Source organism: Mauremys reevesii, linkage group 1 (assembly GCF_016161935.1).
Source record: "Mauremys reevesii isolate NIE-2019 linkage group 1, ASM1616193v1, whole genome shotgun sequence".
Taxonomy (NCBI): domain Eukaryota; kingdom Metazoa; phylum Chordata; order Testudines; family Geoemydidae; genus Mauremys; species Mauremys reevesii.
In genome coordinates, this window is record NC_052623.1 from 50,411,373 (window position 1) to 50,699,730 (window position 288,358).

Sequence of the window (288,358 nt, forward strand, 5' to 3'; positions counted from 1 at the left end):
GAAATGAACAACTTTCATTTGAGAACCTGTTGTAGGTAGCCACAAATGCTTCAGTAATTTGTGCCACTGCTAGCATATATTAGTTGTTATATTCTACTTTAAATCCTTCATGCACAGTAGCAGATACTAGACTTTTTATCCTCCAGATGTGGCCTCACCAGTGCCAAATAGAGGGGAATAATCACTTCCCTCGATCTGCTGGCATTGCTCCTACTAATGTAGCCCAATATGCCTTTAGCCTTCTTGGCAACAAGGGCACACTGTTGACTCATCCAACTTCTCATCCAAAAATCCCTAGGTCCTTTTCGGCAGAACTGCTGCTTAGCCAGTCACTCCTCAGCCTGTAGTGGTGCATGGGATTCTTCAGTCCTAAGTGTGGGACTCTGCACTTGTCCTTATTGAACCTCATCAGATTTATTTTGGCCCAATCCTCCAATTTGTGTTGATCACTCTGGACCCTATCCCTTCCCTCCAGCGTATCTACACCCACCCCACCCCCCAGTTTAGTGTCATCTGCGAACTTGCTGAGGGTGCAATCCATCCCATCATCCAGATAAAGATGTTAAACACAATCGGCCCCAGGACCAACTCCTGGGGCACTCTGCTTGATACCAGCTGCCAACTAGACATTGAGCCGTTGATCACTACCCATTGAGCCTGACAATCTAGCCAGCTTTCTATCCACCTTATAATCCAGTCATCCAATCCATACTTTTTAAAACTATTTTTAACTATACTATTTACCCCTTTGCAGCTCCTAAAATTTAGGAGCTTTGCACATTTAGCCAGTGAAAGAACTGAGAAATATTCAAGATGGAGTGAACTTAGCATTTTGGTTTCTATACTTTAATCTTGTTTTTTATTCAGACAGTATTATCCTTACTGTGTGGCCTTTAAGGATGTAGTGAGCATATTTCGCTTCAAATTAAATCATACTGTGGCCAAATTAAACTGTTTTTTTGGATGTGGGAGGAGGAGGTAAAATAGAAGATAGTAAATATACACCACTCCCCTGCACTATTACTACTTTCCACGTGTAAAAGAACATTTTATGACTTTACTGCTGATAAATGTAAAGTTCTTGGGCTAGCCAGGTGTAACAAGAACAGGTTTAAAATTTTTATTAAATTTACACATTTCCTTCAGTTCAGTACTAGCCTGTTTTCATAAATTTGTTCAGAGGTGCTGACATGCTGCATTAGACCACTTAGCCAATCTAGTCCAGTATCCTGTTACTAACAGTGGCTAGTACCAGCTGCTTCGAAGGAAGGTACAAGAAGCCCTGCAGTAGGCCGTCAAGGGAAAACCCTGTCCCTCAGGGAAGGTTTCTTGCTAACTCCCATTAGTTAGAAGTTTGTTCAAGCCTTGAAGCATGAGGGTTTGTATCCTTTCCAAAAGTCTAATTTAAAGGGTGAAAAAGCTATTCTTGTATTCCATCCAAATGTCCAATCTGTTTCTGCATCCTCAATCGCCTGTTCCCTTCTCTATGGCAAACACGCATTGTCTTTTCAATCTTTCTTCATATGAAATTGTTTCCTGTACTTAATTATTCTTGGAACCCAACACTGAACCAACCACCTATTTCTTCACGGGTTCTTTTATTTTTTGAGTGGGTGAGCAGAACTGAACACTATTCCAGGTGAGGTTGTTACTGAGTTATAGAATAGCACTTTCCATATTATCTAGCCTATTCCTTATGCATAAGTTTCTTTTTTGCCCTCAGGCTGCATATTGATAACTGAGCTGTCCGCAATACCTAGGTCTCTTTCCTGAGCTGATAGTTAATTTAGCATAGTAAGGTGTGTGAATAGCCCAAATTATTGCCTCCAATGTGCATTTGCCAACACTGAACTTAATATTAATTGTAATGTCCATTCACTAACCTTGATTAGCTCCCTCTGCAGTGCTTTGCGCTTCTCCCAGCTTGAGCAAATACATGCAAGACAGCTGCCAATTTACTTTTATCTCACTGACTAGACCACTTCGATGTCTAGTTTTCTGTGGGGAATTTAAGCATTGAGATCGTTAATGTGAAACGGGCTCCTGTATGTTCTAAGTATTATCTTACTACAGGAGAAGTTTAAAACTGGTCCAAAAAAAGGTAATTCTCCAGTCATCTCCATTTTTTTTAATGTAGCACCCTAAATGCTGTCAGTGGTATAATCCCAAATCATCACTTTAGACCTGGGAAGTAGACACTTTTGGTTCCTTTTCTTTATTCCAGCATATGTGCATGCGTTCCCCACACCTGCCCCTGCAATCAATAAATAAATCTAATACATCACCTCACTCCACCTGCCTGGAGTTCTAAAGTTAAGTAAGGGATTTTGCATAGTTTGACAACCTGGCTCAGTGATCAGTAGGGTAAGTGTTTCTCACCCTGAAAGAAATTTTAAAAAGTTTAAAAATCCTCGAATTATTTGAAAATAAACTATCAATACTTTATATCATGATTGCTGTCTTTATTTAATAACTAACAGGCAAATGGTGCCAAAACTGCTGTCCTTCCAAGAATGCGTAATAAAAGCTAGAAGACACTAGTGGCTGGCAAACAGAAAAAGGCAAGATTGAAAGGTGCAAAATTTTTCCTCAGTTGCTCTCTGTAGGCTACATAGGGTAGTAAAAATGGCTAAATGCCAGCAACTGAAAAGAATTGTAGAACCTCAGTTCATCCCACATTCCCAGCCTAAGCAAATTGATTGGGTTAGGATTTGCTTGCAGCAAGGTCTCCCAGATGCAGACAGAGGGAAAGTGAGTTACAGAAGTCAGTTTACCTTTCCTCCAGCCCCCTGAATTTTAAGGCAGTCCAAGGTTTCTTTGAGCTCAATGGCGAGGGAACAGCACAAACCCAACACTGTGACTTGCCAGAAACAAACTGAACCCCATTGCCTTTGCTGAAGTGGAGGTATAATAGGCTCTGTGTTGGATGTCTAAATGTGGGTATTTTGAAGGGTAACATGTAAAGATGTTAAGAGAGGGCTGTGGTCAGTACAAATTGAAACACAAATCATGGCCTGCCTGCCAAGAGTTCCTTGCCCATTGTTGCTGCTCAGGCACCCAAAAGCAGTGAAGACTCAAACAAGGCCTCTTATCTGAAGCTGGAGCATGGGAAGTGGCCAGCTCCCAGATGGGCAGTTGTTAACTTCTTCAGTGTCCGCCACTTACTCCCTCTACTGCTTCCCACAAACTCTCTTCGGTGCTATTATTTCAGGCTTGGCTGTGATGAGCTTCAGTTGACTACCTTTCATCCCCCAATCTCTGGCATAGGTTGGAAAAGAGGACTAGGTGACCCTGCTGTTCAGAGCCAATTAAATGGAGGTAGAGTTGTTAACTGTACCATAGCAGCACTGCAGCCTGACCCAGTCCTCTGTCTCCTCTTGCTGCTTCATGTGCAGGTTGAACAGCGAAGGTAATAAAAATAAAAGCCTGTGTGAGAACTCCCAGGGCAGAAAAGTTGCTCAGTGCTATTCTTTGGACCCACTCCCTCAGCCCAGTAGCTCTATTCTTCTGTAATCCCTATGCTGGCAAGGATCCACCACTGTGGCACCAGCCCTTAAGAGTTAGTGGTGACAAAGGGTGCTGATGGGTCTAAAATAATCGTGAGCCCTGGATATTCATTTATCACCAGGAAGTCATGGACTGGCACCTTCTCTCTCTACTCCAGCTAACCTTGAAAATGGTCAAAAGTTTAGAAGATACCAAAGCTGCTTTGCAACAGCCTCAGTTTTTTCCATAAATGGGGGATTAGAGAGCTAGGAGGTAATTGGCAAGAGTGACCAGCCCACAGCAGAGTGTGGTGTTTAGGGGATTTAATAATTTGAGGGATTCTTGCACTTTCCCCAGTAATATCATCTGCCCCCTGTAGGCTCATGTTTCATTGTCCAAGAGAGCTATCACACCAGTTTATAACCCAAACCTCTACCACAGTCAGTTCTCTCCCTGGCTTTCAGCCAGTGTGTAAGAATTTGCTTTTACCCTTCCCAGTTCCTTACAGGAATGTACTGCCTCATTAGCTATCCATCTGGGCCACATCTGAGCAGTAATTTCCAGAACATAGATTGGGAAACTCCTCAAGTGCTGAGATGCTCCATGCCACGAAACACTCCCTTGGTCAGCTAACCTGAATTTACTGGACACTTTGATCGTTAGACCTGTCCCAGCACTTTGGACATGCCCTGATGAGGCCTCCACTGGAGTATTGTGTCCATTTTGAGCACTACACTTTAAAATTGGGACAAATGAGAGAGAGTCCAGCAGAGAGCAACAAAAATGATAAACAGTTTAACAGGTTTTTCTAAACTGAACAGCTTTAGTCTTGAAGAAAAGCCTGATGGGGGCTGTGCTAGTCTTCAAACAGCAAGGGCGGTTATAAAGAAGATGGTGATCAATTGTTCATCATGTTCATTGAAGGTGGGTCAAGAAGTAATGGGCTTAAGCTGCAGTAAGGGAGATTTAGGGTAGATGTTAGGAAAAACTATACATACTCAAATAGGTTGCCAACGGAGATTGTGAAATCCCCCTCATTGTTTAACCTGTTAAAATTTTCCAAACACCTTTTAGGAATAATCTAGGTGGAAATGGTCCTGCCTCAGCATGGGGGTATAAAGTGGATGGCTTCATATTCCCTCCCAGCCCTACACATCTATGATTCTATGCTATGTCAGAGAAAAAAGTCACTGTTCCTTCCATTTCCATCATGATGACATTAGGACACCTCATGTCTTATCACATTCAAAATATGGTTTCTGAACCAGCTGCCTTCCAGTTTTATCTGTGGTAGATCTTCTAGATTCCAAGTTGACAAACAATGCAAGTAAAGGTGGTATTTAGGAACCACCATATCTATAGCAGAAGACCAAAGATATTTGTAGTGTCCAGCCAGGATCTTGAATGGGTGACCCCACTAACTAAAAGTACCCTTCCCCACTGCAGCCTGGGTCCAACGGTCTCTAAGTTTAACTAAGATGTACAAGCCCTAATATCAAACTCAGTAATAATCACCTAGCATGAAGTATTAAAATGGAGTCAGGTGGGCTTGAGTGTGAAGCAGCAGTTCCTGCTGGTTGCATCAGAGTTCCAGCTCATCTGGTGATGAAGTCTGCCAATTTCCCTCCCTACATGTCTGTCCCACTGAATCTATACTCTAGCTATAAATTGGTGAAGCCTCAGCAGAAACTGAATCAGATGCAGTGAGGTGAAGCTCTACTTGAAGCCAATAACAAGGAGAGGCATCAGACCCTTAGAACTATAGCTCTCTTGAGACCCCCCATTTGCCTTAGCACTATTTCTCAGACCATGTCACAGGATGCCGTTTATGCTGTGCTGCTATGGCCTCCCACTGGCTGCTGCCAATCCACCACTCCGCACATGGGTTCACTAAGTCATGGGCAAAGAAGCAGAAACATGTCCTGACATTTTTAGTAAGGCATGCAATTCTACACTTGCTTGCAAGGGGTGGCCTCACCTGTACAGTGCATGCAAGGTCATGCCATGTGGAGGATGCCATGTAGTCAGGAAGTCATATTCAGCTCTTTCATGATCTTGTAGAAAGGAATTCTGAGGCAAGCAATGCATGAACACCACCCTACTGGGGATGTTAGATCAGCATTAACCTGAAACTTGGAGTCCTTGCATGCAGAGAGGAACGATGCTATGAAGAGCAGCCATCATTGTCCCTTCCCTTCCCCCAGATGCAAGGGGATTCCACTGGTTTGTGGGAGAGGAGGAAAAAGGAGAGAGCTTGCCATCCTTGTATGAGCAGAGAGCTCCACTGGGCCTCTAACTAGGTATAGGTAATCAGTCAGGGTCAATGTATTCAATGCATTTCACTTTATTCACACAAAACATTAGGAACACTGCATGTGTCCATCACCCTCCCCGCGCATCTGCTTTTTGCCTTGCAAGACTGTGAACTCCTACAGGCAGTGACTGTGTCTTCCCATGTGACCACTCAGCTGTGAGCAAATCTGGGGCACTATCTCCACAGAGATGTCTAAATTGTTGTGCCTAATGGTAAGAGATGTCTTTTCCAGGAAGCTTTGACCCATATATTCAGTTAATTAACCAAGCAAAATTCAGAACTTGTTTATTATGTGAATTTAGCAATTAAAATACATTTGATATAAAAAGATAAATGTAAGACGTAAGTGTGAGTTATTCACATCCAAAGACATTTTTAGTAAAGTTCATATAAAAGTAATCTTAATATTCCAGTTTTCTTAAATATTTATGCACAAAAAGCATATTTATAAATGTACAGTGTGCAACACACTCCTCTAGAGATGCACTATCCCTGAATAATTATTTTGGGTGGATTGAAAGGGGGAAACATTTTGTGGATCACCCGTAGGTACGGATCAAGATAAATTCTGCTCCACCAGTAAGAGACCAAGCAAATGGGTCATAGTTAGAATGAATGGTCCCCTGAGTTAGGATGGATGCCAGCTGAAGTGTATCCAGAGCATGCTTCAATAGCCTACTGCACACAGCTCACTCTAGGGCTCTGTACATGGCTGCTTTTCCTCAAATTGAGAGAAAGGGATTTTCTCCTTCTCCAAACCTTTAATAGGGTAAGCTTTATCGAAGGCATTTTTTACATGAATATTGCATACAAAGATGAAGGGGGATAGTGCATCTTTACAGCTTTTAAAACTAAGACCATCTGTTTCTCTTCATAGTCAATATACATAATGTCTGGTGCAAATTACTAACAAATACTTTTGCTGCTGTATACCAACACTGTTAAGTAAATTTGAAAGTCAACTGTGCATGTATAGAAGAGTCACCATAGCTTCCCAAAGAAGGATTATATGGTGAGTTACGGGTTAGGAACCCTGGCAAGGCATCTAATAAACATTTGTTCAATTTAGCAACATGCAGAGCTTATTGGCCATCCTGGCATATTGTTAGTTAAGGGAATCAGTCAGCAATCAGTACAATAGGTCAGCTGGTCCAGTAGGTAGTGTAGACAATACTTGGCTTAAATTATCTCTAGTTAAAATAATTTCCAGCGCACATTCTTGGGAAGACAAAGTGCAACCTTCAAGAAGATTTGCTTGAATTAGTGCCCCATCAAGCTTGATAAAGCTTCTATTTAATCTGTAATTTTCATTATTTCAGTCCCAGATTTTTCATTTCTATGTATTCTTGACAACTGCATTTTGTGGTGTGTGTAGAAATTCCTGGGTCCAGGGAGGCCTTCAGATCTCTTATGGTCTAAGAATGGATTAAATCTAAGCCCTGATCTACCAGAATGCCATGCTCATCAAGGCATTAATCCTCCCTCAAACTTCTATAAGCAGAGGCTGTACATCCTGAGCTCCAGGAAGTGGGCCCTTTCTCCCACTCCCACGCAGGTAGACTTGTTTTCTCCCACTTGCTTTCCCCTCACTACTGCATTGGGACCTCTCAGTCCACTGGGCCCAGATTCCAATGGGCCTTGCAGTGTAACCTTGACGATCGCACACAGTTTCTTGCCCACTGTTGACTCCCTCAGCATTAAAGGTACTATACTGCCCTGATTTTTTTTGCCTGAGGAGAGTGGCATTGTATTCTTGTTGTCAGATCTCAAAGCTGTTCCTGAATCTGAATTGAGAATGGATTATGTTAAGTGACAGGAGACCACCCTTGCTGTGGGGCAGGGCATGCTGCTTCCATGGGACTCCCATCCTTTGAAAGGGACTAGAAACTGAAGTGGGGTCTTCTACATGAACATTAGGGAACCAGTCATCTAAGGTACGGAGCTCCTGTCGCTCCCATTAACTGTTGGGAGAGCTACAGAGATTCAGTACTTGAGAAAGCTAGGCCCTGAGCACTGGTGCCCTACTTAATTTTAAAAGCACACATCACACTTTGTGCCATCTGTAGAAAAGCAGGTCATCTGAGTTTGTCAATGCCTGGTTGGGGGCAGGCGGAGAGAAAGCTTTTAAGATCACACAAACTGCAGCTGTTTCAGGCAGAAGCTTTTGAACTGACAGTGTTTAGAAAAAGCTGGTTCACGTTAAAATACGCATCTGAATCTTTGCACAGAACTTCTTAAACAGGTGGGGGGGAATAAAACCCCAGTGAATTGTAATCAGGAGGAGGAGAACGGCACACTTTCATTTTTTCCAGCACTATGTTACCATAAGGAAATCTCCAACTAGCTTCACTGAGGTGGCCACAGCTGGAACTGCAGAAATTCAGCCTGGTCATTCCAGAAAGAACGGACTCCTTGCTCCTGCTGGCAGCTTTCAGACTGTAAAACAGAGCAGTGTCACTTTCAGTGCATGGGGGGAAAAGTATCTAAGATTATTTTTAGTGAATTGAATGAGACAGCATGGAAGGAAACAGCCCCATTCATTGGCTGTGGCGAGCACGGTGTTGTAGGGACTGACTGGGATTGTGTACACAAGGGAACTTGTGCCTCCCAAGCACATCATCAAAATACATGGGACCAGCTCTGCATTTAGGCCACCATGTAATCATGGGATAACATTTGATCACTCTTAACTTGGGCTGCATTTGATGTGATATCATTCACGAGAGTGATAAGACACTGAGCCTATCACCTGAGCCCTCCAATCCCCAGGAAGGTGGTGGTTTTCTTATTTTGTGTCCTTACCCTCCAGTAACCTTATTTTAAATGGTCAGGGCTCAACAGGGTTATTTCAAGAATTAAAGAGTAAGTTTCTAAGTACTCATGCACTTCCCCCTCCCAGCTACCACGCTAGATTCCCACGGAAGAAACCTGCCAGGCATTGGTTAGAGCTTTTAGGAAGCTTTTAAATTTGTATTTAGGCAATAAGATCGTTGAAAGAAAAATGAAGCATCAAAACCTCTGTATGTAGCACAAGGCATTTCTTATTTGGGGAGCTGAGGGGCAACAGCTCCTGTTAGATTCTACAAATTCTTACATTTTGAGCTATAGGACATATGCTTTCCAAGGTGCTATGGAACCCCTACTGCCTGATGCCCCTAAACTTCTAAAGGAAGTTCTTTTTCTGGCTTTTACATCTTTAAGGGTTAAATTTTCAAGTATCTTCTCCCTACAACTGTAAAGATTCTTTACCTTTTCCAAAAAAAAAAAAAAAAAAGCAAATATTCCAGCATATCTGTATGACCCAGGGTCTAGGAAAAGCATCAAATATTACAAGACTTACACTAAACCATAAGCATTGGTAACTTCTAAGCTATCATACATTTCTGAGTTACATTAAACTCCTCAGCTGAAATAGCCCCTGAGGGCTGGAACAAACCCCTGCCAAGACTAAGCTCCTCCAACTTAATTACCTTTACTATTAACAATAAAGCCCTAGGTATTTTTGCCTGGGGAAAAGATAGTCACAAAATTCTGTCTGTTGGTGCTCAGAAACCATTTTGAGTCAGGTGAAGAGGGCTAACTGGCCAGAACCTGTTAGGGGGTGGAGCTAAGGAACTATAGGGTGGATCTAATATATCTGGATTTCAGTAAGGCGTTTGATACGGTGCCGCATGAAGAATTACTGGTTAAACTGGAAAAGATGGGGATCGAAATGAAAATCCAGAGGTGGATAAGGAGCTGGCTAAAGGGGAGACTGCAGAGGGTAGTATTGAAGGGGGAACTGTCAGGTTGGAGGGGGGTTACCAGTGGAGTTCCTCAAGGTTCGGTTTTGGGTCTGTCATAAGTAGTTAGTTAAGGGTTAAGGTCTACCTGTAAAGGGTTAACACAGACCTGGTGAAACACCTGACCAAAGGACCAATCAGGGAAGAGAATTTGAAAATCCCAGAGAGCGGGAACTTGGGTCTCTGTGTTCTTTGTTCTGAGTTCTTAGCCGTCTGGACCTACACCAGACCAGACGCTTAACCAAGTCTGCTCATCTTTCTGAACTAATTTCTTCTAGTCAAGCTAGTGAGTATTAGAAGAACTGGGTAATTGCATATAAGAATCTTGTGTCTGCAATTCTGTGTGTTTGCATTGATTATTCGTAATTTTGCCTGTATTGTTTGTACTGAGGAAAAGGGAGAAATTTCTCCAGGGATTAATAGGATTAGACCCTATGAATGTCTATCTTGGATTCATAGAGATTGTGTATTTTTTCTCTTCTTTCTTTTATTCTTTTAATAAACTCTTTTAAGTTCAGGACTTGGTTAAGTTCCTTACCTGTGGATTCAGGGGAAGGAAGCTAGGCGCCACTCGGTGGAGACAAGGGTTGTCTCCAAGCAGAGAGAGCAGGAGAGGAGGGGGAAGTGGGCTGCTTCCTGTGTGTAGAGATTCAAGGGATTTGAATCTGGGTTCCCCAGGGAAGCTTGGGGACAGGCCCGTCAGACACGTTAACCTGACTGGTGGCAGCGAGAAGGAATCCTACCCTAAGGGTTAGGGTGGGGAGAATACCTGGGTCCCCTCTTTGAACCCACAAGCTCAAAGTGGGGTGAGATCCCATGACATGGTGGCAGCGGAGTTTGAACACATTGTTAGAAGAAATCTTCAGCCAGGTTGGCTGGAGGGAATTGAGTTTCCAGCAGGCTTTGTTGGAAGCAGTTTTTCTTTTGGGTTGCTTGGACAGGCAGCTTGAGGAAAAAGCAGTTTTCTTTCGGGTGGCATAGAAAAGCACCTTGGAGGAAAAGAAAGTGTGTGCATTCCTTAGGTGGGGGGAAGTGCCCTCACAGGTTTGCTGGGCAGATAAGGATTCTCAAGACAGAGGTTTTTAGCTCTGGTTGCAAGGAGGTGTGTCCCTCCTTTGTGTGATCAGGATTCCTTGGGTGGGGGGAGTGCTCCTCCGAGCTCATCCCGTCCAACAAGGAAAACAGGTTTGGCGAGGAGAGAAAGCTCCTGAAGCCAGTTTTTTTTTCCTGTGACTTTTGAAATGCAGAAGCCAGGAAGCCAGTGAGATTTTCACTAGTCTTTTCTCGCAGAGAGACAGAGAGTTTTTTAGATTTTCCCTATTGCTCAGTACAGAACAATAGAGAGTTGCAACACACAATTTGCTATACACAGGATTAATTACCCTTTCTTTACTCAAGTTATCATAAACAGGGAGGGGGTGTCCAGCACCCCAAGGCACAGATATGACGGAAACAAGTGACCAACTAGAGCTTGCTCGATTGCAAATAAAAATCCTGGAAGCCAAAGAGAGAGAACACCAGATGGCCATGGCAGCCATGGAGGCAGACCAGAAAGCCAGAGAGGCAGACCACATCAGACAAATGGAATTAAGAGAGAAAGATCTGGAAATCCAGAGGCAGGCTCTGGAAGTAGAACAGGCTAAGCAGCATAATCCACCACCCCATCCACCTACTGATCAAACTTTTCGGAGAAAATTTCCCGCCTACAGGGCAGGTGATGATGTTGAGGCCTTTTTAGAAAACTTTGAGAGGGCCTGTATTGGATACCGTCTTCCTAAAGACCAATACATGATGGAGCTGAGGTCACAGCTCAGCGGACAATTATCCCTTGTGGCAGCTGAAATGCCTAGAGACCAGATGGACGACTTTCCACTGTTCCTAACCAAGGCCAGACTCAGAATGGGCATCACCCCTGATCACGCCCGTCAGCGTTTCAGAGCCCAGAAATGGAAACCAGAGATGTCATTTCCAGAGCACGCTGCTTACCTGGAAAAACACTATTTCTCATGGATATCAGGATCCAAGGTTAAGGAGCTAGACGACCTACACCTCCTGATGATGATGGAGCAGTTCCTAGATGGTGTTCCTGAGAACATTAGACGCTACATCCAAGATGGTAAACCAAAAACTCTCACTGAGGCAGGAGAGATTGGAGCCAGATGGATGGCATCAGTAGACAACACGAAAGCTACTGCCAAAGGGAGCAAATTACACAAGGTACCCACCGAGACTAAACCTTACCATCGAGGGCCAATCAAGCCCACACCTACAACCCAAGCACAGTCACACCCTACCTCTTCTTCTACCTCACCAGTTTCCAGTAAACCAACACAACCCCGTGACCCATCAAGTGGGCGATGTTTTGGATGCAATGAACTGGGGCATATCAAAGCCAAATGCCCAAAGAACCTGAACCGGGTCCAACTCCTTGCACCTGCACACCAAGGAAACCCGGAATTAGATATCTCTCAAATACCCATATGCTTTAGGGAAACTTTGAGAGTGGACGGAAAGGAAGTTATCGCATGGAGAGACACTGCAGCACATGTGTCAGCTATCCACCGAACCTTCGTGGACCCCAAATTCATCAACCCGAAAACCAAAGTGACAGTTCGCCCCTTCATGTCAAAACCTGTAACATTACCTACAGTGCGTTTACCTGTCCAGTACAAGGGCTGGTCAGGGACGTGGACTTTTGCTGTCTATGACAATTATTCTGTCCCCATGATACTGGGCAACCACTTGGCCCATCACGTTGAGCCGCCAGAAACAGAGGGAGTGGTTACACGCAGCCAAGCCAGACGAGCTGCTGCACCCATCCCTGTTCCTGAGCCATCCACCAAGACCCCGTCTGTGTTACCAGAGACCCAGACAGACGTGGTGGAACCGGATCCCATGCCAACACCTACAGCAGCCATAGTACAGCCAGTCCCAGAACCGGAACTGGAAGAGCAACCAGCGGCAGTACCAGCGCCAGCACCGACGCCAGCGCTTACAACTCCACCGCCAGAGGGCGACAACGGGCCTGAACTGGAAAAACCAGCAGACAACCCTACCCTAGAGGCTCAGCCGGAGCCTGAAATAACACCTCGTGGACCAGCGGAGAGCGGTTCACAGTCAACAGAAACAATCTCATCACCTACATCACTTCCAGAGGAACTGGTGTCTCCCGCCTCAAGGGAACAGTTCCAGACAGAGCAGGAAGCCGATGACAGCCTCAAGAAAGCATGGGCGGCGGCACGCAGCAACCCACCGCCTCTCAGCTCCACTAACCGATCCCGGTTCGTTGTGGACCAAGGACTTTTATACAAGGAAAGTCTTTATGGTGGACACCAGGAGGGCTGGCATCCTCAAAAACGGTTGCTAGTTCCGACAAAGTACCGGGAAAAGCTCTTAAGCTTAGCCCATGATCATCCCAGTGGCCATGCTGGGGTGAACCGAAGCAAAGACAGGTTGGGAAGGTCCTTCGACTGGGAGGGGATGGGCAAGGACGTTGAAGTATGTCCGGTCTTGTGAGGTATGCCTAAAGGTAGGAAAACCTCAAGACCAGGTCAAGGCCCCTCTCCAGCCACTTCCCATAATTGAGGTCCCATTTCAGCGAGTAGCTGTGGATATTATGGGTCCTTTCCCAAAAAAGACCCCAGAGGAAAGCAGTACATACTGACTTTTGTGGACTTTGCTACCAGATGGCCGGAAGCAGTAGCTCTAGGCAACACCAGGGCTCAAACTGTGTGCCAGGCCTTAACTGACATTTTTACCAGGGTGGGTTGGCCCTCTGAAATTCTTACCGATTCGGGAACAAATTTCCTATCAGGGACCATGAAAGACCTGTGGGAAACTCATGGGGTGCATCATTTGGTTGCCACCCCGTACCATCACCAAACTAATGGCCTAGTGGAAAGGTTTAATGGAACATTGGGGGCCATGATCCGCAAATTCGTCAATGAACACTCCAATAATTGGGATCTAGTGTTACAACAGTTGCTGTTTGCCTACAGGGCTGTTCCACATCCCAGTTTAGGATTCTCACCATTCGAGCTGGTGTATGGCCATGAGGTTAAGGGGCCATTACAGCTGGTAAAGCAGCAATGGGAGGGGTTTACACCTCCTCCAGGGACTAACATTCTGGACTTTGTAAGCAACCTTCAAAACACCCTCCGAGACTCTTGGGCCCTTGCTCGAGAGAACTTAAGAGATGCTCAAGCGGAGCAAAAGGTCTGGTATGATCGACATGCCAAGGAGCGGTCCTTCAAGGTAGGAGACCAGGTCATGGTCTTGAAGGCGCAACAGGCCCATAAGATGGAAGCGTCCTGGGAAGGACCATACATGGTCCAGGAGCGCCTGGGAGCTGTTAACTACCTCATAACATTCCCTGATTCCTCTTTAAAGCCTAAAGTGTTTCATGTTAACTCTCTAAAGCCCTTTTATCCCAGAGAATTACAGGTCTGTCACTTTACAGTTCAGGAAGGAGATGACACCGAGTGGCCTGAAGGTGTCTACTACGAAGGTAAAAGAAATGGTGGTGTGGAAGTGGTTACACTCTCCACAACCCTGCAACGTCTGCAGCGTCAACAGATCAAGGAGCTGTGCACTCACTTCGCGCCCTTGTTCTCAGCCAACCCAGGACGGACTGAGCAAACCTGCCACTCCATTGACACAGGTAATGCTCACCCAATTAGGACCCCACCCTACAGGGTGTCACCTCATGCCAAAGTTGCTATTAAACAGGAGATTGACAACATGTTGGAGATGGGTATCATCCGCCCTTCTACCAGTGCATGGGCATCTCCAGTGGTTCTGGTTCCCAAACCAGATGGGGAAATACGCTTTTGTGTGGACTACCGTAAGCTCAATGCTGTAACTCGTCCAGACAACTATCCAATGCCACGCACTGATGAGCTATTGGAAAAGTTGGGACGTGCCCAGTTCATCTCTACCATTGATTTAACCAAGGGATACTGGCAGGTACCACTAGATGAACCCGCCAGGAAAAATCTGCCTTCATCACCCATGCAGGGGTGTATGAGTTTACTGTGCTTCCATTCGGACTGCGGAATGCACCTGCCACCTTCCAAAGGCTGGTGGATGGTCTACTAGCAGGATTGGAAGACTGTGCAGTTGCATACCTCGATGATGTGGCCATTTTCTCTGATTCATGGCCTGAACACCTAGAACATTTGAAAATGGTTTTTGAGCGCATCAGGCAGGCAGGACTAACTGTTAAGGCCAACAAGTGTCAAGTAGGCCAAAATAGAGTGACTTACCTAGGACACCAGGTGGGTCAAGGAACCATCAACCCCCTACAGGCCAAGGTGGAGGCTATCCAACAGTGGCCTGTCCCAAGGTCAAAGAAACAGGTCCAATCCTTCTTAGGTTTGGCCGGATATTACAGCGATTTGTACCACACTACAGCCAAATCGCTGCTCCACTAACTGATCTGACCAGGAAAACCCAGCCAAATGCAGTTAAGTGGACTGATGAGTGTCAGGAAGCCTTTATCCAGCTTAAGGCGATGCTCATGTCTGACCCTGTATTAAGGGCCCCGGACTTTGACAAACCCTTCCTAGTTACCACTGATGCATCTGAACGTGGGGTAGGAGCGGTACTAATGCAGGAAGGACCGGATCACAACTTCCATCCTGTCGTGTTTCTCAGCAAGAAGCTGTCTGAGAGGGAAAGCCACTGGTCCGTCAGTGAAAAAGAGTGTTACGCCATTGTGTATGCCTTGGAAAAGCTACGCCCATACCTTTGGGGACGGCAGTTCCAGCTACAAACCGATCATGCTGCACTAAAGTGGCTTCATACTAACAAGGGAAACAACAAAAAACTTATCAGATGGAGTTTAGCTCTCCAAGACTTTGATTTTGAAATTCAACACCTTTCAGGAGCTTCCAACAAAGTTGCTGATGCACTCTCTCGTGACAGTTTCCCAGAATCTAGTGGCTAAAAGTGTTCTTTACATGTTATATGCTTAGTAGTATATGTAATAGTGCATGTGTTTATTACTCTGTTGGTTTTGCAGTTTAGGAGGAAATCACCGCCAGTGCTCCCACTGTTGGTGATTTGGGGGGCGTGTCATAAGTAGTTAGTTAAGGGTTAAGGTCTACCTGTAAAGGGTTAACACAGACCTGGTGAAACACCTGACCAAAGGACCAATCAGGAAGAGAATTTGAAAATCCCAGAGAGCGGGAACTTGGGTCTCTGTGTTCTTTGTTCTGAGTTCTTAGCCGTCTGGACCTACACCAGACCAGACGCTTAACCAAGTCTGCTCATCTTTCTGAACTAATTTCTTCTAGTCAAGCTAGTGAGTATTAGAAGAACTGGGTAATTGCATATAAGAATCTTGTGTCTGCAATTCTGTGTGTTTGCATTGATTATTCGTAATTTTGCCTGTATTGTTTGTACTGAGGAAAAGGGAGAAATTTCTCCAGGGATTAATAGGATTAGACCCTATGAATGTCTATCTTGGATTCATAGAGATTGTGTATTTTTTCTCTTCTTTCTTTTATTCTTTTAATAAACTCTTTTAAGTTCAGGACTTGGTTAAGTTCCTTACCTGTGGATTCAGGGGAAGGAAGCTAGGCGCCACTCGGTGGAGACAAGGGTTGTCTCCAAGCAGAGAGAGAGCAGGAGAGGGAGGGGGGAAGTGGGCTGCTTCCCTGTGTGTAGAGATTCAAGGGATTTGAATCTGGGTTCCCCAGGGGAAGCTTGGGGGACAGGCCGTGCGTCAGACACGTTAACCTGACTGGTGGCAGCGAGAAGGAATCCTACCCTAAGGGTTAGGGTGGGGGGAGAATACCTGCGGGTCCCCTCTTTGAACCCACAAGCTCAAAGTGGGGGTGAGATCCCATGACAGGGTCCGATTTTATTCAATCTATTTATTGCTGACCTGGGAACCAAGAGTAGGAGCGGGCTGATAAAGTTTGCGGATGACACCAAGTTGGGAGGTATTGCCAATTCGGAAAAGGATCGGGATATCCTCCAGGGAGATTTGGATGACCTGGTAAACTGGAGTATTAGTAACAGGATGAAATTCAATAGTGAGAAGTGTAAGGTTATGCATTTAGGGATGACTAACAAGAATTTTAGTTATAAGCTAGGGATGCACCAGTTGGAAGTAACGGAGGAGGAGAAGGACCTAGGAGTCCTGGTTGATCGTAGGATGACTATGAGTAGGCAATGTGATGTGGCCGTTAAAAAAGCTAATGCGGTCTTGGGATGCATTAGGCGAGGTATTTCTAGTAGGGACAAGGAGGTGCTAGTCCCGTTATATAAGGCGTTGGTGAGACCTCATTTGGAGTATTGTGTGCAGTTTTGGTCTCCCATGTTTAAGAAGGATGAATTCAAACTGGAACGGGTACAAAGAAGGGCCACTAGAATGATCCGAGGAATGGAAGGTCTGTCGTATGAAAGGAGACTTGAGGAGCTCGGTTTGTTTTCCTTAACCAAAAGAAGGATAAGAGGAGATATGATTGCACTCTTTAAATATATCAGAGGATAAATACCAGGAAGGAGAGGAATTATTTCAGCTCAGTGCTAATGTGGACACGAGGACAAACGGATATAAGTTGTCAGTCAGGAAATTCAGGCTTGAAATTAGACGAAGGTTTCTAACCATCAGGGAGTGCAATACTGGAACAGCCTACCGAGGAAACAGGAAGGACCTCCATGACTTTAAGATTAAGCTAGATAAGTTTATGGAGGAGATGGTATGATAGGATAACGGGCTTAGTCAATAGGTCAATTAAGTGCCACACTGGTAAATTGTACAATGGGTCAATGACATGATATAACCTTTTTCCAGAGGGTATGGCTGGAGAGTCTTGCCCGCATGCTCGGGGTTCAGCTGACCGCCATATTTGGGGTCGGGAAGGAATTTTCCTCCAGGGAAGATTGGCAGTGGCCCTGGAGGTTTTTCGCCTTCCTCCGAAGCATGGGGCAGGAGCTAAAGGAGTGGGTGGATCGGCTTATGTGGCCTGCATCTTGCAGGAGGTCAGACTAGATGATCATAATGGTCCCTTCTGATCTTGAATTCTATGATTCTATGATTCTATGATAAATCTTCCTTCAGCGATGAGGCATTCACTCCATTCTGGAAGATTAGTCTAGAGAGGGAGCGTGTTCCTATCCGGAGAGGTTGGGGTTATGCTGGGTTTTTGCCTAGGGAAGGGCTTCTTTTGGTTCTGAAGGACATGCTAGTTTGGGAGGTTTAATCCAATAAAGGTCTCCGTTTTAGCTCTGAGGAGTTTATTCCAATTTGGGAGTTTAATATGGCTCAAAGTTTATTTTAGCTTAGAAACTTACTTTAGGTGAGCTGCTTTCTCTGGCTTGGAATTTTAGCTTGCTCAAGTCTTGAGAGCTAGAGAATTCCAGTTAAAAGGTTGTAGTTAGAAGGTTTCCAACCTCTTAGGGAGGCCTTTATAAAGGCACACATTTCTTCTGAAGCTGGTAGTGGAGTCTTGTGATCTAAATACCCATGTGTCCTTGGAAGTCTTAAATCAAAAGAATTTATTTTTCTATATCTCTAATGGACTCCATTTTTTCTTTCTGTTACTGCACTTATGAGTCCAAGACCTTCAGCACACATGTGACCAGTATAGTATGACACTACAGTTTCCCCTTTTGACCTGAGTTGTTGGCCAATATTTGAGGCCTTGCAAAGTTGTAGCTATTAGGAGGAGAAATTGATGATGGAATCAAATATTCCTTTGATGCAATCCTATTTATTTACAAAGACTGTACACAAAGTCCTATTTTCTGAACACATTAGGAAACAGAAAGTACCTGCTGTTTATCTCCACGTCTGCCCCCTCTGATCAGTTCCATCTCCATGGAGCTCTGTCTCTCTGTGCCTTCTCAGGGCCATGCTTTTGACCATTTCTCTTGCTGTCTGCTGGCTTATCCCCCATTTTCTGCCTCTCAAGCACACCCTGCAACCAATCCCCTAGCTCCTGTGTTTACCACCAGTCCTAGCGAAACTCCTCAGATCACATGGCTTGCCCTGCTCAGGCTTTACCATGTAGCCCAGTGTCTTGGGCAGTAACTTCCTATTGTTTCCAGCTATCACTACATAAAGTGACATTTAATTGTTCCTTCCATTTAGCCTGAAGGAAAGGGGTATTTTAGCACATCCAGAAGCTTTAATCAGGTCTGTGATTGTTTATATATTGAAGACCCGCTTGATGGCAGCTAGTAACATCTTCCAGCATAACACTGTTACAAATTGTCATCAAATTGCTTTTGACCACCTCACCTGTTCTCTGCTAACTAATCTAGCTCCCTTTAGGACTTATTCTCACATTCTCCTAACAGCCACCATTTCTAAAAAGTCAATTTGCCACCAAAACATTCCCTTTTCTTCTGCAACTGTAACTTCTTTGCAAAATGACACTGTCCTGAAGAACAATACACAGCCTTGCACCAATCGTAGTCTTAGAAACAAGAGCTTTATGCCATTAAAGAAGGGAGATTTCTAGGCTTCACAGAGACAAGTAGCACTTGCTGCTGCCCTGGAATGCCACAAGATATCAGACTTTACAAATGGCATGTCTGTTTAAAGAAAAACTATTTTAGGTCATTTTTAGAGTCATTTTGTTCTCTGAGCCCTGCACAGTCCATATGTATTGTTATACATGGCTTTTCAATTGCAAGGGTACAAGAAATCATGTCAAAATGAGTGCTTTACATTTTTTTTTTAAATCTGTAACACACATCCATGGGCAGAACATATGAGGGATTGGTTCAGTTATCAAGATTTTATGGCCACTTTATTAGGATGACTTGCATAGCCCTTGGCTTTAGCATTCATAAGTGATTCTTCCATTTCTAATTCTTGCCAATAGAACCTTTCCACTCAGTATTCTCTGTGTGTATGTACACACACACGCACACATTCAGCTAAAGTAATATAGCTAATCAATGAAATTTTCCTATAAGCAAATCATTTTAGATTTTGACCAAGAACTTTATCATCTGCAGTTGCTCAGATCCCCCATACAATACACCACAGTCTTCAGTGTGACCAGTCGAGCACAATTAAGATGGCATGATGGCTGTAACTTATTGCCAGCACAAGATGAATGATCACTCGGGTCAGGGCAGCCTCCATACTGTGAGCTGGCCTTAACCTGGGAACTGAAACCTGTCTGAGACTTTTAGTCTCATAACGGCCCTGGAACTGAGGAACCACTGACCATAACTGAGAAAATAAACATTCCTCGTCTAGAGCTAGGTCATGTTAGTACAGTACATTTAATAGACAGCCCTTGTTCCCCTCTCAGGCAGCTGTCAGGAATTAGGCAGAGGAAGGTGGCCAATATATTAAAGTGCTTAAAAGCAGGAAGAGAAATGAGGCCCTCACATCCATCTATTGTAAAGTTGCCACTTGAGCATCCTGAGCCTGTGGCTCTTAAATGGGTTATGCTTAGCTGATTCATGTAAGAGAAGGGCAAAAACAAGCATTGTTAGATGAATATCTGCTGGGTGCATTTGGTGTCTCCTGAGAACTTCCAGGACCAACAGCAAGTCATTCTCAGCAAAAAGCCCTGATCTTTGGAATTTGTTTCCTGCAGCCATCTACCACAGTCTGGGATTAGTCACCTGGGTCACCTGGTCCATCAGATATAGAACTAGGACATTGGGGCAGCGCAAATGCATCTAGGTGACTTTTGTAATTTACTGTCAGGTTCCTGGATGATCTGGTCCCGGGTACTGAATAAATAAACCAGTCACACAGCATGATCACCAGCAAAATGATTTACAGAGTGTCAGACTGTTCTGGCAAGTGTGATTCAGCACAAAAACATGCAAGACCCTCTTTGATATTTTTTGTGTGTGTGCGTGTGTAAAGAACAAGAAAGAGGCATGAAACACAGACCCAAAAAGCGTTTGCATTTGTTTGCTCTCTGTCCAAGTAAAGTGTTTCAGTTCTTCTGAAGCCAGCACCATCCCACTGTCTGCCTGATAATCCTGGAAAAGATTAAAAGCCTATTAGGCATTTAATGAAAAAAAGTTAATTTTTAAAAGAATCACATTCTTCTTGGGTCAAATTTTCAAAAGCAACTTAGGAGTTGATTTTCCATGAGACCTGGGCTTCTGAGTGCCTATGTTACTTTTGAAAATGGGTACCCATTGTGTGGCTATAATGAACACATGAACCCAACATGGCTGCAACGTTTTAAACAAAAACACCTATGAAGTTGTCACATTATTGATTTGAACTGGGACCATATAGAACATGCTTGCAACCAAAGTTCTATAGTGGCACCAAATCTTATATAAAGGGGGTCAAATAGGGTGTCTAAGACAAGGTTATGGTTTGCTGGTTATGATTATGCTGTCTGTATGCATCTGTCATTTTTGTATTTAAAGTTATAAGTATTGGCTCTATACTGTCTGTATTTCAAAATTATGCCGTGCTTCTGGGTGACACCCCAGACAAGTTGGTGTCAGCTCTGCCTAACCTGCTTGATGGCCCATTGAAGACCATCAGCTATACAATTGACCCATTGAGAGACAGCAGCTACGCCTTGTAACTCAGCAAAGTATGCAGGAACTTGCCCATGTGACTCCAGACTCCATTTTGCTGTAATTTTCCGCAGTAAGAACAAAGAGGTGTTCTTACACCTGAAAAAGACTATAAAAGGCTGATGCCTCATCTCCATCTTGTCTTCAATCCTGCTTCTTACCTCTGGAGGGACTTTGCTACGAATGGAAGCTTTATACAAAGGATTAATGACCCATCCCAGCTGTGGATGTACTCCAGAGACTTGATTTGAACCTGCAGTTTATTCTATCATTGCTACAAGCCTGAACCAAGAACTTTGCCATTACTGTATGTATTTGATTCCATTTAACCAATCTTTGCTCTCATCTATATTCTTTTCCTTTTATGAATAAACCTTTAGATTTTAGATGCTAAAGCATTGGCAACAGCGTGATTTGTGGGTAAGATCTAATTTTTATATTGACCTGGGTCTGGGGCTTGGTCCTTTGGAATCGGGAGAACCTTTTTCTTTTACAGGGGCATTGGTTTTCATAACCATTCGTCCCCATAATGAGTGGCACTGGTGGTGATACTGGGAAACTGGAGTGTCTAAAGGAATTGCTTGTGTGACTTGTGGTTAGCCAGTGGGGTGAGACCAAAGTCCTCTTTGTCTGGCTGGTTTGGTTTGCCTTAGAGGTAGAAAAACCCCAGCCTTGGGCTGTAACTGCCTTGTTTAAGCATTTTGTCCTGAATTGGCACTCTCAGTTGGGTCACGCCAGAACCAGCATCATTACATAAGCGTCCAGCTGTGTTTGCAGCAATCCAACACGTTGGTCAGCCACCAATGCGGCCAGTCCATGGGACAGCAGCAGCAGGAATGGGGGAATTGATATGGCAAACCTGAGTGCGGAGCTGAACCTCAGTCCATCCCCTAAACATTTCAAAGGTTTGGTTCAATTCATATACATACTCTTCATTCACCCTGCTCTCGTCTCTCATCTCCCTCTCTACAACTCCACAAGGCCTAATAAATTAGGGAGGGGGGTAGGCAAACATTGCCTCATAGAGAGACACATTGCCAGCTTACCAGGCTCCTAGCAAGCTTGTCTAAAATGGAGTAGAATTCAGTTGCTCTCTTCTTTACTGATACAGAAGTGCAACCACAAAACTAGAAATCCCACTCTGCATGGTCAGGCTGCTCAGATGAAGATGGAACACAGGACGCCAGATTCTCTAGTCTCTGTTGACTACACCTTCATATCAAAGTAGAAGGTGGTTGCAGCCCTTGTTATGGAACTCGGTGGTCCATTCTGCTCTTCATTTTGCTTTCTTCAGATCTTCGCCTATTACAATATTGTTTATAAACAACCTAACTTCTAAGAGCAGATAATGCTGTACTGCACAGACACATGGAAAAACTAAGTGCCCCTTTTACAAAAAATTAAATGTAAATATATGAATAAAGAAAAAAACTGTTCATTGTACTTAGGCTGAGTATCACTTACATCAAATACAAAGGTATCCTTGGGCGAAAGCTCTTCAAAGGTATTTACCCTCTGGGGTAGCTTCATTTTGAAGGTGTTTATGTATCTATTCAAAAAACAAGCAGAAGATATCATCAAGAGGGGTTTTTTTTAGGAAACCTCATCAGCTATGCAATAAAATGAGTTGTGCATAAATAGGGACTGTTCTTTCATTTTAATATTTTAAAATGTATTAACTTGTTTGACAGCTAAATGGTTTACACATGAAACCCATTGTATGTAAACACTCATTAACACTCAGTGGCCATGTAGGAAGGCTTCCCCTTTTCCCTCTTCACTAGGTCTTTTATCATCTCTCCCCTCCCCACAATCTACCAGTAGATACCTCTCTGCGTGACCGTGTCCATATATCACTCCCTTAGCTTTGAAGATTTCATTACTGAGCTCAGAAGCTCTAGCAGCCTCTGCTGGCCCTCATCCACAACTGATAATGTGGGGGTTATCTACCCCAGAATGCACTGCACACTCCAGAGCATGTAGAATTTCAAATTAGTGGCAGATGGTGATGGGAAGGAATGTAGCGGGGGCACCTATTGGAGGGTTATACAGAGGTAGTGCGAGATTCATGGAGAGGCAAGGAAGGACCAGATGCCATTTCGGAATGCATAGAGGAAGAGAGCAATTAAGGATGATCTTATTTAAAAAAAGTAAAGTTTTGAGTCAGGTCATGGAGATGGCAGAAAGTTCAGGGTGATTTTTAATTGTTTTCTCATCCTAATCCAAACCATGCCTGAGGAGATGTTTCCTCTACATAGCTCATATAAAGAAAAACATCTTTGTATTTTTTCTCTTACCCAACATTTTCAGTGTTTTCACAGTTTGATTTTGGAACTGAAATATCTTCACTCAAATTAGAGTTGATTGAGGTGGGACTTGAATATGCAAATCTGCTATCTGCTGTAAATATAGTATTCAAAGGGATATAGTCTTTGCCATCCTAAAACCACAAAAATATATTTAATTACAATAAAGACAGTCCAGGTTATAGCTAGTGTATGTATAGTAACATATTGATGCCATTTAGTTCTGTACCTGTTGCACATTTGCTTGAAGCAGATCGCCTAACCTTTCCACCAGTTGAGAAAATCTTGGTCGTTCATTGGGGTTCCCATGCCAACAGTCCAACATGATTTGATACCTGGGAAAATAAAAACAAAATGAGTACATTTTGTGGTAACGCACAATATGTTCCTCACCGGGGCATATCAAACAGCTCCAGGTTTTTTATGGTAGTGTCATGTCACTGGATTTAATTATTGTTCCTCATAATGCATTAATCTGGAAAAGCCAGAAGGATTTCTGCATTTTAACAAGGAAGATGTCTGGCATTACCAGGGACTATTATTGAAAAGAAAAGAGGCAATCTTCAGAAAAAGACTCCTCCTTGGGGGCAATCAGAGGATAATTTAACCAACAGCTCCTAAAAGATATTTTTTTATTCCTAGCACAGCTTTAAACCATGGTATGGAGCATTTATTATCTGGTAATGGAAGGCACCGTAAGATGACTCATATGAATATCTCACTTCCTTGTATTGGTCAAGTCTAGTTTTCCTTCCTGCAATAAAATATTTGAAACAACAAAAAAGTTCTTAAGTGTCAGTAGGATAATAAAATTAGCCAGTAGGTTACCCTTCCAGAGAGGATCAAGTCTGGTGTGTATCCTTTTACTCCGCCTTCTGCCATTTTTTGTAACTGTTGCTATTTAGAGTCCTGTTGATGATCTCAGTATGGGGGATGTGGACAAGGCACCATAAAAACCTTCATTCTATTTCCTTTTGCAGAGGGAAGACACGATACATCTGATGCCTGTGCTTTCCCCAAATGACAGACATGCAGACTGAAAGTGCTTCCTGATTTCTGTGATTCATCCAGAACGGACATGATCAAAGTTTTTTTTTTTCAAGGCCTAGTATGTTGTGACTTCTTGTATTATTCATTCATCAGACACAAGTGCAGAGCATTTGTTTAAGGATTACATAGGCCAAGTGCTCTGATAGGACTCTGTTGTCTAAATGTCAATTGTAGTATCTATTGAAAGGACTTCTCATCTTTATCTGAGATGAAATCAGGGCTCTGAAAGGCTCAGGTGATTAGTAACAGTGTATGGAGCCTTTCATCTCTAGGGGCATGTCTACATTGCAATGTTAAGTCGATGTAAGGCAGCTTATGTCAACCTAAGTACCTAAGGTCATCTACCCAGCAAGGCAGAGACTTAAAGTTGCTGTCATTTGATGACCAATTTGGTGGCCTATGTAAAATGAGTCATCATTTTTAGTCCAGTTCCTAATGGATTGTTGTCTGCACAGTTGGCAAAACTGTTGAAAACCGCAGAGAGGCCAAGGACTAAAAAAGCCTGGAGACCCTTTCACCTCCCCTTACTGTTAGAGGTGGTTTCTAGAAAAGCTGGGGGGATGCTTGAACTGTTACTGCCCAAGTTAATAAAATGATAATACTTGGCACTTATATGGTGCTTCTCAAGCAGATATGTTAATAATTAGCAAACTTGGATGGATATAAAGTGGATATCCACGGATTTGCATGGCTCTGCATATAGGAAAAGTAAACTCACATTTCTGATGTTGCATATTCTGGGGCCCGCATCCTTGTGCCTTCTTTTAATCTGCTGCAGAAGTCCTCATCTATTTGAACCCCTGGGTAAGGAGAAGCACCTAAAGGTAAAGGTGTATGAATCAGTACTTGGACCGAGGTAGGTAGAGTAACTGTCTATACATGTGTAGTTCTAGTGTTATACCACTGAATGCATAGTCAAGGGGCCTGATCTTGTAAGACACCAAGTGCCTTCAACTCCCATGGATGCCAACCCAAGTTACAGGCATTTAGGCCCAGATCCTTGAAGGTATTTTAGAATCTTCGCTTCCATTGAAATCAATGTCCCAAACTGTTGACATCAATAGAAGTGAGGAGGCTAAATATCTTTGAGGCTCTGGGTCTGGGTCATTGAGGCTCTTGCTGGATCAGGTCCATGAGTATTAGCAGCACATGGCTGGATTTAAAAGAAACAAGAGCAATTCAGTTTTAAAATAGATACTCAATAAAAGGAAATGCGATGTATCTTCTCTTCATACCTAAGAACTGTTAGATTCCTCAATACATACAAATACTGCTCTAAATTCTAATAGACACAGTCTCACCAACTCCAAATGTTCACACAGCATGAGTCAGCCTAAAAAATCATGACATTGGTTTATGAATTGTGATTTAAAAAAATAAAATACAGCAACACTTGGGTTGTTTGCCTTTTGGTTTCTGAGAGCATTTAGGGTGCACTCGGATCATTCAAGCTTTTCTCCACAACCAAGAAGACTTTGAAACTTACTTTAAAGAAAAAGAAAGCTGAGGTTCTCAAATAATTACTTGAGTCCAGGAGCTGGGGCTTAGAGAGAAACACCAAACATTGCCATAAAACCACCAGAGTTGGCAGCACTGCCAACAACGTGTATTCAAACTAGTCAATGATTGGATGAGGGACTGCCTGGGACTGTTTCCTCTACTGTTGTGTCAGTCTCTGTGTTGGATCCAGTTAAGATTCTTCTCTTCTGAATGCTGTTGTTTCCCTTTCAGTATTGATTCTGTAGCCTACAGTTTTCACTTAAAAAAACATTGCCTCACACAGGGTTTTTATTTCAGATTCTGCACTCTAGTTCGTTCCACGGCATCTGTTTCAATGTTCATTCGTCTGCGCCTGCCAGTGTAAGTAGGAAGCAGCTGTGAACGGTGAAGTGCTGGCATTGTGTTGCTGAAGGGTTGTGGCTGGTAGATTTTTCAAAGAGTGGAAATAGAAGGTGTCATTTTAAGCACATCTCAACACAGTGAAATTAAAGAGGTTCTGTTTATTGGGGCATTTTTGGTTTTGACTAGGTTTTTATTTGCTCTCAAAGGAAAAGTCAAAACTAATTAGGGGATTCTAAATCCTATAGAGCCAAATCCTAGACTCAGTGAAGTCAATTACACACTCCTAATGACTTCAGCAGGATCAGGGTTATGTCCTACAGGAATATTAGGCGCATAGCAAAGGATCAGCGCTGCAGAGTCTGCATAGTCTCAGACTTCAGCGTAACTATTCTCTTGGAGAAAAGGCTACAAGACTGGGCCCTAAGAGTTACACCGAGGGTCAAATCCTGCTTGCCTTATATGCACAGACCCAAGGGTATTTACATAGTAAAACAAAATGTTCAAACATTGACTTTACTTTCCTGTCAAGCCCGCAGTCTAGGATTCTGTGTTTCCCTTTCAAACAAAGCACCTGAAACTAGTCAGGCTGCGTTTGCCTCAGTGGATCAACTGTCATCTTATAGGGCATGTCTTCGTAGTGAGCGCCAGTGAGTCTCGGAGCCCAGCTCACCAGACTTGACCTTGCTGGGCTTGGGTTACTGCACTACAAATAGTTGGGGAGACATTGTGGGTTGGTCTGGAACTCAGAATCTGAAGCCTCGGGAGACCAAGCCACAACATCTACACAGCTATTTTTAGTGGAGTCCCGTGAGCCCAAGGCTGTAGATCCAGGTTCTAAGATGGGCTATCATTCATTCCATAGATGTACCTATAGGGGAATTCTGAGCCGTGATCTTGGAGGGTAAATAAAAGAGAAACTGTTCAAATACTTCGGTTATCTAGTTGTAATTTGTAACCTTGCACCAAGATTCAATTATCTATTGGAGGGCTTACAAAGTATGTATCTTCACATTTCAGTTAGAATCATAGAACCATAGTGTTAGAAGGGATCACAAGGGTCATCTAGTCTAACCCCCTGCTAAGATACTGGATCTGTTGTATCTAAACTATCCAGGACAGATGGCTAGCCAGCCTCCTTTTGAAAACCTCCAGTGAAGGAGCTTCCACAACCTCCCTAGGCAGTCTGTTCCATTGTCCTACTGTTCTTACAGTTAGGAAGTTTTTCCTGAGATTTAATCTAAATTTGCTAAGCTGTAGCTTGAATCCATTGCCTCTTGTCCTGCTCTCTGTGGCAAGAGAGAATATTTTTTCTCCATCTTTTTTTATGGTAGCCTTTTAAGTATTTGAAGACCGCTATAATGTTCCCCCCTTAATCTCTTCTTTTCCAAATTAACATACCCAGTTCCTTCAGCCTTTGCTCATATGGCTTGCATTCCATCCCTTTGATCATTTTTGTCACTCACCTCTGGATCCCTTCCAGTTTCTCTACATCCTTTCTATACATTGGTGACCAAAATTGGACTCAGTACTCTAGTCGAGGCCTAACCAGCACTGAGTAGAGTGGTACTATCACCTCCCGTGACTTGCATGCTATACCTCTGTTAATGCAACCCAAAATTGCATTTGCTTTTTTTGAAACAGCATCGCATTGGAGACTCATGTTGAGATTGTGATCCACCACATCTCCCAGATCCTACTCAGCAGTGCTGCTGCCCTCCAGTTATCCCCCATTCTGTATTTGTGCATTTGGTTTTTTTCCCCTAAGAGTAGCACCTTACCTTTGTTTTTGTTGAATTTCATTTTGTTGTCTATAGGTCAGTTCTCCAATTTATCAAAATCCCTCTGAATTTTAGCTGTAACCTCAAAGTGTTTGCAACCCCCCTAGCGTTGTGTCATCTGCAAATTTGACTGTATGCTGTCTATTCCTACATTCAGGTCATTAATACAGATGTTAAATAACACTGGACCCAGAACAGAACCCTGTGGAACCCAACTTGAGATCTCCTTCCAATCTGACATGTCCATTAATAGTTATTCTGTTTGCGGTTGTTTACCCAATTATGAATCCACCTAATGGTAGTTCTACTGAGCCCACACTACTCCAACCTGCTTATGAGACTGTAATGTGGGATTATGTCAAAAGCCTTGCTGAAGTCCAGGTATGTCATGTCCACAGCATTTCTCCTATCCACCAAACTAGTTACCTTGTCAAAGAAGGAAATCAAGCTGGTTTGGCATGATTTGTTCTTTGTAAATCCATGCTGGCTGCTAGTGATCACTCCTTCACCCTCCAGGTATTTGCAAATTGAATGTTTTATACCTTGCTCTGGTAGCTTCCCAGGTATCAATGTCAGGCTGACTGGTCTATATTTCCCGGCTCCTCCATTTCCCTCCTTTTAAAGATGGGCACTACGTTAGCCCTTCTCCAGTCATCCATGAGTTTGCAAATATTATTGCCAGTGGCTCTGAAATTTCTTCAGTTAATTTCTTCACCACCCTGGGGTGAATAGCACCAGGCCCTGCTGACTTGTATTCACTCGAATTGGTCAGAAGATCTGTGACATATTCTTTACTTATCCTGATCTGTATCCCTTCCCCTTCATTGTCTACGATAACTTCACTAGTCATCCAGTCACATGTTATTTTTTGTCTGAAGACTGAAGCAAAGTCGGCATTGAGCAGCTCCATCTTATCACCTTCCGTTACCAGTTCACCTTCTCTATTGAGGAGTAGACCCACACCATCCCTGGTCTTTCTTTATGGTCTGACATTTGTAGAGCCCCTTCATGTTGTCTCTAACATTCCTTGCCAGTTGCAATTCATTCCTTGCCTGGGCTTTCCTGATTTTGTTCCTACATGCTTGTGCTATTGCCATGTATGCTTCCTTAGTGGCATGCCCCTCCTTCCATTTCCTGTATGTGTCCCTTTTGGGTTTTAGACAGATAGCTAGAATGCTCCTTGTGCAGCTACATTGGCCGCCTGTGACTGTTCATTGGTCTCATGTGGTTCTCCATGAAATTGAACCTATAGCCACACACACAACATAGATCATATGTACCTAGGAAGAAAGGACTGAGCCAAGGTCAGTTGAAGTCAGCGGGCATTTTTTCACTGATTTAAATGGGCTATGGATTAGACCCTAACTGTTAATTCTCTAATTTCCATAATATACATTTAAACCTACCCAAGGAAAATATTTCCCACAGCAATACCCCATAAGACCACACATCACTTTTCGTATTGTAGATCTTATCAAATATGGATTCTGGAGCCATCCACTTGAGGGGAAGTCGTGCCTGTAACAAAATGGACAAGCCAGATAATTATTTTTAGTGGATACAAAATTCAACCAGCAATGATATAAAAATATGTAACCATGTGAATAGTTAACACCGGAGCAGGATTTTATTGTATTGTTTTACAGACACCAAGAATACAATGAGAACTCAGTCACCCAGAACATTTTATTCTCTATTTTGCCAGGTTTTTTTTTCTATTTAAAATGAAATGAATTTTCCATCTACTCTATGTGGTGTAAATTTTTTTTAACTGAGAAGCCTATTACATTTTAATAGGGAGACATTTTCAGTTATTCAAACAATAATTCTTGGTGCCCATTTAGTACTCTAAGTCTTTAAAGCAATTTACAAACATTAACTCCTGGAAGGTAGGTAAGATAAGTCTTGATTCTGCCAAGAGAACCACATGGGTGGATCCCAGAACCCACACCAAGCTCCATTCACTTCAATATGCACAGGCACAATTTGCCTGCACAGTTTTCACTGTATGATCAGGGCCATATTGGGTATGTCTACACTGCAGCTGGTAGCAAGCCTCCCAGCCCCGGTAGAGAGAGACATGCTAGCTCAGCCTGATTTTACAGGTGGGAGGCCAAACTTACTTCTGGCACAACTCCATCGACTTCAGTGCAGTTATGCTAAATCTACCCCAATGTCACTAAGAGCGGAATTTGGCCCTGTGCATGTACACTGAGGGACACGGACACCTTTTGTCATAACTGATTGCTTTCAAGAAAGCAGCTCACTTTGACTGGCTTACTTGGCCAGGCTAGCCAAGAAACAAATGCCAACATATAAACTATTAAAAGACCAGAGCTATGAAATGGTCAGCATTTCCGAGCATTGTTTTTAAGGATGCAAACGGTCACTGTATATACAACACATCTGGATTGCTCATCTTCACAGAAAATCTACGATAGCTTTCAGACCCTTTTAAGTGCAGGGAATGTAAACATTTACACACCATGTTAATGAACAGTTTAAAACGCTACATTATGAACAACTGGACAAACAAACTGAATGTTGACTTACATCTCCTTTTCTCACATAATCGGGATTCTTATAAATATCTCTTGCAAGGCCAAAATCACAGATCTTCACTACATTGTTCTCAGATAAAAGGACATTTCTGGCTGCCAGATCACGATGAATACACTATAATAAAACAGTTGAACAATCAAACTGCATTTCCTTAATCCTTCCCACAAATTTCCTGAATCTTTCCGTTTCCTTTTTAAAAAATTATTATTATTCGAAAGATCATATTAATATTTTCTTAAGGAAGTTGACAAAAGTTTATATGAAGTTACTGTAAACAATGGGCAGTTCTTCACAAACAAACATTTTTCCAGACCAAAAAGTCATGAGCTTTGAATCTGTTACATATTACCAAGGTAGGCATTAAACAGTTTTGTGCTCTGTGGTTAATATATCTTGAAAAAAAAATTCTCTGAATGAATCAGCTTCAACCACAGTCTTCCACCTTAATCCTGTGTTTATAGTATGAAGACTTGAATAAACACATGCTTATATTTAGAACATCAAGAGGGAAGCCACCCTTCCTTTGGGAGTTCTGCCAAGGAAAGGTGTCTGTAAAATATAGACATCATTTCACCTCTCCTGAGGCTGATTCTGCTGGAGCGGACTATCCAAAAGGATAACACTGACCTTTCTGGATGACAAGAACTCCATGCCTCTAGCCACCTGAAAACTGTAAGAAATCAGATCTTCCATAGTGAGGGGCCATTTGTAAAAGTCGTCAGAATCTGGAAGCAATTTAACACATACTAAGTTAATAAGGTGTTTTTCCTAACTGCCGCTGTTACCCAGTAAGTTCACTTTTAGTAGAGTGGTGCTTGGACATCAAACCACTGTCACCAACAACAAAAATAATATTTGCTTTATACTCTGTTACTCCAGCATTTTTCCCAAAGATAAAGAGAGTTAAGAAGAAACAGTCACACACTTTCCTGTCAGATTTAGTAACCCAGTAAATAATCTTTTTTTTTAAAACTTCTAGCTTCTGGACATGACGCTGTGAGCATCTCCCACGGATGTTTATTAGGGTGATAAATGAGGAAAAATGTTCAGAGATGCAGAGTACATTGTAAAAATATCACAGACTGTGTAGGAACAGGAAGGAATTAATACCTACCCTCCTCTTCCTCCTCCACATCACTCAGACTTTTATCTTCCTGAAATCCGGAGCTTGCTAAGCTCTCGCTGCTGGTGACACTAGCCAGCCTTTGTTTTTTGCCTTCCACCAGCTCAATATCTTTTTTCTCCTTCATCTGTTCTACTTGCAACGAGGCATCCTTTAAACAAACAGGGGGAGTAAGAGATACTGTGTCAAAGTTGCAGGAGCTGGATGAATGAAATCAGTTCAGCCAATGAAATAGTCTCATCTGTGATCTGTTACTGAAAGCTTCCTCTTCCCTCTGTGGGTGTGATGCTCACATAGGCAAGCAGGGTCTCAAGAATGGCTGGTATTGGACTACTCATGTAACTAAGTGCCCACCAACACAAATAAGGTTGGCACTATTGGGCCCCATGGTTGTGACAAAGAAAGAACCCACTAAACTGAGTGAAACCAGCAGATTCCACTGCAGGGAGCGTGGTGTGGAGGCACAAGGGATCCACAATCTTTTATTCTTGATGTTTGTATTCTTCATGCATTAAAAAAAAATAGGTTTAACTTTTGAAAACTTTCCTAGCCTCATCTCTTGCATGTTCCTGACAGCACTGATATCAGGCGGTCATGCTGCTTTTCCTATGCTTCTGTTCCATAAACCAAAGCTCTAAACCCACCCATCACCCAGTCTGAATGATCTTGCTTGCAGAGAGGGAGGACACCCATTGAAATACAAAGCATCTGCTTCTTTACCTTGTTGGGGAAGAAAAAATTCCTTTTGCTTTTCAGGTAGTTTGATAAGTTTCCATATTTGCAGTATTCAACAATCACCATCAGAGGCCCTAAGCAGAAGTCAAGAACATTTTCAGTGACGTAAAATAAGATATAAGAAATGAGTTCTGAGGAACAGCGAAATCTCTCCTGCACCCAACTATCCCTAGTTCCCAGCATAACAATCAGCAATACATTTTAACGTAGAGGAATCCATGCCTGAAGGACTTGGACACCTTCACAAAATAACGGTGCTGAAAATTAGGGATGGGCCAACACAAAACCCTGGATGCTGGAAAAGTTTGGGTTCTCATTACAATTTTGAAGCCCCAGCACATCTCTACTAAAACAAAATAGGGTGATGTATCCAGAAGGAATGATTTCTCACCTTCTGGCCACTTACACTACGTCTACACTGCAATTAGACACCTGTGGCTGGCCCAAGCCTGCTGACTCGGGCTTGTGAGGTTCGGGCTAAGGGGTTTAGCTGCAATGTAGACATTTCATGCTGCAGCCTGAGCTCTGGGACCCTCCTACTTTCCAGGGTCCTAGAACCCGGTCTCCAGCCCGAGCCCAAACGTCTACCCCACAATTAAACAGCCCCTTAACCCAGGTCAGCTGGCATGGGCCAGCCATGAGTTTTTAATTGCAGTGTAGACAAACCCTCCGTATCAGTATCTCTCAAGAATAAAAATTCAGTCAGTGGCCATTTCTGAAACCCCCCTGCCTCTTGTCCTTCCTAGATGACACTTAATCTAGTCAGCACTTCTAGTCCTGCTGATCTCAGTTGCTGGGCTTAGGGCAACAAGTGGTCCCTTATTTAGGATGCTCCTGTATTCAAGGCTTTAAATACTAAGACCAAAGGAATGTGTAAAAAAGGGGAAGGGGCCAGCAGTTATTTGGGTAAATCTGACTTCTTGTTTTAGCTGAGGGTGGACAGAGCTCATCCATGTGAAACTGACAGAACAAGCCAACAGCTGGCCCCTGGGATGACATTACAAAACCGACACAGTCAGAAGACTATTATCCAGAGAATATCTCAATCCACATTTAGCACAGTACAAATTCTTTTACCACCATTTTTTGTGCAAGCTCCTAGCAGGTTTACAATATTAAGATGATGCCCAATGTGTATCAGGATTTTTAGCTCCGTCATCAGCGCTTTGTATTCACTTGCTGTGGCTCCTTCTGCGAACACAAAATAATGCCAGTGTATAAAGACAGTTTCATTTTGGGATCTATGCCACTACCTGCTGATTGTCCAGGTTTTACACATGAAATAATTGTCATCCCTGGATACACTTCCGTGTATTTGTGTTCTCTTTTCTACCCCTCCCTGCCAAGCGGCCTTTTAATTGCAGTGAGACCCATAAAGAATTAGTCACTGCTAACTTCTTCCCAGTGTTATATTTAACAGTGTGCTGAGTCAGCTGGTGTCATGTAGGGGTAGGAGGGATGGTCTGGTAGACTTGGCTCAAGGGACTTGGGATCAGCACCTGGCTCAAAAACAGACTTCCTATGTGATCTCCAGCAAATCACTGAATTCACCTTGTGCCTCAGGTCCCCACTCTGTCAAATGGGGATAGCACTGCCTTCCATCACAGCGGTGCTAAGGATAACATCCATGAGTGTGAGGTGCTCAGATACTACTGGGCTGAGGCCATGTAGGCAGACAGATATGGGTATGCTACAGATATCTTCTCCCAAATCCCTGTCTATCATAGCCTGGAGATTTTTTCAAATGCTTTGGCATTTCGTCTTCTGGACCGGAGCTCTGATAGAACAGATTTGTCTCCCCATAAAGCGATCAGATCCAGCATCTCCCGTACAGTCCACGCTGATCAGCACTCCATGCTGGGCAAACAGGAAATGAAATTCAAAAGTTTGCGGGCTTTTCCTGTCTACCTGGCCAGTGCATCTGAGTTCAGATTGCTGTCCAGAGCGGTCACAATGGTGCACTGTGGGATAGCGCCCGGAGGCCAATCAGGGGCGGCTCTAGACATTTCGCTGCCCCAAGAAGGGTGGCATGCCATGGGGGGCACTCTGCCGGTCACCGGGAGGTCCACCGGAGCCGCAAGACCAGCGGACCCTCCACAGGCACGCCTGCGGGAGGTCCACCAGAGCTGCCTGCCGCTCTCCAAGCGACCAGCAGAGCGCCCCCCATGCTGGGGGCCTGGAGCCGCCCCTGAGGCCAATACCATCAAATTGTGGCCACACTAACTCTAATCCGACATGGCAATACCAATTTCAGCGCTACTCCCCTTGTCGGGGAGGAGTACAGATATCGGTATTAAGAGCCCTTTATATCGAAATAAAGGGCTGCGTTGTGTGGACAGATGCAGGGTTAATTTGGTTTAACGCTGCTAAATTCGGTATAAATGCGTAGTGTAGACCAGGCCTAAGGGTTAGATTCTGAGCTGGCTGACATAGGCTACCCACCCTTTGGGATCAGGTGCACAGGGATAAGGGACTTTGCACAGCTCCTTACTCCCCACCACTACAGGTTGGAGAGGAGTGAGTGAAGTCTTGGCTCCAGTCACCCACCCAACATGCTGACCAGAACTGCTGAGTTGGCATGGGGCTGAGTGGGCAGTAGTTGTTGCTGGTGTAGGTCAGCAGAAAGTTACCACACCTCTGGAGCAGTGAGGAACAGGAAGTATTACTTTGACCCACAATTCCTTCCTCCAGGATGCTCCCATGAAGCACAGCAGCAATGCACCACCCCCTACTAAGGTATTCAACTTAGTAATGAACAACATTTTCATTACAAAATGAACACCGTACAATATCAATATGGCACATGCTAAATGGATTAAGAACTGGCTAAATGATAGCTCTCACGAAGTGGTTGCCAATGGGGAATTATCATTGAAATGGGGTGTTTTTAGTGGGGTTCTGCAGGGATTGGTACTTGGCCTGATGCTATTCAACATTTTCATCAATGATCTGGAAGTAAAGATAAAATCATGGCTGATCAAATTTGTGGATGACACAGAGATTGGCAGAGTGGTAAATAATGAGGAGAGCAGGGCACTCATACTGAGTGACCTGGATCACTTGGTAAGAGAGGCCCATTCAAATAAAATGTGTTTTAATACAAGCAAATGCAAAGTTTTGCATCTAGGAACTAGGAATGCAGGCCAGACCTACAGAATTGGTGGACTGTATCCTGGAAAACTGATTCTGAAAAGGATCTTAAGGTCATAGCAGACAAACAACTCAACATGTGTTCCAGTGCTGTGCTGTGGCAAAAAGAGATAATACAGTCCTTAAAAATATAAACGGGAGTGGGAGTAGGTAGGTGATTTTACCTCTATGCAGCATTGGTGAGACTGTGCACTGTTTGGGTGTCCACATTTTTTAAATTACACTGAGAAATTGAAGAGAGTGCAGAAAAGGTCTCCAAACATCATTTAGGGGCTGGAGAAAATGCCTGACAGTGACAGTGAGAGGCATAAAGAGATCACTCTGTTTGGCTTTTCAAAAAGAAGATTGAGAGGCAACTTGATTAGCAGATAATGACCTTCACAGGGAGCAAGTAATAAGTGCTAAAGGGCTCGCAAATGGAGCTGAGAAAGGCATAACAAAAAGCAGTGGCTGTAAGCTGAGTTAAAAGGAGAAATAAGGCACAAATTTCTAACAGAGAAGGTGATAAACCATTGGAACAAACTACCAAAAGAAGTGGTAGATTCTCTAGCTCTCAGTATGTTCTGTGGCCTGCGATGTGTAGGAGGTCAGACTAGATGATCATGATGGTCGCTTCTGACCTTAAAATGGACGAGTCTATGTTATTGGGCTTGATACAGGGGTAACTGGGTGAAATTTCATGGCCTGTGTTATTCAGGAAGTCAGATTAGATGATATGAGGGTCTCTTCTGGCCTTAAACTCTATGAAACCATTAATCGTACCATGGGCCGTGCGTTCTTGGGATACACTGTAGCCCCCAAACCACTCTTCCCTTTCTATTTTTTCTGGTGCTTACACTAGTAGGGGCCAGATTTTTAAATGTGCTTAGAAGCAGCAGCAACCGGCTGTGGAGTGCTTCTGAAACCCTGGCCCACATAACGTTTCATCAGCACTTTCACTAGAACCTCCTCTTTCATTTTAAGGGCTCACCATTTAGCTTGAAAAATCTGATCTAAACTGAAACGTGAGCTACACAGCCTTCGTGGGCGTTCAGAATAAACTCTTGCTTTTGAATGACATGCAGAACAAGGCAGGGGAGCGGGGGGAGGGGGTAACCAGTGCAGTATACTTTCCAACACAGCCCTGCAGCAGAATACCTTTCAGCATTTTCACAGCAACTATTCTGCACGTGGGGGAATTTTTAATTCCAAAAGCAGCTGCCTCTACCACTTTTCCAAACGCCCCACATCCAAGTGACTTTCCTGTACAAAAAACAAATTGTGGAGATACACATATGTAAACAAACAAACTTGTGATCATTGAAACCATTCATACATATTGAATAACAAACTGTGCTCTGCAAATCTTCCTAAGTATATTTTCACAAGAAGATAACGCTCTATGGTACACTTTTTAATGGGCTCCTACATAGGTGAACCAGAATGTGGTCAGAAAAAGTGACTCTAAACAGATGCCACTCTTAGCAGTATTTGCAGTATTTTTGTAACCATGTTGGTCCCAGATTAGAGAGACAAGGTGGGTGAGGTAATAATTTTTTTGGGGCCAACTGCTGTTGCTGAGAGACCAGCTTTCCAGGTTACACAAACCTGAGGAAGGGGTCTGTATAGCTCGAAAGCTTGTCTCTCTTACCAACAGAAGTTGGTCCAATAAAAGATATTACCTCACCCAGCTTGTCACTCTTATCAGTGGATGAACAAATTTGTGAAAACCAGTCTACTAATGGACAATTTACAAATAGAAAAAAAGAGTTAGAATCATCCAATAAAAACTGTTCACTGCTAACAGTTAAATTATTTATGATAAGTACAGTGGTAAAAACCAACAGCAAATAAGAAATAATAATACTATGATATTCCCCAGGGTACAGTCCGGGCTGATGGACAGCTGTGTCCCCTCAATTCTCCAACCTGGGGTGCCCTTTACACTGCTTTGTACTTTAGTTTTGCATAGTTAAATATTTTATATTCTATTCTGTTATACACACAAATCTATACATTCTAATGATCAGTCCATTTTTTTAAAGGAGGCTGTTGGAGGCACATAGCATATTTCATAAGGGCATTGAAGAACATGAAACAGAGCACTGTGGAAAAAATCTGCAGCACCAGCAAAACCAGTATATGTTCCCGCCCAGCTTTGTGAAAAAGTGTTGCATTTCTACTGGCAAAAACTAGGAACTCTCCACATCTGCCTGGCAGAACCTGTCTCTCAGGTTCTATAGAATATGTAGGTTTAGGATCAAGAATGCTGTTTAAAATAAAAAGCTACCTGGGCTTTCTACATCCAGTTTCTAAACCCAATCCCTCAAAAGGCCTTAGGGCCAGGGGCGGCTCTAGAATTTTGGCCGCCCCAAGCACGCAGGGGGCGCACTGCCGGTCCCGTGGCTCCGGGGGACCTCTTGCAGATGCGCCTGCGGAGGGTGCGCTGGGAGGGCAGCAGGCGGCTCCGGCGGACCTTCCGCAGTCATGCCTGCGGGAGGTCCACCCGAGCCGCGGGACCAGCAAACCATCCGCAGTCATGCCTGCGGGAGGTCCGGTGGACCCGCGGCTCCGGTGGACCTCCCGCAGGCATGACTGTGGAAGGTCCGCTGGAGCCGCCTGCCGCCCTGCCGGCAAAATGCCGCCCCAAGCGCGCGCTTGGCGCGCTGGGGTCTGGAGCCGGCCCTGCTTAGGGCTAGATCTACAAAGGGGGTTAGGTGTCTTCCTACCACTTTAGGCACTTAAATCCAAAATGCATACCCTCAAAATCCGTGCTCAGCTGCCACCTAAACTTGTAGGCATCTAAAGTCCCTGAGCGCCTACATTTCTGCTGATAAAGTCTTAAGTGCCTAAAAATCTGCCACTGAGCATGCACAAAGTTGGCTGACCTAGCTCATACCTGTAAGTCCCAGTGGGATCCTCATCTAGACATTGCCCTATCTCACCTGCACAGCCTGATCCAGAAGGCATGCTCAGAGGCTGCCTGATAGATTGGGCCCTGTACAAAATGGCAGAGGAGAAGGGGGTACATTACGGAGGGTTATTCCAAGTTTAGAAAAGCAGGCACAAACTGATTCTTCAAAGACAAAAGGCAAACTGATTCCTCAGCCAGGCATCAACAAAATCAAATGGACTATCACTTGGTAGGGAAAAGGGTGTGAGCAAGAAATTTACATCTTGGCAAAGAAACAGCTGGAAGTTCCATCTCTCCAGACTTTGTCTCCTGAACCCCAGCTGGAGATGATTCTCAAAGAAGAGGAAAAGGATAAAAGGGAAGAACAGAGGTCTCAAATGTTCTCTCCCTTCATCGCTACTCATGGCATCAACAACACCTAAAGGAAAAGGAAATTAACACTGAACTTGGGGAGGAGTCCTGGCTGAAAGGATTCTAGCCAGTAAGTCATGTGGTGAGGGAAACCTTTGCTTTGAATTCATTTAGCTTGTTAAATTAGGTATTAGTCTGCAATTTACCTTTTATTTCTTTGTAACCAATTCCGACTTTTATGCCTCATTACTTGTATTCACTTAAAATCTCTCTTTCTGTAGTTAATAATACACTTTTTTATCGTTTTATCTAAACTAGTGTGTTTGGATTGAAGTGTTTGGGGAACTTCAGTTGAGACAACAAGGTTTGTGCATATCATTTTCTATTAATGAAATGACATACTTTATACAAGTTTGCATTGTGGAGGAGAATGCTGGGCAGTACGAGACACACATTTCTGGGGAAAAGTCTGGGCCTGGGAATTTTGCTGGGGTTGTCCTTCAGTGTAATTCATAGTTGGCTGGCACTCAGACTGTATATCTGGGGGTGATTTACATGCTGGAGGATGTGTGTGGGCAGACTAGACGCGGTTGCTCTCACAGCAAAGCAGTGTAAAGGGCACCCCAGGTTGGAGAATTGAGGGGACACAGCTGTCCATCAGCCCGGACTGTACCCTGGGGAATATCATAGGCAGCTATAGGGTTAAGCAGCTATAGGGTTAAGCAGACGATTTTGAGGATCTAAATTTTGGACTTAGGTGCCTAAATGTGTATCCGCATCCAATCCGCAAAAATTGTCTGTAGATTTGCAGGGCTCTAAACAGCTCCACAGGTCACCACACAGCAAGTCCCCAATCCCCAACTGCCCCGACTTCTCCCCAGAGACCTCCTGTCCCACCACCTGCTCTGCCCCTGCCATACCTCCTTCCTCACTCTGAGTAGGAAGGCTACAATTCTGGACCCACATGTGCAGTGCCCCTCTCCCAGTGGGTGTGGAGGAGGGCTCAGACACCCCTATGCAACTGCGGGGGTTGTAATGCAGACCTGGCCTAGGCAGAGAGCGGCAATAACTGCTCTCTTCATAGCACGTGCCCTTCCCTCCCACTAGTTTAAATTACAACACCACACCTCTTTCAAAATGGCACTTGGCTCACTCCCTTCTGGGAGTTGTAGTTTATTTGCTCTGTCCATTCAAGCTGGGGACTACAATTCCCAGAATGTCCAGCGGGCTATCCCCTGCTGCATGATTCAGAGAGCTGAGCTGAAGCCTGCTGGATGTGTGACAGCTGCTCCATTCTGGTGAGTCTGAGATGCAGTGCCCTGCATAGATACATAATTTGTATCTGCATCCAAGCTGCTATCCGCAAAAACGGTCCACGGATATAAAGCAGATACCTGCAGATTTGCAGGGCTCTAGCAATTGGTGGTGTGCTCCAATATGAAGCTATAATCCAAGGCACTACAACCCCTGTATCCACAGTAAAACTGTGTTTAATCAGTAATTTTAATTGGCTTCATCAGTAATAATCCATTTCCCATTTTGGGATAAACTATTTAGCCACCATTTAGAAAACAAATTCATTGCCATTTAAAGCAGCATATGGCTTCTATTATCCCTTTAATCAGTGTGAATGCTAGAAACGTGTTTTCCCTCTGAACGATAACCTCGATTTCATGGTAATCAAATTGAATTGATAGCTAATTCTGTTTTGCGTTATATTAAATTTTAGATCAGATCAGGGATTCTCAGATTTCTCATTGTGTGGAACACATTTTAAGATACAGATTGTGCCTTGGACAAACTCTCCTCCCATGTATGACCACACATAATCCTTGTGACAACAGCCACAGATGTTTACATGGAAAAGTAAAATCAGGAAACTATCTAATTGACTTTTAGTGCAGGTTAGCAGATGAAAAGGACCCAGTACCATGTGAGCTACCAGCTCTCCACAGACGAGCGTTCAAGTGACCACATTTTGAGAACTCTGGTGCAGCGAATAATGCAGCTGAACTCTGGTTAAAATTCCTCAAATTTGCTAACCCTTTCTGAGGCTAATCCAAACCCATTAAAGTCAATGGGAATTGACTTAATTCGCTTTGGGCCAGGCAGTTTCTGTTCAGGCCCCAATTCAGCAAGATACTTAAGCACACATCTAACTTCAAGTATGTGAGTTGTCACGTTGTCATGTGCATGTCACTTTGCTGGAGCTGGGTCCTAATGGAGAGTGCAGGCAGAGGCTAATCCACAAGTCATTCTTGCTATATGCTGTTGCCTCTTAGGAACTGGGAAGGCAGGAGTTTCAAAGAGGCATTCAGTAAACATGCACAATTCATTTGACACATTCCAGATGTTCTGTTGCTCTGTGTTAGAGGATTCCTGTTTTAAATTATTGATAAATATGAAAGTTCAGTGTGTTAAAAACAAGGTGGGAAACTCACTCATCTCTGGCAGTGTTAGGGAATAGTTGTATAGTGCATAGTAGGAGTGCGTAACTAATGAAATTGGTTACTACACAGATTTCTGAATCTTTACTCTGCCCGGTGCATCAGTGGCAATAATTACAATGGGTCCCTGTATCACAACTTTAGCACTTTAATGGATGTCCTAAATTAAGGTTTATCACCACCATTGGTAAGGTCATAAGATACAAAATTATATCAATGTTAAAGGTACAGGGCTGTAAACACAGCCATTTGCCTTAATGCACCAGAGTTTTACAATCTAATTTAGGGGCTAGCATTTAATTTTATTTCCATTCATCTAAATTGGGAGGATGTCCCCTGAATTCAATGGAGTTAGTATGGATTGGTTTCTGTAACACCTGTCGCCTTAGGGGGTGAGGAAGAAGTCCTCCTACAGCTTTGTATGGCTGTTACATCAATAATATGGACTAATGGATGAGGAACATAAGGCAACTGAAATATAAACAGAGAGAGTCTCCTCACACTGGTTACAATAACTATGTAGGCTGAAGACAAATAGCTAGAAAGGGAAGACACACACATCTGGTATTGGAAGAAACTAGACAAGAACTATGCAAGTTTATGAGATTATTCCCCTGCAGAGCTGCCAGGGTCATTGAAAGGTTGGGCTAACTGCCATGTAAATGGAACCTGTGCATGTGCTAACCTAACACACCTTGCTGACCCAACTTTTCAGAATCCAGTTCTCATTCATTGTCAACATTTTTTGTTTACACCAGTTGTTTACACCAGTTCTTTCAATTTTAACTAATTCCCTGTTCTAGTTACTTTTCACAGCTCACCTCCAAATCTCTCTAAAAAACCAAAACCAAACCCATTTCAGACGAGTTTTCTTTGGAATTTCAGAGAACTTTAGCTAAGTCTATTTCTACTTGATTCTTTCCATGTAGTTTATGCACATTGAACTCTTGATGCAATAAGACCTTTTCACAGACGAGGAGACTCCCAACAAGATTTTATGCTTCAGCATTCACAAAATAATGTACAGGTGTTAAAAATTACCATTCAAATACTTTGGCTGTACTTATTCACATACTGCTCACCCTGCACCCTGGATAGCAGACAAATTAAATGAGATCTGAATTGTGTGCTAGTGCAATGCACCGGTGAATGTGTGGCTGGATATGCACAGATCTTCCTTTGTGCCAAAGCCACAAAGTGTGAGTTTGTAACAGCCCCCAGCTAGAGATCCATGTATCTTTAGCTCAAGCTGTAGCAACTCATGCTTTTCGTTCTGGAGATCCCTGATTCAGTCCACAGTGTGTCAGCCACTGTCACCTTAGCACCTTGGATTGGCTAAAGTCTAATTTGTGACTGAAAGGACATGTGGCCATGTTGCCATAGCTGAGATCAGTGCTGATGCTGGAGTTGGAGGCCCCTTAATATAAATGAGAACTGCCAGCAGGGTATTCTCAACTTTGCAATTTGCACCTTCCCAGGGTCTGCCAGAGCTCAGACTCCTTCAGCTTAAAGGAGTACTTCAAAACCCATTTTTTTTTCACTCAGACATTTGAAGACTGGATGGCTAGGGGATGGAAGGTTCTATGGACATTTATTTAGGCATGGCCAGTCCTTTCTGTTATCTCCTATTGTGCATTTTAATGTATGGGATAGGTGCCCCGTGCATAGGAGAGACACCGATAGGTTTTTTTATAAGTGTGAAGAACAGAAGTAAAGCAGAGCGGGTTAGAGGAAAACTCAAACAGGACAATATGGGCTCATTTCTGCCCTCATTTGCACAGGCAGTTGCCCCTTGGTAAGTGAGAATTGAATTAGGCTATGGGAAAGATGGATGCCTAAGGTTAGGCTCCTGGGTCCATAGTTAGGCTCCTAAATAACAATACCTAAGTCTTGTATAGCATTAAATACGATAAATAAGTATGAGGTGGGACTGTGGGAGGGTCCCAGAGCTCGGGCTGCAGCCTGAGCCCGAACATGTACACAACTAAACAGCCCGTTAGCCTGAGCCCTGCAAGCCTGAGTCAGCTGGCATGGGCCAGGCACCGGTGTCTAACTGCAGAGTAGACATACTCTTAGGCATTGCTGCTGTAATACTTATAAATAACAGTACTACTAATAAAGCTCTCATTAACTTCAGGAGGGACTACTGGGTGCTCAGCACCTTTGCAATTGGCCATTTATTTAGATGCTTCAGAATGGACTCAGGAACCTAATCTTAGGCTCCCAGGTTTGAAAATCTTGGCCTGTGTTTTTATTTTATGTTCTACAGTATCTCAGTTTCTAAGAAATACAAAACAGCCCTATGTGCACTACAGACAAAATGACTGGAAGTACTCCACAGCTGGAGTCTAATCATATGGAAAGCCAGGTAATAGCAATTTTAGATCTTGATAATAATTCACCTGAAGAACAATAACAGCTCACTAACAATCAAGTGTAGAGTTGCCCTGCAGATCTTCAGTACATGGTCAGCTGCCTGTCTGTAGTCTGATAGTTTGATAAACACAAAGGCAATGTGCTGTGTGTTAATACCATAACAAGCATATTACCTAGTTTCAGCCTTTCCCTCGCAAACTCCCACTTGCTGGCATCGAATGGAAGACGTTCACATTGTTCATCTAAGGGGACTTCATCAGGATCCATTATGATTGACAGGTAATTGGTCTTTATTTCAGACGAAGAAGGCTAGGAAATCAAGAACATTTCAAAGTCACCACCAGATGGACAACAGTAGTGGGTAGCAGCTTGTGGTTTTGGTCAAGGTTTGCAAGTTGATTAGTTCTGACAGAGGCACATAAAGCACCTCCCCTCATAAGGATGTATGTTTCATACTCCAATATAAAACCGCTTAAAAATTCTGTTAGTTAATGTTGTGACATTTTTATTTTTATACCAGCCCTTCCTCCTCCTTTTTCTCATATATGATGCTGTCAATTTCTCCAATTAAATCCATATGAATTCTCATGCAAATAATTGCCATGGGATATAGACTCTGTACTTTAAAGAAGTAAGAAGTATTTTCAGAAACTTACTAAACACCATTGCTGAAAATAACTTTTGCTGAATGATTGTACAAAAAAACCCACCCCAAAACCAAAACCAGCCCCCGACAACCCCTCTGCCACCCGCACTCCTCTCCACCCGCACTGGTACATGCAACAGATGGAGTTCAACTGTCAGTGTTTTTTGCTTTTGTGAATTCAACAAAGAAAGGTCAGGTGTGGTTTGAGCTGTGCAAGACTTAGCCTTAGTCTGTACTGAACTGTACGTTACAGTTTTCAAATACTCAGAAATTCGGGGTTGTCATTTCTGACAACTCTGTTGGAATTATTGGGCTTCTAAGGGGATTAATAAACACCCAGATTCAGACAGATTACTTCAGGTCTTAATGAGATTTTGGACCCGAAAAGCATCCTCCCCCAAACAAAGAAAGTGCTGCCTTCCTCTGAGAAATGGAGGAATCACATTCCTTCCAAAGGTTTATAGCTGTTCACCAGTTTACAGTTTGAAACTTATTTTCTTCTGTGGGCATGCAGAGTTACCAATAAACTCAGCTAGATTTCTGCATAGTCATAGGAAGCGCTTGTATTTGTGTGGCAAAGGGAAAATCTCAGCCTGTATAAAGTCTGGTTTCATGGCTATGGGCTGGAAGTTGTGCAAGCTTCATGGAAAGGAGCATTAGGGCGCTTTCCATCAAGCCATGCCAAAACAGCAATAGGCTATTGTCCCCTACATCTTACACCCACATCCACATACTTCCAATTCGTACTCAAGCTGCTCTGCAGCTTGCAGCTCGCCTCCTCCATTGCCAGGAATTGTCCTCCTTCCTGAAAACGTTTTCACTACATTGTTTAAAAGGGAAAATGCACACCCGATAAGTAGGAAGACCTCGGGGAGAGAAGCATGTTGAAAATTATGGGTAACTTCCTGACTCTTGTTTCAGCTGCCTTGCCTTGCCCAAAGCACCCAAAAGGACAACTGAGGATCCCTCCAAAGTAGGGGAATCCTTGAGTGGCACAAAGTCTACAATATTTGCTTCTGACCTGCTGCTGCTTTCTACAGAGAGGGTGTGCCTGGGCACCAGTGGGGAAGGGCCAGAGCACATGGTGCACCAGCTGATCCTCATTGCACTTCTCCAGCTGGCACAACTTAGAAACAGCTCTTAGACTGTCACATCACTCCCAGGATCAGAGGAGCAGATAAATGGCATAGAGCTGCCTTCTCTCTCCTTGGCTGCACTGAGCCCCAAATCCTGGGCACTGCTGGAGATTCAGCCCTATATTTGTAGTAAAAGTGGAAGTAAAAGTGTGACACAGAGCAAATACATGTCGGGGTGCACGTGCATGTGTGTGCGCATGACTTTTAGAAGATGCTCTGTTCCTCTGGCAGCATGAAATCGTTTTTGATGTGGTAGCTGCTGTAGCTGCCACATTTCTGCCTGAGCCCTAAATATGAAGTTGTAGCTTAGAGCTAATTTTTATATTCCAGCCATAAATCTTATAAGACTAGGGATTTATAACAGAGACTTAGAGAGAGCCTTAAATAGAGAATCCTGAATGGAAACCTTTGGATGGGAAGAGGCCTTTACTATGTTACCTAGAAGTTGGCCTCCCTTGTTTTTTGGCATGTGAGTGTCCAGTCCGGTAGCAAACCCAAACTTTCCTGCAGCTCCTTTTTCCCTGGTTTAATTGCTCTTACAGTTAAGGCTTAACCATTTCCCAACTGTTGTTTAGTGCCATTACTAGTTATTCTGTCCTTAATGACATGTGGGAATAATTGGTCCTTATCCCCTTTATAAGATCTCTTTATCTATTTGTAGCCCGTTATATTTCCCTTCTATCCTCACTCTCCTTTTCGCTAGACTTAAACGTGCCAGGTTCTCTTTATTTCTCTGTGTGTATGTGTCTGTGTATGCGTGCGTGCACATATGTACTGCAGGGGTGGAAAGACAGGGAGAATACACATTGAAATACAGTGACTGAAACAATGGTTTTAAAGGTCTGGCCCTGCATTCCCACAAAATCAATGGCAGTGTTCAGTGTCCAGAACAAAATGCAGCATTGAGCCTTAAATTGCCTCAGGGCAGGACTACACTTAATAGACTGCATCAGTGCAGCTGCACTGCTATAGCACTTAAGTGAAGATGCTGCTACGCCAATGGGAGAGCTTCTCCCGCCAGTGTAGTTATTCCACTTCCCTGAAAGGCAGCAGCTGTGTTGATGGGAGAAGCTCTCCTGCAGACATAGCGCTGCTTACACCAGCAGTTAGGGCGGTAGAACTACGACACTCAGGTGTGTGGCTTTTCCACACCCCTGAGCGATGTAGTTATACTGATATACATCCGTAGTACAGACCTGTCCTAAGAGCACGTTTTTTAAGGCATTGGCTGAAGAGTACTCCTGGGGGCATTCTGCACCAAAAAATTAAAAACGCTACACACAAATATTTTAAAATTCTGCAAATTTTATTTGTCAAAATAATGCTACATAATCACGCCAGTTTCAATTATTTTGGTAATTTATTTCAAAATACCGGTCAGCAGGTATGTCTGTAACAATACAGACACACACACAAATTCCCCTGGGAGTAGAAAGTTAAAGAAACCTCTACGACAATCCAGTTCCTGTTTCTCTGCCCCCTTTCCTCCCTCTCCCCAGAGCCCAGCCGGGCTTGAATTGATTTGCCTGAACTTGCTCAGACATAAAGACTGTAGGCCTGAGGAGTCTACTCTTAAAATTTAGGTTGACATAGCTACATTGTTCAAGGATGAAAATGCCACACACCCTAGTGATGTTGTATAGAATCTAGGAGACACTTTAGGATATTATCATAGAATCATAGACTTTAAGGTCAGAAGGGACCATTATAATCATCTAGTCTGACCTCCTGCACAACGCAGGCCACAGACTCTCACCCACCCACTCCTGTATCAAACCCCTAACCTATGTCTGAACTATTGAAGTTCTCAAATCCTGGTTTAAAGACTTCAAGGTGAAGAGACTCCTCCAGCCAGTGTCCAGTGCCCCACACTGCAAAGGAAGGCAAACCCCCGCCAGGGCCTCTGCCAATCTTCCCTGGAGGAAAATTCCTTCCCGACCCCAAATATGGCGATCAGTTAAACCCTGAGCATGTGGGCAAGACTCACCAGCCAAACACCCAGGAATGCATTCTCTGTAGTAACTCAGATCCCATCCCATCTAACATCCCATCACAGTCTATTGGGCATATTTACTGCTAATAGTCAAAGATCAGTTAATTGCCAAAATTAGGCTATTCCATCATATCATCCCCGCCAGAAACTTATCAAGCTCAGTCTTGAAGCCAGATATGTCTTTTGCCCCCACTGCTCCCCTTGGAAGGCTGTTCCCCTCTGATGGTTAGAAACCTTTGTCTAATTTCAAGTCTAAACTTCCTGATGGCCAGTTTATAGCCATCTGTTCTTGTGTCCACATTGGTACTGAGCTTAAATAATTCCTCTCCCTCCCTGGTATTTATCCCTCTGATATATTTATAGAGAGCAGTCATATCTCCCCTCAGCCTTCTTTTGGTTAGGCTAAACAAGCCAGGCTCTTTGAGTCTCCTTTTCATAAGACAGGTTTTCCGTTCCTCGGATCATTCTAGTAGCCCGTCTCTGTCCTTTTCCAGTTTGAATTCATTCTTCTTAAACATGGGAGACCAGAACTGCCCACAATATTCCAGATGTATAACAGTATTAACACCTCCTTATCTCTACTGGAAATACCTCGCCTGAGGCATCCCAAGACCACATTAGCTTATATCATGGCCATATCACATTGGCGGCTCATAGTCCTCCCGTGATCAACCAATACTCCGAGATCCTCCTCCTCCTCCTCCTCTGTGACTTCCAACTGGTGCATCCCCAGGTTATAACACATTTTTTTGTTATTAATCCCTAAATGCATGACCCTGCATTTTTCACTATTAAATTTCATCCTGTTACTATTACTCCAGTTTACAAGGTCATCCAGATCTTCTTGTAATCTTCCTTTATGATATCCTGGTCCTTCTCTGTGTTAGCAATATCTCCCAGCTTTGTGTAATCTGCAAACTTTATTAGCACATTCCCACTTTTTGTGCCAAGGTCAGTAATAAAAAGATTAAATAAGATTGGTCCCAAAACCGATCCCTGAGGAACTCCACTAGTAACCTCCTTCCAGCCTGACAGTTCACCTTTCAGTATGACTCGTAGTCTCCCCTTTAACCAGTTACTTATTCACCTCTCAATTTTCATACGGATCCCCATTTAGCTAATCCAATTTAGCTAATAATTTCCCATGTGGAACTGTATCAAATGCTTCCTGAAACTGAGGTAAATTAGATCCACTGCGTTTCCTTTGTCTAAAAGATCTGTTACCATCTCAAAGAAGGAGATCAGGTTGGTTTGGCACGATCTACCTTTTGTAAAACTATTTTGTCCCAATTACCATTGACCTGCATGTCCTTAACTACTTTCACCTTCAAAATTTTTTCCAAGACCTTGCATACTACAGATGTCAAACTAACAGGCCTGTAGTTACCCGGATCACTTGTTTTCCCTTTCTTAAAAATAGGAACTATGTTAGCAATTCTCCAGTCATACAATACAGATTCATTAAAAATTCTTGCTAATGGGCTTGCAATTTCATGTACCAGTTCCTTTAATATTCTTGGATGAAGATTATCTGGGCCCCCCGATTTAGTCCCATTAAACTCATAGAATCCTAGAATATCAGGGTTGGAAGGGACCAATTCCCAACTAAATCATCCCAGCCAGGGCTTTGTCAAGCCTGACCTTAAAAGCTGTTTGAGTTTGGCTTCTACATCGGATGTGGTAATATCTACCTCCATATCCTCATTCCATTTGTCATCCTACCATTATCCCTAAGCTCCTCATTAGCCTCATTAAAGACTGAGGCAACATATTTGTTTAGATATTTGGCCATGCCTAGATTATCCTTAATCTCCACTCCATCTTCAGTGTTTAGAGGTCCCACTTCTTTCTTTGTTTTCTTTGTATTTATATGGCTATAGAACCTTTTACTGTTGGTTTTGATTCCCTTTGCAAGGTCCAACTCTACATGGCTTTTGGCCTTTCTCGCTTTATCCCTACATGTTCTGACCTCAATAAGGTAGCTTTCCTTGCTAATCCCGCCCATCTTCCACTCCTTGTAGGCTTTCTGCTTTTTCTTAATCACCTCTCTAAGATGCTTGCTCATCCAGCTGGGTCTACAACACCTGCCTATGAATTTTTTTCCCTTTCTTGGGACGCAGGCTTCTGATAGTTTCTGCAACTTTGACTTGAAGCAATTCCAGGCCTCCTCCACCTTTAGATCCACAAGTTCTTCAGTCCAATCCACTTCCCTGACTAATTTCCTTAATTTTTTTAAATTAGCCCTTTTGAAATAAAAACCCTAGTCACAGATCTATTTTTGTTTATCCTTTCATCTAGTTTGAACTGAATTAGCTCATGATCACTCGAACCAAGGTTGTCCCCTACAACCATTTCTTCTATGAGGGCCTCACTACTCACCAAAACCAAATCTAAAATGTCATCCCCTCTTGTTGGTTCAGCAACTACTTGGTGAAGGAATCCATCAGCTATCGCATCTAGGAAAATCTGAGCCCTATTATTACTAGCACTTGTCCTCCAGTCTATATCTGGGAAGTTAAAGTCTCCCATGATCACACAATTCCCATTAGTATTTACTTAATTAAAAACATTAAAGAGGTCTCTATCCATATCCAAATCAGATCCCGGCGGTCTGTAGCACACCCCGATCACTATCCCAGGGGAGGATCTAATATCTTTCTTCCCCAATGTGATTTTTTTCCCAGACAGACTCTGTCTTATCCATTCTATCACTTCTTATTTCTTTACAGTTAACCTCATCATTGATATACAATGCTACTCCACCACCTTTGCCTTTATTTCTGTCTTTCCTAAACAGCACATACCCTTCAATACCTGTACTCCAGTCATGACTACTATTCCACCATGTTTGTGTTATCCCTATAATATCTGGTTTCACTTCCTGCACAAGTAACTCTAGTTCCTCCATTTTGTTACCTAGGCTCCTTGCATTGGTGTACAAACATGTTAATTTTTGCTGTTTGGCTTTGCTCACAGTCTTTACCCGATTAGGCACAGACATTCTACTGCCAGTATCACCTATTAGACTGGTATCTACACTACCTTTCCTCCTTATGTCCGTTCTCCTACCCACGGCTGTATCCTTTCTTACTTCATTTTCTTCCGTCTCAATGTTAAAATCTGGCGTGGAGATTACCTGGACATCTCCCAACCATCTCCCCCAAATTCCTAGTTTAAAGCTCTCTTAATCAGCTGTGCCAGCCTCCATCCTAGAAGTCTTATTTCCCTCCCTACTCAGGTGAAGTCCATCCCGAGAGAACAGTCCTCCGTCCATGAATACCTCCCAATGGCCATACACCCCAAAGCCCTCCTTATAGCACCACTGCCTGAGCCACCTGTTGATCACCATAATCTTGTCACACCTTTGTTGCCCTTCTCTAGGAACAGGCAGAATCCCACTGAAGATCACCTGAGCCTCAATTTCCTTAAATGTCTTCCCCAGCCTGGCATAGTCTCCCTTGATACGTTCCAGTGAGAATCTAGCCGTATCATTTATTCCCACATGAAGGACAATCTGTGGATTCTTTCCCGCTCCCGTTAGGATCCTCTTCAGCCTCAGGTCCACATCCCATATTTTAGCACCCGGCAGACAGCACACCCTTCTGTTCTCTGGGTCAGCTCTCGTTACAGGCCTGTCTATTCTTCTCAGTAAGGAGTCCCCAATCATGTAGACCTGCCTTTTCCTGGTGATGGTGCGATTCTCTGGTCTATCCTATTCCCTCTGGCTGCAAGTCCTCTAAATTCCTATTCTCCCTTGCAATACTCTGCAACCCATCCCATATCCTCCTGGGCTCGTATTTGGTGTTGTTATCTCCATTGACTCTTCCCCTCTTCCTATAGGACTAGCTGCTCTTCTCTTCTTCCTTGCCCTCTCACCTTCAGCGACCACCTGCTGTGCCCCCTCTTCATTTTCCAACTCCGCAAACCTGTTCCTGAGCTCTATTGCTCCTTCACCAGCCCGTCTTTTCCTCTGCCTGGTTCTCTTAGTCACATGCTTCCACTGTCCACTTTCCTCACCCAGCAGTCTCCCCTCAGAGTTCCATCTGCAAGTCTGAGCTTTTCCCTTCAGACTCCTCGTGTCTTTGCTCCATCATCTGCTCGAACACCCTTCTAAACTCAGAGTTTCCACCTGCATCTCCAATCCTCGGATCTTTTCTTCCATCATCTGTATCAGGTGGCACTTCATGCAGATGAAACTCTTTTCAGGTACCCCTTCCAGGATCATGTACATGCTGCAGCTTCCACATCCAGTCATCTTAATTGTGTCTTCCACTGCTTGGGTCACTACCACAGCTGCCTCTGTATCTGTCATAGCCTTCCCCTCTAAATCCTGTTAGTCCGGGAAACACAAACGAAACCAAAACACCACCACCCACAGAAAAACAAACCCCCAATGAGCACCAAAACACTGCAAGAACACCTCACACTCCCTTCACTAGCCTGTCTGTTCCTCTGGCTGCCTCTCTTAAGTCTTCCCCAAAACTCGCCTTGCAAACTCCCACACAAACTCCCCTGTTTACAGCTGTTTGCTGGCTCCTGTGTCGCTGCAGCTGTCTGTGAATACCAATGTTGTAAAATTGCAGTGAGTTGTGCCAGATATGCCATGTAAGGTATCTGCAAAAACTGTAATAATTTGCCAAGTCTGATAATCTTGTTTATATGTGTCTATCACCTTTGTATTATGAGTTATAGCTATGGAGGACATATCTGTATTTCTAAACTTGTGCTGTGTTCTCAGACAGAACAGCATCAGCACTGAGCCAGCTTGGTGGCCCACCAAGGGCCATCAACTATACAATGAACCCATTGAAAGGAACCAGGAACTACACCAGGGGTCTCAAACTCAAATGACCACAAGGGCCAGATGAGGTCTAGTGCATTGGCCCGAGGGCTGCATCACTGACACCCCCACCCTCACTGCCCCTGACCCCGCCCCCCACTCCACCCCTTCCATGAGGCCCCACTCCTGCCCCGCCTCTTCCCACCTCTTCCCTGCCCTTTTCCACTCCCTTCCCCAAAGTCCCCACCCCAACGCTGCCCCTTCCCTGTCACCGGGGGGTGAGGGAGGGGTGCAGGGTGTGGCAGGGGCTCAGGGCAGGGAGTTGAGGTGCAGGAGGAGTGCGGGGTGTGGCAGGGGGCTCAGGGCAGGGCTTAATAACTCCTCCCTCCACGAGAGGCAGTAGCTATGTCCTGCTGACATGGTGCTGTCTACACCAGTGCTTAAGTCAGTATAACTTACGTCGCTCAAGGGTGTGGATTATTCACACCCCAGAGCACCGTAAGTTATACTGAAACAACCTGTAGTGAAGACAAGGCTTTTGGACAGAGTTATATTGGTATAAAAGTGCTTTATACCAGTGTAGCTACTCCTCTGAGGGAAGAGGAATAAGTTACACCAGTACAAGGCACCTTTTATCCTGGTATTACTGCATCCAAGGTAGAGGTTGTACCGGTACAGCTATTTCAGTAAAATAAACCCCACACCCCTAAGTAACATAGTTACACCAGTGCAAAGACCAGGCCTTACCAGACCCTGTTTTTCTATTTACCCTGAAGTGTCAACTTTCACAGGCACTTAGGCCCAGATCCTCAGAGGTGTCTACACCAGCACTTTTATTGACCAAACTTTTGTCAGTCAGGGGTGTGAAAAAACCACACACACACCCCCCCCCCCCGACTGACCTAAGTTTCACCGACAGAAGTGCTGGCGTGGATAACGTTATGTCAGCGGGAGACACTCTCCTGCCAACATAGCTACCATTGCTCATTAGGGATGGTTTAATTATGCCAGCAGGAGAGAGCTCTCCTGCTGGCATAGAGCGGCTACATGAAAGACCTTAAAGCAGCAGAGCTGCAGGTCGGTAGTGTAGACATAGCCTCACTCTGGCTGAAATCAGTGGGACTTGTGTGTGTAAACATCATTGAGGCTCTAGGCCTGAGCAGCTGATTCACTCCTGCTTTGCACATAAATAAAGTGATTTACTTAGTGATTAGCATTTTGCACCCATTTTGCACCTGGTGTAGAGGACCAGGTGAATTAATGCAATGTTCATGAATCTCATTTGCAGTAGGAACGTTTTCTAACCAGAGCAAATGCCAGTGAGAAAAGCGGAGCAGGAGGGAAGCTTAGTAATTATTCAACTGTTCTTACCCTTTTTAGCTTGCGTATAAAGAGTGTTAATAGGAGCCAGAAGAGCGTAGCAGCCACACAGGTACATGAGGGCTTGGCTACACTTACAAATTTGCAGCGCTGCAGCAGGGTGTGAAATGAAGCAACAAACATTTTATAGAACTACACTCAGAACAGCAGACTTTGATTTCCCTTGGCATTTTAAATGTATATGAAGAACATATCAGTAACGTCCAACTTCCTTTCCAGGGATGTTAATAGCTCTCAGAACCTAGAAAAATTCACCCCCTGGACAAAACCCACTGCAATACACACACTGAAATTAAACTCTAGACACCCTTGCTGGAGAGCTTGCTAGTGTAGAGCTCAATCCTTTTTGGGGGTTGGGGAGATACTGTAGGACAGGCAGCAAAATGCTAAGAGGTGGCTCACTTGCCTGTGACATTAGAGATGTGACGATGGAGTACCTTTTTTTCAAGAAACTGGTTGCTGTGCTCTCTCGTCCCACGGCAGGGAGGAGAGCTTAGCAGCATTGCCCCAGCTATGACCAGCCTCGGCCCTTAGTGGTTCCTGTACAGCCTCTTGTGTGACTCCCACTGACATCAGTGGTGCGGGTCAGATCCCACATGTGCCTTCCCAAGCAGCACCCCCTCTATACCATATGATGGCTGGCAGGGTCACACCCTTAGGGTAGGTCTCCGCTGCGGTTAGACACCCACAGCTGGCCCTTGCCAGCTGACTCAGGCTCATAGGGCTCAGGCTGTGGGACTGTTTCATTGCTGTATAGACTTCTGGGCTTGGGCTGAAGTCCGGGCTCTAGGACTCTTGGGAGTGGGAGGGCCCCAGAGCTCAGGCTCCATCCTGTGCCTGGAAGTCTGCACTGCAATGAAACAGCCCGGCAGCCCGAGTCAGCTGGCATGGGCCAGCCGGTTTTTATTTGCAGTGTAGACATATCCGTAGTGAGCCTAGGGAGAGTCGATCAAAATCAATGCAGAAATTACAAATGAGAACAATGGGAGCAGGAAGAAAATATTAAAAATACTAAATCTGGAAAATATTCAATCTCCTGATGGTGCTTAAAAAATATCCAGAATAAAATTTCATTTCATACTGTTCCTTCGGGTCTCATAAAATGTCTTCAAAGCAGAATGTTTTGCAAATGCTGTGATCATGTCACAATGATACACTCTCTTATTGGTAGTAAATGCAAAAACCCGTCCCTTATTGTGATTCTCTCACAATTCAGACTCAAGTGCACAGCTTTCAGATGGAGAGAGAGGGGACATGGCACAGCGGTTCTGAACATGATTTCACCATTTTTAGTTGGCCACACTTGCAGCAGTTTCGAAATTTGGCACCATTCCTGACAATTGAAAGAAAGAGTGATGTCTCACTGGTGGGCTGATGAGGTAACCAAGGGGTATGTGGTGCCTAGTTTTAAACAAGTCTGCAGAGCTTTGTTCAGTGTTTGAATTGTTTTCTGCAGCGGTGACAAGTCTGCCATGCAGGAATTGTGAAGGTGATAATCAGATTCCAGCTCATGTCCAATATTTAAAAGACTCCTCAGGCATGCCCCTATTGGAGCTATGAGAGTAAGTTCTAGCAAAATAGAAAATATGACTACAACTACAAATTGAGATTCAAAGCATTTATTTTTCCAAACCCTGGGATGTGATTAATCTCTCTCAGGTGTGAGTACTTAAAAAAAAACAACTCAATTTCAAATACAACGCAAATGATGCTTTCCTTTATAATGTTATTATGACAAATGTGCTTTGAGCTGCAGACTAATTGTCCTCTAACATAATACAGGACCTTCTCCAGACTGTGTATTTACACATCCATATTCTTGTTTATCCTGTGAACGTGACTCAGTGCTTGTGCAGGTTACAAGGAATAGTTTCTAACATTTATTCAGCAGCAGCTGGAGGGGAAAGAGTGTCTGTCACCATTCCTTAACACAGAAATCACGGCACCCACAAACTGAAGTGGAACACAGCAGCTTTTTCACCACTACAGTATGCTATGCAATTGTTAAGAAGTGAAGTCAAGAAGGATAGTGTAGCCATTTGAAACTGCAAGGACAATTTAGGTCAGCAGAACATCATTATATAAGCTGGGATTCGGCTCAATTAGCAGATTTAAAAACCCTACTCTTGTGAAGTCACAGCCTCTGTAATGAACGTAGGTAGTTAGGACGTCAGTTTCACTTCTCATCCTGACTATTTTATCTCTCGTCTGCAAGGCAGCACATCCACGAGTGCAGTATGGTGAATGCCACGCTGTGTCACTGGTTCAGCACTGAACCAGAAACACCAATACCATTTCCAGCAGCTCCCAAGGCTTTTCCATACAAGCACTGATCTGATCTAGCTCTGCTTAGCTTGGACAGTCTGAGACAACAGCTAAAGGCAGCATGGAAGCAGACTAATGACTGCCCACCATAGACTCAGAGAGACTATTTATTTCATAGCCACACAAACAAAATATTAGAGTCTAAGTTTTCTAACCATGGGCTAGTTTCACCTCCCATTAAAGTTAGGGGACACACTCCCATTGACTTCACTGAGTGTTGGATTGGGCCCCATGCACAAGCTACTATAACGTGTTTGTCAATATAAAAAATGTACAAGTAAGTAGCAAACTATTGTCATGAGTTCAGACCAGCTGAATAAAGGCTAGCACAATTAATAGTTCCTTTGTCATCTCTCTGAGAGTCATATACAGCTATCCAGAGGCAGCTTTAAACCAAGATACATTATTGTTTATTTATTTGGGTGGAAGCCTGAATTTAACTGGGTAGAAATTGTAAAACTAGTTCCTTCTTTTACACCTATGCCCCTTCTTACATAATCCTACTCCTTCATATACTAGTTACTGAACTGAGAAACCCCCCTCTGCAGTGTGCATAATACCTGCAGAGCCGAACTTCAATGAGAGGGCTTTATTAAACGGTTCTCCAACTGGAGGTCTGAGCAGTGTGACAAGTGGCTGGACTGACCCCTAAGTGCAAGCTGCAATAAGTAGCTTGCACTCACTCCTTCCATAGCAAACTTCCACAGAAAACCTTCTGCATCATTTAAAAGGATCTTTTTGTCCATGGGTAGGTGCCTCACTCTGATTTGCTATTTGTATTCATTCTATTATTTCCCATTCAGTTCTTAAGCTGAAGGTGATTTGATGGCTTATGGTGACATTTTTATGGCTACATCTCTTCCACAGACTGTCCCACACATGTGGCTTCCAAACTAAACAAGGATTGTGATTATTTAAAGAACCCTCTTGGATTCTGCAGTCCATTCTTCCCTTTCTGATACAAAAATAACACATTGTATTATCTGTAAGTATAAGAACTTTTTTTCAAAGGAAATAAAAAGAGCAGACAGTTTCCTTCCTGGTTATTCTGCAAACCACTTTTCCAGCCTGTTAAACCCTGGGCACGAGGCACTTGCCCGGCTTTCTTTCATATGCTCTACTGTACTTGGCGAGCTACTGTATGCAAATAAAAAATGTCAGTATGTTCTGTAACACCAGCAGAAATTGTACATTGTGCATTTTCGAGAATGCAGTAAAAACTAGAGATGAGCCCAGATCTCAAACCTCCAGAGCCAAAGCTTGGTGAGTGGCTACAATTCGATGTCCCTCGGAAGAGGGACAGTCGTTCAGGGGATGATGAGCTGCTTGGGGATGATGACAGGGATCACTCTTCATTTGACCATTGTCCCCTTGCTGAGACCACAGAGATTTAATGAGGGTGGGAGAGACAGGGTGGGGATGCCTTCTCCCTGAGCATGTTCTTTTGGGGGAGCTGATTAAATGATTTGTCTCTCTTTCCTTTGCCAGGCATTAGTGCTGGGGCATCTTTAACTCACTGGCCCCCACTTTGGCTAAAGCTTTTTATCAGAACCATCGGAAAGCTCTTTATCGTCCATGAAGGACACTTATCCAGACAGGAATCCACTATCCTCCCTTTCTCCCCTGCGTCAGGCAACCAGGAGACACTGCCTCCCCAGAAACTAGCCCACAAAAGGTTATCAGTAAATAAAAAAATACCTTGTATTGATTATTGAATGAACTGTAACATTATATTGTCCAGACAAATTAGCTAATCTGCCGGATGTGTTAAATTACAAGCACTCTAAGATGAGTCATTTTTTTAGAATGCCCACACAAATTTAAAATTAATCCCCAAAACATAGCTAGCGACAAGTCCTTTATCCATTGTATGTAGCCCTGCTCATATATACACATTGATACCTCTGACTTTTTACAGCGATGAACTGACCAATGTGCCAAGAAAGCCAAAGAACTTGCAACTAGAACATGTCAATCCTGATTTCTTTATCACATTGTATGTGTTGTAGCAGTACCCAAACAAACAGGAATGGGATTCTATTGTACTACAAGCTGTACAAACACACAGGGAGACAGTCTTTGCCTGGAGGAGCTATTCATATTTTGCCTAATTAAAATGTCTCATATGAAGAGAGATTGAAAAGCTTGGGACTGTTGAGTTGAGAAAAGAGGTTGTGTCAAAAGTGCACACAATAATTAATGGTATGGGGGACATTCAATGAAGTTGAAAAATGACAAGTTTAAATCTGATCAAATAAAATACTTGTTCACGCAATGCACAATTAGCCTCTGGAACTCATTGCCACAAGACACCATCGAGGCCAAGAGAATTTGAAAAAAAGACTGAACATTCACATGAATAGCATGAGTAGCCTGAGTAGGAGTAACAATAACAACCCCTAGCTCCTATAGTAAATACCTCTGAAAGATGTATTTGTGTTTACTGGAAAACTCTTCTGGTTGGACATAACAGCCCACTTTATATTAAAACCAATAAAAGGAAAATATCAAAAATGTCTCTTTCTGGCTTATAGGAGCCTGAAATGAGAAAATGAATGGGTTGGGTTTTTTATTATACTAAATTTATATTTATCTTCTTCCCTGACCCTGTCTTTGTTGTATTGAAGCAATTCTTCTTTTGAGGTCAGTATAAACACATTCTGAGTTAGCATTTCCCATTGGCTTCCTTTCCAACCAGGTGCATTCCCCCTGCTAAGACTTCCTTGAAACTGCTGTAGTCAGAAATCACACATGATCAACAAGCCACTCACCTGCCTTCCTAGTCAGAGCAAGAACTCCACTTATAAGCCGCTTAGAGAAAATAAGAGGGGAAAGGAGGAAAAGTAGATCAAATAGAGAACAAGAACTTAGAGCGATTTTTGTCTTGTTCCCATCTAATGCAATGCTTTACCTTGTACGGTGACATAAGCTGCACTCTCCACAGATCCTTTTAGGTTGGTGGCTATACACCGGTAAAGTCCTTCATCCTCCTCTTTGACTCTTTCGATAAACAGCATTTTGCTTCCTGACGCTAAAATTATTCCTGTGGAGTGAAAGATCTTTAAATGAGTGGGACGTGGAGTATAAATAAAGACAACTCTTTCCGTAAAACAATCCTCTTCTGATTATTAGGGATGAGCCAGACATTACATAATGCCCTGGGGGTGAGTGGGTCCTTAATTTTGCGTGTTGGTTTCAGAGTTACAAAGTGTTCACAGGTTCTGAGGCTCTGGTGCAAACTCATAGACTCATAGACTTTAAGATCAGAAGGGATCATTATGATCATCTAGTCTGACCTCCTGCACAAAGCAGGCCACAGAATCTCACCCATCCACTTCAATAACAAACCCCTAACCTATGTCTGAGTTATTAAAGTCCTCAAATTGTGGTTTGAAGACCTTAAGCTGCAGAGAATCCTCCAGCAAGTGACCCATGCCCCATGCTGCAGCGGAAGGCAAAAAACCTCCAGGGCCTCTGCCAATCTGCCCTGGAGGAAAATTCCTTCCCGACCCTAAATATGGCAATCAGCTAAACCCTGAGCATGTGGGCAAGACTCACCAGCCAGCACCCAGGAAAGAATTCTCTGTAGTAACTCAGATCCCACCCCATCTAACATCCCATCACAGACCACTGGGCATACTTATCTGCTGATAATCAAAGATCAATTGCCAAATTAATTGCCAAAATTAGGCTATCCCATCATACCATCCCCTCCATAAACTTATCAAGCTTAGTCTTAAAGCCAGATATGTCTTTTGCCCCCACTACTCCCCTTGGAAGGCTGTTCCAGAACTTCACTCTTCTAATGGTTAGAAACCTTCGTCTAATTTCAAGTCTAAACTTCCTAGTGTCCAGTTTATATCCATTTGTTCTTGTGTCCACATTGGTACTAAGCTTAAATAATTCCTCTCCCTCCCTAATATTTATCCCTCTGATATATTTATAAAGAGCAATCATATCCCTCCTCAACCTTCTTTTGATTAGGCTAAACAAGCCAAGCTCTTTGAGTCTCCTTTCATAAGACAGGTTTTCCATTCCTCGGATCATTCTAGTAGCCCGTCTCTGAACCTGTTCCAGTTTTAATTCATCACTGGTGTTTATACAGCACTTACGTTAGTAAGAAGGCTCCTTCTATGGCAATGGTCTTGAAAGTGCTTTATTTCTGGGTGTAATGCTTAGTACTGGGCTTAGACCTCGATCCAGGCAAACACTTAAATGTGCTTAACTTTAAACACACAGGTAGTAGTTCCACTGAAGTCAATGGGAGTATTCACGTTGGTCCTATGGTAACCAATGTGCTCAGTACTGAGTGTTTGCAGGATTGGGTCCTATATCTGGTTTGGTGTCTTATTCCTGCAAGAGCATACTGTGGTCTGGGGATTATTATTGGTAAATGTTCTAAGCTTTTTCCAGTTGCTTACGTTCCTTACAAAATAATTAGAGATGGCCAAAGCCAGAAGCTTGAACACAAACCTCCTTGGAATTTGCTACAAGGGATTGGGGATTGGATTCCAATTCCTGTAGTCAAACTTTGGTTACAGATCAAATGTAAAACCAATAGAGCCCTATTTTCCAGTTCTGGTTAGGATATGGCTGAAATCTCATTACATTTCCCCTATCCAAGATTCCCATCAAATGGGGCTGAAGTCTCCCAAGTCTTTGCATGATTTTGGTGCCATTTTAGCTGAACATTTAGCCCCAACTGAACCTTGAACCCAAACCCCAGTGCAATGATAATCCAGCGCTAAACTGCCCCCGCCCCCAGCTCTTTTCAAGCTACGGCAAGAAAAGCAAATCCAAATCCAACACAGTAACAGCTCCTGGGTTTCTCATGATAGGATGTAATGCTACATGAGGAATGGACCCCCCCCTATTACAGGCAGATGAATTCCAGTTCTGCTCTGGTATCCCAATACCAGACCTGTCCAGTGGTTAGGGTGCTAGCCTTGGGAGACCCATGTGCAAATTCTTGCTCTCCCATGGATTTCCTGTGTGACTGTGGGCAAAAGTAACTTAGGCACCGAGAGGCTAAGTTCTCCCACTTGTAAAAGGGGAGAGGGGAAAGTTCTGTCTGACCTCACAGGGGTGTTGTCAGGATGAACACATTAAAGACTGTGAAGTGCTCGGATACTATGGTAACAGGGGGACATAAGTATCTAAGGCTATGTCTACACTGGCAATTGAACAACAAAACTTTTGTCTTTCAGAGGTGATTTAAAAAAAACCCCAAAACCCTGAAAGACACAAGTTTTGCTGGCGACATGTGCCAGTGTGAACAGTGTGTCCTGCCGACAACGCAAACGCTGCTCGTTGGGGGTGGACGTTTTCTGTCGGCAGGAGAGCTGACAAACAGCGGCTACACTGCACGACTTTTAGTGGCACGGCTGTGGCAATGCAGACCTATCGCTAAAAGCGGTGTGGTGTAAACATAGCAGAAGAGATACAGAGCAGATATAAGAGAGTGAGGAGGGGAAAGGGTGTTTGCCGCTCTCACCTGGTTCTTGCTGTATTTCTTCGTGGTTTTTAAACCAGGATATCTGGGGCTCGGGGATGCCTTGAGCCTGACATTCTAAAGTAGCAGAATTGCTGGTGTTCACAATCTGATCACTGAGGTTGCGCAGAAGGGATGGTGCTTCCTGAGCTACAAAATAAAACGAGAGTTCAACGATTACATTCCTATAATCATGTGTGTAGATGTTTAAAATAATCTCTTGCATGGTCATTAATGAACTTTTAAAATGTCAGCGCTTTCTGGAGACATTCTACCAAATTCCAAGCTTACACTTTCCCTACTTACTATCCTTATTTGAAAAAAATATTTAGTGTGGCTTAGTGACGCCTTTTCCTTTCGAGATAATTTCCTTTCATCAGTTGTAACTGGTTATGGAAATGATCCAACAGCAGATGCTGTGTTAAGACAAGCGTTCTGCATTCATTCTCTTACAAGCTAAAGTAACGACTCTTTGCGATCTCTGGATTTTACATATTTTCAGGAGAAATGAACTATGAAGTGCAAGACTTTAAATAGATTCTAAGGGATCTGGTCCTTAGGTTAGAACATCCCGGAATTAGCGATAGCTTTATACAGTTAGATGTTGCATATATACTAGTCTGTGCATGAATAACATTTACGTAGTTTACTCACTGTGAAGATCAACTTTACTGTGAGTCCTATTCAGTAAACTATCATACTTCAAAACCAGAGTGTGAGCACTGAATCATTGAGTTGTATCCTCCTCCCTCCCCAAGTCTTCATATATCTTTGGTGTTTGTGTTTAGCTGAACTCAAGGAATCTCGACAAAACCACATGACAGCCTGCCAAACATAAATAGTCCTTGCATTTGTGAGAAATGTGTCTGTTTTCCCCAGGCAACATCCACTCCCATAATGCAAGTGTCTAAAACACTGATTCCAGAGGCAGAAGTATGGGTTCCAGGGTCAGTGCTAAATAACAGCATACAATTCCTATTTTACATTAGCCACTTTTACAGATTAAAGTTCATTCAAATGTATGAAATAAAATGGAGTTCACTGACTTTCTAGCTAGTGTTTTGGAAGTACACCTCAGCGTGTTCTGATTCTGTCCAGCATGCACATCCCCCAACCAAGGATAAGAACCCCCCAAAAAAGGTTCAACAAGCACAATATTAAATCATCCCTGGGCACCCAAAGCAAGCAGACAATCCTGATGTTGTTTTCCTCCCCATCTCCAAACCAATCAATTTCCCCCTTTCTTCTTGCACAAAGTTGAAAGCTGTTATGACCAAGATCAGGAGGATAGCCCCAGAACTGATGGTGATTATACAGCAACAACTTCTTATATTATCCCTTTTGTACTTTGGTCCTGTAGAGTGCAGTGCATTCCTGCACAGTCCTGCACTGCGTTGCAGATTTCCTTGAATTCCCAGTTCCTGCAGGAACTGGTTGATGCTGCAATCTTTCTCTGCAAGGAAACTTCCAAGATTAGGGTTCACTTTTTCACAGCAACATATATCTATATGCTAAGATCAAGTACAGCATCAGTTTAATGTCTGACACATCTTTTGTTGGAAGCATTATATGCTAATCTTTCAGGAGGGCGGACTTCATGATCTAACAGGTCTTTCCATCTCCACTATGATCTGACTATCTGACATGATTAAAAACTCTCCAATACATTTCACACTAGTTCTTAGTCCATTTATATAATGTGTATAAACTCAAAAGCACTGAAAGCTTTTCAGAATTTCTGAAATGAATGACCTCTGCTAGACTTTTATCCCCTGAAATCAATTCCATCATATCTATGAAACATCTGTGTCTGACTTTTTGTCTATGTCCAAGCTAGAATGTACATTCCTTGGGGCAATGACCATTATCTTATGTGTTTATAGTGTAACAAATAGACTGTTCTTATCAACAAACAACAATTCCGGTGAGTGAAGTTCAGATGTACATTCTTCATCAAATCTATATGCATTTGTATTAACATCAACAATAATTTCTCCCCACCCAACAAGATTGCCCTCTTTTCAGCTATGGATCCTGGACATTTACATTATGGTTCCATTTTAGCAAAATAAGCTGTCTATGAAGATGTATTGTTTGAAAATATGTTCACACACAGATTTAAGTCACTTGGTCCAAGTTTTGTATTTATAAATAATCCCCACAGAACAACACAACCAACCCATTCAAAATGAAGTGTGACAGGATGACAGAACAAAGGCAAATCACACATTCTGTATGTTATTTCTGATTAATTTTAATTTGTTTATATCCATACACTAAAGACGGGTTTTCATAGTGAGCAAAACTTTCTTGCTTAAAACTTTGAGCCAGTTACCATTCACATATTTTAAAGAATTTCTTTGCCGCAGTTGGCGGGCTTTCAAGGACGTGGTTAAAACAAGAGGTTTCTCTCTCCCAGACCACCTGCTTCTCTATTTGAAGCTGGAGTGAAGCCATAGGATGGGATTTTCTAAAGCACTCAGCGTTGGCCTAACTGTGCTCCTGTTGAAGTCAGGTAATGCTCCCATTGTCTTCAGTAGGAGCAGAGTGAAGTCACTGCTCAGCGCTTTTGTGAAAAATCTCACCCCTAATGCTGAATGTTGCACATTAGCATCATAGCCATCATGTCTCTCTGTGAGGTCATAAACATGGGCTGATGGACCAGTTCTGCCCTCAGGTACACCCGGGGAACCTTACTGTAGGCACAATTTGGCCCAGTGGAGTTACATGGGGGTGTCACAGAGAGCAGAGCATGGCCCTATGACTTCAGAGTACAGTGACTCAAAGTGACACTGTGGCTGTGAGAAAGCAAAAGCTCTATCACAAAATCAATCCTTGGCAATAGGGAAAACATGGAAAGTTGTTAGCACTTTCTGTATAACTTTTCATTTCACATACTTTTACCTTAGTACGCTTAATGCTCCTTTTTTTTTAACCAGTTTGAAAATATAAATACACAGTTGCATTTTAACACTCGTTTTTAAAAAAGGAATATAAATTTAAATTACATAATTATTCTCTCCAAGTAATATGCTACTCAGAGGGAGTTAGAGAAACAGCCAGAAATTGACATCATTCTTCAGTTTAATCTGATGAGATCAGCACTGACAATAACCGTATCTCATCATCAAATGCAGAACGCTTTTCCTCACACAGTTTCACTGAGGTTCTTCCACACCTTCTAACACTGGCAGCTCTGCCCGGGCACTAACATAGCATTGTACAGCATCATTAGCCTTGGCCAACACCACACTAGGAAGTGGCTATCAAGATGTCCCCTGGGCAATGTGGTATACATCATCCCTTAACAATTCCACACATGGACAGTTTCTAATCACGAGATCAGTTTGTGATCCAGGCTCATATCACCTGGTTGCTGCCAGCAACTGACTGCTACAAGCTACTGCACTCTGGCTTCCAATTCCATTAAAAATGCATAAAGTCCTGTCACTGCAGTCCACCGGGCCACCAAATGGTTTCTCAAGCACAGCCCCATAAAGAGGGAGCCCTGCATTGTCACAACAAAACAAGCTTGCCCCATTTTAAAAGCAATTACCATTATCATTTCACTTGCTTTTTAAGCATTTTTTTTTTAAAAAAAGAGAGCGAAAGAGACCCAAATTCCTTTGCAAGAACACATTGTTTCTGGGAACTATCATGCTAATAATGAACAAAAGAGCTACTGTACACAAGAAGGCTGTAGGTGACATTTCAAGATCTAAACGATTATTCTTTTCTTTACTCTGACAACTTCCAGGTTACTAATTGTTTTCTAAGCATTTTAGGCTCCGTGAAGCTGGCATGATGGGGAAATGCTATTGTTTACCCTTTCACACTTGACAAAAGCAATTCCCACGTGAAAGACAAGTTTGGCCGTGGGACACAGTCCCAATACCTAAAGGAGGAAACAGTCTGGTGAGTTCCCAAGCGCAAGGAGTTGTCATGTTGTCACCCTCTATTTTAGAAGCACAGCCACTTTGTTCCGTTGCAGTGGCTATTTTGGTCACTCTGGCTTGTTTTGTTATGGCTTATGTAAATCCTATATAAATGATAAGTCATAAATGAAACCAAAATTATAAAAGCTACATATTGTAAAAAAATAAAGTTATCAGATCTATTAAAAATAGTAACTTCTTCCTTATACTGAATTTATAATACACAGAAACAACTCGTAGTGAAATCATGTAAAAAGGAAATGCTTAAAAGGAAGTTTAGATTACCCTTAATTCTCCTTCAGTAGTTTGGCCATTTCTTAATCCCCATAATAAATCCTATTGTCATCTGCATACCAAAAGGAAGGGATTTTTTAATGGCCTTAATTTTAAATTTAAATTTGGAAGAATATATTAAACATTTCACTGCGATGGCTTTAGCCTTGTCAATGGAATGAGTGTAGCACTTCTATTTTAATGAGATAATTATAACATTACAAGGTCTTTTATCCTCATGCCAGCCACAGAACTCTTGCTGATGTCCACAGGTCTTTTTTGGTAGTGCAATAATTAACTTTAAAACTGACCAACACAGCAACGGGAAATCAACCTGGATTGATTTGGAGAAACAGGGTTCATCTCTGTCAGTTTTAAAAAATGATAAGATAGATCTGTGCATTATATTAACATTTTTATTTCTTTCCTGCATCCACAGGGCCTTCCTCGAGAAGATAGTTCATAAGATTAATGTACTTAGCGTAGAAAATTATTTCAAATAAATAAGCATTAGAACTTGCTCAGCAGGTAATATTTATAAATCCACCAAAATCCGATTGAAATAAAAACGTATAGTCCAGTCAATCTCAATCCTCATTCCACACTTCAAAATTAACTTATTAAATGTCCATTGTTGACCAAAACCAGCAGTTTATAAAGTTAATCAGTTTATGCAGCTTTGACTTTCGAAGAGGCCGATACCAAAGTGGAAGATAAAACTGGTCCAAAGTTTTCATTATCACTCAGTAGGAGGCAGCAACGGACACAACAACACAACATACACAATGCAGTACAGGGGATCTTCCAAACCCCAACTTCCACCAGCTTTGCCAAAGCAGAACACACCCGTCTGAACTGAACTGGTTATGTTTTTGTTTCGCTACTCCTCCTATGTCCATACCCATTTTTGGAGGTGCACCACCTCAGAGCCTGAAAGGTAGCAACTGTAATAAAAAATCAAGATGATATGAGACAACTGTGACTTTTTAATGAGTCCTTTAATGTTTTACATTGTTTTGTGTTGTACAATCATTCCTTGTGCTTTTAAATTTGAGGATCCGAGAGTAAACAGCCTTTTTGTTGCAGTGCTCACCTCTAATTGTAACGTCTTTCTTTTGAAGCACTTCTTCCCCCGAGTATATGTTCCTTGCTCTGCAGGCATAGGTCCCTGAGTGTTCCAGGGAAACATTCTTGATGGTGAGAATGAGGGTAGTGGAGTATTCCTTAACGATGTGCTTTTTTGCTTTTGTTTGATTATTAACTGTCCTCGGCAAAATCCAAGCAATGTCTTTGTACAGGAATTTGTTGACTGAACAGGACAATATCAGGTTCTCTCCTTCAATGGGCATTTTTTCCAAATTAATATGAAATCCATTTGGCACATCTGTCAAAAATCAAGAACATTTTTAGTTTATAGGAAAATCATTGGTCAAAACTAAAATTATTTCTATTTTCCTGTTAGCCTGAAGATCCTTCAGCTAATATTTTCAATGGCTTCCTGCTAAAGTCTCTAGCCTTTCTTCCTACACCCTGGACTGCTTCAATTCTTGTATGCAGTGTAGTTATAGCTGTGTTGGTCCCAGGATATTAGAGAGACAAGGTGGGTGAGGTAATATCTTTTATTGGACCAACTTCTGTTGGTGAGAGAGTCAAGCTTTTGAGCCACAAAGAAGAGCTCTGTGTGGCCTCAAAGCTTGTCTCTCACCGAGGTCCAATAAAAGATATTACCTCACCCACCCTACCTCTGTTCTTCTCACTTGACTCAACAAAGAGAGCACTCTCCACTCGTAATGGATACATGAGGGCTGCTCTTCAGCTGGTGTAAATTGGCATCTTTCAGTTGACTTCACTGGAGCTAAGCGATTTGCCCTAGCTGAGGATCTGGCCCATCATGTTAAGACAGTCTGAAGTAGAGTACAAAGAGCAGAAAGTATTGAAAGAGGTCACACTAAGATCAGGGAGAGAAATATCTGGTTTCAGCTAGAGCTAGTGCAATAGTTTAAAAGGTGTGAACATATTGGAAGAAGTGCACAAGGCAGGTCACAACATTTTATTAAAGCGATTGCTTGTTATTCATGAGTATTCAGACAACTAGTAGGTATTTATTAAAGCTCTTGCAAATCCTGAAGATTTAATGATCATTTGAATTAATGATTATTTTTCTGGGAATTCACACCAGAAGTAAGCTATTTCAGTCACCCAAGCAGAGACCAGAAACAATACCATGTGACCTAGGTGACTAACTACAGAGCTAATATTTGGTCATAAACAGCCTATAGGATGAAAATTATTCCTCCAAACTATTAGGTGAACACTTGCAAAAAGTGAGTCGATTCAAAGAAAATCAGGATCAGCTCATCAACAATTTGCTAAACATAAATGTTGCAAAATTTGTAACTAATATGATTCATAATGGGTAGTTTGACCAGCTGTTACTTCAGCCAACAAAAATAAAAGTAGATCTGTGGTTCATCACCAGAAAATTGCAGCCTCCTTTGCCTGGAAAGTGCTGGCTATCCCATGCCTGGTTACACTCCATTACACAGTCTTTTGAGGCTTGAGCTTGCTCCATGGAAGCCAATGTGAATTATGCCATTGGCTTCAGTGAAAGTAGAAGGCTCCTGGTGAAAATCAAATTAAAATTGCTGTTCCAAAATGGAACCTCTCTTGGTTTAATTTAAAATTATTTCCCCTTTCTTGTTTAATTGCAACTGACTTATATAACTTAATGTCAAAAGGTGGCAGGTTTCACTTGTTCTCTAATTGATAATTTCCACAGCATTTGTCTGTGAACTTCACTTGAAATAATAGAAACAGGGATTGTATCTGGCATTATTATTCCCTAGCACTCCAGTCTGTTCTGTTAGAACATGGAATTACTGTACTTCATGCTTTCATACACTTGTCTTATCTGTCAGATAACATGTACTCCCCTTGAACAAGACTTATGTTTAACACTGTACTTCCCTGTATTAATTTTGGATGGATCCATTTGGTTAGCTATTGGGTAAATGAGCTCGTATCAAATCCCAGATCCAAACTCCCTCCAATTTTGGAAGTGCTTAGAAACCAGAGAGGGACCTACAATTTGTGGTTTGAATCCACCTTTATTGTTGCAATGAGAAGGAAATGTGGAGTCTCCATTCCGTAGATACAGAAATGTCAAAGATGAGTTGAAAGGAAACTGCTAAATCAAAGTATTTGGTCCTGCCATGAGGGCAGGGGACTGGACTCGATGACCTCTTGAGGTCCCTTCCAGTCCTAGAATCTATGAATAAGATATTGGATATGGGCACACTTCTCTTATAATGTCTGGCCTTTTTTCACCTCTCTCACACACAAAGACATTGGGAAAACTTTACATTTAAGGGATAAGAGTGAAAAATAAGAGCTATTGGGCCATATTTGGTGCTGACGAGCAACTGCTGCAACTTTCTTTGCTTTACCCAGGATTACATGAGACCAGATTTTGAACTCAGAAAAACCAATGTAAATCAAGAGCTCTTGAGAGCCAAACTTGCCTTTGAGGTAACTGGTTTGTTTTAGTATCAGAGAGGTAGCTGTGTTAGTCTGGATCTGGAAAAAGCAACAAAGAGTCCTGTGGCACCTTATAGACTAACAGATGTATTGGAGCATAAGCTTTCATCTGACGAAGTGGGTATTCACCCACGAAAGCTCATGCTCCAATACGTCTGTTAGTCTATAAGGTGCCACAGGACTCTTCGTTGGTTTGTTTTAAAACATTAGGCCAGGGGTAGGCAACCTATGGCACATGTGCCGAAGGCAGCACACGAGCTGATTTTCAGTGGCACTCATACTGCCCGGGTCCTGGCCACCGGTCTGGGGAGATCTGCATTTTAATTTAATTTTAAATGACGCTTCTTAAACATTTTAAAAACCTTATTTACTTTACATACAACACTAGTTTGTTATATATTATAGACTTATAGAAAGAGACCTTCTAAAAATGTTAAAATGTATTACTGGCACGCGAAACCTTAAATTAGAGTGAATAAATGAAGACTCGGCACAGCACTTCTGAAAGGTTGCTGACCCCTGCATTAGGCCATAATCAGACTTGCTGTAAGGAGGTACAGCAACTTCCCTGGGCCCAACTCTTGCCTAAAGCATACTATCTGGCTTACTTGAGTTACAGCACCGCCTTAGACCAGCTCTGAATTTGACCCAGTGTGTCAAGAAATAGCAAAGTATCCATCTGAAATTCTTTTAATTTTTTTTGCTATGAAAATGTCAGTGCTCAGTAAAGGCTAGGAAAAGCCAAGCAAAATTCTTACAATGAAATCAAGGAGGACCGTGAGACTCAGCAGGAGATGACCTATTTTTAACATGAAAGGATAATATGCCCTCAGAATAACATAGCTATAACTACTTTATGGTGTCACATTTGGGACATTTCCTAGATGTCACCAGTGAAGAAAAACACTTTAAAAAAAGACCAAGTCTGAGGACAAAAGCAAAATGCACTAAATTCCAGTCAAATAATTTGTTTAAAGACTCCAAACTCCTAATATCTGACACCTAGCACCAATTCTAATAGCCTGAGGCGAGCTAAGTAACATGGCTGGAATAATGTAAAAGAGTTTTATTTACTTTAGTGATTTGAAGCTTCCTGTGGAAATAGCTCCCAGGTTTCCTGATGGAAGATTTTGTTTATCTTTGCCAAGCACCATCAGGAATCTCAAAATAAAACGCGTCTAGTGACATTGGGAAACCAGGGAGATAAGGCAGAGCCGTTCCTGTCTCACCCTCAGTAATTGCAAACACGCCCATGGGTCTGCTGTGTGCCAGCAAAACATCCCCAAAAGTAGGGGAAGGGACAGGCTGCGGGGGGAGGGGCCTAGCGCAGTGTAATTTGGCACACAGGAATTACTCTCCAGACTGCCCCAGTATCAATAAGCAGGAAGTCTTTCAGGAGGGAACTCCATATTTTCTCTTCATAAGATACGTGTCTATGGTTATTTGATGGACTAAGGCAAAGATGCACATTTAATAACACATTGAAACAAAGCCTAAAAGTGACCCGGCTCTTGACTGGCCATAGGAAGGAAAAGCTATTCAAGGGCATATCAGATTCACTTCTTGGAGATCCCAAATCGCACTCCCCTCATAAATCTCCCCAAAATACAGATGAGAATTAAACGCCAACCTCAGAAGGGTTTGACCCCACATGATCATCTCCAGCCCCTTACCTGTGCTCTCTCGCTCCTCCCCGCCCCCATCCCTCTCTATAGGAAGCAGAGCCCGTTGAAGTAGAGTGCTGCCAGGAGCAGCCCCAGGGGTGCTGAAAGCCATTGAACCATACTGTAAACTCTGTATATAATGGAAACCACTTCAAGCCAGGGGGTGCGATAGCACCCCTAGTTCCATCCCCCCTAATTCCAGCCCTAACCTCTGCTAACTTTCCAGCTGCTATTTCAGTCACTGTCAGAGAGGAGCATGTCACATAAAGAAGCTGCCCCCCCAAAAACAAAATTCTTCCCACTGCTCTAGCACAGGCTTTCTTGCCACCTAAAAGACAAGGATTGAACCACACAGTAATTCAAAATAAGGGCCATATCGGAGAGAGAGGTATTGTCTGCTTAGACTATGCTTGGGCTCTTCTCCATGTTCATTGTTCTTTCTGACCTCCCTTGCTGTGGCGGGCAGTTTCTGACTCTGCAAGCATTCATGTTCTCCTTCTCTGGATATTTTCATGTCTCACTTTCAGTCTTTGTGTAAGTCAGAGCCAAGTGAGAACAGCCTCCCAGCCCCACCCACAAAAAACAAACAAACCTCCGGCAGTCACCCTAGCCCTGAAGTATCTGTTTGGAATACATTAGAAGGAAATCCTTTTTGGTGTCCTGTCTGTCTGTTCACACCCATCAGCATTTTTTGGACTGTCATTTTTTCCCCAAGTGCGCTTTTCAACAAACACCAAAAAAAAAAAAAAAAAAAAAGTCTCTCAATTGACTTGAAGTAGAAAATGCTACTTGACTAGAACAATGGCCTCAGCCTGAAAGAGCATAATTGCTAGAGTAATGTGTGAATCCAAATGAGTATTTTTGGTCTTTCAAATTAGATGCGCTGTAAACCGGGGAGAGAAGAAGAAGCCTGACTTAGTTTTTAAATGTGCAAACAGCAGATAGCAACAATCCGAGTTTAATTAAAGCTATCAGATGTCAGTAGACGAACAGGAGTTTATAGGTCACACAGCTCAAGTCTCAAGACACACTAGGAGTCCAAAGGACAAATAAAATATTTTTTAAAACTAATTTAAAAGCTGAGTTTATATCAGTTTCACTACCCCACATACAAAGGGTGTGACCAGTGAAACCATGTATAATTTCCAGACAACAGTAAACCAACCACTCCAATATCCCATTTCTGAATGGATGCCAATGCCAAAGCCTTCAGGGGAAAGTCATAGCTATCCACCCTCTCTGCCATTATACATTCTACCATGTAAAGTATGGTATCATGGAGCGGGTTAGGATCCATTCAATATCTAAATAATTTGGATAATGGCATAGAGAATACACTTATAAGGTTTGAGGACAATACCAAGCTGGGAAGGGTTGCAAGCACTTTGGAGGACAGGATTGGAGTTCAAAGTGATTTTGATAAACTGGAGAAATGGTCTGAAATAAATAGGATGAAATTCAATAAGGGGAAATACAAAGGACTACACTTAAGAAGGAACAATCAGTTGCAAAAATACAAAATGGGAAATGACTACCTGGGAAGGAGTACTGCAAAAAGGGATCACAAACTAAATATGAGTCAACAATGTAATACCGTTGCAACAACAACAACAACAAAAATGAACACCATCCTGGGATGTATTAGCAGGAGTGTTGTAAACAAGACATGAAAAGTAATTCTTCCACTCTACTCAGCACTGATGAAGTCTCAACTGAAGTACTGTGTCCAGTTGTGGGCACCACACTTTGGGAAAGATGTGGACAAACTGGAGAATCAAACACAATTAAAGGTCTAAAAACCATGATCTACAAAGAAAGACTGAAAAACATGGGTTTAGTCTGGAGAAGTGAAGACTGAGGAGGGACATGATAATAGTCTTCAAGTACATAAAAGTTTTTTATAAAAAGGAGGGTGAGGACAGGACAAGAAGTAAATTGCATCAAGGGAGATTTAGGTTAGATATTAGGAAAAACTTTCTATCTGTCAGGGTAGTTAAGCACTGGACAAACTACGTAGGGAGGTTATGGACTTTCCGTCATTGAAGGTTTTTAAGAGCAGGTTAGACAACCACCTGTCATGGATCGTCTAGATAATACTTAGGCTTTGGCTACACTTGCACTTCAAAGCGCTGCTGCGGCAGCGCTGCCGCAGCAGCGCTTTGAAGCGCTAAGTGTAGTCAAAGTGCCAGCGCTGGGAGAGAGCTCTCCCAGCGCTGTCCGTACTCCACCTCCCTGTGGGGAATAACGTACAGCGCTGGGAGCCGCGCTCCCAGCGCTGGGGCTTTGACCACACTGGCGCTTTGCAGCGCTGCAATTTGCAGCGCTGGAGAGGGTGTGTTTTCACACCCTGCTGCAGCGCTGCAAATTTGCAAGTGTAGCCAAGGCCTTAGTTCTGCCTCTGTGCAGGGGACTGGACTGGATGGCTTACTGAGGTCTCTTCTAGTCCTACATTTCTATGATTCTATGATTTTTCTGCACCCAGCTAAGAATCAATTCATACCCTGAAATATAACGATGTGGGCCATCATGCTCTAGTATCAGACAGTTAGGTGGGAGAGCAACTGAAAACTTTAAACAGGCAGGTATTATGGCACCAAAAGACCTTCTTCACTTGGCTTCAGGGTCTTACACAGAGCATTAGGTTCCTAAAGAGATAGGGCTACAGCACACAACTCAATGTCTTGTGCATTAAAAGAGCAAGTACCCAGTACACTGACTGATGATTAGAATGTTCCTATTCGCTGCCCTAAGTTGTATGTAAAGTCTCTATGTGACATATGTACAGACAATACCGCAGACAGATTAGCGAGCCAATTTGTGGGAAATCACAATCTCATTGTTTGAGTAAAGGTTTTAGCTTTCAAGGAAATGTACACAATTTAATGCTTGAAAGCAAACAAAAAACTATGATTCTAGAACTCTTAGTCAGCAAATACTTCTGCCATATCTATGAATAGAACAAGTAAATACTTTCTTTTTTCATATTTTACAAATAACCTCGCCGTGCATCACTTATCTATGTTTACATTTCAATGCCTAGTTCTGGTGTTTTATTACTGAACTTCTATATTTACAGACAACCAATAGTTCCTAAATGTGGGGGAGTATTATTAGAGCTGGTGAGAACATTTCAAAAAGTGTAAAATTTAATCCAAAAAATGGGGAGGGAAGCATAGTACTAGCATTCTTTTCATTAAAGTTGATCAGAATGACAGGCAACAGATCAACAACAAAGCAGATTAAAAAATTAGAGCAAGAACAACAACAAAACATGCTTAATTGAAAATGTATCCCCTTTTCAGCTGTGAGGTTATGGCAGGTTTCTCATTTTTAGTATTTTTAGTATTAAAGATAGATTGGTCTGTGGTTTCTAAAATATCTCCTATTAAATGATTACGTCTCATTTTCTTTTGCCAGGATCTTTTTCAAGACTATGCTGGACCATTAATGTAAGCCTAGCATCCCGTGAGTCCACATTTGGTAAATGCATCGTGCCACAGCCAACACAAAACCTTCAACCAGAAGGTGGCTCCATTGCAACGTGACCTTCCTACGTGATGGTTGATAAATTGTGTACTGGCTATTGTGAGTGAATTCCCATTTATTTCCTTAGCTCTTGAAGGCCCCGCATTTACTCCTTACAGTCCTGTTCCTGCAAAGATTTATGCACATGCTTGACTTTACGCCACTGAATTCACTAGAATTACTCACGTACATAGTTAAACACATGTGTAAGTCTTTGCCGGATATGGGCCTATATTATACAATGGTATCTTCCTCAGAAGGCGGTAGTAGAAGGCATTGGGTCCTATCATCTGTGTAAAGAATACTCATTGGTGTCAATGGAAGATACACCTGCAAAAAGATGGTCAAATGCGATCCACTGGCCCTGCTCCTGCAACATGTTCCTGAGGTAGACAGATCCATATGCCTGTGCTGAATCATATTGACTTCAATGGGGCTCTGGGCAGGCACAGAGTTCTGCTTGCAGGGTACCTGTTGCATGCTCAGGGCAATAGTTGGCAGAAGCTGATACATAACGTGAGCACACCTGATGCTGCCTGATAGGGGTTTCACAAATTATAAAGTAACATTACACATGTGCTGACTGCAAGCCATCAAACACTAGAAAAAAGTCATAGCAAGAGACCATTATTTTCATGAGCAATTTGCATCTTCATTAGAAAGCTGATAATGCATCATTGTTATTCATTCATCATTGCTAATCCCCTTTTTAGCAGCCAAGTCCCAGCAGTCCTGTGGAAACCCACCACAGAGGCAGTGAAAAATATTACATTAGTTAACATCTGCCTCCATTATAGTAATTATCACACCTAGAAGTATAAACCACATGACATCCTAACAAATGCAACATTCTGACCAGAGCGGGTGTGTAGTTACTGAATGGATTGTACCTTACCTGTTACATAAAAGCTAATGTTTCTTTCAACATTTCCTACTTTATTGGAAGCCACGCAGCTGTAGATTCCAGAAGATTTGGCTTCGGCTACAGCCAGAATGCTAGCAGTCTGTGAAAGCAAGAAGAGTTTTAGCTCGCGTTAGATTAAGTTGTTTGAACCCTTTTTTTAAAAGTTCCTATTGACATTAATATGATTCAGTTGCTCCATTCATTCAGTGGTGATTAGTAGGAGGTGTCACCACGTCAGGCTCTGGTAACGATGGAAAAATAACAGGAAACTAGCTGCCCAGGAGACCAATTCATTATCAGAGTCACTACAATCCATATCTTTGAATGTGCTTTTCAGGTTGATTTATCTCATGCTGCTGATGTAATAATGACAGGTTATAAAACATGAGGTGTGGCATAGCATGCTTTACCCTAGCAGGCTGCCCGTGGGTCAGTCAATCAACAAAGGGACTAGGTGAGGGACGCCTTAGTTGTTTGGATAACACTGGGAAAATGGAGCTCCGTTTCATAACAGATGAGTTGGTGGCATCTTTCATTCTTTCTTGTAACTGCTACATGAATGAGGGGAGTGGCAGGACAGAGCTTTTGCACCTCTTTCTTTTTCACATTTTTTTCCTTTTGGATTTCAGCTTTAATACAGTTAAAATAGTAGCAGTCAAAACTCTGCTTTGATGATCTATGCCTCTACTCTGCTATTATGATCACACCATCTTAGAAGGCCTAGCATACTGAATGTTTTCCTGAGGTGATATAATTTGTATGAGCAGATAGCTGAAGGGCATGGCACAGTAACATCTAACATTGCTTCAGAGAAAAACGTTACCCTGATGCCTACACGAGGGAATGCCATACATAGTGGTGGGTAGGATGGTCTAATGCTTAGGGCACTGGTCTAGGTCATGGGAGACCTGGATTCAAGTCTCTGTTCCACCACAGCCCTTCTGTATGACCTGGGGCAAATCTCTTAGCCTCTGGGTTTCAGTTCCCCATCTGTAAAACAGGGCTAACAGTACTTCCCTGCCTCACAGGGGTACTGTGAGGATAAATACATTAAAGATTGAGAGGTGTTAAGTCACCATGTTAGTAGGGGCTCTAGAAGTACCTAAGATAGAGATTTTTGGGAGGGGGATTCTCTGAATAATGCTAGGCTCAACATCTAAAAGGATAAACAGACAATGGGTAGGGAAAATAGGTACAATGGTTGTGGCTGATCACATCCTCATAATTCAGTTTAGTTCCCCAGTTGTGCGTCAACCCAGCCATTCTTAGTTTATTTTGCACAGGCATCATGGTAGAAGTAGGTTTTGAGGAGAAATTGTAATGCAGACAGAGCAATGGGACTGCAGAGTGGTTCAGGAAGGGCATTCATTCATTTTTCATGCCACATCGAAGGGAATGGTGTGGATAAAAGCATGGCGATGGTTGTAAGAAGAGCAGATAAAGGGGTGTTGAGCTGGCATTACTGGTAGAGTTGTGTGATAGGCAGCAATGAGAAAAGATACATCTGTGTCGATTGACATGTTTGAGTTTTTTAAATCTATTTTCATAAACCTTCAAAAATAATTTTAGTGCAGTTAATATTTTCTTCTGTTCATTTTGTCAGTAACTAGAGTCATGGGTCAAGATCAACATGATTGCTCTTTACTGAGGCACAGTGACCTTCTTCAGCTCGTCACTAAGTGCTGGTCAAACATGGCAAAAACAGTGTTTATGAACTGTGATGGTTTAGGAGTCTGTTTGTTTAGCTTATGAATTCTGGTTGATGTTATGAAGTGGTTATTATGAAATTGTTGTATCAGGGAATGCCTCTGTGACTTGGGAATCCACCATTTGCTGACAGGGCCTGTAGCATGTCTAACAGATCAGGGACAATTGTCGGTCATTAAACTTTCATAGTAGTGTATTCAGGTGAAAACCCTTTGGGAGAGTGGGTTGGCTGAAGCTGGGAGAAGCTAGCTCCTCCAACATGTCTGCAGGGCGGAGAAGCAGAAAACCCCAGCAACAGAACCAAAAAACCAGGTGTTCGTAGGGGGCCATAAAAACTCAAAGGACTCAGAGACACATAGGAAGCTTTGGGCATGCTTTTGTAGTGGTGGAGGGGGGCAGGCAGAGGGGTCCTGTTTAACTGTGGGACCAGTCAAGGTCAGAGGCAGCTAAGTTACGTAGAGGGAGATGAACGACTTGATTCTGAGGCGAAGCCATGAACTGCAGGAGAAGGATCCTGAACATCACAGAGGACTCTTTCCCCAAAGAACTCTCTAGAGAAGACAGGAAACTGAGGCATACAGATGTGTTTGTTATTTTGCCTAGATCTGTGTATCTTTCATGCTAAGTCAGAGTAATTATGTTTGGAAGTCTGACTGTCTCTCTGTAGGCTTGCACTGTCACCTGCTCCTGAAGAGTGAAGCTGTAAACCCGGAGCACCCACAAGGTGGAGTTCTGAGTGTGGGTGTGTTTAAGCTATGGGGGAGCCTGAGGGGTCAGGACAGGTCCCAGGAGCTGGGCAATTGGCTCACTGAGTCTCAGCTCTCAGAAGGGGAGCTAGACAGAGGATCTGACCCCAAGAGTGTGCCCAGAGACCTCAGCCAGGAGCAGTGTCTGGACTCTGCTCATTCTCAAGAGGCTTAAAGTACATGGGATCCACTTCAGTGGGCCCCAAACACAACAGTCTGGTCAGTGCTTAATTTGTACCAGGGCTTGGCAGTTCATAGCCCCATCACCTCTGGGCTTGCTGAATCAGTTATGAATGTAAAGAAATTGCTTGAGCCCCAGTACCTCTTTCGGTACAAATTAAGCACCGAGGCTAGTGAGTGTCCAGCCAGGGGGAACTCTAGCAGGGTTACGGGTCTGTGATATGAACATAAATTCACACTCTGCACTAGCAAATTATAGAGTTACAGATAACTGAGGCCAGGTAGGGCATCCAGGATCCTCTAGTCCGGGATAGCACGGGCCTTCTAATTTCACCCAGTGATTCCTGCAGTGGAGGGGGGAATTACTTGTGCCTGAACTAGATTGTCTGTTTCAAAAAGACATCCAATCTTGATTTAAAGACAAGAAGTGGTGGTAAATGTACCTCTTCCCTGGGTAAGCCGTTCCAATGGTCAATTGACTTCACTGTTAAAAAGTTACATCTTATTTCCAATTATATTTTTTCTAACTTGGCCTTTCAGCCATTTTCCTGCTAGATGAAAGGGCCCAATAATATCAGATATCTTCTCTCTGCATAGGTACTTACAGACTGTGATCAAGTTGCCTCTTAAATTTCCTTTAGATAAGTTAAATCAGCTGAGCTCTTTAAGTCTCTCATGATAGGGTATGTTTTCCAGCCCTTGAATTCTTTCTGTGGCTCTCCTTTGAACACTCTCCAATTTTTAAATGTGTAGACATCAGAGCTTGGAGCAGAATTCCAGCAGTGGGCTCACCGAGGCTGTATCACTTGATATTACTTCACACCCATTTTGCATAGATGTAAACAACTACACAAAGTATCTGGCAGGGGACACGCAGGCCTTGGTCTCTGACTCTACTGGTACCTGGTATTTATTTTATTAGACTGAAGCCCATAATGTATTATTCCTGAGCCTGAGGCCTACGTGGTAAATACTCCTTCTGTAATTCCCCCAGTTTGTGGGAATTAATTTTATCATCCAATACTTTGTCAAACACATTCAGGTCTCAGTTTTAAAAGGGAAATGTCCTCTAAAGCATAAATTTTCTCAATCCATCAGATTTAGATATATTAATTATCCCTGGACAGAGGCCTGTTCAGTCCTTTAGATGTGTATATAGTATCAGGGCTGGCTCCAGACCCCAGCGCGCCAAGCGCGCGCTTGGGGCGGCATGCCGCAGGGGGCGCTCTGCCTGTCGCTGGGAGGGCGGCAGGCGGCTCCGGTGGACCTCCCGCAGACGTGCCTGCGGAGGGTCCGCTGGTCCTGCGGCTCTGGTGGACCTCCCGCAGGCGTGCCTGCGGATGCTCCACTGGAGCCGCGGGAGCAGCGGACCCTCCGCAGGCCCATCTGCAGGAGGTCCACCGGAGCCACGGGACCGGCGACCGCCAGAGTGCCCCCCGCGCCGTGCCGCCGTGCTTGGGGCGGCGAAATTCCTAGAGCTGCCCCTGTATAGTATTACCTCAGTAATTGCCTTAGGTACTTGTAGTGTATAGGAATAAGATGTTATCCCTTTAATAGTCTGTGAGTCTTCTAATGGTGCACACTGTGCTCTGTGCTGTGAAAGCTGTCTGAAAACACTCAGAGAAGCAGTGTGTACGTAGCTAGTCCTGGTTTGTGTATATGGAGTAAATAGGCTTCCTGGGGACCTATCTGAAGTGTGTGTTTTCTTCATAGTGTTGCGTAAAGAGAGTATTTGATATTGGCCTCATATCATCCAACTCCTTCAGCATCTGACATTCTCTGCAACATGAAGAGGTTTAGAAATTGGCCGGAGCAGTGCTGTCTTCAGAAAAGGACAACATGCAGCAGTCGGATGCCACAGCTAGCTATGACAGGGTAAAGGCTGGTATCTGCTAGCTCCCATCAGACATTTCCACCAACATTTTTCTTGTATTAAACCAACCAAGGCCAATTGAAGTATTAAGTTCTAAGAAAGAAGGCACATTTCCAAGTCAGAGACTGGGCAGATTATTCACATATTGCTGCTGCCATCATTAACAGCTGAGAGAAGAGGAGATCCTGAAAGCAAGGAGGAGGCTGAAATGGTGGGTGGCCATATCTGAGGCTGATGGGGAGGAGGATCAGTAGGGCAGGCACACTGATTGAGAGAGGTGATGAAATCTTTGTAGGCAGGAGGAAGCACAGGCTGATTCATCCCCACGTGCTGGCGGTGGATGAGGAGTTTCTACATTAAAGTCCCATTTCACGTAAGAGCCTGCACAAAGGACTCATGCTGTTGAGATGGGTGGCAGAGAAGCCAGAGGGAAATGGTTGGCATTTTGACAATTTTCCTGGGGAAGATACCTCCCTGCCTCCTAAAAGGTCTTTACATGCACCTCCGCTGAGGGGGAGACCATATTGTGGGAGACCCTTGTTGAAATACTGGAGCACATCACTGTGTTGTTTTAATTGTGCCAATGATGTTACATACTTAGTATGCTTCACCTACTGGCAGGAGGTATCCATGTGAAACATCTGGACAACAGGCTTCACCTTCAGAACAAACATTGTTTTCAATATAAGAAACACCTACTGAAATATCTCCAAATTGAATAACAGGACGTGGACTAAAGTTATGGGGAACCTTTTTCTCCTAAGTTCATGCTTTCAAGGCCAGTGAGTTTGTTGCTCATTAAGCAGAGCTGTATCTTCAGCAGCACTACAAGCAGAACACATTATCCCCTGGGAAGAGCAGTGGCAGGAGCAGCCCTAACCATTTTGCTGGCCAGGGCAGAAAACATTTTCAGTGCCTCTCCTCCTCGCGAGTGGTGAGTCAGTGCCTCCTGAAAGAAGGTACCCGAGAACAACCGTCTTACTCGCCCGCCCCTAGAACTGGCCCTGCATCCAGCTGATTGCAAAGAAGCTGTAGTACAAGCAACGAAGTACTCCTGGCTGCACCCATAAGGCCTTCTTATTCAATGCCATATGGTTAATGCACTAACATTTGACTCTCTGCCTCTGTCGCACCTGGAGGGAAGAGATGTCAAGGGGCCGATGGCAGCTAGAGCTCTGCAACTGCACATGCCAAGTCATGCTTTTCTCAATGTTGTCAAACTCTAGGTCCCACCCAGGATGCCCCTCTGAAGTGATTCTTTTAAAAGTGATAACAAATTCTAGTAGCACTGATGAGGATGGACACCTCAGAGAAAAATTATGTGTGGTACACTGAAAATGAGGCAAGCTAAAATCCTGCAATAATGCTCTTAAAATAAATAGTACAACCCATGGCCCAGATCCTCCGAAGAACTTAAGCATATGGGTAACTTTCAGCATATAAGCAGTCTTACTGAAATCAGTACGACTGCCACATGCTTAAAACTGACCACATTCTCCACTGCTCTGCTAGATGTGAAACAGAAGAAACAGAATATAGGGTGAACTATCAGAAATAGTTTCATTTGTTAGGGTTGACTTTATATAGACACATCTATGGCTCCACAACTCGTAACACACAGGATCCATCCCTACCTTGTCAAAATATTAGCCTCATTACACTCTCCGTGGTGGTGTATTATTGATCTAATATATGTAGGTGCTTGACACATTTTTACTAAACTACTGTCCTGTATGTGTTTGTATTTTACACTGCAGCGTCACAAACTGTAATGGCACCTACACATCTGTGACCAAAGATGGTATCATCAATCACACTAAAGAGGGACAAAAACAAGAGTAGTTTTAGGTTTGCAAAACCTTTACATTTAGATGTTTAGTTTGCATTTTATCCTAAATCCTGAAGTCAAGTGGCTTTGCCACTCAGAAATGACACGTCCATCCAAAACGTATGTCAATAAGGTGCATAGATACTATGGTGATAATGGCCATGTAAGTAGCTGGATGGATAGATAAATAAATAAAACCTTCATACCATACCACACTACACGGTCATGTATTGATTCTCACTAAATCATATATTACACACACACCAAAAACTACTTTAAAAATTATCAGGGTTTCATAGCCAAATACTCCAAAGTTAATAAATTCCAGAATTAAGGTTTCCTGTGTAACCTTAATTTGGCCCTCTTGTACATATGCATTATGATTTAGTTTTTAATTACATGATCACATACAATTTTTTCCAGAGGAGCCCTGCGTCATTCAGTGCACAATGCTCACTTAATGAGCAGTTTATTCAATAGTTTGTTTTCTCCTCATTGTTCAATGTGTGGGCCCCATGCCTTATTTACTGCTCATTATTCAATCCTGCTCCAAAGACAGAATCACTAGTTTCCTCATGGGCTTTTCTCTGGCACGCATCACTATAATATTTGAGTGCTTCACAAACTTGAATTAATCTTCACAAGTCCCCTGTCCCCTGGATAAGGGAGTGGTACTATCCTCATTTCACACATGGGGAACTGAGGCACTAAGAATTTAGGGTTCAAAGTATCCAGTAATTTTGGGTGCCCAATTTGAGATGCTGAGGAGCTGATTTATCAGAGTACTTAGCATTACATAGCACTCTCTATGTACAAAATACAGCTCTCATTGACTTCATCACAGCTGAGATCACGCAGCACTTCTGCAGATCAGACACCCAGAAAATGAGGAACACACAATTAGTGTCCACCTGGGAAAAGTTTAGTTTAAGTGACTTGACTAGCATCACATAGAAATTTTGTGGTAGAGGAAAGGACATAATACATTTATCTAAGGCATCATTCAACTGCCTTAACCATGAAACCACCTCTTTTCTCTTTCTGGAACCCTCTGCCTCATTTCCTACAGACCTCTGCAACAAATGAAGCTGGGATCTTACAAACAAGAGTCTCCTTCACTACACAGTCCTGATTCATCCTCATCCCGCCCCATGAGGCAGGAGTCCTGTTGGAAAAACTAGAATATGATCATGTAATTGAAGACTGTATCATAACGCATAATACACACAAGGGGGCTGAATTAAGGTTGCACAAGTAGCCTGAACTCTGGCATTTCCTAACTTCTGAGTGCTCATGGTTTTCTTCTAACTTAGTCTTTGTCTGTGTAATTCCTCATTTTTTAGAAAAACAAACTGAAAAAACAGTAGTTCTGTCTTGTGGGATCATATTGACAGCCCCATGGTTTCATCAGCAGGGCTGGAGTTTTGAGCCATAGCACAGCCATCTGACGCTTGAGCTAACACAGCAGCTGACAGCTGTAGTAGGTTGTCATCTTCTATGTGGACCAGCAGACCAGCACTAGATGGAGATGAGACACACTCTTTCTCAGAAGGCTTCACAGCTATTTGCTGACAGCGAGGAATGGAGACTCCGGGATCTTTGGTTCCATTCCAGTCTCTGGAGGGGAGCATGTTCTAGTGGGAACAGACTCTTTTGCTCCAACCTGTCCCTATCCTGTTTCTTCCCCAACTCTCACACTTTGTCCCAGTCCCATTCTCCTTGCCTACATAGTCTCAGTCTCCACTCCTCAGACTTCTTATCCCAGTCTCCTTGCCTAGCAAGTCCTAGTCTCACTACTCCAGACTCTCCATTCCCAGTCTCCTTGCCAGGGCTGGCTCTAGGCACCAGCATTCCAAGCACATGCCTGGGGCGGCACTTCTCATGGGGCGGTGCTCCAGCCCTTTGGGGGTGGCTCTTTTCAAGGGGCAGCACTCCACTTTTGTTTTTTTGTTTTTGCTTGGGGCAGCAAAAAACCTGGAGCCCCCCCCCCACACACACACCCCCCAGTCTCCTTGCCCAGACAGTATACGTTCCCCCACTACCAATTCTTCATCCAGTTGGTCTCTCTCCTCCCTCTGGCCTCCATTCATGCTACCCCCGCCCGCCCACCTTGGCCATCCCCACTGGCTCCCAGTCCAAATTTTCCTTCCCGAGCTCCCTGTCCAATCTCAGTGTTCCTCTCCCCAACCACCTGGGGCCTTGTTCCAATCTCTTTGCCCAGCCAGTCCTAGTTATTCCCACACACCCTGGCTCTCTGTCAGATATGTCTCTCCTTCCTTATCTCCTACCCCTCACTCCACTGGTTCTCAGGCTTAGTTTCTGCTCCAGTTTGCAATCCCAATCTCCTCACCCTGCTAGACTTTCAGTCCCAGTTTCCTTCTTCCCTGCCCACCAGCCTTCAACCCCAGTTTCTGCCCTCACCCCCAGCGTCTTGTCCCCTCTGCCTTTGAATCAGGCAGCTTTCTCCTCCACACTGCCTGGTCCCAGCAGGGTGTGTGGGACTGGAAGGAGGTCACTGAATGCAAAGCATAGAGTCTCCCCACTCTCGGTTGGATGACTGTATCCAGCACAGCCTACACAAGCCCAGAGCTGCAATTGCAAGGAAAGTCCTGCTTAGCCCTGGGCTGAAGCATGCCCTATGCACATGACATCTTTGGGGAATTTAGCTGCTAAAACCCACTGCACATGTGCAAACTGTGATTTTTTAAAAAAATTTATTATAAAAGGCTTACAACTTGGCCAAATTCAGGCAGATTTTCATGGGAACACCAAAAGGCACAGCCCTCACAAGAAAGCCCCCATCTCTGCCATATTTCAGGTCCCTGCCCCAAAGCATGAGGGTGTCAGAGCCTTTGAAAGAAAAGGTTACCAGGATTTTTTAACATGGGCAAAACAATGTATTTTCCCAAGCCTCATTCTTGGAAACAACTGAACTGTTTTGGCTGAAAAGTTCAAAACCAAATTCATCCCATGGCAAACATGTGGCTTGAAAAATTTCAACCCAAACAGTTGAAGTTTGGCAGCCATATGCAACTGAAAACAGGATCTTATAATGGGAAGTGTCAGGCAACACACACACACGTATAGATTAATGCACCATTTCTTACTTTATTTTAATTTCAGGTCACCCACATATTGCCTTTGCAATGAGTTGTTGCTCCAGTTAAGGATACTGCCAGTATTAGCACTGCATGAAATATAGCCCTAATTTTATCTGGGAGCACTCACAACTGATGTTTCTTAAGAACTGAATGGATCAGTTTATACGAAGAATCTAAAAATAATGTGAGTTATTACACTGTAGAAAATCAATGGGAAAGTCCAACGTGAGAATGAAAACTTTGGGTGTGGGAACTGAATCACTTGAACAGTTATTTGATGATTAAGTATTATTGCTTACATCATTGACTTATTCCATGATACCACTCAAGTTTCTCAATGTCTGTTTAGAGAGGTTTCAGCGGAAATGTTACTAAAACACTGTCATGACCATGTTTTTTCTGTGTCACTAAATGAATAATGTAGCACACCCTTCCTGTGTTCTTTTACCCATACAAACTCGGGGGTGGGGGCACTTAAACTTAATAATAAACTAGAGGTTGCATTTATATTTCCATACAGACAACAAACCAACTCACTGAAACAAGAAGCCAAACCAATGAGAACCATCACCTGATACGGCTCTAATGCTCTATTTACACACAGCGTGGACAGAATTGGATACTCTTCCTTAGGCAAGACCCAAACACTTACCTTGATTATCAAAAGTAAACCTTTGAACATGCCTTGTTCATCTCTTGCCTTAATTACTGTAACCATCTTTGGCCTCCCCATGTCTCAGTTTTCCTCTCTCCACTCTATCCAAAATAACTATCCTTTCAAGTTGCTCTAATCATGTTTGTTGTTCCATCCCTCAGTCCCTTCACCAGTTTCCTCTGTCATTTCACATCAGTTTTAAGATCCTTGTTCTTAGGTGCCCAGCTCCACCCCAGCTCACCTCTCAGCTCTTTCCTCCTTGCACCATCCCATCCAACTTTCCACCCTGTCCTTTAAGTGCTGCCTTTGCCTACTTCTCACACTGAGCTTCATGCCTTCTTTTTATACTGCCTTTTATGCTTGGAAATAGGAATAGTAGGAACATGGATGTATCAATACAGAAGGTATTCAGAAGTACTCGGAGAGTTTTTTAAAGTAACAGTTGACATCATGATGAAATGTCACATCCAGTCTGCTTATTTCTGTGAATGGGCTCAACATTCCTCCCAATCAGGAAGCTTTTGTCCCATCTGCCTCCACTTTGACTTTGCTTTGGGACACAATGACTGAAATTTTTAACTAGATATGTCAGTGGTTCTAATCCTACACAAGTTGACTGCAAAGACAGCAAAGCACAATCTCGCCTGCCCTGGCAACAGAAATGTCTGACCACTCTATGTCAGCCACGAATGTAGAAATCAGGCAACATAAGGCTTGGCAAGAAACTATGCCAAGGGCCAGAGAGCACTTTACATTTAGAAGAGCTATCTGTCCTCAGCCGAGCACGGCCCGAAGGCCTGGGAAAAGCAATTCTTCAGAGGCAAAGAGAACATACACTGACCTAGCAGAGCTGATGGCTGGAGCTAACCAGCACATTTCAAGAAAAGATGATTTGTGCTTCAGATGGCTCATAAAAATTACAGAAGCCGCCTTATCAATTCCCTTTTTACTATCACTGTTATACCTAAAATGTATGAAAAAGTGTGATAGTAACTGATAACTCTGGTGACTTCTAAATGCTATTCTTTTAGTGAAGACACATGACCACAAAGCAACACCACACAGTCCATTCTGGGATTAACAGCATTTTGGATAGATAAGGAGAACAACTGTGCTTCATTGTAAAACTTTCAGTAATTCATACACACAGGAATCATCATTTCAGATGCATTTCTGGGCATGCTTCAAAAAATAGCTGATTGCCAAAGACTTCAAACAAACTCTGCAATCCCGCATCAAGGATCCATTATTAGCATGTTCCTCCAGGGAGGAATTTATTTGCCGTGGGCTGGAATTTGGCCTGATATTTAAGCCCCTCCTCTTCCACTGTCTCCAAAAAGCACAACACACAAACAGATTAGGTCTGGCTGTTGCACAGCTGATTCAATGTCTGGCGGACAGGTAGGACCACTTTCAGCATGGCTAGATGCCTGCTGGAACATAATTGGGTTCTCACTGGCTTTTGTTCATTGTATCCCTGCTTGGAACAGCTTCCCTCTTCCTCTGCCCCAAATGACTTCCTTTTCCTCTTTCAAAACCCTCCTTAAACCATGTTTTTCAGGTAATCTTCCAATTCTAGCCTCTCCCATCTTTGCCTCTATCCTTAATCATTTGCACGGTCCCTGACTGAATTCGACTAAAAGCCCCTCAGGGCCAGCAACCATTCTTATCGGTACAGTGCCATGAACACCTATGGGAGCATATAAATAATACAGTAGTGGTGGAAGACATGATCCCCAGGCCTGATTCTCAATTACACTAATCCCCATTTATATTGGTCTGACAGTGGAAAGGGGTCTTAACGTGGGTTTAGCTATAATTCACACACTCTAAAACACTTTTATACTGCCACAGCAGAGTCAAGGGAACTAAGGATATGTGTACACTGCATTTTATAACCTGTGGCAGCAAGTCTCAGAGCCCAGGTCTACAGACTCACGTGCATGCTATGGTGGGGGAGGGATAGCTCAATGGCTTGCATATTGGTCTGCTAAACCCAGGGTTCTGAGTTCAATACTCAAAGGGGCCACTTAGGGATCTGGGGCAAAATCAGTACTTGGTCCTGCTAGTGAAGGCAAGTGCTGGACTTGATGACCTTTCAGGGTTCCTTCCAGCTCTATGAGATAGGTATATCTTCACATATTATGGTGCTAAAAACAGCTATGTAGGCATTTGGACTCAAGCTGAAGCTCAGAGTGGGTGGTAGCACATCATGTATGCTGTTGTCTTCAGTGTGGTAAGCCCAAATCCATAGACCAAGGGTATGTCTTCACTACCCGCCATATTGGCGGGTAGCAATCGATTTCTCAGAGTTCGATATATCGCGTCTCATCTAGACACGATATATCGAACTCCGAACGCGCTCCCATCGACTCCGGAACTCCACCACCGCGAACGGCAGTGGCGGAGTCGACGGGGGAGCTGTGGACATCGATCCCGCGCCGTGAGGACAGGTAAGTAATTTGAACTAAGGTACTTCGACTTCAGCTATAGCGTAGCTGAAGTTGCATACCTTAGATTGACCCCGCCCCCCCATGTAGACCAGGCCCAAGACTCACCACTCTGGGATTTACAACACAGTATAGACATAGCCTTAGTGTAAGTGAGAACAATGGCCCCTGTGTATGTCACCTGAAGTTTTATGAAGCCCTTCACAATTACTGGGAATTAAAGGCACTAGGATAAGATTGTACTTCTTTGTAATACTACCTGCCATTATTGCCACAAGTCAAACTAGACTATAAGACCAGATACAGTGCTTAGCTTTTCTAGTGGCAAACTATGTTAATAGATTGTAAGGACAGAAGGAACCACTGTGATCATAGGTCTCATCTCCTGCATAATACAGGCCCCAGAACCTCACTGAGTGATTCCTGCATGTAGCTCAATAACTTGTGGCTAAACTAAAGCAGCTTTTAGAAAGAAATCCAGTCTTTATTTAGACTTCAAATGATGGAGAATTCACCACATCCCTTGGTAAGCTGTTCCAATGATTAATTACCCCCATTTTAAAAACTGGACCTTTACTTTCCATTTGAATTTGTCTAGCTTCAACTTCCACCTAGTGGATCATACTATGCCTTTGACTGCTAAATTAAAGAGCTATCCCACCATCAGCTCAAGGCATCTCTTAAGTGTCCCATCTATAGGTTAAAAACATTTAACCCTTTAAGTCTCTCACTGTAAGGTAAGTTTTCCAGACCCGCGGTCATTCTTGTCGCACTTCTCTGAACCCTCTCCAATTTTTCAACACCTTTTAAAAATGTCTACAGCAGTATTCCTATAAACTAGTATTACATCTGTGATGAGAGCAGATTGTGCTACGCTCTTATCAAAAATAAGAAAAATTGCACAATGGCATGAAATGGAGTAAATACCACATGACATTTTGGTACAAACCTACACAAAGCGTAACTTTAGATTATGCTTGTAAAGTTATTGGTCCCATTGGCGCTCTATGTTCTCACTGGTCTTTTGACACTTTCATGTCTTTGTCACATTCCCAGACAGCATCAAAGCAAAAATTTAAATGTTCACACAGAAAATGAATTGTGAGTTGTAATTATAAGTTGCCTATTCATGCTTATGTTCAGCTCTCACAAAGCCTATAGACCTGGTGCTACCAACAGTTATTCTCATCCGTAGTCCCAAAGCCTTTAATAGGACCAGGCACAGAAGGAAGTACCTTTTTGCAGCATCAGGCCCTATATCTGTAAATAAAAACCAAACTCTGTGTGTGTGTGTGTGTGTGTGTGTGTTATATATGCATGTACACCGTCCTTCAAATTTAAAACATTTACAATACCATGTCATTCAGTTCTTCAGTTTTAGCTCAATGATCTCTTAAAATACATTCCCAGATAGTGCCTTAGCATAGTAGTTGTATTTTGACTCCCCCAACCATACCTTATTCTTCCCCTCTATCATTGCCATGTGTTGAGTGATGCTCTGGATTCTGTTTCCTCTGCTGCTGCCACTTTTCAAGATGAAAGGTCCCTCAGTGTTAGAGCAAACTTCATACCTATGGACAGGAGAAATCAAGTGCTTCTCTTAGCAAAATGAGTGTGGAATAAACAGTTGATTCAGAAGAAGAAGTAGCTGTCCTAAGCACTTGCTGCTCCTAAGGGAAGTCAATGGGAGCTGTAAGGGCTCTGATATGCTGCCAGTTACATCTATGCTTCTTGATATCATTAGCAAATATGGGCTGGAGGCTGAAGTTCAGATCCAGATCCAAACTTCCCCCATGAGCGAAGGTTCTTTGGACTCTGTGTTCTTGTTTGACCCACTGTAGAGTTGGGCTTCAGGCGTGAAATTCAAATGTAGACCAGAATCTGAACTGACTCAAAATTTGGGACTGTTGGGCCCAGTATTCTGATTCTAGTGTTCCAAAGTTTGAAGCCCACCATTCTGGTTCAGCCTTAGCTTTAATTATTACTTATATTATTTTAAGACTTAAAATGCTGACAAATTTTAAAAACTTCTGAGCTCAATTTTTTAAAAACTATTCCAATGCAATTTCTTTATGTGCAAGTTCTTTTGGGTATCATAAAAAATTATGTCACAAGCTCTAATTTCCTTTGTTTCAACAGATTATCTTCCACACGTTATCTTTCAATTTACAAATGGTAAGACATCTACTGCTGTGACTTCCTGTTTACTAGACGGGCAATAAAACTACAACCAAATAATCTTACAAATTAACAAAATAAAAAGTTATGTCTAATTGCCAAAGGGGTTCAAACATTTTTTTTAAAAGCTGAATTAAAATCATATTACATTAATGCCTTACACTACAAATTGGCTTTTAATCAGAACATTCAGATGTGGTCATGGTGGAACTAATTTGTTTTCCAAAGCTTAATTTGGTACATATGGAAATAAACACTTTGGAATACTTGTTACATTCTGTCCATCTCAAATGTTTTCTCAGAACATCTAATTATATTTTTAACTATTATGTTCAATCTCAATTTAAAAGGTAGAGTTTGCCCCTTCATTTGTGTAAAAGCTCTTTCAAGTTTGATATGTTCTTCAAACACATTGAAGTTTTTAAATATAACACATTTAATGCTCATCAGCAAATTGGATTCATATGTACATCAGCCGGTTTGGAGAAGTCATCTTTAAAACCACTTGACTGGCACTGACAGTTACTGCTAAACTGATCAGAGAATCAAAGAACTCTAACTGTTGCTTGCTTCCTTCATTGTTTTTGTATCTTGGTAGGTGGTTTACACCATATAATTGTAACCCCCAAGGGGGGCTACATAATAATTTTAAAATGTTTTGCATTACATCAAGAGTAATATTACATTAACTAATATTATGTTAACTAATTTAACAACCTTTCAAAATGATGATCCATTAACTAATTTGGACATCATTGGCTTTCTGCCCCAAGAATTCCTTATGATGCAGGGATGGCTCAGCCATCTTACAGAAGTGAAAGGTCATGCTCCTTCATGTGGAGGGTGGGGGAAGTGATGGAGAGGATTGGGATGGCAGGTATGCCCTACGGGTGCAATCCACAAAGCAACTCAGGCGCCTAAATGCCAGTGTTAGGTGCCTAAGTCTCCACTGCAACACAAAACTGCTGCTTGGCTGCTGCCTAACCCTGTAGATCATTTCAAAACTCATTTGGCTCCTGATTTTCTGCTGTAAAAGTTCCCTAGGCGCCTAAGTTTTAGGCCATGGGGCATATGCACTGCTGCCCTGCTCCAGGCATCCGGACACCTGTCTTGTACCAAACCCCAGAGCAATTCACAAACCAGGGGAAGACAGACATTCAGCTGCCTAAGTCACATGCAGTGTTTGATCTAGTAGGCAGCCTCTGAGCATGCCTACCACGTCAGGGCTCATTCAAAATCTGGCTGGATGAGGCCAGGAGGTATTAGTGTCCACTTCACAATGCTTAGTCCAGTGGCTATAGCACTCACCTGGGATGTTGGAGACCTAGACTCAATTCTTCCTTTTTCCAGAGCGGGAGAAAGGAATTGAAGGGGGGGCGATCTCCCACTTCCTAGGTGCATGCTTTGACCATCAGGCTAGAGTCATTCTCTCTTGCTGGCTTAATGACTATTTAAGAATTTATCCACAGTGGAACAGTCATTGGGGACAGAGGGAGAGAGAGTGCTTGTGAGGATCCACCTGGGTGGTGGAAGACCCCAGGGCCAGACGCCCTGCTCCAATGATTTGTGCAGTAGTTATCCACAGTGGAACAGCTTCAACGGGAGAGACTGAGACAGCCCCACATCAGTACATGCCATAGCCCAGTGGTTAGCACACCCTTCTGGAGATTCCCCCCCTCAAATCAGTTTGCCCCCTGTGGCAGAGAAGGAGGAACTGAACCTGGGTCTCCCATATCCCAGGTGAGTGCTCTAACCACTGGTACAAATTATAAGGTGGGTACCACCACCTCCTCCTCCAACCATTTTGTGGGGAGCAAGGCAGGCCCAGAGTTAATTCCTGCAAGAAGCGACTTAGGCTCCTAAGCTAGCTGCCACCAGGTGGCTGGTTCCTGGTCTATGCTACAGACCTATATCAGTACAACTACATTGCTCAGGGGTGTGAAAAATCCACCCCCCTGAGCAACATAGTTATACTGACTTAACCGCCCATGTAGACAGCGTTATGTCAGCTGGAGAGCTTCTCCCAATCATTTAGCTACCACCTCTTGGGAGGGTAGATTAACTGCACCAACGGGAGAGCTCTTGTGTAGAGTTGTCCTTAGGCTCCTATCTCAGAGAGAGGGGCGGGGCTCAGCACACACTCCTCTGGTCAGCAGTTCCCATTGGCTAGCTTAGGCAGCTCACTCCAGCTGGCTTTGTGGATCTCAGTCTAAGGCACCTGTCTCCCCCCACCCTTCATTGTATAGGGAGCCTAGGTGCCTAACTTGGCTTTGTGAATAGTAGTGTTGGTCCTGTGGTTTTCTAGGCACTAAGAAGTTAGGTGCTGTGATACTCAGCGTTGCAATGCCTACATCCCTTCCCACATCCTGCTCTATCTGCCCAAACATTTCTCTCATGCTTTCCATTTGCCATTTCAAAAATCAGTTTCTGTGAGCACACTCGTGGAGGCCTGAGTGAGTGGATGGGATAAAACATTAAGACAGTTTTGTCAACTCATTCAAGAGCACGCAAGGACACAAGTAGGCTTTAGAATGGTTCAAATAAAGTTAACCCTGTCCACTTTGGCTGCACCACTCTTCAACAATAACAGTGTTTTTAAAAGCCTGTTTGAAAAACAGGAAACTAAACTGGAGGAAACTGTAATATAGATCAAGTATCAGAGGGGTAGCCATGTTAGTCTGGATCTGTAAAAAGCAACAAAGAGTCCTGTGGCACCTTATAGACTAACAGATGTACTGGAGCGTAAGCTTTTGTGGGTGAATACCCACTTTGTCAGACGCATGTAGACACGTGTCTGACGAAGTGGGTATTCACCCACGAAAGCTTATGCTCCAATACATCTGTTAGTCTATAAGGTGCCACAGGACTCTTTGTTGTAATATGGATGGGGCCAATAATGCTTCCATATTGCTGTGGTTTGCAGGACATATTCAGTGACCTCAAGACTGTCTGTACACAAATGACTATTCATCTAGTCTCTTGCAGTTTGGGCAGGGGAGGGGTCTTGTCACGGTCAAGTGAGGCATCATGATTTCAGTTCAACTGTTTTTCTTGTCCCTCAGGTGTTTCTTTGTCAGATTTTTGCCCTTTGAAGCAGGTGAAATTGTAGTCTTAGAATCATAGAATCATAGAATATCAGGGTTGGAAGGGACCTCAGGAGGTCATCTAGTCCAACCCCCTGCTCAAAGCAGGACCAATCCCCAACTAAATCATCCCAGCCAGGGCTTTGTCAGGCCTGACCTTAAAAACCTCTAAGGAAGGAGATTCCACCACCTCCCTAGTCTTGCCTCACTGAATACATTGATGTCTCTTTGCTGCAGTGTTGAAAGTTTGGCCTCTTTTTGATAAAAGTACTTGTTGAAAAACATAATTTGGCAAGGGAAGGTGGGAAGGTTTAGTTGAAAAGGGTTTCACAATCAGAATTAGACTGTGCATCAGCTATGCCAGAGATCTCATAAATCCCTTATAGGTCCGCAGCCTCTGAACCTAGTTGAAATTATTCTCTGTAGGAGAATAATTTACAGGGGAGTATGTATGATTAGACTGTAAACTCTTTGGGACAGGGACTATCTCTGTTATATGTCTGTATGATGCCCAGCATAATAATAATAATGAATAAGTAAAATACTGGATGGAATTTTCCCCAGGGATGTACATACGTGGCTTCTCTTGACTTCACATATTATATTATGTTCATATTGCTGACTATAATGGTAATGCAATTATAATGGAAAATCAAATTCATTAGTACCAGTTAGCCACATTTTGAAAGACTTCTTCTAATTCTAGTCTCAAATAATAAAATATATCAATGCAGAACGAGAATGTTTTTCAGTGTCCTGACTTTGTTAGCCAGTTCAGTACCTAATCTTCCCCCCACCCCCCTGTTATTTCCGACTGAGCCACATAGTATCACTGTTTAACCCAGCAGAATTGGTTAGAGCTGTGCAATAGGTAAAGGAGAGTACAGTAACTCCTCACTTAACATTGTAGTTATGTTCCTGAAAAATGCAACTTTAAGTGAAACAATGTTAAACAAATCCAATTGTCCCATAAGATTTAATGTAAATGCGGGGGCTAGGTTCCAAGGAAATTTTTGGGGGGCAGACAAAAGGCATTATACTGTATACTGTACAGTACCGTGATTGGGAAGTGCCCCAGATTACCCCACACAGGCACAGCCTGCTGCAGGCAAGGACGCTAGGAAGCACCTTTGCAGCAGCAGCGGCAGCTTCCCCGGAGAGCAGGCCTGGATTTTGCCAGGAATGCTCCAGGCCCGCCTCTTCCTATCCCCGCTCCACTCCAGGCCCACCTCTTCCCACCCCCACTCCACCTCCTCTCCGGAGCACGCCACATCCCTCCCGCACAAAGTCCTAAGCGCTTCCCCGCTCCTGCCCCTCCCTCCCAGAAAGTCCTAAGTGTGAAGTGCTGGGAGGGAGGAGGAGCGTGTCTCTGCTCCTCCCCCTCCCACCCAGAAAGTTCTAAGTGCCACCAAACAGCTGTTTAGCGGGGCTTAGGATTTTCTGGGAGGGTGGGGGAGGCGTGGAGATGAGGGGCTTCCCTGCTCCTCTCCCTCCCTCCCAGCACTTTGCGCTTAGGACTTTCTGGGAGAGAGGGGCAGGAGTGGGGAAGCCCTGCATCTCCGCTCCTCCCCCTCCCTCCCAGAAAGTCCTAAGCGCTGCCAAACTGTTTAGCGGTGGGGGAAGTGCTAGGAGGGAGGGGGAGGAGGCGGAGAAGCGGAACTTGTGCAGTGCTCCCTTGTAACGTCGCTGCTCTTCCACAGAATCTTACAAGCAGGCAGCCAAATGAGGTTATAAGGGAGCATTGCACAACTTTAAACGAGCATGTTCCCTAATTGAGCAGGGCCGTAACACTGAAACAATGTTAAGTGGGACAACGTTAAATGAGGAGTTACTATAATTAAAATCATGCCTCCTGCTTTGGTTTATAATGGCAGGTATCTTGTAACAGAAAGGGGAAAGTCTTAGTTGAATTTAAATATAAGCCCTGAGCCAAGTTTGTGTTTATGTAATGATGTTTGAAAAGATACAGACAAGAATGGAACTATACAAATCCATTCTGGCCGGGACTGAAAAAATCATAATAATCTTCCAATTATTTCAACTGATGTTTCACTGTGGGTCTCCTCATATAACTTCATCTATGCATTTTTGTGTATGTTGTTGTTTGCCAATCTCTTCAAATTATTCACTATATAAAATAGGTGGGGCACTCCTATTTGTGATTTGTAATTCAAAAATGTGAATTACTGTGGGGAAATCTCACAAATCTTTGGGAATCAGAGACTGAAATGATTATTTTTACCTGGATCTCTCTGGAGCTAGGGGAATTCCAGTTGAGCTGAGTTTAGTTTCCTTAAACACCTAGGAGGGTTTACTCCAGAATTGGAGTCAGACCAATGGAAAGCACACAACACACACAGCAATTCACAAACAAGTTAGAGCTGTGCCAGCAGGCTCATAAGTAATGCAATCAGTTTCCCCAGCACACAGATCCTTTCATACCCTTTTGTGCTGGTTCCATGTACACTCATGTAGGTAAGCGTATATATCAGGGGCACAATCAGACCCCAGTGTCCACACTAAGTGGTAAGGAGATTCATGGGGAGGAAGAGGGCAAAGGTTAGGTAATAATTGGAGACATACCAATCTCCTAGAACTGGAAGGGACCTTGAAAGGTCATTGAGTCCAGCCCCCTGCCTTCACTAGCAGGACCAATTTTTGCCCCAGATCCCTAAGTGGCCTCCTCAAGGATTGAACTCACAACCCTGGGTTTAGCAAGCCAATGCTCAAACCACTGAGCTATCCCTCCCCCCAATCCTTCCCCCTGTGATGCGGAGGATCAGGGGTCCATTGTGCTAGGCACTGTACAAACACAATCCAGGCCCCAAATAGCTTCCAGTCTAAGCAGGATTGACAAAAGGTGGAAGAAAGGAAGTATTATCATCCCCATTTCAGAGATGGGGAACTGAGGCACAGATACATTAATGGTGAAATCCCAGCCTCCACTGAAGTCAGTGGCAAAAATCCCATTGGTATCCATGGGGACAGAATTTCATCCCCAGGGACTTTCCCTAGGTCACACAGGGAGTCTGGCTGACCTGGGACTGAATCCAGAGCTGCAGAGTCCCGGGCCAATGTCTTAGCTACAAGACCTGGTAAATTGTTTCTCTTGAATTCTGTTTTCTCTTCCCCTAATTAAGATGTGTGCATGCGTGCATGCGTGTGTGTATACAAACACACACGCTTTAGCCCTGTTGTGTCAAGTGCTTGAGAAATAGGCTATTCATTTGTAAAACCAGAAGCCATTAATTCTATTTTGGATTTTCAGAGGAAAATGCCGAAGGGGGAACGAGGGGTCAAAGCTGTTAATCTGACACTCCGTACTCTCAGGAAGCTCAAAGCACATGCATCGTAGTTACAGTCAGAACACAAAAACCTCCCTGCCTTTTAAATAAAGGACTTAAGACCGTGGGTAAATTTAACTCCCTGGTTTTCAGTTTTATGAATTTACACTCCTGGGAGGGTTTTTGGTTGGTTGGTTGTGGGGGGGTTTTGGAACCAGAAGTTCAACTTTAAAGGCCATTTGTGGAATTGGCCACATACCAGCACTTCAGAAGTAATTTGGGGGAGGGGCGTGAGCCTGATTCTTAAGAATACTTCAACCTCTTAAGGAAGTAGAGTGTGCCATGTTTGAAGATGCAAAGATAATCACAGTGCTGGGAACCGTCTTGTGTAGAGGAGGAAGCCAAACAACAAGAGGAAAGCAGCATATGCTTCTGATTTCGCACAGGAAGCTCACAGCACCTCCTGCCAAAGCAAGATAAGAAAACTCCCATGGCCTATTCTGGACAAGGCCACTGTTATCAACCTTAGCTTCACACTGTCCTCACTCTACTCCACAGCCCTCTCCCTTTCCTAATGAGTTTCAGAACTCTTACCTCTATTTGCATACCACATGCCAAGCATAATAGTGTGGTATATTTATAACTATTGATGGGGAAAAGTTTCCAGGGTGAGAGTGTACTACATGTCATTTTGGCTTATTCCACTGAAGTCAAAACACAAACCAGTTTCATTCTAGATCCTAAAAGGTATAAACACCAGTATTAACATTAAAATAGTCATGTTGCCAATATTGATGGCTTACATTGATTTGTGAGGGCTTAGGCAAAGGATTTTTCTAGTTATTCTCAGGGTGTACTGAACTTCCTGTAAACTCTGGAACCCAGCATACCCCAACTTGGAACAAGATCTGAAATTTGCAGCTCAGATAATACAGTGATGAGTACCAATATAAGAACCTAGATCTCTGTATTATATTAAGAAAGAGGGTGGCAACTTCTGTATTCACATCATTTGAATTCCTCATTCCCAAACCTACCAGTGAGATCCTGGGAGCCTACCAAAGCTGTCCCAGACTTAAAATCTCATTCAGTCCTCAAAAGAGTCTTCCATTCTCAGCAAATCCATAGGTATTGTAAATAAATATTGAGATCTTAAGAGCAACTGACATCTTGTCTGTATTTTATCTTATTCAAGGTGTCTCTCGTATTTATTAACTGAGTTTTAATGGTTTTCAGGCACTGTCAATAAATAACTACTTCTGTGAAGCTGGAGTGCTGAGACTGAATTGGGAGACAGCACAGTTACGAAGAGCAAGAGAAAGGCACACAGCAATTGGAGTTAATAACTTTTAACACTGGTTAAACAAATAAAACCAAATCATATCGCCTTTCTCAGTGTCTATCATGTTTATACTAAAGAACTGTCTTCATTAGAGTTTGGTCAAACTTACTGTCAAGAGATGAAGTGATTTGCATCACTCAAGATGTGATCATGACAACACTGACTTAAAGATACAGGATCTAGAATCATGAAGAACATCGGGAAACTAGTTTCCCCTTTGGTTACCAAAAACGCAAATTACATGAGACTGGGCTTATCTGCACATTGGGGTTTCTACAACAAAAGCTAGGGTGAGCAGACAGCAAGTGTGAAAAATCGGGACAGGGTGTGGGGGGGCAATAGGAGCCTATATAAGAAAAAGACCCTAAAATCAGGACTGTCCCTATAAAATCAGGACATCTGGTCACCCTAACAAAAGCCATCTGTGCTGTTGTGTAATCCATAGCACAGCACAATAGTCATCCCACATCGCTGGGAATCCTGAATCATTTTCAGTCAGAAAACAAAGGGGCGTAAGAGTAGTAAGGAGCAAGGAGATGTTGTAAAATGTCTTCTATGGGGGTGGTTGGTCTGCTGGTATGTTGCCAATGTGTTTGAATATAATTGGCTGCCAGTGTTATAATGTGTTTACCTGTTGAAGAGCCACGGTTTAAATGTTCCTTTGCTACTGCAAGTGCTGTGTCAAAAATAATCAGTGATAGGGTGAAATCCCGGCCCTACTGATTTCAATGGGGCTGGGATTTCGCCCAGGATGGCCAGCCTACCATTATTAAAGGAATAAACAAATAGCAATCTGCTTGGAGCACATTTTCAGTAAGTGTTAGGACCTGGCTACATTTTTACAAATTGTTTCTCTTTTTAAAAAGTGTCTTTGTATTTTAGTGCTTATGCAAGGGGGCCAGACTGAAAGCCTGGTGCAGGAAATCCTCCGTTTATTCACAGTGACGGGTACAGCATGAGCAGCAGCAGTACAAGCTTCCCCTCACTGACTCCTCAGGTATGTCATTCTTCACTCTCGCTGGTCCTTGACCTCTCTGCTGTGGCTGTCACAGGTGCCAGTCATGGCCAACTGAGGGGGTAGTGTTTGTGATGTCAATGCCTGCCCACTGGAGGCTGCTCAGACGTCACAAGCTCATGTCAGATTTGACACCTACCAGTTTGCAGATGGCAACCAACTGCTGGTCTCTACCAACCAGCACCACTCGCTAGAGTCGTTCAAGCCCCCTTCTGCATGAACAGAAATGGGAGACCCCTGGCCAAAGACCCTACAAGCCGTGCTGAAAAGTTACGCCTTAATGAGCAGCAGGGGAGCAAGGGACTGCGTAGTGACCACTCCCTGGGACTCTGCCACTTGTGTGTAGGATGAAGACAAAAGTTTCTTTTCAATCTCTCTACTCAGGTGGGTAGCGGGGTGGGAGGGAACAGTGTATGTTCTTTATGCATCAGAGGGGTAGCCGTGTTAGTCTGAATCTGTAAAAGCAGCAAGGAGTCCTGTGGCACCTTATAGACTAACAGACGTATTGGAGCATGAGCTTTCGTGGGTGAATACGAAGTGGGTATTCACCCACGAAAGCTCGTGCTCCAATACGTCTATAAGGTGCCACAGGACTCCTTGCTGCTTTTACTGCATGATCTTTGTGAGCACCCAGGTGTCCCAGGTCCCATGCTTTAACTCTGGCTCCCTTTCTCCTGGTACAGATCCTTGTTACTTCTCATGTACACTAAAAAGCAAGTGACAGAAAGCATGAGTCCCGTTCCTGCCTCCCCACCCCCAACCAAGACTTTCCTGACATGCAGCCATGGATTTAGAGAAAAGCTGGCTGGGAATTACAGGAGTAAGAGCAGCAGTCTTTCTTATTATTAACCATGGGTAGCTGGACTATACAATCTGTTCTCTTTTCATGGTCACAGTTTCAAGCATTACAACCAGTCCTGAACTATTTGCTGGGGCTGCTACTGCAGACTGGTTGTCTCAAACAAAACATTAAGAGTTGCCAGTATGCTCAGGAAATTGGTCTGGGGCATGGAATGAAAAGAAAAGTCAGATGTGTCAGAAGCCAGGAATGACATTCCCACCTCAACTAAATTGCCCACATTCTTCTTATGACCGTCAGAAACCCTTTAGTCACCCTACTTTTTTTCATGGCTATCTTATCCATGAGAGAAACATTAATCTATATAATTAAGTGTCCTACAATAGTAGATCATGCAGATGACTTGGCAAATGATTGCTGAAAGAATGAGTACTCTTCCAATTGCTTTGCAGCTTGTGAGACCAGTGGCACACCAGGAAAGTGACAGTGCTTGAAAGCAAACATGCATCAATTTTTCTGGTCATTAAGGTGACATGGGATTATTATACCTTGGGTTTTGTTATTGGCTAATTGCATTTTGCTTCTTGACACTCTGCTTCCTGCTGCACACTGCTCAGCAGTTCTTACAAACTCAGAATAAGATTTTGTTTCAGCCAATCCTTCCTTCCTTCCTTCCTGGTCCTCCACCTCCTTTCCTCCCTCTGCTAGATGCTAATCACTCAGATCTCCTGTACAGTCACTGGGACTCAGCCTCTCACTTTCCCTCTCTGACTCTGAGAGAGGGCCAGTTCCCCTACCTTTCCCATAGCTGAGATGAGCATTGGATGGAGCTACGAAGATGTTGCTCAAAGCATAACAACAGAACTAACAGCTGAAACGTCTTTCCTTACTGTTGCAACAGAGATTGGTTTTAATGTTTCATTTAGTGGAGGAGGAAAGGACACTCTCAAGTATCAGGACTTCTGAGAAGTCAGAAGGCTAAAGGGAAGGACCATAAAGGTAGTAGGAGCAAATTGTGCAATCTGACTCCCTTTTATTCTCAATTCTCAAATCTGTGATTTGGATGCACAGTCCAAGCTCAGGGTTTCCAAGAGAACACAGGCAGATGTTGTTCGGTGCCTGTTACACTAGTCTATTTTCTCTACTCACACAGAACATTTCGCTCAGTGAAGAATGCAGTCAAAAGACCCCACCTAGATCCTCATGCAGCACTTTGTATCTGCATCCTTCCAGGACCCAGATCATCATGAAATCTCCATCCTCACAAAAAAACTGTTCTATAGGAGCAAGCTTATTGTTGTCCAGGAAGAGGAGAGCCTCTTCCTCCTACACTACACTTCTCCAGATTATCTGGCATGGCACAGTTGTCTCACCTCCACCCAAACAACCTATGGGTTACTAGTATTCTCACTAAACAGAGCTGCCATTCAGGGCAATGTTGACTCAAGGTTTAAGGAGGATACTGGAATTCCTCTCCAGTGCTCCAGTTGTCCTGGCTGGAGATACATGGCTCTATACAGCAATTCCCTCCCTGTACTGCTTACCAGACAATGTCAATTCCATTCGCTGGTGAACAGCTGAGTGATAGTGGAGACAAAGAACCACTGCTACACTGAGCTGCTGCTAGTGCCCTGCCAGGTGGTCCACGCTCAGCACTGCTTTGGGCAGAGGACTTAGGGCAACTCTGAGTCAATTGTGGCACTAGATGTAGGAGGAGGGGAAAGCCAGCCCCAAAGAGAGGCCCAAGAAAGGAGGAAGATGAGATTGAACAGAGGGAGATACTTAGAGGAGGGAAGGAAAACAGGGAAAAGAGTGCGGAAAAAATACTGACAGACAGAATAAAAGCAAACTGCTATGTAAATGGGAGAGGGAATAAAAACAAAGGCGTAAGAATGTTAACACTATCTTTTGAGAAAGGTTTGCTTAATATAATGAAATACAATGATAAATGCATAAATAATTATATGTAAGCACATACACAGTCTGATCCTGCAACCATTTATGCAAATGGCAAAGCTTTCATTGACTTCAGCAATGCAGGAGTGGTGGATAGTTTAGGAGTCCCATTGGTTTTAACGATTCTGTGTGTTCCAGAGTTAGCACCTATCTCTAACTTGGGGAATCCTCTTCAGTGTGGTCCAGGATTTTCAAGTGGTTGAACTTTTAAAGGACACTGGTTATTCACAGTATTATTTGCACAGTAGCCAAACGCATTTTCATTATAGTTTAATCACAGTAACAGTCCTCTGGGATGTCTGGGACATTGTTGTATTTTCTTATGTTTTAAACCAGTTTGGTTTGATCCATCTCTAATTTAAAAAAAAAAAGACCTTGGCAACATCTTGAATCTTGTGCTTAAGCATTCTTTTATTAGACTTGAGAAACTATGATTAAGAGCTATTTTAAATCTAGTGCTGCTGAAATTTGAACAATCAAGCTTTTGGTTCATTTAAGGCACATAATGAAGCCTTTGATAGCATTTACAATATGCACAGTAGAGTCATCAGAAATGATTGTTTGCCAGATTTACTGTATCATTACAAGAAGGACAGACAAAGGCAAACTATCCCAAGCCTCGATATACAAAAACAAGCAAATCTGCGTTTGACAAATACATCAGGTCTTATTCTCAGGGCATTTTATAGGTAAAGTATTTGAAAGGATTATTTTGCAAGATGCACATAGAGGACCAGGGGCATTTTTCTAGTAATTTCCACAGGACAGAAGTGGCTGCTCATTAGTGAACATCAATTTTTGGCTCACAATGGAAGCCTACAGTATAGGATGACCTGCTTTATTTGCTCATTTGTTCAGTGTGAAGCAATGCTGAAAATATTTCTGTTGGGAGGCTCTTTCTCATTCTCTTTACTTGATTTAAAATTCTTTAATGGCAATTTCAGTTCTCTGCACATGCTACGTGCAGGCCGACACACCATAGCATGTATGCGTGCACGTTTTAAGAGATGAGTGAACAATATAGACCTGGAGTCTCATTTACACTTCAGTATCAGAGGGGTAGCCGTGTTAGTCTGGATCCGTAAAAGCAGCAAAGAGTCCTGTGGCACCATATAGACTAACAGACGTATTGGAACATGAGCTTTCGTGGGTGAATACCCACTTTGTCAGACGCGTGTGGTCATATTCCCACATGCATCTGACGAAGTGGGTATTCACTCAAGAAAGCTCATGCTCCAATATGTCTGTTAGTCTATAAGGTGCCACAGGACTCTTTGTCATCATTTACACTTAGCTCCCTTTACACAGCTTTGCCAGTGTAAAGGTGCATTTAAGTGGGGAAAAAATATATTTACACCCACTCTAAGCCTACTTCAGGCTATCAGAGTAGCATAAAGGCTCCTTTGTGTAAATGAGAATCAGACCCATAGAGTCCATCAGCCAGATCCTCAGCTGATGTAAAATTAGACCAGCTGAGGATCTGGCCATGTGTCAAATTAAACAAAGGCATTCTTGAACTACCTGTTGATCTGACCCACTTTTACCATCACTTAAGACTCAGTCTTCCCTTCCTGAAAACAGAAGGTGGCACAGGGAACAGAACACAACACAGACACTGTGGACAAGCTAATGGGCATCCATGGTTGCAGACAGCCACAATTAAATTTGGGTGCTTCAGTACATTTCCAATTAAGTCCAATTAACATTTGTTCTTTACTTGTTAATTTTACATACCTCACCGATGTTCCAACCCTAGTTTCCTCCAGTAATCTATCCAAGCACATCCTAATGACTCTGCCTTTCAATCCTTTATTAGTATACCCACATAAACAATGTACAAATGCAATTAGACTGGCTCTGCACACAGGGCCTGCTCCCAGCCCCATTGAAGTTGGTGGGAGTTTGACCACTTATTTCCATGAGGGCAGGATCAGGCCTTCTATACCTAGGCTGTTCTAAATGCAAACTCTAAGCTTCTGCCTGGGTGTGAGCTGTTCACATCTCTTCGTCTCTGGAAAGTGCCCGTCACTGTGGTGTCGGAGGGCCATCTATGTAGAAATGAGCTCAAAGCGCAAAAGTGAGATCACTCTTGCATTCAGGGGCTGCTTTGGAAGGGAGGTTTCCAGGCAAATCATTATATAGAAAAGGGCCATTGCAAAGTGCAGATAGGATTCGTGTTCAGATATTGAAGACTCTTGGGGTGGTCTGATCCAGGGTTTTAGTTCAGGCCAATTTCCAACTAAACTAACCTCTCTTGTCCTTAATCTATGTTTTTTCTATAGCACGGATGCCCTTTTCTGCAGTTTGGTGCTGAGTACCTTGAATTCCCTGATTGCTTTCTTACAAAGACTACCTTTTAAAATGGCTATAATAACTGAACAGGATCAATCCGCTCCTCTGCCATCCATTAACCCAGATCATCCCATCCGCTGGCAATCACGCGCAGCCTGAGCTTTCTTATTTTCATCAAGAGCCCTGGCTTTTCCTGCCCACAGTCTCAACAGAGGTGAATATGCTGGGAATCCCATGCGGATTATGTCTATGGGCAGGCACAAGACCCTCAATCCTTTATTACTGCATAAAGTCGATGGGAAAGACTGCATGCTTAGGGCTTATGAGGGTGTTCTCTGTGGCTGTCTGTCTCGATTCCTGCAAGTGAGGGAAGGCCCAGATCTGGGACTTTTAGGGCCCCTTTTACACTGCTCTGGCCCTTTTACCTGGTGTAAAGGGGCCAGAGCAGGGATGAGAATTTCACTCAGAGGGCCTAACCCCTTTACTTATTCTGTGTTAAATCAGCAGTAGCTCCACTGAACACAATGGACCTACAACCAGGGTAAAAGTGGTGCAAGAGAGGAGAATTTTCCCAGGCACCAATTTTCCCAGTACCTAATATTTTGTAGATACCTCCAAAATAGTAACCAGCATTCAAAGAAACAAAACGAAGTCAACATCATAATGTTGCTGCGTTTGCAGAGCTGCTCTCTGGGGAGCTGGCATAGGGTACTCACTTGGTATTCAGTTTGTTTGAGCCTAAACATAATGGAAGGGTAGGGGGAGAGGGAGCTAAGCCATCCAAGATAACATTCCAGTGCTGTGTGTGTTTATGGGTTCAGAAGGGTCAAATCAATTGAAGCTCAGTCAGAACATGATGAGGATATCTCTTCAGCTGTCCACGATCAACGTGGAACTGTCCAGAGATAGAAACGCCCAAAGAATAGCACTGTGTCAGTGCAGAGGAAACCAGTGATTGTACTGAACAATATCAATATCCCTCTGCGCCTTCCTTGGCAACCTCTGCCCAGACTAATGTAAGACAAACACAAATCTGCAGGGCAGATTGCAGGGTCAGTCATTTTGAGCAGGTGTTCCACACTGAGAAGCTAAGCTCAAAGCTGCAAGGCATGACTCCCATTGATTTGCACGGGCATCCCACAGCAAACAGTTCTGCACACCACTGCTTATGGCACCTGTTTCATTCCACCCAGAAGGAGACTTGTGGAGAAGGAGGGCCAGAAGCTCGGCTGATGTAAATCAGCAAGGCTCCCCTGAAACCATGGATGTTTGGCCCTGAATCTGACAGAGGAGATTCAGACCAGAGAAAATGAGACTAGAGGTAACAACTCAGGTTTGGTATAAATATGCTGGGGAAGTTGATTTGTACTGTTGGGACTGCTCTGCCTTTTCCAACCGTCACTGAATAACTTTTGAGGACTCTCCCCAATACATCTAATGCTGGCTAGCTAGCAAATAAAAGATGAAGTACGTAGCCATATATGAGCTGTGGCTGATCTAACTATAGGATATTAACACACATTCATTACTTTACCTGGGGTGAGTGGAGGTTGGAGAAAGGTTTTTCAGAGAAAATCAGCAGTTTAAAACATGCTTTTCTCATTCATTTTTATTATTCTATTTCCCTCTGTTTTTATTCTCATTTTATTCTCTCCATGGATTTGCATTCTCTGTGAGCCCATTAGTTTTGGGTGAGCTTTAAAAAGAACCTTTTCTCTTATCCCCAGATGGGTCTTTCCTTGTCCCTATATGATTAGTATTTTGTGGGGGACAAAATCCCACTAGAAATTTGAAATATATATAAGAAAAAGTTCTTTAGTAGCAAATGAGTTAATTTGAGCAAAGTAGGGGAAAAACAGGGACATTTTAATTACACTATTTGTCCCCCTCGATTCCATAAAGACAAACTTGTTGAGCAATGTTAGAACAGTTTTAAAAAATCCCATTCTTTAATTTGCCATCAGGAAACTATGAAAACAGGCTTCAATGTAGCCATCCTGCTGGTACTGGCCCACATAATTGACAAAGGTGAGTTACTTAAGTTCATTGCATAATTAATCACATAGTATCAATGTATCTGCATGATCTTAAAAAAATACACAGAATCCTAGGACTACACTGCAATACGTTTTAGATTTCAACTATAGAAATACTGAGGGAACAAAGATTTAAAGAAATAGCCACATTTTCAAGTGGTTTCCATTAATGTACCTTTATGCCCCACTCCTGCAAAAATGTAAGCATGTGTTTAATGTCATGCACTGTGAGTAGTTCCACTAATTTCAATGGCATTACTCACATTGGGTAAAGTTAATCATATGCAGAAATCTTTGCAGAAATTGGGCTCAGACTATAAGCTCTTGGAGGGAGGGACTGTTTTTTTTTATTGTACCTGTGGAGGCTCCTACCAAAATGGGGCCCTGATCCCTGATGGGGACTATAGTAACCACTGTAGTACAAATAATTGTGGGTTTATCAAGTGGAGTGTGCAAATCTTCACATCTGTCCATATAAACAGGCACTGGCAGATCTAACTACACAAAGCTGGCACTAATAGAGCACGTGGGTACCTAAAGTTAGACAGTTAAATCCAGAGAAGGATAACACCTGTAGCTTCCACGGGAGAGATGCCCGTGGTCACCATCTTTGAAAATCAGGCTAATTTTATGTAGATGGCAACTCTGGAGCTCAGTACCTAACTTTATACACTTTCAGGTGACATTCTAAACAAGTAGTGGACAGCATTATCTCCTGCAAATGTAAACACGCTTGTTTGTCTGAACAATTGGCTGAACAAGAAGTAGGACTGAGTGGACTTGCAGGCTCTGAAGTTTTACATTGTTTTATTTTTGAATGGAGTTTTTTTACATAATTCTACATTTGTAAGTTCAACTTTCATGATAAAGAGATTGCACTACAGTACTTGTATCAGGTGAATTGAAAAAAATCCTATTTTGTTTTGTTTTTACAGTGCGAATACTTGTAATAAAAATAAATATAAAATGAGCACTGTACACTTTGTATTCTGTATTGTAATTGAAATCAATATATTTGAAAATGTAGAAAACATCCAAAACTATTCAAATAAATGGTATTCTATTATTGTTTAACAGTGCGATTAATCACGATTAATTTTTTTAATCGCTTGACAACCCTAGTTTTGACAACTGAATAGTTAGTGTTTTGTCACGTGCTATATTCATCCTAAAACTCACTAGGAATGTATATTCAATCCTCCCCTGACAGGGGATATAACAACCTCCAGAATCCCTTGCAATGTCAGCTGGGATTCTCATGCTGCAGAAGGGAAAGTGGGGAGAAGAGGACCTCAAAATTCCATGCACACACTTAACATAAACTATTATTATTTTATCTGACTTGTCTTTTGGTAGGACCTACAATGTGCTATGCACTGTCTAAACATAGAGTATGACATATGGCCTGCCCAAAAGAGCTCACAATTTGAGAAGACAAACAAAAGTCATAGAGCAGGAAGAGGGATAAAAAACTTACAATTAACACTGCTTCCCTCCCTTCCAAACATCAATAATCCCCAAAGGTCTCTTGGCCTAGCAATTAACACCTAGCTACTTTTTTAACAGATAGCACACTAAAGTGGGTTTTAAAGGCCTAAAAAGAGGAAAGAGTCATGGCCTTATGGATCAGCTCAAGGAGAGTGCCCATGTGTTATGGGGCAGCATAGGAAAGACACTAAGGACAAAATTCAGGAAAGCATCTCTTGTCAAGAAAGTACTGAAGCACATGCATGAATTTAAGCAGAGTCTTAAGTCCCAGTGAAAGTCAGTGGGGCAGAACACATGTTTAAGTGCATTCCTTAACTGGGGCCTGTCACAAGCTGGCTGGCCCTTAAGGGTTCAGCCTGTGACAGTTCAGCTACCCACCCCACTCCCAAACCCCATACAGAGCTTATCCCGAACAGCTGGAGATGAGGTGGCTCAACTTAGTTATTAGACCCCACTGGCGGAAAGCTAGGGATACTCATGAAGCGTTGAGTGAGCCTAGCTGGGGAGAGGAGCTGGACGGTTCCCCCTGTCTGAGAAGCAGCCCTGAAAGCTGGCTGAGAAAGGAGAGAAAAGGAGACAGGGTGAGCTGGAAGCCTGACGGGAGGCAGGAACCCTGAGGAGCTGCAGTCTGTCTGAACTCCTGAGTGGGAGGAGGAATGTGCCAGCCCCTGGGCAGTGGGTTGTTAGAGCATGGGGACAAAGTATAGCAGTCATGGCCCACCTGTGAGCAAAGGCAGCCTGCTGAGCAGGGGGGCTGAAGATTCAGTTGGTTTGAATATTTCTGTTGGACTTTGATACAGAACTCTGTGGCCCTGGAAGAGGTAGGACTTTATAAAGTGGGCTGGCCACATAGCCAGGTGGCCAAAGGAGAGTGGGAGAAACTGAGGCAAAAGCTGCTGCAATGCTAGAGCCAGCCCGGGGCGGTGGGGAGTGTATTGGGGCAGCAACTTTGCCACAGGACCAAGGACTCGTGGAAGATGCAGACAATCAGGGATGCCGCTGACATCACTTGTGATGCATCGGGAGTGGGAGGCAACACACTAAAAGCTCAGTTTGGAGCTATTTTCTGTGCCCACAGAGGGCAGTAAAGGGGCATCATCTACCTCCTTACTCCCCTGCACAGGCTACCTGCATTGCTAGTCTTTGTGCAAGGGAGAGAGCAGTTGCCACAGGGCCACTAATCACTCTCCTGGGCAGGAGGGTGGCGAGTGTGTGAAGACTCTGGCTCTGCCTTTCCAATGCACCAGACAGTGCACCTGAGCTGGCACAGAGGGGGAAGTAAGCTCTCTCCCTGGAGCAAGGGGCCTCCAATTATTTAGGTGTCTATGTCTTTATCTGATGCCTAACGTTCACCACGTCTTGCAAAGGGAGTAAGCAGTATGTGAAGTATTAAAAATGGAGCATCTATATTTTTATTTGTTAGGAGGGCTAAAAGGAGGAAAGGGGAGTATTAAAAGAGAATCACAACAAAACGATTTTGAAGGCACATTTGAAACAAATCTGGAGACAAACCTGAAATAGAGCCAATGATTGATATTTAATTTGTTGCTTTTATCCTTTGATCACACGTTAAAGCTCATTTCTACTCATCTCATTAACTGAGTCTTCAGTGGTTTAGAAGTTATTAATTTTTATTTCGCATTATATGATCTACTATATAGTATTGCAGTTGTGTGTTTGTGAGGAGAGAGAGATGTTTCAACGGCACAGAACATCACTCTGATTCCTGACTAAGAAGAACCAACTCTTGTATCAATTCCACCCTATATTTTAAATAAAAATATAAAAAAATGTTTAAACTTTTAGGTCAAATAAAAGGATCCAATGTCGTAATCTATATGGCTTTCACCAGAGACTCCTCAGTGAAAAGGCCATTGTAATTTCTTTTAACCTACGCCTCACCTACAAATGAAAAGATCAAATTTAATTATTGTTTTGAAACTGGTACTTCTTATGTAACAAATATAGGAAATACTGTTGGTGAAATGGAGAACTGCAACTTTTTCTTACTAAAGCACATGTAGTGATTTCTGGTGCCACCTATTGGTGAGAATAGTACAGCAAATGATTCTCATTTGCATAATCTTAAAGAAAGGTACAATCAGGGGTGAAAGTAAAATTGAACTCTTACTGGTACGTGGGCTGACTCTGCCCCCCCCGGAAGGGCGGGGCTTTGGGCAGAAGGGGCGGGGCTAGGGGTCAGCATCGCCCAGCCAGCCTGTCCGTGCTGCCAGACCTGAGCCACCTGGGGCTCCAGCGGCAATTTAAAGGGCCTGAGGCTCCAGCGGCCGTTTCTGCTACTGCAGCAGCGGCCGCCAGAACCCCAAGCCCTTTTAAATGCCAGCCCCAAGGCAGCTGCTCCTTTTGTCCCCACTCCCCCCCCCATCGGCAGCCTTGGGGGGCAAAAGGGGCAATGACAAGCAGGATCCTTTGCCTTTGGCTTTAAAGTCAGCTATATGGGCCGGTACCAGCGGCCACTTTTTACTGGTACGCCGTACCATCCCGTACCACCTTACTTTCACCCCTGGGTACAATGGAAAAAGGAAGGTGTGATCTTACAAAGTGCTGAGCACTTTGGCCATGATCCACCAAAGCACTTAAGCATATGCTTAATTTGAAACATGGGTTGTCCTACTGAAGTCTGTAGCACTATTCATGTACTTCAAGTTAAGCATATGCATAAGGGCTTTGGTAACTGGCAGTAACTGCTCAGCATCTTGAAGGATTGCACCCTTCATTAGTAGTTATTATTCTATTGTTTGTGTCAAGGATTTTTAGTTAAGAATCTTTTAGACTTTATGAGTTAGGCCATATTTTGGCAAAATGAGTCAGTGTTCAAACTAGTCATAAAAGAAAACAAAGCTCGGGAAGGAGATTTGAATACAAAAGATTTGCTGAGCTCCAATATCACACGAGTCTTTATGATGGTGTTACGTTTTACACTGCTAATGTACAATGAGGTAAGAGCTGGGCATGTGTGGATTTATGATATTTCGATCTACTGGCGTATCGGAAGCTATATTTGCCTTTGTTTTTTTAGAATCCAAAATATCCTGAAGATTATTCCTTTGGAATTTCCAGAAGAAAGGGGAACTCATCTGTTGTAAAATGAATTTATAAGAGAAGCCTTGCAGAGAACATATTGTAAAGTACATTTGCTTTCTAAATACTATCTCTTGTGGACATTGCATGCATGATTAGAAGTCTACTATATACAGCACTAATAGTTTGTACCGTCAGCTCTACCTACAACTGTAAAGGAATGATGCAGAAGGTGCCACTTCTGGCATATTTTGCATAAGAAATTGCATTTTACCCAGATGTGTTAAAATACAAAAGACTGTGATAAAAAATCATACAAACTCTGCTGATTTCTCTACTGTAATTGCAAGCTTTATAACTGTAAAAAAAGAAGTTATTTTGATCATTGAAGTGTGGGGGTGGAACAGGTAAACAAGCTGTCCTACCTTGCTTTGGAATGATTTTGTCTACAAGGATGCCATATCCATGTAATTGTAGGCTGAGGAATACCATAAACAGTGCAAGTCAGCACTTGCTTGCTGCCCAGTAGGTAGAGATTGGGATCAGGAAATGATGACACTGCTTTTTCATAAATCTGGGGTTTCACTGTAAAATGCGTAAATAGAACAGAAGTCAGAAGGAGCTGAGTTTCTACTGCACTCTATCATCACGTAAGTAAAATCATCCCGCACAGTGGGAAGTTAGGAAACTGAACCCCCCTTGGGAATTGAAACAACACCAATGGGGAAAAGTACAGTGAGATGTGTAGATGTCAAAAAAACTTAAGTAATTCCAAAAAAAATGTAACTGTGGAGGGAAGACCCCAACCTGGTATAGATCAATGCAGTTCCATTGGCTCCAGTGTAGCTCTGCCAATCTACAGCAGGAGCTCGATCTTACTTCCAACAACTACTCAATGGGAAATTTTCCATTGACTTGACTTACACAGGATCAAGCCCTAGCTGAGAATCTGGCACTTCAATGAGTTTAATAACTAAGTAGATACCACACTGCAAACTTACCATTTACAATGAGTGTGACTGTTAGGTTCTTATACAAGTTCCACTGTCGTATACTCAGTGTTATAGTATAATTCCCTGCATCCTCTTCAGCAACATCTCTGATGATTAATGAATAGTCTTTAACCACATAGCGGGCACACTTTTCAGCAGCGGGCAACCCATCTTTTAACCTGTTAAAAGAACATTATAATGTATTATTATGAAAATGGTGTTTTTCAGAGTAACTATATGCTAGAATGTGAACATCCTCATGTTAAATGTTTTAAGCTATGAGCATCTATGGCAGACCAAGTTTGCACTTTAATGGTCAGAGGAAATCACATGGAAAACAGCATTTTGAGAAATAATGTTGCTTAAGTAGCCTCTATTCCTTCATCCTGTCTCTCTTTTGTGGCTAGGCTTAAGTATAGTATCTGTTTAATGTCTGGTATATGCTCTATCAGTGGCATATCAATCACTTGCAGGGCCTAGAACTCTATAGATTTAGGCCCAGATCTGTTAGGGTATTTAAGCATTGCTGCCCTCAGTGTCACAACCCCAAACTGAGCCAAAATCCCATTTTCAAAAGGGATCTAGGCACTTAGGAGTCTAAATCCCATATGCAGATGGAATTCAGACTCCTAAGTGACTAAATCCCTTTTGAAAATGAGATTTAGGCTTCTGAATCAGTCAGGCATTGAAACACTCAGCACAGCACTACCTAAATAGTTTTAAAATGTGGGCCTTTGTAAAATATTTATAAAGTACTTTGACAATGAAAATTCTATGTGTGTTAATATCTATATGATCTAACAGACCTCTCCAACTTTTAACTGGTCAAATCTATTTTTTAATATGTATGTTTGTATGAAAATGGGTTCTTCATGTGTTAAGACTCCAAGCTCTCCAGCTGCTTATTCCCAATTTTACATAATTGGGACCAATCCTTCATGCTTTACCCACATAAATAAAGTGAAGGTGAAGTCAGTAGGATACTGTTATGAGTAAGGGTTACTCCTATGAGTAAAAGCTGCATGACTCAGTCCCAAACCCTTTCTTTATGACATCATAAAACTTTCCTGAGTAAAGAGTTGTGACATCACAAACATGACCGTGATATCAGATGGGAAAAGAGCAACTGGATTGTGAAATTTTAAGAACTAGCTATCCTGAATTCATGCAGATAGCTTTAAAAACAATAGAAAGTAGAGTCATTTCTAAATAGAATATTGTTTTCAAAGTTTTATAGCTGGCATCAACAGTTCTTCCATAGCTTGATGTAGTAAGATTGATGTATTATTAATAGAGTACAAATAATTTTTTCTATAATGGTGACTTAGTTCACTAAATTGTTGGACACACTACTAAGGTGTCACGTTCTAAGAAACATTTAGGGTAAGGTCCTAGATGTCCATTGCCCAGTCTTTCCACGGGCAATGGAAATCTTATCTGTTTAGTGACTATATGTTTAGGACTTTTGGTTTCCCTCTGCAGTTCTGTTTCTATACGGACCGTCAAGAAATCAAACCACTAACTAGAAATGCAAAAGATTTAATAATGGCTTATACCAGTTTTATATAGATATTTCTTAATGTTCCATTTGGAGCGGCAAACGCAATGGGGGAGATTAAAACAAAACACAATGTTTGAAGCAAAAATAAATTCTGGCTGAGAGTACTATGAACTCACGCTGTTCATGTATTTATGGATTGTTTTTCTAATCAGTCTTGTCACACACCCTTTGTTAAAGTGTAATGAATCAAGCCAAAGCTATTGCCATTTAAAATTATTTGAACAACAAAATGGAGATCATGAATAGATAACATTGTTTGATATAAAGGTGCTTGGACAAATTCAAAAAACTTCTTAAAAGATTTCTTAATATAGTGCATTTGAGCCAAAAAAAAAAAATCTCAAGTCACTTAATTAGGTATAGAAACTACAGTCCACCAGAAAACTAAGCCAACCTCTAGTGATACTTTATAAGGCTGATTCTTTCAACCCAGTCATTAATTTTAATTAAAGTTTTTATTTCTCTCTAATATTCTCCCTGGCTGATCTGAAGATGGTCTTGTGGTCAAGACAGTGTCAGGAGAGCTGGATTCTAGTCCCACATCTGCCAGAGATTTCCCGTGTGACTTAGGGCAAGTCACCTACACTGTCTGTGCCTCTCCTTCTCAGTGTGTAAAATGGGGATACTATTTTCCTAACTCATGGGTATGTTGTGAGGATTTAGGTCCAGCAAAGCACAGAATTAACTTTAACCTCAGGAGTAGCTTCACTGAAGTCAATGGGACTACTTGTATGCTTGAAGTTAAGCACATGCTCAAGTGCTTTGCTGGATCAGGGCCTAATTAATTCATATTTGTGAATACTCTGAAATCCTCTGATGGAATGTGCAATAAAAATGCTAAATATTATAATAATTTATTTCCATATCAGGGTACAGTATTTCAATATGTTACCTGGAAATCAAATCATTAAACCCGAGCAAAGGTGTTATTTTCCCACCCAAGAGGTAGTTCCTTTATCTATGTGGAAGTAACTGTAATCCTACCATACAACCTCTGGTGAGGGAAATGCCTTCACTTTCATTGACAGCCGATAGGATTTTCTGCCAGCTACAGCCTCAAGCACACTTTTCCTTCGGTGTTTCAAAGTAATAAATGTTTTATCTTAAAAAAAAAATACAACATAGTTAAGATACTGATTCTCAATCAGGCTTCATACTTATTACAGACAATAAGACATATGTTATGGTGACCTTTACAAAAAGGCGTCTAACAGGGATCTCTGATTATTTGGGCATCCATGGATTCTGAGATCAAGGCTATGTCTGCACGACATAGCTTTTAGTGACACGGCACATGATGTAGCCGCTGTTTGTCGGCTTTCCTGCCAACAAAAAACTTCCACCCCCAATGAGCGGCATTAGCGTTGTCTGCAGAAGAGTGCTCCTGCTCACAAAGTGCTGTTCACACCAGCACTTGTCAACAAAACTTTTGTCTTTCGGGGGAAGTGGTTTTTAAACACCCCTGAACAACAAAAGTTTTGTCTTTCACTTGCCAGTGTAGACAAAGCCAAAGCCAAAGACTAAGCTCTGAGTTCCCAGAGATTTTCAGCGATCAGTGAAGCCATTACAAAACCTAATGGATCAGCACAAACATTCAGAAATTTGAGCTTTGATCCATGGCCCATAAACTTGGCTATATATTTCAAAGAGGATTTTTCCAGGGGAAGGAATGTTTATTTATCTTCATCAGAGATATAACAACAACAACAAGACAAAAAGCCTCTGGATCAGTGGCTTACAATTGCTTTGTCAAACAAAGAAATTCTTCATAACGTCATTAAAATCATGTCTAATCTATTCACTTTGTCCAATTACATTACTGTATATTGTCCCATGTTTCAATCTTTATGATGAGTTAGTTTGCCTAACAAAGTTATGTATAGAATATTCTTTAGCACTGGAAGAAGACCTTTTCTTCTAAAAACTGTAAAGTCTGGTTCAAAGGAAAACATATGACAGATCAATGGGCTGTAGATGTCCTTTGAAAGTGCAGACATATCTATACTTAACTATGTTCTGAGTATCAAGGATAAGGTTAAGAATAATGCATGCAAGTCACAATGCAATATTTCAGTACCATCAATCAGATGTTACCTAGACTTCAAGAAGATTATTTGCTCAAATAAAGATTTGCAAGCTGGGCCCATTTTTTCTGTTCCTTTACAAAGTGCATTTCTACCCCACCCTTCAGAACAGTGTCAGGAATGCATGTTTTACAGTCATAAAAAATAACTATGAGTTTTAAACAAATCTTTGTAACCTAAATGTAAAAAATAGTTTCACCTTCTTTGAATATTGATAAAAACCTGCTTCCGAGCTGAGAAACCTAGCTGGTGAAAGCTCAGATCCTGAGGGCTTCAGGTTGATTCATTCTAATTTATAACAATGTAGCTGTAATTGTTCAACCTGTGCTCTGGACACCCAAATCAGTGATTAAAACAGACAAAATAATCCAGTAGGACTGCCCAGGAACATAACCACCTGGACCCTCAGCACACACCTGGACCCTCTAACAACACGAGAAGACGGAGACAAAAAAGGGCTTTGGAACATGCCCAGAACAAATGCAGGTTCTGGACAATAAGGGATGTGAGTTCCAAACCCAAGAACCCTCCCAGAGAACAGCCTTTCAGCAGCCTCCTCTCATTTAGTATCAAGGCAGGGAGCGCCAATGTGAGTGCCTTGGCTGATCTCTGCTGGAGATATGTCCAGGGCTGGCTCCAGCTTTTTAGCCGCCCCAAGCAATGAAGCCAAAAAAAAAAAAGATAAAGCCGCAATCAGCAGCACTTCAGCGGCAGCTCTACCTCATCGCTTCATTCTTCGGTGGCGGGTCCTTTCCTCGGAGAGGGAGTGAGGGAGTTCAGCTGGTTTAATGCCCTCAAACTGAGCCTCCTTTTCATAAATGAGCTGCAGTAGCCTGCACTTGATTCAGCATTTGAATTGTCTCAAGGTGTAGCTCCATACAGAGTGCACCACATCAATCTACTTTCCATGTGTGTCTGGTAAGGAGTGAATCATATACACAGCTGGAGATGTAATTCTCATGAGCTTCACATAACAAAGAACGACCAGGAGCCAAAATCAGTATCATGGGCTATATGGTTTGCATACCACTGGGCATAGGTAACAAAAGTAAATGTTGCCCAGAAAAGAAGCATTGAGGTTCTTCCATTTAAATTAAGCCTGTATATTTGTCTCTTGTTTGGGAGTCTTTATGGTGCTAGTGCCTACTTTTGCTGGTATTGACTAGTGAAGAATTTTTATGCACTTTGCAAACAAAAGTGATCAGATTAGTGACCAGACTAAAGCTATCTACTACCAATGAAATAAAACAGTGTCTTGGATCAAATGGTACATATTCTGTTCCCAGCTCTTTTCTCTTCCTATGACTGGCTTGCCAAAAATTCACCTCCATTTTGTCCTTGTGTACAAAAAGTTTCTAACCATTGTTTAGCTTTGAACACGGATCATGAGCATTATACGTTCTATACATCCACACTATTTTTTACCATAAACGTGGACTGTTGTGTTAACAGATTTGACCGAAGGTCCACTCTTCACATGGCAGGTATACTGGCCTTTATCAATATCACGCACTTTGTCAACAACAAGAATACTGTAGAAAATATTGGCATCTGTATTCCTTTGGCCAATGCGATTGATTATAGATGCTCTGCGGTTTGCCTAGAAAGAAAAAAAGTGTAAATCAAATATTATTAATTATTAAGAATGTAAGACATTATTATTATTATTATTATTTTCTGGATGACAGTGCCCAAGAACCCCAATTGGGATTCAAGCCCCTTGTGCTGTTCAACACACAGAGAAAGACATGGTCTCCACCCCAAAGGGCTTACAAATTAAATTAGACCCAATATAACGAGCAGCAATTAGTGATTATTATTTAAATAATAATAGCAATAGCATCCAAAATCTACTAGGCACTTTCCAAATACAGAGGAGGGCCAGACCACTATGTACAGTCTAAAATATAATGACACAATGAGTAGCAGCAATCTCATCCTTGGCTGCTCCTTTGGCACTGCCCTCAGAACCTTTAGTGCTAGTGGCAATGTGAGAGTTGCCACTGGGACTCAATGCACATGGGCAAATTTCCCTGGCTCCAGGGTGAGGGGGTAGAGGAGGACTAGCAAGCCCAGCTGCTCCTGTACCTTCCCCACTATTCTTTCTCTGCAGTAGGTAGGGGCCGGGAGAGGAATGAGAGAGTTAAATCGAACAAGATTATCTGATTGCTCAGCAAGGGCTAGTGCAAGACATACTGGAACAGAGGGATGCTTTGGGGGGCGGGGGGGGGGTTATTCACAGTAAATGCAGGTCTTAGCTAACCATGCTTGTGTAGCTGTCATGGCAGAACTGGATCTTAAGGAGGTATTGGATTTGGGGTCCTATAACTCTTCCTAACCAAAGCAATCCTCTGCTCTGCCTGTGCGACCCAGTGAACTAGAATGACACTTGTCCATAGAGAGTCCAATCCCCCAAAACAAGAAACACTGGTGTAGGGGCTGAAAGGCTCATGTATTAACCCAGTGTGCCTGCTAACCCTTCATTTAAAATTTAATCCAGTTATTAATTACTATAGTGCTACATCTACCAATTTTGCATATGGCTACATAGTGACTTCCCAACTTTAAATATTGACAGCTACAGGGCCCCGACACGGGGGAGTGAGTGGAAATGAGACCTGAGATGCAGTTGGGGCAGAGTTATGTCGCACCTAGGAGATAAGGCTGAAGAATCCGAGTAATGCTGACAAGACATACAGACAATGAAAAAAGAACAGGAGTACGTGTGGCACCTTAGAGACTAACACATTTATTTGGGCATAAGCTTTCATGGGCTAAAGCCCACTTCATCAGATGCATGCAGATGCATGCAGTGGGAAATACAATAGGAAGATATATAGATATAGATATAGATATAGATATAGATATACATACAGAACATGAAAAAATGGGTGTTGTCATACCAACTCTAACGAAGGTGGGCTCTTACCAGCAGGAGAAAAGAAACTTTTGTAGTGATAATCAAGATGGCCCATTTCAAACAGTTGACAAGAAGGTGTGAGTAACAGTAGGGGGAAAATTAGCATGGGGAAATAGTTTTTACTTTATGTAATGACCCATCCACTCCCAGTCCTTATTCAAGCCTAATTTAATGGTGTCCAGTTTGCAAATTAATTTCAGTTCTGCAGTTTCTTGTTGGAGTCTGTTTTTGAAGTATTTTTTGTTGAAGAATATATACCTTCAAATCAGCGGCACTGCTATGGGAACCTGCATGGCCGCACAGTATGCCAACATTTTTATGGCTGTCTTAGAACAACGCTTCCTCAGCTCTCATCCCCTAATGCCCCTACTCTACTTGCGCTACATTGATGACATCTTCATCATCTGGACCCATGGAAAAGAAGCTCTTGAGGAATTCCACCAGGATTTCAACAATTTCCATCCCACCATCAACCTCAGCCTGGACCAGTCCACACAAGAGATCCACTTCCTGGACAGTACAGTGCTAACAAACAATGGTAACATAAACACCACCCTATACCAGAAACCTACTGACCGCTATACTTACCTACATGCCTCCAACTTTCATCCAGACCACATCACACGATCCATTGTATACAGCCAAGCTCTAAGATACAATCGTATTTGCTTCAATCTCTCAGACAGAGACAAACACCTACAGAATCTCTATCAAGCATTCTTAAAACTACAATACCCACCTGCAGAAGTGAAGAAACAGATTGACAAAGCCAGAAGAATATCCAGAAGTCACCTACTACGGGACAGGCCCAACAAAGAAAGTAACAGAATGCCACTAGCCATCACCTTTAGCCCCCAACTAAAACCTCTCCAGCGCATCATCAAGGATCTACAGCCTATCCTGAAGGACGATCCCTCACTCTCACAGATCTTGGGAGACAGGCCAGTCCTCACTTATCGACAGCCCCCAAGCCTGAAGCAAATACTCACCAGCAACCACACACCACACAACAAAAACACTAACCCAGGAACCTATCCTTGCAACAAAACCCATTGCCAACTCTGTACACATATCTATTCAAGGGACACCATAATAGGACCTAATCACATCAGCCACACCATCCACGGCTCATCCACCTGCACATCTGCCAATGTGATATATGCCATCATGTGCCAGCAATGCCCCTGTGCCATGTACATTGGCCAAACCAGACAGTCTCTATGCAAAATAATAAATGGACACAAATCAGACGTCAACAATTATAACATTCAAAAACAAGTCAGAGAAAACTTCAACCTCCCTGGCCACTCAATTACAGACCTAAAAGTGGCAATTTGTCAAGAAAAAAACTTCAAAAACAGACTCCAACGAGAAACTGCAGAACTGGAATTAATTTGCAAACTGGACACCATTAAATTAGGCTTGAACAAGGACTGGGAGTGGATGGGTCATTACACAAAGTAAAAACTATTTCCCCAAGCTATTTTCCCCCTACTGTTACTCACACCTTCTTGTCAACTGTTTGAAATGGGCCATCCTGATTATCACTACAAAAGCTTTTTTTCTCCTGCTGGTAATAGCCCACCTTAATTGATTAGTTTCTTTAGAGCTGGTATGGCAACACCCATTTTTTCATGTTCTCTGTGTATATATATATCTATCTTCCTACTGTATTTTCCATTGCATGCATCTGATGAAGTGGGTTTTAGCCCATGAAAGCTTATGCCCAAATAAATGTGTTAGTCTCTAAGGTGCCACAAGTACTCCTGTTCTTTTTGCTGATACAGACTAACATGGCTAACACAGTGAAAAGAGCAACAAAGAGTCCTGTGGCACCTTATAGACTAACAGACATATTGGAGCATAAGCTTTCGTGGGTGAATACCCACTTCGTCAGGCACATGCATCTGACGAAGTGGGTATTCACCCACGAAAGCTTATGCTCGAATACGTCTGTTAGTCTTTAAGGTGCCACAGGACTCTTTGTCACTTTTTACAGATCCAGACTAACACAGCTACCCCTCTGATACTTGACACTGAAAACAGACAATGAAGAGATTCCACAGGAAAGGGTGGAAGCAACAGGAGTGGAAGATTGTGTTACCTGCAGGATGTTGAATAAAATGGAGAAGAAATAGGAGGCCACAGAGGAGAAGATTTACAGTAGATAAGGTGTGTGCCAGGGTGTTAGCAGCAGGAACAGAGAAGGGGAGAATTCTGGAAACATTACAGAGAGAGAGAAATGACAAGATTTGGCAAGAAAATAGGGTGGAGCAGAAGATAAACTGAAGCTGAGGCATTATTTCCTGTGACTCCCCCTCAGCCTTTGGCCTCAGAGTTTTATTTAACCCAGAATATTGTTATTGTCTTATAAAACACTGAGCGCCCTATCATCTAAATAAAAACAAAACACTACTTCACAGCGCAAAGTGTAATGTTAAGCAACGGATCAATGGCAAGGCAACAATGTGCCACTCTAGCATGCTCAGAGTATTGTTTGTTGCTAAGTTATTTATTTCTGAGATGAAAAAATGTTAGCGCAAACAGCTACAGTCTGCTAGAAGCCGCTGGTGTAATCATTCTGACATCGTGTAATCATAATTTCAGGTTGTGATTAGGCACAATGACTGACATTATAAATGATCATGACTTGGATCTACAGTATAAATCAAGCTGACATGAAAGGACTGGGAGCTGTAAACCTTAAACGAATGTCAAAAATTTCTTATCAGCTTAACACGGACTCCCTGGCAGTTGTTTCATAAATGACAAGTATTTATGAGGATGCTCCCAATCTGGGGAGAGGCAGGAGAGGGGAAATACATTCAAGATCATTCTTGTAGTTGTCAAAACAAGAGAATTGTTCATGTGACACTTAACAAATGAGATCTTGGCTAGCTGAATAGTAATATCTTTTCTAAACATGCTTGAGTCGGGTGCCTGACTGTCTGCCAGTCCTTTACATGAATGGGCTTAGAAAGATGGTTTAACTGAAAACTTTTCTGTTACAAAAGAGAACTTGGCACTGGGTGATAAATTTCTATTACTTCACTGAACCCAAGAAGAAGTTCCCAAGGATGAAACAATTCTCCTGCTCACTCCTGATTATGCAATATACTGCAGTGTATTGTGTAAACATGTTTACTAATTCAATTAAGCAAAATAATAATTGTAAAAAGGCAATAAAAAACATGTCAGTGAGGGTCATGACTATGGAATGCCAAGTATGGCAGGTATTTCCAGCCAAAATTCCTATTGGGGTTGCTTATTAATGGGATGATGTTTTAGAAAATAAGTAGCTTTTTACATACAGACCAAAGCACTCACCCCACCAGGGTAACTCCATGTCATCTGAACTCTTGTGTTCCAGGCTGCAGCAACTGTGCAGTTAACAGCCAGGGTGTCTCCTTTCAGCAATTTTACTAGGTTTGGGGTGTTTAGTTGGACATCAAATATTGTGTTGGCTGCAGATCACAAAGAAAAAGGAAAAATGAATAGCATCACACCAACATAATGCCATGGTTACAAGACTGAGACAGGTGAACGCTACTCACTTTGCCGGTGCGTTAGGTATTTCGTACTATACTTATGCCCATCAATGGTTGTCTCGCAGCTCATGAGACCTATGAATCTGTACGTTGCCTTTGGTATTATAAAGCCTTTCGTGCTATCCCAAATTATTGTCTTCCCATCAGGAATCAGAGTTTCTGGTGGAATCTGAAAATGAAGAATATATTTGATAAAACGAATCCATTTTTATTTCCACAAAGCCCCCTTCCCAAAAACCTTTGGAGGCTTAATAAAAAGGAATTTAAAAAACATTTCTAAAAAGTGCCAATCAACTAAAAAATGACAAGATTTAATTAGGCATATTTTCAAGTAATTGTTTTATGTTAAATTAAAAGAAAATCTGGGTGCAGAATGTGAAGGTTTCATTTGCATCCATCATTCCATTATTTACTGCAGGATGTAAATTAATATACAAATGATTGACACTGGCCTTAGCCTAGGAGCTTAGTCTGCCTACAATGCTACTGGCTTTAGTTGGCAGCCAAAGTGCCTTAGACAGACAGACTGTAATTAACTATTCTGGTCTGGCTATTGAGAAAGAAATACACATTTTTTCCCTATGGTTGACGGATTAACTTCCTTTGCTGTCATCTTGTGCCTTTAACAAATGCCAGCTCAGATTCAGTTTGATGCATCTCTTGATTTCTGTTGTCTTCTAAGGGCACTAGATTGTTTCAGAAAGAGTGTGAATAATATGTGTGCATGTTCCCAAACTGACACATCATAATATGCATGCTTCTCATGACTATCACAGCACACAATCCATGAATCATAAGGCCTCAGAGCTTCCTCAGTCATGCTAATTGTAGTTCTTACTGGAAAATGAAGAAAGCCACAGGAGGTTGTGACCTTAATTTTTCAGAAGTGATTAGTGATTTTAGGTGCTCAACTTGAGACACATTAATTGGGTCTTATTTTCAGAGACTCAGTGCTCAGCACTGAAAATCAGGCACCTTTAAGGCATCTCAGGTTGAGTACCCAAAAACTGAGGAATCCAAAATCATTAGTCATCTCTGAAACTTTAGTCCCAAAAGTCCAATATAATCCCCGGCACATGGGAGTTACAGTCAGGAACTATTCAAATGCTCCGTCAGTGGTAGCAGTTAATATTTTACATGATCACCTTCTGAATTTGAAACCCATTTTGATACAACAAAAACTGCAAAGGCAAAATATGATACCAGCATTGCGGTTCACGCAAAAACATGTTTAGAAGTCTTGTTTTCTCATGTAGCATCTTGAACATCATCATCAGACAATTACATATTTTCCAATATCTCCTGCCCTTCAAATGTACTAATTCCTTTTGTTACTGTAACAAAAATCCCCCTTCTCAAAAAACATGGCAATGGGCAAAAGGCTCGGAGTACGGAAATTCACAATGCCATTTCTATTCTCATGTTGTATAGAAGAACTGTACATTTTTTTTAAGATTACTTCCAGCTGAGCTGAGGTGTACTAGTGTTCTGAGAAAGGACTGGTGTGTGCACCTTCCCCTCCAAAGTCAACAAAACACCTTTGCCACTGCCACTTCTTTCTGCCACCAGCCTCGCCGCATTCCTTTCACCTCTTTCCTTCCCACTTGCTTGACCGGAGAACTTGTCTTCTGGCCAGCCCTCCTCTTCCTGCAGCCAAAGCCTTAGGGATGAATGCCCAGAATTTGGGGGCTTGTGATTAGATGGCTTCTTCCTGCACAGAACACCTTCCCTCCTAAATGTGGCACCCTCAGTGCTGCCTATTCAGCACAGGCCTAAAGCTGCCCTCAAGATCTCCCTCGTCATCGCATGCCATTTCCTCTGACAGACATGAATGATGAATAATTACAGCTGGCACAAAAGTGCTGAAGTAGAATAGAATTCCTTATCTTTACAACATCTGATAAGAAGCTATAATAAGCTTACAAATCACAGGGGATGTATGTGTTACACACATAAGCACAGTCCATTACTTTATAGCCTGCTGGCTGACACTCAGCAATGCCTTGTATTCTAGGGACTGGCGCTATTGTAGTTACTGTTTCTACATACAAACAATATGTTTAACCAGTTCACGGCTCCATTTTCAAGCCATCCAGCTGGATTTACCCCCCGCTGGTTCAGTGGAGGTTCAGGTTGTCCTTATTGTTTCACTGCTGCATTCCCCCAGGGGTTCTGCTGGGAGATAAGAGGAGGATTCAATTTGCAGTCCAGGCTCCACAGGAGCCCCACAAGCTGATGCTGCCCAGGGCAAGCTGAATTCCATTTAATTAATTAATCAGTTAATAAATTTGCATTAGCCTAGCTTTGGGGCTAAGAGTGTTGTTCATCGAGACTTAGTACATAGCACATGCTTCCCTTTAGCTAGAAAAGCTCTTAACACTGACCCTCTCTGGGAGTGGCACAGGACGAGGGAGAGAGTCCAAATGACTAGAACAAACCTTTACAAACTTAATCTCATTTTGTGAAGCTGGAGTATAGTTTGAGAGGTTCACAAACCCTCAGGCTCCAGGAGCCCCACCCATCCCTAATGCAAATCCAGGCACAAACAATTTACTAGTCCAGCACCTCTCAGAAATGATTAGAGCAGGGGTCGGCAACCTTTCAGAAGTGGTGTGCTGAATCTTCATTTATTCACTCTAATTTAAGGTTTTGCGTGCCAGCAATACATTTTAACGTTTTTAGAAGGTCTTTCTATAAGTCTATAATATATAACTAAACTATTGTTGTATGTAAAGTAAACAAGGCTTTAAAAATGTTTAAGAAGCTTCATTTAAAATTAAATTAAAATGCAGAGCCCCCCAGACCAGTGGCCAGGACCCGGGCAGTGTGAGTGCCACTGAAAATCAGCTTGCGTGCTGCCTTCGGCACATGCGCCATAGGTTGCCTACCCCTGGGTTAGAGTTACATAAGCAGCTTGGGGATCTAAAAAGAAAGAAAGAAAGAAAGAAAGAAAGAAAGAAAGAAAGAAAGAAAGAAAGTGTGTGGGGGCAATTTCAGTTACCATCAAGGACAGGTTAGACAACTGAAATCTGTGATTAATGAACATTAAAAGCAGGGGCAGGACATGAAAGCAAAGCCCTCTGGGATCCGACACAGCAAAGCTGGTCTCCTGTGGCTGAGTCAGATCAAAAAGTCCAAGGTGCTCCAATCAGCTGTTCTCTGAGAAGAGGAGAGCTGAGGTTTTCTTCCAACTGGAAAGAACCAAAACAGGCCAGGTCCTCACCTTTAAGGCCTTTCACAACTCTCCCCATCCCTACTTATTTGCTCTTGTATCTTACTGAGCCACCCTCAGTGCTCACTCCATTCCACCAATTCCACTACCTTCTGTGACCTGCTTGCCCACTTTCCCCACCAGCTTCTCCACACGGCCCTGATGCTCAGAGCCACTGTGACCAAGCCACTACCCTCTCCTCCTTCAAATCACTCCACTTCTGCCAGGGGGCCAGCAGCAAACCACTAGTGACTGATTTTTTAAAAAGTTGGAATGATCCAGAATCACTTGTTGTTAGAAGAACAGGAGTACTTGTGGCACCTTAGAGACTAACACATTTATTTGGGCATACGCTTTCGTGGGCTACTGCCCACTTCATCAGATGCATGGAGTGGAAAATACAGTAGGAAGATATCTATATATATGTACAGAGAACACGAAAAGATGGGGGATGCCATACCAACTCTAACAAGACAAATCAGTTAAGGTGGACTATTATCAGCAGGAGAAAAAAAAACTTTTGTAGTGCAGGATAATCAGTTGTTGTTATTATTATTTTATTTTATTTTATATTCCCATGGCACCTAGAAGCCCTAGTCATGGACCAGAACCTCACTGTATTAGGTGCTGTACAAACACAGAACAAAAAGACAGTCCCTGCCCCCAAAGAACTTACCGTCTAAAGAGGTGGAGTCAACACATGAGGGAGTACAAGAAAACAGTGAGACAATATTGGTCAGCATAGCCTAAGTAAACATGGGATATTATCATTATTATACATCTAGGTACTTATATCACCCACATCACCATAGCTGCTAAGTTGCCCTAGTCACCCTCTTCTCTTCTTGTTTCCAATTAGACTGTCAGGGACTGTCTTCCTATGTGTACAGCACCTAGCACAATGAGCCCTGATCCTGCCGGAGGTCTTATGGCCCTACAACAATACAATATTGAAAGCCTATGAATGTAATAGAGATATGTTTCCTGTATGTTTTGTAAGATATATTGTATTAAAAATGCCAGTTAAAGCATACTGAAATGTGTAATAGTTTTTGAAATATCTACATCTTTCTTCATGTGAGAAGGAGGAATCTGATTTGGGGAAGGAAGGGCCTATAAACCTCCTGTTCTTGTGGTAAATAATTCCCTAATCTTCTGCCCCTTTTTTCGTTTTGTTTTTCAAACAAGGCTGCCCCTGTGCGTTAATACTGTTGGCATTCTCAGCCAGGAGGACCAGATAAGTAGACAAAACAACTGCTCCAGGAAATGGTTCCTTCAAGGTGGGGCTGAGGCATGTTACCCTGGTGATACTGTTGCTGCTATGGTGCCCATTTGACCTTTGGACAAAGGTTACCATCAGCAGTGTCAATGGTGGTTTCGGCAATGTGACAATCTGTCTACTAAGAATTAGACCAAAACCATTAACTAATTCTACAGGTCGTCGAACAATGAGAAAAAGATTTCCAGTTGCTATAGACCTAGGCTAGATTTGAAGTCATGACCCAGAAATGAAAGGTTCCATTTTCCTTTTCCAATCCCCTATACTGTCTTAATCCCTGGCTGCAAGATTTTTATGGCTCTTTCTGTGTTGTGTATATTGATTGCCATCTTGTGCAATACACGAACATTGGCCCACACACTTAACTTGAAGTTATAGCAGCTACGCATCTCAACGCTCATGTAAAGCTGCAATTACATTTGTACAATAGGTAATTACAGTATTTCACTGGTTAACATCATCCATAGCGCTAGAGATGAATAATAACATTTCCCCACATTGCATTTCACTGGCTAACATCATCCATAGCACTACAGATGAATAATAAAATTTCCCCACATTGCACCATTGAAACGAAAAGGTAACAATACTAAGAGAAACAAAATGTGAATGGCAGTGTCTCCACGTGACTTCAGGATTGAGTCCACTCAAAAGGGAGGAATCATTTCCCTAGGAAGTGTGAAACGTGACTGAGAACCTATTTTCTGAATTCCTGTTAACACAGGCTAGAGACCTAATGGCTCTATGCTGTTCTTCCAGTTACATAAGTTCCAGGACAGGAATCCTGGCTTTTCACGTCATTGCTAAGTGGAAAACAGAATGACTGCTTTGCCAGCTAGCCATAAGTACTATGACAGCAGTTGTGAAATAAATCTCAGGCCTCTCGTAATTGTTACGTAAGCAAAAAAAATTGCTGGAACCTACATCCACTGGTTTCACAGCATGACAAATAACCAAGTACAGGATCTAAGCACCTGTAGCTTACATATTCCAGGAAATTCTGATATGAACTAGGGAGGCACATTTCTTTTTCCTGGAATGCAAAAAGTATACGTAACCAATTCCCTTAGTTAAGGCCAGGCTCCTCCTCCCTTATAAACCATGTTACATCTGACTTTGATGCTATAGAGAGCCTCATGATCCTACACCACAAACTTCAGCTACGAGGGCAGTGGATACTGCATGGCAGTGAAGGAAGAGTGGTGGGTATAAATCTCATCCATCGGAAGAGGAGGGAGAGGAGAAACTCATTTTAAAGAAGATCCTTGTAGGCGGAATGCTTAGTGAAACAGGAGTTTTCCCAGCTAGGAATTAAATACACTGAGGTTTAAGACACAAGGAAACATTTTTAACCCCACAACTTCCGAAATCTAAAAAATATATTCTCATTCTACAGCACACACATTTCAGTCCTGGCCCCATTTATTCTTTGCTTCTACAGCCATCAAATATTCTGCACAAGCCAACCCTGCTCCACACCTCGCCAAGGGATTGTGCTCCAGAATAAAAAGTGCTTTAATCTATTGAGATCACTTTTAGATTCAAGTTGTTTATTTTCTCTGCATTTTTAGCTTCCGTTAAAGTGATTTAGCAGTTGGAAACAAGGAGGAAAGTTAGTGTCATGTCACCAGCCAGGTTTCTACAGACCATGAGCAAGTGCTCCATGGACCACTGCAGTTTGAGAACCTCTAACTTAAGTTAAAACACAAGGGCCACATCTCAGCTGGTGTAAGTCAGCCTAGACAATGAAGCATTGAAATCAATGGATCTATGTTGATTCTCACCAGCTGAAAATCTGGCCCCGTGTGTCTTATTTGAACAGTTCATCAGTTTTCTTGAGTCCTGTCTCACTATTTCCTGCTGTTTTACACAAAGAGTTGACCTTCTCTTTCCTGCAACAATACTGTTCATCTATCCCTTCACATATGGAGCTCTCTCCAGACACAGATAAAGCATCTCATCCTTGACTTGCACAGCTCTCCTGTTCTATGAGCCGTCGTCTCTATTTAAACTAAACAAGCATAACATTAGCAAAGAAGTACTGTTCTCATCTTGATGCCTGGGGATTTACTTCATGTATGTAATTCTATTAGCTTCCTTGGGAGCCATGTGTGTACATTTCTATTCATCAAGCACTTGAGCCATCACTGGGTCAATGGGAGTATCTTTACTGATTTCAGTGGTTGGACCAGGCTTCAAGAGGAGACTATCCCCTAAATCATGGGCGCCCCCAGAATATATAGTTAACATTTAACACAGGGGAACAAGTAATTGCTCAAACACTCCAGTCATTAAAATAGTTGCAAAAAAATAATGCGGCACATTTATACCAGCAGGAACACTTTCAGAAATATACATGGATAAGGTACCTTTTTTAAAGTAACAGCAATGTCTGGTGCCGTGACTTTGCATGGAATGATCATCTCTCCTCCATCAGTCATGTGTATAATTTTAGGTATGTCGCTGTGCAGCTCTACAAACGGACTGCCTGTATCTACAGAGAGGGATAAAACGAAAAGGTCACTGTCTGAAACATTACAACAGCATAGAAAATGTGCGGCTAACTTAACCAAACTATACTAACAGATTACCACCACAATTAAACAGAGCCTACTCATTTATTGTGGTAAAACTGAAGGGCCTAGAGAAAATTCTCACCACAGGCCCCATATCTCTTTAAAAATGGTTCTTTCATTATTGACAGATAACTACCACAAAGGATCAGCCAATTCTCCCTAACTATCAGTGTCGATAAGTTTCCAAAATAGCTGTTCCATTTACTTTCATTGTTTAGGGCTGGTAAAATATTTTTGCAGCGTATGAAAGATCACTAATCATTAATAATCAACACATAGCATTTCTTTCCATTTTTGCATCATCTTTAATATTATATATATATATAATACAATATAGGTGATTAAAAGTAAACAGATTTTTTTCTAGTTATTGCCTCTCACATATGGCTTGGACATAAATAAAATACCATATTTCATAGTGTTTGTGTTCATTTCTATTTTATTGTCATTGGAAGAAGTAATTACATGGGACTGAGCTGGAATTCACCTATCAAGAAACACCCCACCAAGGGCCTGTTCCTGCTCCCCTGGAAGTCAATAGCAAAACTCACATTGGCTTCAGTAAGACTAGGACTGGGATCCTAAACATGGTCATTAAGTCAGATATTCAAGTAGCTCTTAGAATATGGACAAGTAACTGTTAATAATTGCTTTCCTTCCTACCAGCACAATATATTTGTGTCTCTTTTGTAAGTGACAAGGTGACTGAAAATGTCAGGGAAACATTTATTTCATTTAACTCAACAACTAAGACTTGACAGTATAATTTGTTATCTCCTTAAGCAACACTTTTGACAAAAAGCATTGGCACAAATTGCCCACATTGGAAATTGGGATTCCTGTTGCTTTTGCAAATGTTTTATTGTTTGTGTTGTTTAACCAAGATGGACAAGAGCCACAAACTCTGGATCTAAATCCTGTTTTCAGATGGTCAGATCTGGGGGATTGGTTTTACTTTAGTTCTGGTGCATTTTGAGACAAATTCTGCTGTTGTCACTCAGTCAGAATCCAGTCCATAGCAATAGTATTCTTCCTTCCAAGATTTGGCCATTTGTGAATGTTGAAATAGAGTATCACTATCAAATTATCCCAATCATGAATCTCTGCACATTCCTGTATGTTCACTGAAGCAGCTACTCTTTTAAATACATTGCTTTTGCTTTTCTTTCACTCAAGAGTATGTGCATCACTTCACATAGTAATAAAATCCTTTAAGATCCTCATTTCTTATTAGACTATGCAAATTAAAGTACATCTTAGGCACAGGGCAGGAGGGGAAGCAATTCTGCACTTACTTACAATGGGCTAAATTCAGAAGTACCTTAGATGTACCCCTGTGCAAGTGAGAGCACAGTTTTGCCCAAAGTGTTTAAGGAGATTTGATAGATGAGATCAAATTGTTGCATGAAGAAAATCATTTGAAATTGAAAGCCTGGATCACAGTCAGATCTGCTGTGATCGCAAAAGGAGCTCATGCATAGTAGAGACTGTATATACAATAAAAATATTCAAAGACCTGTTAGTCTAACATTTCCTTTGCAATATGATTCAAGGAAAGACCAAGACTGCGCCTGCTTGTACCATTGTAAAAGAAACATTTTTGTTTTGCAGGGACTGCAGTTATGGAAGAGGTCACTAGACCTTTAACATCACCAGTGAAACAGACTTATTACTCCCCTAAGTCTCATTCATCCTTGTCACAAAATTAAGAGCTACTTTCCAAAACCAGCAAACTTTGCAGAGTAGTTTCCTGTATCATAATCTCCAGATCATTATAAGTGTGAGGAAGAGCTGCCCTGAAGACTACCGGTACTGTCTCTAGACAAAGTGTCACCACTAACTGATGCCAACATTGCTCTAGTGGGAGCTGTACTGCCCTAACCTCATAGGACTCCCTGCCTGTCTAGAGGTGGTGACAGGAAACCAGCACAAAATGTGAAGAACTCTTTTTTTCCCTTAATGGAAACGTGCCTGCTGCCATTCACACTTGCAGGAGACAGTCAAGTGCTGTCAAACAAAGCTAAAAAAGTGTCCTTGACTCCTCTGAATGCAAGTATTACATTTGAAGGTGACTTTCCCCCGTAAATCTGAAATTACAATTACACATTAGAGCATTTAGCCATAAAGAGCCAGCCACAGCTATAGCTCGATTCGCGTGCAGAATTCCCATTGACATCACTAGGGAGTTCCGCCATGGACTGAGGGCAGTATATGGCCCAAAGCCCTCCAAACATCTTCCTGCTTTTGATTAAAAGGAATATGCAGCATGTTTCCTAGCAGCATTTTGTTTTCATAATTACTTTGGAGGCTTTTCCTGAGCCCCTTTGATTTTATTCTCCTTCCTTCTTAATGAACATAAGGGGATACAGTCATTACTTCAGGACTAGCAGCTGGTGCTGGAGTAACACAGTCAGAATACTCCAATGAGCTAGAACCTGTCTTTCCCAGTTAATCAACCCTCCTGATCCCATCTTAGTCTTTTCTCCCCCCCGCCTCCAGCCTACCTATTGCTAGCAGCTCCTGCCATGTTTTCCATCTGATTGCCAGAGATTAATCTTTCCTTCCTGAGGTGATGTAACACAATCATGAATTAGGCCCTTAAAGTCTAAATCTGACTTCCCTCTCCTATTCTTCTGGGCCATCTCCAATGATGAAGCTTCTCCACCCTTTGGGCCTGATCACGGCTCTATTTTTATGCTGGCGCAACTAACTCTAGGGGTAAAAGCAGAGTAACACTGTGGTGAATCAGGCCATGGGGGTCTAATTCTGACTTTGAACAGAATGGTTTATCTTCAAAAAAGAGTGTTTTCAGCAATGTTGAAGACCACAATAGCACGATGTATTAAGCTCCTTTGGCTTTTAGTATTTCATTGGGAGGAGCACGTTTATTTTTTGCTAAACAACTGGCTGCAACTGAGGAGGAAAAAAAATCCTGAATATTTGCATAAGTTGGAGGTCGCTTCTTATTGAATATTATATTTTAAAACAATAATTGCATCTGCAGTTAGTGGTTTTGTACTGTGTTTCACCAGGTTACCCGCAATATTTCCCACTCACAATCAATATGAGGCCACAAAAAGAAGTCACAGAATCATATAACTCATGAAGGTCATTTGCTGTATTGTCTGTGAACATACATAGCAGCTATTTTATTTAACTGGTCATAAAACAGATTAAAACATAAGAGCCTTAATTCAGGCAAATATTATGGCAAATATCTTGCACAAACAATTGGATTAGCACATATTGAAATGGCACAGTCAGAAAAACAGATGCTCCTCCTTTCCATACTCTGTGCCCTCAGGTTCCTTAACTTCAACTACACAAGTCTCTGCCTGTGAAAAAGATTTGGAGGTCATAGTGGACAATCAACTGAACAAGAGTTCCCAATGCGATGTTGTGGCTAAAGGAGCTAATGTGATCCTGGGATACATAACCGGGAACCTCGAATAGGAATAGAGCGGTTATTTTAACTCTATAGTTGGCACTGGTGTGATCACTGCTGGAATATTGTGTCCAGTTCTGGTGCACAAAATTCAAGAAGGGTGTTGATAAGTTGGAGAGGGTTCAGAGAAGAGCCACAAAAATGATTAAAGGATTAGAAAACATGGTTTACAGTGATAGACTCAAAGAGCTTAATCTATTCAGTTTAACAAAGAGATGGTTAAGGGATGACTTGATTACAGTCTATTTGGCTCTACATGGGGAACAAATATTTAATAATGGGATCTTCAATCTAGCAGAGAAAGGTAGAACATGTTCCAATGGCTAGAAGTTGAAGATAGACAAATTCAGACTGGAAATAAGGTGTGAATTTTTAACAGCGAGGGTAATCACCCATTGGAACAATTTACCCACGGTCATGATGGATTCTCCATCACTGACAATTTTTAATTCAAGATTACATGTTTTTCCATACAATATGCTCTAGGAATTATTTTGAAAAAATTCAATGGCCTGCGTTAAACAGGAGGTCAGACTAGATCACTAGGTCCCTTTGGCCTTGGAATCTAGGAGTCTATGAAAGTCAAAAAACACAGAGATAAAAATGTCAGAAGCAAACTCTATGGGTGAAACCCTGGTGTCACTATAGGCTAAGGGAGTTTTGCCATTCTACTTAATGGGTCCAGGATACCTGTTTATATCATGCTTATCATAGTAGTATCTCAGGCTCAAAAGAAATGGTTTCCCTACTTACAGAGAATACCTTTCTCCCATTCATAAAGACATTTTTAAGGACCAAATTCTGTCCTCAGATATACTCATGTAAATCAATGGGCCAAATTCTCCTTTCATTTACATTAATGCAACCCTTAACTTCAGTTATACCAGTACAACTTCATGGAAGTCAATTGGGTTGCATCAGTGAAACTGAAAGGAGAATTTAGCACAGTGGGAATGAACTGTGCACAGAATCTGGCCTTAAGTGGACAAAATTACTTCTAGAAGCCCGTCAGTTTTCTTTTCCTTTCCTAGCCCCAAAAATAATGTCTTCCCTCCCCCCTCAGTGAAAATGACTGCTGGACATTGAAGAAAGAGTGACACTGAGACATAAATTAATACACTTATGGTATGTCTACACTACCTGCCGGCAGGTAGTGATTGATCCCCAAAAGCACTCCCCATCGACTCCGGAACTCCACCTGGGCAAGAGGCAGAAGCGGAGTCAACAGTGGAGTGGCAGCCGTCGATCCTGCATCACGAGGACACGAAGTAAGTCAATCTAAGTCGATCTAAGATACGTTGACTTCAGCTACGCTATTCTCATAACTGAAGTTGCATATCTTAGATCGATCCTCCCCCACCCCCCAGTATAGACCAGGCCTTAGAAATAAACCCAGGACAAGAATAACTTGGCAAGCAAAATCCAAAGTACAGAGGAGTTGAACATCTCAAGACTAAAGCACTTATCTTCAAACACAACGGGCTTATCGACATGGTGGGGCAGTGCACCCTACTGGGGTATGATTTCTAAAGTGCATTGACATGTTACACATTAATTGGTCAGTGTCGACCCTGCTGGTGCACACTAAAGATTTCCTAGCACTCTTCAACAATACATCAAAGCACAGTCAGGAACGGGCATACGCTTATCTTTACACATTGTGGGTAGTCCCAGTAAATCCAATGGAACTACTCACAGTACACAAAGTGAAGCCTCCCTCCACAGGAATGGAAACAAGTGATTTATGTCAATGTGTTCTAGGGGGCTCTATTTTGTAGGAGGAACTTTCTTATGCACTGAAAATGTGTCCACATACTGCATACAGCTGTAATATAGTTTAAACTAGTTTCCTTTTCATAACAAATGTGCTATTACATTATTGACTTTGACAATCTGTTAGCCAAAAAGTACAATTCATATGATAGAGCTGTGCCAAATCGCAGAGATGGATCATGAACTGGATAAGGGAGGTGCAGAGCCTCCCACACTGGGAACTTTGGGGCAAGTTGTTCCATGGCCAGGTTATTACTCATTTTTTAAAAAATATACAGGAAGAAAATAATCGACATCTTTGCTCAATGTTCAGAGATTTGGGGTTTTTTGTTTGTTTTTTAGTTTTTTTTTAAGTCATACCTTTACCAGCTAAATTCTCCTGACACTGGGATTTTTGAACTTTAAACCAAAGTTTTTGGAGAGCTGTTATTAGACAGTCTGCCTCTTCTGAGATGTAATATCATGCAGGGTTATGAAAAGTGAATCCATTAAAGTCACATTTAAATCCATTCCAACTCGAAAACCTGATTCAGCCAGCTGCCAACAACTGGAAACTCCCAGTGATGTCAAAGGGAATTCTGTGCACCAAGGGCTTGCAGGGTGTAACTCTAGGGTTTCAAAATGTGCTCCCAAAAAACAAGCACTTTAAAAGTCCAAAGGCTTAATTTTTTCAGTGTCCACTAATTCTGGGGGTCTTCATTTTTGATTGCTCCTCTTGAAACACTTAGTCATCTAATCTTGGGCACCCCAAAAATTGAAACAACCAAAATTAGAGGACATGTTTGAAACTGTAGTCATTGGTGATCTATGAATGTGGCTACTTTAAACTATATTGAAGTAAAATCTTGTTTAGTTGCTTCATCTTCAAGATCCGGTACCCAGAATATTGTAAGAGGGGCACAAAGCAGGAATATCGTTGAATATTTCACCATCCGTGGAATAGTGCCAAGGAGATAAATTAGCATACATGAACACTGACAATGCTAGGAAAGACCTTGAAGAATGACAAATTGGAGACTGATAATTGGATTAGGATGACACAAAACAATTCTTATTGCTGACCAAGCTGCAAGACAGTTAGCAGGCTCCCCTCAAATTCAGTGATAGATTTGGTGACAATGAAAAAGGCAGTTGCCATGGCTGAAAACGTAACCTACTTTGCTGTAAAGAAAGAAAGACCATTTGGCTGTGAAGCTGGCTAAATTTCCTCTATAAAGATAGAGATGATTTCCTTCTGGGGAAAAAATCTCAAGTTTGCTAGTATGAAAATGTTGCTACTGCCTACATCTGAATTGGCCAGAGGCAAAGGCAATATGGCAACCTGGAAGCAGCATTTGTTTGAATTCCTGCAAAGCTCTAGGATTAAAATATTGAAGTAACCACAGTTATTTGTATTCCCCAGCTCTGTCCTGAGAGCAGGTGGCAGCAGTCATGGAAGGCTGAGCGAAGTGCATGTTTTTGTGCAAAAAGAAAATGGGCCTCACGCCAGCAGCTGAAAAAGAATCTGACCAACAGGCAGGTGGAAAGGACAGTGTGCCTGCACCCAGAAAGGCAGGTCTGAAAGTGACAGTCACTGGGCAATTCTGCCTTGGGGAAACCAGTCAGTCAAAAGAGCTGGCATGCTGCTAACTTGGTATGTTTCTTAAACGTCTTCATCCCATTAATATGATCTATTTGCAAGTGGTCAACCCTGCCCACCTCACTCCTGTGAGTAACGCGAGTGTCCCATTAAAGGAGGTGTTCAGTGAAATGACCCACGCCAGACTGGTGAGCAGATTGAGAATACAGAACAGGATATGGCCCCGCGATCATAAGGAACTTGCAGAAAGCCTTCCTGAGCTTCAAATTCCAATGTCCCCCTTCTCTCTCCTCAACTCATAGGGTTTCTATGGGCTCATGCACTATACGGATCCCAGTTTTCTTAGTGAACTGCAACAAAGCCAGCGCTCTCAAGAATATTTGTTTCTTTTGCCTGACGCATCAGTTCCTGGTTGTCTGGTGCCAGAGTAACTACTGCATAGACTGTGCACTCACCCCCCACAGCAACTCAATATTGGCCACTCCAGTGGAAAAAGTGGGTTTATATATTGACTGGCTTCTGAAAGAATTTCATGTGGCCTGGCAGGATGAGAATGGAAACCTAGGATCTTGAAAGTACCATGCTGAGTGTTGGGGCATATGAGATTTTCATCTCATCTTCTTCAGCAAGAATTTTCATTACCCCACAGGGGAAAAGGGCCTTATATCTTCCTTTCTGTGTATATAACCTTTTCCTCTGCAATAGGATATTTGTATTACTGAACTGAAAGGCTTAATATGTCTATTCTTTTCTATCCAGTTCATATTCCAAGTCACTCTAATTACGGAAACGAGTAACATTTTCTAAACAATAAGCGAGAACTTCCTCTACAAACAATATTAACTTTCATGATTCAGTTTCTGTGTTTGTAAATAGCAACTATTTACTCTCCTGTGCAGAGAGTTAAAACATGGGGAAAAGGCACCTTAGTGATCCACATGGTGCTAATATGGGGAATTGACTGATACATATGTCCTGTGACGGGAAACAATACATAACTAATAGTGATCCAGATTTTATAACAGTTTGTTTCCCAAACACCCAGAAATTAGTTGAAAAAAATTTAAACCTTCAAAGGAAGTTTATTTATTTGTTTCCAAATTGAGCTCAATAAATGCGTTCCACGCTGGTTTCCAAAAAGCACTGATTTAAGTTAAGAGGCACTTTCATTGCGTGCGCTTTCCCTTATAAATGATAACGTCATACTGATTCCACAAGAGAAACAGCAGATTGCAGCAGCAGGAATCATGAGGCACTTGGATAAGTTCGATTTCTGTTTTTCTGTGGTTCTTTTATGCTCATCGTCAATTTGTTTTGTACCTTCACCCTTTGAGGAAGACTCAGGAAGCTTGATAACAGCAAAGGTAAGCTTCATTCCCCTTTCACAGATCTCACATTCTTCCTTTCCTTCCCTCTCCCGCACCTCCCGCCCCAGTGCATCCTGGGAATTGTAATTCCTAGACTCAAAGCTACAGGAGCCACCTAGGAACAAATTTACAAACACAAACTGCGTAGCATTTGCACCTAGCTAGATATAGCAACTGTCCTTTTTTCGTGTATTCACAAAAATGCATCTTCCATGGCTTGCTCAACTTTTCTTCCTGAAGCTGTAAAATCTATGTAGGCTCAATAACTTTTCTCCCACCTTACAAAAGTTCAGAGGAATACATTCATCAGGCACAGATCAAGCAGTTACACTGCAACTTATTCCATTATCCCAAGGCTGGCACATGTATCCATTGTAGTTTATATTGAGATTCTCAACACCTGGTTGTTAAGGAACTGACACACCAATGAAAGCAATGTCAGATTCTAAAAACTTGGAAGCCAGAGATATCTCAGCCTGGGAGAGGACTGCCTCTTGAACAACCTTTTATAAGTTTCCTGGGAAGCAAGGTGAAGGGTAAAATTTTCTAAGAATCTAAGTCCCATTTTCAAAAGAGACTTAGGCACTTGGGAGTCTAAATCTCATTGAAAGTCAACAGGCCTTAGGCTCCTAAGTCACTTAGGCACTTTTGAAAATTTAACCTGGCATATTAAAGGGTTTTTTTTTCTGCCTGAAGAGACCACTCTGTCTCTCAGGACCTGATGTTTCTCTCCAGCCATCTGCATCCACTAGGAAGCCCACCCTGATTCTTGTGCATCTGATATAGATTCTCTTTCAAATACAAGAAAACAACACACCACACATAAATCACTCAAGAGGGAGAAAGACTGATGGTGTCTCAACTTAATTCAGTGATTAACAAGTAGTGTTAACACCTCGTGCAGGAAAGAGAATGAGAGAAAGAGACCAACATGTAGGAGTCTCCTATGTGTAGCAATGTAGACCTAGCACATGGGTTCTCAACCTGGAGTCAGGATGTCAGGTGGTCACAACTACCTTTGCTCTTCTCATATTGCTAAATGGGAGAGTATCTCAGCTAGATGGAGTGGAAGGTTCAAGGGGGTTCGCAATAGGAAAAAGGTTAAGAACTACTATTCTAGAAAGCTGCATATTTTCATGAGCAGCAGAAGATGTCAGTCAATAAATTAGTAACCTCCTACCTTCTTTACACTTTTAGGGATACATTCATAGCTGGCTGCCCAGAGTTATGCTACTGAAAGTCACATAGGTAAATGGTTAAACATAGGTATATACTTTAATCAGGGCCAGCTCCAGCGTTTTTGCCCCCAAGCGGCAAAAAAAAAAACAACAACCAGCCACGATTGGCGGCACTTCGGCAGCTCTAACCGCTGCCACTTCATTCTTCGGCGGCAATTCAGCAGCAAGTCCTTCCCTCCGAAAGGGACTGAGGTACCCACCACAAAATTGCCGCCGAAGACCCGGACGTGCCACCCCTCTCAGTTGGCCGCCCCAAGCACCTGCTTGCTGCACTGGTGCATGGAGCCAGCCCTGACTTTCATAGTGTTGTTCAGAGGTAGAAAAAGCAGAAATGACTATAAATTATTGAGCAATTCTAGGTGAGGCAAGATATAGACCAAAATGGACAGGTCTCTTGTTTTCTGTCAGACAAAAACAACAGGTCTGATTGGTTCCACTTTTACACAGCCTCAATCATGTTCTTTGTTTTGCAAGACCAAAACCAAGAATGATCCAATCCAGCATCCACTTCAACAGGGGAGGCAGACACATAATTCAGAAAAGTTTCCATTTTGGATTCTATCTATTGCAGATTTTTAAAATCTATTAATCTGATGCCTGACATTAATCTAGTCACTTTTTTTTCTGTAAATTCGAGGAATTAAAGTTCAAGGAAGAGTAAAATTCAAAAGCAAATGCAAAACCTGTATTATAACTTTATTTTATTTTTAGTGAATTCTGTGCTTGATTAATATCCCTGCAGAGAACAAGGCCAGCAAGCCATTCTTATTATTATTTATATTTAACTGCCTAATGCAGGCATTTCCCATATATTACACAATCTTTGGTTGTTGAACACAAAAGAGCTGATATTCAGAATGATATAAAATAGAATCAATATGTTTTATATCTGATAGAATTCCAGAGTACTGAATAGTTTGAAAGTTACAAACACTTAAACATTAATTTTCTACAGAATGAGAAAATTCCCCTGGTAAGCTGGAAGGTGGATCTTTCCATCTGGCAACAAGACAGCATTTGGCATCCTTTGGCCAGATAGCAGCCTATGGTCTTTTAATGGCAATTAACATCTATAAGGAGTATCAAGGCAGAGATATTTTTGTATTACCATTTGATACCCTGAGATGGTTCTGCGATGCCATAATCATTTCACAGATGCATATCTGGTCCATTTCATTTCAGATAAATCAACCTTGCAAAATTTTACTTGCCCAGTGTGATGTGGACTTGGATTTGTTTTTTTTTCTTCCATTCTTTTTCACTAGCAAATAAAATGTTGGCACTAGTTTTTTGCATTATCATCCAGCCTCACAGTAAATGGTGGGCAAGCAGATTTTGTACATGGGCTGGTAAATTTGCATGACCATTTTGCAAAGCCGAAGATGTCATTCACATGCATCATTTAGATATTTAACGACAGTTGACTTACAGCACTTTTGGCCACTTTAACACTGTTGAATTTAAAGTACCAAAGGAGCATTTTAAAAAATTGGAATCTTACCGTTAATAAATATATAGACCGTAGATTCTGTCTTCTTTTTTACAGCACTTGATGATGCATATTTGCAGCTATAGTATCCAGTGTCATTCGCTTGAGCTCTGCTCAAGGTCAGGCTACTACAGAACTGTTTGCCATTCCTTCCACAGGCATATTTAATTACTTTCAGCCTTTTGCTCTCCTTACTTGGAGCTTCAGGCAGAGACCATGAATGAACCATTTCCCCCCTGCAAACATAGATAAGGAAATAAAAACAATGATGTTGGGCTACAATTATATAGCTCCAGTTCCCAAGCTTTCTGTTTTATTATATCAGGCTATTTCTGGGGTTCTCTTTAATCTTGTTCTCCAAAAACAGCAACGGAAACAACAGAGAGCTATTAACAATTGCCGTTGAAGTTAGGTCCCCATTATCCCTCCCCCCCAAAAAAACCTGTTTTTCCCCCCATTTCATTTTTTTTTAAAAAGAGTCCTGTGGATTAATACCCAGGAAAATTATCCAAGCCAAGTCAGCTGGTTACCTGCATGTGAGATTTAAGGTCTGGCCTGCTTGAATGACGTGCTGTGCACCTTTTATATTCAGTTCAGGACCTTTTAATTTTGACCCTGAACTAGATCCTAGAAAAACAATAAGAGAAGCATTAACAATGGTAAATAGCCTTCCCGTATTCAATCTGTTCACATTCACAGTGTTATCATCACTGCAATGTTGCAGCGTAGCTGTTGGGGTTTTTTTTCCCACACACCTTCCTCTGGGCCAAGGAAGTCCTTACTCAAGGCTCAAGAACCTCTCCTATGGAATTAGCACACAAAGCAGGGAAGGAATAGAGAAGAAACCTCTGCAAGGTTCCCCACACTGAGTTTGTCCAGGGGGACATGATTTTCCCACATGCAATAGGCTCTGTGCCCTGTGGATCAGTAGTAGTCTAGTATCATTCATATGGCAGCTCACTGCCCTCATAAGCCTCATACTGATCACTCCCTGGCTATCTATCATCAATGGAACAGCACTAGCAGGACTCCTACAGTCACTGCCAGTCACTGCCCCAAAGACATCTGACTGTGCTATCTTTCCACGAGGAACTCCACAGGGCCAGCAGCAGGACAAAGCAAGCCCCAGGTGCATGCCTGGGTTCATGGAGAGCTCTCTGTGCAGGCCAGAGAAAGAGGAAGAGGATGAAGCCATGAGGTGTCTGGCTCCCCTTTCCACAGAGGAGGCTGAGATGCATGTGTGGATCCCTAAGGAGACACAAGCTGGCCCTCAGTTATGCTGAACTCTTGTATAAAACTCTCTGCAAAGTCAGTGGGAGCTTTGAAAAGACTGAATAAGGATGGCAGGATTTACCCCTTTTCATTTAAAGGCATAGCCCCTCTGTCTAACACCGTGGTTCTCAAACTTCTGTACTGGTGACCCCCTTTCACATAGCAAGCCTCTGAGTGCGACCCCCCCTTATAAATTAAAAACAATTTTTAAATTTTTAACACCATTGTAAATGCTGGAGGCAAAGCGGGGTTTGGGGTGGAGGCTGACAGCCCACGACCTCCCGTGTAATAACCTCGTGACCCCCTAGGGTCCCAACCCCCAGTTTGAGAACCCCTGGTCTAACATCCCCTATGCTGCAAGCACCTCTACTCTAAAGAAGCCTTGTAAGGCCACTTGGTTTGTCTTTGCCCATCATTATAATATTTACATGGAATCTTTTATGTCAAGCAACCTAAAATATAGTCCTTTAAAAACAACAGAATTCCTGGGGGGTGGGGGGGGAAACATCAATGCACTGATCTTGATCCCCACTCACATCGATGGCAAAGCATTCCAGAAGCTAGCAGCACAACAAGCAAATGTCAACTGTCTTAACCTAAATTTAGACAGTACCAAAAGTCTGGAAAATGAAAGTGATGAGGATTTTGTATTGCAGTAAAAGAGTATCTGTAAACCTGAAAGGATCCAAGGGTAGTTCTATTTGAAGAGAAAAGGAAAGTAATTTATAGCCAATATATGAAGGGGACAGTATTATATATACAATTATATTGTCCATTATGCACTAAAATATGGGGGAGTAAGAGTTTAATCTGTCTAATTTAGGTAATTTGAGGGGGCCTATCACAGTTGTATCTAGGCACCAAATAGCACAGAGATCCATTTCCATGGTGGACTCTGTGCCTCTCCCAGGTTCAGCAGCGTTTACTTATTAGGTGGTGTGTGCATGTGAATTTCTTGTCTGTTATTTCTGGATGGCTTTTGCATGAAGACACATGTCTTGTATCATGTTCTGAATATGGACAGGCTCAAGCTCAGTCTTATCTCTTTTGGTAGCTCTTTGCTTAGCTGAGGGCCTGCCACCAAAGACAATCTATCTCCTACTTTGGAGGTCTTCACCCTGGGCACAGTTAGCTGTGTTGTCCCAGAGAAGGGCAGATGACTTGGTAGGCTGAGCTGTGTTGTCCCAGAGGAGGGCAGATGACTTGGTAGGCTGTGAATGGAGCAATAATGTAGCTGGGCTGTGAGCCACTGAGAGTCTCAATAAGCAAGATAAAATCTTTTAATTGGCAATGGAAGTGAACTGGGAGCCAGCTGTGGGCGCCCAGCACTGAAGTGAAGTGTTCTCAGCAGCCTTTCCTGCTGGAGATGTGAGCCACTGTGTTCTGTACAAGCTGGTATTTCCTTGTTGCTTTCCTTCACAGCCCCAGATGCAGTGAATTGCAATCATTTTGCATGGGCACTGTGTCCCTTGGGCTCCTCTCGCAAACAAGATGTAATGTGCTGATTAGTATGTCTGTATGTATGTGCACTACTGCCCTCTCTACCAGATGGAATGTCAGACCTGCTCATTTGCTGCCATTTGTATGTTTGGTGGTTGGCCAGCAGAGAATACAAACCCTACTACAGTTAACAGAGGTTCTCCTTTGACTCCAGGTGCAGACACAGAAGGTCCAGAGTTTGAGCCGTGCAGTAGACCATGAAGTACTTGTGACCAAGGTATGAGGTAAAAATGCTGACAATTTTATGCATCCATAGAATCACTTCTATATGTATCTCATAAACTATCACAGTGTGCAAAATTATATAAAGTTAAATTAATAAAATACAGCACCACCTGAGGTTGGCTGGCTGCCTACAAAGATATTAAATGGCAGTTTCCTGCAAAGATACATTTTTTAAAAAAATCTATACTGGATCTCTGCAATTTGTTTGAACAATGGTGAGCTGAAATGTGGAAATCAGTCTTTCATAAGAAAGCTGACTTTTAAAAACCAGTGTCACTTCTTTCCCTCCAAATCAAAGAGTTTGTCTGAAGACAACTGACCAAGTGGGTATTCACTCACAAAAGCTTATGCTCCAATACGTCTGTGAGTCTATAAGGTGCCACAGGACTCTTTGTCGCTTTTGTCTGAAGACTATTGTTTTAAATAGACAGTTTTGACAAATCAGCACAGTCTGACAAATCAGTTTTGACAAATCAGTCTGGTAACAAGTGATACATCAGTTTTTATTGTGTTCTCCTCATCAGCAGAATTGTCATAAAAAATAAATTCTAGCCCATGATAACATTGGTATGCATCAAACATCAAATGCCTGCACAACCCATTCTGGGAAATAAAAAACCTAGTATTTACAAAAGTCTAAACAATCATTATAAGCTGAAGAGTGAATTCAACTTGTATTTGACATGACATATTAAATACTTATGCTGTGGTGAAGTCATCAATCCCTTTTATGGTTGCTCAGTCCAGGCTAGAACTTGAGGGGGACCATGTGTGGGACACAAGAGAGCGATTGGTCAATCTGGGAACTAGAAAGCCAGAGAGAACCACAAAATCTTTCTGTGCTCAGCAGCCTCACAGAAGAATTCCCTTTACATTTATTACAACTGAGTCCCATTTCTCTGCTGCACTGTACAGTATTCTGCAGTTGCAACATGTAAGGTCTTAGCAAAAAGGTGGTTTAACCTGCATTCAGCACATTCTAAAGTGAGAGGTTTAAAATGCATAGCATTTCCTACTTTTTATTTCCATAGCATCCTTAAAAGTCTGGCCACAAGCAATTTATATATTGCCTCTTTTCCTACTGCAACTAAGCATTATACTGATGTTCTTGTCTATGCTGAATCTCTGAGGGCTGTGCCTTAAAAACACAATCTAGCTGTGACAGGGTGGGCTAGGCCCTGAGCCCCCTGCTGGATGCCTTGTGGTCCTCCCACACCCTGCCCCAGAAAAGGGTAGTAGAGAGGTCCTCAAAACTGGCTGGAGTGGCTGTTAGGGAAGCAGCCAATCAGGACTCAGCAGATCAATATAAGAAGAGCTTGCAGGGCCAGAGTGAGTTTAGTTCCTTGCTAGAACTAGGTGTGCTCCAGGCTGGCTGCTAGGATGCCACAAGGACAAGGCCTTGAGGTAGGAGTGAAGAATGTGCGGGAGCCATGGGGAAGTGGCCCAGGGAATTATAGCAGCATTGCAGTTTATTTAAAGGGCCATGGTGAATGGCTGCTATCTGTAGGGTCCCTGGACTGGGCCCCACCAGCCACTGGGAAAGTGACCTGGACTTTGAGGCAATCCAGAAGGGGAACTGAACCATAGTGGCCCTGCTGAAGAGCTGGGGCCAGAAAGGGCCTGAGAGGGTGAAGACACTGCCTCCAGGGAAGGAGCCCTGGGGTATTGCTCTGTTCTGGAGCAGGGACAAACAGAGAGACATTACAGAGGGCACTGAGAGAGGCCTCTGTTGGACTTGTACCCCAAAAGGGGTTTGTGTTGCATTTATCTCACAGACACGCTGTGTCTGACTTGGCTGAAGGCCTGAGTCACTGAAGACCTGCCAAGAGAGCCAACTGCCAGGCAGGTGCTCGTGAGAGGTGGGTGCCACCCCAATATAAGAACTAAAACCAAAAGCAGGCTCACATCTAACTGAGAGAAAGGGGGCCATTCACAAGAGTTGGGTGCCCCCCCCAAGAAAAGAATGTGATTGCAGTTTTATTGGCCAGAGAGAAAAGGGGGTGCCTGTGAAAGGTGGGTGCTGACACTGTTACACTATCTTTAACCATTTGTATTTACCGACACACTGGAAAATGGCAAGTAGCCTGTTCGAAAGAAATCTCTTTAAAATATTCCCTGTGTATTTCTGCTGTATTTCTAAAGCACTTCTTTAGCACACTGTAAAACCTGTGAGACGGAAAAGCACATCGCTGAGTAATGACATCGGGATTTGGCCCTGAGGCAGAATACTTAGTCAAAGCCCATTGAAACCAATGGGAATCATTCCACTGATTACAATGGACTCTAGAACAGACCCCCTAAAAACATGAGCTGAAGTTCACTGAGTACTGACATGAGGGATTCCCAGCAACATGGCATGAACTCTTGTAGACACTTAAGGTCTAACTGATTTTTCAATTCTGAATCATTAATGCTAGATGTAGATACTGAGAATCTGATTAAATTTGCTCTGTAATAAAAATCCAAGAAGGGCTGCAACTAACCTGTAGTGGTCAGGCAGCTGTTGAGCAGAGAAGTTCAGACACTTAAGCTTAACTTTTGTCAATGCTCTCAAGCTAAACAATTTGAATATTCCAATGACCATGTATTTGATTATGTGCATTCCTCTATTCATGAGGATTCTAAGATTCAGGCAGTAAGGAAAATTGTTATTTATTTTTTATTGAACTGGCTTTGTACATAAGGGCAAAAGTCAGACCAGTGACTGGAAAAGCTGGGTGCCCATGACAATATGTACCACCAGCTTGACCTTTAAGAACAAATTATTATTATTATTATTATTATTTATTATTAAATACAATAGCTGCCATAGATCAATCAGGATCAGGGCCCAATTGCACTAGAGTCTTGTTGGCATTGACACCGTACAAACAAAAAGGAGACACAGCCTTTCCTCCACAGGACACAATCTGAGGCTGTCTACACCGCACAGTTTACAGTGGCACAGTCGTGATGCTAAGGCCTTGCCGCTGTAAGGCACACAATATAGCTGCTCTTTATCTCTGGGAGAGAGCCAGGGCCGCCCAGGGAGGGGGCAAGTGGGGCAATTTTCCCCGGGCCCCACAGGGCTCCCCACGAGAATGTCGGAGGCTCCCCCCAGCCCCGCCTTCCCCCATCCCCCGGTGCCTCAGCGCGCCGCATCCAGGAGTGGCCTGGACAGAGCTAAAGCAGCGTGGCTCAGGCAGGGCCTGAGCTCCTCCTGCTCAGAGCCGCGTGGTAAGGGGGTGGGGCTGCGAGCTCAGGTCCCGCTGGAGCCACGCTGCTGCAGCACTGTCCAGGGCCAGTCCTGGACGCGGCACGCTGAGGCTCTGAGAGAGGCGGGAGGCAGGAGTAAGTGGCATGGTAAGGGGGCTGGGGGGTTGGATAAGGGGCAGTCAGGGGACAGGGAGGGGGCAGAGGTTGGGGGCAGTCAGGGGATGGGAAACAGGGGGTTGGATTGTGGGCATTCTGGGGGTGTCAGCACTTGGCAGGGGGTGGATAGGGGTCAGGGCAGTCAGGGGACAGGGAGCAGAGGGGATTTATGGGGGGTGGAGTCCCGGGTTGGTGGTTTTGATGGTCTAGGGGGGTGGTCAGGGGACAAGGAGCAGGATGGGATGGGGCTTCTGAGGGGGGTAGTTGGGGGGCAGGAAATGGGTGGGGGTCAGATGGGAGCAGGGCCAGGCTGTTTGGGGATGCACAGCCTTCTCTACCCTAAAGCTCATTCAGCAGTTTGAGGCTTGCAGATAGCTATTTAACACAAAGAGCCAAGCTGTTATATTTTCCCTTAGGGCTACCATCCCTTTCACTTCTCAAATGCCAAATTATAGTCTACATTTAATTTCAGTGCCATAAGGAGATTCATGTCAGGGGAGGGTAACTTCATTTAAAATTAGCCACTTTAGATTAGCAGTGATAGAACCAAGAGAGCCATGGGGGAGGGATCACATGAGAAGAGCAATATCCTACACCACCTACCTCCTTCCCAACCCTACCAAAGGAGACCCCCCTCCCCTGCATTCCCCGAGGCTCCAGAGGGGTTAATTCAGTGGTTCTCAAACTTTTTTGTATTGGTGACCCCTTTCACATAGCAAACCTCTGAGTGTGACCCCCCCCTATAAATTAAAAACACTTTTTATATATTTAACACTATTATAAATGCTGGAGGCAAAGCACAGTGTGAGGCTGACAGCTCACAACCCCCAGTAATAACCTCATGACCCCCTGAGGGCTCCTGATCCCCAGTTTGAGTCCCCCTGGGTTAATTAAATTTTAGCACCCTGTGTCCATTCACATGCATGTGCTATTTTGAGCATTTCAGTTTTCACAACATAGGCTCATCCCAGATTCTGGAACAAGCTCAAATGCTCAGTTCATGGAGTATGTACATAAGCTATACTAAAGACAAACCCACAGTAACCGTCTCCAGTTTGTGAGGGACCCCATGGAGCCAGTCTCTAGGAAACTGATACATTCATGGAGGTTAAGTCCATTAGTGGCTATTAATCAGGATAGGTAAGGAATGGTGTCCCTAGCCTCTGTTTGTCAGAGGGTGGAGATGGATGGCAGGAGAGATCTCTTGATCATTACCTGTTAGGTTCACTCCCTCTGGGGCACCTGGCATTGGCCACTGTCAGTAGACAGGATACTGGGCTGGATGGACCTTTGGTCTGACCCAGTATGGCCATTCTTATGTTATGTGTTCTAACCTAAATGAGCCCAAAGTTATGGAGACAGATATGAGTCAAGGAAGCCAGCAGAGTATCAGAAACCTGGAAAAATGTCTGACTGGATGGGCTCAGGCATTTGGTCACAAGCTGAGGTGGTTCAGAAGTTTTGGATTTTTTTTAAGCAGAATTTTTTTTATTGTTTCTTTAAACAATCAAACACAGCAAGCAGCAAATATTTGGCCACACACTTCTGAAACCCCAAACCATGTTCAGGTTTTGGCAGACTAATTTCAGCTTTTCAATTTAAAAAAACCACAACAAATTTTGAAGGAAAGCAGACATTGTCCGTGATTTTTTCTGCTTTTTAAAAACCCTTAGTTTTCGATCCAAAAAAAGTTTTAACAGAAAATATTTGTCCAACCCTTTTAATGAGCTTTAATGCCTTTTAGCACTAGCTGATGCTGAGAACCAGTGATACTTTGTAAAGGTGACTTAAAAACGTTTTCTCAAAACTGGGTTTGTGCTGAGATGTGGAAGGTTTTTAAATGTTTATTTTTCCCAGGGCCGCCCGGGGGGGCCAAGTGGGGCAATTTGCCCTGGGTCCCACAGGGCCCCCCATGAGAATATAGTATTCTATAATATTGCAATTTTTTTATGGAAGGGGCCCCTGAAATTGCCTTGTCCCAGGCCTCCTGAATCCTCTGGGTGGCCCTGGAGGGAGCTCTCCAGACGACAAAATAAAACCACCCCCAACGAGGAGCGGTAGCTTTGTTGGTGGGGGAGTGACTCCAACCAACAAAGTGCTATCCACGCCAGTGTTTTTCGTTGGTAAAACTTGTCGTTCAGGGAGGTGGGGTTTTTTTCACCCACACCCCTGAGCAACAAAAGTTCTAACAACGAAAGTGCAGTGTAGACATAGCCTAAAAGGTTTTCTGGGGATTCTAGCTCATGGAGTGGGTATGGCCTAATAGCCATCACTGAACTCAGGTCATCTACCGGGTGGTCCAGAACGCTAATCGCAGGGTCAACCAGCTTAGTCATTCATTGGAGTGTTCTGGTTTTGGTTTGTTTTCAAAAATGTTACAAATGTTGCATTTTTGTTCTCTGTTAATCTATGGTATCAGAAGCAAAAATGTCCCTGTGCAGAATCTCAAGAAACACTATTCAGAACTCTTATAAAATAGGAAACTCTGGAAATGCATGCTTCATAATAATCCAGGAGACCTGCCTCCATAGTTACTGATCTCAATGCAGGAAATTCTCTAAGCACCCCAACCTGTGATCAAAACAAATCCCAGATACATTTGATATGTATCCAGGTTTTGTCCTACTACATACATTAACCATATCTAAAAGATACAGCTGTGTTTTGTAATCACTGTGGGCGGAATTTAAAAACTGCTCTAGTGTTGGTGTAACTCTGCTCCCATTGAAGTAAACTGGATTCTTACCATTGCCTTCAAGTGCACTTTAAATATTTAACTCCAGTAATTAACCACATTAACTCTTAGGCACCTAACTTAATATTTGCCCTAACAGACCCAATGTATAAGGCTTGACACGTTTAATATTTTAGATTTCCAGCAACAAAGGCCCGAAATACAGAATCCTGTTTGTATTAAAAGGTCCACACACACAATAATGGAGTGTTACCACTTAAGTGGTACAGGTCTGAAGAGAAATAGCTTTTCTTTACATTCCATCCCTGCATGGGTCATTAGCTTTCCTACATTTTTTTTAAATGATACAAAAATGATTCAAAGAACAAATGCAGTAGGGTTTGACAAGCTTACCAGAAAAGACAACGAAAAGGAGAATAGCACAGAAATTCCGACTGTCAATATTTACAAGGGGATCACGCCTTCTGTGTACCTTCTTCAGGCATTTTACTTGACACTGGCTTTTTGGAAAGGTCATGGCTTAACAGGACATGTTCATTAATCATTATGCCTGTCACTAAGCGACCATCAGCAACCTACCCTTACAGTGACCTACGTTGGGGTGTAACTTCTTTTCATGTGACAACAGAATGACTCTCCCCTCCCCCATATTCATTTTTTTTTAAAGTTTGTAGGACACATTTCAGTCAGCCAATCGGATTACTGAACCAATTGGCGCAAACACTAGTTTAGGTCACAAAAGTTACCCAAGCTGCCTAAAGACAGGGTCAAAGAACTGTTTGAAAAGGGACAGAACACAGCTTGGGCAGTATTTGGTATACAAGGTAGAGCTCTCAGCTGGTGATGCAAAGGAGCTAAAGAATAAAAGTGTTTGAAGTATGTTCTAACATATGATGGAACTACAGCACCCTTTTTGCACTCAGAGTTTCTATTTACTGACTATTTTGTGGACTTATACATAGGCTTGTTTCACATTATTGTATACCCCAGATAAAATAAATGTGTCCATGTAAGTGTTACTGATAGTGTCTGATCTACAGAGTACGTATATGCCCCACTTCTGCAAACATTTACACACATGGGTAACTGAACACATGGGATGAAATGAACAAATCTTCTGTCTTCTTAAATGTTATAAAAATTTTTACTGACATCCCTTCACCACACCAGTTAGCCTGAATGTATTAGCTAAGCATTTTTATCTACACAATGAAGAGGTTAATGAGAATGATCAGCTTATCTTTGCCAACTGCAATGTACACAGAGCTTCTGACCTCTGATTAAAGTGCCATCAATAAAGTTATCCATCATAGCCTAATTGTTTTACTGAATGCCAGATTTGCATATATTTTAAAGCTCATTAAACATATCTTGCCCTTAGTGCTTTCTATTGTCAAATATAATTTCCTCCCAGTTTAAACAAATTTATATTCAATCATCTGACATTTTTATATTGTACAGGACAATCCAGCATTGGTAATGGAAAAGGTCCCCTAAGGTCTCTCACCTCTCTAATTCCCACTATTCACAATTCTTCTTAGCCTGAATAATTTAAAGAGTCATCATTTAAAATGTGGGCTAGATTGTGCATTTCTTACTTAGGTGTATGAGTACTGCCTCATGTCAGTCAGCCCACTGAGGGGAATGGAAACACTCATGTGTGTTTACCAGTGTAACAATTGCACAATGTAGCCAAAATAACCAAAAGTGTGGAGCCATTCATCGGGCCTCTATTTGAAAACAATGGTCATACACTGACTTACACTAACTGGCTCATTATATGGCCATTGGCCAATCTATTCTTCTGTATACATGACTTGCTCTGTTCTAATATATTTTTTAAAAGACACCTTTGTGCTCGTAAGTTTTTATTACAGAATTCCTGTTGGCGTACTGTTACAGTGTGACCTTTTCTGAAGAAACTGTGTGCTGTTCAGTGGGTAAAGTCAATTTATTTTTGGTTGGAATAGTTGTACCTGTGCATAGTTTTGGTTCCATTACTGAGCTAAATGATACCTTTGCCTAAAAATAATCTCTGATCTATCCCTCCCCCCTTCCTCTTAAGTAGGCCATCTCATTAAACTATCATAATGGAATAGTAGCTTTAAGTTAAATGGAACTATATAGGGCAGTAGCACTACATATAGTAGTAAGAGTTTATAGGAGTCAGCAAGGGTATCAACAGCAGTAATTAGAAACACACACCGTGTGTTCATGCTGACCTGCCTTGTTTCTCACTGATGCTGCTCTATAACTCATGTATGCCTTGCTTGCAACTGCCTTGTGTTCTATTTTACTTGCAAGTTCAAAACATCATTAAAAGTTACTTGCATACAAAATGGGCATTGCCACATCAGAATGATAATTCACAGATTCTTACCTTAAAGCCAGAAGGAACCATTGTGATCATCTAGTTTGACCACCTGCGTGTAACAGCCCAAAGAATCTCACCCACAAATGTTTGCATCAAGCCCCAAACTTCTATCTGAGCTACTTTAAACTATCAAATGATTTTTAGGGCATAATAATCAGACCATGAGAGTAGATGAGCTAATCTCCCAGTGGGGCCTGATCCAGCACATTTTGAAAATCTGAGTTTACTGCCATGTGTCAGAAAAATCCTGTGTATGGTAATTAGCCCCTGCTCTGGCTCCATGTCCTGGAGACAAAGGCAGTCAGATATACAAATGAGTAGCTCACTGCCTGTGGGAGGTCTTGACAGACAGGAAAATGTACAGAGCCTCCCAAATGGGCCCTTTTCACCAAATATGCTCAGGTCTGGATCTGAGATTGAGGTGGTTGCACTATTGCTTAAAATGTATGCATTTAGCATTTTGAAAAAATAAAAATTACCAGCTGCTACACAAGCAACTTGTAACACCTAATAGTTAAAACTCTCTGGTAGTGCAATTCTGACAATTTCTCAGCTGCATACTTGGGAGGTACATGCTAACAAGTCTCCAGCAGTAATGTTCTTGTATGTGTATGTATTCTTATATGTACATCCCAAACACTGGCTCCTCCTCAGAAGGAACTGCAGAGTGAAGGTATCCCTGGCCTAGTGGAGAAGTAAAGCTCACAAGAATCTGGCCTGCAGCCATTTTATTTAAAGGTGTAAATGTCTTTATTGATGGTATCTAGAAATATAAAGTTACAGTTGAGTGCATGACAAAGTTGCTTGCCAATTAGCAGCATCCAAAGTTCTGCCATGTCCCATTGTACATTGACTGCTAGGATCACCACAAAAGTAGTCAAGACCATAAAAAGGATGCTAGCAGTGCAGTGCTCTGAGTTAGGTGCTCATAGAAACTTTCTCCACTCAGATGCCACACTATTATATTCTGCACAAGCTGAACCTGTTAAGTGGCTTTCAAGGACCATCCTTTACAATTCACAATATACTAGCTGATCAATAGTCTTCACATTTTGACATGTCTATTCAGTTGCAAAATTCAAAATTCTGAGTTTCCAAAAAAATTGGAGACAAATTTAACTTTTCAATAAGAGTTTCCTTTTTTATCCAACCAATCTGGCACATTACAATTGTTTAGCCTAGAAGGGGCAAAGGTATTCATGATTGTTTCAGTGGCTGTGTTAGAGAATAATTGCATCCTCCTGGTCAGCAGGAGCCACTGGCCACTGCTGCTGCTTCCTTGTTTGTTTATTTCAGTTTGTATTTAGTATTAAAAGGGACCTCTCCAGAACTTGATAATCCAACAAGAGTGATAGATCCGCTATGACCTCAAGAGCTACACAACTACCCAATGGAACCATGGCTACTCCTACATCTTCAAAGGGTTCAAAGGTGGTGGGTAAGGTGTGAGCAGTGCCTGCTCAGCCCACTGCAACATGTGGAGTAGCCATGGTTCCATTGGGTAGTTGTGTATTAGTGGTCTGCTACCGGGGATATGGAAGGAGAAGACCATCATGCCTCCAAACCTCTACTGGTTGTGTGCTGCATATCCCTAGCCTTATCATTCTCTTAGCTCATGACATCTGTCATCACTTGCTATGATTTTCTTTGAATTCTAATACTGGGTATAAATGTTCATCAAATAATCATCATGTTTGTTTTGTGAAATGTCTCTTTATTAGCTAAGTATTTGGAAAGTACGGTACTACTCTAGCATAAATACAGTGAGACCAAAACTTCTATATGAGTCATGTAAAATTCCTACATAGAGCAAACAGATGAGTTTCCTCACTCCAACTAAACTGAATGAGTACACAATTCCTTTCCTAGTAAGCTTTCTAACATTCATTATAGCTTCTCTTGCATTAAAAAAACCACAAGTTATAACAGACTGGATTTGGGGAATATTTTGTATGGACATCTAAACACTCAGAACTCTGCCTACAACTCTCTGGGGAAAATAGGACTGGAAGGGATCTCCTGATGATATGGAGTCCAGTCTCCTCCTGTCACCAGCAACCCCATCATATAATCCAGTTTATCAAGCTCCATTTTAAAACAGTTGCATTGTTCTCCCCCCCCACACTATTTTTATTGAGAGGCTGTTCCATAACCTCACTGCTCTGATGGTTAAAAACCTTCTAATTTCTAGCCTATATTTAATCATGGCTAGTTGTCCTTGCACCGACATTGTTCTTCAGCATAAATAACTCTTCTCCCTTCCTGGTGTTTATCCCCTGATGTATTTATATAGCGCAACCATAACCTCTCTCGGCTTTCATTTTGTAGGCTAAACAAGCCAAACTCTTTAATTTCCGCTAGCTCCATCTGACACTTCAGCCTACCAAATTCCATCTATTTGACATTTTGTCACTAATCAAGACACAGAAAAAAACTCAGTGACTAAACAGAAAATTTGCAGCATTTCCCCTTAGCGCAAGACTTTTGTTATTATTTTCAATATTTCACAGATAAGAACACCCCCAAAAATGCTGTAACTTTAAAAGAAAAAATACAATGCAGGAATGTTACTTTCATCTTTTTTTATCTGTAAAACAGACCCATTATCAAAGGCCCTGGATACATGCACAGGAAAAACCTAATGCAACTATTGACTTTTAAAACTAGAGGGTCAAACAGGAACAGCAGATTCAGCGTAAAGGATTTTCCCACTTCCTCTAAGGGTACGTCTATACTTACCTGCCGGGTCGACGCGTAGCGTTCGACTTCTCGGAGTTTGAACTATCGCATCTAATCTAGACGCGATAGTTCGAACTCCGAACGCGCTCCCGTCGACTCCGGAACTCCACCACCGCGAACGGCGGTGGCGGAGTCGACGGGGGAGCCGCGGACTTCGATCCCGCGGCGTCTGGACGGGTGAGTACTTCGAACTAAGGTAGTTCGAGTTCAGCTACGGTATTCGCGTAGCTGAACTTGCGTACCTTAGTTCGACCCCCCCGCCTTAGTGTAGACCAGGCCTAAGACACACTCCACATACCCTGTGTAGGATCAGACTTACCCCCTTTCCTGGTTTGGACTTTAATAAATAAATCAGCAATCAGACAAAAAAGGCCAATCCAAGACTTTTCTCCTGAAGTTTGGCTGTTCTTGAGTACTTAGCTCAGGACAGCTCAGCCCACCGCCTAGATCCTCTCTGTCTCATACCCAAGCTTCCTCTAACAGGGCAGCCTAGTGCTGAAGGCTGCTTTTGCCATTTTTTTTTTTTTTAGGGATATCCTCCCTTCTGGCAGGTGTGGTAAGGCAAGATCAGCTTTAAGCAGTTGTCTGAAACAGACCACTGACCTCATCTTGCTTTGGGCCAATGTGTGATTTGTCAGTAGATTAGGACCTCAGACTGTTAACCAGCTAAAAGGACAACAGTGCTAAATTAATGGCAGTCATTTAACTCCATCTCAGCAAATCAAATGACATTTGGCTATTAGAGCTGCAATAAATACAACCTGATTGATGGCCCAGTTCATGCTCTCTTACAAGGAAACCTGTGTGGAAGGAAAAGGAACAGTTCCCTCAGGGTGGCTCATTCCATTCCACCTCCCCTCCCGTCCCCTCCCTCGCCCCCCCCCCAATATAATCACAGGGCAAGATCCATCTAGAAAGGATCTAGGGAGTATGAGATTGCACCGTTTTATGAATATAACCCAATTTACAAGGAGAAAATATACACAGATTGTAATTTATTATACCACAGCATCGCATCAAACAAGGAGAGCTGGATTTTTTTTACCCCAAATTTTGAATATCAGGACAAGACCAGGAAAAGTTATATAACATAATACGTTAAAAGACAGTCATCATTTTATACACATTCACTATAAAGGTTGATGGCACCTAACTTAAACAGGCGTCAAGTTTATGTTGGTTCCTTTGACCCTTGAGTCTACAGCTTTTTAATGCTCTAATTAACAGAATTGTTTTAGATCCTACCACAAACAACTTTACTCAAGGAAACTTCCCTGGGGAAAGGTTATTCCATAACTGCCTGCTGCAGGGTTTCTTGCACCTTCTCTGAAGGCTCTTACACTGGATACTGTTGGTGACGGGATAGTGGGATAGATGGATCTCTGGTCTGATCCAGTGTGGCAATTCCTATGTTAACACTATTGCAAAGAATTATGTGTGAGCCTTTTCCAGGGAGACTCTATAATTCAATTAAGAATGCAAATAAAACAGTTGGATCATTCCATTCCATGGGAAATCACACAGGAAGGGGGTTGAGGGAGAATGATGTGAAATTCCTCTCATGGAGTTTCCCCACACTCATCCCCAGGAAGTGGAGCTGGTAGTTCTGGTCTAGGAAAGCAGGGCTGTCAGGGGAGCTGTCAAAAGAACAGGGAGTTCTGTTCAGAGATCCTGTACCTCTACAATGTCTGAGAGGCTCTGTGCCCTCCTCCCTCACTTTCTGTCTAATGAAGCCAATGGGGCGGTCTGGTCGTGTCAAGAGCTTCCCAATAAGCTAATGTCCTCCCCAACCAGCTGATGTCCTCCAGTGAAGTTCCCCAGGGGGTGGGGGAAAGGAACAGGGGCAGAATGACTGTGCCTCAGGCTGCAGTAACACTTGAGTGAATTTACTGATAATGTGCAGGGGCCATGGGCAGAGAAGATGATAATGTGGTTGTGTAACTGAATTCCAAGAGACTCTGCTTAGGAGTAATTAGGTGTATGTATGAATAGCTGTTTGCCAGATTGGTCCCATTTTCAAAAAGCATGCTGGGATCCTTCCAGAGGAAAAGCTCGATACAAATATAAATTATTATCACTGGCATTACACATGAGTACACCTGTTATGAGGGTATGTTATACAAAACCAAAAAAATCTGCCCAAGGGTAGGAATTAGTGGCAGATTACTTTGAAGAATTAAGATGAACTGGGATGTCAAATGTGTTTCTTCATAAACACAAAGCAGATAAAGTTCTGAGAAACAGAATGGACAGAAGTAATAGATTCACAAGGATTTATAATGGTCTTGAATTACTTTGATAATATATTAGGCAAAATCATGCTTTCCTTTACATTCGGGTGGTATATTTCCTCCCGTCTTGCCATGAACAAATCATACAGAGAGGGAGAGAGGGTCTAGGGCTATGTACTGGCTTTGCACCATGATAGTCCTTTCCAGGGCGGGGGAGTGATACTGAGTTTCTACATCTTGGTAAGAGAAGATCGAGAATGCCCCTTGGCACCAACAACTGAAGATGTGAAGGTAATAGATTTTAGGGCAGCATCAGAATGAGCAGTTCACATCCAGTAAATGGAAAACCATTCCTGGTTGTTAAATGCTGAGGAAGGTCATTTCTTAGGTTGATTAATAAAGTGTTTGTAAGTTACTTTAAATGGTCAAATGGAAGAGATTCTCATATATGCTCACACAAGCAGCCATTCTCCCTTTAGCTTGGGGCTTTGTAGTGTAGAAATATCACACAGATGGTCAAAAAAGGACAAAATAAAGATAAAAAAGTGTGTTTGTAAAGGAACTCTTGGTGCATAGCCGCAGAGAAATGGTCCAACAGTTGACTGTGGTTGCCAGACATCCCTCTCTTGATGGGAAACCTTCCCCCACTCTTGCAGCAATCCCTGCTTCCTGCTTTCTTCTGGGTTGCATCAGGAAGTCTCAACGCCTATCTCTAGCAGACTCAAAGGAACAATTTCCTCAGTAGAATCCCACCCACAGCCCATGAGACAGAGTTCTGCAATGCTGAGCCATACCCCTGTCTTTCAAGTCCTTTCTCAATCACCCCTCTCCCTTTCATTTCCTTTCACTATCACTATCTCAGCCTGACATGAAAACCAACAGTCTGATACTCTGAGAGCTTGCAATTTCCAAACTGCATAGAAGTGTGAGGAGTCAGCAATTGTTCTAGAAAGCAGCAAGCAGTGCCTTCTGTCCTACACACATGGCCCACACATTTCGCCGCACCTGCTACAAAGACCCTAGTTCTGGTGTTTGAAAAGTCTGACAAAGCAAAGGTCACGTTTGTTCATGAGCATTTTGAGCTTAAAAAAAAAATCTCTTCTCGTGTCACCAATTAAAAATGGTAAATGTATTGAATGTTTGTGGGTGTGCAAGTCATCTTTACCATATGGGCCAAATGCTGATTTTCATCGACACTAGTGCAAATCTGGAGCAGCTCAGCTGAGTTCAATGTACTTACTCCAGATTTACACCAGCATACATGAGAGCAGAATTTGGCTCTATAGAACTATACTATACAGAGCATCTTGCCAAAATACCACAGGGTAATACCATGGGTGATTCCCATTAGTACTATTAAATGTTAGAGGCTTAAATCCTATGTATAAATGGAAGAATAGATGTTTCTGTTCCACACCAGCTTCTAATCCTCCAGCTTTATGTAAATGTAGGCTGGAATTTTTCAAGGAGGGAGTCAGGTGCCCAACAGTCATTGAAATGCAAGGGATGTTGGATGTCCAGCTCTTGGGTTCTTTTATTGCTCCCAGTCCTAATAAGACAGTGGGACTGATTAACCCCTGCAGGCACATGTAAGTGCAAAGTGCAGCCCCCTGTGGCTAGGAAGGCTCTGGAACCTGAGGGGGAATTCACATCTAGGTCAAACACATAGTGCCACAATAATCATCCTAAAAGAATACACAACTTGAAACTCAAGCCTGAGCTCCACAGCCATCCCACCTGTGAAAGCTCCCCAGGACAGACACTGAATCGCCATGTCCCCTGCATGTCCTAGCAATGCCCCTTCCCAGCAAGACCTCTGGATTTGCACTGCTGCTCCAGGCCTGCTGGTGGAGAAGGGGTTAAGACTGGCTTGTGACACTGCACCCCTTGTTTCCATGCTAGGCAAACTTTCTGCTGCCAGGAGGCTCACATCATTCCACTGACAGGACCCGGATGGTGAATCAGACTCTATACACTTTGTGAATGGCAGGACCATAAGACAGTCCTTGTCCTGTTGCCTTCCGCCCCATCAGCTATGCCAGCCTTGTATGACCATTTGTCGTCTTCTCCAACATATGCTCCAACTACTTCTTACACACTGCCCTGCCACAGGAAATGTCCTGGGGAACATAAGGCCACTAACCTCTCCACCTTAAAATTCCTTCTCAAGATATAACTCTGCTGTGATGCCTACAGGAGATCAGCCAACTAAAGATTGCATGGGGGAGGAAAACTCAGGGATCATTGATATTGTTTTAAATCATATGATTTGGAAACATGATTGTTTTAAATCATATGATTTGGAAACATCAGGTCAGGCACATCACTATCTTATATAACCACATGATCTTCTTATCATTATCTCTTCCTTCCTTCCCTCCTATTGTTTGGTCAATGCATTTGTTACATCTTGTTTTGAGTTATACTGTAAGCTCTTCCAGGCAGGGACCGTGATTGTAGAACATCTAGTTCAATGGGGCCTGACCCTCGCTGCCACTGCAGTACAAATGATAACAAAAGTTAATGTGTAAAGTGACTAGCAAGTGAAGCTATCTAGTCTCCTATTTCTCATTCTAACTTAGTGCTCAGTCCTAGTTCCATTGCTGGTTCAACTGACTTCAGTAGGACAAGGGTGCAGATTCAAGGAGGCCAGCTTTCGCTCTGTGCTGTCATTTAAAAATGAAGATATATATTAGCTGATCTCGCTGTTTGAAGCCTCTCTGAATATACATGGTCTCTGGTTCTTCTATCACTCGCCTCACATATGGATCTATTAGTAAGGGGCTTGGGCCCAGTCCTTTAGCTCTGATTCAGACAAAACCCTCCAGAGAGGTCAAGAGAAGAGGACTGCAGAATCTTTAGTTAGACTCCTGTAGCCCTTCCACATGTCAAACCCCCATTGATTTAAATGGGAGTCATAAGTGTGCAAGGACTGCAGGATCAGGCCCTAATATGGCATCAAAGGTTTAATTTTTACCATTTGGTAAAAACCCCACCCTAGAACAGTCAATAGCCTGGTGATCAAGGCACTCACTTCAGATATAGGAGAGTCACATTTAAGAATTCCTGGTCTTAATCAGGCAGAGTAGGGACTTGAACTTGTGTTTTCTACTTGCCACATGAGTGCCCAGACCACTGGGCTATTGGCTAGTCTAAGGTGGTTTCTTCCCTCATGTGGTTTTTCATGAGACTGTGTGAAAGGTCTCTGTTTCCTCCCAGTGCAGACTGGGGAAATGTTTTGATTCTCAAAAATTGACATTTTTCCCATGGGGTGGGAAAATCATTTCCTTCCCAGATCTCCTACAGGGAATGGGAGTAAAAGTCTATGGAGAATCAGTGCTTTTACTTTAACATGTAATTCCCCAACACCCAATTCCTCACCCCTTTAGTATTCAGGGGCTGATCCTGCTCAAAATTAAAATCATCAATAGTTTTGCTATGGACTTCAAAGGAGCATTGTCACCCCTTCTGGGAGATCTACTACATAGCATGTGACAGAATAGAAGATTTTGCAGGATTGATGATGACCAAATCATGTAATTAGTCTGCCAGAGTACCCATGCTCAACCACCAGCTACCCATCCCAACTGAAAATCACTTGGCAGGATTTGAGCTACTGTCTGTAATTGTAGACATGCTGACAGATCTGTATTCTCAATGCTTTCAAGTCAAAATCTGAACTAAGTTTCAATGCAAGAACAAAATATTTTGGGGTTGTTTTACTCATTTACACAAACTATTTGCATTACTGCCATGGTTTTAGGAAATTAGCTCAGCCTTTATAAATGTATTGGTCATCATCTATTTATTCTGGATTTAATTGATTGAAGCGATAAAGTAGAATAGTTTGCAAGAAAATGTAACACTTCAATGGTTCTACAACTCCTCCATGAAACTAATTTATAATAAATAATGCAACAGTTTAAGTTGATTACTCTCATGTAAAAATGTTTGCCACTTACTTAGAAACTCTGATCCGCCTGTCCCTTAGCACAGTCATTACATTGAACAAAAGGTCGCTAATCTAGTCTCCTCTCTGAGGCTAATCTCAATTAGCAATTTTCTTCTGTGTTGCAGACTTTACATTTGCTCCCCATTATGTGGCAAATCCATACTTGTCTTCAGTATAGTTACAAGACGTCTGTATTTGGCCCTAGGTTCCATATGCATTTTAGTATTTTCTCTCATTCAAACTCAAGATCTCCTTGTGCCTGGTCCACTCCCGTGAACCTGCAGATGACTTTACCTCTCATCTGGAAAGCTCTGTTCCAGCACCAAGAAAAGCAAGCATGCCACTGCAAAAAATCCATACTCCGGTGCACCCCAGCTAATTAGCACTTCGCCCTGCTCGTCCTACTATTTTGGGGTCCTAAGCCCCCAGATTGTACCATCAAAATAGACAACACATATTGCTTCTCCTACGTGACCAGAAAAAAATCCAGGCTCCAACACATCCCGATGCAAGAGCAATCTGGGTTTTATCGGATCCAGGGAATTTTTGGCCACAGATCTCTACATTCTGTTGGAAAAATGGAAACCAAATGTAGCTGCTTCCAGTCCTTGCTAAAAAATCTGGTCCCTGATACACCTCCGCACACAAGCACTTGTAAAATCCAAACATGGACCGGGAGCCAGCATGATATCGCCCGTTTTTTTCACCTAGATCCGCAAAGTTTTATTCTCTATACAGATAAATCTGTGTCCAGAGCTCTGCTTTGATGGATCTATGTCCTGGCGGTGTTAGTTACCAAGGATACATCAGGATCTGGATCTTTGCAGTGGGGTTGGAGCTGGTGCTTTTCTTTTCTGGTAGAATTTAAGGCTTTGAGATTTAACCCTCCCAGCCGTATCTAGGTGCCGGATACATCTTTTTGCGGTGCTGCTGCACCCCTTTGCAATAGGGTCTGGATTTTCGAGTTCGCTAATAGTTGCTACATTTTTTCCTTTGTTAAAACTGGAATTTTGCGGAACTGGGATTAAAATGGGCAGGATCAGGGCACTAAATGTGTCTTTTTTCCCCGTACTGTTGGGCCAGGATGTATGAGAGTCCAGATTTCTCCAGGGAAGTGCGGCTACAGCGGTTGTCTGTTTAGATTGTACAAGATCCTGCGGGAGCCCCGTGCTCGAACCGGGCTTCTGCGGCGCTCACTGCCCGGGATTCATCGGAGTCCGGATTTTTGGCGAGGGGGGAGCTCTCTGTTTTGATGCTACAAGTTGGGGGCTTGGGGACACAGATCGACAGGATCCAGCCTCTCCCCGAGATTTCTTTTCTGCCCGTGAGAGTCAGACACGGGACAGCTCCGAGGGGCATCCCGGGAACCGGCTTGCACAGCAATAGGGACAGAGCCCCGTCTGGGCACCCAGAGAGTGTCCCGGGGTAATCGGGTGTGCGCAGCAAAGCAGCCTCCAGCAGGGAACATGGGGTGGGAAGCGGGGTCCAGACTGGGCACCATGCGGGTGAGGAGAGATGCCGTGCGGCTGGGGCCCCCTGCGTGCCACACTCCCCCAAGGAGGGGCACGGGCTTGCCTTGGAGGGTGTCTCTCTGGGGCGCAGAGCAAGCGCAGCCTGCTGCCTCCTGGACCACTTAGCTCCGGCCGCCCCCCGGCCCGACAGCCCAGCCCGCAGGGGAACGGGTCACTTACCTGCGAGGAGGAGAGCGGGTGCCAGCAGCCCGCACAGCATGGCACCTGCGAGCGCCCGGCTGCCCATGGTCCTGCCCGGGAGGTGCGCGCAGGGTGGGAAAGCTCCGCCCGAGCCTGCTCGGAGAGACGACGCGGCTCAGGGACACCCAGCAAAGGGGCTGATCCTGCGGCAGCCTGGCCGGGCTCGCCTTGCCCGCGGTGGCGAAGCTAGCGGAGCAGCCGGTCCCGGAGAGAGACCACCATCCAGCAGCCGCCTAGCCCCGGGGCAACGCTGCGCTCAGCTCCGCAGGGCGCGTCCAGCTGCGCGCTTAACCTCCCGCGGACATCCCTTCACAGGGAGCTGCCTGCCGCCCGGCTGATTTATAACCTCCACATCCTCCCGGCGGATCACGCCCTCCTCTCCCTGCGTCACCGGGTCCCCCCTCCCCTACATAGCCTGGCGCCCCCCGGCCCCTCCGGCAGTGCCTCGGCCCCCTGCCGTGCCCCGCTGCCTGCGCAGGAGTGACTCCGGCTCCGGAGCGCGCCAGGCAGGGCTCCGGCTGGGAGTCAGTGCCCACTTCCCGGCCTCTCTCGGGGGGGGGGCAGGTCAGCTCGGCTGCGCGGCCCCCCACCCATGCCGCCCCCTGTCACCCCGATCGCTCTCGGTCCCCCCAAACGGAGACCCCCGCTCCGCTCCTGCAGCCAAGGGCGGCTGCGCTCCCGGCCGGAGCCTGGCGCAAGCCGGGCTTGGACACACGTGTGTCCTTGTCCATCTGCCTTTTCTCCGCCTGGGTCTGTTATCACCCCCCGGCCCCACCCCACCCCACCCCGCAGGCAGCAGCCGGAGCCGGGCTGGGCAGCGCCTCTCCATCGCCGCCTGAGGGGCTCGGCCCCCTCCAGCCCAGCCGCGCTGGGGACCGCCCGGCCCGGCTCTCTCTGCCGGCGCATCCCCTGGGCACCGGGGGATGGGAGCCGCGAGCGTCCGGCTGCAGCCGGGTGCCATGCTGGCGGCGGGACCTTTCCGCCGGCGGGCACAGTGCTGCCCTGCACGTCTCCCAGGTAAAGGACCGCGGGCTGGGTCGGGCGCTGAGCGCAGAGCGGACTTTCACCGTCTGCCCGGGAGCGGCTTCAGATCCTACCGCGCACCAGCTGGGGTGGGATGGGTTCAGCTTCCCCTCCCCGGTCACCCCACAGCGCTGAACGCCGCTCAGGGCCCAGCTCGGGACACTCCGGACTGGGGCAGCCTGGCGCGGCTGCTCGGCCGGGAGATGCTCCGGAGAACCTGCCCACACGCCTTCGGATGCTTCGAGGAGCTTGTGCAGCGCCTTTGCTGGCGCGGGGACGGCCCCGGTGCCTGCCGGCACGGTGCCGATTGCCGTGCTCCTGTGCCTGGCATGAGTGCCGGGCGTGCCCCCTCGCCCTCTGTGGGGCAGGTAGGTGCTAATGTCCCCCATGGTACAGATTAAAAAGGAAACTGAGGCACCCAGGCACCTTGTCCAAAGTCACGGGGCGTTTGTGACAGCGCCAGGGATAGACCCCCAGCTGCCTAAGCCCCCCGAGACCATCCTGTGCAGGAAAAACGGACGACGCCCGCTTTTAAATGAGTAGTTCACGTTTAAAAATAGTAGATCAGAGTGTCTGTGTGAACTCCGGGGACTATGACTGTGACTTATCTAAGGACTTGATCCTGTATTTTCAATACTGTGACCAGAAATAAGATGTGTATATACAGAAGCCTCCACTCTCATCCCCACAGACCGTGTAGGAAGGGCCCTGCTGCTTTTTTCTCCAAAGGATGACGCATTAGATTCCTGCTTCCCAGGACAGAGAGGGAAGGGCAGCAGCAGGAGACCTCTGACACTGGGACACCAAGCACCCTGACGCCTCCCGACACCAGACCACAGAGGCAGGACAGACCAGCTTCCTCCCCCAAGGGACCCCAGGAAGAGACAGAGAGGCAGAGCAGAAGCAGCGCAGGAAGAACGCACTTTCAGAGCCCATGATATCTGCAGAAGTGGTCAGTGGAAGCCAGAAAAGGGTGGGGGTGCTGATGAAGGATTGAAATAACCCTGAAAGGGAGATGCAGAGAACTAGACAACAGACATTGAAATAAAACAAAACGCATGGTGATAAAATACAACAGGAAGGATTAAATACTAAACAAACACTTGCATGGCATGGGTCAGGTGGAAGGAGGGCAAATCAGAGTACATTGGCCCAGGCACTTGGATACTGCGTGGGTAGAGGAGCAGGGTGGTCTGGGAAGTACCTACAAGATTTTGTTTAATTTTATGTAGTAATTTTATGTTTCTCTATCTTCTCTATTTAGATTGTCAGGTCTACAGACTGCCCTTGTCTATTTATTTAGGCCCTGATCTTAATGGTTGTGGTTGGTGTTACTGGAATATAGATATTAAATAAGCAACCCACAGATCTACAGAAGAGTCAGTATCAAATAGATGTACACACCTGCTGATAGAGCGGTTGGCAAGCAGGGGGAGAGGTGTACTGTCTTGAGTGTGATTATTTTGCACCAGAACCTTATCCCCCGATCTGGCACAGAGATAGACATTTTTGTGCTCACGTTTTAAGGCCTGTCACAGTCTCTTAAGCAATGAAATGTGGGGAATGTGTTTTCTAACATTTAGTTAAAAAAATATTACCAAATGCTAGAAAGGAAACCTGCCAGATTTAACAACTGAGACTAAAACATCTTGAAAATGTAGCAGAGACAAACATCTCTGCTGAAGGGCTGATTGGGACTAGTTGCTTAGTCTGTAGTTTTACAGGCCCTTGGTGAGGGGTAGGAAATGCCTCTAGCAGCTGATCTACTTGTTTTTGAAATTGCAGAGAGTCACCAACTTCAAGGCACCACAGGTCTGAAAAGGTGGGTGTTAATGCTCTTGATCCCCCTGCAGTTTTAACCCACTATTACTGCTCACACTGCTGACAACACAGTAGTACCAACTACTGTGCATGCCCTTGTTCCTGCTATGGAGTAAGTTGGTTTCTACCCAACCATTCTGGTTAAACAGTATGTACAATTGTTTTGCCAGGACCCAAGAACACTAAGCCTCCAGTATTATACAGCGCACACTATGGAGAAGATAAACACAGGATGAGCAAACCATTCGCTGTAGCCACTTTTCAGCGAGTAACCTAAATATTCCTGCATAGGATTGGGGCCTTTCCGAGGTGAGTATGCTGCAGGGTGTTCAGTGTTAATGCTGACCTAACAGAAGAGAAGAAGAAAGAATATATTTGGCTGGTGAATTAATTCCAACTTCTTTCAAGTCAGTTCTTCGTAAAAATTATTCCCAGCTCTCCCCCAAACCATTACCATGTTAGTGAAATCTCAGCAAAACACTGAATTGGGCCTGCATTTTCAGTACTCAGCTCCTAAATGCTTGGTGTTTGTGAAAAGGTGAGCCTTGTGTAGGCATTGGTGTTGGGGCAGAGCACAGTCAGAGATAGATGTGTGATGTAGGGTCCAATTGCCAGAAGTGTTGACTGATAACAAATTAAACGTACCCACAGCAAGAAGTCTTTGCCAAACTCGCCCTGGACTAATGTGCACTGGTGACTTGGACTGCCCTAAAAGTCATTACACTGCTCCATCTGAGCTAGTGCCACTGGTATGCTCGACCTAGGGACTTGCTACTCATGCTGCAGTGATGGTCATACATGGTATATTGGGTTTTCATGAAAATGTAAAACACCATCCACTGTAAACGGAGTAATCTCACTCAGGAGCTGTGAATAGTTTAAAGCTCTCAACATATGCCCACTGGGTGGGGCAGATCACTTGATATAGCTTCCCCCTTGGAAAATGCTTTATTAGCAAAGGCTATATACTCCAACCCCAATATATATGCTGGGACATGAATATATGTGCATGAAACTCCCCTGGACCTTTAAGAGAGGGGAAATCCACTTGAGGCAAAACACAAACTTCCATAAAACCAAATTAGCGTGGGAACATTTTAGCAGGAAATTCCTTCCTGATTCCAGTGGTGGTTGAGATAGAAAACCAGGGTCATTTCAGTGTGAGCAAAACCACAGATATGACAAAGCACCTTCCCCAGAAATGACGATCCTCACCAGTGGGCACACTAAAAAAAGAAACTAAGCAATTATATATGGGAAGGGTGGAGAGAGAAACAAGGTGTTCACTCAGGCGGAGAGAGCATATAAAGGTCCATACTATCTGAGGGAGCTCTGTACCTGCCCTGCAACGAAACTTCCTGGCCAATGGCATTATATGACCCCATACTCACTGCTGGCAAATCTGATTGTCTAGCCACCAGACTGAGGGGCCACAGGGTTAGCAGTGGTCCCTGCTAAGGTCAGAACTCCATCACCACCAAAGAGTGACATTTATGTACAGCCACCAGACCCAACTGCCTATTGTAGCACCTACCCTCTATCTGTTCTGTCCATTTAGGCATTTATACCATGCTCATGTCCATAGCAACAAGGTCCACATGTAGCTCTCTTGCCTTTTCAGCGCGTTTTCCAATGAGACAGCTGGATAGTTTATAGACTCGGAGACTTTAAAGCCAGAAGAGACTGTCATGATCGTCTAGTCTGACCTGCACATTGCAGGTCACAGAACCTCACCCCACCCACTCCTATAATAGCCTCATGACCTCTGGCTGAGTTACTGAAGTCCTCCAATCTTGATTTAAATAATTCAAGTTACAGAGAACCCACCATTTACTCTGGTTCAAACCAGCAAGTGACCCATGCCCCATGCTGCAGAAGAAGGTGAAGCCCTCCCAGCATCTCTGCCAGTCTGACCTACAGGAAACTTCCTTCCTGCCCCCAGATATGGTGATCAGTTGGTCCCTCAACATGTGGGCAAAACCCATCAGCCAGACACCTGGGAAACAATTCACTGTAGTAACTCAGAGCCCTCCCCTTCTAGTGTCCCATCTCTGACTGTTGGAGATGTTTGCTAAGAGCAGCTGTGGATGGGCCATATGTCACTATAGGCAACCTCATCCTACCATCTCCTCCATGCACTTGTTGAGCTCAGTCTTAAATCAAGTCAGGTTATTTGCCCCCACTACTTCTCTTGGAACTTCACTCCTCTGAGGATTAGAAACTTTTGTCTAATTTCAAGCCTAAACTTGTTGATGAAGAGCTTATATCCATGTGTTCTTGTGCCATTCATTATAATTATTTTTCACACGCCATTCCATCATCCCCCTTGCAAAGGAGTAGTGTTTGAAAACCAGGTCATTAAAACATGGTTCAAACACAATCAGCCAGTCATTACTATTATCAATAGTAATTGAAACATCAGGCATGCCCCATATTGAAAGCCCATTTCAAAAGCTGCACTCAAGACTAGCAGAGTTCGACACTGTTTTCAAACACAGTGAGGACAGGGCTGTGAAAGCCTCATCTGCACTACAGCATTTAGCCGTTGCAACCACCACTGCAAGCCCCTGGCACATCTGTTATATACTGTGCAGCCACACACAAAAGGATCTACAAAGATGAACACCCGCTGTTGTGACTGCCCTTTCTCTTAGCCAGGCTGAGCACCTCATCTCCCACCACGTCGCAATTAGTCCTTCTAGGTCAGTCCCACCATGTTCCTGCCCATCATTCAGTGACAGATTGGACAGCTCAGAGCACTGGCTATGTCACCTGTCAAACCAACCACTTCCCAGCTGCATGCAGGCCCAAAACATCCAAGGTAATAGCTGGCTGGTCTTGGCTCTGCCCTGTTATCAGAGTCATTTCAGAAAAATTCAGGGGGAGAGAGGAGAAAAGTTGTGTCATCACAGAGAACATTATATGTGGTTATGTACCCTGCAAAGTCAGGGACGGGTGCCAAACGTGGAAGACACAATGGAGCACATAACCCTATGAAAAGTCTGTAGGGGCAACTTCCCGCCTTGTCCCACAGTCAGTGACATCCCGGCCTGTTATGCACCTGCTCCCTCTGCCACGCGTGGCCACGAGGCCGTATGCCAGCGCTCCTCCCTTACCCAGTCCCCACTGAACTTGTTGACAGGAAAGTGCTATTACAATATACATCTTATGTAAAAACATTAGACAATTTGTACCACAAGAAGAGTGTTTGAGAATTGTTGCTGAATAGCTACAAACATATCCAAAACTTTATTGCATTTTAGATCCATCAGGTTGTTTATCTCCAGCAAAGCACAAATACAGTAAAGAAAGGTTGGGAAGCATACCCACTACATCTACATGCACAAAGGCGAGACAGTGTGCACACAGACACACAGCAACGCGGGCATGATCTTATTTTACGAGTGGCTGGGTGGCATTACAGCAAGGCAGCTGTCTCTTCTGGAACTCCCAACCTCACTAAGATCCTCTCCTCCCCCTATTGTCTCTGCTGATATGTACCTTCCCTGTGAGCACTGCTACATGAAGTAGACCAGGGAAAGCTGTGCGGGAACAGACTGGACCTCAGGGAAGGATCCAGCTGGTTCTACTTCCAGGACCTCCCATAGCATTTCAGTGGTGGGGGGGAAAGACAACCAGAAGATCAGCAAAATAACCACAAAAACCAAAACTCTAAAATATTCAAGAAAAGAAAACTCCACAAGAAACTAGACCATCAAAAGAAGCAGTGTGTTAAAAGTAAAAGCAAAAGCTCCTTAGACCTGACCTCCTCAAGCACCATCCCTTAGAGAGTCAGGGTTTCCTTCATTGTAATAGACGCTGGGCCTCCAAGCATAAAGGCCATACAACAGTGGCTAGTGGTTTCCCTGGCAGCTGAAATGTGAGCATGAGGTATAGCAGGACGTAGCTCCCACCCCCACATCATATCCATGAATGGCTCCATCCTGGCCCCCCATAATAATAACAGGCCCCCCATAATAATAACAAAGTGAACAAGTGGAAACAGTCATCTACAATAGACACCATCCTCCTGGGAGCCTCCTGGGAACTCTGGGCTAGGTGTAACACTGTACAGGCCCTGTAATGTTGGCATGGTAGGCACGGTACCCCATGTGTACCCGAGAAAGAACGGTTGGTAGACTCGCTACACCATTGCTGCTACCACTTGTTCAGTTACACAGCTGCAAGTGGTCAGGCTGCAGTTCTGTGAGAGAAGGTATAAGGATGGTTACACTGTCCGAGAGAGCAGCAAACAGCCTTTTTTGAGTTGGTTATTGTTGGCGGGCTTGCGGATGTGGAGTTTTGGGGGTTTTTTTTGGTAACTTACTGCAAACCTTGAAAACTTCAATAAAGCAGAACTATTAGTATGGGAAATTCCTGTCATTTGAACTAGCTTTGTTATTACATTTGTGTGTTTGTATGTGTGTGTGTATTTTAAATCATCTTTTGTGGTTTCCATTTCACTTAAATATTCACACAATGGGTTACAATTGTTTTCACTCTATATTGCAACCTGAGGTAACTTTTAAGTTTGCTGTCACTTTTCCAACATTTAATTTCCTTTAAAATCATAGACCAGAAACTCACCGTGACAGGAAAAGTTATGTGGGAGATGTGTTTCCCTTCCAGTTGTGTCAGAGGCTCACAGTGAGAAGTGGGATTTGACCTTAATAACATAATGTTATTTCCACACTGTGAGTGAAACAATCCCCTATGTTTCCTCTTATGTGGGAGAACAAAAAGCCACAGATGGAGATAGTGGGGGTTGGGGCAAAGAAGAGTCACTGAAGCTGTGCCATGGTTTCCCCCTCTCTCCCCACACCTCAGTGACACCCTTTGGGGGTGCTCTGTGGTTACCGTGCTCTGTAGCTGAGGCCTGGGACTGGTTAACCCTAAGAGAATTCCTGGCTGTTTGCATTATTTATGGGCTATACCACTCAACACAAATACCAGCCCCACTCCTGAGGGAAGGTTTGGGTGGGAGCAGCCAGAAGGGAGGCTATGGCAGAACAGGGGCCTTGAAGCTCCGAGGAGGTAGGATTCCTGTGGATTACCCAAGAAGATCCATGGAGTTTGCCACTCACCCCTGTCAGTCTCAATGTGCAGGTACGTGTGGACACCCCGCATCCCTATGGAGCAATCAGGTGGAATCTCTGACTCCAAACACTCACTTGCCTGTCTGCTGCAAGGGGATAAGGAATACACCATTTAGTGGACAATCAAGCCTTGAAGAAATGTGTATTGCGCGCACACACATACACACACTTACAGTCCTTATTGACACAAAACCCTTCTTGAAGTAAAGACATATAATACAATCCACACATCTGTTTACATTAACTGTGTAATACTGGGTGTGTAGGTGTGTGATAGTCCTGGTGTGTAAATTGAGTTGGGGAGATATTTTAATGTTCTATTACTGGAGCATTGTATCTCTGTGGTAGGTATTGTTCATGTGTCTAGACCAATGGAAGATGCCAATTAAAATTCATCCGGTATAGTCACACTTTACACGTTCCATGTGGTACAAGAAACAAGATAATCTCTCAGGATTTTAGGGTCTTTCAATAAGGAACACCTCCACCTCCCCTCCCCCCCCAGAAGCAGACAAAGATTGAAAACAAGGGTGTATTTTTTTTAACCAAAGGAGCTGGGCATGCAGACTAGCCAGTGTGCTGATTCCCGCAGGTCTTGGTGAAAGGTGAGAGGAGCCTTTACTGAAAGGACGCCCAGGAAAGGCGGTTTATGAGAAAGAGCCAAGAGACCCTTTTTGCGACCCGCAATAAGACATAAGTGAGCCCGGTTCGACTCTGTGAGTCCATTGAAGTCGCTGGGAGTTACACTTTGGAGTAATTTGACCCAATATGTCTTCAGCATAGGGTGACCAGATGTCCCGATTTTAGGGTCTTTTTCTTATATGGGCTCCTATTACCCCCCACCCCCGTCCGGATTTTCCACACTTGCTGTCTGGTCACCCTACTTCAGCACAAGGGCGGAAGCTTTGATGTACAGATTAAGGTGTAATTATGTCTCCCGGGTTCTGGGCCAGCAAGTGAGGGAAAGCTCTGGGATCTAGCTAGGAGTGCATCACCTACATCCCACCGGCGGCTTCTCAACACAGAGAACTTCAGGCCACCAAAAGCCGCTGCAGGTTAAGTGGCCCATTGATCAGCGTGCTGCGTTATCCCGCAGTGACAGGGGGAAATGTGCCTTTGTCGGCATAAAGCCAGCGAAGAAATGTCCAGCCCAGATGGGTGGGGAGGGGCACAGATTTCTACCTTGCTGGATAGCCACGCAAAGGCCAGGGGAGATTGTTATTCGACACGCCCCAGACAGACCCCGGCGGGAAATCGCGTGTGAATGACCCGAGATCCTGGTTAGCGCTCTCCTGCAGTGTGTGTGTTGTACATGGCAGGCACGCAGAGATCTACGTGCGTGTACAGCTGTGAAGGCAGAGCCAGTGTGTGCCTCCGGGCCGCGTGCTACCGGTGTGCGCCCACCTCTCTTCCTGCTGGCGACGTTAGGAACTGGCTTAGCCGGACCGCTTCGCTTCGCTTCACTTCCTTTAAGTTCTTTTCCCTCCGCACGTCTAGTGGGGAGGAGGCGGGAGGGACGCTGCTCCGCGGCTTCCTCTCCCGGCTCTGGGACCAGCGAGCCGAGTTTCCCGGGGTGCGTGCGGATGAGTCATAAAAAGGGAAAAGCGCGATCCACCTTCATTTTCCAGCCCCGAAAGGAAATGCTGCTTCCCGTATTATACAAAACTGGTGCCAACAAGACGGACCCAGGAGTCTATTGTCCTTTTAACAAAGCCACGGCGGAGAAAGACGCCTGAGAAAACAGACTTTTGCAACAGCGAGGCGCTTTTGATCTCTGGTGGGGAAAGGTCCCACACAGGTGGTGTGTCCTAGGAGATTGGGGAACACACCTTCATTGGGAGAAGGGACGTTCACACACACACACACACACACCTTCGGGGAGAAGGGACGTTCACATGTACACACACACACACATACCTTCATTGGGAGAAGGGACGTTCACACACACACACACACACCCCTTCACTGGGAGAAGGGACATTCACACGCGCACACAAACACACACCTTCATTGGGAGAAAGGATGTTCACATGCGCGCACACACACATACACACCTTCATTGGGAGAAGGGACATTCACACACACACACACATTCACTGGGAGAAGGGATGTTCACATGCACACACATGCCTTCATTGGGAGAAGGGACGTTCACACGCACAAACACACACAGAGACCTTCATTGGGAGAAGGGACATTCACACGCACACATACACACACACACCCCCCTTCGGGGAGAAGGGACATTCACATACATGCACACACACGCCCCTTCATTGGGAGAAGGGACGTCCACACACACACACACACCCATTCAGTGGGAGAAGGGATGTTCACACACACACCTTCATTGGGAGAAGAGACGTTCACACACGCACATTCTTGGGAGAAGGGATGTTCACATACGCACACGCACCCCTTCATTGGGAGAAGGGACATTCACACACACACCATTGGGAGAAGGGATGTTCACACACACATACACACACACACACCCCTTCATTGGGAGAAGGGATGTTCACACACACATTCATTGGGAGCAGGGCTGTCCGGAGGGGGGGCAAGTGGGGCAATTTGCCCCAGGCCCTGGGCCCCAGGCGCCCCCATGTGCATGTATGAGAATATAGTATTCTATAGTATTACAACTTTTTTTTATGGAAGGGGCCCTTGAAATTGCTTTGCCCCAGGCCCCCTGAATCCTCTGGGCAGCCCTGATTGGGAGAACGAACACACACACACACACACACACATACATGCACACCCCTTCATTGAGAGAAGGGACATTCACACACACACACACACACACACCCCTTCACTGGGAGAAGGAATATTCACATACACACACACACATTCATTGGGAGAAGGGACGTTCACACATGCACAGACATTCACTGGGAGAAGGGACATTCACACACACACACATTCATTGGGAGAAGGGACGTTCACACACACATTCATTGGGAGAGGGAGGTACACACACAGACACCGACACAGATACACACACACACCCCTCTTGCCCAGTCTTTTCCCTACGGAGCCAGCGCCGGGAACGCTTCCCCTGTGTGCGACCCAGCGCAAAGGCGTCCAGGCGCCTCTTCCTGCCCCGTGTGCCGGGCGCACGAAGAAAGCCTTGATCGCTGGATAGAAACCAGGTGGGACACGTCCCTCTCTGGGCTCGTGATGATTCGTTCGTGGCTGATGCCCTGAGCGCGAGAGAGTCACTTCCGACGGGGACTTATCTCCCACGGGCCGGCTGGGGTGTAGCGAGAGGCTCCCTTATCTGTCTGTCATCGCAACAGTCCCCATCACAGGACTCCCACCAACGCGATTCCTCTTAGCCACCTCTTGCTACATGGAAACTAAAGTGGGGGAGTAGCCACGGGGCCTGTTACTCCACTGATACGATGGGAAATGGCACCCACGCGAAATCTGCCCCTTGCATGTTTTTGACTCGTTTACTAATGGAAGCCTGTCAGCTACTTTTTCACAAATGCGATTGTTTATCTGGGAAGATTGGGGGGGGGGGAATTGACCAGAAACGGAGCCTTTGCCCCAGCTCGGAAAAAGCACTAAAGCAGAGACCCATAACCCGCTCCCGGCGTGGGCGCACCACAAATCCCGCCCGTGGAGCTGGACCCGGGATTAGCGCTGAGCTGGGGATGGTGCAGGAAGCACAGCACCAGGAGCACACGCGAGCCGCAGACGTTTCTGAGCAGGAAGAGATAAGTAACATCTCAAGAAGAGTCGCGGGGTTGCCAAAGGCAGCTTGGGAAACACTCCTTCCTGTCACGGGCTTAAAAAACAAACACACACACACACAAGCCCCCAACCCCACCAGTCACAAAAGCAGAACCACATTCTGGCTTTACCCCCCTCATATACAGATCAGGTTAGACCAAACAACTGCAATGAGTGCAAAAGAAGGCAGGGCTGGAAACCTTGGCTGTTTTTTCTTCTTTTCATTTATTGTTAAAGTTTTCTGTTGTTATTCACAAAGATTCCTAGTAAGAGCCAAGTCCCCCCAGCTTATTGGGACAGAACTCCCATTACAGGATCAGGTCCTTGAATAGTTCAGACGATTTGGTCTCCACTATTTTTTTTCCAATTGCCTCTCTCCCTCAGACTTATCTAGCGACTACAGGATATCAGAGAGACAAGGTGGGATGAGTTAATACCTTTATTGGACCAGCTTCGGTTGCTGAGAGACAAGCTTTCCAGCCACACACAGCTCGTCCAACTTTCCCACCCCTGAAGAAGAGCTCTATGGGGCTGACACCTTATGGCTCTCACCAAGGGAAGATGGTCTCATAAAAGATACTTATTACCTCACTCACTTTGTCTCTCTAATGTCCTGGCACCAAGAGGGCTACACTACACTGCATCTAGGATTTCAGTTGTTTTTACTGACTCTGATAATCCCTAGTAGACAATTGGCACTTAGGAGAAAATGCAGATAGTTTTTGAAAATGTGCATGCCCGAAATCAAAAAGGAAACATGATGTTCCTCTTTTACACCCTTAAAGAGAACTGACAATGGCTGGTCTGCAGGAAATCCTTGGGGAACATTGAGAACATGTAAGAAGGACCCCAATCAGGTTTTAGTGTAAAAAACATTGGATTCCCTAAGTAAGAACAGAAAATTGTTGGGTTTTTTTCTGAAGTCCTGTGCACAGCAGTAAGCCTTGACCGTTTTCTGTATCCTCTGCAAGGAAATAACCAGCTCTTCAGGGATTGAGGGAGAGATACACACTCCTCCTATAGATGGATTTTTTGTACCATCTCTTGCTCCAGATCTCAATGATCCTGGTTCACTTTCCTTCTCTGCCACAGACTCCTGTGACCTTGAGCAAGTATCTGTCTGTGCCTCCTGTCCCCATGGGTAAGAGGAGAAGTAAAATCATATGGTCCTTCCCTACCTCACAGGGATGTTAGGAAAATCCATACGTTAACAATTCTGAGGTGCTCAGATACTATGGGCATGGGGGCCACACCTGTGGTCTAAAATACTCACATGGTATTGCACAAGGGAGGATTTTCGTTTTTAATTATTACTATCTAATATTTGCATTGAATTAGTGCTTAGAGGCCCTAGTCAGGGATCAGATCCCCAATGTGCTAGGCACTTCTCACAAAGAAAACGAAGAGACAGTCCTTGCCTCAAGGAGTTTACAGCTTAAGTATAGGATGGGAAACTAAGCTGGATACAACCTGGAGATGGGAGGAGCACAGGTAACAGCAAGACTGTTGTGATAAGAGTAAGAGGCAGCAATCATTGCACACAGGCAGCCTGATCATTGTGAAGGGTTTTGAAGGCCTGCTGGCAGAAATGAGTTTTAACATTAAGCTCTTAAATATGAGGATTTCCCCCCCTAGCTTTTATTAAAGGCTGATCACCAATGTTAGACACGTGATCTGGAACATAACCACTATCACCACAACACTAAGCCAAAAAACTAACACAGTGAACTGTGACTCATGGTGCAGCTCACATGGTGATGGATAACCAGCCCCTCCAGGCTTCCAGTTGCTTCTATAGCTATCCAGGTTCTTCATGGGGGAAAAAATTCCAGTTGTAAAAAGTATCTGAAAACATGGAGGATGAGCCCCTAGTAGCCACTGCTTTATGGACTCCATCCCACTGCCACTGAAGCCAAATGGGAGTCTTTCCATTGACTTCAACAGGAGATAGATGAGGCCATTTGAAAGAGGAGCGGAAACAGGAGCCACCACTGGAAGAGTTAAAAATAGCTAAATGCTTTCCTATCACTTTTCCATGTAAGCTCTTGCTGAAGTTGCCACAGGGATGCTGTGTGATCATGAAGCAGAAGGAAGGTGTCCAGGCATTAATCTCTCTCTCTCTATCATGAGGTAGCCCGTGCTACGGAAAAGCCCGAGAATCTCTGCTTTAGACAATCCTATGTTACAAATCCAGTTAGGAAGAATCTTGTCAAGTGCAGCCACAGGAAAATTGAGGCACAGAGTGGTGCAATGAATTCCCCAAGTTCACACAGCAGGTCAGTGGTCGAGCCATAAATAGAACCCTGATCCCACTGGGCCATGCTGCCTCCCTATGTAGGTTTATAAAATTGAGGAACTGGGCACTTTGTGGTTATTTAAGATCTGTCATTTTTAAAACAGTAAATGTAAGGAAAATGCAGGTGATACTGGTTTTACTTTTGTTTTTCTGCATATCACAGAAACTTGGGACGTGACAGCAAAAGTTAGCAGAGAACAGGAAAAAAAATTAACTATTCTTCTTCCTTATCCTTGCCCCTCCCTTCCACCACGAGCTGTTGCTCAACCTGCCAAAGAGAAAAAACAGTGCTTTCTCCAGAAAAAGGAGAAGAGAATATTGTCTGGTTTTATTGTGCAAAATGTGTTACTATTTCTGGAGACAAAACTACCATAAATGTAACTGAGAGGAAAAGGAAAATTCTTGCAATTGTCTATTCACCTATGAATGAAAAGAAAGTTAAAAGTGTAATTAATAATGTATTCACTTTGCACTTATAGTGCATCCTCCATTTGAGGATCTCAACATACTGAAGATAATCTATTAATCTAAGACTTGCAGTGGCCCTCCATGGGGGGTGTCCTTATTCCCATTTTCTGAATCTGAATCCTTCCTACACTGTGAGATGTTGTCTGAGGCATAAACAAGGCTCTGCCATCCCTATCTGTCCTGGGCTGCTATTTGCATGTCCTCAATCTTGCGAAGTCTTTCTCTGTGTGCTGTTTGATGGAGGGATTCTCTGAGTCAGCTCCTTTTCTATGTTCCTCCAGCTACACAATAGCATGCCTGCCGTGTGTCCCAGATAGAGCGTCGTTCTTAACATGTATCCCAAATACTCCCATCTTCTTTTCTGGATAACTCTAGGCATGAGGGGTTATTGAATTCTGATGAATCTCAGCATTGGTTATGAATTCATTGCATTTCATACCTAGTATTTTTCCTGAGGCATTTCCTTTTAAAGGCATTTAGACAGTTTGTAGCTTTGGTGGATTTCCACTTTTCTCATCCATCTGTTCAGAAATAACATCTGAGTTGAAGATTTGAAGTTTGGTCTGTAAGTTGTAGAAATCTTGGTTAAACTGATAAATACAGCTGCCCCCTTCCCAATTTGTGACATTATTTCTTGCTTGAACATTACTGCTTGTGATGTTATCTGATTAAAATATGATCATATAGATCATTGTTGCAACCACTGTTATATAGTTGCAGCAAATATTGTACAAACGTTGAGCGAGGTGTCTATGAAAAGATTATGTTTTGCTGGTTATGATTACGCTAACTGTATGCATGTATCATTTCTGTAAGTGAAGTTATAAGTATTTGCTCGATACTTGGATTTCTAATGTTTACTCCTTGGGTAACATCCACAAGGTAGCTAGCCAGCACATCTTGGAGGAACTGTTCAAATTAAGTAGTCCATCAAGAAACACTTGGTTGACAATGGACCATGGGAGATGCCCATCTACACTGAGCGAACTGTCATGTAAACGTGCTATCTGGAGTGTAGGTAATGGCTTCCTGCAATGACTGAGGGAAATTGGGCATGAACCTGGGACTTGCCCATGTGACTCCAAACTCCATCTTGTTGCTGTAATTTTACACAGTAAGAACAATGGGATGCCCTCCACATGGCAAAAGCTATAAAAGGCCCTGGAAACACTTCCATTTTGTCTTCAATCCTGCTTTTTACCTCTGGAGGAACGTTGATACAAACTGAAGCTCTGAACAAAGGACTGAATGATCCATCCAAGCTGTGGAGGTACTCCAGAGACTTGACTTAAGCCAGCAGTTTATTCCATCACTGCTACAAACCTGAACCAAGAACTTTGCCATTAGTGTATGTAATTGATTCCTTTAACCAATTTTAACTCTCACCTTTCCTTTTTTTTCTTTCATTTTATGAATAAACCTTTATATTTTAGATACTAAAGGATTAGCACCAGAGTGATTTTTGGGTAAGATCTAAGTTATATATTGACCTGGGTGTGTGGCTGCTCCTTTGGGATCAGAAGAACCTTTTATTTGATGAGACTGGTTGTAAAGAACCACTCATCTTTGAATCCAGTGTTTTTGGTGGTGATATAAGAACTGGAATGCCTGAGGAAATTGCCTTTATGTTTTCTTGAAACAGGAGTTTACTTTTGTGGCTGGTTTGGTATATCAGTTTGTCCTGAACTTGGCATCCTCAGTTGTGACCCACTAAGGCATGGTTACACTGCTAAAGAATGTTAATTGACTCATCTCTTGTATTCCTTTGCCTGCTAAAGCAATTCTAAGTTGGCAGTTTCTGGGGTACTAATTAGATCTGTGTTTTCATAGCTGTTTGTTAACCCTGTATTTTTTGCAATACTGGACAGTCTTTTGGGTCTTTACTTGCATACTGGTTAAGCTGTCACTTAGAGCTATGTTCATCAGCAATATCCAGAGCTTCTAGTATACTATTGTTGAACTGTGCAATGCCTGTATTGTATCTGTCTACACTTTTTTGTGTAATGAAGTTAATGGCAATGTCAAACAAGAGAGGTGACAGAATGCATTCTTGTTTGACACCAGTGTCTATGCTGAATGAGCCGCTCAAGTCTGTGTTTACTTTAACTGTTCAAGCTGCACCCAGATACGAAGTCTCAATTATGTGAATTATTTTTGTTGGCGTACCATGACACTTCAAGAGGTTTCAGAGTGAATCACAATAGAGGCTGTCAAATGTTTACTTAAAATCTGTGACGTTTATGAGGAGTGTTTTTGACATTAAATGCTCTCTTCAATGATTATTCTTTGTGTGAAAATCTGGCTGCCATGATCTTCCAGGTCAAAATCCAGCCTGCTCTTTGCTTTGCCTCAAACGCTTCCTTTATTCTGCTTAAAATGGTGCTGCAGAAGACTTTGTCCATCACTGAAAGCAGTGTAACAGCTTGCCAGTTGCTGCAGCGACTGAGGTCACCTTTCTTTAGGTATCTTGACTATGATGCCATTTTCCTATTGTTCTTAAGGCTGTTCCTGGTCCCACACATTGAAGGGTTCAATAATAGCTAGAGACATAAAGGGTAACAAGAAAACATTCTAGAAATACATTAGAAATAAGAGGAAAACCAAAGAAAAGGTAGTCCTGTTACTCAACGCAGGGAAGACAAAAACAGAAAATGTGGAAATGGCAGAAGTGCTAAATGACTTTTTGTTTCAGTTTTCACCAGAGAGGTTAGTAGCAATTAGACATCTAACATTATGAACACCAGTGAACATGAGGGAGGATTTGAAGCTAAAACAGGGAAAGAACATGTTAAAAATTACTTAGACAACTTAGATGTCTTCAAGTCAGCAGCACTGATGAAATACATCCTAGAATACTCAAGGAGCTGAGGAGATATGAGCCATTAGCTATTATCTTTGAAAAGTCGTGGAAGATGGGAGGACTGGAAGAGGGCAATATAGTGCCAATCTGTAAAAAAAGAGAATAAGGACAACCTGCAGAATTACAAACCAGTCAGCTTAACTTCAGTACCCAGAAAGATAATGGAGCAAATAATCAAGTAATCAATTTGCAAACACCTAGAGCAGTGGTCCCCAACCTTTTTGTGGCCAGTAGCACATTCATGTTTTCAGAAGAGTGTGGTGGGCACCAACAATTTTTCAAGGCTTATTTTGTATTTGTACATTAAATAATACAAAAACATCATATTTAATATACATAATATATGAATCCAGAGAGAAGCTGGAGAGAAGCCGTGAGGACAGAGAACACCGGTGCTCGCAGCCCAAAGTACTCTGTCCTCAGCAGGCGCGGGGCCCCAGATTCTCTCCCCTGCTGGGCACTAGGCGGGTCCCGCGCCTGCCAGGGACCAAGAACACCGGCGCCTGCAGCCCCTGAGTTCTCTGTTCCTGGCAGGTGTGGGGCCGCGGCTTCTCTCCAGCTTGAGCTATAGCCCTGCGCCTGCCGGAGACAGAGAACACACCAGCGCCCACAGCCTGCATCCCCGGAGAAGCTGGAGAGAAGCCACAGCCTCGCACCTGCCAGGGACAGAGAACATCGGGGCCTGCAGCCTGCGGGCCCTGGAGTTCTCTGTCCCCGGCAGGCACGGGGCTGCGGCTTCTCTTTCCTGCTGGGCACTAGGCGGGCACACATAAATGCCCCAGTGGGCGCCATGGCGCCTGCGGGCACCACGTTGGGGATCACTGACCTAGAAGATAATAAGGCAATAAGTAACAGTCAGCATGGATTTGTCAAGAAAAAAATTGTGTCAAACCAACGTGATAGTTTTGTTTGACAGGGTAACAAGCCTTGTGGATTGGGGGAAAGCGGTAGTTGTGATATATCTTGATTTTAGTAAGGCTTTTAATACTGTCTTGCATGACCGCCTCATAAACAAAACCAGGGAAATACAACCTACATAGGGCTATTATAAGGTGGATGCTTAACTGTTGAAAAACCATTCCCAGACAGTGGTTCACAGTCAAGCTGGAAGGACATATCAAGTGAGGTCCTGCAGGGATCAGTCCTGGGTCCGGTTCTGTTCAATACAGGGTGTCGGAACAGGGGTCCAAGGGGTCATGGCCCTCCCACTTTTGAAAGAGGATGGGCTGGCCCCCTGTTCCTCCTCTTCCCCCTGAGGCCCCACCCCCAGGCCAGGCTGGAAGCTGGAGCCTGGCCAGGGGAGCCCGGGCAGCTATGGCGAACTGCGGACCTGCCACCTGCTCAGGGTGGTGGGGCCTGAGAGCAGCCCCTGTCCCATGTATCCTCCCCTCCAGACCTCCCCCCCAGGGCAGATGAAGGGTCCGTGGCTCCCCACAGCTGCCTGGGTGGCTCTTACTATAGCACAGCTGTGGCTCTTCAGCCCCCCGAGACCCCACCCCCAGGCCAGGCCGGGAGCCAGGTCGGGGTAATAACCATGCAGGCAGCTGTGGGGAGCCATGGACCCTCCATCTGCCCTGGGAAGGAGGCCTGGGTGGCAGGGACATTGGCCAGGGGCTGTTCTTGAGCTCCCTCACCCTGGCCAGGTGGAAGGGCCTGGGCTTCCTGGCCCGCCTCCAGCTTCCGGCTTGGCCAAGGGGCAGAGCCTCAGGGGATAGAGGAGAAGGGTTGGAGCCACAGAGGGGTGGGGGCTCTTGCCCCCTCCCACTTTTAGGAAGAATCCATCACCCCTGGTTCAATATCTTCATCACTAATCTAGATAATGGCATAGAGATGATGCCAATTTGGGAGGGGTTGCAAGTGTTTTGGAGGACAGGATTAAAATTCAAAATTATCTGGACAAACTGGAGAAATGGTCTGAAATAAATAGAATGAAAGTCAATAAGGACAAATGCAAAGTACTCCACTTCGGAAGGCATAATCTGTTGCACACATACAAAATGGGAAATGACTGCCTAGGGAGGAGTACTGCAGAAAGGAATCTGGGGATCATAGTGGATCACAAGCTAAATATGAGTCAACAGTGTAACTCTATTGCCAAGAAAAAAAAGCAAACATCATTCTGAGATATATTAGCAGGAGTGTTTAAGCAAGACATAAGAAGTAATTTTTCTGCTCTACTCTGCGCTGATAAGACCTCAACTGGAGTGTCGTGTTCAGTTCTGGATGCCACATTTCAGGAAAGATGTGGACAGAGTGAAGAAAGTCAAGATGAGAGCAACAAAAATGATTAAAGGTCTAGAAAATATGACCTATGAGTAAAGATACAATTTTGTCACAGATTCCATGACTTTTTTTGGACTTCCAGGACTTCTTCTGGGGCAGAGCTGGAGCAGCTGTCAGCCAGAGCAGAGGATGCTGGAATAGCTGACCAGTGGCCAGCCCCAGGGCCATGAGCGGCGGCTGCCAGAACAGCTATGAGGAAAGATTTTTTAAAAAGCCTTGTGTTTGTGTAGTCTGGAGAAGAGAGGATTGAGGGGGGACATGATAAGTTTCCAAGGACATAAAAAGTTGTTACAAGAAGGAGGGTGAAAATAATTGTTCTCCTTAACTTCTGAGGATAGGACAAGAAGCAATGGGCTTAAATTGCAGCAAGGATGGTTTAGGTTGGACATTAGGAAAAACTTCCTAACTGTCATGGTGGTTAAGCACTGGAATAAATTGCCTAGGGAGGTTGTGGAATCTCCATCATTGGAGGTTTTTAAGAACTGGTTAGACAAACACCTGTCAGGAATGGTCTATTATGTAATCCTGCCTTGAGTGCAGAGGATTGTACTAGATGACCTCTCGAGGTCCCTTCAAGTCCCATGATTCTATAATTTTATCTCTGTTATCACAAGCTTTCACCATGTCTCCAGTGACTTGATCTTCACCTGCAGCATTCCCAGATTTTAGCTTTTTTTTGTTGCATGTTTCTCTTTGTTTGTGATGTGAGATATTATGAAGTCTAGTTCTGGAGGTTTAATTTCTTTGTCAAAGTCCATAGTTCCTTGGGGTGTTGGTATGTTTAGCACCGCTTCAAAATGCTCTGCCCGTCACGCTCTTTGTTCTTTTTCTCTTATTAGGCTCTGTGGTGGGGAGTCTACCCCACACAGGATAAGAAGGGGCTAAGGTGGCCAGGTAGGCCAATTAACTGCCCAGGCTGCACCTGGAAGATGAGGGAGTTTATTAAATGAGGCTTAGCCTATAAAGCCCAGGAGCTGCGAGCAGAGGCAGCTGCTATGAAAGGGCAGTTACTCCCTGGGAAGCAGGAGGAGTGTTTGAGGGCTGCAGGGAGGTAGTCTGCAGTTAGTCCCTGGAAAGAGGAAGTTGGTTTGGAGCTGGTACCCCCAGAGAAGGGGGGAACTTTGAAGTGTAGGAAGCAATACAGAGAAGGAGCAGTGAGGTCTGAGAGGGCAGAGCCCAGAACTGCTGAGCTGGACTGAGACCTAGAGTAGAGGGCAGGCCCAGGTTCCCCTACTGGCCACTGGGGAAGTGGCACCATCAGGGCAGCGCAAGAGAAGACTGCCTGGGATTGTTTGCATAGAAGGACTTTGGGTAACCCGGGAAGGGGGAAACACAGATTGTGACCTGGCCAGAGGGATGAGTCATGAAAAGGATACTGCAGTTCCTGGAGTGAGGCGGGTCCGCAGGGCAAGAGGAGGATGGACAAGACACCACTTGAAGAGGGTGCAACGACTGGCAGAGCTAATCTCCAGGGTGGCCAGCAGGAGACATCACTACAGTGAGTGGACCCCTGACAGGATCTTTCTTTGTTTATCCTGAACAGCCCTGCAAGTTGGTGTGAACTTGCCAGTCTGAACCTGGTTGAGTTGATAAAGTTATTTACTATCACCTCTTTCAGCAGCTGCTTCATCCTTTATTTTATACAGGTGGTTTTGTTTTTTGTTTCTTGCCGCTGCTTTTTCTAGAGATGTTTTTGAGGAGTTGAAGTTTGCTTTGGCTTGGTTCCTTTCTTTCACACGTACCCTAATTTAGGTTTACTTGTCTAAGTTGTCTGGAAACCAGCTGTAATTGTTCTGTGGTTTCTATGATGACAAGCAGAAAGGGCCATGACACGTTAATGTTAATTTCTTCCTATTTTATTAATGGGGAAATTGACACAGAGAAGTTAAGTGACTTGCCCAAGTCACACCAGAATTCTGTGGAAGAACTGGAAATAGAACTGTCCTGGGGGGATTCTGCGGGACTGTGTGCCCACAGAAAATGCCCCCTGCCCCCACCCCAGAATTCCTGTGTTTCCCTGCTGACTACACAGGTTTTTTTGGGGGGGGATTTCCCCCCAAACAGAGGTGAGGCATGGGGGGGCACACATGTCACTCCCCCCCGCCCCTCATTTCTGCAAGTGCAGATCAGCACAGCCCCACTGTCTCTGACTCCACTGACTCTGCAGCTGATCGCAGCCTCCTGGGTCCTAGTACCAGTTGTGCTCCCCTTCTGTGTGCTGGGAGCCTTTCTATTTTCTGTGGAACAGTGAGTGCCCATGGTGGGGCTGGGTAAAGGGGGTGGGGGAAATGAGGTAAGGGAGGGTGAGGGGAAGAGACAGTGGGGAAGGAAGGGGGTGGAATAGGGCAGGGGAGAGGCATGTGGGAGTGAGGGATGGGGATGGAGAAGGCAGGGGAATCACAGGGGGAAGCGGGAGTCTGGCATGTGGCATCCCCTTGGCAGCAGCTGGGGATCCCCCATTAAGCAGGCCCATTGAACCCTCACTCTGACAAGCCCTACCCCCTACATCTGGACCCCTCCGACAAGCCACCCCACTGAGCCCCAACCAGCTGAACCTGGATCCTCACCCAATCAAGCTTCTCTCCCCCAGCACCCAGATCCCCTCACCAAGCCCCATCTCCCCGCACCCAGACTCTCCGCTGAACCCCAAACACTATCACCTGGATCCTCTGCAGAGTCCCATTGCCCCGCACCCAGAACCCCCCAATAAGCTCCTGTGAATCCCGATATCCCACTGAGCCACCTGTACCCAGGTTGCCCCACACAGAAACTTCACACCCCACACCTGGGTCCCCCACACTAAGCCCCTCCACATTTGGATCCTGCTGGGCTGAGCCTGCCTGCCCCACACCTGGTGTGCCTGGCACAGAGGGGCAGGGCCCTGGGGTATTGCTGGGCAGGCCCAGCCCTTGCACTGTGTCAGGGTCAGGTGCAGCCTCACTGCCAAGTCCCTGTACTGGGGGAGGTGGGAGCTTCAGGGTGATCTCCCACCTCATTGCAGCCAGTGATCTGTGCGTCCCACTGCCATGCTGGAGCCACATTTATTTAGTGACAAATAAAATTTGCAGAATTTTAAAATATTGTGCACATAATTTTTAATTTTTGGTGCAGAATGTTTAATTTTGGGGCACAGAATTCCCTCAGGAGTAATAACCCATATCACCTGTCTCTAGTCTGGTATCTTAACTACAAAGCCATTCTTTTCTTTGGTCCACCTTGTGGCTGTTATGATCCAAAGAGGAAAACTTCCCACACTGTAAATAATGTTTACTTTTTAAAATCTGCACCACATCATTACAGAGTAATTCCAAAAAGATGAGCAATAGCCACTGGTCTAAGATTCCCTAAGTATTCTGTGCTCCCTGCTGAGTGTTCTCAGCAGGTAACTAAAAAAGAAAACACAATTTCTATAAAATGTGTCAACATTAAGCACTGATGCTGGTGGACAAAGAACAAAATAATAATGGCAATATTGCTATATACATTGAAGCAATCCTTAAGAAAGAGGGGGAAAAAATCAAAGATTACCTACAATAAATGACAGTAGGAAACTATTTTTTATGCTTCTGAAATAGTGGCAACACTACCCTTTAGTCCCTAAAAACATAAATATAAAATACTCTTAAAAATCATTTGACTGATTTTTTTTTAAGTCAAAGGCATACATCCTTCTAATTTTTTTTCTGGTAAGAAATATGGGGAATATATTGTAAAATTCAAGGCCACTATGCAACACACTGTAGTAACTAGAACATCATGGCAACAACAGAGATAGAAATCATCCTGCTGCTCCAGGAATCTCTTTTGGTTGGAAGCAGTAAGGGACCTATGACACACAGTTGAACAGTTCAGAGCCTCAGTTGCACACTCCAGCCAATAATCTGCTAAACAGATTTTATTAATGGTTGATGAGTAATCAAGAAAATATGCTGAAAAATTAATGGAAAAATACTTATCAGCATATTTATCAAAATGTCTACCTTCTATGCAGCCATTTAAACAAATCTAATTCTTAGGTAAAGCTTATACTTTTTATATTAAGCCAATCAGGGAACTTGTTTGCCAGAAACAGCTCAATCATATCAGATGGTGTGAAGTCACCCTGCATCATCTTGCATGACTTTCCCATGCAATGTTATTTCTTTCATTTGGCCTGCTGCACAATTCTTTTAGAATGGCACGATTTGCCTCATCACGGGTGCTTTATAGATTATTGTGAAATTATCTTAAAACACTCGTGCAAAAACTTAGCTCTTTGGATTTAATTTCAACAATGCCAAATAGTCATAGGACTTGGCTTTCCGGGGGCTTTATTTTTATTTCTAAATTATAATATTGAAATAAGGAACTACCAGCAATAGCTTTCCATAGAATTCTAGTTCAGTCACTTTCACATATGAATAACTCCATCTGAGGCAAGAAATAGTCACCCAGAAGTACTTTTCCAGCATTTTAAAAGTATTTCACAGTTATCCATAATCCACACAGAAATAAACTGCTATGTAATTCAAAGTTTTGTGCATCTGGCCAAATTCAAGAAAAGCTACAGAAGCCATGAAAGACCAAGCAAGTTGATTCCACAGCATCATGCCATGTACGCATGTATTCACAAATTAGTGGTGTGGACAAGGAAAGAGATGTTAGAGCTCTAGAGAAAGGGAGATGCAGTCAGTGAGAATACAGAGCCCCTGAGGAAGGCATTATCTAAACTATTGCTGATATTGTTACCATTAACTTAGGTCAGAAATATGCTCATGGAATAGAATACCCCCAGCAATGCCAGGCACATGCGCCACTTCAGCTTCCTATCAAGATTATATATTCAAGCATATATTGAAAGACTACCAGGCCAGTGGATTGTCCAGTGGGTCAATGTGCTGCAATACCAAGGGAATCCCCCAGGGCAATACCAAGTGGCTGTGTAGGTATAACCATGCCTCAGTGGGTCACAACTGAGGATGCCAAATTCAGGACCAACTGCTCAGAAATAGGGTAGATACACCTCAAAACTGGTGGCTAATTCTCCATAGGATATATCAAACTAGCAACAAAAAGTACACTTCTGTTTTACCACACTGGCTAACAAGAAGTGATAAAAGCAGTTTCCTTAGGCATTCCAGTTCTTATATCACCACCAAAACCACTGGATTTAGAGATGAGTGGTTCTTTAAAACCAATCTCTTAAAGTAAAAGGTTCTTCTGATCCCAAAGGATCAGCCACACACTCACGTCACTATATAACTCAGATTTTACCCAAAAATCATGCTGACGCCAATCCTTCAGTATCTAAAATTTAAAAGTTTATTTATAAAAAGAAAGAAAGAAAGGTGAGTTAAAATTGGTTAAAGGAATTAAATACATACACTAATTGCAAAATCCTTAGTTCAGGCTTGTAGCTGCGATGAAATAAACTGCTGACTTAAGTCAAGTCTCTGGCTGCTCCCAAATCACTGGAAGGAGCTCAGTCCATTGGTTAGAATGCTCCCATTAGTAAAAATCCATAATCCAGAGGTTTGAGCAGGAAAGAGGCAAAATGGAGGAGTTTCCAGGGCCTTTTATATCTTCTGCCATGTGGAGGGAATTCCATTATTCTTACTATGGAAAAGTACAGTAACAAGATGGTGGTTGGAGTCACATGGACAAGTCACGTGTTCATGCATTTTGCCTAGTCATTTCAGGAAATCATTACCTATACTTCAGACTGAACCTTTGCAGGACAGTCCATTCAGTGTAGATGGGCGTCTCCCATGATCCATTGTTAAGTGTTTCTTGATTAGCCACTTAATTTGAATAGTCCCGTCAAGATGTGCTGGCTAACTATCTTATGAACTTTACCCCAAGAGAAAATATTTGAAATTCAGATACAGAGCCAATACTCATAACTTCAAATACAAAAATGATACATGCATGCAGGTAGCATAATCATAACCTTTTCATAGACACCCCACTTGACAACCTTTGTACAAGATTTGTTGCAAATATATAACAGTAGTTGCAACAATGATCTATATAATCATATTTTAATCGGATAATGTCACAGTAGGGAAGGAAGGGATCATGTTACCTGCTTTTGTAGTCTTACAGGCTGGGCCAGTGTGATCAGAATAGCATGTTCAAACCATCACAGTGCCGACTGGTGCTTCAGGAAAGAAGGTCCATTTGTCATTTGTGCATTAAGACAAGTGTATTACTCCTACAGAAATTCTGCACCACCGCGCAATGCAGAATTTCTGCAGAAAATAATGTTGTGCATGCAGAATTTCCCATTTCCCCCCCACAAAAAATGGGCTGCAGAGCTTTTGGCTGCCACTAGGGGCTGCTGGACCTGACAGAGCCTATCTTACAAACAGAAGACACTGCCGGGGGGTTGGGGGGAGCAGGGAGCCAGAGTGTTCCCTGCAGTTGCAATTCTCAAAGCCTCAGCAAAACTGAACATCTCACAAAACTGGGTGACTGAGCAACAAAATGGTACATGAAATTCATTGTTGTTAAATGCTAAGTAATGCACATTGGAAAACATAATCCCAACTATACATATAAAATGATGAGGTCTACATTAGCTGTTACCACTCAAGAGAGAGATGTTGGAGTCAATCTGGATAGCTCTCTGAGAACATCCACTCAATGTCTAATGGCAATCAGAAAAACAAACAGAATGTTGGGAATCATTAAGAAAGAGATAGATATAAGATAAAATGTAATATTGCCTCTATAAATCCATGGTACACCCACATCTTGAATACTGCGTGCAGATGTGGTTGCCCCATCTCAAAAAAGATATATTGGAATTGGAAAAGGTTCAGAAAAGGGCAACAAAAATCATATACATATGATCGAGGTCTATAAAATCATGCCTGCTGTGGCGAAGGTAAATAAGTTATATTTATACCTTCTCAATATACAAAAATACAAGAACTAGGGGTCACCAAATGAAATTAATAGGCAGCAGGTTTAAAACAAACAAAAGTAAGTATTTCTTCATGCAATGCACAGTCAACCTTTGGAACTCTTTGCCAGAGGATGTTGTGAAGACCAAGACTAGTTGAACAGGGTTCAAAAAGGAACTAGATAAATTCATGGAGGATAGGTCCATCAATCCCTATTAACAAGAATGGGCAGGGATGGTGTCTCTAGCCTCTGTTTGCCAGAAGCTGGGAATGGGCGACAGGGGATGGATCATTTCATGATTACCTGTTCTGTTCATTCCCTCTGGGGCACCTGGCATTAGCCACTGTTGGAAGACAGGATACTGAACTAGATGGCCTTTTGGTCTGACCCACTACGGACATTCTTATGTTCTTAAAATAAAAATAGAATCCAATAGCAGAAAATTCACTCCCTGCCAGAGTTGTTTTTCAAAATGTTTTGATGATAATGTTGGCAGATATTCACATTAAAAACCTCAACAGTAAAGCTACAGGTGCCTTATCCTGCTTACACTGAAGTCTGATAGCAAAACTCCCACTGACTTCCATTGGAGGAAGATTGGGCTCATTTACACCAGAGCTGCAAAAGCTGTTATGTTCTTAACACACCTAGGGGGCATGGGGTGTGGGTGTCTGGGCTGTGGGAGGGCGGTCCACAGCTGGGCTCTGGGAGGGAGGAGTGCAGGTGTCTGGACTGGGTGGGGTGCACCACAGCTGGGCTCTGGGGGATGAAGGGGGCAATGAAACAGGAACTAGGTTGTTGTAGGGGTTTCTTTAACTCTCTCCTCCTGGGGAAAATTGTGTGTGTGTGTGTATTGTTACATACATACTTGCTGACAGGTATTTTGAAATAAATTACCAAAATAACTGATACTAGCATGATTATATAGTGCTATTTTGACAAATAAAATATGCAGAATTTTAAAATATTGTGCACAGAATTTTGAATTTTTTGGCACAGAATTCCTCCAGGAGTAATTACTGTGATAGAACTTGCAGGCAACAAAGTTTCTCACACATGGAAGGACAGGAAGAAGGCTGAATTCACATCAACATCATCCACTGCCTCTTGCAGGAGGACACTGAACAGTGAGCCTGAATCCACAGAGCTCTGTCCAGACACATGAGAGAAATAAGTGAGGTGTCTATCCCATCCTTCAAAATTCCCAGTTGCAATTAAAGATTTAACAAAACCTCAAACATTTATCAAGCCAATAACAGACAAGCGCCCAGGCCATGGAATTTTCTGGACCCAATCCATTTATGGTGACCAGCCAAGAAATCATGTATCACTGACATACTTCAGGATGGTGCTCCAAGAACACAAACAGCTGATACATTGCTGTAAAATGTAAACACGGCCAGTGAACTTCAGTGCCCAGCATATCTTTTATATACCATTAGGACCAAGATTTTCAAGAGTGACTAGTGATATTGGATGCCTCAATTTTTGAGTGCCCAACCTGGGACACCTTAAATGGGTCTGATTTTCAAAAAGTGATGAGCACCCAAGCTCTGCAAATCAGGCCTTTTTTTAGGTGTGTCAAGTTGAGCATCCAAAAAAATGAGACACCCAAAAGAATTATTTTAAAAGTCTGGGCCTAACTTCTCTACTGTGACTGTAATTAACAAGTGCCCTCTTGCATCATCAGGAGCAAGAGCAAGGGATCTGAAACCCAGCAGTAGCAGCTGATGATGATGTCAGGAAGTAGGACCTGACTGATGGGAGAGAGCTGCTTGATACACTGACACACAGGGGAAGCCAAATAGATGGCAGTGCCAAGTGAGGAGGAAATTGTTGATCTGATGAGGACAAGTGCAAGAAATTAATGTCCTTGCCACCTACATTCCTAGCCACCCAAACAGGGAGGTGTCCTTCCCATCCCTGCTTCTGAGATCCTCAGATACCTATTCTCTATACCTCAACTGTACTGTCTTGTGTTTAACATTGATTGTTCCCTCTAACAAACTCTACATTTAAACACAAACATTTCCCCAGGTGTCCTAGGACTTCCTATAGGGTTAATCTTGACTAAGCCTCAATCATGTTAGCTCAGTCATTTTACTACCTGTGGACTAAGATCAATGTTGTGTTATAAAAAACAGGATATATTAGTCTTCATGGGTTGTCCCAAATTCAGTCAGCATCCCTGTTCACCCTCCCACTGTATCCTGAACACAGAAGCCAGTATTGAGACCTCAGCTTGCCAAAAGTGCTTTGCCCATCATTGCTCAGCTTAGTCATTTTGTGCCTGTGATTGATTTGCTGTGAATATTGTGACTGACTACTGCTGGACACCTGTGAATAGAAACATAAGAGAAAAGAAGAAAAGAAAGGCCGGGTCCAGGTCCCCCAATATCTGTCTACAGCCAGTGTCTGTGGCCCCCAGTGCCCCAGTGCCAGAGGAAACAGGCAATGAACAAATGATCTCTCTGATCTCCATCCATCCCCATCCATCCTCTCATCTCCAACAGAGACAGACACCATTCTTCTCCACCCTGGCTAACATTAGCCCATTTTTTTTAGCCAACACCAATCCAGTCCAGTTTTAAACATTTTTGTTATAGTCCTAGCCTTCCCTCCTCCTCCTAAGAAGAGAGGGAACAAGTTGACTGTGCGCTGCGAAGAGAAGAGAGAATTTTTTTTTTTTTTTTTTGCCTGCTTAATTTCATATTTCATTTGGAGTTCTTTTATGTTATTGAATAATATAAATATCTTTTTCCTTATCCACTTTCTCAACATCACTCATGATTTTATATACCTCTATCATGTCCCCCCTTAGTCTTCTCTTTGATGAATACAAGAGGGGATTCAGGAATCCCCTCTTGTATTCATCAGTACTGTCCCTCTCTTCCAGACACAATGTGCACCTACCTCTGCATATTTTATTTGCACAATATACTTACGTTGGTTAAAATTATTTACGTAATTTATTTAAACTGCAATACCATGGATGGAGAATGGGAGTGAGGAGCATTGGAGAAAATCCCCAACCCCCCTTGCCTAATAGTAATGTAGCTAGGTTTGATCCTTTATTTGTAGTTATTAGTCAACAAATATATACAGCCATATGCTCTGTGTTACATGATAGGCAACTGAAGAACAAGTGAGGGCTGGGAAGTCAAACTCACAATGTATATTGGCTACTGACCATCTCCAGAAAGGTCAGTAGCAAACAGTTCATGGAGCACATTTTGATAGGAATTTTTTTCAGTCCAAAAATTTAGACCAGTTCTAATCACTAAAGCACCATAAACATTTATAAGGCCATACTGTCCTTTACACCACTCTGACAATGTAAAGAAGCCTTAAAACTTTTACACTTGTTTTGTACTCCTGGGGGACAATGGGAACAATTCACTAAGCAGGCAGGCTGCTACATTCTGTTTTGCCTGAGGGGACACAGCCTGCCCCATGCCTACTTCCTCAGAAACGTCCCAAAGCCCTGCCCCTCATGCTGAGCATGCTGCAATAGCGAGAGAGACAGTGTCTCTCTCTCTCTCATGCATGACTGTCCAGTGCCCCGCCCATCCTGGCAGTACTTTACATCTCTACTGGCTTCTCCAGGCACCTGAACTGACCTATCTGTTCTGCTGGCGGGGAAGGGCCCATGACTGCTCTTTCAGCTTCCCTTTGCTTCCCTGTCAGAAGTCATTTTTCTGCAGGGAAGCAAAGAAATCTGCAGGGGACAAGAATTCTGCACATGCACAGAATTCCCCCAGGAGTAATTTAACAAACACAGTTTCTTGGAGCTCAGTTGTGCCTGTGTGGCTTCCCCATATTCTTAAAGTTGTGTAGACATATCTGCTGGCTTGATACTGAGTCTTTTCTGACAGCTTTATATATTATATTTATATATATATTTGTTCCTTGTATGCCTTAGTACATCCTTTGGGACTTATTTTGAGATTGGCATGTATATGATTTGTGAATGTCCAGTACCTCTCAGGAGCACTTAGGCCAAAATGTTCATATTTTGATCCCTAAAGTTTGGCAACAAAATAAGTGTCCTGATTTTCAAGGGTACTGAGTGGTTACATCTTTCATTGAAATCAATGGGAACTATAGGTGCTTAGCACATTTAGAAAAAAAAGGATACATATTTTGGGACCTCAATATGGATTTAGGTGCCTAGCTTTAGGCATGTAAAAATCTGAACGTTTTGACTAGAACTACTTGCAGGATCAATCTCAAGAAAGAAGATAAGACAGAGATAAATGGTGGCAGAAGGAAAAGTAGGATGAAGCCTTAGAATAAAAAGGTCAACATAGCTTATTTTTAGATCCCTTAGAATGGGGCCCAAACAGAACAAAACCATTTAATCATGGACATGGGTTCCCCTCACACTATCTGTTATATTTAACCACTTACAGACAGTCATTTTTCCTTAGGAGTTCTAAACAAATCATGTTTGGATTCCAAAATGTGTAAGCAATCTGTTAATTTGGTTCTATATAGAATTACATACAAACTCCCAGACCAAAGTATTAAAGTTTCAAAGTATAGTATTATCTTATCCCACAGTATTCTTGACTGCAAGTTAAAGAAGTATGGGCTGGATGAATGGACGGTAAGGTGGATAGAAAGCTGGCTAAATCGTCGGGCTCAACGGGTCGTGATCAATGGCTCCATGTCTAGCTGGCAGCCGGTATCAAGCGGAGTGCCCCAAGGGTCAGTCCTGGGGCCGGTTTTGTTCAATATCTTCATTAATGACCTGGAGGATGGCGTGGACTGCACCCTCAGCAAGTTTGCAGATGACACTAAACTGAGAGGAGTGGTAGCTGGAGGTATGCTGGAGGGTAGGAATAGAATACAGAGGGACCTAGACAAATTAGAGGATTGGGCCAAAAGAAATCTGATGAGGTTCAACAAGGACAAATGCAGAGTTATGCACTTAGGATGGCAGAATCCCATACACTACTACAGACTAGGGACCAAATGGCTAGGCAGCAGTTCTGCAGAAAAGGACCTAGGGGTTACAGTGGACGAGAAGCTGGATATGAGTCATAGATTCATAGATTCATAGACTTAAGGTCAGAAGGGACCATTATGGTCATCTAGTCTGACCTCCTGCACAATGCAGGCCACAGAATCTCACTCACCCACTCCTGGAACAAACCCCTAACCTATGCCTGAGTTATTGAAGTCCTCAAATTGTGGTTTAAAGACTTCAAGGTGAAGAGACTCCTCCAGCCAGTGTCCAGTGCCCCACACTGCAAAGGAAGGCAAACCCCCGCCAGGGCCTCTGCCAATCTGCCCTGGAGGAAAATTCCTTCCCGACCCCAAATATGGCGATCAGTTAAACCCTGAGCATGTGGGCAAGACTCACCAGCCAGCACCTAGGAAAGAATTCTCTGTAGTAACTCAAATCCCACCCCATCTAACATCCCATCACAGACCATAGGGTGTATTTACCTGCTAATAATCAAAGATGGGATAGCCTAATTTTGGCAATTAATTCATCATACCATCCTGTAGCAGGGTGGTCACCTGCTCCTGCCTGGGAAGGGTTAGAGCCAGCCCTGCAGAGGGCTGGGCTGTGGAAGGAAAGAGCTGGGTTGATTGGGGGAAGCAGCTGCAGCTGGGCCATGCCCCAATCAGAGCCCAGCTGGCCCTGTAAAGAGGCTGTGAGCCAGAAGCCCAGATAGTCTTCCTCTGCCTGTACAGGGAGAAGGGCCTGACTGCTTAGAAGCCAGAGACAAGGTACCTAGGGTGGAGCAGGGCTGGGGAAAAGCAGAGGAGCTGGGGAGCTCCTGCCTGGAAAGCCCCAGGCTGCGGCCTAGCATTAGGCCAAGAAGTACTGTGGGTTGCAGGGGGCAGCCCAAGGGGTAGGCAAAGGCAGCAGGTCCAAACCCCTTTGCCTATAATGAGTGGCTGATACTGCGGTCTGCCCCAGTGAACAGGGGCTAGATGGAGACTGGGCAGTAGCCAATACTGAGGCAAAGTGGGGATAGTGGGGTGGGGGTTCCCCTGGGAGGGGGAGACCCAGTTAAAGGGGCACCAGGGTCCTGAGAGGGACACGGGGCCAGTAGAGGACAGGCGGATCACCGGCCTGCAGAGGGTTCTCCGGGCTGGATTGAGCTAATTCCCGAGAACGACTAGCAGGAGGTGCCGCAGGGGTGAGTCTGGACGTCTACACATCCCCTCCATAAACTTATCAAGCTTAGTCTTGAAGCTATATATGTCTTTTGCCCCCACTACTCCCCTTGGAAGGCTGTTCCAGAACTTCACTCCTCTAATGGTTAGAAACCTTCGTCTAATTTCAAGTCTAAACTTCCTAATGTCTAGTTTATATCCATTTGTTCTTGTGTCCACATTTGTACTGAGCTTAAATAATTCCTCTCCCTCCCTGGTATTTATCCCTCTGATATATTTATAAAGAGCAATCATATCTCCCCTCAGCCTTCTTTTGGTTAGGCTAAACAAGCCAAGCTCTTTGAGTCTCCTTTCATATGACAGGTTTTCCATTCCTTGGATCATCCTAGTAGACTTTCTGTACCTGTTCCAGTTTGAATTCATCCTTCTTAACATGGGAGACCAGAACTGCACACAGTATTCCAGATGAGGTCTCACCAGTGCCTTGTATAATGGTACTACCTCCTTATCTTTACTGGAAATACCTCGCCTGATCCTAAAACCGCATTAGCTTTTTTTAACGGCCATATCACACTGGCAGCTCATAGTCATCCTGTTATCAACCAATACTCCAAAATCATCCTCCTCTCTTACTTCCAACTGATATGTCCCCAATTTATAACCAAAATTATTGTTATTAATCCCTAAATGCATGACCTTGCACTTTTCAGTATTAAATTTCATCCTATTACTATTACTCCAGTTTACAAGGTCATCCAGATCTTTCTGTATGATATCCCGGTCCTTCTCTGTGTTAGCAATATCTCCCAGCTTTGTGTAATCCGCAAACTTTATTAGCACATTCCCACTTTTTGTGCCAAGATCAGTAATAAAAAGATTAAATAAGATTGGTCCCAAAACCGATCCCTGAGGAACTCCACTAGTAACCTCCTTCCAGCCTGACAGTTCACTTTCAGTATGACCCGTTGTAGTCTCCCCTTTAACCATTTCCTTATCCACCTTTCAATTTTCATATTGATCCCCATCTTTTCCAATTTAACTAATAATTCCCCATGTGGAACTGTATCAAATACCTTACTGAAATCGAGGTAAATTAGATCCACTGTGTTTCCTTTGTCTAAAAAATCTGTTACCTTCTCAAAGATGCAAGCCACTGCTTGCATCCGAAGAAGTGGGTATTCACCCACGAAAGCTCATGCTGCAAAACGTCTGTTAGTCTATAAGGTGCCACAGGATTCTTTGCTGCTTCTCAAAGAGGAGATCAGGTTGGTTTGGTACAATCTACCTTTTGTAAAATCATGTTGTATTTTGTCCCAATTACCATTGACCTCAATGTCCTTAACTACTTTCTCCTTCAAAATTTTTTCCAAGACCTTGCATACTACAGATGTCACACTAACAGGCCTATAGTTACTCGGATCACGTTTTTTCCCTTTCTTAAAAATAGGAACTATGTTAGCAATTCTCCAGTCATATGGTACAACCCCCGAGTTTACTGATTCATTAAAAATTCTTGCTAATGGACTTGCAATTTCATGTACCAGTTCCTTTAATATTCATGGATGAAGATTATCTAGGCCCTCTGATTTCATCCCATTAAGCTGTTCGAGTTTGGCTTCTACCTCGGATGTGGTAATATCTACCTCCATATCCTCATTCCCATTTGTCATCCTACCATTTTCCCTAAGCTCCTCATTAGCCTCGTTAAAGACTGAGGCAAAGTATTTGTTTAGAAATTGGGCCATTCCTAGATTATCCTTAACCTCTACTCCATCCTCAGTGTTTAGCGGTCTCACTACTTCTTTCTTTGTTTTCTTCTTATTTATATGGCTATAGAACCTTTTACTATTGGTTTTGATTTCCTTTGCAAGGTCCAACTCTACACGGCTTTTGGCCTTTCTCACTTTATCCCTACATGTTCTGACCTCAATAAGGTAGCTTTCCTTGCTAATCCCTCTCATCTTCCACTCCTTGTAGGCTTTCTGCTTTTTCGTAATCACCTCTCTGAGATGCTTGCTCATCCAGCTTGGTCTACAATGTCTGCCTATGAATTTTTTCCTCTTTCTTCGGATGCAGGCTTCTGATAGTTTCTGCAACTTTGACTTGAAGCAATTCCAGGCCTCTTCCACCTTTAGATCCACAAGTTCTTCAGTCCAATCCACTTCCCTACCTAATTTATTTAATTCTTTAAAGTTAGCCCTTTTGAAATAAAAAAACCCTAGTCACAGATATATTTTTGTTTATCCTTCCATCTAGTTTGAACTGAATTAGCTCATGATCACTCGAACCAAGGTTATCCCCTACAACCATTTCTTCTATGAGGTCCTCACTACTCACCAAAACCAAATCTAAAATGGCATCCCCTCTTGTTGGTTCTTCAACTACTTGGTGAAGGAATCAATCAGCTATTGCATCCAGAAAAATCTGAGCCCTATTATTATTACTAGCACTTGTTCTCCAGTCTATATCTGGGAAGTTAGTCTCCCATGATCACACAATTCCCATTAGTGTTTGCTTCATTAAAAACATTAAAGAGATCTCTATCCATATCCAAATCAGATCCCAGTGCAAATCAGTGCCCTTGTTGACAAGAAGGCTAATGGCATTTTGGGCTGTATAAGTAGGGGCATTGCCAGCAGATTGAGGGACGTGATCATTCCTCTTTATTCTGCATTGGTGAGGCCTCATCTGGAGTACTGTCCCCAGTTTTAGGCCCCACACTACAAGAAGGATGTGGAAAAATTGGAAAGAGTCCAGCGGAGGGCAACAAATTAGGGGGCTGGGGCAAATGACTTATGAGGAGAGGCTGAGGGAACTGGGATTGTTTAGTCTGCAGAAGAGAAGAATGAGGGGGGATTTGATAGCTGCTTTCAACTACCTGAAAGGGAGTTCCAAAGAGGATGAATCTAGACTGTTCTCAGTGGTAGCAGATGACAGAACAAGGAGTAATGGTCTCAAGTTGCAGTGGGGAAGGTTTAAGTTGGATATTAGGAAAAACTTTTTCACTAGGAGGGTGGTGAAGCACTGGAATGGGTTACTTAGGGAGGTGGTAGAATCTCCTTCCTTAGAGGTTTTCAAGGTCAGGCTTGACAAAGCCCTGGCTGGGATGATTTAGTTGGGGATTGGTCCTGCTTTGAGCAGGGGGTTGGACTAGATGACGTCCTGAGGTTCTTCCAACCCTGATATTCTATGATTCTTATCAATCCCTTATAGTTTCTTTAGATGAAAGATTTATTGCCAGGGTATATGTTAGTCTCTTTCACTTCTGCTTTGAACAATCTAAGTTATTTAATGCATCTCTATATGACCTAAGCATCAGACTTCGAAACTATGAATAACAATCTTTCACATTTTCCTTTCAGCAACAATGAGATTAGTCCAGGAAGACGGGGGTGGATGAATAACTTAAGAAAAGCTCCATTAGGCGTTCATGAGCCATACACCAAACTCTTTAAAAAGTGAAGTGAAATTTCATTGTTGTTTGCAGTGTTGTTGTGACAATGCAGGTCCGAGAACACTAGAGACACAAGGCGGGTGAGGTAAACTCATATTGCACCAGCTTCTGTTGATGAGAGAGACAAGCTTCTGACTGTACACAGAGCTCTTCTCCAGCTCTGTGGATGCTTGAAAGCTTGTCTCTCTCACCAACAGAAGCTGCTGCAATATGAGATTACCTCACCCACTTTGTCTCTCTAGTGAAATTTCAGCCAGCATTGTTGCTGAATAATATTATGAGGCACTTCCATGGACATGGTACAAGGACAATGTCAATGGAGTACACTAAAAAAAACAAGCAAGCCTCTACCTCCTGCCCTCTCCCCCAGACCAAAGTTTTTTTGTTGTTTTTTTTTAAATACTAAACAAAAGGGCCAAATTGCATAACTCCTATTGGATGCAATCTGACACACAAACTATCATCAGAACTGGGAGAGCCAGAAATTAAACCACTTAAATTTAGTAGCTTGCAGGGTGAGGTATGGCAACCTGCCACTTTTGTGAGGTGGTGGGTTATTTTTTTTATTATTTTTTAATTTAGAACTTCATCTGGCCTGAAAAATTGTAGCCCAAGTTTCAGCCTGGTATAGTTTAAAATGGCTGGATATAACCCCCTAAATTATTGAAAATGCCAACAGGACTGTCACCTAGTAGCACAGTGGAGTTTTTAGTAATAATTAGGGCTGTCAATTAATCACAATTAACTTACACGATTAACTTAAAAAAATTAATTGTGATTAATTGTACTTATAATAGAATACCAATTGAATTTTATTAAAATTTTTTGATGTTTTTCTATATTTTCAATATTGACTTCAATTACAACACAGAATACAAAGTACACAGTGCTCACTTTATAATATTTTTTAAAAATGATAAAAGAAATAGTATTTTTTCAATTCACCTCATACAAGTATTGAAGTGCAATCTCTTTATTATGAAAGTGAAACTTACAAATGGAGATTTATTTTTATTTTTTTTGGTTACATAACTGCACTCAAACAAAACAGTGTAAAACTTTAGAGCCCACAAGTCCACTCAGTCCTATGTCTTATTTTGCCAATTGGCACGACAAACACGTTTGTTTACATTGATGAGAGATACTGCTGCCTGTTTCTTATTTACAATGTCACTTGAAAGTGAGAACAGGCATTCGCATGTCACTTTTGTAGCTGGCATTGCAAGGTATTTACATGCCAGATATGCTAAACATTCATATGCCTCTTCCATGCTTCGACCACCATTGCAGAGGACATGCTTCCATGCTGATAATGCTCATTAAAAAAAAATGCATCAATTAAATTTGTGACTGTACTCCTTGGGGGGAGAACTGTATGTCTCCTGCTCTCTTTTACCTGCATTCTGCATATATTTCATGTTATAGCAGTGTTGGATAATGACCTAGCATCTGTTCATTTTAAGAACACTTTCACACCAGATTTGACAAAACGCAAAGAAGGTACCGCTGTGAGATTTCTAAAAATAGCTACAGCACTTGACCCAAGGTTTAAGAATCTGAAATGCCTTCCAAAATCTGAGAGGAACGAGGTGTGGCGCATGCTTTCAGAAGTCTTAAAAGAGCAACACTCTGATGCGGAAACTACAGAACCCAAACCACCAAAAAAGAAAATGAACCTTCTGCCGGTGGCATCTAACTCAGATGAAAATGAACACGTCAGTCCACATTGCTTTGGATCATTATCAAGCAGAACCCATAATCAACATGGAAGCATGTCCTCTGGAATGGTGGCTGAAGCATGAAGGGACATATGAATCTTTTGTGCATCTGGCACATAAATATCTTGCAACGCCAACTACAACAGTGCCATGTGAACACCCTGTTCTCATTTTCAGGTGACATTGTAAACAAGAAGCAGGCAGCATTATCTCCTGCAAATTGTAACCAACCTTGTTTGTGTGAGTCCAGGCCAGCCCAGAGGATCCAGGGGGCCTGGGGCAAAGCAATTTCAGGGGCCCCTTCCATAAAAAAAAGTTGCAATACTATAGAATACTATATTCTTGTGGGGGCCCCTGCGGGGCCCGAGGCAAATTGCTCCACTTGCCCACCCCCCAGGCAGCCATGGGAGGAGGGATAGTTCAGTGGTTTGAGCATTAGCCTGCTAAACCCAGGGTTGTGAGTTCAATCCTTGAGGGGGCCATTTAGGGATCTGGAACAAAAATCTGTCTGGGGATTGGTCCTGCTTTGAGCAGGGGGTTGGACTAGATGACCTCCTGAGGTCCCTTCCGATTCTATGAAAACCTTCTACATCTCAACACAAACCCAGTTTTGAGAACTTCTTTATAAGGTATCACTGGTTCTCAGCATCAGCTAGTGCTAAAAGGCACTAAAGCTCATTAAAAGGGTTGGACAAATATTTTCCATCAAAACTTTTTTGGATCGAAAACTAGGGGTTTTTAAAAAGCAGAAAAAAATCACGGACAATGTCTGCTTTCCTTCGAAATTTGTTGTGGTTTTCTTAATTGAAAAGCTGAAATTAGTTTGCCAAAACCTGAACATGGTTTGGGGTTTCAGAAGTGTGTGGCCAAATATTTGCTGCTTGCTGTGTTTGTTTAAAAAAACAATAAAAAAAAATTCTGCTTTAAAAAAAAAATCCTAAACTTTTGAACCACCTCAGCTTGTGACCAAATGCCTGAGCCCATCCAGTCAGATTTTTCCAGGTATCTGATACTCTGCTGGCTTCCTTAACTCATATCTGTCTCCATAACTTTGGGTTTATTTAGCTTAGAACATAACAATGGCCATACAGGGTCAGACCAAAGGTCCATCCAGCCCAGTATCCTGTCTACCGACAGTAGCCAATGCCAAGTGCCCCAGAGGGAGTGAACCTAACAGGTAATGATCAAGTGATCTCTCTCCTGCCATCTATCTCCAGCCTCTGACAAACAGAGGCTAGGGGACACCATTCCTTACCCACCCTGGCTAATAGCCATTAAAGGACTTAACCTCCATGAATGTATCTGTTTCCTAGAGAATGGCTCCACAGGGTCCCTCACAAACTGGAGATGGTTACTGTGGGTTTGTCTTTAGTATAGACTATGTACATACTCCACGAACTGAGCATTTGAGCTTTTTCCAGAATCTGAAATGAGCCTATGTTGTGAAAACTGAAATGCTCAATATAGCACATGCATGTGAATGGACACAGGGTGTTAAAATTAAATTAACCGAGGGGTTCTCAAACTGGGTGTCAGGACCCTTCAGGGGGTCACAAGGTTATTACTGGGGGTCACGAGCTGTCAGCCTCTATCTCAAACCCCACTTTGCCTCCAGCATTTATAATAGTGTGAAATATATATAAAAAAAAGTGTTTTTAATTTATAAGGGGGGGTCACACTCAGAGATTTGCTATGTGAAAGGGGTCACCAGTACAAAAGTTTGAGAACCACTGAATTAACTCCTCTGGAGCCTTGGGGAATGCAGGGGAGGGGGTTCTCCCTTGGTAGGGTTAGGAAGGAGGTAGATGGTGTAGGATATTGCTCTTCTCATGTGATCCCTCCCCCATGGAAAAGATAACAGCTTGGCTTTTTTGTTAAATAGCTGCCTGCAAGCCTCAAACTGCTGAATGAGCTTTAGGGTAGGGAAGGCTGTGCCTCCTAAACAGCCTGGCCCTGCCCCCTATCTGACCTCCATCCACTTCCTGCCCCGCAACTGCCCGCCCCCCCTCAGAATCCCCAACCCATCTTGCTCCTTGTCCCCTCACTGCCCCCCCAAAAGCCCCTCCCCAACCACCACCCCAGGACCCCACCCCACAAATCCCCCATTCTCTGTCCCCTGACTGCCCCGACCCCTATCCACCGCCCCACCCCAGTATCCTGACAGACCCCGGAATGCCCACATCCAACCCCCTTCCTCATCCCCTGACTGACCCCCCCCGAACCTCTGTCCCCTCCATGTCCCCTGACTGGCCCCGGGACTCCCTGCCCCTTATCCAACGCCCCTCCCCATCCCCAGCCCCCTGCCATGCTGCTTACCCCTGCCTTCAGTGATGAGCTGCCAAAATATTAACAACCAGTTCCCTCCTCCTCACCCCATGAGGGGGTCATGCCTCCCCCCCGGGACTCCTGCCCCATCCAACCTCCCCACGTTCCTTGACAGCCCCCACCCCGGACCCGTGCCCTATCCACCCCCCTTCCCTGTCCCCTGACTGCCCCTTCCCACCCCATCCAACCCCTTCTCTCTTTCCTGATGGCACCCCGGGACTCCTACACCCCAACCAACCACCCCTTCTCTCAGTCCCCAGACTGACCCTGGAATCCCTACCCCGAACAGCCCCCCACCGCCCCATCCAACCCCTGCTCCTTTCTGACTGCCCCCGTTCAATCCCCCTGTTCCCTGCCCTCTGACCGCTCCAACACTAATCCACCCCCCCAACTCCCCTGCCCTCTTCCAACACCCGCTCCCTGCCCCCTTACCATGCTGCCTGGTGGTGGGGGCCGAGCTGGGCTGGGGCTGGGACCGGAGCCACCCAGCCGATGTCGGTGCCGGACCAGGGGGCCGGGCAGGAGCTGCACTGCCTGGCCGGACCAGGGGGCCAGGCCCAGGAGCCCCGCCGCCCCGCCGGGCCCGGACCCAAGGGCCGGGCAGGAGCCCCGCCACCCCACCGGACCCAGGAGCCGCGCCGCCCCGCCGGACTCGGGGGCCGGGCAGGAGCCGCGCCACGCTGCCTGGCGAGGTCGCAGCTGGACCCCGGGGGCAGGAACCGCACCGTCCGGCCGCGACCTTGCCGGGCGGCACGGCGCCTGGAGCCCTCCTCCCACTGGCGCCCCTACCCCCTGGCCCCAGCTCACCTGGTGGAAGCCTTCTCAGCCCTCCCAGGCTTCCCGCGCCAACAGCTGATTCGCGGGAAGCTAGGGAGGGGGAGGAGAAGCCGGAGGAGCTTCCGAAGAGGAGGCAGAGGCGGAGGAAGGTGAGCTGGGGCCGGGGGAATGGTAGGGAGCTGCTAGAGCTTTTGTTAAATTTAAAAGCCCTTTTGGAACTAGTTGTTCCTCCAGGAACAACCGGTTCTAAAGGGGCTTCTAAATTTAACAACCGGTTCTCGCAAACCGGTGTGAACCGGCTGCAGCTCACCACTGCCCGCCTTCCCCCTCTCCAGGAGCAGCCCTCGACAGCACTGCAGCAGCCTGACTCCAGCGGGGCCTAAGTTCCTGCCGCCTGGGCCGGAGCTCGCAGCCCCTCCCTCTTACCACGTGGCTCCGAGGGGGAAGGAGCTCAGGCCCTGCCCAAGCCACACCGCTTTAGCTCAGTCCAGGGCCGCTCCTGAGTTACCGCTGCCTCTCCACTCTCTCAGAGCCTCAGCGTGCCGCGTCGAGGAGCTGCCCTGGCCCCTGGACAGCGCTGCAGTGGCCTGGCTCCGGCGGGACTGGAGCTCGCAGCCCTGCCCCCTTATCATGTGGCTCTGAGTGGGAGGAGCTCAGGCCTCACCCGAGCCACGCCACTTTAGCTCTGTCCAGGGCTGCTCCTGTATGCTGCGCATTGAGGCGCCGGGGGATGGGGGAAGGCGGGAGCGGGGCCAGAGAATTCTCATGGGGGCCCCTGCGGGGCCCAGGGCCTGGGGCAAATTGCCCCACTTGCCCCCCCCTCTGGGCAGCCCTGTGTGTGACTCATTGGCTGACCAAGAAGTAGGACTGAGTGGACTTGTAGGCTCTAAAATTTTACTTTGTTTTATTTCTGAATGCAGGTTTTTTTTGTATATAATTCTACATTCGTAAGTTCAACTTTCATGATAAAGATATTGCACTACACTACTTGTATGAGGTGAATTGAAAAAAAATTGTTGTTTTTACAGTACAAATATTTGCAATAAAAAATAAATATAAAGTGAGCACTGTACACTTCTTATTCTGTGTTGTAATTGAAATTAATATATTTGAAAATGTAGTAAAAATCCAAAAATATTTAAAATAAATGGTATTCTATTGTTGTTTAACAGCACGATTAATAGTGCAATAAATTTTTTTAGTCATGCAATTAATTTTTTTAATTGCTTGACATCCCTAGTAATAACAGAAATATAACTAGACATATTGCTTGTGATTTCACCTTGAAAAAAGCCACTGAGCTCTATGCACAAGTAGCAGGCCAAATACTACTGAAGTTTAGAGATTAGTGTTTGCCAGTGGAAGAATGGAAACACATTTACACCTCATAAAATAAGGCTGATTAGCTGTTTAAATAATAGGAAGTGTTAGCCAAGGACACAGAAGAGACTGAAAACAATAGCTCAGACATTCACTTCAAAATTAGTATTTGTCCTTAAATAAGAGTCAACTAAAACAAATTAAAGCAATATTAAGGGTTTGCCAACCCATCCAAGAGGGAAGGAAATGTAAAGTAAGTGATGAAAACAATAGCAATAGAAACTCAGAGTTAACTACAGTAGTGCAAATGGCACTCCCAATTTATACATCTCTTAGGACAGGGGTCAGCAACCTTTCAGAAGTGGTGTGCCGAGTCTTCATTTATTCACTCCAATTTAAGGTTCCGTGTGCCAGTAATACATGTTAATATTTTTAGAAGGTCTCTTTCTATAAGTCTATAATATATAACTAAACTGTTGTTGTATGTAAAGTAAATAAGGTTTTATAAATGTTTAAGAAGCTTCATTTTAAAATTAAATTAAAATGCAGAGCCCCCCGGACCGGTGGCCAGGACCCAGGCAGTGTGAGTGCCACTGAAAATCAGCTTGCGTGCCGCCTTCGGCACACATGCCGTAGGTTGCCTACCCCTGTCTTAGGATATTCATGTAGGTATTGAACACACGTTCAGTGATAATTTGGAAAATTCTGTGGCTCATCGTGACATATCCACATGTAGAACTCTTGCTGATATCAATGAGAACTATGTCATGAATTCAGGACCACATATGTCCCTGAGAAGGTTAGTCAGTGGAAACAATGGTTTAGTTAGAAACACTACTTTTCTCTGATCATTTTTGTCATTCCATACTCTTCTCCTTCTGATTTCTTTTCTTCCTTCTGAATTTCAGGGGTGGATGAAACGGTCACTGCATACAGCTTGTCTATCATACTGGGAATGCATTTGATTATGTGCTTTATAGTTTGGTCTTCTGTAAAGCACCTTTAATCTAAGGATCTCAAACCTCAGGTCATCTTCCCTAATGGACACAGGGTCAGCAGGCTATGTTCATTCCTGATATAACTCTCAGGCTTGAATAGACTTACAGAAAGCACATGTTTTAGCCCATTGCGTTTCATTTTGCCAAATCTTCATTGAGTGCAACCCTTTCCTGAAGATGCCCAGCATCTCACAGGAGTACCCAGGACCTTGCAGGATCAAGCTAGTGTTGCATTGAAAACAGTTCTCTCCTCAACTGGAATACTTGGAAAGTCTTGAGGTAAAGAGGTGGATTGAACTACGCAGTGTAAAAAGCAAGATAAAAAATGTGGTTAAAACCAAAATCCCATGAGACCGAGTATCTGCTGAATTCTTGGACCCATTATAGTCAGGATTTAGACTAGGTTGTGGCAGGGAGATGTCCCTAGTAGAATTAATGGAGGACCTCCTTATGACTATCAATAAAAGTCAAACCTCAGCAGTGTTAATATTTGACCACTCCATAGCTTTCACACTGACAGTCACAAGGACTCCAATGTAGGAAAGTACTGAAGTGTGTCCTGAAATCCAATTGGCTTCAATGGAATTTAAACACATGTTCAACTGTTTCCCAAATCAGGGCCAAGGTGCTACTGAACCAATTAGGATTAGACAGCTATAAATAGCTTCAAAGATTGCTCTTCGGGTGGTCGAATGGTTAAGATGCTGGACTAGAACTCAGGAGAACTGTTTTCACTTGCAAGATTTTCCACAGACTCTCTATGTGATTTGGGGCAAGTCACAAACTCTGTGCCTCAGTCCTTCACCTGTAAATGGCAATAAATCCACTGATATTTGAGGCACTCAGATACTATCATGATGAATGTCCAAGGAGACAGGTAAACTGACTGATAGATAGGAGAGGACTCAGAAAGTGGTGATGGGTAATTGCTCCTCTGCTTTCACATACAGAGACCCTCAAAGATCCATCCCACCCGCTTCTCTTCAATGTCTACATAACAACCCTGGGTGAAAATGTGAGGTGCTATAGGCTCCATTGTCAACAATCAACCCTACATTTCATTTTCAAAAGACCATAGAACCATAGAATCTCAGGGTTGGAAGGGACCTCAGGAGGTCATCTAGTCCAACCCCCTGCTCAAAGCAGGACCAAACCCAACTAAATCATCCCAGCCAGGGCTTTGTCAAGCCTGACCTTAAAAACCTCTAAGGAAGGAGATTCTACCACCTCTCTAGGTAACCCATTCCAGTTCTTCACCACCCTACTAGTGAAAAAGTTTTTCCTAATGTCCAACCTAAACCTCCCCCTCTGCAACTTGAGACCATTACTCCTTGTTCTGTCATCTGCTACCACTGAGAACAGTCTAGATCCATCCTCTTTGGAACCCCCTTTCAGGTAGTTGAAAGCAGCTATCAAATCCCCCCTCATTCTTCTCTTCTGCAGGCTAAACAATCCCACTTCCCTCAGCCTCTCCTCATAAGTCATGTGCTCCAGCCCCCTAATCATTTTTGTTGCCCTCCGCTGGACTCTCTCCAATTTATCCACATCCTTCTTGTAGTGTGGGGCCCAAAACTGGACACAGTACTCCAAATGAGGCCTCACCAGTGCTGAATAGAGGGGAATGATCACGTCCCTCGATCTGCTGGAAATGCCCCTACTTATACAACCCAAAATGCCATTAGCCTTCTTGGCAACAAGGGCACACTGTTGACTCATATTCAGCTTTTCGTCCACCATAACCCCTAGGTCCTTTTCTGCAGAACTGCTGCCCAGCTATTCAGTCCCTAGTCTGTAGCAGTGCATGGGATTCTTCCGTCCTAAGTGCAGGACTCTGCACTTGTCCTTATTGAACCTCATCAGATTTCTTTTGGCCCAATCCTCTAATTTGTCTAGGTCCCTCTGTATCCTATCCCTACCCTCCAGGTATCAACCACTCCTCCCAGTTTAGTGTCATCTGCAAATTTGCTAAGGGTGCAGTCCACACCATCCTCCAGATCGTTAATGAAGATATTGAACAAAACCGGCCCCAGCACTGATCCTTGGGGCACTCCACTTGATACCAGCTGCCAACTAGACATGGAACCATTGATCACTACCCGTTGAGCCCAACCATCTAGCCAGTTTTCTATCCACCTTACCGTCCATTCATCCAGCCCATACTTCTTTAACTTGCTGGCAAGAATACTGTGGGAGACTGTATCAAAAGCTTTGCTAAAGTCCAGAAATAGCACATCCACTGCTTTCCCCTCATCCACAGAGCCGGTTATCTCATCATAGAAGGCAATTAGGTTAGTCAGGCATGACTTGCCCTTGGTGAATCCATGCTGACTGTTCCTGATCACTTTCCCCTCCTTTAAGTGGTTCAGAATTGATTCCTTGAGGACCTGTTCCATGATTTTTCCAGAGACTGAGGTGAGACTGACTGGCCTGTAGTTCCCTGGATCTTCCTTCTTCCCTTTTTTAAAGATGGGCACTACATTAGCTTTTTTCCAGTCATCCGGGACCTCCCCCGATCACCATGATTTTTCAAAGATAATGGCCAATGGCTCTGCAATCTCATCGGCCAACTCCTTTAGCACCCTCAGATGCAGCGCATCCGGCCCCATGGACTTGTGCTCGTCCAGCTTTTCTAAATAGTCCCGAACTACTTCTTTCTCCACAGAGAGCTGGTCACCTCCTCCCCATACTGTGCTGCAGAGTGCAGCTGTCTGGGAGCTGACCTTGTCTGTGAAGATAGAGGCAAAAAAAGCATTGAGTACACTAGCTTTCTCCACATCCTCTGTCACTAGGTTCCCTCCCTCATTCAGCAAGGGGCCCACACTTTCCTTGACTTTCTTCTTGTTGCTAACATACCTGAAGAAACCCTTCTTGTTACTCCTAACATCTCCGGCTAGACACTGACAAGCTGCTCTGCAGTGGCTCAAAAGCATGAGTACCAACCTCAGGGCAGACTGTGAAGAACCAGAGCATAAACTCCAAAATGGCTGTGAGTTCTATACTTAGGCTGTTACAGTAACTGAGGAGTTTACACTTGGTATTTGGTTGATGAAATCTAACTATGGAGTCACAGCCAGTCCTGCTGAGTACTCTGCTCCATTTTGCCACCCAGGCAAGTTTGCCTTTGTGATAGATGGTGCCCTACATCAAAAATCACAACAATGTTCAGGTTATTCCCAGTCCTAACGTATTGTGACTGGGATGAGGGGGGTCAGAGCAGGAGTCAAGCCGAGTCAGGTACTGGGAGGTCAGAGTCAGAGACAGGTGAGAGGATAAACTGAGAGTCAGGCGTCAGGAGGCAGGTAGGATCAGGTTACCAGGAGACTGGGGTTGTGCACCAGGTTACAGACAGCAATCAAATAGCAAAGTCAAGGACAAACCAGGATCAGAAGCTGGAGTCTAAGGTCTATCATCATAAGCAGGGTCTGGAACAGAGGCAGGCAGGCAATCTGCGTTGTTGCTCACACAGCTCCCCTTCATGGCTTCCTAGTTTAAGTGCTGGTATCTGCAAAGCAGGAGGGTTGCAGGCTTGCCACACAGGTCCTGCAGGGCAGTAATTCCTGCCAAGCCCAGCCTCACAGGGAACTGTATCTTTTATGCCACTTGGACTCCGAGGGGCAAGGATTACTAAGCATAAATAAAAGATTCCCAGAGTCTTCTGTGGCAGTGCAGAGGCATCAGAGTCCCAGGTACCAGCTCTGCGAGCTCTAACACAAAGGACCAGTCACTTACCCCAGGTCAATTGCACCTTAGATCTTGCACCAAAGACAATACTTGTAGCCAATCCTATAGATTTATTAACTAGGGAAAGGAAATAAGGGAGTTATTTACAGGGTTAAAGCAGGTAAATATATATCCACACAAATGAGTTAGTCTTACATTTCAAAAGGTAATAGAAGCTTCTATAATAAGCAAGTTCTATAAACCCTTTAAGGCTAACCCAGACCAAGCACTGGGGATCTTTTGCTTATGCTTAGTAATCCTTGCCCCTCGGAGTCCAAGTGGCATAAAAGATACAGTTCCCTCTTGTTAGGGCTTTTTATTCCTTCCCTGCTTGTGCTTTGAGTTGCAAATTCAGTTGTTGGGAGAAATCAGTTGCACGTCTCCTCTCCATGGGGGCGGGCAGAGGGGAGCAATTAACAAAGTCTTTTTCTTCTGATGTTCCCCCATAGTTTGTCTGGTGCTGATGGGCCTTCTTTTGTTGGACAGGAGATAACACTTCCTATTGGCTACTAGTATTTCACAGTTGTTAATGCTTTTCTCCTGTCTTGTGATTTACAGTTACAGAGCAAACACTTCAATATTACCTTATAACATGGGATACCAATATTATAAGTGAGGTTAATGCATGCAGCAATTTACAAGCATTTCATAAAGTCTAAACGTGAAACACATTTTTATAACTCTAATACCTGTTTTAACAATCCTATCACACAGGTGAACCAGACTGGTTCCAGCTATTGTCAGTGTTCAGCTGAGACCTAGGGGCCTTGGCAAGAGCTGGTACCTGGTGTCGGAAGGGGTATCCCCAGTGCTCCTGAATATGCCTCAGGGCCTGCCTATTTTTGATAAGGCATCTTCCACTACATTTTCTTTCCCCTGGATATGGATTATTTCCATGTCATACTCCTGCAGAGCTAGGCTCCGGCGTAATAGTCTGGAATTGGTAGCTCTTTGCAACCATATTAGCAGGGAGTGGTCTGTTAAGACCTTATTTTTTTATTATACAGCTAGGGCTTCAGTTGCTTAACAGCCCAAACTGTGGCTTAATGACAGCATAGTTCTGTTCTGTGGTGATCTGTTTTTTACTCAAGAAGGCAATGGAGTGCCTCCTGTCCCCCACCCTATATTGCATTAGCACTGCCCATAGCCCAGTGTTAGAAGTATCAGTGACCAGCACAAATGGTTTGCTGAAGTCAGGGCCACAAGTGCCGACTCCATGGGTGCTCCAGGGCTGGAGCACCCATGGAATAAATTAGCAGGTGCTTAGCACCCACTGCCAATCAGCTCCCCCAACTTCCCCACAGTGCCTCCCATCTGCTGGCGTTCCCACGATCAACTCCTCCCCCTGCCTCCTAGCACCTTCCACCCACCACGATCAGCTGTTCTGTGACATGCAGGAGGCTCTGGGAGGGAGGGCAAGAGCAGGAACAGGGTGAGCTCGGGGGAGGGGGTGGGGAGGAGGTGGTGCTGAGCAGGGGTGGGGCTTAGGGGGCGGGGCCTGGGGCAGAGGGGGTTTGATCACCCCCCGGGTAGAGAGGAAGTCGGCACATATGGTCAGGGCTGACTAAAACTGTCTCTGTAGACAAAGCCTCTTTTATGTCCTTGAAGCCTTTCTCACAGGCCTCAGTCCCTGTCATCTGGTATGGCTTCCCCTTTTTTGTAAGGTCTGTTATGGGGGCCACAATGTGGCCAAATCCCTTTACAAACCTCTGGTAATAGATGGCCAGACCAATAAAGGACTGGACCTGCTTCTTGGTTTGTGGAGCAGGTCAACTCCAAATTGCTTCTACTTTTAAAGGGTCGGGGCGAACTAACCCACTGGCCATTCAGTGTCCTAAATAAGGTACCTCTGCAGCCCCCATCTTGCATTTGGACACCTTGACAGTGAGATTGGTGTTTTTAGGCCTCTGCAATACAATTCGCACATGGTTCATGTGGTCTTGCCAGGAGTCACTAAAAATAGACAAGTTGTCTACATAGGCCCTCTCGAAGGTCTGGAAATCCCACAGCATTTCATTGACAAGCCTCTGAAAGGTAGCTAGAGCCTTCATTTTTTAATCCAAAAGGCATAACCTTAACTCATATAGGCCAGATTCCATTATAAAGGTTTGTTTTTTCCTGGATATCAGTGTCTAAGGGAATTTGCCAGTACCCACAAGTCAATTCCAGAATGCTTATGAATTTTGCACCCCCCAAAAGATCCAATAGGTCCTCTATTCAGGGTGAGGGGTAAAGGTCAGGTTGGGTGATGGCATTTACCCTTCCAAAATCCACAAAACAATCTCATGGTTTTCTCTCTTTTAGGTAATATCACAACAGGAGACACTAAGCACCCTCATATCCAGTATGCTTTCCACTTCCTCCTGAATTTGTTTTTACTTTTCTCCTTTAGCACGGTATGCTCTGCTAAGAGCAGGGTGGGGCCTTTTAGTTTCAATAGAATGCACTATTTTGTTAAACCAGGCCGGTTGGAAAATACCTGCCTGTGGGGTTTCAAAAGGGCCAACATCGCCTGCTTTTGCCTTGGGTTCAAACCCTCCCAAATCTCAGTGCTCTCCGAGGAGTATCTTCCTTACTCTTCCTGACCAAATCAATTAAAGCACAATCAACAGCACAACAAATCTTATTCATTGCCATCTCCCTTTCATGGTAAGCTTTCAATCTACTGGCATGTACTGTTTGCACTGCTCCCCTGCCATGAGGTGTCCTTACATCATAAGTAACATCATTCACTCTTTCTATCACCTCAGAAGGTCCCTCCCAACAATCTTACACGTTGCTCTTCCTCACTGGAATCAACAGTAGCACCAAGTCACCTATATCAAAAGGTCTTTCTCCATCATGACTGTCCTACCAAGCTTTCTGAAACATCTGATTCCTTTCAAGGTTCTGATGCACTATGTCCATTGTAGCCTTTAAATTCTCTTTAAAACAAATGACATACTACCCTACAAGCTGTCCTGACTCCTCTTTACTACCATCCCAAGAGCCTTGAATTAAATCTAGGGGTCCTCTCACTTGTCTCCTGTCAAGCAGATCAAAGAGGGCTCTTGGGGTACACTCCTTTAGGTGAATAACAAATGAGGGAGCAACACATCCCAGTCATTCTCTCATCAGGTAACATTTATATAGCCTTAGCATAGACTTCAATGCCCCACTGAATCTTTCTCCCATATCGTTAGTTTCTGGTTGATAGGGGGCAACCTTTATATGCCATACTCCACACCTCCCATAACATTTTTAAAACTACAGACACGAAATTTGCACCCTGGTCTGCCATGATTTCCCTGGGAAAAACGTATTTGCTAAAACTGGTAATGAGGGCAGTAGCCACAGTTTCAGCTTCTATATTAGACAGAGCTGTAGGCTTCAGGCCATCTGGTAGCAGAATCCACCACAACCAATATATATTTCTTCCATTCCCGGAAAGTTTGGGTAAGGGCCCCTGTCACGCAGTCCCCAGGCGATGCTCTGGAACTGCTCCCCACAAAGCCAGTCAGCCCACACGGCTTCACCTTCCTGGGCCTGACCTTGTAGCATTCAGCATATGCCCCTCCCTGCACTTCCCACAGCGAGTCCGCCCAGGTGGGGTCCTGGGGAAGCCAGAGGGTCTTGCACGCACCCCTACTCCGCAGTCAGACGTGACTCTTAGCCAGTCAGTAAAAGAGAGGTTTATTAGATGACAGGAACACGGTCTAAAACAGAGTTTGTAGCTACAGAGAACGGGGCCCCTCAGCCGGGTCCATTCTGGGGCCCAGCGAGCCAGACAACCCCATCTGCCCTCACTTCCCATCCCCAGCCAGCTCCAAACTGAAACCCCGTCCAGCCCCTCCTCTCTGGCCTTTGTCTCTTTCCCGGGCCAGGAGGTCACCTGATCTCTTTGTTCTCCCACACCTTTAGCATCCCCTTGCAGGGGGAAGGGCCCCGGCCATTACTTGCCAGGAGACAGAGTGTCGGCCAGAAACTGAGGCACTCACACAATATTCAGAGGAAACATTAAGAACAGTCCCACTTTGTCACAGCCCCACAATATCTACAGACACTCTGGAAAACATCTTTCTAATGATGGGCAATGGGTGAAAAGGTGCCTTGCAAGGTCCCTTTAACTTCTCATGCTTTTGACACAAGACACAATTCTTACAGTAATTTTTTTTACAGTCTCAGTAGATATTCTATTTAAGCCTGTCACAAGTTCTCTCCATACCCAAGTGTCTAGCAAATGGGCAATCATGAGCTACCTGCAGCAACTCTGTCTCCTACTTATCAGGCACAAGCACCTGGTTGCAAACCTTACCAGGGCACCTCTTTTTCCCTGTGGGAGCCTCCCTCTACAACAGACCTCTCTCTAGAAAAAAGTTACCCTTCCTTTCCCCAGCCAGAGAATTATTCTGAACCACATCCCTCTCCTTGTCTAGGGAAGGATCAGCCTGTTGAGCCTCAATAAATTCCTTTTAGTATCACTTAGGAGCAGACTCTGGCAAAGGTGCAAAGGAATCTCCAAACCCCTCTCCTGGAAACAGTTACTTTCAGCTGACAAAGGACTTGAGGGCATTTCCCGCCCTCTTGCAGCTGTCCCTACTGTCTACAGACAAAGCAGGTCAAGTAAGCCTTATTCTTTCTGACGGCGAATTATATTAACCTGCTGAGACATGGCTAAAATATCATTGCCTATTAAATATTAGCAGGAAGCAGATTCCTAATGCCTACAACATTTCCCTTAAAATCCTCACACTTGAGGTAAACCTTGGCCAAAGGTACGGTTACAGGCAATTCAGCCTTCTTCCACCTGCAGTTTAGTAGGAAGAGTGTCCTTGCTCTCTACTGAGGATCTGGCCAGACTGGCCCACGCATTCTTTATCTCTAGATTAGATTACTATAATTCTCTATACTGAAGATGGAAGCAACAAGAAAGCACCAAGCTTTTCCAGAACACAGCAGCTAAACTTCTCAGCAGTATCAGCTGCCTGGAGCACATCACACCTGTGCAGAACCCTACTTTGGCTCCCATAGGGCTTCACTGCTAAATCAAGCCTTTGGTTTTACTCTGCAAGACTATCAATGGTTTGGGACCTGGCTATTTCAGAGATTATCTCCCCAACCATGAACTTCTGAGGCAGAGTCACTCCTCTGACAAAAGACAAGACAAAAAATAAAATAAAAAAGCTGATACGTGTTTGAGCTAGAGACAGAGTGAACTCTGTAAAAGGAGCTCGACTCTGGAATGAGTTACCAGAGGAGATAAGACTAAGCACAGCCTGGCCATCTTCAGAACACCATCCATTTCCCACTTATTTAACAAAATCTTCTCACTGGAACAGAAGGCAGAAAAACACTAACATGGGAAGAGAATGAGTTATAACACAACACATTCCACATACTGGAGGGCTGATGGCTAGAATCTAGGAGAGGAGATGAATCCATTAGATATACTATCTTGGTCATTGCTCACAGAAGCAGCCAAAGAAGGGGCTGGTGCTCTGGCACAGAGAGGGAGACTGGGTAAAATGGGGCCCACCTGTGCCCACGCCCCACAGCACCATCCCAGACCCAGAACTGTACAGGAGAGCCCCCTTGCTCCCACCACACACACCATGTGGGCTTGGGGGAAAACTGCAGAGAGGAGCCACCCAGAGACAGCAGCCAAAGCAGAAAGCTTTGGCCATTCAGAGAACTTTGTACAGTTTTGACTGGACTTTCTCTGCTCTGCTGATTGGCTGTTTGCTGCAACACTATCCCTTCCCTTCCTCATCATCTCTTCACCTCAGCTTCACTCCACACCTGCTTATCTTACAGCCTTCTCCTCTGCACCATCCCTCTCACCCTTTTCCCTTCTATGTTCCCTAATTCATCACTTTACTTTCTGATTATCTTATACTCTCCTATCTAATCCTCCGCCAAACAAATCATTGAACCTTAGAGCAATACTATTAATAATAAAAATAATAACCTGATGTTTGCTGCCATCATATTGTTCACTCTGCTTGTGTTTCCATCCCTTCCCTCGCCCTTTGACTGTCTGGTGGCTTTCAGTTGTAAGCTCTTTGGGGCAGGGACTGTGTTTTGCTGTGTCTGTGCAGTGCTTACAACAGTGAGACCCCGTTCTGGGTTGGTCCTTGGACACTACCATAATAAACAAGAGTAATAATAATCTTAATTGCCTGTTCACTGGTAGGCACCGCAGAAAATCCTAAAATAGATTAAATAGATGCAGCGCACATACACTGTGCCAGCTTCTGGGCTGAGCTATCATCCTGTGTAATCCCACTGAAGCCAAACATAGTCCTAGTCTAAAGTTACATCTCTGAATGGTTATGTGCTTCCTTATGTTATGTTCCTTCTAAATGTCTCTGTGAACAATGAAGTGAATGGGGTTGCATGGTCAGTACAGCGCTCAGGCCTATAACTGTCTTATTCACACTGTTCTTGTCAGAGGTCTATCGGCATTTCCACTCTTTCACATGCGTACTAACTTCCGACAAAGATTAGGTCATTTTAACCACTTTTCTCACATTATGGCATGCTAAAAAAAGGCAAAATTAGTCAAAACAAAAACAGCAACCATATGTGTTCGGGATGTGAGCGAAGAAATACGGATAAACAAATCTGCTGTCTTGCATATCCTAACAGCAGTTTGCCTCAGCATGCTCTTTAAAAGCAGCAGGGTGCCTAGCCTCAGCTTTTGTCAAATAACATTTATAAGACACCCCGCATTCCCTACCGGTAGACCACAAAGAATCCACAGGGAACTAATAGCCAATCCTTTATTTCTGAAATGTTAGGGTCTAGCTTAATCAAAAAATAGTGTGACGCATTTTGTTTTGTTTTGTAGCATGGGAAAGAATGAGAGAAAATGACCCATGCAGGCTGACATATGAAAAAAATAAGGTTAATGCACAGACATATTTATGAGGAAACCATATAATAGTGTAAGGAAAAATAAACCATTCAAAACCACAATTCTAGAGAGCCATTCTTAGCCACATAAAGTTTTCAATAATGTCAATTTGGGGAAAAATCTCAGTTGGGAAGAGGGGAGAATGGTTAAGCTTTAACAGGCCTGGAAAGCTGTGGGTGTTGTCCTTAGACACAAAAGGATATAGGGCATTTGGATGGGACAAAGATTGGCGTCACTATAAAAGATTCAGTCACTTCCTGGAGGGGAAGGAAGATACACTGAATTTTTAGGAAAATGCAAAGACATTGTGAACTCCAAGGAACAGTGATGGAGCGAGGAAGGGAGAGGCTGGCACTGATATTTGAGGACTAAATATGTAATTAAGGCTGATATAAATAAGTCTTTGCACAGCTCTCATCTGTATGAGAACAAGTAAATTCTTTTCTTTACTGTTTTCATGTTTCTTCTTTGTTGCTTAAAGAAACAGTCTCTTGTTTAAATGCAACTGTAATTTGGATTTGACATTTGTAAGGAGGGAAGCAAGTGCTGAATGATCATCCCAGGAGAAGAGAGAGTTTCTACTGCCCTCAGGGGAGGAAGAATCATAGATTATTAGGGTTGGAAGGGACCTCAAGAGATCATCTAGTCCAACCCCCCTGCTCAAAGCAGGACCAATCCCCAAATTGCCCCCTCAAGGATTGAACTAACAACCCTGGGTTTAGCAAGCCAATGCTCAAACTACTGAGCTATCCCTCCCCGAGTACATTGACCTCCAAGATATCCAAAGGCATCAGAGTACGGGGCAGAGGTAGGGTCTGGTCCCAAAATGACGCCACAGATGGAGAAGCTCTGTGTTGGAATAGTGAACCCTTGCACCTTCCCAGTGCTGGGAAAGCATTGCCAGGTGTTAGAGGTATATAACAGATGTATAAAATAATAAAACATTTTGTGATGGCACCAAGACACATGTTCTCACACAAACAGTTCCAGAAAAGATTTGAAACAAAAATGAGAGGGAATGCTGTGATGTTTGTTTCTTGTTTCATATTCCATTATAGAAGCACAGTTCATCCTATAGAACAGGTAGCTTTATCTAGTGAAATGAACAGAGACCTCGGAGACAGAAGCTCCTGAGTCTGAGCCATAGTTTAGCCAATGGCTCATTTTTGCATTCTTATTTAATTACCTGTGTCACTTTCCCCATCTTACAAATGATGATGATACTTCAGACATTTTGTGAAGATTAAGTAAGTAAAGTTGTGACAACACTTTACAGACTACTATGCAAGTGCTGAATTTCTATAGAAGTGAAGAGGAAGGGGGAATGGTAGAAACAAATAATTTGAACAGAGAGATAATCCTCCAAATCTATTAACTTCCTAGAATGTAGCATTCCCCTCTTTTTATTTTCATGTATGTTAGACAATGGTTAATGATAGACAAATGTATCTAACAAGGAAGACAAAACACAATTTTATAGTCCTGATATCTGTAATCTTTGTTCACAGGGAATCTCTTCTTCTGGAATCTGAAATAACATTTTTGAAATCACAAATGAAAAACAAATTGTGGAAAAGTCAATAAATTATCAGTCCTCACAGCATGGGCTGGAAGCAGAACAGATGAAGTAATCAAAAATCAAAAGGTTTTCACTTCAAAATATGTCATTAGAATAAAGAAAGCATAAACTCACAGCATATTAGGTACTGAATTAAATATGGATAATTTTAAAGGGTTTTAAGGAAAATTGCCAGACAAAATATGTGGAAATTTTGAGTCCAAACAGAGCAGTAGATTAATGCATTAGCCTTTCACTTTTAGATAGTATGAATCTGTCTCAGATTACTAACAAAATGAGCCTTTGGTCTCCATGTAATACATAGTTAATGTCTATCTCAAAGGCATTAAAAAATTGGTAGTTTTTCTTTGAAGGAAATCCAGGACTAAAATTTCAGGAGCATATGCTGCAGGTTAGAATTGAGAGTATTTGCAGAAATAAACGTGATGCAAATAAACAGCTTGCTGCTAAAGTGTATATAGTATAATAATAATAATTAATTAATACCGAACACTTACATAGTGCTTTTCATCAGTAGATCTTGAATGCTTTGCAAATGAGATCAGTATTATATCTCCATTTCACATATGGAGAGATATTCAAGTTTATATTGTTTTTAAGATTAGGAAATTGCAGATCTGTAAAACTTTAGAATAGCATGTAATTTATTGATAATACATCCAGATCAGTGATACTCAGACTGAGGTTCAGGAGCTGCACGTGGTTCTTTAATATGTCTCTTTGCATGATATTAAACACTGTGTGATTAAATTATTAACCACTCTAAGTTATTAATCAATCAGGATGCTTTTAATATGTTATTAACCAATTGTAGAATACTTGGTCAGTCATTTTTCTGTGAAAATTATATATATACATAATGAAACAATGAATTCACGCTACTGTGGCTCTTATGGGTAATGTTGATCACTAATTTGGCTCCTGAACCACTGAGGTTTGAGTATCACTGATTCAGATAGTATAGTTTATTAACTTAGGGCTGGATGCACAAAAGAAGTTGGGCGTTGTGATGCTGAGGATCACCTAGGCCTAGTAAATTGCTGCACACAAATTAGGAGGCCAAACATCTATCTTCCCCCAATTTGTGAATCGCTCTGGGACTTACGTGAGAGATAGGCATCTGGATGCCTAGAGGTAGGCAGCAGGGCACATGCCCAGAATCAAGAACATAGACATCAAAGGAGCTTTTACCCTGAAAACTTGAGGTGCCAAATGAGTTTAGGCACCTATTGGGTTCAACGGGAGTTTTGTGCATTGCAATGATCTTGAAACTGGGGCTTAAGCATCTAAAATGTGGACGTAGGCACCTAACTTCTTTGGGCATGCAGCCCTTAGTACTCATGCATAGTGTTGGCTTGACAGTTCAAAGCCTTATGTCCTTTTTCCATAAACACAGGCATAGAACAGGTAGCAAGAGTGCAAGTGTCTTCCTCACACATGTCCTGTCTCTGAGTTGGAGAGTAGTTCAAACTCCATGTGCAGCCAACCTTTTGCTTTTTTGCTGAGAGTGTCAACAAGGGAGCCAATTAATACCAACTGTTGTAGTGTTTTTTGTCATGTGAACCCCACTTCAAAGGTGGCTGGGCTGCGACTACCAATTTTTTTTTTAATCAAACTGCAATGATGCGGTAATAATTTTCACTCACTATTTACTTATCCTGGATGGATGTTGAGCTTGAGCTGTCAGCTAGACATCCACAAAAAGATGTCAGGGAGACAGGCTTAGATTTTAGGTTGACCAGGTCTGGAGTTGCGAGATAATTGTGTGAATCATCCATATAGAGATGGTAGTTGAAGTTGTCTATGTGGATGAGATTACTCAGAGATAAGGAGTAGAGGGAAAAGAGAAAGGGACAAAGGACAGAGCCTTGTGGAAGCTTAAGGGGGATGAAGAGGATCCTCCAAAGAACATGCTAAAGGAGTGATTAGGGAGGTAGGAGGAAAACCATAAAAGGAGAGAGTCACAGAAGCCGAGGGAGAAAAAGATTTCAAGAAGACAAGCATGGCTGACTGCATCAAAGATATCTGACAGATTAAGGATGATGAGAATGGGTGTACTAGTTCTGAACTTTGGCTAGGAATAGGACCTTGGAGACTCAGTGAAAGCAGTTACAGTGAAGTGCAAGCTGTGGAAGCCAGATTGGAGAGGGTCTAGGATGGAATTGGAAGAATGAAACTCCAGACAGTGACTGTAAATATTGTATTCAATGAGTTTGAATGAGATGAAAGGGAAATGGGGTGGCAGTTGGAGAGGCAAGTGGGGTCTAGGGTAGGTTTTTTAAGATGTTAGAGAGTAAAGCATGCTTGTATTGTAAAGGGAAAGAGCAAGGGATGAGATGAGAATGGGTGCAAGGGAAATTAGGAGATGGGATAAGGTCATTGGAGCAAGTTGAGGAGTTAAAGGAGGAGAACAGAAAGAAACTTCTGCATCTATGACTGGGGGAAGGGGAGCAATCTGAGGGGAGAGGGAAGACCACATATTTTGTCAGTTTTCTCTTTGAAGAAATCAGCAAGATCCTAGGCAGAGAATGAAGTGGAGGCAGGAGGAATGAAGGGTTTGAGGCATGAGTCAAACATGGCAAAAGGGTGGCTAGCAGGCATGAGATTCAAAGAAGTTGGAGAAGTAGAGTTGTTTGGCTAGGAAAAAGGCAGAACTGAAAGAGGAGAGAACAAATTTGTAATGGAGAAAAATCAGCCTTGTGGAATTTCCCCCACAAACACTAAGCAGTGTGAGTGCAGAAGCACAGGAAGCAAATGTTGGGAGTGAGCCAGGACTAGGGGTTGGTGGCAGGGCAGACCTTGTGACAGGAGAGACTGCTAAAGAGTCAAATGTGGGGAACAGCGAGCAATGGACAGAATAAACAACATATTGATGGAAGATGGAGAAGAGAGGCAGGAAGGTGAGGGCTGAGAACAGATGAGAAATCTGCAGCACAAGTGGGCTGGAAGTCATGGGAAGGGGAGTGACTAGATGTAAGGGCAGCGGTGGGTGGAGGAGAGGGGTGTTGACAGGTGATGCTGAAAGAGACCAAGTGTTGGTCAGAGAGGGGAAACTCAGCAACAGAGCAATCAGAGGGATAGCAGAGCTCTGTGAAGACCAAGTCAAGGGATCAGCTCTTTTAGTGAGTGGGAGAGTTGAACCAGAGCTGTAGGTTGAGTGAAGAGGCTAGGGTGAGGAAACATGAAGCTCTGGAGTCAGATGGGTCACCAATATGGAGACTGGACTCACCAAGGATGAGTGTGGGAGATTGTGAGGTGAGGAAGAGAGAGAGTGCCAGAAGTCTGCCCACACATACACAGGAAGGCTTGCAGGTAAATAAACCCATTCACAAACAATTGTCCTAGTTAATGGGAGTGTAATATGCCCTCATTCACCCTGGAGGAGGGAGGTCACTGAAGGGCTGGCGGTAGCCGGCCGCCAAGCTTGTTGCAGCTTAACTAGGGCCGGAGCCCGTCTGGGTTCCGGCAGCTGGCGAACAACGGTCTTAAGAGGGCTGGCTATAGCCTGGGCAGGGCTCAGGCAGCCAGCAAGCATAGTCTCAAAGGTAGGGTGGGGCCTGGGCTTGCAAGGCTCAGGCAGCCAGCAAACAACAGTCTTAAGGAGGCTGGGGCCACTCATCTTCAGAGCAAGAGCCCCTTGCAGAGGCACGAGGGTCAGCCCCCCCCCCCCGGGGGGAGCAGGGGGACGCGGGCCCTCCCTACTCCACCACATCCCAGCCCAGGTGCCCTGGCAGGGGCAGACTCAGATGCCTTGGGGTCGGTGGGGATCCAACTGCAATATGCCGACGCAGGGGCTCAGTGCTTTGTAGCCAGTCCTCCGGAGGCTGCCCCTGGGCCACTTCCTGCCTTCCCTGGGGTGGGTACCTCTGACGTCCAGTCGTTGTCCGGATCTTCCAGGTAAGCAGCAGCGGGCACTCCGGGCCAGTTGTCGTCCGTGTCCAGGGCATGGGCGGGGGATGCGCTCCGTGCTGCTCCGGAACCGGCGGGACGTCCTTCCCCTCTGCAGGCTTCCCCCTGAATGGGCTGCGGGTCAGGTCTTTTGTACTGCTGGCCAAGCCCCTGTTCTTTCAGCAAGGGGGTAGGGCGGCGTAGGCTCTGCCCACCAAGGGGCATGTAATACTCCCTCACTCACCCTGGAGGAGGGAGGCCTGTCCACCTCACTACAGGGAGCCATCAAGATTCTAAGCCACCATTAATGTTCCACACTTTGCATAATTACAATAGGACCTCAGAGTTATACTTCATATTTCTAGCTTCAGATACAAGAATGATACATACATACAAATAGGAGGAATATATTCAGTAGGTTATAACCTTTGTTATGATACCTTACAAGAGACCTTTTGCATAAAGCATATTCCAGTTACATCATGTTCACACTCATAAGCATATTTCCATAAAACATATGGAGTGCAACATCACAGTGGTCAGAGAGGGGAAACTCAGCAACAGAGAGATCAGGGGGATAGCAGAGCTCTGTGAAGACCAAGTCAAGGAATCAGCCTTTTTAGTGAGTGAGTTGAACCAGAGCTGTAGGTTGAGTGAAGAGGTTAGGGTGAGGAAACATGAAGCTCTGGAGTCAGATGGGTCATCAACATGGAGGTTGATTCACCAAGGACAAGGGTGGGAGATTGTGAGGAGAGGAAGAGAGAGAGCCAGGAGTCAAAATCAGGGAGAAAAGTTCATGGGGTGGAGTTTAAACTTAGTTCTCATCTCATTAGGCACTTCCTGTGCAGTGAGGCCAGAAGACAGGACACTTTATAGGAGAGAATTCCTTATTTTGTGACCTTTAGACAGAGAATACCTAGTGGAGTACGCTCCCGACACTCTTCCTTCCCTACTCTTTCAGAAGTCTTTTCATCTCTTCAGAATGGTCTGCATGAAATTCCCAAATGTTCTAAAACCACGTGGGTTGCAGTAAAACAAGGTTTATTAAGAGCTAAGAGAGAAAATCAGATTTGAAAAAATAAAAATGGCATGAGTAACATATCTAGTCTTAAACTTTGCAACAGTGCTCTAGATAGTTGCCATCTGGGAGTAGTTACAGTGCAAAAGCAAAACTCTTACTTCTCCATCCACTCTGTTCAGCTTGTTTCTTTCTCCCCAACTCCTTCACCAACAGCATGTCTGAGACACAGACTCTGAACTCGAGGTGCCTAATTTGAACCCCTTTGAAGTCATCTTGCGTCTTTCCACTGACTTCAATGGGTTTTGGATGAAGCCCTATATAGGTGTAATTCCCATCTCTTATAAGGTGTCTCATGTAAACCTCACTCTCTTTTTGTCTCCTTTGAGGCTCTAGGTTACTTTGATCTACCCACTGTGATCCTCCACCACAAAGGTATTCTCACAAATGTACTCTCAGAGGAGGATATGACAATCTCTCATGAAATGTCCCCTGCATATTTCCCAACCCTTTCAGTGCTATATTTGCTGCTTCAGATAAACAGTTTTGAGTTTATGTTTTTCCTGTGCCCTTTTACAATTAAAAAAGTTGTTTTGAAGGAGGATCCACACAATAGATCTCCCAGCTCACATCTGCATCATCTTTGTTCCAACCTAACCATAGTGCTTACGGGTGTTAATTTTTATGGCTGGATCTGTCAGTCTGAATCCTATTCTCTGTTTTCCTTTACAATGAAAAGGGCTTTTTTCTATTCTATATCAAATATGAATTATTGACAAGTTAAAGGTAATCTATTCGAAGGCAATAAATTCCCCTGAACTAGTCGTCCTGCCTCTCAGTATTTGAATACTGGGATTTTTTAAAACACTAGCTATCACTTAGAGGATCTGTCTAATGATAAAACTGTTGATTTTGCTCCATTTCTTTTTAAATAATTTTGATCCTGTCATACAACAGCAGCCTTGCAATGTTATATTAGTATGTGCTCAGTTAGCTTTGTGCAAGCCAACTTATATTGATGATTTACTGCATTATTCGGTAATATTTTTAAAAAACATGGGGCTGAAGCTGTTTACAGCCTTGTCCTAGAAATGCTGTTATTATCTGACAATCTTTGTCTCAAGATCTTCCCAATAATACAACGTAAACTGAATAGGAAATGTGCATTGTAAAAATGAAGTTCTAACTGTACATATTCTGTGACTCTCTTTCAACCAATTACTTGAAGTTGGAAGCCTGATTTAAAATGTCGATATAACAAAAATAATAACTTCATTTAATAATACAGGTAAATCTAGATACTAAAAATTAGGAGGCACAGTATAAAGGGTAATAAAGTTACAATAAAAGTGCGGATGACTAATAATAAGGAAGTCTGAATAAAATCAGCCTTGGAAAATGTATAGTCATAGTTCCCAGGAAATATAACACAACTAGAATACTAATGAATCAGTTTATAAATAGAAACATTTTATCATCTACCAGCACTCTTTATAGTCAAATTCACCACAAATCCTTCATTAAAAATATTGGAATAATTTTGCTCTACAAAAATACTGTAGCTATTATACTGCAGTTTTGATTCAGCAACGGGACCCATGCAGATGGACTGCTGCTCCTGTACAGAGTACCATTAACTTCAACAAGGCTCCATGCAGGTACCGGGCTGTGCCTACACGCAGCGTATTGTAGACTGTAGAGCTAATTTAATTACATTCTGAGAGTCTGTTTGGTTTCATCCAGCAAATATGAACTGTAGTTTCCAATTAGATATGGGCCTTCATTGCACAGTTCAGATCCAGATCCAAACTTGCCCAAAAGTCAGGGCAAAACCTATGGGTTTGGAACTTCAAGCCCACCTCTACTTTCAGTGAATACAAGTAGGCGCTTAGTTACTTGTACCATGCTGGTCATTATGCCATCTAGAGACAAATTATACTGCTAAAACATTAAGACATGGATTATGGCTGGATAACCAGCTAAGCCTCTATTTCTTCTTTAAAAGATACCATAGAATGGTAGAATTTAAAAGATACCATAGAAAGGTAAAACATTTTCTCTTGACACTATTTTTGGGTAGAAAAATGAGTTTCTCATTAAACATTTGTCGGATAGTATCTGCTTTCCCCTGGATAATGTAGACGTTTTGTTGAAAAACTGAAAATCCCCAAACCAATATTTTTTTTGTTTCTGGCCATGAAAACTTTTCATTTTTCATTTTCCATTTCCAAATTTTCATTTTTCATCAAAAATCAAAGTTTTCCATGGGAGGAAAAAAAAAACATTTTCCCACCAGCTATAACTAGAAATTAGAGATAGCCTCTAATTACCAACCTGTTTACGTGGATATGATTGTGAGTCAGAGCAACCTCAGACTCCCCTATCATTGCTAGGTATTTTGGCAGACTCTTTGGGGACTTTTCCTGCACAGTAGGAGGAATGGGAAGTAACTTACATTCAAACACTAGAGCTGGAATTACTATAAATTACTTTCAGGCTTCCTTTAGGAAGATGCACTCACAGGAAACTCCTTTTTCAGGCTCACCTATAGTTAGGCATGGTTCCATCTCTGGGAGCCCTATAGACCAGCCCTAAATTAGAGAGCGGATATAAAAATCTTTTTATGAGCTCACAGAGAGGCTTTGATTTTGTTGCCATTGAGTTAGTGCAGTGTTTCTCAAACTAGGGTCTCCACTTGTGTAGGGAAAGCCCCTGGCGGGCCAGGCCGGTTTGTTTACTTGCCCCGTCCACAGGTCTGGCCGATCGCGGCTCCCACTGGCCGCGATTCGCCGCACCAGGCCAATGAGAGCAGCTCCCATTGGCCTGGTGCGGCGAATCGCGGCCAGTGGGAGCCGCGATCGGCCAGACCTGTGGACGGGGCAAGTAAACAAACCGTCCTGGCCCGCCAGGGGCTTTCCCTACACAAGCGGCGACCCTAGTTTGAGAAACACTGAGTTAGTGCAACTGCTTGTAAATACTGAGCTAGTGAAGTATTTTTGTCCCTTATAGGTGAAAACTGGATGTGGAAAGCATGGGACTTTCTTCCAGTAAGTAACAAGATTTATGTTGTTTCAATAGTGCAATACAGCCTACTTAGGACGACCCCTTTAAAGGGACATACTGCACCTACATTATTACCCTTATTACTTTCTGTACTTTTGTCCTTTGCACACATTCTACTGGTTTTATCTATCTCTGACCTACAACTTTTTATACATTCACCTAATGTTGGTACTAATTGACCAAGTTACTTAAAACACCTCATGTTCAACTAACCGGTACCTATGCAGAACAAACAGCTAATGCTGGCAGGCATGATGGAAGATGATAAAGATTCAGCATGTTTGGCTACTGAGCAACCCCTAGTGACTGGCTGCAAATGTTACTGCCACCAGCTTTTTGCCTTCACAGCAGAACAGGAAACAGAAGCCTAGCTTGCTGAAGAGAAGGAATGAGGGATTATATAGGTTAAAGATAACCTTGCAGGGCACAGCAGCAAATCATCCTAGAATTACAAAGACACCAACGGGCTACAGAATGAGTCACTACCTCACGGGGGTGAGGGAACCCTTCTTATGCACCTTACCTGGCATATTAGACAATAGAGAGTCCTTGTCTGACTATCACCACCAAAACAGAAAATAAGAATGTTTTAACAGAAGGGATGTTATCTTTTCACTTGAAACCAGATAGTGGCTATACACTATAAAACTAGGAAATGTTTGGTGTTTGTTCCCATTAGTTGTGCTCATTAATAACATTTCACATCTCACTGAGATGGGTTATTTTTGTCATTCATCAAATTCCTCACTGCATTTGAACTATCAGGATAAGTGAATTTAGCATGGAGAAAATACCAAAAGCTGTAACATTTGCTAATAAACAGGAAAAAAATCATCTGCTTTGGCAATATGTTGAGATTCAATTATTATTTTTTTCACTGAAGCAGTAACTTTTTTTTTAAAATACTTTCACCAGTTTCAGGAAAGGGTGGGTTAGAGTCAGGGGTTTCCTGAGCTTTTTCAGAACACAGTTTTAACGTAGCAGTGTGTTTAGAAGAGCCCCTAGAGAGAGTCTTGTTTTGGAACATACTGACGCCTACACATTATCTTTGTTACATTTTGCAGTTTTGTGTGAAATTTATTTTTAATCTTTATCAAAACATGCCCATGTTTATCTTAAATTCAGAAAAGGTTTAATAATTTAAAACAAAATAACTTTTTAAATAATTAAATTTACAATGAATACTGAAACATAAAAGTCTAAAGCTAGTTAACAAGAAAGGACTTCTTAAAGATCAAAGAAAAAGTGTTTGTTTTACTTGATTAAGACAAATAAAAAGTACTTTCACTTTAGCAGGTTCTAACTGGCTGTTGACAGAGACTAGTGGAAGAGAGTTTTTTCCGCAGCAGAATAAAGGTTTTTCCTTTAGAGGTTCATGTGCTCAGAACAGACTGCTCACTGGCATTACAAAGGTATTACATTTTTAAAGAGGGATGTTCATTATCAAAATCAGAGATTGTTGATACAAAAGAAAGTTTTCTTGGCCAGTATTTTTCTGTGTTCCTATTGCTATTATTAAATGGGACCTTTATGATTATTAAAATGGTGTGCCTTACCCTCCCTCCCCTGACCTATGATGCATAAAAAAGGCCTGAAGAAGGGAGAGGTAAAAATTACAATGGTATAGTGCCATTTAAGTTAATGGAGCTAGTCTGACTTACTGACCCAAGTTGAGGATCTAGAGCAACATGTTTTTCTGTTTATTTTTTACATCAGAAATTCAGGTCTTGTCTACCTTAGAAAAGTCTATTGTGACTAGGGACTAATCCATCTCCCAGAAGTCTGCGTAAAGACTCCTGTTGACTTCAATGGGAAATGCACAGGCCACTAGTGAAATGATGACATAAGAGCCAAGAGAGTGAAAGCTGCACAATTCAGAATTAATTTTTAGTCAGGCAATTCAAAACTTTTTGTTTATTGGGATTTTATTTTTGTTAACACCTATTTAACCCCAATGCTTAATGAGTATTTGAGACAAAGTACAGTATGTCTTTTTAAGATTCAACACCCTCACCATTAAAATAAGTTGTGAAAGCTCATGATGTACAGTAGAACCTCAAAGATATGAACACCAGAGTTACAGACTGACTGGTCAACCGGACACCATGTGAAACCAGAAGTAACCAATCAGGCTGCAGCAGAGATAAAAATAAAATAAAATACTGTGCCTCTATTGCATCTTAAAAGTAGGCACATCTGGGCTGTCCCCACTCCCACCCCCACGCACGGGGCAGCCACTTAGAGCAAGACGCTGCGGTTGCCAGCTCAAGGCAGCTGGAGCCAGCACAGGGGTTTATGCCGTTTTCACAAACACCCCCTTCCCCCCCCCTCGCCTGGAGGGGGACATGCTATTCTCCCTCTCTCACACACACTCATCTCCCCTTCCCCCCTCCATTCCCACAGTGGGACAAGCTTGCAAACTCAAGCCAGCTGCTGCTGAAACCTGGCCTGGAGTATCACCTGCTAGATCTGGAGCCTGAGCTGTGCTTTGTTCAGTTACAGAGAACCTCCACTTCTGAGGCGTCCATAACACTAAGGTTCTACTGTACATCTCTGAAATCCCAAAGAAGTTCTTCAGCAAAATCAGGGAGACAAGACTCGGCATTCCTGGTATTTCTTTAATATAAAAAAAAAAAAGGTGGGGGGATGGAAACAATGCCATTTGAACCACATTTCAGGCCTTCTTCATATACAAAGGAGGAAAAATGGGCAAACTTTTATTCTTAAAAATTTAGATGTCATTTTTAAAAGCAATGTGCCAAATTCAACTCTACTGTAACTTCATTAAAGCTACTGGAGTCACACTAGCTTTGTATTTATCTCACTGTGTCTAAGTAATAGGAGCTTTCACCATCCAACTTGGCTTCTCATGCCTGATCCAGAGCCCTGATGATCCTGTCAGTTGCACATGTGCAACTCCAACTGACTTCAAATGGAGCTACATTTATGCACCTACTGGGATAATCAGACCCTTGCCATAGAACTGGAAGAGATATCACAATCATCTAGCATTATAACTTTTTCTACAGGATCAACTGGGAAGAGAAGATAGGCTGTGAGAAAAGCAATCCTTGTTCAAATTCACACTTGGTAATATGATGAGAAAAATATCTGTGATTTATGTTTATGTCTGGAAGTTTCCCCTAGTGTGAAAGCCTGTCTTTAAAGGAAAACCAGATCTTTCTTGCAATGTACATTCTTTTGTTGTGCAGCCTAAACTATGCATTGCAATGATGTCAATAATGTACATGGAGTGATTGTATCCTGTCTGTGTCCTGCAAGGATGACTTTGAAAGTTAGATGTTTCATCTTGACAGTCATATCCTGATCAACAAACTCAAAGAGTCAATAAATAAATACATCCAGTGAAAAAAAATGGTCTCTCTGTAAGCTACAGTTAAACAGGAACGTGACTTGGTTTTGTATGTATTCACATCTAGTCTACGATAATGCCCCAACACCAGGGCATTTGAGCACCACTTAAACTTACAAGGCAGAACTTGCTTTCCATAAAAGAAAATAAAAGATACTGTCTTCCACTCTCATTCTTTTGAAGTCTGTGATTTAAGTGCAAGTCTTATTGATACAAGTGTAGAAAAGGCCAAAACTTTGATTTGGTAGAACTTTGAGTGGTGATCTTCTACTGCTAGAGGAAAACCGAGAAACACAGGCGCCGACTTTCCAAAGTGACAGGGGGGTGCTCAACTCCCAGGTCCTGTCTTCCCCCAAGGCCCCTCCCTGCCCAGTTCCGCATCCCGCCTCCCCCCCAGCACACTGCATCCTCACTTCTCTCCCCAGAACGCCACAAAACAGCTGATTGCAGTGGGCAGGAGGCATGGGGAAGTGCTGATCTGCGCAGTACTTCCTTGGGGAAGCTGATAGTGGGTGCTCAGCACCCACCATTTTTTCCCAGGGGTGCTCCAGCCCCAGAGCACCCATGGAATCAGCGCCTATGCCAATAGACACTGACTGGCATGAGTTTCTCAGTAATTAAGGCTGTAGCAAAGTCTTTATTTTTGAGTACTGTACAACAACAAAATATAAAAATAATGTTCTCAGCATAAAATTGATTTTGCACATACACCTGACCTCTTTCAAGCTACACTCCATGCACATCAAATTTCACATATGAAGTCTCTAGTAAAAGAGAAAATTTTGGCAAAATGTGAGGTGAAGTGGACAAATGTCTAAACTTCAGTTCTTAAAAAAAAATATCCACCAATATTAATGATTATGTCTGGAGTTGTGGAGGAACAAATGAATGCACACTTCATTAACCTTCCAAAGAGCTGATGGATTTCAGAAAGTCTTCATAAGTTATTTATGTCTTCTAAAGCAGGTAAAAATCAAACATTTGACAGCGGTCTCTATAGAGCACCATAAATTATAAATTGATTATAAATACCAAGGACACTTCTGCTGAGAGCCTCTTGCCTGGCTAGCATTTCTCACAAGTTCCCTCCTCCACTCAAGGATAGAATAATAGAAATATGGAGCTGAAAGGGACCTTGAGAAGTCATCAAATCCAGCCCCAAGCACTAATATGAGACCACTAACACATCTGGTTGGGATGGTCTAGATTTCTCCAACCTATTCTCAAAACCCTCTAATGACAGGGATTTTACAACCTCCCTTGGAAGCCTATTCCAGAGCTTAACTACCCTTATAGTTAGAAAGCTTTTCCTAATATGCAACATAAACCTCCCTTGCTGCAGACTGATCTCATTACTGCTTGTCCTACATTCAGCCGACATAGACAACAATTGAGCCTTAAACTCTTCACAACAGCCCTTAACATATTATAAGACTGTTACCAGGTTCCACCCTCTCCCCTCTTCTTTTCTCAAGACTAAACATGCCGAGGTTTTTTTTTAACATGGTCACATAGGTCAGGTTTTCTAACCCTTTTATCATTTTTGTTACTCTCCTCTCGACGGGAGTGGCAGAAGGTCCCTAAAAGTGTGTGGGGGCGGGAGGGGGCACCAGTACCCAAACAGTGGCCCTGCTCTCCCTTGTCCCCAAGGTCCCGCCCCACGCCTCGCCCTTTGTTCCCGAGGCCCTGCCCCCTGTCGCTCGCCGTACAGCGGGTAAAACAAGGGAGGTCCAGGGCCCGTTCCCCCGCCACTGCCTCAGGACTCCCCAATTTGGCCACATCTTTCCTGTCAGGCCTGGGTCTCAGCACTGCGCGCGGGGCTGCAGCTCCGGGCTCAGCGGCATGAAGACCAGTTACCTGCCGCGTGACGTCCTACAGCGCCCAGCCCCGCTAACACACCCGGCCCCAGGCCGGTGTAACGACACACACACATCGGCCTTTTCTGCAACCCGCCTCGCGGCGCCGCCGCTGACTCAGCCCCCCCCCCGAGAGCCCCTCTGGCCTACGCGTGGAAACAGGGGCCGGGGCCAACTCTTCCCAGCAGCCTCCCCACGCAAAGCTGCGGCTGCGCAGGAGTCAGCGGCGTGGCCCTGGGCCCCAACCCCGCGTGCAGCCCCTGGCGCGGCTCTTCCCCGCGCTCGGAAACCCCGCAGGCTCCGCCCCGGCCCCGCGCAACCTCCCCGAGCCCAACACCTGCAGCAGCGCCGCAACCTGCGCGCGCGCTCACGGCCTAGCCCCGCCCCCTGCCGCAGGCCCGCCCTGCGCTGTCTCACCGCGTTTCTTGCGTGTGACGTAGTACGCTGCGCTGGGAGCGGAAGTGAGGTCATCAGCGCAGGCGGAAGCAGTGACGGTTCGGGTGTGAGGGGGACGAGATGGTGAGTGCGGGGTCAGGCTGCAGGGCCCCGGGGGCGCTTCGGCTGCTGCCGGGGACGGGGAAGGTGGCGTGTGGGCCCTGCGCACCGCCGCGGCCCAGTCGCCCCAGTGCGGGGCTGGCCGCGAGGGGCGGCGGGGCTGTGCTGAGTCATAGGGGCGGCCGGGCCCCGCGTTTACAGTGGCGGGGAGGCGGCTCGTGCGCTGCGGCTCTGTGCCTGGGAGCAGCGGCGAGTGGGGGTGAATCGGAAGCGCGAATCGCCCCCGCCAGCAGCAGCTCGTTCCCGCCCGGCAGCCTCCCCGCTCCCGCCCCCAGCAGACCCCCGCTGCAGTGTCACGGCCGCCATGGCACCAGACCCCCCCCCCCCCCCACACACACACACACCCTGTGCGATCAGCATCTCAGGGATGGGAATATCTGTGGCCTAGGCGACACTAGGCGTTTAACACTAATTACACAAGCAAACTGCTTTTATAGGCACCTTTGGGGCTTTTTTATCGATTTTAATGGCTCTTTAAACCGTACTCCCTAAAGTAGAATTATTAGGATATCGGCAGGTTGTGTATATCGATACATATTAGATTAGGCGCTGGTGAGTAGCTATCCAGCTGATATACCGGATTAGCTCCAGTGTGAATACACCGACACCAGAAAACCGGATGGGAAACACTCTGAGCAACTTGCAGGCTTGAACCGCTTTCCTTGATGCCCGAGCAGTGCAAGCGTGTGAAAGCTCCGCGTGCTCCGCAGTGCAAAAAAATGCAAAATCAAAAAAAATAAGGATGAATGCGGGCATCCATCCAAATGGGAATCGCCGCTCGCTCAGGCAAATCCTATCTATCCATCCTTTAAAATCTCGCAGGCAATCACCAAGCAGGGAAATCAGCAGCGCGCAGCGCAGAAAACAGCTGAAACTAAAAGAACAAGACAGATGAAAGCGCATGGACAAACAAACTGCTAATGGGACAAAGGGATCAGTCCTAAAGCCAAAAAGCTGAGCTCCCTAAAATTATTTGCTTCTTTGGTCAAGGGTCATGTCTGCATTCAAAGGCACAGCTTGCCAAACTAGCCAACCCACCCACCCCCCCCCCCCCACCCCCAGAAAACCCCACAATTACTCTTTTCCCTTTCTTTAAGACCAAATCAACTATGCACTGCTGAAGATGCACGATAGACACTCAACACCAACATCAACATCTGACCTCCCACCCCCCATCATGGTGGTACAAACAAAAAAATCAAAAATCATCCTCATCAGCATCATTCACAAAAATGATGGAAATCTGATGAATGATGATCTTCAGCTGATGGGACAAAAAGGACTGGTAACCGTCATCGTCGTCACACGCCTGCAGCCTATTTATTTTTCTGGTGGATGTGGATGGATGGATGTGGTATACATGCTCATCATCATCATAGCAACTCATCATCCATCCACCCCTCATCCCCATCAGAAAAACAAAAGATTCCCTGGCCCTGCAGTAGCAGCTGGGCACAGTTCTCTGGACTCTCTGCTAATCTCCTGTCTGGACCACTGGCTGCTTCTGCTGCCCACTTCCCTCATTCTCTCACTTTCTCACTAGTGTGCATTTGTCCTGCTTATCACTCATTCATTCTTAATTCATCACAGTGGGGGACAATGCACCAAGAAGGGGGCCAAGAAAACGGAATCAAGAGGTGGAATCAACAGGTGGGAAGGACAGGCAGGAGCATACACATATAATACACATACTCTACAGGCTCAGAGCACAGAGCAGGTGGTCTATTAGCAGCCTTGCCTATATTAGGCAGCACAGATATATATTTAGAAGGAGAGAGATTCTATTTTAGTCATTCCCAATTTTTGCTTTTTGCAGGAGTCATGGCCCAGGGCTTTCAGCGCCACAGCAGCCAACAGCAGCACAAATGGAAGTACAATAATGGTAAGTTGTAACCTTTTGGCTTTCTGGCTGGCTGGCTGATTGGGGCAGCTGGCTGGCAACAGAGCAGTAGGACACATATGAAATCATCATCCTTATGGTAGGAGTTTATGGGTTTGGTTGGTGCAAGTAATGGTCTGCTGTGTCTCCAAGCAAAAAAAGCAAAGTCATCTGTCATGTGCTGCTGCTAGCGCTCTGTGTGGCGCGGCATCTCTAGTACACAGCGGTGAAGTCACAAACGTCAAAAAAAGCTCCATGATTGCCATGATATGCTATCTGCCAGGGCAATCCAAAAAAAAAAGCGAAAAATGCTTGTCTGCTTGTGTTTCCCCCAGAGAAGGAGTGACTGAGACATTTACCCAGAACCACCCCCGACAATGATTTTTTTTTTTCAGGCACAGGGATCTCTCACTCAAGTTCCAAGGGGGGGAGGGGCGGGGGGGGGGGAACTATATAGGATATAGCTAGCTACCCACAGTGCAACAGAAAGAAAATCGATCTTAGCTCGGACCATGGACGCACACACGATTTAATGTGTGTTTAGTGTGCGCGCGCACGATTTTTTTATAAAATCTGTTTTACAAAACCGGTTTATGCAAATTCGGAATAGTCCCGTAGTGTAGACGTACCCTGAGAGATTATCCCTCTTCCCCCACTGGGATGGTTTCCTGCTCCGCATCGCTAACCCCGGCTCCAGAATATGAGAGTTTGATTTAATGTCACTAGGCGGGTGAGGCGGAGTTAAGGTTTTTTATTTGCCTTCTGGTTTCTGAGCTTTTAGGGTGCATTTGAAGGCGTGTTAAAGCTTGGCTCGGCAGCCATGAGGGCTAGATGATTACTTCCAAGCAATGAAAGCTGAGTTTTTTACAGAATTATTTGACTCTAGGAGTTGGGGCTTTAAGAAGAACACCAAATATTGCAAGACTTGTGATAGAGTGGCAAGAGTTGCCAATGCCTTCTGCTATTCCTTTCCCATGAGTTTGCAATGATTAATGTTTAGATATCCACCCCTGCTTTTGGTACAAGGCCATGCACTTAGGGACTAACGAGAAGAATTTTTGCTATAAATTGGGATCATATCAGTTAGAGGTGACAGAAAAGAAGGATGGTTATATTGATTAATCACAAGGTGACTTTGAGCTGCAAACATGATGTGGCTGTGAAAAAGGCTCATGCAATTCTAGGATGCATCAGGCAAGATATTTCCAGTAGAGATAGGGGAGTGTTATTACCAGTGTAGAAAGCACTGCTGAGTCCTCATCTGGAATAGTGTGCGTAATTCTGGTCTCCCATGTTTAAGAAGGAGGAATTCAAACTGGAACTGGTGCAGCGAATGGCTACTAGGATGATCAGAGGAATGGAGACCCTGCCTTACAAGAAAAGACTTAAGGATCTTGGCTTGTTTAGCCTAACATAATGAAGGATGAGGGGAGACATGATTGCTCTCTATAAATACATTGGAGGGATAAATACCAGGGAAGTGGGGAGAGAAGTTATTTAAGTTAAGGGCCAATGCTGGCAAAGAACAAATGGATGTAGACTGGTTATCAATACATTTAGGCTTGAAATTAGATAAAGGTTTCCAACTATCTGAGGAGTGAAGTTCTGGAATGGTTTTCCAAGGGAAGTAGTGTGGGCAAATAACCTAACTTGATTTAAGACTCAGAGGGGTAGCCAGGTTAGTCTGGATTTGTAAAAGCAGCAAAGAGTCCTGTGGCACCTTATAGACTAACAGACGTATTGGAGCATGAGCTTTCGTGGGTGAATACCCACTTCGTTGGATGCATGTAGTGGTAATTTCCAGAGGCAGGTATTTATTTATTTATTATTGCATATTTATATCTGCCTCTGGAAGTTTCCACTACGTGCATCTGACGAAGTGGGTATTCACCCACGAAATCTCATGCTCCAATACATCTGTTAGTCTATAAGGTGCCACAGGACTCTTTGTTGCTTTTACTTGATTTAAGACTGTTCACAGAGGGGATGGTATGATGAGATTGCCTACAATGACATAATGGCCTCTCCACGCGTTGGCTGTTACCAAATATCTCCAATGACCCGAGGTGGGGCACTAAAATGGGAGGGCTCTGAGTTACTACAGAGGATTCTTTCCCAGGTTTCTGCTGGATTCTATGTAACTTGAATTCTTTAAATCAAGATTTGAAGACATCAGTAACTCAGCCAGAGGTTATGGGCCTACTATAGAAGTGAGTGGATGAGGTTCTGTGGCCTGCAGTATGTAGGAGGTCAGACTAGCTCAGTGTTTCTCAATATTTTTGTGCTGGTGACCACCTTTGTATGTTTTTTAAAAAAAGCATGCCCCCTCCCCCCCACACCCACACTTGAAAAAATTGTGACTTCCTACATTAAGCTCGTGCTTCGGCCCAGGGCAGCATGTGTGAACCCAAAGCCTGAGCCCCACCCCCTGAGGCTGAAGCATGTAATTTCGCAGGGCCCCTGCAGTTGCCCTGCTTGCTATCCCCCTAAACCTGTCCCAGGACCCTCTTGTGAGTTGCGACCCCCAGGTTGAAAAACACTGGACTAGATGGTCAGGATGATCCCTCCTGGCCTTAAAGTGGAAGGCTATGAAGCAATAGTAGTACTTGATATGTTTCACTCTTGGGAATATTTCTGGCTCTTGGGCCTTTATTTACTTTATTTCATCCTATTGTTTTCTAGTCATTCCCTCTTAATACAATAATAATTCCTCCTGTATATTCATATTCCAAATGTGTGGTGGTAGTGCAAGTAGGCGCCATTGGGCTAAACATTGTACGTTCACATAGTAGGAAACAGTCCCTGTCCAAAGAGCTTACTGTTTAAATAGACAAGTCAGGCAGTGTGAGAGGGGAAACTGAGGCACAGATAGGTGAGGTGGCTTGTCCAAGGTCTCAGTAGCTGAATGGCAGAGGTGGGAATAGAGCCCAGATCTCCTGAGTACCAGTCCAGTTTTCTAATTGCTAGATGACACTGCATTTATTTAACTGTTTTATGTCTCCCTGAAAGTCAATGCCTTCAATCCCTCCCCCCAGTAAATACATACATACATTTTATTGATCTTCCCTGAGTTCCCTCTAATTTGTTACTATGTCTCTGAGGTAACAGGATGTTTAAACTGAATTGAATACAAAATTCCCCAGACAGCTACACCAGTCAAGCCCTATAAAGTCAAACTATCATCTACCTTCTTTATTACCCTTTGCATAAAGAAAAATAGCAATTGCCATGTCTGATCATTGGTTCAGTATTTTCCACCGGACAGAGGCTAGAAACAGATGCTTCAGAGAAGAGTGCAATTGTAGTGGACAATTATGGAGTAATCTCATAGAAGTTTCTTCCTAAACCCTAGTTGATGGCACAGTTACTTTCATATTTGTGTTATAGTAGTGCCCAGAAGCCTGGGATTGGGACCCAGTTTAGGTAGGTGCTGTCATACACATAGTAAAAGAGCGTTAAGTTCTTTTTGTTCTGCCTTAGCAAGTTTTGAGGGGCAAACAGCATGATATTACACTATTCCAAGAGATCTAAGCACTGCTGAATCACTTCAAGGTGTCCTAATTAAATGGCATTTATAGTCTCAGTTAAAAATCCGTCAACCTGAAGACTAAGGCTTGGGCATATGTAGTTTTAAAGAGACATCAAACAGCTCAATGGATAACTCTTTTTTGGTATAAGGACTAAAAAAGAGTAAAATCTAAATGTTCATTTGCCAGAGTTAACAGAAGCGCTGAATGGGGCCTAATTCTGTAAAAGTAATCCTTGCTTTTTGTTTCAGAATTCCAGAGGAGTTGGATCTCAGCTTAAGGATAGCATCCCAATTGCCGAATTTTCAGCTAGTGGAGCATTTGGAGGTCATGATATTCTACGCAGAGGGTATGCCTTGTCTGCCTGAAAATATACTGTACCATAACCAAATTGAAATTCTAAGTATGTAGGAAGAAAGTTTATATGTATTATGCACCTGTTTTAGAACATACGCTTCTTGGCCATATACTTTATATCAAAAGATATGTCTAGTCCAGTGGTCCTCAATCTATTTACCATTGTGGGCTGCATATGCAGCTCTCGGTGTTATGTGGGCCACATCCACACAATATATATACTATATGTATATCTACATGGGCTGCAGCTGTGTGCTGATTGCGTTGCTGGTTAAGAACCACTGGTGTAGTCACTTTACGTATAATTATAGTAGGAGCATTATGTGTCGAGCTTGTTTCCTATGAAACCTTGCTCTTAGAAGCAAATAATAAATACAAACAGCTGTGTAATTAGTGATCTGTATAAGGATGCACCTTTAAACAACTGATAGAAAAAGCTTAATTTCCATCCCTGCTCATATATGAACTGTTCTTGAAGAAAGTAGTTGAACGTGCTCTTTTAATGTTGGCCAAAATGATTGACTTTAGCTACTAAGGACACATGAAATAGAATTAACAATGTGGAAAATGGCCTAATATTTTTACACTACATGGTAACGTTTCAGATGGTCGGTGGTCAGAACCATATCTGTATACACAGATGTATATAAAATATACATCTAGAATAGAAGTATAAATACTTCTGTTGAAATTTAAAATGCTTATCAAACTGATTCAGAAAGAAAATCCAAGGCTTGCATGTACAGTATAGTCAGGGAATTAAGTACCATGTTGTGACGTTCAACTTAGACTGGTAAGGGTTGTGTCACCAACTGCTCTACAACTGAGAGTGCCTTAAATGCTATGTTGCTATGGCCCACTGCCCTGATATCTACAGCCAGCCTTGCAAGCATGCAGGTCACACCCTGGCTTCCACCATCCAGTTACTTTTTTGCAGAGTGACCCCAGTGCCTTCCTAATCCTGAATTTCCACAGAACCATCTACCATTACCACAATCTGCTGAGGTTCCCAGAATTGCTAGTTACCCCTTTCAGCCTCAGCAGGACAGTGTGTTGCTACTGCTAAGCTGTGTGACAACTCCCTGACACACCAGCTTGTCCGCCTTGCCATCAGACTCTTTAGGACTTTTATCCAAACCTTGCTTTGCAGGAAACAATCGGTGAACTCCCAAGCTTCCCAGAGCCATCGCTGTGCTGTGTCCAGCCCTCCTGAACATTCACAGAGTAGTCGTTTGTTGCTCCTTTAAAAAGACAATTCACTGCAACTCATTACTTCATGGTGGGGAGGCGGGTTACAAATGCTCTTATTTCAATCACAGCACTGAATTGATTTATGGTAAAAGTAAAACAAGGTCATTAAACAAAGTCATTGATTTAAGTAATACCAAGTATAAGGAATAAAGATGGAAAGGATTACAAGGAAATAAAAGTGAAAACACGCTTCTAAGACTAAAACCTGGTTTAAGTCTCTTGTTCAAAGAAGTGTTTCTCACCAAGGGGATGTTTACACTTCAGTGTAAGATCAGGGTTCAAGATCAGGCTCAAACCTAATCCCACCTGTATCCACACAAATTGTGCTAACCCAGGGCTCGAACCCAGGGCTCGGACCCTGGGTCCCAAGACCCCACGGGGTGGCGGGTCCAAGCCTTAGTCGAATCATGACCCCATGTTCAAGCCCTATTGCTTTGTAGCGTAGACATAGCCCCAGTAGACTTGTGCTCTGGGAGTCTGCCAAAAGTATCCCACAGGCTGACTTTTTTTTATACTCTGAACCAGTTGGGTGGACAGTCAAGTTTTGCCATGCTGCACTATGAACAAAGGACTAAAGTGGCCACATTTTGGGAGGGTGCTTGGAAGACTTGGATATAAGTGGTTAAACTCGGGCCTGCATAATGCAGTGTAAACACTGGAACCCCAGGTTAAGACCCAGGGTTCACCAATTCCTAACCTGTGATTACAAATGAGTGTAGATGCTCAAGCCTTAGGTTAACAAACCCAGGGTCTGCTAACTTGAGTTCTTCTAATTCCGGGCTTACGTTGTAGTATAGACATACTTGAAGTCTGTTTTCCAGTATGGCTAACCAGACTTTCTGGTGAGGACTCTTCACAGAGCTTAAAGTGCTTGGTTCCTTTGCTGCCTCAGGTGAAGGGTAATTTAGGGGTTCACTCCCCCTCTATAGTCTGGTAAACTTTTGAAATGTATTCTTCTGAAATGTATTCCTAGATACATTTCCTTTTCCCTGCTGTGTGTGAATGCCATGGTGCCTCCTGCAGACTGTATGCTGTCTTCTCCTCCACTGGTGACTTTTACAGTGTAAATGATGTCTGCTTGCAGCTTCTCATACAAATGAATAGGCCATTGAATTTGGCCACACCGGGCCTTTTTCCTTTGTTTGGGGCAGGGCTTTGGAGCAGAGCATGGAGCAGTGGAGCTGCAGGTTTTTGCCTGGAGCTGGAGCAGAGACAGAAAGCTCCAAAGCTCTGGTTTGGGGAAAACCTGTTTAAACCAGGCACGTCAGGGGGTTTGACACACACCTTTTAGTCATATATTTCCAGCCTATCTGTAAAGTTCTTCAAGGGTTGACCGTACATACATCACACAAGAATATTAATGATCAGTGAGTTAGTAGTTTTCCAGTGACATATTACATTACAGCTTTTAGCTACAGATTGTAATATTAGTGAGTTGGGGTACACTGAATTGATCAGGGAAGATGAAATTCATTGCTGGGTAGCAGGCAGACCCTTGTCTTTTGGCACAAGGATGCTCTTAGGGTCACACGTAGATTATCCATAAGTTAACCAATAATAGCAGGGTGTATTCAGGTATTCAAGTTAAATTTGTCTTCTGTTAGCTGGAGCTGGGGGAAGAAAAAACATGACTGCTTTTATGTTAAGCTTGAAGATGAAGCCGAAAAAGACTTTTGATTCTTGTGTGACTTTAAAAAAAAAAAATAAACTTTTTTGTTTACATTTCTAGCTTTACAAGTGTAAAAAATGAACTTTTGCCCAGCCATCCTTTGGAACTGTCAGAAAAAAATGTAAGTGCAATGCTGAATTTAATAACCTTTTAATGCTTTCCTATGATCAGCTAGTTACAAAGTTTAAGGGCCATTGTTACTGTTAACTTCTTGACAAGTGTAATTTCAGTGCATCTCAGTCAGGAATAAAGTGGCCTAACAGCAGTATTGCTTTAATATAATTTATGTGATTAACATGACATTTCATTATGAATTTTGGCAGGTGGGGGTAATAGCTGAAAGAACTGCTAGGGTTTATCAGCACAGGAGATTTGATGCAGTAGAACTAAACATTTCAGGAGATGTACTTTTGGGTTCATTTTAGTAATATACCAAAATATTACTCCTGTATTATGCTGAAATGGATATGGTTGTTCTTATTGCTGTAGAAGTTTATAAACGCTACAAATAGCATTAATAGCAAAGAAACTAAAATCTTTGCTTGGTATGTCATAAGCCCCACTTTTAAATAGTAAAAGACACTGGCAAGGCTAATGTAGTAAGCTAAAGAAGTAAAGCCGGGGGAGGTATAGTTAATATTTTTCTTCTGGACTTCTGATGAAAATTACAGAAACCAACTAGACCTTTGATGTTTTGCCTAGAGATGGTATTCTGTCCTGTAACTTATACTTCTGCTTGTTTGTGCTAAATATCTTCTTTAGGAACATTAGTAGCTCTTGCACAAATATATTGTTATCATAAACATTACAAGTATAACTTCTGCATATTAAGAAAATAAAATCAGGAAAAATCACAATCTTCTGTCACTGAATATGCTGCTGCTATCAGTAGCATCAATGCAAAACCTGGAGCCAAACCCCCCACTAAATACTGCAAATACATGCAGAATGATTTTTAGTTTATACTTCAAAAGTTTATTTGGCCAGTCAAAACATCTTTTGTTATCAGAAAACAGTACCTATTAAGTAGGTATCCATACACTATATTTCTTGTTATTGATTAGTGCCAAAGGACTCAGTAAGGAGTCAAGACTGAACACTTGCTTTCCTAAATGATTTAAAACACTGGGACTCATGTACAAGATATTTAACAAAAATAAATATCTGCTGAGATCTTATATAAAGTAATTTCATTATACTGGAAATAGGAAAAGTTTGCCAAATATAGGCTTCTTATTTTTTTAATGATAGAAAAAAAAAGTTACTCTTCTTGTCAGTTTATAAGGCCTGCCATGGATTCTTTTAGGCCAAGAAGCTTTGCTTTCCCCTTTCTGGGCTACTAATATTTTAATTTCTTGAAATTGCTTAGTGATACTTCAGAGTAATGCACAACTACTCCACTTGGTGGAGTCCAATGTATTCTGCTTGCCAAAAATAAAATACAGCTTTAGCCAGTAGCTAGCAGCATGTAATGCATTATTTTAAAATTAGATTTTCTTTCTCAGTTGCTTAAAACAAATGAGTTAATATGTTGGCAGTTTTCTTACATATTGAGGTTTATAAATCTAGCAACCTATTTACTGCCTTTTTTTATTTTTTTTTATTTTATTTTTTTGCTGACGATGACTTCCATATGCATGTTCATTGAAGTATAATTTTACAAATATATTTTCTATGGCTATAATTAAATGCAGCTTTTAAAAAAAAATCTTTTGATAGTTTCAGCTAAACCAAGATAAAATGAACTTATCGACTCTGAGAAATATTCAAGGACTCCATGCACCGCTAAAGCTGCAAATGGAATTCAAAGCAGCAAAGCAGGTAGGCATTTTTAACTATTCTAGTAATATGAATTGCCTCAGTTAAGTTATAGACATATCTGCAAACATGCTTTTTAAAAAGCATTTGTTTCTTTCAAATACATTAGATAACAGCTGTTCATCTTTTATACATTTTTCAAGCAAACTCCAAGCAGAACTGGCTTTATTGCTTATGATAAAACTAACGCTGCTTATTTGAAACATTCAGAGTTCTGTTATCACAGCAAATTCCAGGTGAAGTGAAGCTGAACTTCTTAAGTCTTGCATGAGATTCTCCCATCCTGCAGGCCTTGGGAGGAGGACTACAGGAATGGAAGTTATATCCCTGATTTCCTTCTCCAAGACCAATGTTGTTTCTGGCAAACCTCCTGAGGGTTCACAGGAAGGGAACTCTGCTCCTGCAGACTAAAGGAGTTTAGAGGGCTGGTGCGTACAAGGAGATGGGGGAGAGATCAGGGCAGTAAAACCCTATGTGCCCCCCACCCACCCCCATCAGCCCTTCTTTGTAAGCTGTGAGAAGTTCATTGGGGGCCAGTGAATGTATTTGAGGTAATTAAAGACTGACAAGCCTGTTTGGGCTTGTTTGCAGCTAAGGCACCTACTACAGATGTGTGTTGAGGTAATAGGGAACTACCCCATCCTAAGGGTTAGGTGTTGGCCCACAACAAGCCTCACAAGATTTGCTGTGGGTTTCCTGCCCTGCAAACACCAGAAGACCTACAAGAAATGCTGGAATTTTTCCTGATCTCACCCAGTCACTCCTCCCTGCAGATCTGAGATCTGTTGGAGGAGAGCCTTTCTCCCACAGCTTCTTGCATATCTGGCAGGAGGAGAGAGTGGTGAGAGCAAAGAGACATTTTCCTCCCTACATGTGGATTGCCTTAGTTATGCAGGAGAGAAGAAATTCTTGTGACCTTAGGATACTTGTTGGCCTTTGCTTGTTGTCTTTAATGTTCTTAGAAGATAATATGAACTCTCACCACTGATATGTGCCTGTGTGTATGTGATATGTACCTTAGCTTTACCTTTTTACAGCATTAGTATTGGAACTGATTAAAGTGCAGCTGTACTAGCAAATATTATGGATAATTACAAATCCAGTATATCTACAAGCAAGGGACAGCTACACTTTGTTACATGTAAAAACCAAGTACTCAGAATAACTTACCATAAAGTTTTTCTATGTCAAAGGCAGTTGTGAATACAAATATGCTGCTGTCTGATGTGCATCTTGTGATCTGAGCTTTTTACTTGTCATCTTAGTCAGTTGCCTTACTACATACTCAGTGACATGCACAGAGCCTTCCTTCCTCCACAATCATATGGTGGTCTGATGGTGCATATGACATAAACCTGTCCTTTTGAGCAAGAGCCAATCTCAAGTTTTGTTGCTGTTGATTTGTATTATTGTAGTGCCTAGGAGCCCTAATCATGGACCAAGACCTCATTAAGGATGCTTCTAGAGGAGATTGGAGAAATTATGTTCATAATCTAAATTTAACCTAAATGACTCTTAGGGAGGGCCATATAAGTTCATTAAAATAATGGTATAGCCTGTTGATGTGCTTTTTACTCTCTTTTGATATATGGATTGAAAAAATAAAATTGAAAATACATTTCAATAATTTGGTTAGCTAATTTATGTTTACTAATCTTGTAACTCTCAAGCTGTCACTCAAGATAAAGATACTTTGTAGTGACCATTCACAGATATTCGGCAGAAAACGGGGCATATTTTTCTACGGAAAACTGTTTTTCATGATAGTGCATTCTGATGTTTTGATCCCATGCCCTGACTATAGGATGAGGTGCCAGACAGGTCTTGAGACAAATGTATGGAGTCTAGAATATCTCTACACTCGAGTCCGTGTTATCATTCTGTCATTTCCCAAAGAACAAATTACTTTGCCTGTCACTTTTAATTACAGTCTGGACTTGGGAAGCCTGAATATGGAGAAACCTGCGTTTCTTTCTGACTCTTGCTGTGTTTTCACAGATCCAACGTCTTCCATTTCTGCATAGCTCAAATATAGCGCTGGATACACTGAGAGGAAATGATGAATGCATTGGTTTTGAGGATATTCTTAATGGTAAATATGTTTTCTTTCAAAGATTTTGTAAGCTCTTAAAACTTTCTCAGGGCTATCAGAAAGGTGAGATTTGGGAGCTGTCAAGTTTTTTATTAATTTAAATTTAGAGGTTAGTAAAGGGATATATCGGGAGAAAAATAAATGTGGTGAAGCTGCTTGTTCTCCTGGGGTTATCCTGAAATATGAAGCAAAATTGTGTCTTGTATTTGGATGTGTAACATATCTCCTAACCCATGTTTTAATAGTAGTGAAAGAGAATAAATGCCAATAAAAATTTAGAAGTGGATTTTATCATCTGGGGCTAAATTATGGAGCCTCAGTATTCCTGGAGGAGTGCTGAAGGGAATGTGCTTCAGAGCGGCCCAGTTTGTACTGTGCATAAAAGGAGCACTGTCTACCCTATCCATTAGGGCAGGGGTCGGCAACCTATGGCACACGTGCCAAAGACGGCACGCCCCCAGGCCTCTGCCCTGACTCCTGCACCCTCCTCACACACCACCATCCCCCTGCCCTGACTCTTGCACCACCCAAACATCCCCAGCCCTCCCACACTCCATGCCCTGACTCTTGCACCCCCCACCCTGAGCACCAAACAGAAGCTCCTGCACCCTCCCCCCCACATTCCCACCTGCACCCCTCACACCAAATGGGAGCTGCCCAGGTAAGCACTCCACACCCAAACCTCCTGCCCCAACCCTGAGCCCCCTCCCTCATTCTAGCTCCTGGTCAGACCCTGCACCCCAATCTCCAGCCTGCTCCTTCACCCCCAGCCCTGTGCTCAATGCACTCCCACCCTCAGCTCAGTGCAGAGAGAGAGGAAGAGAACGGGCTAAAACCAGGGAGAAGGTTTTACTCACTCTATGTGGGCAGGGCCAGGACCCCAGACCAGCAGCAGGCTGAGCGAGGCCAGCAGCCAGGACCCCGGTTGACAGGAGCCAGTGGACGGAACCCCAGACCGGCAGCGGGCTGAGCTGCTCAGCCCGCTGCCGGTCCCACTCAGCCTGCTGCCAGTCTGGGGTTCTGGCTTCCGGCCCCTTGCCAGCTGGGGTCCCGGCCACAGGCCCCGCTCAACCCGCTGCCAGCCTAGGTGAATGGAACCCCAGGCCGGCAGTGGGCTAGTGGCGTAAGATCAGTATTTTAATTTAATTTTTAAATGAAGCTTCTTAAACATTTTGAAAACCTTGTTTACTTTACATACGACAATAGTTTAGTTATATAGACTTACAGAGAGTGTTTCTAAAAAACATTAAAATGTGTTACTGGCCCGCGAAATCTTAAATTAGAGTGAATAAATGAAGACTCGGCACAGCACTTCTGAAAGGTTGCTGACCCCTACATAAGGGCAAAGTATATTGCTCCCTAATGTGCATTGCCCCCACTCCAATGGTTGATATGAAGGGGGAGTCAGTCTGCCCCCTTGCATAATCTTGCTCCTTGAAGCCCTGTTTAAATGAAGCACCACATGTAGTGTTTGGGTTGCACTTCAGTATGATTGCTGGTTTTTTGGGGGTATTCCATTTGAAGTTCTCATTCTTTTGATAATACTATCTTACCTATTAGACTTGGGCTCTGTCTCTTTCTATACACATGAACCCACTTGAAACTAATATTCACTGTTGCTTTTTAGTGTTGGTTTTTTTAAACTAAATACTGTGTTTTACAAAGTGATCAAAGCCTTCTTTTGTCACACATGTTGCAGATATGCCATTTCAACTTAAAACAAAGTTTAAAACTTGTTGTTCTTCTGTCTGTTGTACTTAATTTATTGTCCTAGGTCTTGTATGATGTGTAACTCTCTGGTGCTTGAACATAGCATAGCTTCCCCCTGCCCCTCCTCCTTTTCCCTAGAAAGGAAACCCTTGCCTGGTTTCCTTCCCCCTGGCTGTTGCTTAGAACAGATATTTAAAGGTCGACAGAACTGCAGAACTTTTCTCAGTAATCAAGATGTGCACATTTGTCTAAACCAGCCGTTTTCAAACTTTTTGTACTGGTGACTCCTTTCACACAGCAAGCCTGAGCATGACCCCCCGCCTTATAAATTAAAAAATGGGGGAGGGGGGTAATTTAATGTAATGAGGGCTCAGAGCTGTCAACCCCACAGAGCTGACACCTCGCGACCAATATGTATCCACCTTGTGACCTCCTGAGGGATTCCAACCCCCAGTTTGAGAATCCCTGCTATAAACTAATACATCTAGAGGAAATATAGTCATCTTGTCTTAGGATTGTTTCTGTTTCAAAGTGTTACTAACTGTGTAAATATTTTACCGTCTATTTTCTAGACCCATCGCAGAGTGAAGTTATGGGAGAACCACATGTGATGGTGGAATACAAGCTTGGTTTATTGTAACACAAATGTAGTCCGAAACTATTGTTCATGAAAACATTTCTTGTATGTGTCTTTATACTATACTACAGGTTCAGTGTACAATATTAATATTACATTGACACAATGTTTTTGTTAACTTACCCACAAGAGAGCTCTTGCCTTACTTGATGAATAGGCACATTAAATGTTTAAAGTCTATTATGATTTATTCTCTGCTTACTGTCAATATAAATGTCCTACAACTGGGTATTTTAAAACTGTACAAGAAGACGACTTCATATATTGCTCAGGACAATAGCCGCTTAGTTTTTGAAATATTATACATATTCTACAAGAAGTCCAAAAATGCATGTGCATTTTAAAATTGATTACTGTAGGTAAATGCAGGGAATGCATGTTCTTGCAAAAGAACTTTTTGAATATAAAACAGGCATTTTCCACTGAATCTCTTTTGTTCTTGAAATCTTTTAAACATCTAATAAAAAAAATTGCTATAAATGCTCTGGTTTCCAAAATATATTTAATAACTCAAGTCCCTGACCTCCAACCCAAGCAATGTTACTCTCGTCACTTGCAGCCCCTTTAAGGAACCTCAGTAGCTCACTGGTAGAAAAGAACCCTGCCACACACGTTTGTCTGCCCCAGCTAAGATGTCAGAGATGCTCATTCACTGGAGCTCAGTTGCCCCTTAGGATAGACTTAGACACTTCTCCCTAGGAAGAGTTGGGAGCTGAATTTGGCTTTACGTAGCTACTTTTGAGGGGGGAACCCCTCCTTTGGATTTCACAACAGCCTCACTGGGCACTATTGCTCTGTGGAATTAGAGCTCCTGTAGCCCTATTTTGGGCTGACTATGTTCCAGCCTACAGGACACTTAAAATAACCACTTAGCAACATTTAAGGGAAAAATACCACTGTGGAGAAAAAATGTAAAGTTCAAAATGTTTGTATGAAACAAAGGCACATCTGACAGACTGCATCACAGAAGTGTTACAGTAAGAACATGAATTTTTATTTTACATAACGGCAGAACATAAAATTAAAACTGAACTGACTTGGTTGTAAGTAAACAAGCTCATCTGGGGATAACCAAAGGGAGATTCTAAAATTAAAAGCTATACAAATGCATCTTTTATAAATGAATAGCCAGATAAAAGCTGTTTTCTGTAAGTTTAAAGGGTGTTTTTTAATTTAAATTACACAGGCTGTGTTATAATTAACTTTGAATAGCTTGTATGCATAACGTATTCTAAATCCTTGCAAGAAGTTTAGGACAGTTCTCCTGTTAATTCTCTTCCCATACAACGGTAAAAGTGTGTAATGTACATTTTGAGAATGTAACCAGCATCTTTTAGAAGCAGGGTCCTATCGCAAGAATTATGCTCCAGTTTCTGAACTTTCTTCTTAAAAAAAAAAAAAAAATCATCCATTTCAAGACCCAATGAGTGCAAAGAAAACCTTCCAAAAATAAGCTTAATGCAATGAAGTCTCCCCAAGTCTAAATGGCCTGAAATAGTAATTCTGAGATATGGGAACTGCATCCATTCAGCAGATTTGGATGTTAACTCAATCATAATGTTGAGAATTTAAATGTCAGCTTTGTTCTCTACTCTAGGACTGCTGAATACTTCCACAGAAATGTGCAGGTACAAGTTAATTCCACAACCCCAAAGTGTCTCCTATGCCGGTCTATGTGCCAAAAGTCCCAACTGTTCCCTACTCCTGTGGGCCAAAACAACCAGCTTCACTTCCTGCCAGTTCTACAATGCAGTTATGCATTTTTAATACAAAATCTTGCAGCAAATTGAAGAATGTGGAAGCAGCGTGTTACACTCCAGAAGGGATACATTCCTGACTGCATTATTTATTTTCATATTTAACTTAGTAAAAAGAAAAAAACCCTCCAATTTCTAAATTACCCAAGGTGGTTGTGGAATTTCCAGTCTGCTCCACTGGAGAGCTGCAGAAGTCAGGGAGTCTTGTTATAAAAGCAAATTTACGTCAAGTTTGCTGTAGAGTATGTAGGGCCTTGCATGTACATTATCTTCACTTAAGTGAGGTTAAATTGGACAAATGAGTGAACAAAAATAGGCCTGTTCATTTTTTTTCTTGCTCTTTAGAGTGGTTTTCTGGTCTTCACTGTGGGCAGCCATAATTAGGATATTTGCTGCAAATATCTGGCCCAGCTATTAAGTAACTAGATTTCATGGTGAGGCCTTGGCATAGAGAGAGGAGTAGAAGGAAATACATGGAGGGGTGAGGACAGTGGTATGGAAGCAGTGAAATGGTAAAGGGAGGGCACAGGTTAAGCAAATAGATTCAAGGTATAGGTTGAGGTGGATAGCCTTCAAGGTAAGGACAAGAAGTGTAAACTTGTGACTTTGGGCAAGGGGGAACCAGGGAAAGGTTTTGAAGAGAGGAGCAGCATTGTCTGATCTATCTCTGAGGAACATCATAATTTTAGCAGCTGTGTTTTGGACAGGGTAGAGGGGGAGTCAAATTGGTAAGAGAGGTCAGAGGAAGAGGTTAATATGGAAGACGACCAGATAGGGACAAAGGTTTTGGCCCTGGTGACAGGATTTGATTTTTCAATACAGTCCAGAGAAAGAAGTGAAAAGCTAGGAGGAGAGAAGCATCCAAACTGACACCAGTGTTGTGGGCTAAAGAGCTAGAATGTGTGGCTGGTTCAACTACTTCCCTCTTTATATTTTATTTTACAATCAAATCACATTTGCTAGAGTAAGCTTTCTGCCTGGCAGACAAGCTAAACTAGTTCTGTATCCTCTAAGATTGGCTAGCCTTTCACAGTTTAAATGGACAGTAAAAATGTTATTCCAAAATGCTGTTTTGCTTAGATAAGGGTGTTTGCATATGTGATCTCCAGTCATTTAACTTGTGTCAAGTACACACTATTTTATATCACTCGCTGCAAAAGAAATTAAATATGTTGGTGGCTTGAGCTGCTTCTAAATATTATTCCAGCAATTGTATTGCTTTGTGCATGCTTGTCTGTCAAAAAAACAAGATCCAAAGGTTTAGAAGACTAGACAGATCTCTGCTTTATTAACTTACAGCAAAAAGGTGCTTGCATTTATACAAAACTATTTCATTTGTCTAATCACTCAATTGCTACAAAATTTAAGGTTTTATTATAAATGTATAGTACAGGAGTGCCTGGAGGCCTCAACCTGTCTTGTGTCTCATGCTATATACTGAATAAATATGAGAAATGATTTTACATAAATGTTGGCATAATTTACTGTTTATTTCAGTGTAAGTGCTATATTCACCAGAAACATTTTGCATCTCCATATAGACACTAGTCCACAAAACATGGTTTTATACATTTTGTGTGCTGCAAGACTGACATAAAATGTTCCATTCTCCCACCCATGTAATATGATCATGTGTGAAAATTCTCATTTGGACCAATGGAATGTCCCATTGCACAACTAGGTTTTCCGGATTACTGACAGGGAGTGCCAAGGACAATGACAGAACCTCCATAAAGAATGGGAAATGAATTAAGATATTGATCCTCTTTTCTGAATCACTACATTTTCCAGGAGTTATTAACTTGGACATGGCAGCTTCACTCGACATAGTTTCTGGCATTAACTATTATATAACCTGTGAGAGCAGAGTAGCCAGATCAGAATTGTGTGTGGTCTAGATGAAGGGCCTAAACACATCTTCACAGTACTCTTATGAAAAAATGTCCTTTCTTTTGTTAAAAGCCATGTACATCCCTGAAGCAAAAAGTTATTTACAACTCAAGTGCTTTTTTTCAAAGTTGTGTTTAAGAGCTTTGAACGTTATATTTAGTGAGCATCACCAGCGTACCTGGTGTTGTACAAATGTAAAGGAAGCCAAAGTCCTTGTCCTGAACAGTTTGCAATCTAGATCATACACATAATATACACCCTTTTATAGCACCAATCTTGATATGGTGCCAATATTTTTGGTGGATTACTTCTGACAGGCTTTCCTAAAGCTAAGTCGGGTGGTGTTCTTAAAGTGAATTTGAATGAAGAGAGGAAGGTCATTTGAGTTGCATGTGCAGATTTGTGGTCTGTCTCTCCTATATGGTAACAGATTTTTAGCTTACCAGAATTCTGTCCTTTTCCTGTTTAAAGCGTATGTACATATACAGTTAGTTCACAGTTAATTTCTTAACATAACATCCTTCTTAATATGGATGATGAAGTGAACTCCAACCAATTTACTTTGTTCTAATTACTGCACCAAATCTCCGCTTAATAAATACAGCACTATGGAGCCTCTCTTTGCTTGCAACCTTAGCTGTAAAAATGATCTATGGATTTTTTTAAAAAACAGGAGGGAAGGGCAGAGTTGTGCATTATATAATGCAATTGCCTGCCTGATTTGTGCATAAAGGTATCATAGTGCAAGACCAAGGAGCCAGGAATTTATTCTGAATTCCAGTTCTAGTGCTAACTTGCTCCGTGACCCTGGATAAGTCACGTATCCTCTCTGTTTCCTCATCTCATAAACAGGGATGATAAGATCTACCTCAGAGGGTGAGAATTAATTACTTAAATAATTGTAAAGTGCCTTGAAGATGAAAAGTGCTATAAAAGTTCTAATTACAATTAGAGTGCATTCAGTGCAAAACAATTAGATGTGTGGATCATATTTAGTCACTTCATCAAGATTATAAAAAAAATAAAGATCCACAGAAGAGAAAGATCTTATGACCTTTCAAGAGAGGAGCTCTTAAAGAGGCTACAATGATTTAAGTGGAGCTATGATATATGTAATATATATATATCATTCATTTATCTACATCTTGCCCCATGATAGGAGGAAAAAAGGACACAATGAAATTAAAAGGCAGTAGATTTAGAACTGATTTAAAAAAACTTTTACACAATCTGGCTTATGCACATACTTAAATTTACATAATGCAAGTAATATCTGAAGTCAGTAAGACTACTCAGTGCATAAAATGCATGTGTTTAAGTCTGCAGAATCGGGGCCTATAAAATTATTGAAACAAATGATTTAGCAGATTATTAAAAAGGCTTAAACATTTAGGGCCAGACCTTGGGCCTGTTGAAATCAATGGCAAAACTCCTAGTTACTTAAATGGACCAGGATCTGCCTCTTAGAATACATCTGCAGTTAAAATAACTAATAAAAAAGTCCCTTATACTTCACATCATAGACCAGTCACTAACTAGTGTCAAGAACAGATATCCCTTCTCACTATGGTCACTGCCACATGCAGGACAGGGAGTGGATAGACTATAAGTCTGTTCTGGCACAACAGTTTCTATGTAAAATTAATAACTCATAAGTGAGACTGTGTCCATGTCCATCGATGACTGTAGGAATACGACTAGAGATTAGAATGTAAATTGAAGGCAATAGGCAGAAGTCATCACAATAGTGCAGCTGGTTGACATTGTGTATGAACTGAGTTAGCCTCAACCTAGTTCCAACTGGCCAAATGTCCATATCACAGATCCCACCAATGGAATGAGCACATCTAGCTACCATGAGAAGGAATGCACTGGAAAGAGTCCATGCTGGCTTCTCATTGCCACAGGTTATTCTCATTATAACAGAGGGAAAACCCATCTTGAGACCAAAGTTACAGGTGAATTCCACACTCACAAATGTTTCACATATAAATTAAATCTGCAGAAAAATGGTTTAATTTACAGTATATGCCAGAATTTTCCCCCGTTTGTTTGCCTTTTGGAAGAGAACACATATCGTTTGCTCATTTTAGACTGTCCTACAGGCCACACAGTAACACAAAAGTCCTTTGAGATGCACACTATAGGCCAGATCCTAAGCTGGTGCAAACTGGCATAGTTCCATTGGCTTCAAAAGAACTACAGAGATTTATACAAGCTGATGCTCTGGCAAACTATCATTGTCACACAAGTTTAGATGACACAGCTGCATCATATGTCTCACTTTAATTTTTTAGGTTTCAGAGTAGCAGCCGTGTTAGTCTGTATCCGCAAAAAAAACAGGAGTACTTGTGGCACCTTAAAGACTAACAAATTTATTTAAGCATGAGCTTTAGCTGTAGCTCACAAAAGCTCATGCTTAAATAAATTTGTTAGTCTTTAAGGTGCCACAAGTACTCCTGTTTTTTTTAATTTTTTAATCACTTGACAGCCCTAATTTAATCACAATCAATCACGCTGTTAAACAATACAAGAATACCATTTATTTAAATATTTTTGGATGTTTTCCACATTTTCAAATATATTGATTTCAATTACAACACAGAATACAAAGTGTACAGTGCTCACGTTATATTTATTTTTATTAAAAATATTTGCACTGTAAAAAACAGAAGAAATAGTATTTTTCAATACTAATACAAGTACTGTAGTGCAATCTCTCTAACATTTGCATGTCACTGTTGTCACCGGTGTCGCAAAATATTTACATGCCAGATGCGCTAAAGATTCATATGTCCCTTGATACTTCAACCTCCATTCCAGAAGACACGCGTCCATACTGATGATGGGTCCTGCTCAATAATGATCCAAAGCAGTGCGGACCGACGCATGTTCATTTTCATCATCTGAGTCAGATGCTGCCAGCAGAAGGTTGGTTATTCTTTTTTGGTGATTTGGGTTCTGTAGTTTCCGCATCAGAGTGTTGTTCTTTTAAGACGTCTGAAAGCATGCTCCACACCTCGTTCCTCTCAGATTTTGGAAGGCACTTCAGATTCCTAAATCTTGGGTTGAGTGCTGTAGCTATCTTTAGAAACCTCACATCGGTGCTGCTTTGCATTTTGTCAAATTTGCAATGAAAGTGTTCTTAAAATGAACAACATGTGCTGGGTCATCATCTGAGACTGCTATAACATGAAATATATGGCAGAATGCAGGTAAAACAGAGCACAAGACATACATTTATCTCCCAAGGAGTTCAGTCACAAATTTAATGAATACATTATTTTTTTAACGAGCAACATCAGCATGGAAGCGTGTCCTCTGGAATGATGGTTGAAGCATGAAGGGACATGAATTTTTAGCGCATCTGGCCCATAAATATCTGGCAACGCCAGTTATAACAGTGCCATATGAATGCCTGTTCTCACTTTCAGGTGACATTGTAATTAAGAAGTGGGAATCATTATCTCCTGTAACTGTAAACAAACTTGTTTCTCTTAGCGACTGGCTGAATAACAAGTAGGAATGAGTGCACTTGTAGGCACATTGTTTTGTTGTTGAGTGCAGATACGTAACAAAAAACCCTACATTTGTAAGTTGCACTTTCATGACAAAGAGATTACACTACAGTACTTGTATGAGGTGAACTGAAAATACTATTTATCATTTTTACAGTGCAAATATTTGTAATAAAAAACAATATAAAGTTAGCACTGTACACTTCATATTTTGTATTGTAATTGAAATCCGTATTTTTGAAAATGTAGAAAAACATCCAAAATATTTAATAAATTTCAATTGGTATTCTATTGTTTAACAGTGCGATTAATTGCAATTAATTTTTTTTGTTAATCGTGTGAGTTAACTGTAACTAATCAACAGCCCTACTTTAAATATTTTTAAGACATGAGAGAGAACAAAACACAACTCTCACTTATTTTCTCTTAATTCTGAAAGAGACATTTGTAAATCCAAGAGCACAGGATGTAAAAAAATAAGTAATTCTAAATTCTTATTCATAAATATATAATATCAATCATTTTTGCTATACTTTAAAAACTGATAAAGAGCCGCCGCTCTCACCCTATTTGCATAGTAAAGTATAAGGATTAAACTCATTCTAGTATAAAATAGGAAGACTGGAAATGCTAGCAGTTTTATGGTAATTGTTGCAGGGCTACTGTCCAGATTTCATCTACAACTGTCACACACTCTCCCCTATCAGTGTGTATGTAACAGGCTGTGCGATGCACATCAGACTAGAAAGCCAAGGTAGGTAAATTCTTTGTTCAACTGTCAATACTCTCTTCACTGGATACTTCTTCATATGCAGGCGATGCCAAGTCCTCTTCATGCCAACTGGTGCACATAAGCCAGCTGGAAGAGAGAGATAAGACACAGAAACATTTTTAGCAAGATAGTAATGTACAGTATGCTGAATCAGCACCAACACCACACTCAATGGCTTTCTGCACACAAAGGTCCAGGTGACTTAATAAATAAAGCAACGATAATACTTGCCCTATGTAACATGAGTTAGACAATCCCATTTTGTTTCTCTGTGAAAAGCACTAAGCCACCATGCCTGATTTAGCACAAATTGGAACAAGCTGCAGTTTCTGCTCTGAGATAATACTATTGCATGACACCCTCAGAAAGGATGGTTTCTCAGGGTTAGAGTGAGGCTATTCTAAGGGCAGTATTCCACAGATGATAAGGCATTAATCTGGAGTGGAGAAGGAAGAGATGACCTTCAGAAATAACTATCATGCTATTCTATAGTCCTGGATCCAAGATGAATTAATTTATTGGTATGTGTCTGTAACCCTTTGTACAGAAAACACTGCCTTTTTGAAAGGCGCTTTCCCAGTTATGCCGGAAATTATAGATTAAGTTATCTCTCTCTATATCTAAGGTACTCATATGGCCCCCATTAACAGAGTATCTGAGCACCTCAATATCTTTGTTTTCTAAAATACTCTCCACTTCCAGGATGAGACTCTTTATCTTCCAACTCCATTAAACTTATGGGGTCAGAATCACAGTTATATTACTTCAGTTTAAAGCCAGGATAATTCAATGGAATTAGAGTGGCCTAAAGTTGGAGTGATGCAGTAGTGAATCAGGTCCAAGGTTTTGAAATGTTGAAAGGCACTCAAAGTCTGAAGTGTTCTTCATGTCTCACTACCCTGATCTTAAAACTCAGCTAGTCCAGAACAAAAGGCAAATGAAGTTTAGGCACAAGGTGAAAAGGTACAAGACTTCAGGAAGGATAACACTATCCCTCTTAGTAAATATTTAACTTTCTATAAATTTAAGAGTATACGTGAACTGGGAGAATGGCTCTTTTTTTGGTCAATTCCATTCATGTTTCAAAGTCTCAATGCATAGTTTACAATAGAGAGAATGCAAGTGAATTTAGATAACATGAACACCAAGGAAAGGTGTAATTTGTCCTGAATATTACTGAAATACAGTGTGGGTAAATATTACATAAGTTTGTCCTTCCCCGGCTTTTCTGATATGCATGGAGATTTATTCACACAGGGCTTGAGCCCATGCTCAGTGAAGTAAATGTCAATATCAAAGATCCTATTGATTTTAATGCTGCAGGATCAAGACGAAGGGGCCTGGATGGAAACACTCCCATTGACTTCAGTGGGCTTTGGATCAGACCCATAACTCCCATTGGCGAGAATATACAACAAAACTGAGCTCTCTGCTTTCATACACCTTGATTACCCTCATTTTGTGCTGCCTTTTCCCCTCAGATGCACACACTCAAACAGGGCTCTCACTCACACCAATGGAAGCCAGGGGTAGAATTTAGCCCCACATTAGGAAACTCAAGTTAGACTTAAATATGGAGCCAACAGGTGAAAGGCAACATTTATCCACTAAACCACCCGGCTTCATTTCATACATAAGTATATTTCTACTCTAGTAAAAAACCCTTATGATATATACTTACCACATGACGCTCAGGGGAATTATACAAAGACCAGCTGATAAGAGGAAACTAAAGCCTGGAAACCAAGCTACAGTGGCTGCATAGAGACTATTAAAAACTGCGAGTGAAATGGCACTAGTCATAACTTCCAAGCAGGCAATGCAAGCAAACACAGCACCTGTTAAAATAAAAATATCTGGATAATAATATGGAGCTCTGCAAGTATTGAAATGAAAGTCATTCACTTTGGTCAGAGAAGAGGATTAATAAAAATACAAAAGATCCACTACAGTTACAATTCCACATCGTACAATTTCTGTACAGCATCGCTGCTAGAATGCTTTACCGGCGGACCGCCTTCACAATTATTATTGTAAAGTGACAAGAGCGTGTTGCCAGTGGAGATTATCTTTACTACCACTCTGCCCTTGTATCTCCTTTCTTGAATCTTTTCAGTAACACCCGAAATCAAACAACTCATTCTCACTTGCAAAGTTCTGGTTAATTCCACCTACTATCTCTTCCTTTTTCCTGCTCTCCTCTTCTACTTTTTCTCTATGTCCATCTTTTCCATACTTTGTTGTTTCTTTCATGCTACCCCTTTAATGCTGAACAGCTTCCAGCTAATGTTCAACAAGGGTCTAATCCAGCAAGACTTCAGTGCCTCTATCCTCTTCCTCCATTTCCAGAAATAAAAAATTCTACATTACTTCAATCTGCATTTTTGTATTATACTCCATCTGGATTACCCCTTTAGACTGTATACTCTTTAGGAAAGAATGTCGTCTTTTGGCATGCTTGCCCATGGCACAGCATTATGTATGCTCATGGTGCTATACAGATAAAATAACTATAATAATTAAGCATAAAGAGGTCACAAATTCACATATTCATAGTTTCCAAGGCAAGAAGGGACCACTGTGATTAACTAGTCTGATCTCCTGTATAACAAAGGCCATAGAACTTCCACAAATAATTCCTAGGACAGATATTTTAGAAAAACATCCAATCTTGATTTTAAAATTGCCAATGATGGAGAAGCCACCATGACCCTTGGTAAATTATTCCAATAATTAATCACAAATAACGTTAAAAATTATGCTTTATTTCTGGTCTGAATTTGTGTAGCTTCAACTTCCAGCCCCTGGATTCTGTTATACCTTTCTCTGTTAGATTGAAGAGCCCATTATTAAATATTTGTTCCCCATGTAGATCCAAATAGATAGTAATCAAGTCACCTCTTAATCGTCTCTTTGTAGAGCTAAACAGAATGAGCTCTTTGAGTAAATCACGATAAGGCAAACTGTCTCCTGCATCAAGCCACTCAACTATAGGCAATTCTAAAGAAAGATATTTCCACATTTGTAGTTTCTTGGCAATGTGAATGATTAGAGACCAGTACACATAAAAACATCTTTGTTTTGCTAAATATATTATAAATATGAATAGCTCAAGAGAACTCTTTTGCAATAAATGAGCTGGCACTTTCACAAAGTATCAGTTTGGCTACTCAAAATTCTGTGAGAGCATTCGGCGCTAGAGGTGCCAAAATATGGTACATACATATTTCAAACAATAAGCCATTCTTTACCATCTTTAAATTAAACATCAGTGAAAAGACTGCAGAATAACAGGCTTCATTTCTGCACTACACTATACGAAGTATTTTTAGTTTTAAAATCTAAACATCCGTGGTTTTATATAAGTAAGAATTAATGTTATGTCCTTTGGGAAATTTACTATAGCCATGAGGCAGTGGTGCACAACTCAGTATCAGAGTCCTTAATTGTTTCTTTTCACCCTTTCAGGTGTTTCAAAGGTTGACCATTCACCCTTTACCATTCTAAATATAATTTGTAATGGTTAACTAAACATAAGATGTATTTCTTTCTCTCAATGTGAAAACTTGTTAAAAGCACTTGTCAAGTCACAACTGTATAACAGATCTTTACTTTTAACTCCACTTCAAGTTTTCAGGGGATCATTATTTTTTAATCAAAATGCCAACCAATCTTTTAGGGTTGTTTTCCCCCAAAGGAGAGATTTTGGCCAGGTGTTAACATCTAATCTTGTTTATATTAACTTGGAAACAAAAGTCACAAGGATTTTACTGAAATAAAGTAGTGTAATAATAGATATAACCTGAAATTAAAGAAATTACTTTAAAAAGCTAGTACAAGCAAAAAAATGGAACCCCTTCATACAAGTATGTTCTAAACATTTCATAATTTAGAGCCTATTTATTTTAAGATGCCTGATGACTGTTACTTTAATAAATTCAACTCACCTTGTTCACTAGCCAGAACCACTTTTGATAACATGGACCGTAGGACTGGAATGGGCATAAAACATAGAAGAGAGGGCACTCTCACTGCAAAACAATATAATTAGTCATGAGTCACTCAAATAACAGCACTTTAGAATTTAAAGGTGAACTGCAATTTTTTTTAAATGACCTAACTGCATTCTATGTACTGAAGGCTCCAAATAGTAAAAGTGATAGAAGATTCAAATCATAACTATTATTGTATTGTGACACAATTATCTTAAATTATCTTAGCACAGAGAAACAGTCATAAACCTAGTGTATATACATGATATTAAAAAGAGAAATCCATAAGGAAGTGCTTTCATTCACTTGTCCCACTTTTCATTTTTGAATTTACATTTAAAATCCAATATGAACTTGATTGAACATTATTTTTTTGTTGTTGTTTTTAACATATCTTTAGGTTTTTTTAAGGGATCAGCTAGCTTAATTATATAGAATATAACAATTTTCACATATTTCATGAAGCTAAAGGGCCTGCTTTTGAACTCACCTAAAAACATGAGCAGTGTAGTTTTGGCAAAGGCAGCCATGACCATTCCTCCAATCCAAGAGAATATCCCGATGAAGACGATATAGATGTCCCTGAGACAATGTGAAAACAAGTATACTCCTAAAAAACTGGTCACAGAAACAGAAGTGAATGCAGCTGCTCCATATCCTATGTAGACTTCATTCCAGCAGAGAGGCTCATCCAGTTCATACAACGTAAAAAGAGAACTCCCACCCATCCAGGTAAAAAAATACGTCATGAATGTAAAAAGCAATACAATGATTAAAGTTCGTTTTTTACAAGTGGAAGTTTTAAAAAGCATGTACACTCCAGAAAATGTTTCTTTAAGGCCTTCAGAACAAGATAATGATGCATGCTGCTGGAATTCAGGTGCACGTACTGTATCCTCCAGACAAAATGTAATATAGAAAATATTAATAAAGTGAAGCAGAGAAGCAACCACAAATGTCCATGGAAAGCCTAATCCTCTTATGAAGTAGCCAGAAGTCAGTCCTGCTAATCCAGATACAAGTCCAAAAATCAAATCAACCAGAGCTATACGTATCGTTTTCTGCTTCTCTTCATTACAGAGATCAGCTATAAAGGCAAAGGCTCCTCCGAGGAAAGTTGCAATGCTTCCAAACAGTGAACCAAAAAATGCAACTGCAAATAAAATAGAGAGGGACAGGGAGAAATATGATAATGCACCGAGAAAAACATTTGATATAAAAGCTCCCACTGAAGGCAGAACTAAAGATTTTTTGCGTCCATGACGATCCCCATCAGCTACAAGGACAATGGCAACCAAAATGCTGGGAACTGCGCCGGTTAAGTCCAACTGCATGAGAAAAAGAGAGGCCTTTTCTTGGACTTCCTGCAAAGGGGGGGGAAAAAATATGAAGCAGTTACATATCCAAAAAATTCTACTGATGTAACCTTTGTCCTCTCTCTCCCTTCCCTCAATATTGTCACTCTTTCTTGTTGTATTTTAACTTAGGACATGATCCTGAACACTCTCATTCAGGCAAGTAGTCCTTATTTGATGAGTAGTCGCAATGAGGGCCAACAAGACTACTGTTGTGAGCACGCATTTGTAAGTTCAGGCCCCTATGCTGTGAGCCCTTCAGCAAAGGGGCATTGGTCTGCTTCTGCTCTATGGCCTGGTCTACACTACGTGTTTAAACCGATTTTAGGCCCGTTAAACCGATTTAACGCCGCACCCATCCACACTAAGAGGCCCTTTATATCGATATAAAGGGCTCTTTAAACCGGTTTCTGTACTCCTCCCTAACGAGAGGAGTAGCGCTAATATCGGTATTACCATATCGGATTAGGGTTAGTGTGGCCGCAAATCAACGGTATTGGCCTCCGGGTGGTATCCCACAGTGCACCACTGTGACCGCTCTGGACAGCAATCTGAACTCGGATGCAGTGGCCAGGTAGATAGGAAAAGCCCCGCGAACTTTTGAATATCATTTCCTGTTTGCCCAGCGTGGAGCTCCGATCAGCACGGGTGGCGGTGCAGTCCCAAATCCAAATCCAAAAAGAGCTCCAGCATGGACCATACGGATGTGATCGCTGTATGGGCAGACAAATCTGTTCTATCAGAGCTCCGTTACAGAAGACGAAATTTCAAAGCATTTTTAAAAAATCTCCAGACAGAGGCCACAGCAGGGACTCAGCACACTGCTGCGTGACAAGCGTAACGGAAAGCCAAAGAATCAAATGGACGCTTATGGAGGGAGGGAGGGGGGACTGAAGACTCAAGCTATCCCACAGTTCCTGCAGTCTCCGAAAAGCATTTGCATTCTTGGCTGAGCTCCCAATGCCTGTAGGGTCAAACACATTGTCCGAGGTGGTTCAGGGCATAGCTCGTCAATTTACCCCCACCCACCCCCAGAAGTAAAAGGGAAAACAATTGTCTCTTGACTCTTTTAAATGTCACCCTATGTCTACTGAATGCTGCTGGTAGACGCGATGCTGCGGCAGTCAATTGCAGTATCCTCTTTCCCCCTCACTGGTGGCAGATGGTGCAATATGACTGATATCCATCATCATCATCATCATCAGATGGTGCAGTGCAGAAGGACTGGTATCCGTCCTCATCTTCAGGCCGTGAGTGCTCCTGGCTGGCCTCAGGTGAGGTCAGCCGGGGGCGCCTGGGTAAAAAACTCCTGGTCATTCCCAGTAGATGGTACAGAACGGCTGGTAACCATCTTCATCATAGCAACAGGGGGCTGAGCTCCATCAGCCCCCACCCTTCGTGTGTAAGGAAAAGATTCTGTTCTGCCTGGACTATCATAGCAGCAGCATGCTGGGCTCCTCTTCCCCACACTACTTAATGTCCTGTCTGGACTATCATAGCAGCTGGAGGCTGCCTTCCCCTCATTTTATCTCACTAACAAGTCACTGTTTCTTATTCCTGCATTCTTTATTACTTCATCACACAAATGGAGGGACACTGCAATGGTAGCCCAGGAAGGCTGGGGGAGGAGGGAAGCAACAGGTGGGGCTGTTGCAGGGGCACCCCCTGTGAATGGCATACAGCTCATCATTTATGCGGGATCTGACACAGAGTGGCTGTGCTCTCTGATTCCCTGATACACTGGTTCTCTAGTACACTTGCCCCATACTCTAGGCAGGACTGATTCTATTTTTAAATACCAAAAAGGAGGGATTGACTCGGGGAGTCATTCCCATTTTTATCTTTTGCGCCCCCGGCCAACCTCAGCCAGGGGCACCCATGAGAGCAGCAGAGAGTACAGTACAGAAGGACTGGTAACCATCATCTCATTGTCAATTTACAATGGAAGCAGATGGTACAGAATGGCTGATAACCATCTCTGCTATCATGCAAAAGCAAAAGCATGCTGCTGTATAGCACTGCTGAATCGCCTCTGTCAGCGGCATCTAGTACACATACGATGACAGTGACAAAAGGCAAAACAGGCTCCATGGTTGCCATGCTATGGCGTCTGCCAGGGCAATCCAGGGAAAAAGGGCGCAAAATGATTGTCTGCCGTTGCTTTCCCAGAGGAAGGAGTGACTGACGACATTTACCCAGAACCACCCGCGACAATGATTTTTGCCCCATCAGGCACTGGGATTTCAACCCAGAATTCCAAGGGGTGGGGGAGACTGCGGGAACTATGGGATAGCTACGGAATAGCTACCCACAGTGCAACGCTCCAGAAATCGATGCTAGCGTCGGACCGTGGACGCACACCACCGAATTAATGTGCTTAGTGTGGCTGCGTGCACTCAATTTTATACAATCTGTTTTACTAAACCGGTTTATGTAAAATTGGAATAATCCCGTAGTGTAGACGTACCCTCTCTGAAGTCGGTGATAAAACTACTACTATTTTATGGCCAGATGCTGGTTCCCACTCACAGGGAGCAGCACCTTACTCCACACGTATTGAAACATGCAATTTAATGCAGATAAGGGGGATCAGAATCTGGCCCTGAATGGGATTATTACAGAGCCCATGATATTTTACTCATCTGTAAAGTGTCATGCATATTGATAGTGCTACATCAATAAATAATAATGCACATAAAGGAAATACAGTAGAACCTCAGAGTTACCAACACCTCAGGAATGGAGGTTGTTCATAACTCTGAAATGTTCATAACTCTGAACAAAATGTTATGGTATAACAGAATCCAGGGGCTGGAAGTTGAAGCTACACAAATTCAGACCAGAAATAAAGCATAATTTTTTAATGTTATTTGTGCTATGGCACGAGTGCCGAAGGCGGCATGTGAGCTGATTTTCAGTGGCACTCATACTGCCCAGGTCCTGGCCACCAGTCCAGGGGGCTCTGCATTTTAATTTAATTTTAAGTGAAGCTTCTTAAGCATTTTAAAAACCTTGTTTACTTTACATACAACAATAGTTTTGTTATATATTGAAGACTTCTAAAAAAAAGAGACCTTCTAAAAACATTAAAATGTATTACTGGCATGCGAAACCTTAAATTAGAGTGAATAAAAGATGATTCGGCACAGCACTTCTGAAAAGTTGCTGACCCCTGAAATAGATGCAAGAGTGGAGGAAGAACTTCTGAGTTCTTTTCATTCAATTTAATAAAAGTTTAAAAATAAAACACACTTGATGGACATAAATTAATGGCACGTTTGCGACTAATGATAGTAAGTGAAAAGAATTAAAGAAAAGTTAAAGAAAAACAGTAATAATATAAATCAATGGTTTGATGATTATTTTGCACTTGACGCTGGTTGCTAGCAAATTCAGATCTTGGTTTGTGTTTAGTTACACAGGCAATACCAAAGGGCAGCCACTCCAGCAGCTGAAAAAGAAGTAACTCGATCAGCCTAGAGAGCAGCGGTAGGAAGGAAAGTGGTTCTCTGTGCACAAATCCCCATGTCATGCTATCAAGCAGAACCAAAACTAATGTAAAAGGACTAAAGTCACTCTGGAAGTTCACTTGGAGCTTCCGAGGTATCATGAAGTGGTGGTGCTGGACTTTGTTTACTTGCAGGGTGGGCAGGAGGCATAGCCCTCCACGCCCACCCAGGGTGTTCTAAGATCCTGAAGAAAATTGAGTAGACCTTGAGGCAACCATGGGAGGCTCAGATGTTCACATGAAGGGCAAGCCCCCTTACACTATTCTCTTGCCTCCCTTATCCCATACCCTTATGGCAGCACAGCTGCCTCAGAAGTCATATTGTCATGGCCTTCCTGCCTGCACTGCTGCCACCCTGGGGATCTGACAGCCTGAAGCTGGAATCAGGTCAAAATGGAGGATGATCCTTTGGTCCCTAACAACTCCTCCTGATAGGTTTTGGGCCAGATAAGTGAGTTTTCTTCTGCTTTCATCCAGTTTCTATTTGCGAACAGGGAACAAGATACGGCATAGCAGTGTTTCTCAAATGTGGCCAGTGTGGGCACATGCGGCCACCCAGGATTTTTCTTGCAGCCACAGCCTCCTGGGCACTGATTGGCGGGGGGAAGCATTCACCCCTTCCCCGGGACCACCAGTAGGGGTCGCCCCCCTCTAAAGCCACAAACACCAGAAGAGTAGGCAGCCAGTCTGAGTTCCCCCTTTCCCAGGGGCAGTGGGGCTCAGGCTTCCAGCTTCAGTGCTGGGACATTGGGCTGCAGGCTCCAGCCATGGGGCTTCAGGTTCCGGCCGCAGGGCTTTGGGCTCCATCCATCGACCCCGGGGCTTCGGCCCCCCGCTCACACTCTCCCTCATCGCCCATGGCCCACACTGCCTCCCCTAGCCCTCCATTGCCCCCAGCCCCCACTGCTTCCCTACCCAACTCTCCATTCACAGCTTAATTTGACCCCAGATTGCCCGGGTTGAGTAAGTCTGCTATAAAAAGCAATATTAACAAACCTACAAATATCAGTGTTCACAGGAGCACACTTACTAGCTACCAAGTCAAAAAAAAAATAGCAACCAAAAAAACAAACAAAAAAAGAGACAAGGACATGCAAAGCACCTTATTTTGTTTGTATTCTGTTTAGGTCCAGTAAAGAACTGTACATTATTTTTACTATTGAGTCTGAAAACCTCCCTACATAAATAAATTACAATGATCTGGACATGGATATATGCATATTTATTGGTTTTTCCTAAAGTTAATGAAGTATTTTAGGAAAAACTGTCAGAGTGGCCACCAAAAAATTTCTTGTGAGAACCCCTGGCCTAGACACTGAGAAAGGAAGCAACCTGATCAACACAAAAAGAGGGAAGGGCCCTGTCTACAGAGTGCAGTGGTGCAAAGGAAAGACAAGCATCATGAAAGGAGAGTAGTGTCAGGAAAGAAAGTAATTAATCCGGGGCGGGGGGGAGGAGAGGGGAGAGAAAGCATGAGAAGGGAAACTACTTGCTCTGCAGAGACAGCAGCAATGGGAAGGGAAGCAATAGCCTGCAGACAAATGGGCATAACGAACAAGCAGAGGCATCTTGTGGGACAAGGATTAATTGCAGTTGTGAAGACAACAAAAAAATTGATTCATTGGTATCACTTTTTGTACAGTTAAGAAGCAAACAGAACCGTAGGATGTTCCATGTTGTATTCAATGTTTCTTTACTAAAGCTGGCACTCCAATACTACAGCTGGCACACCACAGTGATGAGCATCATAGAAATGCCAATACATCGGTAATAAAACTCTACTTTACCATATTGTCCCACCCCATCCCACACAGGAATGCTCAGGGTGCTGAATAACCCATACCATAAAACAGTCTAAAACTCATACAGATATGATAGCTAAAAACCCAACACCCTTAATAACATTAAACAAGAAGAGAAAAATGGCATGTGTGTGTGAATTTTGGAGGAGAAAGTCCAACACACGCAAAACAGGAGGCGAGATGCTCAACTCCTGTAAATCACCCATCTCCATTAATTTCATTGGAATGACCCTGGCTTGCACCATCTGATCTAGTTCAAGGGGAGTGGGGGGACACATGCCACATTTAGAATGCATGAACACTATCAATGAACAGTTCAGGCATTGATAAAGTAAATGAAAATGAACATAAACTATGGGCCAACTCTTCAGCTCATTCAAACCAACACAACTCCATTGAAATCAATGGAGCTACGCAGATTTAGAGCAGCAGAGAATCTGGCCCTATTTTCTTAATCTGCAAATCCACTACACTCTGATTATACAGAACAAAAAATCCTAGAATACAAATGAAATGGATGAAAATGAAGAATCCCTTGATTTAAATAAGGATTAAGTTAAGTGAGGAATGTTGTGCCTGAGGCTGAACAATGACCAAGACAGGACAAATTGATAGTGGCTGGTATAATTAAAGAATGTTACATACTAGCAAAGGATACTGCATGCACTGTATGATAAATAATGTTTCAATATAACTCCTCTGAGCTCAGTTAAAAGAGATTTTGTTCAATCCAGCAATCAGAAAGCACCAGGTTTCATTCCAGTGAATTCTGAACCTCTTTTCAATTAATTATAAAATGAATATATTTCCCCAAAGCCTATGAGATAATGAATCCAAGTGCCGCAAAGGCCTTATCTATCTTTGACTAAATATTATATAACTTTACAGACCCCAAATGCTCTCCTATTGTCTTAAATTTACTTTCTCATTTTGCCCTGACACTGTTGAGATTGAAAAGCCCCTCTCAACCCTACAAACAAAGGAACTACACAATATGAATAGAGAGGATAATTTGTCTCTTTCTGAGAGGCTGACAGAAACAGAATTTGAGGAACACCGCAGCAAAATGTAGGGCATCTGTGTATAAAAGTCACTAGTATCTTGGACTCCCAGGAAAATCCAGAATACCTGGTGCAAATATAATCTCAGCAAAGTGTCTGGAGTTTAAATTTCTCAGCCTACTGTTTTCACCCACTTGCAGATAGAATTCTCTCTCAGGCCTGGTCTACACTAGGCGTTTAAATCGGTTTTACGAGCGTAAAACCGATTTAACGCCACAACCGTCCACACTAGGAGGCACCATATATCGATTTTAATGGCTCTTTAAACCGGTTTCTGTACTCCTCATTAACGAGAGGAGTAACGCTAGCATCGGTATTAACATATCGGATTATGGTTAGTGTGGACGCTGATCGACGGTATTGGCCTCCGGGAGCTATCCCACAGTGCACCACTGACCGCTCTGGACAGCAATCTGAGCTCGGATGCAGTGGCCAGGTAGACAGGAAAAGCCCCGCGAACTTTTGAATATTTCCTGTTTGCCCAGCGTGGAGCTCCGATCAGCACGGGTGGCGATGCAGTTAAAAATCAAAATAAAGAAAGAGCTCCCGCATGGACCATGCGGATGTGATCGCTGTAAGGGCAGGCAAATCTGTTCTATCAGCGCTCCGTTACAGAAGACGAAATTCAAAATCATTTTTAAAAAATCTCCAGACAGATGCCATAGCAGGGGCTCAGCGCACTGCTGCGTGACAAACGTAACGGAAAGCCCAAGAATCAAATGGACGCTCATGGACTGGAGGACTCAAGCTATCCCACAGTTCCTGCAGTCTCCGAAAAGTATTTGCATTCTTGGCTGAGCTCCAAATGCTTCTAGGGTCAAACACAGTGTCCGCGGTGGGTCAGGGCATAGCTCGGCAATTTACGCACCCCCCCACCCACCCCCAGAAGTGAAAGGGAAAACAATCCTCTCTTGACTCTTTAACATCACCCTATCTTTACTGAATGCTGCAGATAGACCCGATGCTGCAGCACTGAACCCCAACATCCTTGCTTCGCCCCGCCATGGGTGGCTGATGGTGCAATACGACTGGTACCCGTCCTCATCATCAGCCTATTGGCAAAAGGGGCAGTGCAAAAGGACTGGTAACCATGATGACCAGCATCTGTTAGGTCGATCAAGGGCGCCTGGTCCTAATTTTTCATGGTAGACGGTGCAATATGGCTGATAACCATCATCGTCATAGAAACAGGGGGCTGAGCTCCATCAGCCCCCACCCTTCATGTGTAAAGAAAAGATTCAAGTGCCCCTGAACTAGCAGAGGGATGCTGGGCTCCTCTCCTACACACTCCTTACTGTCCTGTCTGGACTATCATAGCAGCTGGAGGCTGCCTTCCACTCATATCTCACTAACAAATCATGTGTCTTATTCCTGCATTCTTTATTACTTCGTCACACAAGTGGGGGGACAATGCTACGGTAGCCCAGGAAGGCTGAGGGAAGAACGGAATCAACAGGTGGGGTTGTTGCAGGAGCACCCCCTGTGAATAGAATACAGCTCATAATTTCTGCAGGATCTGACACAGAGCAGCTGTGCTCTTTGGTTCTATGATACAGTGGTTCTCTAGTACACTTGCCCATATTCTAGGCAGGACTGATTCTATTTTTAGATACCAAAAAGGAGGGATTGACTCAGGGAGTCATTCCCAATTTTGGCTTTTGCGCCCCTGGCTAAGAGCAGCCAGGGGCACTTATGACAGCAGCAAATGGAACAGTGCAAAAGGACTGGTAGCCACAATCATCTTATTACCAATTTATGGTATGGTAGATGGTGCAATATGGCTGATAACCATCCCTGCTATCATGCAAAAGCAAAAGCATGCTGCTGTGTAGCGCTGCTGAATCGCCTCTGTGAGCGGCATCTAGTACACATACGGTGACAGTCACAAAAGGCTAAACAGGCTCCATGATTGCCATGCTATGGCATCTTCCAGGGCAATCCAGGGAAAAAAGGCATGAAATGCTTGTCTGCCGTTGCTTTGGGGAAGGAGTGACTGACGACATTTACCCAGAACCACCCGCGACAATGAATTTCTCAACCCGGAAATTCAAAGGGGCGGGGGAGGGGAGGCGGGGGAGGCTGCGGGAACTATGGGATAGCTACCGAGTAGCTACCCACAGTGCAATGCTCCAGAAATCGACGCTAGCCTCGGACCGTGGACGCACACCACCGATTTAATGTGTTTAGTGTGGCCGCGCACACTCGATTTTATAAAATCTGTTTTACAAAACCGGTTTATGCAAATTCGGAATAGTCCCGTAGTGTAGACGTACCCTCAGTGTGGAATCCTGGCCCCATTGAAGCTAATGGGGATTTTGGAATTTACATGAGTGGGGCAAGAATTTCATGCTCAGATGCTATGGTGATAAGTGTGGTGTAAAACACAGGCAGACAGACAAATTCGTGATTATTTCAGAGCTTACAGCTACCTGAGGCCTGTAGTGATGAAATAATGGGAACTGGAAATTGGCAAAGCATGGGCAACAGAAAAGTTCTGCAGGACAAGATCCTGCTTACTGGAGACCCATTGCCCTGAAAAGAGTTATCCAAACACTTTGAATGTAAAACTAGTTATTTATTATGCATCCTTTATGTCAAATAATTGCAGTGAGCAACTGTGTGAAAAAGTAAATTCACAATAATCTTGTTGCAAGAAGCCATTTGAAATTCAGCTGACTCATGGCTAATAAGTGCTTTTTTCAATGCTTTGCATGTAGGGGAAAAGTTTTATTTTTCTAAGCATGTACTGTCATGTTTTGAAAAAAAGCTTGAATTTCAGGGCTTTCCAGCAAATGTCAACTGCACAAAAAAAAAATCAAACTAATTTTTTATGAAGTTTAACTAAATTTCCAGATCAGAAATCTGCAGCTGGCAGATTTTTCATCATTTATGGGTTTTGTAGTTGCAATAATGAAAACAACATGACAGCATATGGCTATGTCTACACTAGTATTTTTGTTGGTAAAACTTTTGTCGTTCAGAGATGTGAAAAAACACACACCCCTATCTGACATAAGTTTCACCAACAGACACACCAGTGCAGACAGCATCGTGTCAGCAGGAAATGCTCCCCCGCCGACATAGATACTGCCGCTCGTTGGGGGTGGTTTAATTATATTAACGGGAGAGCTCTCTACCGTCGGCACAGAGCTACTACACAGAAGACCTTATAGCGGTGCAGCGGCAGCAGTACACCTGTGCCACTGTGAGGTCTGTAATGTAAACATAGTCTACACGTGACACTGAGAACCCCTCAATACCAACTGGCAAAGGGCTCACTGTCAGCAACTCCAATCAGACCTGACAAACTCACTGCACCTAACACATTGCTGTGACAGTAGTTATCCATAAGAATGTTGTGTGAGGTATGAAATGAATGCCAATGACACACTGGCCATTAATATCATTGTGAAGTGTATGCATTAATACTATATGAAGAACTGTGTATATGTACTGATAATATGCTTTAAAGTCTGTAACCAGAGGTGAAAGTAAGCCGGTACGGAGGACCGGTAAGAAAAGGAGACTGCCTGAGGGAGGGAGAAGCCTGCCCTCTACATAAGAATAGTTTAAACTCAGGTGTTCCTTGAGTGGTTCAGCCCTCAGGCATCCTTGTTAATTTCACTCACAGTAGCTGGCGGGAGGGTGTGTTTGACCATGGCAGAGGCAGTCCTTTTCTGCCCCCTGGATGAGGGGATCTCTCCAATACTAATATACACAACAAATACAAGCATTTGGCTGCACAGCTTAAATCCCAACCCAAATCCCAGGGCTCCCAGCCGCCTCTGCAGCTGGTAGCTCCGGGGGTGATTTAAAGGGCCCAGCTCCTAGCTTCAGCCGAATCCCCAAGCCCTTTAAATCCTGATTTAAAAGCCCCAGGATTTAAAGGCCCCACCTCTTCTGGTTGAGGCCCCTCCCCCTCCACAGGACTCTGGCGTACCGGTAAGTCCTTTAAGTTACTTTCACCCATCAGTAACCAAACAAAGGGAGAAAGAAGTTTCTTCCAGGAGGACAGACTGTCATAAAACAATAGAAGCTACACTTGCATGTAACGTCAACAGGAAAGACAGGTTGACAGGTGGCAGGAGGGATGTGTACACAGTATGGCACCCGCACAGTGGAGAACAAACAGCAGGAATGCTTTCAAAGGTCTACTGGGCTATAATAGGGATGCAAGAACAACTCATGTTATCCATTTCACTGAGGAACACTCTTAGTGAGGGGATGCTTTGTGAAGGAATAGATCCTAGATTGACTGAAAACCAGCAAGCTCTGCAGAAAGACTTCTGAGGGTGAGAAACTACTTTAGAGAAGGGTTGTAGCCTGTTAAGTTTTTATCTCTGGAAAGTGTGTTATAGTTTTGTTTTATTTGTAACCATTTTTGTTTCCCTTAGTCTCTCTCAATACTCATTTGAATCTGTGAATCTCTGTTCTTTGTTAATAAACATTTACAGTGCTGTGTTGCTATAAAGGACCTGATCCTGAGTTGTAACCACCCAGCTGTGTGTACACTATCTCTTTAGGGGCAGCTTACCTGGTAATTACTGAGAGTGTCCAGTAACAGTGGCTGAACACTACGGGGGGTGGGGAGGAGGGAGGATGCTTGTGGGAGGTTCAGGGACTGGGATTCACCAAGACTTAAACTTGCAGGCAAAGTAAGGGCTGGAAAAGTTCTGAGGAGTTTGTTTGGGTGGCTAACTGACCATAAGTGCCAGAGAATTGAAAAACAGCAAATCTGTCTCTTACTGAGGCAGGGGGTAACACGGTGACCTCTGGTTCTGGACACCCTGAGACAGTATCACAATATGCCAAAATTCATCTACCTAAAACACAGCATGCAGTAAGAGCTAATACTGGATGAAAATACCTGTTGTGGGTGATGTACAAATACTATTAAGAGAAAAAGCCTAGATTCACAAACCTTGAAAAATCACTGGAATTCACAAACCCTGAGCTAGGTACCTAAGTTCCCTATACAATTTATGAGGAGAGGTAGGATCCATAAAAGCCAGCACAGTCTCACTCCCTGCCTAGCCCCATTAATATTTAATTGTTTAATACAAAGTGGAATGGCTTCAGCAAGAGAGACCCACCTCAGAAAATTCTGTTGCCCAGGGGTTAGAGCTTTCCCCAGAGAAGTCCCTATTCAAATCCCTTCTTCTCACAAGGCAGAGGGAGGAATTGAAACACGGTCTCCTGTATCTGGGGTGAGTAGCCTAACCACTGAGCTAAAGGTTATAAAGGGAGGTCTCCTCCTCTTGGTCATTTTGTGAAGAGTTAGGCATGCTTGCTGAATTGGGCCCAGCAGGCAAGCTAGGCAGGGGAACACCTATTTTCACCTGGTTTGAGGATCACAGTGGGGCTTAGGCATGAGACAGGTGTCAGGTCACCTCCCTGCAGGAACAATGTACATGCCCAGAGGCACAAACTTTGACAGCTAGGGCAGTTTTACAGTGAAAATTTAGGTGCTGAGTGAGATTAGGTGCCTACAGTGTTAGGCTGTAGCTGAGCAGGTGGATTGTGGATCACAGTAGAACATAAATCCCTTTTCAATCTGGGCCAAAAAACCTCGATCTAGCCAAAAGCATCCACAGACTACCACTTCACAAGAACCTCAGGCGGCCCTGAGTTCTGTTTCAGGGCAAGCTAATAAAAGGTCAAATTGACTTGCAATGGCTGCTTCTCTTTCCCTCCAAAAAGAACAGCTTTGCAGCCTTGAGGGGTGGAGAGTTCACAAGGTCTCCTCCTCCTGTGCTCTAAAAGTTATTCCAATTCAATAGCTAGCTCTGCTGCTGTATGATGCTGGAAGAGAGGTGAGTAAGGTCCCAGCAGCCCAGCCTCAGATTTTCTTAGTTTATTTGTGTTCAATTACATGCTGGGGAGCTAGTGTGATCAGTGCCTACTAACATCTTGACATTGATTAACAGATTGCTAAAAGGTGCCTCCTACTCCTAATCACCAGAAAGCTGCTGGGGTCTCTTCCCAATTGCAGCTGTGGATCTTGCACAGCTGCTTTCTTGCTATTTAATTAAAACTCCGTAGTTTGGGTCAGCCAGGAAGAGCTGTTTATGCTTCTACTGGACTCTGACTCCCATAGGATAGTATTTGGGAGGTAGAAGCCAAGTAATCAATACTAAAGGGGATTAATGGGAGTCATAAATGACCTATGTTGGCTGATCTGTCAGTCCGAACAAAAAAAAATAATTCACTTTACCCTCTTCTAAGTTTCCCTTAGCTGACTAGTCTCCTGACAAATGAGGAAGAACTCATTGTCATGGCAAAAAGTCTGAGCTATTCCTCTGAGCAAGTTCAATGGAGTCCACATATGGCACTGACAAGCATGCCCTTGTTATATATGGCAAGTGGGCTAGGTAGACTGGATGCTCCACTCTTGAGAAGGGGCAGTGCAGAATACCTAATTAGTAATTTTATGGTAGCATCCCAGAGATTCAGATCTAGGACTGGGCAAAATCCCTCACTTCAAGTGCTACGTAGAGTTTTACAACAATCCCTTTGTCTGGTTTCGGAATGATGTCAGCTGATGGTCTCTTATTAACACATGCCTTTTTCATAACTCACAAATCCATGCCAACAACCACTTTCCCCTAAATGTAAAGGAAGCGGTGGTGTAACAGGGGATTCTAATCAGTATCTAATTAAAAGAAGAGTAAATCATACAAATACTATTAAAGTATGCTTTAAATATTTTTAAAAGGATCATTAATAATCAAATGAAGAGTTGCCATCCTTATATTCTGACAATACAGGAAATGAATGTCACCATTGGCATGAATGAGAAATCAGAGATCTTCAAAGCTGTTGAAAGATCAGTTCAGTTAAATACACATTTTAAAATTCTCTTTAATTTCCTCCTTCTGGTCCCCCATCCCTGTCTGATGTCATCTCTCCCTGTATAATGCTATATTTATCTAACCAAGGCCGTGGTCCTGCAAAGACTGACATACATGTTTAACTTGACACATGGAGTAGTCCCACTGAAGTCAAAGGTACTAATCACACTGTATAAAGTTAAACACATGCATACATTTTTGCAGGATCGGGGCCCTAGTTTCTATACTTCTCAGCATAAGGGCAATATCTTTTTTTTGGGCCAAACCCTGTAAGGGAGTGGTTCTCAACCTGCATCCCAATCAGCATACAGTTGCGGCACATCCTCAGGGCCATACAGGTAGTATATATGTTCTGTAGATGCGACCCACATAACACAGAGAGCTGCATATGCAGCCCACAATGGTAAATAGGTTGTGAACCACTGCTCTAAAATAATATGCACTCTCAACTCCTAATGACTTCAGAGGGAACTCAATGTCCTCAGCATCTTGCTGAGTTGATTCTTTGTAAACACTATACACACCTATGGTACCATATAAATATTAATGAAATCATAATTTTATAAAAATTAAGTCACTGTTAATTAAATATTTATCTAGTACTCACTGCAAATTTTCCTTTGTTACATGGTTTTATTCCTACTTCCCCCTCTCCCCCTCCTTACCTTCTGTTTGATATAGGCTGGGTTACTTTTGTTTAGTTCACAGTAAGTATTGTTATTTTCTATTAAACTGGAGTTGCTTCCTTCTTCCCATAGCCTCCGATAAATATACTGCTGAATCAGCGGTACGGTCAAGAAGTAGGCAAAAGTGTAAATGATGATGACAGGTTCCACTAACAAAACCTTCCTCATGTCTGGATTGCCCTTCAGTTCTCTGTTCAGAAAGAAAGAGCATGCATTAGCTGTCCGATATGAAAGGATCACAAGTACTAGTGTTTCAATATACTCTAAAATTCAGGTGAGGGCTTTTGCACACTACAGAGAGAAAGGAAGTGTCAGCTGGTAATTCTCTGCCAGTTAGGGAGGAGCTTACACACTATTTTGAATCAAGCTTGGTTTTAGATTGCTATTGTGTAATTTATATTGCTAAAAATCAGAGTCACAAATGAGTTGCACATTTAATTCAGTTTCTATTTTAACAGGTCAACAATTTAACTAGTTAAAAAGAACTGAATGTCTTAAAGTTGGTGATGTCTTTTTCTCCTCACTATTGTTCTCCTTGTTTATGTTTTGCCATGTTCAGTAGTTTCTTAAAAACATGTATTTTAAAATTCTAAAAGTAGTTAATCAGTAAAAGACTTTAAAACTCGTGTATCACACCGTTTTAGAGAATCCAAAGGCAGGCATCTTCCCTCCCCAAATAAAATGTACCCTCTTTGGGGGTGTTTATTCAGCTGCTCCAAGATATAGCCCAGTTATTCAAAGTCCAGATGTGCAAAATGACCAAAATTACAGGCAGCAGTAGCGAGATCACTGTCTGTCGTGTGACATCGCCCCCTCCCTCCCCCCCCGCCAAAAAACAAACAAACTATTTTCAATGTAAGCAAAAATTCATGTGTGTGTGTATCTAAGCATTCAGGTATCAGAGTACATCTGAATGTCTGTGTAGCACATCTTGGTCTGATAACATGTGTGTCGCTATCTCTAGTATGCCTCAGTGGCTGTGTGCGCTAGTCTACACGGCAAAAAAAAAGTGTGTTCTTACTTAGCTAACCCCAAGTTAAAATAGCAGTGAAGACAGGGCAGGTGGGCTTTTAACTGGGGTGAGCAGATCCAGTTCAACCTTAAGCTCCCCTATAGTGTGCCTGAATGGCAGGGTGGGTGTTGTCTGTCTCTCCCCGTGTGTGTGTGTTGTGTGTGCCTCTAGGTGCCTGTTCCTGTGCAGGTTCTAGGGGAGTTCCAGTCCCAGTGTGTCTCCCCCTGTACGGGCTGTAGGGTGCTGCAGGCTCAGAGCACGTTTCCCTGCGCGCGGGGTCTGGGGGGTGTGTGCGCTGCAGGCTCAAAGGGGGAGGGGGTGCTGCAGGCTCAGAGCGCGTCTCCCCACGCGCGGGGTCGGGGGGGGGGGCTGCAGGCTCCGAGCGCGTCTCCCCACGCGCGGGGTCGGGGGGGGGGGCTGCAGGCTCAGAGCGCGTCTCCCCACGCGCGGGGGCCGGGGGTGCTGCAGGCTCAGAGCGCCTCTCCCCACGCGCGGGGGCCGGGGGTGCTGCAGGCTCAGAGCGCCTCTCCCCACGCGCGGCGCCGCTGCAGGCTCAGAGCGCCTCTCCCCACGCGCGGGGTCGGGGGGAGGGGGGGTGCAGCTCAGCGTGTGCCTGCCCGCGCTGTGAGTGTTGGGTGCAGTGTGCTGGCTGGGGGAACAGGAGAGATGCCGTCCCCGCCGCCCCACACCCCGGCAGCGCCCTCACCTCCTCTGCAGTGCCCGCCGCTGGCGGCCGCGAATCCCCCGCCGGCCGGCACCCGCAGAGCTCCGGCCCAGGCAGCAGCAGGGACTCGCGCGTCCCGGGCAGCTGCTGCGCCAGGCTGCTCCCAAACATTGACACGTCAAACCCGGACCCCGCTCATTGGGTCCCGGCTCACGGTGCCTGGCTCACAGAGCGCGGTGATTGCTCACCCCCAGTGCCACTCGCCCTGGCCCCGCCTCCCCGCGGCTCTGTGCCCCGGCGGGCATGAGACAGCAGCTCGGGCTGCCCTGTCCAGCACCTGCCAGCGCCGCAGCGCGCCCCAGGCCGCCCGGCACCTTCCCTCCCGCTCCCGCCTGATCCAGCAAGGGCCCGGGGGTCGCGTGTTCCCCTTCGCCGGGCCCAGCCGCTGCTCCCAAGGGGAGCCCCCTCCGCGCGGCGGAACTGCCCCGTGGGGGTTTCCGCATCGGACAAGGGCAGCCCCGACCTCACGGTTCCGCTGCAGCCACGCTGCTAAGGGAGCGCAGGCTGGAGCTACTCTCCGCTGTGGCGAACAGGCAGTTTCCCTCTGACATCTCCATCCCATTGGGACGTGGCGTGGAAGGGGCAATCTCTGGGCCTCAGGCCCCGCCTAACCCCATGAAATCTAGACACCTGCTCACGGGGTTTGGGTTTGGAAACTTGTCAGTGAAGGAGCTGGCGTGGGGGTGAAAACACATAGAATCGGCCATTTTGTGACTGTACTTCCCTGGGCAATAACAAGGTAATAGAGCAAATAATTAAGCAATCAGTTTGCAAACACCTGGGAGATAATAAGGTGATAAATAACAGCATGGATGTGTCAAGAACAAATTGTGTCAAACCAACCTGATAGCTTTCTTTTACAGGTAACAAGCCTTGTAGATAGAGATGCAGTAGATGTGGTATATCTTAACTTTAGTAAGGCTTTTGATACTGCCTCACGTAGGGAAATACAACCTAGATGGAGCTACTATAAGGTGGGTGCAAAACTGGTTGGAAAATCATTCCCAGAGAGTAGTTATCAGTGGTTCACAGTCATGCTGGAAGGCCATAACGAGTAGGGTTCTGCAGGGAGTGGTTCTGGGTCCAGTTCTGTTCAATATCTTCATCAGTGATTTAGATAATGGAATAGAGAGTACACTTATAAAGTTTGTGGACAATACCAAGCTGGAAGGCGTTGCAAGTGCTTTGGAGGACAGGATTAAAATTCAAAATTATTTGGACAAACTGGAGAAATGGTCTGAAGGAAATGGGATGAAATTCAGTAAAGACAAATGCAAAGTATTCCACTTAGGAAGGAACAATCAGTTGCATACATACAAAAATGGGAAATGACTGCATAGGTAACAGTACTGCAGAAAGGGATCTGGGGAAGTGGATTACAAGCTAAATATGAGTCAACAGTGTAATGCTGTTGCAAAAAAAAGCAAACATCATTCTGGGATGTATTTGCAGGAGTATTGTAAACAAGACACGAGAAGTAATTCTTCTGCTCTACTCTTCGCTGATTAGGCCTCAACTGGAGTATTGCGTCTAGTTCTGAGCGTCACATTTCAGGAAATAGGTGGAAAAATTGGAGAAAGTCCAGAGAAGAGCAACAAAAATGATTAAAGGTCTAGAAAACTTGATCTATGAGGGAAGATTGAAAAAACTGGGTTTGTTTAGTCTGGAGAAGAGAAGACTGAGAAGGGACATAACAGTTTTCAAGTACATAAAAGGTTGTTACAAGGAGGAGGAAGAAAAATTGTTCTCCTTAACCTCTGAGGATAGGATGAGAAGCAATGGGCTTAAATTGCAGCAAGGGCGGTTTAGGTTGGACATTAGGAAAAACTTCCTAACTGTCAGAGTAATTAAACACTGGAATAAATTGCTTAGGGAGGTTGTGCAATCTCCATCGTCGAGGATTTTTACGAGCAGGTTAGACAAACACCTGTCAGGGATGGTCTAGAAGATAATACTTAGTCCTGCCACGAGTGCAGGGACTGGACTAGATGACCTCTTGAGGTCCCTTCCAATTCTATGATTCTAAGGTAAACCTGCTCTCCAGTTTAGGCTTTGCTGCATCTGCAGCAATGGACTTTGTTTAATCTAATAATGCAATGAGGATTTTCTTATCTCTGGGTAAATGTATGGGCTAGGTTAACATCAGCTATAAAAACCTATGGGTCTAATTCTATCCGCAGAGGTAGAAATCAATTGATTTCAATGGGGCAGGATCAAACCCTAAACTCTTCAGAACAGCAATAATCAGGGACAATATAAAGCGATGCTGATTTTGATTTTTCTACTGGGTCCAACCCATCTCTTAATCTCAGTAATAGGGTTGCCAACTTTCTAATCACACAAAACCGAATACCCCTGCCCTTCCCCAAGGCCCCACCCCTTCTCCCCCACTTGTTCCATCCCTCCTCACTCGCTCTCCCCCTAGGGTTGCCAACTTTCTAATCCAGGGGTGGACAATAATTTTTGCAGGGGGGGGGGCACTCCATGAATTCTGGTAAATCATCACGGGCTGCACATTTCTACTATATTAATGGAAGGGGTGTGGGGTCTGGGAGGGAGTTTGGGTTGAGAAGGGAGCTCTGGGCTGGTGCAGAGTGTTGGGGTGCAGGAGAGGGTGAGGGGTGTGGGCTCTGGGAGGGAGTTTGAGGCCGGAGGGAGCTCTGGGCTGGGGCAGGGAATTGGGGTGCAGGAGGAGGTGTGGGGTCTGGGAGGGAGTTTGGGTGCAGGAGGGAGCTCTGTGCTGGCGCAGTGTTGGGGTGTGGAAGGGGGCGTGAGGTGTAGGCTCTGGCTGGGAGGCGCTTACCACAGGCGGCTCCTGGCCGGCGGTGCAGCAGGGGCTCAGGCAGGCTGCCTGTATAACATGGCCCCACACTGCTCCCGGAAGCAGCCGGCTACTGCTGGCACGTCTCTGTGCACCCCTTGTGGGGAGGAGGGCAGCAGGTCTCCATGGGCTGCCCATGCCCACAGACACCGTCCCCGCAGCTTCCATTGGCCAGTTTCTGGCCAATGAGAGCTGTGAGGACAGTGCTGGGGGCGGGGCAGCACACAGAGATGCCTCCCCTCCCCCGCCAGGGGTGCACACAGATGTGCCAGCAGCAGCCGGCCGCTTCCGGGAGCGGCATGGGGCCACGAGAGGCACGCAACCTGCCTGAGTGCCTCGCTGCGCTGCAGGACTTTTAGCAGGCTGCATTCAGAGATTGCGAGGGAGCAGAGGAGGCCGGACAGAAATGTTAGACAGACCGGATCTGGCCCACAGGCCGTATTTTGCCCACCTGTTAATCCCACAAAACCAAACACCCTAGCCCTGTCCCTTCCCTGAGGCCCTGCCCCCTCTTCACTACATTCCGAATCTCAGTGGCTCGCTCTCTCGCACCCTCACTCACTTTCACTGGGCTGGGGCAGGGGGTTGGGGTGTGGGAGGGGGTGAGGGTTCTAACTGGGGGTGTGGGCTCCAGAGTGGGGCCAGAAATGAGAGGTTCAGGGTGCAGGAGGGGGCTCCAGGCTGGAACAGGGAGTTGGGGTGTGGGAGGGGGTGAGGGCTCTGTATGGGTGTATAGGCTCTGGGGTGGGGCAGGGATGAGGGGTTTAGGGTGCAGGAGGGGGCTCTGTGCTGGGGCAGAAGGTTGGGGTGCTGGGGGGGTGAGGACTCCGGCTGGGGGTGCAGGTTCTGGGATGGGGATGAGGGGTTTGAGGTGCAGGAGGGGGCTCTGGGTTTTGGGGGGGGACTAAGGGCTGGGGCAGGGGGTTGGGGCTGGGGGGCGGTCTTACCTCCAGCGACTCCTGGTCAGCGGTGCTGCAGGGCTAAGGCAGGCTCCCTGCCTGTCCTGGCACCGCACTGCACCCTGGAAGCAGCCAGCAGGTCCAGCTCCGGGGGGGGGTGGGGTGGGGTGGGGGCGGGGGGGGAAGAAGGCACCGGGTGCTGTTCTCGCCTACTGGCACTGTCCCCCCAGCTCCCATTGGCCGTGGTTCCCGGCCAATGGGAGTGCGGAGCTGGTGCTCAGGTCAAAAAGACAATCCAGGGTCCTAGGCACATCACCAAATGGGGGGATGTATTATGCAGGAAACCCTTCTCCAAATTGAGATAGGTAGCTGGGGTTTCCCACAGAGCAGCAGACGATCTGCTTGGGGATGGAGTCAAATGACTTCCTCCATGGCTCTGCTGGCTGCTGCACCTAGTCTGGTGTATGCTGTCTACAAACTCAAGCGAACATCACACCTGGGTGGAGTTTTTCTTTGCATCTATGAGTCCAGAAACATCATAAACCTGAAATTCTGATATAGTCGCATGGCTCTGGGAGTTGGGTCCCTAAGACTATGTCTATGGTGCCTATGCCTTAATCTGATGTTTATGAAGTTTTCTGTGGTAGTGTCTAGTGGCTCCAGTCAGCAGGGCCGGTGCAAGGATGTTTCGCGCCTTAGGCGAAACTTCCACCTTGCGCCCTCCCCCGTCCCCAAGCCCCCGCCCTGAGGTGCCCCCCACGCGGCAGCTCCCCTCCTCCACCCTGAGGCGCCCCCCCGCGGCAGCTCCCCACCCTCCGCCCTGAGGCACCCCCTTGGGAGGCAGGAGAAGTGAAGCTCGGGGAGGAGGCGGGGCAGGGGTGAGCTGGGGCAGGGAGTTCCCCCTTACTTGCTGCAGGCGGCCCTCCCTGTGCTCCCCTGCCCCAGCTCCCTCTGCCTAAATGCCGGCGGCAACTAGGGCAGCCGAAGATCTGGCCGCCGCGGTCACTGACAAAAAAAATGCCGCCCCCCAAATCCTAGCGCCCTAGGCAACCGCCTAGGTTGCCTAAATGGTTGCACCAGCCCTGCCAGTCAGGAATGGGGCATTGTTCTCTTAGGCACTGCAAAATCACAAGATAAGAGGTAGTTCCTGCCTGTTCAGTTTACAGTATAATATGAGAAAAGAAGTGAGAAGAATGAGAAAAACAGAAGGAAAGAAGTAGAGAGGGTAATGAAAATAAGATCATGTGGTTACTTAGCTATTGCATAACTCATTAGTTACAGATGTTTCCAAACAATCTTCATTTTTTTCACAGTAAATGAAATCACCTCTCTTGAACAACCAAACCATAACTGATTAGCTGATTTGTTGCAGGAATCACATGGGTCTTGAGCTGGGATCTGTAACTGCCCTTCCTGTTATTGGACCAGACTTAATTATTTCCTGATCATAAACTTCACTTTACCCCAGTTTTAGGGGGGGACAGTAATAAATGTCTCATTTATCCTGATAATCCAGATATTCAATTAATTGCACATTCAGAATATTCAGCTTTGTATTATGGAATGTCCTTGTACATCAATGAAATATAAGGATTGTGACAGGAATGTCAGGCCACATTAGGCAAGCACAAGCTATGACCATCGCCTGGTCATTTGGAAGTGAGCTGGTGCTTTCAGGCCGTTCTTCATCAGAATTGATCCCCCTGTTCTCCTCTCCCCGGCAGTTTCAGACTGGAGGATATTTGCATAAAAGGACTTTATTCACTGTACTTACAATCTCATCTCAGTTTGGGACATTAAAATCTCCTCCAGACTGACAATTTGTGATGTCGCCAATAGTACTGGGAGCATGCACCAGAGTGGGAGCTGTGTTAAACTCTTGAGGGGTGCAGAACAGGTTCCCCTTTCACCAGCCCTGTTCTACTGACCAGTACAGAAAGGGGCAGAGCCACAGACCACCTCTACCTGGCTGCTTTGGGGGTTCTAATGACATTCTGGATACTGGATATTCCCACTGCACCAGGAGTTCAAGGACTGAGACTTCCGCTGCCCCTTGCACAGGTGCATAGAGAGTGTTCTTTGCACCCTGTCGTGCTTGCCACCACCCCGTAGATGCTGCCATGCTAGCAACAATCCAGCCCTATGACGTATCATAAAGAAAAGTCATGTTTAACAGGGTGAAGCGCCTGGGCATGCTCAGAAGCCCCTATTTCAGTCTTAAAATATTGTCGGATATAAAATATCATTACAAATCTTTTTATGAGCACAAATATTTCTAAACCATAAATTATTCAAAATTGGAGAAGTCCCTTCCTCTGGAGTGTTTCCTTTTAAAACATAAGTAGTTCTTTTTATACCTGCATGGAGTTTCACTTCCCTCATAAACTGATTTGATATTGGATTAACTGTAACATGGGTCATATGAGACGCAATAAAGCATTTCTTGTTTCAGTGGCATGTGAGCTGGATATATTCAGTCTCAGGTTTAGGGACTGGAGTGAATACTGAGTGTACAACACTGCCCTGTCATGTGTTTGTTAGCTCAGAATCAGATCAAACTAAAAGCTAATTAGTATGGATTATCCACTTCATGTGGCTAACTGATTGGTCCACATACCCTGTGATTCAAGGCAAATACCATCCAAGTGTAGATGCGGTTTTGGATTAACTGAATTGAATACCACCCTTGTGCCCTACATACCCTAGACTCCAAGGCTGGGATCTACAAAGGTACATAGGGGCCTAAATCCCAGATTTAGGCACCTAAGTCCCCGTTTTAGGCTCCACTGTGATCCATAAACCTCAAACTCAATTGGTACCTAAGTTTTCATGCTAAAAGCTCCCTCATCACCTAAGTTTCTGCCTCATGTTCACTGCAGGAGCACAAACAGCTCAGTGCGAGCAGGACTGAGCCCAGGGAGGGCTGCCAAAGACTGGCAGAGCTAAGAAGGAGCTCCCGGCTGACTGTGGGGACCAAGTAAGGACTGAGCCCAGAACCTAGCCAGACCAAGTGAGGGTACCACAATGGGCCCTGTTGGTCTGCTTAGAGACTGAGCCCAGGGAGGGCTTCCAAAAAGGACACACTAACTGAGGGTACCGCGATGGGCCCCAGTTGGACTGTTATAGACGGCACTGCGGTGGAACCCCCAAGGCAAGCGGAAAAGAGGCTGTCCAAGAAATACCTGGAGACGCGACCTTCAGGCTGATAGCAAAAAAATGGGCTATACCTGGAACCAGCTAGAGCGAATGGCCCAGGATAGAAGACTCTGGAGATCTGTGGTTGGTGGCACATACCCCGATTGGGGTGACGGGCATGAGTGAGAGTGAGTGAGAAGACAGTGTCTCCGGAAAGGAAGTCTTGGCAGTACGGCCCTATACCCGGGCTGTGAAAAAGAAGTTAGAGACTGTATACCCCGGAAGGGGTTTGTTTGTTCCATCTACAGACAGTGTGTGTGACTCAGCTAGAGGGCTGAGTCACTGAAGACCTGCTGAAGAAACAATCGGCCAAGGGGCCTCTCGCGAGAGGTGGGTGCCATCCCCATTCCAAACAGAGAAACAGGAGGCTCACACCTGGCCAGAAGGGGGTGCTTGTGAGAGGCGGGTGCCGACCCTGTTACAAGCCCATTATTAAATGTTTGTTCCCCATGTAGGTATTTATAGACTGTAATCAGGTCACCCCCTAATCTTCTCTTTGCTAAATTAAATAGATTGAGCGCTTTGAGTCTATCGCTATATACCATGTTTTCTAATCCTTTAATCATTCTCGTGGCCCTTCTCTGAACCCTCTCAAATTTTTCAACATCCTTCTTGAATTATAAACACCAGAAAAGGGCACAGTATTCCATCAGCCATTGCCAATACAGAGGTAAAATAATCTTTCTACTCCTACTCAAGAATTCCCGTGTTCATACATTTTAGGATTGCATTAACTGTTTTGGCCACTGCATCGCACTGGGGGCTCATGTTCAGCTGATTATCCACCATGACTCCCCAAATCCTTTTCAGGGTCACTGCTTTCTACACTAGAGTGCCCCATCCTGTAAGTATGGCCTATATTCTTTGTTCCTAAATGTATACATTTACAGATAGCCATATTAAAACATTAATTGTTTGCTTGTGCCCAGTTTACCAAGTGATCTAGATTGCTCTGTATTAGAATTATAGACTCATAGGACTGAAAGAGACCTCAAGAGGTCATTTAGTCCAGTCCCCTGCACTCATGGTAGGAGTAAGTATTATCTAGACCATCCCTGTCAGGTGTTTGTCTAGCCTGCTCTTCAAAATCTCCACTGATGGAGATTCCTCAATCTCCCTAGACAATTTATTCCAGTGCTTAACCACCCTGACAAGAAGTTTTTCCTAATGTCCAACCTAAACCGCCCTTGTTGCATTTTACGACCATTGCTTCCTGTCCTATCCTCGGAGGTTAAGGAGAACAATTTTTCTCCCTCCTCCTTCTAACAACCTTTTATGTACTTGAAAACTATCCCCTATCCAGAAGGCTTGTTACTCTGTTAAAGAAAGCTGTTAGGTTGGTTTGACATGATTTGTTCTTGACAAATCCATGCTAACTATTATTTATCACCTTATTATCCTCTAGGTGTTTACAAATAGATTGCTTCATTATTTGCTCGATTATTTTTGCAGGTACTGAAGTTAAGCTGGCTGACTGGTCTGTAATTCTCCGGGTTGTCCTTATTTCCCTTCTTATAGATGGGCACTCTATTTGCACTTTTCCGGTCCTCTGGACTCTCTCCAATCTTCCATGACTTTTTGAAGATAATCACTAATAGCTCACATGTCTCCTCAGCTCCTTGAGTATTCTAGGATGTATTTCATTAGGCCCTGGTGACTTGAAGAAAACTCATTTGTCTAAGCAGCAAAGAATCCTGTGGCACCTTATAGACTAACAGACGTTTTGGAGCATGAGCTTTCGTGGGTGAATACCCACTTCGTCAGATGCATGTCTAATTTGTCTAAGTAATTTTTAACTTGTTCTTTCTCTTTTTTAGCCTCTGATCCTACCTCATTTTCACTGGTGTTCACTATGTTCGACATCCAATCACTACTAACCTTTTTGGTGAAAATCAAAACAAAAGTCATTTAGCACTTCTGCCATTTCTACATTTTCGGTTATTGTTTTTTTCCCCTTATTGAGTTACAGGCCTACCCTGTCCTTGGTCTTCCTCTTGCTTCTAATGTATTTGTAGAATGTATTAGTGACTTGTCCTCTTCTTTATTTACCACTCCCCCAAATTTTGTGTCATCTCTTCTCTCTTGTGTGCTATTCATCCTTCTGCGTTTCCCCATTTCTACCCACTTGCCCTCCCACAAAGCGTATTGCAGTTAACTATCTGTTCTTAATGATGCATCACGAGGTGGGGGAAATTTATGAAGCACAGATAAATGTTTCTCTCTGCTTTTGCTAATTTACTCAAACGTCCACTGGAGTTTTCCTCTAAGCTCCCTTTCTTGCTCGACAAGGTTTTCTTTGAACTCTGTTGATCATCATATAGCTAGTGTTTGTATTCAGCAAATTGTTTCCTCTTCAACCTTTGCTACCACTTCAGGTGTTTGCAGAAGTCTTTCTGCCTCACTGGGACAACAGTGTAACTCTAAATTAAGCAGTTTTTCAGTATAAACCACTCCTCCCATGCAAGATGAGGAAGTGAAACTAAGCAGCTGCTGTGTGGACTGAGAGAGGTAGTGGTCTGAGGCATACTCTTTTCTGTTGTAGGAGGGACCTTGTTAAAACTTGCCCTGCATTTGCTAAAATGTCTCTTGTTGGTTGACCTTGAATCAGTGTCCCTTGCCTCAGTTAAACAGAATCTAATTAAATAATCCATCTCAGAGAAGTTCATTTCCAGTGTACCATTCATATTTTGTTTGCCAGTGAAAACTGCCTTTTCACTTCTGAGAAGTAATGCTGGCCTATATAATAACTCATTCCCATCCCCATTCTGAAAGCAGAAAGGAGGCAGACTTGACTCTTTAATTTTGCTGCATGTATATCAGTTTTTGCACAGCTCTGCTAAAATTCTCCTTTCAGATATTAGTCCAATTGTCTGTCATCAGTATGAAAGAAAGCAGTTACATCTAGCCTCAGTGTACAACTATTGGTGAGCAGAAAGCAACATAACCTTTAGGGTGCTACAAGTCAGTGAGATAATGAGATGGAAATGTAAGGTAAATATCAGGAAAAATTCTTGGTAATGAGATCCAGGGAGTTGTTCTGAAGCCCCTTAAAGTCAATTAGAAGATTCCTATTGATTTCTTTCAATGGGCTTTGGATCAGGCCTCAACAGGCTGTGCCATAAACCTGAAAGGAGGTTGTAACAGTTCCATCACTTGGCATATTTTCTAGTCAATTCTAGTTTTAAATGGTAATATACCATTGGCAGAGGTTGATTTAACATGTCTTTCCTCAGTGACATGGCAAAACTCCTGTTGACTTCAACAGAACCAGAATTTTACTCTGTCTTTCTGTGGTTTTTCTACAGAGGAATCACAGGAGCTATTCTTGGTAGCTGAGACAGGAATTAACTATTACCAATTATCAGCTTTCCTTCCGGCCTACCCAGAAAAATATTTATTAACTAGAACATTTTCTCACTTTTCAAATGATTGTCCTAGTCTGTCAGGAGAGACCTGTAGAACAGTGTTCTTCAATGTGATCTGCTTATTAATCCTTCATTGAAATCATTGTCATTAATTATTAATAAAGTATTGTCATTGTTCTGCTCTGTTTAAGTGCACTTGGACATCACTGATACATTACTCCTGGGGGAATTTTGTGTCATTGCGCATGTGCAGAATTCATGTCCCCCACAGGTTTATTTGCTTCCCCTCAGAAAAATGACTTCTGACAGGGAAGCAAAAGGAAGCTGCAAGAGCAGTCATGCGCCCCTCCCGGGCAGCACAGACAGGCAGTTTGTGCACCTGGAGCAGACGGTGGAGACGTAAATCACTGCTGGGAAAGAGGGGCTGGACAGTCATGCGTGTGAGAGAGAGAGAGAGATCCTGTCTCTCTCGCTCACTGTTGCAGCATGCTTGGTGTGGAGGGGCAGGGCTTTGGGGTGTTTCTGAGGAGCTAGGCATGGGACAGGCTCTATCCCCTCAGGCAGAGCAGAATGTAGCAGCCTGCCTGCTTAGTGAATTGTTCCCATTGTCTTTGTGAATTCCCCCAGGAGTATAAAACAAGTGTAAAAGTTTTAAGGCTCCTTTACATTGTCAGAGTGGTGTAAAGGACAGTATGGCCTTATAAATGCTTATGGCACTTTAGTGATTAGAACTGGTCTAAATTTTTGGACTGAAAAAATTTCCTATTAAAATGTGCTCCATGAACTGTTTGCTACTGACCTTTCTGGAGGTGGTCAGTAGCCAATATACATTGTGAGTTTGATTCCTCTGCCCTCACTTGCTCTTCAGTTGCCTATCATGTAACACTGAGTATATGGCTGCATATATTTGTTGACTAATAACTACAAATAAAGGATCAAACCTAGCTACATTACTATTAGGCAAGGGGGTTTGAGGATTTCCTCCAATGCTCCTCACTCCCATTGTCCATCCATGGTATTGTAGTTTAAATAAATTACCTAAATAATTTAAACCAGCATAATTATATTGTGCTATTTAGACAAATAAAATATGCAGATTTTTGCAGAATTTTAAAATATTCTGTACAGAATTTTTAATTTTTTGGCACAGAATTCCCTCAGAAGTAATACAGGTATCCCATTACTACACTTTTGTTTAAAAACATTTGAGGGTGAAGTTCCCTTATGTTCCCTCAGAAGCGACAGCATGGAATTCAAATAGTAAATACACTCCAATTAACTTGCTATATTTGAAATAGCATAGTGACTAAATGAACCTTCATACAGTCCTGAACTATTTGATGCAAGTACCCACAATGACTCCTCAGAGAGAAAAGTGTGACAATATTATTTTGTGTGGAATGTTTAAATATGTGGCCAAAAGTTTCAAACCCTGAGTGCCCAAATCCATATTGAGGCACCTAAATAAAAATGACTTGATTTTCAGTGGTGTCAAATGCCTACCTCTCCCACAGTCGGAACAGGAGATAAAGCTATTCAGTACTTTTAAATAAGTGGCCTAATTATCAAGTATTATGCCTAACTTTCAAGCATGCAGGTGTGAAAACCTTTGCCTATGCAATTAAAAGATCCACTTAAGAATTTCATTGGTAGCAACTTTATTTCAGTGGAATGGTTTATTCATTCACAAAAGCCTTTTCTCATCTGTTTCCTCTTCTCCTCCCCAACTACAGATTAATCTTTCCACTTTGCTGTGTTGGGTTTGCACCTGGATTACACAACCTACTCCTGTTTCTACTTTCAGGATCCATTACCAAGGGTTTGTTCCCAAAAACAGATGGTCAGTGTGACAGGTTCCCCCCAGGGTGGCACCTGGAACTGGGGTACCACTGAGCCCTCTGACCCACTGGCTTGGGCTCCCTCTCACACTGTGCTGCTATAACAAGCTGCAAAGCCCTCCAAGCTTGCACTTTCATCAGCTTTTACACAGGTAGGGACACACTCAGCTGCAATTACATGCATGCTTTCTAACCACCAGCCTCCTAGCCTAGGACCCCAGAGAAGTACCATCCTGCCCTGGTCAAATCTGGCCAGTATATGGGTTTAATACCGGGTCCACCTCTCCCTTAATGTGAAGAGGACCATGCACACTTGTGGTAACCAAGCTGAGATTTTCTACAGACACCTTAGTCAAATGCACACTGGTTTGGATTAAAACATAAAATAAGTTTATTAACTACAAAAAGATAGATTTTAAGTGATTATAAGTGATAGCAAACAGATCAAAGCAGATTACCTAGTAAATAAACAAAAACACAAACTGAGCTTAACATACTAGACAGGTAGGATATGAATTAGAAAATTCTCACCCTGAGTGATAAACAGGCTGGCAGATTCTTAAGGCACAAGCTGCCTTTGCTTTTCAACTTGGGTTTCCCAGGTTTTCATACATGGGCTAGAAATTCCTTTAGCCTGGGACCATCACTTCCCTCAGTTCAGTCTGTTCCTCAGGTGTTTCCAGTTGTGTTGTTGTAGGGAGAGTGAGGTACCATCATGATGTAATTTCCCCCTCTTATATCTTCTTTCTACTTGCTGGAAAGCTCTTTTGCTGTGACCAGGGTCAAACAGTCCCCATTGTGCAGTGCTATCTCTGAGACGTTTTTATTGTACACTGTTCCTGGGGTAATCCTTGTGCTTGTGTGCATTTCCTCAATAAGCCATTAACACTGTTTGGCCTTTTTACTGTTGTACCTGAAAGGCTGTTTGTGGGTATTTTCAACCTCACAATATGTTTCAGTAAAAACATACGTAGCCAAACTTCATAACTTCACATACAACAGTAGCACATACAATCCAATAAGATACTAACGTCTAGCAGATCAAGACTTTTAGAATGATACCTCACAAGGCAGACTTTGTACAAAACATACCCTAATTATATGACAGTGATGAATAAGGGGATGCCAGGGTGTCACAGTTGGGTTCTATCTAAGCCCAGCAGCTCTGCATTTGCCAAGTTGTGATTCACCATCACACCTAGAGTAGTAGCCATAGCCGATGCAGGCTCAACTCCTGACTGCCTGGGGGTCTGGCAGCCATAGGCCTAATTTTAAGAGTTTTAACAGTGACATTTCTCTAGGAACTTTCAGCAGAAGTAGGTGGGACAACAGTGCCCCTCCTGCAGAAAAAAAATCTGGGGGAGAGGTGTCAGGGAACTCAGCCCCAGAGTTGGAAGTGCTGCTGTCAACAATACCAACAGCCCTGCCTGCTGAGAGCCACCTCCTTTAGGGAGGAGAGAAGAGCTCTCCTCAGCAGCCCTATGCTCAGCCACCAGAGGGAGCTGGAGAGGAAGAAGTTTTTTATTCTTTCCTTCTCTAGCCTGATCCATGATGGCAGAGAGAAAGAGGGCACCAGCCATCCACCTGGCCCTTCCAGTGGAGAGGAGAAAGGTACATACAGGGAAGGAAGGCAGGGGAGCACACAGATTCCCTGGCAGGAGGGAGGGGATGGAGTTGCAGGGAGTCCCTGAAATGGAGGAGGATGGTGGTGTTGGGGGGCAGTGGGACACAGGGGACTTGCAGGGGA

The 288,358-nt window shown here is 43.5% G+C and overlaps 3 protein-coding genes across 6 annotated transcripts; 1 reads left to right on the plus strand and 2 right to left on the minus strand.

Annotated features, from left to right (window-relative positions):
- Positions 1-6,154: 6,154 nt before the first annotated feature.
- FLT1 (fms related receptor tyrosine kinase 1) lies at positions 6,155-161,825 on the minus strand. Of its 2 annotated transcripts, XM_039501796.1 has the most exons (31): positions 161,458-161,825; positions 139,958-140,054; positions 139,440-139,663; positions 128,330-128,454; positions 121,477-121,639; positions 121,250-121,386; positions 116,428-116,602; positions 113,903-114,020; positions 111,367-111,536; positions 110,791-110,950; positions 89,307-89,421; positions 75,302-75,410; positions 66,774-67,064; positions 61,476-61,622; positions 58,893-59,024; positions 58,560-58,588; positions 53,648-53,719; positions 43,895-44,030; positions 36,792-36,896; positions 33,582-33,695; positions 32,490-32,578; positions 31,761-31,920; positions 31,274-31,371; positions 30,638-30,760; positions 29,491-29,602; positions 25,183-25,282; positions 23,644-23,749; positions 23,406-23,548; positions 22,573-22,657; positions 20,459-20,550; positions 6,155-8,236 (listed from the first exon to the last, which is right to left on the minus strand). In XM_039501796.1, exons 1-31 carry the CDS (start codon positions 161,522-161,524, stop codon positions 8,035-8,037), a joined length of 3,996 nt encoding a protein of 1,331 aa, XP_039357730.1. In that variant the 5' UTR covers positions 161,525-161,825; the 3' UTR covers positions 6,155-8,034. The 2 variants fall into 2 exon arrangements, with proteins under 2 accessions (XP_039357730.1, XP_039357660.1); XM_039501726.1 differs by lacking the exons at positions 6,155-8,236; positions 20,459-20,550; positions 22,573-22,657; ... (13 more) ...; positions 58,893-59,024; positions 61,476-61,622 and adding an exon at positions 63,762-66,624 and having other exon boundaries at positions 161,458-161,817.
- A 68,609-nt stretch (positions 161,826-230,434) lies between these two features.
- Positions 230,435-246,950, plus strand: LOC120383691 (proteasome maturation protein). The gene is made up of 6 exons (XM_039501905.1): positions 230,435-230,589; positions 236,283-236,380; positions 239,369-239,429; positions 241,028-241,129; positions 243,125-243,218; positions 245,501-246,950. The coding sequence occupies exons 1-6, from the start codon at positions 230,587-230,589 to the stop codon at positions 245,566-245,568; spliced, it is 426 nt and encodes a 141-aa protein (XP_039357839.1). The 5' UTR covers positions 230,435-230,586; the 3' UTR covers positions 245,569-246,950.
- A 6,080-nt stretch (positions 246,951-253,030) lies between these two features.
- Positions 253,031-275,049, minus strand: SLC46A3 (solute carrier family 46 member 3). Of its 3 annotated transcripts, none has more exons than XM_039520883.1 (6): positions 274,957-275,049; positions 272,737-272,947; positions 257,985-258,858; positions 257,450-257,533; positions 255,184-255,340; positions 253,031-253,589 (listed from the first exon to the last, which is right to left on the minus strand). In XM_039520883.1, the coding sequence occupies exons 2-6, from the start codon at positions 272,923-272,925 to the stop codon at positions 253,502-253,504; spliced, it is 1,392 nt and encodes a 463-aa protein (XP_039376817.1). In that variant the 5' UTR covers positions 272,926-272,947; positions 274,957-275,049; the 3' UTR covers positions 253,031-253,501. The 3 variants fall into 3 exon arrangements, with proteins under 3 accessions (XP_039376817.1, XP_039376811.1, XP_039376825.1); XM_039520877.1 differs by lacking the exon at positions 274,957-275,049 and adding an exon at positions 274,476-274,775; XM_039520891.1 differs by lacking the exons at positions 255,184-255,340; positions 274,957-275,049 and adding an exon at positions 274,476-274,779.
- Between the last annotated feature and the right edge of the window lie 13,309 nt (positions 275,050-288,358).

Bases quoted from the DNA above. Each gene is read 5' to 3' on its own strand.
- FLT1 (XM_039501796.1), bottom strand. From the start codon at position 161,524: ATGGGCAGCCGGGCGCTCGCAGGTGCCATGCTGTGCGGGCTGCTGGCA. The intron at 110,951-111,366 runs GTAAGTTTGCAG...CGCATTTTACAG, and splicing joins AGTCACACTCATTGTAAATG to TGAAACCCCAGATTTATGAA. The intron at 20,551-22,572 runs GTAAGTGATACT...AATCTTTTCCAG, and splicing joins AGGATACCTTTGTATTTGAT to GATTATCAGGCAGACAGTGG.
- LOC120383691 (XM_039501905.1), top strand. The intron at 236,381-239,368 runs GTATGCCTTGTC...TTACATTTCTAG, and splicing joins CATGATATTCTACGCAGAGG to CTTTACAAGTGTAAAAAATG. The intron at 241,130-243,124 runs GTAGGCATTTTT...GTGTTTTCACAG, and splicing joins AATTCAAAGCAGCAAAGCAG to ATCCAACGTCTTCCATTTCT.
- SLC46A3 (XM_039520883.1), bottom strand. From the start codon at position 272,925: ATGAGGAAGGTTTTGTTAGTGGAACCTGTCATCATCATTTACACTTTT. The intron at 257,534-257,984 runs GTGAGTTCAAAA...ATTGTTTTGCAG, and splicing joins TACACTGCTCATGTTTTTAG to TGAGAGTGCCCTCTCTTCTA. The intron at 255,341-257,449 runs GTGAGTTGAATT...TTATTTTAACAG, and splicing joins GGTTCTGGCTAGTGAACAAG to GTGCTGTGTTTGCTTGCATT.